This window comes from Triturus cristatus, chromosome 2_1 (assembly GCF_964204655.1).
Source record: "Triturus cristatus chromosome 2_1, aTriCri1.1, whole genome shotgun sequence".
NCBI classification, from domain to species: domain Eukaryota; kingdom Metazoa; phylum Chordata; class Amphibia; order Caudata; family Salamandridae; genus Triturus; species Triturus cristatus.
The window spans coordinates 614,075,669-614,364,026 of record NC_140581.1 but is presented as its reverse complement, the minus strand read 5'-3'; the positions used below and the strand labels follow the sequence as shown (position 1 = coordinate 614,364,026).

At 44.7% G+C, this 288,358-nt stretch overlaps 2 protein-coding genes across 2 annotated transcripts; one reads left to right on the top strand and one right to left on the bottom strand.

The window, feature by feature from the left end:
• Positions 1 to 9,183: 9,183 nt before the first annotated feature.
• LOC146865685 (uncharacterized) lies at positions 9,184 to 36,579 on the bottom strand. Its single transcript, XM_085640183.1, has 10 exons — positions 36,493 to 36,579; positions 30,211 to 30,916; positions 30,019 to 30,137; positions 28,915 to 29,040; positions 27,889 to 27,954; positions 24,968 to 25,056; positions 22,832 to 22,937; positions 20,783 to 20,888; positions 15,425 to 15,501; positions 9,184 to 9,448 (listed from the first exon to the last, which is right to left on the bottom strand). The coding sequence occupies exons 1-10, from the start codon at positions 36,577 to 36,579 to the stop codon at positions 9,320 to 9,322; spliced, it is 1,611 nt and encodes a 536-aa protein (XP_085496309.1). The 3' UTR covers positions 9,184 to 9,319.
• A 42,469-nt stretch (positions 36,580 to 79,048) lies between these two features.
• On the top strand, positions 79,049 to 202,910 carry LOC146865684 (uncharacterized). The gene is made up of 6 exons (XM_085632552.1): positions 79,049 to 79,318; positions 79,900 to 80,165; positions 89,120 to 89,227; positions 103,741 to 103,861; positions 181,015 to 181,198; positions 202,148 to 202,910. Exons 1-4 carry the CDS (start codon positions 79,173 to 79,175, stop codon positions 103,752 to 103,754), a joined length of 534 nt encoding a protein of 177 aa, XP_085488678.1. The 5' UTR covers positions 79,049 to 79,172; the 3' UTR covers positions 103,755 to 103,861; positions 181,015 to 181,198; positions 202,148 to 202,910.
• Positions 202,911 to 288,358: the final 85,448 nt, after the last annotated feature.

The window sequence follows — 288,358 nt, the reverse complement described above, 5'->3', positions numbered from 1 at the left end:
GGATACCATTCTGCCATTCAACAGTTGAAGTTGACATTTTTTTGATAGCAGACTACAGTAGCTTTTCACATTTTATACATCATTCCACAACATTTTACATCCGCTTCCTTTGGGGGATACCATATATAATGGGCTATGCCCTCTATAATATTTGGTATCCCCTGTGTTTCTCGGGTTAAAACGTAGCAGGATTCAATTTGACATGGTCTTATGTTGGATGGGAGAGCACAGTATTTCTATGCAAAATAGCACCCTTCCTTTTTCTTTCAAACATCGGTTAATATGGGGATACTAAATATTATGGCTCACGCATTGCTGTAATATCGCGTATCCACCACATTTCATTGGCTACCATTCTGCCGTTAAACAGTTGAAGTTGACATTTATTTGATAGCAGACTACAGTAGCTTTTCACATTTTATACGTCATTCCACAACATTTTACATCCGCTTCCTTTAGGGGATACCATATATAATGGGCTATGCCCTCTATAATATTTGATATCCCCTGTGTTCTCGGGTTAAAACGTACCAGGATTTAATTTGACATGGTCTTCTGTTGGATGGGTAAGCAAAGTATTTCTATGGCACATAGCAACCTTCCTTTTGCTTTTCAACATCGGTTACTATAGGGATACCAAATGTTATGGCTCACCTATTGCTGCAATATCTCGTATCCCCTACATTTCATGGGTTACCCTTTAACCAGTGACTACTTGATGTCGTCTTTTATTTTATGGAAATTATCGGTTCACTATCTGTGTCTCAGCAGAGAAGCCAAGCCAGGAGGCTATCTGGATGGTGGCTCTATATATGCATCTTGACTTGATAAGCCCTAAAGGGAATATAGTTTTGATTCAAGCTACATTGTATGAAAATCTCTCACCGCAGTTGATTCTGCACACCCTTATGTAGGAGGCTGGTTTAGTATATGGTGCGCACATATTCAAGTGAAGCACCCTGATTTAATGCAGACGACCCTTATGGTGATTTTAGTTGTCTTAGACAACCATGGAAAGCTCTCTAAGTGGTATCTGTTGAGATCAGCCTTCATGCTTATTCCAGTAGGAGTGTAAAGCAGCTTTTGTAACCAGTACTACTCATGTAGTGTAGGTTAAGTGAAAAAGAACCACATAGGGTAGTTATAAAAATATCTATTGATTATAAACACCTTGAAATATCTCCTGCCCGGAGATACAATCACAATACTCATAATACCTCAATAATAGAACAGGTAAGTAACAGAAATGCACAGTGGTCTCCAGGGGGAGTCCAAACCATATACTTCTAAAGTGGAATGCGAACATGGTGCCGAAGGCGAGACTGGACCCAGAAGACTTAGAAGAGCCGGGCACCCAAGCACCCACCCAAAGAAAGTATTACAGAACTCCACGGAGGCCTAGTGCAGAGTTGAAACACGACCTTCTTCTCAATACAAGTCAATTGAGAGGTCACTGTTGCACTGTTCAAGAAGAATGAGCCTTCCCAGAAGAGCCTGAAGAAACCCTGTGGAATATGGAAAGTTGGAAAGTCACCCCACCCGTGGATACCCCAGGAACTAGCATACCTACACCAGGGAAGCCGGGTGCATACGTGTGTCCTGACATCAGAAACCACCATAAACCACAATGGAGGACTTCAATTATTATGCCTCTGGCAAAGAAGGCGAAGGAGTCCGGTGGAATTAAAGGGTGGATTCTAGAAGAGGAGTACCTGCGAGCAGAGGGGACAGAGTCTATGCCACATAGGAGTGACCAGGAGGCACGGGAGATCAATAACCATCAATGAATGAAGATACAGGAGAGTTGATGGTGACCTTGTTGCTGCAGCTGTGAGGACCAGGTGACACTATGGAAGACCAGGATCCTTGATGAGCTGTCCCACGTCGGTAGTCGAGAACCAGGAGGTCGGTGATCGTCGGGAGCACCAACAAGCTTTTGCAGCAGTAACAGACTAGGAAAGTGACGAAGGTGCAGGCGAGTCAGAGCAGGCCACAGCTATCAGGGGAGCTCACTGGAGCCAAAGAACACACTCAAGAGGACCCACAGGGCAAAGACACAGGAGTTGCAGGAGGACCTCAAGAAACTCACAAAGGATGCAGGCCCATGGTGCAGAGGAGGTCGTGAGGACGAACATCTTGGTAGCAGGAGATGCTGGAGGCTAGAGCTTCTTGGAGTCCAAACATCTCTGGACAAGAGACTCAACAATATTTGGCAACAGCAAGTTAACAGGGGTGGTGTTCCAGCAGTTCTGATGAGGGATACTGTCCTCATACTCAGTGAGAAGACAGTGCAAGCCTCGAGGGAGTTACAGAACCACCACCTGTATTGCTGAGCCTTTCCCAGGCCATTGGACGTAGGGAGAAGCACACCGGTCAGCTAAGTTGGGGTGCCTGCAGATGCAGGGGAGTGACTACTTCATTCACAGGAAGATTCCTTTGGGTGTTTTTAATGGCCACAGGCCTGGAGAAGAACCTGGTTGAAGCACAGGCACAGATGATGCAAAGACTGGCAGGAGAATGAGACCAGGAGCAGCAGGAGTCTTCCAGATGCAGTCTCGGTTACCAATGCGAAGTCCAAAGTGCCCAGAGGGTTGAAGGTGAAGTGGTTTCGGATCTGAATCTTGTCCCACAACGAATCTGAAGAGCACACACACAGGTAAGCCCTTAAGTACTCAAAGGAAAGGGATGGGATGATTCAGGGGTCCCTCCCCGAGGAGGGGCTGGACAGAGGAGAGGATACTCCCATGTCCTTTGCTCAGTTTCCAGCCAGAGTGGGATCCAACTGCTCCCTAAACTGGTTCTAACTGGAGTATGCAAGAAGGGCACCAAATGTGCCCTTCAAAATAGTTTTGTGGCACTGGCAAGTGCCCCTAACCCAATTCAATACACTAAGTCCTGTCTGGGAGGTGGTCACACCTCCCTGTTACTGAAAACCTATTGTTCTGCCTTCCCCTGCTCGAGTCAGGCTCAGCAGCAGGAGGGAAGAATTGTGTCTTTGTTCGGCAGCAGCACTAGCTTGCTGTTAGACCCTGAAAGGCTGGTACCAGGAACACAGGGGGGGTCCCTAGGTGAGCACCCCTATATATGGGATCCTACATCCAACACTGGAATCAGTGTTGGGGTAGGATTCCAACATATTTGATACCAAACATGACCGGTTTTGGTGCATCCACTAGATAGTTAGACATCTTGTAATTGACTTGATGTCCACTATATATTTTAAATGGCTGACAGCACTTACAAAGCTGGGAGAATCGACTTCTAGGTTTGTAGGGGGTGTCCTACTCATGCAGGGCACTCTCACACTTATAACCAAGCACCCTGCTTTCAGGATTGAAAGGCTTAGCTTAGGGATGACATACTTTTTAAGAGCAGTGAACTCAGATATAAGGAAACGTATATCTGTTGTGAGTGGTGCTAGCACCAGCTCATAGAGGCTGCAATGGCAGGCCTGTTGTCACAGCTTAAGTAGTCTCTCATGGGTGAGATAAAACATGCTGCAGCCCATGGGAGACCCCTGGTGTACCTATACCCTGGGTACCTTAGTACCATGCACTTGGGACTTACAAGGGTACACCAATAGCCAATTAGGAAGGTACCACAGTACTTACCATAGTCCAATTTAAAGAGAGAGCACAGTGACTCGTGACTGATTAGCAGGATCACAGACTAGTCAGAAAACAAAATTACACCAGCAAAAAGTGTGGGCGACCATGAAAGCAGATCCTACTTTCTTACGCCCGTATAGTCATTCTTCAGTGCAGCCTGTTTCAAGCCTCAGAAGGAGGCCTCTACTTGGTTTAATTCACAGTGGGGTCCACCCGACCCCCTAAGGTAGTTTGTTTGCAATGACCGTGTTCCATTGTTTTTAAAGCATCCCATTCCACTAGACAGAGAGTGACAGTGTTACTATTTTCAGCAAGGTAATTAATGATGGTTTCACAGGTTATTTTGCAGAACATGGGGTCCTTGACTGCTGTAGGCTACACAGGCCAGGTGGGCACAGGTGGGGCGTGCCAATCTCATTTAAGTCGTATAATAAGTGGGTTATGATTTGACAAAGTCTTTATTAGGTACTTGGTGTCCTTTATTATGTGTAGTGTAGTGGTGTGCAAAGGATGCAGTCTAGTCTTGGATGCCGGTCATTTGTTGGTGAGGGACAAGTAAAAAAAGTTTTCGCATGTGGCTGAATGTATAGCTCACCAGCTGTCAGTGAAGGATCACTGGGTAAGCCAGTGTGATAGATGTGTTATGAGGCACTCTCTGGGGAAGGATGGGAGAGGGTAATGCGATCTGTCCAGTAAAGGGCGATGGCACCACCTAGTCAGGAGCGCTGATATGTTCAGTAGGAATTGTGTGTGTGCCATATTTGGTTACATATACACTCCCCAACAGCATGGCCATCACATCCAACTTTCCTAATACAAATACATAATGCACCTCTGGGTCAATTGGAACAGTAGTACTACAGAGGTGAGCTGTAGGCAGATCCAAATGAGTGCCCCCCCTGTGTAGCCCGAGTAATTGGTACTGAAGCATTTGTCCCTCCATCGTTTCAGAGTCCTAGATTTTTCCCCATGGCAAGATGAGTTTCTTGCAAAAAAGTCACATAGGTACCCTAGCATTTGATGTACTGGCATATTAAGTGGTGATTTTTTGCAGTGCTCATACCGCAGATGTTCCAAGTTATAAGTGTAAATATATTGAAGTGAGTAATCTGGGCAATGGAGTATCCGCAGGGGTACAGGTGTAGTCAAATGAGGAGGCAGATGTGTGGGTGATCTACAGGCATGCCACATAATGTATTGGGATTTAGGCTCAATAAAGAAAACACTACAAATAACCCAAATCCCAGTCACATGCCTGCAGAGCAGCATCTGGCTGTCCAAACAGTTAGCATGTTTACGAGTCGGTACAGGTGTCCTAGCTTGGAGCGCCGGTGGCTTCACAAACCTCAGCGTGAACCTCAGTGTGAAGGAGAGACGGGACAGCGGAGGGGCTTGATCTTGCTTTGAATTTACTGAAAGGGGTTCCCTGTGGGAAACCATAGCTCAAAATATATACCAGTTGACAGGCTCACCCTTCAGAGGCTCATGTCCCAGAGGAATCTTTATATGCAGTTCAGCATTGTTGCCCGGTTCGGGACAGGTCTTCCCAAGTACAGCGGGCATCCGCAGCACGGCCCAGGCACATGTCCCCAGCCAAAGAGGCATTCGATGACAGGGCCTTGCTGGTGGTCTTTGCAGGCTATCTATTGTAGTTTTGTAAAGAGCTTGATGGTTTCTACACAGTTAAACAATGTCATCCAGCTGTCTGCCATGTAATGATGATAAGTAATATTGATGCCAAGCTGCAAGGAGAAGTTTCTGAACTCTGTTCAGAAGGGCCCCCCTCTGGGTTGTCCGTTGCTTGTGCCTCACATTGTTCTTAAATAATTGATGTGGCAGCCAAGCCCAAGATCCAATTCGGTCTCATTTGTGCCAGCATCAGTGCAGTGGCAGTAGATCTCGTCCCTCTCTAGGAACAGCATTTCGTGCATCTGATTTGGGGGTTCCTAAGACTCGGTGTGGGGTAGTTGATTATAATTCCAATTGATCGTAGAAGTTTTGTTGATTTTGTCAAGAAGTAGGTCGGAGTGATTTTAAGTTTTGCTGAGATCAGCACGGCACAGGTGAGGTTGGAATCCTGCAGTTTTCTAAAGTGCGACTTCTCACCTAGGGGTCTCCAGGTGCTGGGGATCTGTTAGCCTCGGTTGGATGGCCATGCCAGTTGAAGAACCAAGTCTTGAGCTTCTTTCTGAAGTCCTCTAATGAGGGGGAGGTGCGTAGATGGAGGGGGAGGTCGTTCCAGGAAGTGGCTGCAAGGTACGAGGAGCGTCCTTCGCAGCGGCTTTGACGGATGCGGGGGATGTGGGTTAGGGCGAGGATGGAGGAGGCATCTTCCCTGGACAGGGAGCCAGTGGAGAGCCCTGAGGTGAGGGGAGATGCTGTTTCTTCTGGGGAGGTCGAGGATGAGTCTTGCTGGTGAGTGCTAAATTGTCTGGAGGTGATTCAGGAGCTGTTTGGTGGGTCTGATGCAGAGTGTGTTGCTTCTGTTGGAAATGAGGACCTGGATAACTGTCTTCCTGGGTGTGACAGTGATCCATTGGAAGATCTTGTGGTGCATGCGTAGGGTGTGGAAGCAGACAGAGGAGACCGCGTTGATCAGTTGCTTTATGGTCAGTTGGCTGTCCATGATGATTTCAAGGTTGCATTAGTGGTCAATGGGGGTGAGTGAGGGGCCTTTTGCGGTGGACCACTGTATGTTGTCCAGGTGTGGCCTGGAGGAGTGGTTCATTTCCCTGAAGTTCAGGAGTTTGGCCACTACTGTGCTCTGGGTGGAGGCCGCTGTGCAGGCCCCCCATGGCCCTGTTCCACTGTGAACGTGATAGACCTGCGGGTGCTATGTGAATAGACAGCCAAGCCTCAAACATGGTTAAGGACTGTACATTCTGTGCACCTTGTGAATGGCATTCCTTCATAGGTTGTTGCGGAGGGACAGACCTTCAGCATCTTTGATTCTGCTTTCCAGGAAGAAGATCTTATGAGTTAGCTCTGCGACCTAGCTGATGAGGAGTCTAGTTTGAGTCTTGAGAACTTGTATGACCAATTTGGTCAGTACAACTCTATCCGAGAGTTTGCTTTGGTTGTCCAACAGCAGGCCCAGCTCTGCTGCCACTTCATCCACCTTGCCCCGAAGTATTGTCTGGTGGTCATAATGGCTGCCAAGAAGATGTCTAGTATTGTTGCTGTGGAGTCTGGTGAGTCCAAAGATATTGCCACATGTACCATTAGAGTGGGGGGTATATCCGTAGAAGCGCCAACAGGCCATGAGGGTAACGACACAATGTTGTGCCTGAGAGTTCTGTGACGTCCCATTGGTGAAGTTTACTAAGTTGAGCTACATTGGCTTGTTGAGATGCGCACGCTGGGGAAGAGTGGTAGTGGTGCCCATGGTGGCACTGTGGGGGTGACTTTCCCTTGGGCACGTATGTAGTGATATTCAGCTCAGGAAAGCACATACAGTCCCTGTAGTAAACCTTGATTTCTGCAAGGATGATTTAGTATAATCATCAGGGTGACAATGTGCACAGGGATGGGTGTTTTTGCCGCAGCATTCCACTACAGGAGACTGGCCTTACCCCCCTATGGATATGTTGAGGGAAGTCTGGTTAGAGGAGGTGTGAGCAGTGTCTGGCATGGTCGGCATTCCCATTCAGGTGGTGCAACTGGGGGGTTGGTCAGCAACAGCATTTAGCGGTACAGGCCCCATGTAATTCTGAGAGAGGGGTGGTCTCTGCCTACCCTCATCCGAGGCGAATAATGTTAGTTGACCCTAGGGTACCCAGGCGGTCCAGACAGAACTTATGGTGGAAGGGGGAAAATGACATCTTCTTCACCATGTGCACCTAACTGCTCAAATTGTGGGTGAAGAGAGACACAATAGGTTTCCAACGCACACAGCTGCAGGCACTAACACTCATTGGCCAAAGCCAGCAAAACAACTTGTAGCTTACAGCCTGGCCTCGTAGGCTGTGGTCGCGCCCATTGCAATAGCCTGAGGCTCTGCAATCTCTGGGATGCCACTGTGAGCTCCCCTCTGTAGCGGCCTCAAGTAGTCTTATTGAGTGGTGCCTACACCAGCAGCAGGTTGGTTGCTGTCAGCATGCGGAGGAAGATCCATCCCAAGCGGGCTGTGTGTGACCACCATCAGTACCAATAGCCTCCTCTGTGTGCCATCCCGGCCGGGCTCAGAGGAAGCAAAGTGACTGATTGCCTGCGCTCTCCACTCAGGTGGCCGATGGTTCCCCACTGTGCTTGCCCAGACAGCCACCAATCAGAGCTATAACATGCTCAAGCAGAGAGGTTCTGGACTTCTCCGCTGCATCGCATAGCATGTTGGATACCCGGGTCAGCTGCGCAACAGGATTTAACAGACGTCTACCATTTAGGGGCATCAAGCAACGCCCCATTCCCTAAGTAAATCATAATGACATCATTTAGACAGGTAATAGACTAAAATCTCCCGATTACTGGTCAGTAGCATCTACGAAAAACATTACATCGGTAAATTCAGCATTGATGGGACCGTCCTGTCCAGAATTCAAATACTGTGCCACTAGAGCATTTTGAATGTGCTTTTCTGTGGGTCATAGGTGCATTGGTTAGTGTATAGTTAATCCACCAGTCCTTTTTTCCCTAAACCTTTTCTGTTTTTTTTACTTTCTGTTTCCCCTTTGTAAGTTGTACTCTTTTCCAGTGCCTTTTGGGCCATTTGATACTTGTATGTTGTTTGTTTTCCACCTGGATGCTGTTTCTCACACAGTTTCCTAGTCTATTTAATTCTGGGGATCAGCATCCACGATCAATCTCAGGTACTCAACCCAATTTTTTGACATGTTCCACTATGCAAAATATTACTGTGCATTGCATATTTCATGACTTTTTAATTCTTAGGTTCTCTCTCTCCAATACTCACTTCACCTCCTGGCTGAAAATCACGGAGTCTACTACTTTGCTAAGAAAGAAGAAAGGATACTGCATATTCCCGATGTTCCACAACACATCAAATGCTACAGTTTTTTCTCTTTCCCTTCCCTCAACTGCTTGATACCTTCAGATATCCTTAGGAATCCTACTCCAATTTGGGGAACTGCTGAAGAAACGCCTTTTGATATTACACTACATCATAACAAAAATGTACTCCCTTTTTTCAGAACCAATATCCCTTCATTTGTTGACAATATTTTTGCCTTTGATTTTACACTCTGCACGGCTGCCTTTAGGCAACATTGGAGCTACATAATTACTGTATGCATACATACACACAAGAGCAACAAAAATCACTGAATAGTACTAAATAAATTATATATTTATTAATTATTACTTATAACACATGCACACTCACTATTTATTGAATCTGCTGCGCAAAGCAAAATAAATATATTTACTGTAACATATACACAATCACACATAGCAGTGTCTGTTGGAAAAAGCTAAATATATAATCTCTTCTTAAATACAAAGTTAAACATTGTGGTATCAAAAGTACAAAGGAATATACATACATAAATAATTGTTATAGCTTATTGAAATTCACACTGGTTTACTTTATATAAACAAATATATATATTTCTTATGTTTTACAATATGTTTAACTTCACATATTCTGATGTCTATAGTATAATGCAAAATAAATACTGCCATTTTCTTATAACATGTCTACAATCAAATATTCTGTTGTCTGTTAGTCAAAACTAAACATATTTAATATTTGCTTGTTAGAAAGCATTCTGGGCTTTGTTATAACATCTGTAACACAGGAAAGTTAAATTCTTTTCATCGACTGGCACTTGATGTGTATCAATACAGGCCAAGTGGAACTTAAGTTTGCAAACATCACAAGCAATCTGAAACGAAAAAAAACAAATTGGAATGAAACATTCATTTCTTTCACTGATGCATGCTTACATTTTAATAGTGTCCACAGACGTTTTAAATGGTAATTCAAGAAATGAAGCACACACACTATCCCTCTCTCTGTGCTAGGAATTTCCCACAGATGAATAACTACATTGAAAAATAATGCTACTTATACTCAAAATCTTAATTGGCTTGAAAAATAATTTCAATGGCCACAAGATATGCTAGCAGTCTTTCAATGCCAACTGGTGATGTCACCACAAGAGGATATTGTGATGTAGCATCCCTCATTGGCAAAATTACTTTTTATGTCTGTTTTAAGTATTAATCATGGCATACGGACAACAGGCTGTTAATAAAATTAAGTCTATGTGTTAAGAGAATGAATGCTACAGGTGAGTACTACTCTCGGGTCCCCAAGCGATATCTTGCCCTCAGTCTAGAGTATGTAAGACTCGGGCGCAGACTAATGCTTCAAATCAGATGCAATGGATAATTGAAAAGGCTTCATTACATTAGACTCTGAAATAGACTTCAATCAACTCTTCACAAGTATTTATATCTAAACTAGAGCTAATCTTATTTGCAGAAAGCTTGGTGAATAACCTATACACATACTCAATAAAGCTATGTAAACCAAATGTGGTTTTCTAAACCAAATACATTGATTTACCTGTCATAATGAGAAAAGGCTTTCTGCAAAACTAATAGAAGCAAATAATACAAGATAAACTGGAGCAACTATCTGTGAGCCTGTTAGATAGGTACATCTAATTATGTCTTCAAAAGGTTTACAGATAGTTATGTGAAAATGTTAATTATTCCTGTACCAAAGTTATTATATTGATTTTGAAGAGCTCTGTTCTGCCTCAGATACATCAAACTGGAGGAGACTGGCTAAAGGTTATACCCCTTTTTCAAGTCTACTCAAGCTGTCTGTAAATAGATTGACCTGGGGAACAAATAGAGGTGTGATACTGGGTACTACTGACTGAAGAAGAGACAATAACCACACTGCATCAGGAAGCAACTATACTGGTATGTGTCATAGATTGATACCCCTACGGTTCTTCTCTAGTCCTCCACAGTTCATTAGTATGCCATTTATTTTTTTACATTTATATCATGATTCAGTCTTGATAATATTTGTATCTATTTTGATTAGTATGTCACTTGAAAAATCCAGGGAGTGAATCCAAGTGCAGCCTTGAAGCACCACACTTATCCTGACTACCCTACCAAAAAAATTGGTGGTGTCCATGGCCAAGCAGATGACTAATTTTGCTGCTTTTTAGTCATCATTTATAAATCACGGTAGGTTTTTTCAAAGATCACATGGTACTGCTGTCAGAATTTGATCCAACATGCCCCACAAAGCATGTGAATATCTTCCTAGGAGTCAACTGGATTTAACTGACCTGTGGGCCAGGCTGGGCTGAGAAGAACATATGCCTGGCAACCGCCTCCATACATTTAGACTCCTTCGACTCTGTAGTGGGAAACAGGTTTCGATTAAATCCACCGGTGGAGGCCTGAACAACCAGGCTCTCCAGTGTCTGATGCTGTAGGAGAAGAGTGGGTTTCCTGGAGCAGTCCTGTGTCTCCAAGCTATCTGCCTAGTGGCTGATGGGCAAGATCCTGGTTTCACCCAGGTAAGCAGTAGTGTTTCAGTTAGGGCCTCTTCAAATGGCAGACAGTTTCTTGCAAGGTCTGGCCTGGTTCCAGGAACTCAGGACATCTGTTGTGACCTTAGTGGAAGGTAGTTGGAGGTTGAGGACTTCTGCTGCTTTACGGACAACAATGGCAAAGGAGTTAGATTTCTATGTGGATAGGCCAGGTGTGGGAGAGTGGAGGTTAATATATGGAGAAGTGTGAAGACTACTGGCCTCTTGTAGGCCTAAGAACAGGTTTGTTGTCATAGACATGAGAATCATTATTATTGTTTCTTGTAGTCCAGAGTTTTTAGAAAGTGTTTCTGAATCTGAGTAAGTTAGGGAACAATATTGGTTCAACTTCTGTGGATCCTGTGGAAGAATCTATTCTGAGTCCAAACATACTATCAGCTCACCCTTCGGCATCAGTGGTGTTGCTGGTGGCGTCGACGCTCGGGCCCACTGTTGGCTGTGGCTCCGTATGGGGTATAGAAATAGGGAATAAAGCTGGGATTGTTCCTAGACAGAAACTTTTAAATACCTTTGGGGTCAAGTGACTCCTCGTGATTGCAAGGAGAAGAAGTCGTTCCTCCATTTCTTATGGCTTTTTCTTAAACTTGCCTGATGAATTTCATCTGGAAAAGCGCTTATGGAATTGGCTTCGGGAAAGACAATGCATTCACATCCTCCTCTTTGAGAGGGATTCGGCCTTACGTGCATTTCGGTGTCGCTCCATGACATACAGCTTGGATTCACGGTCCTGCATGCCCTTCAGATTAATACAAACGTATTTGTCACACAACACTAAGAGCCTAATTACGATGTTGGTCCGAAAGGATCCGAACGGCATTTGAAATCTCCAAAAGCGTTTCAGAACCTATGTTTCTGACCGACTCGGAAACATCTCCGACTGACTGATTATGATGGAAAGGTAACAGTTAGGTTAGTCCAACTCGGTTCTGAATGGCATTCGGAGACTCCGAGTCAGTCGAAGCCGAATCGTACAGCTCCATGGACTGCGTTTCAGACTGACGTATTACCATGTCGGATTCGGACAGCCTTTCAGAATCGGGTTGTATGACACAAAACGGCTGTTGGAATCTGACTTTGGGGGCCTGTAGAAGGCCCCCCTTCACCCTGAGGCCTCTGGTTGAGGGCCGTGGAGGTACTCAAGGGACCCTCCTTTACAACCATGCACAGTGTGGCAGGCAGAATGGGTTGCTTGCGACAGGGTGCAAGCTTTTCCACAGACACCCGTTTTCTCAATGGGAGTCAGTGTTGTTGGTCGGAACATAGGCTCCCACTGAAGTCAGTAGGAGACTTTCCGTAGAAAAGTAGAATCTGCTTCTATGGTTACCCCCATGTTATGCCTGTATTATTGACTAGTCTGACTGGAATCCAGCTACTCAGGAACCCAGTCTATCAACTTTTTCCCTAAATGGTTATGTTCAGTTATTAGGTACATCCCAGATTGGATACTGGGGTACCCTTATAAGTCCCTAGTACATGGTACTAAGGTACCCCAGAGGACCCCCATGAGCTCAAGCCAACCATGGGAGACCATTCAAAACGGAACTATTGGCCTGCCATCGCAGCCTGTGTAAGTTGGTGTTAGCACCACTTACTTTAGCTATAGGTTTCCAATACATAGGGTCACAGCCTTCAGAGTCCAATCTCCCAGGTTGTCAGGGATGCAGACATATACCATATAGAGAGGCACTGTGTAATTACGCAATGACCATCTCGAAACTGGCTGCAACTAATACGATCATGTTTTGTATCAAACATGTTTGAATCATACCACCACACCTGGAGGTATCATTACGAAGCACTGGAAGAGCCCTCCAGGTGCCAACCTTCTAGACCCAGGCAGCACAATGGTTGCTGCCAACCAGAGACACATTTCTGCTCTCTTGCTGCTGAGCCAAGCCCTTCTAGTCTGCCGCATTGTCTGTGCCTGTGCACCATACAGGAACCTTCCAAGGCCTGTGGGAATCAAAGACATCTGAGGGAATCTACCTTGAAGTGAAGGAGTCACATCCCTGCAATCACAGGCCCCGCAACTAAGTTGACCGGTCTGCTGAACCTGAGCTCCTCCGGACTCTGAAAGGTTCTGCAACACAGATGGTGGTTTTCCAAAGCTCCCGAGGCCTGTACTGCCCTCTTACCTGCTGGACACCGACCACTCAGCACTCGACATCCTTTATGAGACAGCTCATGCACAGCTCCTGGTCTTCCTCAGTATCGCCTGGTCCTCACAGCTGCAGAGCCAAGGTCATCGGAAATATTCCTGTAACATCCGACATGGGAGGGCATTCGTCTTCCAAGTCTCCTGGTCACTCCTGAGTGACATAGACTCTGTCCCCTCTGCTTGCAGGTACCTCTCAACTAGAATCCAATTTTGGATTCCACCGGACACTTTCTCTTCCTTCAGCAGTGGCACTTTCCTGAAGTCCTCCATTGGGTTTCGACTGCTGTTTCTGACACCACTTCACACGTATGCACCCGGCTTCCCTGGTGTAGGTAACGTGGGTACTAGGGTATCCACCGGTGCAGTGGCTCTTCAAACTTCTGTCTTCCACAGGGTTTCTTCAGGGTTCACTGGGATGGGTCCTTAATCTTTAAAAATCCAATTGTTGACTTACACGTAGACTTGTACGGAGAACACAGTCATGTTTCCATACTGTACACGACCTCCATGGGGCTCCTAATCTCTCACCTTGGGTGGTCCCTTGAGTCCCCAGCCCTTGTATGGCCTCTTGACATGGTCCTGACTTGAGTCGTGGTTCTTATACCACTTTCTTAGTATATGGTTTGGTCCCCCCTGGGGCCCACTATGTATTCTGTGCCATTTACTGTGTTTCTTTGCAAAGTATTATCCATCATAATAGATGGTGCTAGGTGTACCTTATGTTATACAGTTTTCACAATTTTCCTAAAATTACATCGTTTTGTTGTTCAGTAAGGCTTATTTTTTTCTTGGAACACCTATATGGTAAAGACTCATACCAGTCCCAAGGTATTTCAAAGGGAGTAATGGCTGCGTTGGCCTGTATTAAGTGAGGGATTTTTCTCCAACAAGAACAATACTTGATGGCATGTGGCATGGACTCATCCTGGTTGATTCTCCTCCTAAAGTATGCCTCACACACTAAAACTTTCATCAAAGTTAAATTTGGAAAGAGATGTTGCCAACAGTGCCTTTTCGATAAATGTACTATTATGCCACTACAGATACATTTCAATTTAGAAAACGAAACATCTCCAGTGATTCAACATAATCATTCACTGGTCATTTTCTGAATTTGAAGTGAGACCATAGGAACCTCACAGCGCCCTTGAGTACTAATTAAATATAGTGCTTGATTAAAGTGGTTGATCTCCCAGCATTTACTTTGGACTTACCTCTATGACACAATCCATGAATATTGATGAAAACTAAAAATTTGACCAGCGAAAACATAAAACCACTTTTGCAAATCTTTATTCTTTGCTAAGAAACCTCTTGTATAGCTCATTCATTTGCTATGGCACATAAACCATGTACTGACCCAGCAAAGTATGACTATTTGGCCAAGGTCTCACGACTGTTTGACCAACAAAAACCTAAGTATAGACCCTAATCTCTTATTTTTAGCACCACAGATGATCAATTATTACCTTCAGAAATGAAGTGAAATTGTCTCACAAGCAAATGACTGGACCAAAGAAGGGCAAGCTTCCACCTCTTGGAATTTTAGTGGCAATGTATAATCATTCATTAGTCAAAAGAGTGTGTTACCCCTTAAATTAAACTACAAAATGTAATTAGTAGGGACATTGGATTTGCCATGTAGAGCTTCTGAAGAGTTAGAGAAATATATTTTTAGAGGAATTACAGCACATTCTTCAAGTATAGCCAAACGGAAAAGTCTTGATTCCCGAAATGCTTGATGAAATGAAGAAAACTGCTATTTTAGAATTTGTATGTAAAGGATAATTTATGCAGTAAGATCATTTTAAGCAATCTGGGGTGAGTTTTATTGCAATAATATCAAGTGATCTCATTTGTGATGAACTGGTTAATTGAATGCATTGATATAATGTCCACTATCAATTGTATTAGTTTAAGGACATTCGTTTGAGGATATTGCATGTATTTATGAAGTCAAAGAGCTTAATATATCCATCAGTCATATTTTTAATGTTTTATAATGTTGTGTACCCTTTCTATATTAATAAAGTAAAACTAAACAAGTTGTTAAAACCGAAAGAGAACTTATGTTAGAAATTCTATTAAGGATTAATAGGTTGAACTACAAAATCTATTACCCATTTTTCAACAGCATCTTTTTTTTCCTTTTTCGAACTCTTATCCGCACAAACATGACACAGAGCACTTAAGTCTTCTGTAAAAAGAAAAATATTGAAACAATGAAATATTTAAATTCTGGACATTGCAAAAATCACTCACTTTGAGCACTTAAACAGTGCACTTTCGTAACAAACATACAGTATACATGATGTACGTACAATAGATATCCCAACATTTAAATGTTTTATCTATAAGTTATGTAACATAATGTTCTGTAGTAAATGCAACATAATTCTATTTTTTTAAAACGTTATTTAGCATTTATAAGAACGTCTGTTAAACAGAACTATTAATGATTTTCAGGAATGTCCTGTCGGGCTACATGAACAACCTTTTTTTTTTATAATAAACAACCTGCTGCTTTATCTACTTTCCAGTGGCTAACAGATTGCACACCCTGGACAACCCCCATTCTGTAAGGTTTCTACGTTCTACTGCACACTTTATTATACAAATCCAGTGGGAAGGCTTGTTCAGGAGTGAAATCTCAGATGGGTTCCTATTCACAGAATTACTTTCAAAGAGTGATTTCACAACAATTATAGGTTCATTTTAGTTTTCAGCCCCGTTTAATCCACTTTCTTTTAACCAGTGCTGCTTGCAAACTTATACCTCCAGAGCCTCACTTGCACCACCAGCGCTACATAAGGCATTCCCAGAGGCTGGCATATTTGTAATCACCCTTTCAAATGGAAAAAGCAGTCTGTGATAGTAACACCAAGCAATACAGTTATCTAGGTCAGCTAATGTACTGCTTGAATTAATTAAGCATTCGGAGATATGCTAATATTGCATGGTAGGTTTAGTAATATACAGAAGGAGTTGCCGCTCATTACATATTGCCAAATGAAGTTGATTAATATTCTCTGCCGCAAGATTAACTCCACCACTAGAGCACTCTCTAGAAGTTCTAGTTATGCAATATTATCCATGGGGGAGGGAACTTCAGATAGCTATTGCCCAGGGTGTAGTCAGAGTTCATACGGCAAAGCTACCTGGGTGTGCTCTACTTATTATAACATGTTGCTGTTCTAAATCACATCCTTAAAATTAAGGGTGAAATTGATAACATTTCTAAATAGATGGTTTATTGTTCATGGCACTTCCCTGGATGAAGGTTAGATGAATTTTGAAGCATATGTGTGTTTTCTGGGGTTGACAGGGCTTTGACATTTTGCACTACTGAAATGCATTCTAATAAATGTCTAGTTTTCACAAAAATGAGCATACATTACTTCCACTATCAATAATTTAATCATGCTGTCAAATCAATTTTGAGATGTGGATTCACATGCTCTGCAAACTCCACCCAATTATGTTATCCTCTAACAAAGCACGACTGTTTATTATAAGAAGTTGATTTGAGTAAAAAGGTAACCTTTGACTTCTCCTTTAGCTGGAAATGTGCATGGGCACCACTGATATGTTAGATTGTTTTTGGCATGGTTGGTGAGTGTAAGTACAGAGTGGTGGTTTTGTAGAATTCGGTGACCATGAGAATAGTGTATAAAAGTAGTAAATGTGAGTATTACAGAGATGTGGTACTAGACACTGACACTGAGGAGGAGGGTGGGGGCATGTGCATCTACAGCAATACAAACTATGAACAGATGCGTCAAAGCCAGTAACATTTTATATTTATAGCATGTGATATTATAGATATATATGCTCTTTATAGACAAAGCAGTACTGACCAAACCACTGGCTAGTTACTGTATGATATAATGTCTCAATGTTCTCAATACTCTTTGACCAACTTTAGCCTGTTGATCAGCGAGAGTACCCACACAGTAATGCTTAGTAGTGAGAACCTAGAGGTCCCTTAGTGAGGTTATAGCTGTGGGGAAGCTACTCTCCATGCGAGAAACTTCAAAGCACAGGAATGTAGTGGCTCGAATGGGAGGTGAAAAAATAGAACTCTGGGTGGGATAACCCTTTTAAGGCTTTCCATTAAGGCTTGCAGGACTGGATTTCTAAAAGGTGAGTAATGTTCCCTACTTTGCATGTATATGGCAATATCCCCAATTTGTGGGCTTCTGGAAGCATGTGCTAATTATGATTTTTGGAAAAAGCAAAGGAAATAACCAAAATTGTTTTAGGCCTCTGTTTTAAGGGGGTCCAATTAATCAGAAATATTGTGGTGGCCAAACCTTTTCACCTTTCTACACAGCAGTCTATTGTAGTAGGGCAGAGGGTTTGGCACTGCACCGTAAGGACCTACTTGGCATGCGTACGTTTCCTCTGGTGACTCATTGCGACGCTATGGTGTCGAACCTGAAGGGCATGGCCACTACCACTGGGGAACCTCAAGACGGCGAACAAGACTAGTACCCAGCGCTTAGCGCTTGTAAGTACACATGCATAGATTAGGCCCCATTCACATTAACATATAAGCCTACTTCATGGAGCTACTGCCCTTAGGCTCTGACAGGGCTGCCCCTTTCCAACACACGTGGCAACAGGTCTCAGGCGACTACCCTACCCCTCTTTTGGTTCTGTTGTTGTCATTATGTTGTACACCATGTCCACAGTCTGTTTATGTAATGCACAAGACTCTCATGCTAAATTATTTGCAGGAGTCCTACTTTCAAAATTATCTGCATGGTCAAAGGAGAAACAGATAATTCCACCAAAAGCAAACAGGGTTAATACAAAGAATTATGAACCACAGCAAATATATTAGTGCTATCAGTAATAATGGATAAAAATATTGCAAAAAAACAACTACTGTATTTGTGTTTTGTGGACTTTAAATTCGGATTTCGATAGTGTAGAAAGGCAACTACTTTGGCAAAATATGAAAGAGCAAGGAATTCAATCTTCCCTCTTAATATCGATCCAACTACTCTATTCAAAGACCTGGGCTACAGTTCGGATGGGTGATGGCTCATATGTATCGAAGAAATTTCCAACTTCCATGGGCCTAAACCAAGGGTGTGTTTTGGCCCCATTGCTTTTTAATCTGTTTCTAGCTGACCTAACACAAGCAATGGATGAAGTGAATGCCCACACACCAAAATTAGCTAGTACTCAGATATCAAATCTGTTATATGCAGATTATGTTTTCCTATTTAGCCAAACAAAGGTTGGGCTACAGCACCTGATAAATAGGATATCAAGGTACTCCCAAGTGAATGATATGGTTATAAACCACACCAAGACAAAAATTATGGAGGTTAACAAAAACCTATGGTCAAAGTATAAGCATAAATGGTTCCTTCAAAACTTGCCATTAGGAAGTTCATACCAATATCTGGGAGTAATATTCGACGATAAAGGATCATTTTATCCACATTGTTGATATGCAAAGGAGAGCTAACACCCTACTGACAGCATTTTGAACCTTGCAGAAGTCACTAGGAGGGCTGACTTACCAACCGCTATTAAAAGTAATATCAGCAAAACAAGTGTCAACGTTAACGTATAGAAGCGAAGCACTGTGTGGAAAAGACTCTATAATCATCAATAATGCTGTGACAAAAATCTGCAAATCACTTTTTCGTCTTCCACATAATGAATTGTGTGCACAGATTAGATTGGAATTCATGGTAATTAAACAGCTAATTGCACGAAAAGGCCAATTCATAAAAGTATGGAAAATAATTAAAATGGATAATTTAAATCAAATGTCCAATCGGTTATGACAGGAAATAAAAACAAATCAGAATTTTCAATTCTGGAAATATTTACAAGCTGCTTTAGATGAATGTTCAACATACATGATCTGGGATATGCCAATAACTACAGATTCATAAAAAAAAATCGAATAATGAAATAGCAAAACATCGATCACTATATATTGAGGATGTATGATGTTACCACGCGATCATTTTGATCGCGGTACATTACATCGCTGTGTTTACAATGCAAGTCGTTACAACGACTTGCGCTGTATGGTGCTGGACTTAGAAATAGTATGATTTACTATTCCAACTCCAGCCTACGTACAGTAGGGAAGGTGTTGGAATAGTAAATCACACTATTCCTTGCCTTGTAAAAGCAGCGATGTGAATGTATTGCACTGTTTTGACCATGTTGTTAAGGTTGTTTCCCGTATATTGATAAAGATTCTCTTGCAAAAAGAATGCATGCATGGTCATTAATGAATGGTTATACAAAAGCAAGAGTCCAAACAATTTTAGAAACTCCTTGGTCTTTGAAGCAAAAAAATATTTTTCTAAAAGCTTGTTTTGGCGTCTTCACATGCTTATGTCCCGTAATACCTTGGCTTCAATCAATGGAATTGATGCCCTGTCGCTTATGCAAAACGGGAGAAGAGAACATTATTCATTTTCTGTGTATTTATCCCAAACTTAAAGATGAAAGAAAATCTATACTTCAGTTGCATTTTAATTCCCAATGAATATGGACCTGTAGACAGGCACTGATAGGATGTCTACATTCAGATGACATAGCACTGAACTCAGCTTTTGTAAAGTTTTATTAACAGTAAGAAGGGAATCAGACAAGCAAGATTAATTTCCGATTATTTTGAGATGTAATATAGGATGTATATAACATATACATTTGTATTATGAAGTCTGAACTATTAAGTGTTGCTATATTTAACTACAAGGAAGATTTTGATTAATCTATTAAATGTCTGTTTTTATCAATTTTTAAACCAGACTTTTATCAATAATATATTCATTAAAATAGGAATTATTGTCACGATATATTGTAAGATTATAATTAATCAAACAATAAAAATTGAAATGAATACAGGGGCCGGTTACAGGAAGATAGTGTAGTTAAATGTGTCTCCATATTGTAATGAGTGTTGTGTTAGATACTAGCTTTAAATCTCATAGGTATATGTCAACTATATAGAAGCCAATCAAAATTCAACATTTTTGTATTGTACAGCTGTCTTATTCACAATAATAATGATTGCCTAGTATATAACATGTTATTCAACACATAAACCATTTCTAAGTGCTTTAATCAAAAGATATTTCAATTGCCCTTTTAAATCACATTTAATAAAAGCAGTCACAGATAAAGAAACACATTTTTCTACTCTGACAAATAAAGTATGGATATATTCTGTAATCCAACTCTTCATGATCAGAACAGATAAGCATCAATAAATACCAGTCAATGAGTTCATGCTGCACCTGTTTTATGAGATGGTTGCGCCGAGAGTTCACTTGACTGTGTATACAAAATAGAAATGTACACCAAATGCACTATGCCAAATTGCTGAAGTGCAAAATACAAATCTTAGCCTATTTCATATTTCTCCCCCTTAAGTTATCAGTTTGTATTTACATAAATTCATCCTGTATTTAAAAATTTAATACGGTCTCAAATACCTGATTCATTAATTAAAGTCTCTGCTATCTCCCTTCGAAAAACATTGATTGCATTGCTGCTAGTCTCGAAAACAAGTTGTTCCTTTTTTAAAATGCATTCTGCGAACTAAAATAATGACAAATAACTTTCAATACATTTTGCATATATGAACTACTTTAATAATATGTTAGCATTTCAATTTACAAATACTGAACAAAATAACAAGCAGCACAGAAACGGAACATAAAAGCTACATAATAAAATGGCTGTAGACACGTTACAGGGATGAAGTGAAAGAGCAAGTGAAGTGAACTGCTTCCTATTTCTCAAAAGTGTCCTTACATTCTACGTCATCTTCTCCATACAGAAAGAATGGGGAAAATGTAAGTTATTTGTTTGCCTTCCTATGTATTTGTAATAAACAACAGATTTATTCAGATTCAGCAAAGAAGGAAATACTGTAAACAGACAAAATACTAACAATAATGGTACCAAAAGTGCTAGGTGTGTGTATCACTGTATTCATTACTGTACTTGAGGTATTACCTATTTATCAGGGGACTTCTGAAGCTGTAGCAATCGGAGACGCATAGTAACATAGAAATTCCATGTCAAGATTATTTTACTTCGCATAATGAGATTATCTGTTTTTATAAGAAGCCATATAAACCAAACCTTAATTGCAGATACATTTCTTAGTTTGTGCTACTACTACATTATTCTCCTAATACCAATCATGGGGGTGTAACAAATATCCCTAATGTCAGATATTGGGCATTGATATCAATGGTATGGTGTCTTGCACAGCCACAACAACCTGTACATAATGAGATTGTTAGGGGAAAGACCATGTCATGCTAGAAAATATCACTATTAATTTAATGTGGAAATAAACAAGACACAAATCAGGATAGATCATTGTAACAAATTTGTACTTATGTTTTTACCAAAATTAACTATTCGAGCAAATATATTTAACACTAGGATATATTTTAACAGTCTGCCTACGAAACCTTGCAGAATCTCTCAAAAGCATGAATGCTAAACAGACTACTCAGTGGGTGTACGTCATACCCAGTCATACGGTGGACTCAAAGGTTATGAAAACAGTAGTTATGAACTTTAAATAACAGGCCATCTTCATTTCCCAGTATTTGTCCTCATTTAAAATCATAGCTGGAAATATGAGGTGATTGATGGTCTACAGTGGGACAACTGTAGAACCCTCAATATTCATCACATTTAAATGGTGTGTGTTGTCTCTTTTCGTATCAACAGAATGTTTGAGAATTTACAATCATGCTAAAAAGCTATAATAAGTTGAAGTTATTTGATTACATTTCTGTTCAACTCTTCCAGGTACCTTGCTTTTTTGGCAGTAAGATGTAAATTGGTATAAATGCAAATAAATGTATACTTGAGGGATAATAATCAGGTGCAGCACTAGCAAATGTAAGTGTAACTTTTTTGCATACAAAACTTGTCTTCCCTTATTGCTCTGCTTAAATGCCAGGAGGGACAGAGACATTCATTGATTGCTTACATAATGGGAAGTACTACACAAACATAACAACATAAAGGAACTGAAAGCCAGTGATTTATAACCCTGTAATCTTCTACTGTACCCATGAATCTTATATACTGCTGAGGACCATTGCAAATGCATGCGCCTATTTACTTTTGTCTTACTCTTCTTTAAAATGACAGATTTTAGATCGCTTTGTGACTCATCATTCGTTTTAAAAAAGCTATTAACTAAATTATACATTATTTTCGCCAGTGATGCATTATGCATCCTCTTCCTTGTCGTTTGAAAGTTCATGATGCAGTAGAAAAAGAATATTTATTTCAATGTTAATCTGTACAAATAACACAAAATGTCACAATGATTTTAAAAAGGTTTCATTGGAGCTCTCAGCTAATAAGAACACAATAAAATGTATGCGTCATAATGTTTCAAGCATCTAAAGGATTAGAATCGGGTGCAACTATATATGTGAACTAATACTGACTGGTTCCCAATTAATGTTTGTCATTGCAGTTATAATGAGTCGATAATCATTTATTACCTTGCACACGAAAACACCACAGGAAATGCTGTCAGCCTGCTTTGGATGATCAATAGTGGAACAAGTCCACCTGGAGATATTAAAACCTTTTCTTCTCAAGAATGCCCTTTCAAACAATAAACAAAAGTGTAAGCAAAAACAATATATTTCTTACCATGCTTTTCTTTATATTCACAATGCAGTGAGAAGCCTTTTATAAAAACCTTTCCTTTTGTTTCATTTTTTAATCATTTTTGTACCAGGGTATAATAATGTGTTTAAATCTTCCACAAAGGTCACCATCACAATTTTTTTAATGAGATTAAACCCTGCATTTTAAGTTATGCCAGCACTTTTAATTTCCACATCCTGCCTGATAAGACATGTGGGGCTGTTGTAAAACAGACCAATACAAGGAATATTCACGGTGGTACATGCATGGAAACACACACTGATGCACAAATATGCAGTGTAAAAATACACAATGTGTTGTTAAGCAGAAACACTTTAATTGACAGTATTAATCGGCTAAAATCACACTACTAGTCAGTTGATCTTCTACCATTTTGGCGGAGCTAATTTTAAAATGTTTTATAAAAAAATTGGGCGCTGATATGGCTTTTCAATAAGCAGACGAATTTTAGATAAGGCAGTTGTGCAGCAAAGGGCTGATAAAGAAGAAGACACTTTCACAGCAAAGTTTTCTTTGCTCTCCTTCTTCAAACAATGTTCATATTTTGGAACAAATTTGATAGTTAGACTATTCACAGATATGTTTAGACTATTCACAGATATGTTTCCAATATACAAAGAGCAAATAAAAATTAAAATAATTGATAAAACTTCCGAATTCATAAATGTGCACTCTTCTAAACCTAATAATCAAATGTAAAAAAAAATGCAGGCAGCAACTGTTGCACCAATCAAGTTATCACTTGTGAGGACATGCATATTTCATACAAATGAAAGTGGGCCCTGCCATTTCAAGATGTAATCATTTCAAGCATTGATTAAAAAACATCTATGTGGAAACAGCAGAACATTTTAGACTATGTTATAAACTTTCTGTAAATTCCACAAAAAAAGTAACATTAAAGCAAGTGTAAGATTGCCACATTTAGAATATAAATGTGTATGCCACATACCTGTCATATACAGTGACTTGAATTTCTTTAAATATTTGTATTGTATTTCTTGTATGGTTAATTTTGAAGGACAGATTATGGTTCAGATTAGGAGTTTCACCTAAAATGTACTCTACCACAAATGTAGCAGTGTATCCTGTAATCCAAAATGACTGTCCACTTACTCTATTTGGAGTCTATTTCTGATTCTGGGGATGTCAGTGTAAGTGCATCAGATGGTTTGCCCTATTTACAGGAAGTGGAAACTCTAGTCTTCCCAAACAGAAAAAAATAATAATCAACACATACGAATAGAAAAATGTAAGGTAGACCTGGTGATTTTCTATTTTTTTTTAAACAAACTACTGCTTTTTGAGGTTTTTATAAAAAACAAAAATGTGTGCTGAGTGGCTATCAGATATATGGTGGCCATGCAGAAACCTACGTGCCTTTAAAGAAGCAGTCATAACAGTGGCTCTTGTGAAGGCGCTAAGATCTAAATAGGGGCAGAGAAATTCTATAAATATGGCAGTCAATAGTGTGGCCCGGGTGGTGGAGTTAATTTCCACCACCAACCTGACTCCACACACAAATTCAGGCACTATGTTTTTTCACTGGCAGACAATGTACTTATATTTTGTTAGCATGTTGCTAGAAAACATGAAAGCATCACACAAATATTGTTGATACTAAAAGAAATTAGAGTGCGCAGCCCAGTGTTATATATTAAGTACATTTTAAATGTTGAACTTCTTACTTATTCAACTTCGCACAATTATATTGACTCAATTAAAAAAGTACAATGTTATGTTTGTCAGCATTTTAAATAATAAGCACATGCAATATATATGAGGATTGCTATTCACCACACAGAACAGGTAGTATGTGATCTGATTATTTACTTTATTTTGTAATAGACTACATTTCATTTACAAATAGAATAAAACAATTAACATTAAAAAATAAATACACTATTCAACCACAAGTATGCATCGCTTTGTAATAGTTATAATGCACTTTCATCAAACACTACCTTGTAACATCTCTGCAGTGTTGGATCTGTGTATCGATTTCTCCTAAAGAATTGAAGTATTCACACCTCTTCTCTGAGGGATACATAGCCTAAACATAAATGTATAATAAAATAAAATTTAAATCCAAATGATTATAGACATCAACAAATCACTGTTAGAAAAAGGCTTTTAAAAGTTCCAAACTTACTGTGAAAAGGATGAATGGTGAGTTTCATTAAAGTAATCCGTCTAGAACCCAAAACTTAGCAGCTCACATTTTTAATTTCATATGTGTGCTCGAAGCATTACTTTTAAGAGAATTAGTATTAGATTCTAGTGTTTTTAGATTAGCCCTTCTTATCTTGAGAACACGAACACACACACACACACACACACACACACACACAAACACACACACACACAGAAACCCACACCGGGCCCAATTCATAAAGGTAAAGTTAGACCAAACAGCTAAGCTTAGACCCTGAAGTCTGAGTTTATACCTTAACCCCTTCAGTGCCCGCCCCTTTCCCCGCCCTGTGCCGGCCGTTGTATTAGCGGGCGGGGTCTATGACGAGCTGGACTCGTCATGGGCACAGCGCCACCGCGGCCCATGACGAGTCCAGCTCGTCATGGGCACTGAAGGGGTTAAGCCTAAATTTATACCCGAAGGTTAACTTTACATCACAATCCTACGTTTAGACCTGAAGTCTAAGTTTAGACTTAAAGTATGTAAGTTTAGACCTGAAGTCTAAGTTTGTAACTGGAGTGTAACTTTGCACCAGAAACCTAAGTTTAGACCTAAAGTCTAAGTTTAGACTTAAAGTCCAAGTTTAGACCTAAAGCCCAACTTTACACCAGAAACCCAAGTTTAGACCACAAACCTAAGTTTAGACCTGAAGTCTAAATTTAGACTTAAAGTCTAACTTAAAAACAAAAGTCGAACTTCACTAGTAGTAACTTTACATTGGGAATACTGAAAAGCTGTAATGTTAGATTTTTGGACTAAGTTAGACATTAGGTGTAAACTTAGACTTTAGGTCTAAATGTAGGCTTCAGGTGTAAAGTCGGAGTCCAGGTGTAAACTTAGACTTTAGGTCTAAGTTCGACTACAGGTCTAAAGACAGACTTTTGGACTAACTTTAGCTTTGTGAATTGGGCCCACAGTTTTTACCACCATACAGCTTATTGAATCTTTACATTCACTTCTTCATTCATATCTAAACGGTCTAGGCAATGTGGTTAAAAAACGTTAATACTTTTCTACTTGTGTTTATAACAAATAGAAATGAAAGTTGTGTATAACATAAACCGTACACGTAGATATGCAGAGTACTATATGCTAAACAAGAGCATTGCAGAGGGAGCTTATGGACAATTTTACATTTCAGGAGACATGGCTCTTACACACATAAATAAAGGCAAAAAATGTCATATTACACTCTGCCTAGTTGCAAAGTATCATGTGAACACTCCAGTTATGTTAAATGCTAACTTTAGATTGAGAAGCTAATTTTGTATTAGCTTGAAGGTTAGGTAGAATTTTGACAAGTCTACACAAAATGTTCCAATCAATAACGAGAAAAACAATCTTGGTGAGGACAAAAGGGGGAGGTCAAAAAAGATGGGTTTCACCTTTTAACTTCCATAGCTGTGTTTGTTACAGCCAAAAAAAAAGTGAATAGAATTACCCAAACTTGTTATGAAACTACAACTGTACTAAAAAGCATGCATTTGCTTGGTTGGATGTAATTGGTTTAGTTTGTAAATTATATTGACTGTACAAAAATGTTTAGGGTTGTCTTGGAATGGTAAAACTTAGAGGTATTATGATTTTAAGTTGTTGATACACAGAGAATGTGCAATACACCTTTAAGTCTATGATCCATTGTTTATTTGAATATCTGAGTTCAAATGTGAATGCCCCAATTAGCTGTGCATCACAAATTGTTTTGGGGCATGGCTGCCAATATCAGACAGTGCCACAAGCGTCGGGAAGGCAAGCCAACATGCCTTGACAGCTAGAACCATGAAGTGACATCCCACAGTACGCCACCTCACTGTAACTGATATTAAAAAGACAGATTTCAGTGCTTTGGCATACGAAATGTGAAAGCCAAAATAAAAAGAAACAATGAAATAAAAGCTCCACACTTACACTGCTCATACCAGAATGCCTTGTGCAGGAGGGAATAGGTGTGTTTGGTACAGGGCCTGGTCTCAGAAGAGGTTCTACAACAAAGGGTCTACCACGCTTGGATGAAGGACATGTGTAATGGAGGTTGGCAAATTAAGTGCAACAAATTTATACTTAAAAACAAATATTTTATTACTGAGACCAACAAAAATAAATTTAGGTAATGGTTCATTGTTAAAAGGTTTAGATATGGTTCAAAGAAAAACCTCAAAACCAATGCTGTCCCCCCAAACATTTATGGTTGAGCCATCATAAAATAAAGTGCACTATGGCCATGCAAACTATTAATTGCAGACAAAATGCATGAATATATGCAATCATAATGTAGTCCAATAATTACCATAACGACATAATAGTATATACAACACACAATCCAAAGAAAAACCTACTACAGCCATAGGTGCATTGCTGATAATGTTAATAGTAATGTGTTAAGTAATCTTAATTGTGTGACTATTTTTGTCATCTCTGATTGTATTATTCACATCCAGAATGAGGTCATTCGCAATGCTTATGGGCAGCGAATTTTGATTTTCTTTGGGGGTGGTGGGTGATTTGGTATGGACGAATTAATGGCTCTTCCAGTTATAGTCTGTAACCACAACTAACTCTTTTACTGTATTTTTTCAGTCTGGATATGTGCATGCATATTTATAATAAACTATAACTGTAGTACCATAGCACAATGTAAACTATCTATGAATAAAAGAATGATATTTTACAAAAGTAGTTATAAAAACATACCACCAATGTCCAATGATTAGCCTCATTTACAGCTCCCAAAAGCAATTTGAAGTCTAGTGGATCAATCTATGAGAAGAAAGTAGAGAGGTGCCTTTAAGCAATAGAAAACTTTAATGGCATTAACATACAGAAAACACAATAAACTAATTAGCAAAGTACAGTATTTGTGTTGAATGCAATATTCCTGAAGATATAATAAAAATAGTTGACAGAGGCATTCATGTTTGGAAGCAACAACTCGGTAAGTGAGTGTTTTGGATGGTGGTGACAATTATGAGTAATGATATAAGATACTTTATCATAGAATTGCTGAGCTGATACTAATTGTAGAAACATTTAAAGATTTACCCATTGACATGTTTCACTGTCCTTCCCCATAGCTATTCTTTTTCAGAGATGACTAAGATGATGCCTAAAATAACCCTTTATCACTTTTCGACAACATGACAACTTAATGCTAGAATTGTGTCACGAGGAGTTAAGGGATGCAAGAATCTGTATTTCATAATTTATAACTGTTCATGAGATAAAGTTTTCAATGTCAAACCAACAAATAATACTGAATTCATAAAAAAAGAATAATTGTGATTTCAGTACCCAAAGTTTTGATTGGTTAAGGCTTAAAAAAAGAATATCTGTAGGTGCGACATAAATGTTTTTCACCTTGTATAAGTGGACAGAGTTGTGTCAGCAGATATTCAGAAAGTATGGTATTTTTCCATGAATAGAAAGATTTTAAGTTATTTCACATCCATCACCAGTTATGTTTTCTTGAAATCACATAGTACGGCACACTCTAGAAAAAATCATTAGGAAAAAATAACTCAATAGACACTTTGTCATGTCTGTTATTCAAAGCAAGAACATTTTAACAGCCCCACACTTCTCTGCACTGCATCCTCCAGGTTCCATACAATTTTTAGTCTGCAGACAGATACACAGCCATCAATCTAGCTTTTAATTATACAAAACTGGAATGTGCACGATTTAGCTACACTCTTAGTAACAGCACTTCGATGTTCTAACCTTTTTTAATAAAGGTGGTTCTCCCATCCAAATTTGGGTCATAGCGTAGCTGTCGATAAGAAATGCCTTTTGAACTGCAGCACAATTGTGTTTTTTGATGTGAGCTTTCAGGAATGCGTTGATTACCTGCAATATTCAATATTATTAATATAACATTGTGTAATACTTATATAAGTCTCACCACAATCTGTGCACTGAGGATGTGTTCACAATCTCAAAAGGTTTAACTATATATTGTTCTCTTGTGATTATAATACACAGAGTTTCTGATCTTTACCTGGGCACATTCTCTCTCCCACCCTCCCATTTCATTTAAATATGATGTCCACCTCATAGTGTGTTATGTCAATGATCAACCCCTCCATTTTCCAACAATAACTTTTTCACCTCTGACGGCTTCCCTTCCTACAAACTTGAGATCATATTTCTATCCAAACAGTGTGGTCTTCACACACATTAACTATTGTAACAGATTCTATGTGGGCCTATCAGCCAAAACCTTAAATATATTGGAAATTTTGCAATGCTTTACTACCATTTCATCATTCATTTAAAGGGCTTTGATCACAGTACCCCAGGCTTAAGATTTCTCCTCTGTCTGTCTGGCAAAGTAATGATTTAACTTATAATACACTGCCTTGTACATATGGCCCTGCACATTTCCACCTTTACCACCTTACACAAGGGTTTACCCCGTTTCTTTCACCCAGATGTGTAAGGTCAACCTACGTACACTTGCAACTTTATACTAACAGTCAAATTAAAACCTTGGTTCTTCTGGTAAGCAATCAAGGTTAAGCCAGGTAAAGCTCCCAAAAAAACTCATTATGCTTTTTAAGGACAAGATTGTTTGGGTATTGTGAACAGTGCATTATGGCTGCAATCAAGACTACTACTTTTCTACCCATCAGTGTAACTATCCTCTTTTATACAGAGACCCTGCGAACCTTTCCATCAGCATACATAACGTATTCGCCTACAGACATAAAGCAATGTTTAGAAACAATTTACATGTCATCCAGTTCAACATATATTATATACTAATCCATGTTAAACAATGTACAACCAGAATCTTATTTGATGGTTTTTCTATTAAGAAAGTACCTGGCTTTCCAGCTCCTGGCCTGGTTGAAGACAAACTAAGTCGGAATCAAAGATGTTGTAATCTTCAATTTTTGAAATTAATATGTGGCCTGTGATATTATTCCATGCATCATTAATCCCTGAAAAATAGATGGAGAGTAGTAGTATTGAAAATAAAATAACAAAAAATAGTCAAAATGGTTATAAACTTACACTCATAACGTTGAATTGCTTTCTTTGATACTGATGTTGACAATCTAGTAAACACTCTGCGCTCTTTTTGGCTGTCCTCTCGCTTGCGGTCACTGAATGTAACATTTGAAGAGGTAGGTGTTTTTTGGCTGCCTTCTGGTGCATGTTCAGTGGCATAAATCTTGGATGGGTAGGTTAAATTTTCACTGCTTTCTTGCTTGAGGTCACTGGATTTATTACTGGAATCTTTAAAAATGTCTTTTAGCTGGATCTGAAGTGTTCTATTGGATTTCTTAAAAGCTGAACTTGAATCAGGTTGATTAGATATCCCTCCAATCTCAGACTTTAATACATTTGATGGAATACGCTCTTCAAAATCTTTCATTGGCTGTAGGTGGTCAATGTTGACTTTTGGAATAATGTTTCCATATTTGTCTTGAATATCAGCCAATTTCCGTGAAATGTTTTCAAGTATGAAAGGTCCAAGAAGGGAAGGATCTAATTTCCCTCCCTTTCTCTGCTCAGCCCGTTTATTTCTCCTCATGACCTTATCTCCAATTTTTATAGTAGGCTGCAGATCTTGTTGATTTTTTTCTTTTTGTGCCTTAACTTTCTCAGCGGCCTTTTTAATATTCTTTCTTACAACATTTAATATTTTATCGTGTGATTGTATGCATTCCGCAATAGTTTCACTTGCTGTCACATTCTCAATGTCTTGTTGATTGACCTGAAAGTGTAAAGTTAATAGCAGATATTAAACCATACACCAGGAAAGTTCCTTGAAATAACTGATTGCAGAGTTTGTCTAATTGTATTCAGTGAAAACCTTGAAATGTTTGCAGCAAAAATAATTTCTACATTTTAATTGAAAACCCATGTAATCTAATAAAATAAAAGAATAAACCAAATAAATGAAATAAAATAACCTCAATTGCTTCTGGAACTTCTGACGGGTATCTTGCCTCTCGTCCAAACATAAGGAAATAGGGACTGTATTTTGTTGTCATTTGTTTTTTGGTCCTGAGCCCAAACATAACTGCATCTAAGTACAAATCCCAAGTTTCTGGTTTCTCATCTACCAGCTTGCTTAGTGATCTGTGAAATAAATGATTGTTTGATTTGTGCATAAAACATAACTTATATTAGCTTCACAAATTATAAAAATGTTTAGCTAAGTGCTGATGCTATAAAATGTTTGACAATATCGGACGAGAAAATATTAACTGGATAAGGCGTTTTGGAATTTTTCTGTATATTAGATTCTGGTGACAAGGTGTTTGAGATTAAGTATGAGCAGTCAAAAGTCTTTTACAAATGCATCAGCAAAACATCCCTCATTAATTTGTCCTATTAAAATGGCTATTGAGAGTAGCAACAAAACTCAGAATGTAATGAGCACATTCACAGACAGAGGTATATGCAGGGCCACTGGAATTATGCAGCACAGGAAAACCAAATTCGTTGTCAGGGTTGGCTAAATATAATAGTATAGAACAGGCAAATTTGGTGGTGTAATGCTTCACAAATTGTGTTAGTATTACCTCTACATTTTTAAAACTTACGCAGAGGAACATTTTTTGGATGAAGGTTTCACCTCGTTAGTAACACTTTGAACACAAATGTAGAAATAAGGAACAAAAAGGTGACCAGTCAGAGTGTGCAATGGGCTTTTCGCAGCAATACATACTGATGTGTATTTAGCAATGTATGATTTGTTTAAGATACACATTATTTTGTTTCACAAAACTCTAAAGATTATGCATCAAATTGTGGTTTTGGGTCAGATGCAACAAATCCATAAATATTTTTTCCCATAACCACACAATCGCATTATTCCAGTGGCCATGGATACATCCCCTATTACACAGACTTGCCAGAATATAGAGTCATATTGAGGAAATCATTAGCGGATGTGTCAATACTGCCACATGGATCACAATGTCTGTAAAATTATGTATCTTGTTATTACAGACAATAATGATAAATGACTCTTGGGGTAAAAGTAAATGTGCAATCATAGGTTGCCCTTTGTCCTACTTGCTCAGTAGTTCTAGTTTGGAATCTGGAACCCAGTTGGCTGAGAATGAGAAAGATATCAAGAAAAACACCGCACTTAATGTAAAGTATTTGACACACCCACACCGAAGTAGTGGTTTTACTGTTGCCAATTAATGTTCAAAAATCAAAGCTATAAAATATGTTTAAAATGATGCAATGGTCAACCTAAATTCACAAAATGTGGAGACCAGTACCAGCTATAAATAGTCATCAAAGACCATGTTTTAACAAGGGAGATACTGGTGCTGGGAATGGACACTATAGCCATGGTAAGCTTTTCAGAGACACTAAAGTTTAGTGGGTCATATCATATGGAGAGCTGTTTGTAGCTGAACTCTGTCCATGGTGGTTGAGGAACATCTCAGCTGTTGTGTCTCAATGGGTCACATTGTAATGTAATGTAATGTAATGTAATGTAAATGTAATGTAATGTAAAAGTGCATTTGTAAAGCGCGAACTGTCACTCCGCGAGGAGCCTCCTGGCGCTGAGAGGACGAGGTAGGAGAAACCAGGGAAGAAAAAGAAGGTGGAGGAAGAGTTAGATTAGTGCAAAGCAGCGGTCATCTGGGCACTTGTAGATCCAGGTTTTTAATGCTTTCCTGAAGAGCGCTTCCGAATCTTGCATACGTAGGCCGATCGGGAGTACATTCCAAGCTTTGGAACCAAGGTAGGCGACCGTTTTCCCTCCTTTGGTGGTGAGTTTAAAGTGGGGTGTCTTTAACAAATTAGCCGAGGAGGATCTAAGCGTCCTGGTGGTGGTGTAGGGTGAGAAACGAGCTGTGAGGTATCTAGGGCCTGCCCGGCGAGTGGCTTTATGGGTGATCAGAAGCATTTTAAAGAGGATTATTTTGTGGATGGGGAGCCAATGTAGGGTGTCTAGTGCCAAAGATGCCGAGGATCTACGTGGGAGCTTAAGGACAAGACGGGCTGCCGCATTCTGTACTATCTGCAGTCTTTTTATTGTGGCTTTATTAGCACCTGCCAACAGGCTGTTGCAATAGTCCAAGCGTGAGAGGACAAGAGCCACTGTTACTGATTTCTTGGCAGCCAGAGGAATCAGATCAAAGAATTTCTTCAAAGATCTTATTATACTAAAGCAGGTGCCCGCCGTTACCAGAGCGTGGGGGAGGAAAGATAAGGAAGAATCAAACTTGACCCCCAAGTTTCTGGCCACCTTGACCGTTTCCGGTGGAGGTGGGGTACCTTCCGGCCACCAACCACCAGGGATGAAAGTCACATTCGTGCCAATGGGTAGGTTTTCCGTTTTGTCAGTGTTGCATTGTAAGTGATTATTTTTCATCCACTGTATGACTTGAGAGAGACAAGTTTGAAAATTGCTTTTAGCTTCATTATTGTTTTTGTCCAGGAAGACGATCATTTGGGTGTCGTCAGCGTATGAGGTGACTTCAATTCCAAAGGATTTTATAAGGAAGATGAGGGGTGCCATGTAAACGTTAAATAACAAGGGGCTTAAGGAAGAGCCCTGAGGGACCCCTGTGGTTATGGTCTTCTCTGTAGAAAGGAAGGGACCTAGCGCAACGGTTTGTCTGCGATTGGTAAGAAACGATCTGACCCATGTCAAGGCGGTACCCGTAATACCGCCGCGTTCGAGTCTAGCCAGAAGGATGTCATGGGAGATGGTATCGAACGCGGCGGAAAGGTCCAGAAGGATCAGAACGGCTTTCTTACCCGAGTCAGCAAGGGTTTTTAACACCTCCGTGATCTCCAGGAGGACCGACTCCGTTGAGTGACTAGGACGGAAACCGGATTGCTGAGGGTGGAGGATATTGTTAGATTCGATAAAATTTGAAAGCTCTTTAAGCACGAACCTCTCCGTTATTTTGCCCAGCACCGGGAGCAACGAGATAGGTCATAAGTTAGAGAGGACTGATGTGTCTACGTTTTCTTTTTTTTTAAGGGGTTTAACCAGGGCAAGTTTCCAATCCTCTGGGACAATGCCTGTATTTAGCGAGGAATTAACTATTTGGTTGACGACTGGGTTGATGGTGTCAATGAGTTTATGCAGAATCCTGGGGGGGCAGGCATCCAATGGGGATCCTGAGTTGCAGGTCATTATGGCCTTGAGTGTGGAATCCAGTGAAACTGGTGAAAAGGTAGAGAAATTTGCAAGAGTTGGAGCTGGGCTGGAAACTTCCGTCTTGATGCTAGGAGGGGTAAGGGAGAAGTTTTTTTGTATTTTAGAGATCTTCTCTTCAAAATAATTAGAGATGTTGTCACACAGAGATTGTGAAGGGGGAAGGTCTTTCTTTAGTCCCTTCGGATGCGTAAAGGAGTTGACTATTTTAAAAATAGATTTTTGGTCTAGTTTAGACTCTAGTATAGCTTTTGAGTAATATTATTTTTTGTTGGTTTTAATATGAGCATGGTAGCGTCTTCTACCAGCTTTATAGGCTCGCCTCTCCTCAGTAGTGTAGGACTTTCTCCATTTACGTTCTAGCTGTTAGCACTGGTGTTGTTCTTTGGCTAGCTCAGGGGTAAACCATGGTGGTCTCTGAGTTTTAGGATTTCTTATTCCTTTCCTGTTCTGAAACTCCAGGGGCGCCAGATCATCACAAATGTTGTAGATCCAGGTATGAAAGTAGCCCGAATCTTTGTTCGGGTTGCCTGTGAGGGTAGGAGTGTAAGTTTGGGCATGGAACTGAAGCTTGGAGTTGTTTATTAGTTTGGACCAATTACGACGGGGTTTGGAATTGAGGGAGGGGTCCGGGCTGTCAGTGGACGGGTAATCTAAGATGAGTGGGATCATGTAATGATCTGTCCATATAAGTGGGATGGGAGGAGTCACTGTAAGAGCGGAGAGATTGGAGCAGATCCCGTCTAAAGTGTGGCCCGCCTGGTGAGTGGGGTGTTGTACGAGTTGTTTTAGAGTAAGGAGCTCAGTTATTTGGAGAAAGTTGTCCGTCCCAGGAGATCCTTTGGATTCCAAGTGGAGGTTAAAATCCCCTAGCATAGTAAAATTGGCGAATTTGAGAAGAGGCTGGCTTAGGGCATCACCTAGCGAGTCAGTAAAAGTAATGCTATGTCCAGGTGGCCGGTAAATGAGGACCCCTGCAAAGGACAGTGAGGCATCCAGAGAAATACGGAAGCCTAGGCTTTCAGCGCCTTTAAGGGAGTCTATGTTTATAGTGGAGCAGGGTAGGGAGTCACGGATGATAATGGCCAATCCCCCTCCTCTCCCTTCTGACCTGTCCTTCCTATGGATATTGTAATTAGGGGGGAGTGCAATTGTACTGCCCTGACTACAGAGGACAGTAGTGCTTATCGTTTTGGTCTTTCTGCACCTTACAAATACTATGTGTTTGGAATTGTACATCATATATTTGTGTTTAGATAGTTCAAGAATGATATTGAGCAACCCCAAACTACAAGCAAGACTATAGGGACAAAGCGTTCTTTTGTATTGTATTTAATTGTATTGTAGTGTCTATACAGTGTGCAATACCTCTATGCATGGCACACAAGCACTTACCTACATGGGCGGCAAACTACACTGTGTAAGTTGTGTGGTTGAAAGGATGCTGTTTCACATCTTACAGGAAAAGTGCCTCCATGTCAGCCATGATGACCACCGACGCGAGGTTATCTGATTATGGAATGCATCATTTAACAATATGGTGAATGAATAAGTACAAGAAAGAGACACAGTATATAGTTTTCAGTAATCTGGTGGCTTCAAGCAGTTCTTCGGGTCCCTATATGGTATTTCTTAGAATCACATTCTGCTTGGATAGTTACTGTCCTGGGTTGTTCATCCTGATATTTTGTTCAAAGTTAATAGATCGGTACAGGTTGGACCGAGAAGTGGTGGAGAGATATGTTGAGCTGGACCTATTGTCACCCCATACATGAATGCCATTGGCAAAAGTAAAGTTTTAGTATGTAGCTAGTTGAGACCTGCAGGGTGGATTAGATTATAGTCCCTCAAACAGCCAGGAGTGTGTGTCATATCTATTCAGTTATTCCATGCATCCTGTTTTGGTGGTGTCTGGTTAAATTGGCTGGTAGAGTACCAGGTGATGGACAAGACCAGTAGTAGATATGTCCTACGTGAGTGTAGGAGGACTAAGCTGTATAATAGACTTATAGGGCAGCCTGTATGAGCTATAGTTGCCCTCCCAGCACCGTCTTTTATGGTATTAATGTTGGTGTGTACCAGATGTCTTATGAATTAATGAATTTTTTATAAAAACCAGGCTAGCCATAGGTTAGCTCTTCTTAACTTACCTGGGTATATAATGTAGTCTGTTGGTTGGGTTGTTCCATGTCTATAGGCTTTAAGTTGTAGATTATAACTGGAGGTGCTGTAATCATTCTGACTTTTGTCCCAGGGTTGTCGGATGATGTATTTACCTTGGAAATAGTAATGTTTTCAAATGGTTTTTTACGTGTAAATGCTACTGAATACTTACAATTTTGGCTGGTACTGAGCTCCAGAGCGTGGCAGCTTGTACTGAGAAACAAGTGTCTCCCATGGATTCTTATTGCAATACAATATATTCCTCTGTAGGGCAAGGTTGGAGCTCAGTGTCCTGCTTTGTTTATATTGGTTAATTTTAACTTGTTGTTATGATTGTCCTTTCCTTTGGAGGCACTGTGAACACTGCAGAGTTCCTTAAACATTGCTCTTCCAGTTACAGATATGCAGTGGAGTGAATGGAGGACTGGAGACATGGATTCTCTTCAATGATGGTAAAGAAGGAGGCTTGTTGTATCACATTTGTTTGGTTGTATATTGTGGATGATAAAACTTGGTTTGCAGCAGTTTAGGCTGTTGGGAAAGTCAAACTTAGAGATTGCAAGTAGAAAGATAGCTTAGCACTTTCCTTAGTATCCAGGTATGGGCAGATGTGCCACAGCGAGTTCTTTGTGCTTCAAGACGATCTTTGTGATTTTGTTGACATGTGGAAGAAATTATAGATTTTGATACGTCATTACCACTAGGCTTCTGACTTCTCTTCATATTGTTGTCGGGGTCTCGCTTTCCTTGGACGATATGGGAGTACGCTGGAACTTTTTTCAATTGCTCTAAAGGCCAAGATCACTATCTTTGTGGTGTTTCAGGTTTAGGTGGTTACGCATTCATGCATAAAGGAATTACTCAAGTGATGTTGAATACATTTTTCAGTTCTGGCAAGGGGATTCGCAGATGCTTAAAGAGGAGATATGATGGCCACTGAGGAACACCGATTTGATGAGCTGATGTGAAATGTGTTAGGTATACCACATATTTTGTCTCCATGGTAAAAAGCAATCCATTTTAGTACATTTTCAAGTATTCTGGGTTGGTGGAGTCTTATTAGTAGCGTGTGGTGGTGGACAGTTTAAAATGCAGATAATTGGTCCAGAAGAAACAGGTCGGGCAATCAGTTCCCACTTTGAGTTTTAGGTCATTCAAAATGGATATAATGAGTGATTCTGTGCCTCTGCCTGTTGTAAAGGCATAGTGTTGCTCTGACGTAAAATAAGTTTGTTCTGTAAATTCTGCCAGTTGAATAAACAGTAATCTTTCAAATATTTCTGCTTAGCAAGTTTCATTTGATAAAAATCTGTAGTTGTTTGTGTCGGGTGAGTTAATTTGTTTTCATGTTGAAGAATTGTCTAAAGTAGGAGGTTTTCCTCTCGTTTTGGAAAGGAACCTAGTTTCAGAGACATGTGGAGTTTAACTACCTCCAATGCACAGGTTGTGCAAAGGATATTTTTAAAGAAAATTTGAAATAACGGGTTTGAAGGTGATACTTATGGTTGGCTGGGTAACTTGAGCCCAAAGTGAGTCGAACAGAAGACTAAACAGCCCTGTCCCTACAGCTACTGATCATGCACAAAAGTGAGCCAAGTTCAAATCCTTGCCTCTATTCAGCATCTTGTAAACTGCCGTCCCAAAACCAAAAAAAAGTGAAAGCCAGGCTGTATATTCTGAAGCATTATTTTGTCCATGGGCAAGGTTTGTGCTGTGAAAAACTGCTAAAAATTAAACGTGGAGTCTTCCTTTTACCCACATCTCGAAGCCTTAAGGTCAAAGTACTAGCCTTTGACATCATAAAAAGTTACTCCTTCAGTATCTGTCCTGCAAAGTAAGAAATTTGAAAATTTGTGATCAATCCCAGCTTAACAGCTTCACCAAACTGTCTAAGCCTAGACGAATCCTTGACTCAAACTAGACCATTTTTTGTTCATTTTAACAAATGAAAGCACCTTCAAATGTGTGAGCTATACAAAAGCCTCTTAGGTGCTGGATTCAATAGCCTATAACGCTGTTCGCAATATAATACAAATCTAGGCAAGATACAGTCTGCACATGACAACTGACTTGCCTTATAGCTTACTAATGGCATTGTTGTCAGGGCGCAGGCTGGAATGTTTCACAGTGCATGTTTAAAAACTCTGCAGTAAAATAAATGCTGCTTAAAGCAGAGATAGAACCTAATGTACTAAAATGACTTGCTTACGCATTTAAATACATACACTTTTTACATTTTGAATAGACTATCATATTTCAGTTATGGCCTTATTGAGAGTTTGGCAGTCTTGGAGCGGACCGCCACACTACGCCAATGCCCTATTCCAAAACTGCCAAAGCCATAATGAGAGGCCCCATTGGATTCCAACTGGAATCCAGGTCAGGCAGTCCTGCGGAGGCTGTGTCACGATGGTGCCATGCTAAGGCTCATATGAGAGCCTTAGCAAGGCACTGCAATTATAACGCCATTGCACGTACCTGCTCGGCATGAACTGTAAAGTCCATGCTGTTCTGGAACATCAGTGTGAATGCATCCCCTGGCACAGAGGCAACAGAGGACCCTGGAGGCTCACTGCCATGAAATCTGTGGCAGTGAGGAAACTTGCAATATGGATGGTGAAGCCATAGCGGCACCACCAGCATATGGTGGCTTCAGACTGCCGCATCACCACTGAGGGATCGCGGATTCCCGGCTAAAGCAGTGGTCGAGTGGCAGTCCGATCACCACGGTCAGAATATGGCAATGGATCGCCATAGTCATAATAAGACCCTTAATCTTTGTTGCATGATTTGCATGTCAAAGATCTTCAAGGCGGGCTTGTAAATGAGCTGTTAGAGCCAGAACTACCCCTTTGCTCAGCTCTCTATGCTAAGTTGTTGGCTCAATTAATGTTAAGGAAATCCTTTCGTGCGACAGTCCTGAAAGTATGTAGTGGTGGAAAACCGATTTTATCTCTCTCTATGGTATTTAAGTCACTTATTTGGGTGGTGCTGTCCTTAGGGTAATTGCATGAAGGTGCCTTTTTTGTATGGTCACCCCACACCCTTTGCCCCAATGTTATGACTCTAAAGGTGCACTGACGCATGCTGCCCAGGCGAAAATGCTCTCTCCTTAGAAAAGATGCTGAAAATTTGTACTCACAATTGGCAAGGACTTTAACACACTTATATGTTCCTAATAAAGTGGTATCGGGGGTACCCAGGGCATTGGAGTTAAAGGGGTCACTAGGGCCTGAAGAACAATTTGTGCCACGCTGAGTGACCCAAGTAAACTGATGACAGCAGGTGTGACAATGCTGACTGCACCAACGCGAAATTGCCATCTCCATGAGTGGCAAAGTCAAAGCACCATCTTTGACATATGTCAGTTAACCCTTAAGGTAGGCATTCTACTTTAGGGGTGAGTTTAAGAGGCAAGGTGCAGTATACTAAAGGTGTGGACATAGAAATGCAAGTTCATATGTGCATATAGTAGCCCTTTCCATTAAGGACAACTATAAGTGGTCAGCAATCCTTAGGATAACATGGGCTGGCACCCAGGCACACTCGAGGTCACCAGCTTCCTTACAGTACCTCCAAATATGGACATGCCACCTCAACCCCTGACATGATTCTAATGTCGGATTTGATGTGGCATGCACCCAGGTGTCTTCCTTAGAGACTGCCCACCTGGTTATCACAGCCTTTCCTTTTGTCTGTCTAGCAGCCTGCAGCTGCCACCGCCAAGACAGGAATCTGAACTCCTGCCAGGCAGTGTGAACAGTCACAGGAGCCAGAAACAAAGGTCAAGCTGGAAAGGAGATGACACCCCTCTCCCTCACAGCATGGCTAGTGAAGTGGCATATCAAGGCAGTGAGCTTTCAAGTATTCAGCGCCTTTGATATGCCTGCATGCTGACACTCAAAGGATGAAGCCATTCTCCCTCTGCCCCTGCCAAATCTGCACTGGGGCAGGCAGAAAAATGAGTTAGTCAGAGGGCATACAACCCCAGAAGGCAAGCCACACCCCTAGGATAGGCCAAATGCCCTGTAGAGCCAATGAAGGTCTCTGCCATTTTTAGAAGTGGCAGAAGAGGATTCTGGGTAGCAAAGGTGCACACATCCCGGTGGTCGCCGCTGGAGCAAGCAGCCCGTTGCCCGACTGCATACATGCCACTAACGCCCCTAAATATAGGACTTCAGGGATGCCCCTGACACCAGAACCTGAGATCTTTGAAGACTGCTTAGAAGTACAACAAGCACTGGCATAGCCAATAGGTCTCGCTTATGGGACCTTATAAGTGTTTAGCCATGCAACTGTTGCATAACTAAATACTTATAAGGTCCCAATAGCTAGACCTATTGGCTATGCCAATGCTTGTTTCTGTTTATTACTGCTCTGTAGTAATGGTGGCGCACGGTTGCCACCATTACTACATAGAAGTAATAAACAGGAAGAAAAAAACCGGGCTCACGGAGAACATCAAAGCGGCCGTGCAGCCGCAAAAGTGATCGCGATCAAATATCAAAGCGGCCATGCGACCGCGAAAGTGAGGCGCGCGCGCCCGCGTACATGCACTGTAGCTCTAGGCTACAGTGGTTGCACTTTTTTGAGCCCTCACAAAAAGTCTCGCCCGACCAGCGCATGCGCTGGATCAGGCGAGACCTAAAATAGAGACCCAAGTCTCCAACAACAGGAGCTGCACATACCACAGGTCACATACTCTGCACTGATGACAACGCTCCTGCAACTGCAACTCATCCTGAACCAAAGACTGACTCCCTTAGACATAGGCCCCCCTTTCAGAGCAAAGGACAACTCCTGACACCTTTGGGCTAGTGGCACTAGATCTCTTCAACTGCAGGTAAATACAACATACTGGAACCAACGAATTGCTGCCCATTTAGCTATCCAATGAATCGTCCAAAATTAGGTGATCCAGTGCATTGTGGGAAACCTGGTTCTGACCTCCAGCAAGTTTCGGGTGACTACTGTTTACCTCTGGAACTCTGGATGTCAAAGTATTATCTTGCTGACCTTACCGCTACCAAGACTTGTTGGTGACCAATCTGGTTACCTTCCCCTTTACTCAAGCAACAATAAAAGAGAACCATGCAGCACCATCAACCGACCACGACAACGGACCTGTTGTTGACCTTTTTGCATCGTTTTACTCCACATCACCGTCTAAGCGGTACGCCTAGATCTGCTGTGGCTCCCAATTTAGCACCAAGGATGGCCAGGACGACTATGCCCCCAGGCCTCTCGGGCCAGATTAAACTGAACGGAGTATTGTGGCTTGGTCTTCGGACCCGCATCACCTTAACCATCTTCAGTTTCACGTAATTCGACCTGCGAGTGACAGATTGCCACTAGTACGTTTTTTTAAAAATAAAATCTATAACTACGGTTAAAAAATATAATTTTGTTCATTTTGGTCTTTAAATTTATTTAAAAATATGCCTTTGTTTTATACATTGGTGCCTGATTTACTTTGAGGTGTGCCAATTACTTACCGTCCAAGTTGTTACTGTAAAATGCTTAACACATGTTCCTCTTGTAAAACTGCTCTAAAACACACTATCAGGACTGAGCTAAAGATTTATTATTGTGAATCCTGGGACCATCTTTGGGGTATCAAGTTAGTATTACATGGTGAGGCCTTACCACATAGGAATCCACTTTTCCACAGTAACTTATTTATCTTTTCAATTCTTTAGATCTGCTCTATAGAGATTTTTGGACAGAAGTCTTGGAAAAGCAGTGTTTGTTGTTTTGCACCCTAGATTGAGGAAATGTGCTATTATCTTCTGGACTTCCTTAAAAATGCAGTCTGCTTCTGTTGTGCTTGAAGTGGTGTTGTCAATTTGTGGTTTTTATGACTCTTGACTCTGTATTACTGTGATTTTTCGTCTCTTGATTTTGTCATCTTGCATTGTCGTAGGTTGAATTGTGCTTTGATTTTGTTGATGTTGCTTTAATACATGTGGTGTTCTTTATGTGGTTAATCCTGAATGTGGACTTTATTTGTATCAGTCCGTCCAATGCAGAGGAGACCCATTTGTATAAGGTCGTATTTGAGGTCCTATGTATATTTAGGTCTTCCTTCAGTCATCTTTCTGTAGTTAAAGTCAGGTCAAGAGTTATTTCTGGGAGTTGTTTTGCTCATTGATCTTCCACTGAAGAACAAGCATTATGTTGTTGTGTTTCTTTCATCTTGATGTCCTGGTGCTTTGAAGAGGAGGGGTGAGCTAGAATGGTAGTAGAACAGATGCATAGGGGATATATGTGTAGGTTGGCTTGGGAAGACAGGTTAAAGGAAAAATCGAGTGGTAATAGGGTCATCGAGTTATCACAGGGATAGTCCTTTGGGTTGTAGAGTCACACAGTCATCACCAGTGATAGTCTTTCATAGTCCAAGTCCAACATTGACCATCAATTCAAAGCGCGTAACATGAGGTTTGGTCATGGCTAGCTATGCCGCCTCAGTAAGCTTCAAGGCAGGCTCATTGATTCAGACGTCCTTTATGTCCTTCATGAACACATAGAAACATGGATCCTGCTCTTGTCCGTCTGGTCAAGGCAGCTTGTCTCTTCACAGTATTAAATCATGCATATAGAGTGTAGCATCAAGGCTTTGTCAGTGACCTAGGCTTGATGTCAGCCTTTTGAGTTAAATAGCAAATCTGAGTTTTCTGGTCTGACTTCTCCATGCTGGTGCTGCAAAGTGAAGAGACATATAAGGAAGTGACTCAATAATCAGTTATTTTACTAAGAGTGGAACAGTAGGAAGTGAGGGCCTTTTGATTGGATATTGAATTTTAAAATATCACAATTAAAAATAATCAGAGCAGGGCATATCTTGCTCACAATTTCCACAATTGATAGATTAGGCTAGTGGGTGCTAACCTATCACTGTTGGTTATGATATTGCAAAAATCAAAACACATCTTTACCATGCCTGCAAAATATTCACGGGTCCTCATAACACAATACCCAGTGTCATATAGGGCATCCCTCCCCTCTCATGAAAGGCTTGCAAAATACTGCTACAGCTCAGGCCCAGACCAAACACTCACCTCCAGCCATAGACCTCTCCTTGTCCAAGGTCACCATTCCCCACACTGCTGCTGTGGCACAGCGGGACCGCTCCTGGGCCTATATTCCCTCACCGTTGAATCTTTACCTCCCCCCACCTTGCTCCCCTCCCTCTTCTTTCTGCCACACCCTCAGGCACTATTCTTTCCCTTGTTGCGCTATTCCTGCAGTTCCCAGCCCCTGCCTTCCCACTTTCCAAACTGCCCCTACCAGCTGCCAGGGCTACTTAAAGGAGGCTGTTGCAGATATGCACACTGGGCGTGCCATTGGTGTGCCAAAGGCAAGCCGTTCAGCGAGCCATCTGCGCCCGGATCACACCAAGCAGCATGCACCCTAGATCTCCTGCATGCCACCACTACAACTTGACTAGAAATGACTCCTCGGCCATAAGAGCCTGGACATCAGCAGCGGCATCACCTCACTCTTCAGAATTACCCTTTACTAGCCACCATTGCCGCTTCACCTGCAGTACAGGTATCCCCTGCAACCAATACCCAGCTGACACCAGACCTGTGATTGCAGCTCCACTGCACGCTGCCCAATGCCCGATCCCTGTACAAGCATGCCACAAAATACTGGAACACCATAACCACCCTCACCTCAATGCGATGTTCTTAATAGAAACCTGGTTCACCCCCTCATTGACACCCGACATCGCCACCACAACTCCGCCCCAGATACAAGATGATTTACTGCGACTACCTCAGAAGACACAGCGAAGGCATCACCATCATCCACAAGTACTCCCACAAATGTGCATCCTCAAACGACCACACAACACCAATCATGGAATGCCTCAACTTTCAGTTCCAACTAGACGCCAAAACCACCATCAGAGGTACCCAAATCTACAGACCCCATGGCCCTTGTCCCAGCTTTTGCAACTCCATCCGAGACTTCATCGCCCCTTGGCAATTTTGCTCCAACCACTACATCCTCCTGGGAGACCTAGCCTTCCACCTAGAAGACACCAACAACGCCAACTCCACCAGCCTCCTTAAGAACATGAGCAACATCTGCCTCTTTCAGCTGGTTACCACCCCCACGCACAGCGTAGGACACACTCTAGACCCCATATTCTCCAGCTGCGACAGTCAAGTTCTCCCACATTAATGCGCTGACCTGGACAGAACACAACATCGTCCACTGTACCTTGACGGCCTGAGAGAGGCCCCGACAAGACTTCCCACCCACCTATGCCAAAACTGGAGAAGTATCGGAGAAGCCCTCTGGAGCTCCACCCTCGCAAGACCTCTCCCCTCTGATACCCTCAAAATCAGCGTTCACAACTTCCCCAACTGGATCTCCTCCGCCGCCAACACCATCGCCCTGCAAAGAACACCACCAGCAACAGCCTCGTTTAGCACACTAGTTAATTTACCCCAGAGATGCTGACCCTCAAACATCACTGTAAGAAGCTAGAAGTTGCCCCAGCAAGACCCCCGCAAACCTGGTCTTCTTGAGATCCGTCATGAACAACTACCGCCTTCGTGTTATGACGGTCAAGAAGGAAGCCCTCACCAGTCGCATTGAGAAGACCGCCAATTACACCAAGGAACTCTTCTTCATCATCATCGGAGAATTCTCCTGCCCCATCGCTATCGAAAACACGATCCACCCCTTCCAAGCCCTCAGCGACACTCTGGCAGGCTACTTTCAATACAAGATCACTGACATCTACAGCAACTTCAACCCCCAACCCTCAGACATCTACCACCTCCGGTCGATCCTTCTCCTACCTCGCCACCAAGTCCAGGAACGACCTCCACCTACAGACCTCACCTTGACTGGAAAACTTTCTGGAAGAAGCTCAAGACCTAGCTCTTTGACCGTTGCGGCCATCCGACCGAGGCTCCCATAACACCAGTGCCTGTAGACCACCATGGGTTGAAAAGTCATGGCCTATAGGACCTATTGTTTGATTAACTGATTGATACCTGGGGCATAGATGACAGCATTATCATCACACCAGGTTCCTCCACTTGCAGCGCAGCTCGGTGGACAGGATGTCAGTGATCGGAGAGGCGATGAATCTTTGACAGGAGCAGCGGGCTGAAGGCCAGAGACAGTAACAAAAGCTGTGGTGCGTCGCACCCATATTGGAATTAATCCAGCAAAGCACCCTCAGAAATTATAGTTAAAAATGAAAAGCCAATGACTGGTATTCAAGCTACCTCACCGAGCATAGTCTACTGTTTCTTGTAAGCAAGATGGTGACCAACCTGAACATCACATTCTCCATGTGAGGGAGAGGCAGAAGTTTGATGTAAATAAGGAATTCTAAAAACAGATTGAAAAAAGGCGATAATTGAAAGGTTTTCATTATTCTGGATGACTTTGTTCTAAGTGTTTAAAAACATTTTGATATAGGGATTTGTGCAAAAGAGGAAGCCAATCTGACTTTTCTGACATTGTTGCTATTCTGTCTGCCTACATCATTAGTACAAAGATTCAGTTTTACCTATACCGCTGTGTCCTTACATCACCATCCCAACCACATACATCCCCTTAATCTAGTTTTCTAAATCTTCTCAAGGAAACATTTACAGGGTTTTACAGACATCTTAGATACACTACATACTGTGTGAGTTTCTCAGTGTACAATTAACGTGACTTCTACTTTACACAACTGTCATAGCTTAACTTACTTTTGAATAGTACCATTCATTTTTTCAACTAGTCCATTTGTTTGTGGATGGTACGGTGATGAGAGACTTCTTTTAATGCAAAGCAAACTGCACAGAGCTTTGTTGAGCTACAAAAGAATAAAGTATTACATAACAATACTTTCATAAGAACATCGTTCCTTCACCTATGCTAGGCTATGAATAAGAAAGAATGCCTTATTTTGAGTTAGGGGATACAGTACTACCTAAAATAAAGGCAGATATCAATTCCACCATATTACAAAATCCATAAACTATAGTGCACTTGTAACACAGCAAACAGGACAGCCGTCTTATATGTTATGGTGTATCTCTTCCCCCGATCGCTCAATAAGGTCCTTAATCTTTTGGATGACAGTGTCCAGTTATCTCAGTTTAAATAGGACTCTGCTGTGTGAAATACATTGCTAGGGACTAACATGGAGAATATGACATGTAGGTAAAGATAATAGGTTAAATTGCATACAAATATGGCCAAATATGTAAAGAACATATCACCATCTCTTCAATATTATCATCTTTGTAATCACATAAGGTGATAGATGCTGTCACCTTACTTGGGGTTTTATTGTTAATAATGAGTCCCTCACCACTATTACGAATCTATTGTACAACATTCAATAAGTACTGTACTTCCAGTTTTAAAACATAACCACAAGCCCTCCCAAAATCCTGTTTCCTTGCAAACTGTTTTATTATTGTCACTAGTTCATCATCTTTTCCCTTTCCCTTTGTGTCAAAATAACAGGACAGAATAGGGACTGTAGTGCACATTTCTATCCAAAAAACACAAGTTTTGAAAGTCTTTCTTAAGGGAGGCCAAACAAATGCTCTCTAATTTATACATGAATGGAAAAGCTGGAGGTTTATTAAGGAGACAGAAACATTGGTGAGGCGATTGGTATGGTGATGAGACGACTTTGGGGTCAAATTAGCGTTTTCTATAGAAACAGAGTTCCTGCCGCCAAGTATATGGCAAACTCGTGGCAGGCATTCAAGAGGACAAATGGCAATATTTAAGCACCTCGACCCCGATGTACGACCTGCCAAATAGCGCCTTGCAAATTGCATTGCAATTGCGACTCACAATCTGCAAGGCGCTATTTGGCATGTACAACAGTTTGTTTAACACTGTTTGCAATTCCCAATGCGGTCGCAAATTGCGAGGCTCATGAATATTAATGAGCCTCTCACAATTTGCAAGCCCATTGGCAGTGACAGGCCCTCAAAGGGATGGTGGCCTGCTGGGCTCAGTAGACCACCATGTCTGGGACTGCTTTTAAATAAAGCAATTATTTTTTTTAAATGCAGCCCATTTTCCTTAAAGGAAAACGGGATGCTTTTAAAAAATAAATGAAACTTTTTTGTTTCATTTTTTAAGGGCAGGTAGTCGTCCCTGGGACCACTGCCTGCCCTTAAAAAACAATATTGCATGCATTGGCAAAGGGGAAGGGGTCTCCTTGGGACCCCTTCCCATTTGTGAATGCATTACCACCTACTTGAAGTAGGTGGTAATTTGCTAGAGTTTTGCGACCGCAATTGCGGTCACAAGACATTGGTATATAGCTTTGCGGTCGCTATTAGAAAGAACGCCCTTTCCTAATAGTGAATCGCAAAATTGTAATTTGTGAGTCAAAATTTATTTGCAACTTGCAAAATACTGTTTGTACATGGGCCCATGCTTTTTAGCATGCGCAAACGGGTCGAAGACCCGTGTGTCGCATGCTAAAAAGCGTCGTACATCTGGCCCCTAATTTCCTTATACATTTTTCCTGGAAGGCATAGCAAAACACTGAAAAAAGCAAAATTGTAGCCAGATAGCTCTGCAATTTTTAAGCAACAGAGTAATATCACGGACCCCATGGATGTTTCTGCCCATAGGTACCATGGTGAGCATGAGGGACCAATGTTTAAAAAATTATATGACTGACAAAAGGAAAACCGAATTAGGGAGAACCGCCTGACATTATTCTTGCTGTCCCAGGGGAGGGAAGCAAGGAGGTATTTTTTTTTATAGAGACACAGGTTGAATCTCTGCTGTTCGATACACAGATTTTGTGTCACCTCTGATGTATTTAGGAGAATTGAGCATAGGGAGAACTGGACTTCTAGAAATGCTAGTTGGGTCTTCTTCTGCCAACCTCCTTTACATAAGGCCTGAACTTTATTACGGTTTTCAAACAGAGTTTGAATACGGGCGCTATTCATTATTTGCTGAGGTCTCTTACCACCAGTCAACAATCACCAATAATATAAAACAAATGTATTTAGATATACTACTGTAAATTTATATATGGTGATAAAAGGTAGAAGTAGTGGGAAGTCAGTACATGATTAGTCAAAGGGAAAGAAGAAAACAATAAGTAAGACATGTATTACCTCATTGCAGAATTCTCTCCCTTGGTCTGTCAATAACCGTTTTGGTGCTCCGAAATGGTAATATAACCTCACTATACAGTCTGCTACCTCTTCAGCGGACTTGTTTTTTAATGGAAAAGCTTCTGTCCATTTTGTGAAGTAATCCATTATTGTACATATATATTCATTACCTCTTGCCGTTTTGGTGAGTTTCCCAATGAGGTCCATACCTACAAGCTCCCATGGTTCATTGACCTGGATGAAAAATGATAATAGTAGTAACCAGTAACTTACAAAGAAATCCATAATTCCTACTATAGTACTGGATTATTTATATTACAAAGCATAAACATGACCTTCTTAAGCTGGGCCTTGTGTTTTAAAACAGTTGCAATATTTGAATATTTTACTTTTCTTGTTTTCAAAACAGCTAAAAGGGGGGTAGGTCAGAAAATTACATGGTGATGTGATTAGGAGAGATTTTGAGATTAAGGTGGTTATGGTTGTATATGATGTCACTCAAAGACCACTCATTGTAACACATGCAAATTTGATGAGATGTACTGTAGCTTAACAGTACATTAATTTGATTTTGCTGTGCTTGGCAGTTAATTTTCATTTGAAGCCAATATTTTGTGAGTAGTGCACATGGGTTTATATATCGTCTTTTACTACATGGTGACCACCAACTCAAATTTAGGTTTAATGAAACATCTCTCACCGTTATTCATCACTTTAAGGGCCTGATTACTAGTTTGGTGGGTGAGATACTACTTCACAAACATGACAGATATCCCCTTCGCCGTATTACAATCTTCATAGGATATAACGGAACTTGTAATATGGCCAACAGGATATCTCTCACATTTGCGATGGAGCATCCCATCCGGCAAACCCGTAATCAGAGTCTTTGCATAGAATGCATTCTATAGCAAGTATTGACAAATAGCATGCAACACATTCAGTGTCGATTACAGGTTGTCCAGTGCATAATATTATTCACATTTTTTCTTTACACATGGGACAAACAGTAAAGCCATAGTCATCTGATGATGAATGTTGGAAACTGGGTTACAGAGATCTGAAAATGTGAATATTAGCCTGAAGGTCAAAGGAATAAAACGTTTTACAGATGTAGGACACACATATACTTAGATAATTCCTTTATGAGACTTTTGATCCTATATTGATTTCTAATAGACACCACTAACAAACATTAATTATATTACAATGAATAAAATAAAAAAACCTTAGAAAAACTGCATTTTCACTGTATTTTCTGTTTGTAGCATCTTAGAAAGCCTTGTGGACAACACATGCAGCACTATTCTTAGTCATACCTTGTTTAATTCAATCACTCATTTATAAGGTCGGGACAATTTGTATGACACTTACCAAATTCACTTTCAACTTTCCAGCATTTTACCTTTCTATCCCTTGCAGAAAAATAGTTTAAAGCTTTGCTGATAAGATAGTTATGACATTTCTTAGTCCAAAACAAATTCATTATACAGCTTGGATTGATAGATAGAGCTGTTACAAATCTCCTAAACAAAAAAATATCAGTGCTTTTTAATATTAAAAGTAATAATCAACTCAGTAGAAATAATGTACTTAACCTTTACAAAAAGAAAAGCCACACATTTCTCTAGCATAACTAAATATCTACTGTAACTACAGCCAGATAAAGCTGTAAATCATGAAGTTCTTCGTCATTAACTGGCAAAGCTCCTATTTCCTAAGAATATTTAGATTAGATTACTTTTCTTTACTACTCCACATGTATTTTTTTTTTATCAAAAACATCCTGTGCCATTTGAAATTCCGTGTATGTCTTAAATTCCTGTTAAATGATTCCTACAATAACAATACATGTTAAATTAGTGTGAAATTAGTTAACAAGGCAGATAGTGGAAACATTTTATTTGTTTAAATATGTTCTGTAAAGTTTAATGAGCCGGGACTGAGGTCAATGATTTTCAAATTTTCAACAAAGCCAAGATATGAAATGAAGAACTGGGATTACAAAAAAACAGTGTAATGAAAAAGAAAACTTACCACTATAGGACAGTATATAGAAGGTACTTTTAAATCTATTTTTGCAGTTTGGCATTCTGGGCATTGTGACACCTAAGGTAAACAGCACAAGAAAAATGTGTTGGAATTTTAAATTTGAAGAAATTAAATAATAAAGCACAATATCATGCATTTCTACTCTTTTTAGTAATCTTAGAATTACTTACAGGAGCCAAATATTGGACATCCATGACATTTTTTTGACGGTCAAGTATTTTGTGAAAGAAGCTATATCATATAACTATAAAAATAAAAATGTTTTACAGACTGTAATAGTATGTTAGCAGGGGCACGAAACTACTATGTGGAGGGTTCTTACAAATGTTGGTTCTGTAATACTACATGCTGTATTAGAACTACACATCTCTTGCTTAACTAAACAAAAATTAAAGCAGTACAGGTAGATTGATAATGGGGTGAAGCTTAACTGTAATTTTATAAATAACTAAGCTCACAGTTTTACCCCAGCGATCCTGTCATTAACCAGTCAGTTAACACTCCAAATAGAGAATGAAATATTCAATGTTCTTGATGCTTCTTTAAAGTTAAATACCATTGGAACAATTACCTCAGGCAACATAAATCGACTGACCTAGCCTTACTAACACTATTGTAAATATACAAGAATCTGAGGCAGGACACTATATGAAAGCTATATAATTGGATTAAAGTGAAAATTAATTAAGTAGTGATTTTTTAAATGCCCATGACCAATGGATTTCTTTATATTTTTCCCAGTTTTTCTTTTTTTTTTTTATTGAAACACTGGCCCCTTTGGGCCAAATCAATTTTGCCCCTTTCCCCTATGTACCTGTGCAGATCACCTCAGGTTAGCTCATGCCACCACCCCACAATCAATGTTTATGGTTTGTTTTCTTGGTATTATGTTCTTGGTGTTTTCAATGCTAGAGCTGATAGTGCGAGACTCCAGCCTAAACAACTAACAGCACTCAAGGCTTCAAATATTAAGTTTTTGATTGCATAACTTTTTAGTTCCTTGTATTCTTGAAGGCCCTGGCTCCACTGTCTTCCTTTTGTGTTTTGAGTAGTTTTATCAATACTTGTAAATTTACAATTTGGTATTTTAAATATGTTTTATTTGGCTGCATATCAGTTTCTAGCATTACTTTCATCTACTTTTCTTTTAACAGTGGACACGGTCTGAAGACAAATCTACTTTTGCATCACAAGCAACATAGCCACAGTTAGAACTTTAACTTTGTCTACCATCTTTGTTGGTATTATTGCGTCCCACAGATTTGCTGCAATGACAATGCCACAGCACCCTACCATGCTCACTCAGAATGGCAACATGATTTGAAGGCAATGAATGTGCAGCCATACATCAGGAAAGTTACTGGTACACCAAAATGCCTATGTACACCATGCTACTATTTAGCAGAGATAATGTTACTACCAGCACCAACTTTGATAATCATGTGAAGAGTTGCAACATCTCACATCTGGTTGTATGCATTGCAATCTTTCCATCAGTTGTAGTATAAATCACCATCGCATAGTTTCAGTCACCAATACACTCAACCTCCACAAATATCTATTACACTTAAATATGCTCTCTGAACATACATTGCTCAGAAGGCTGCAATTATAGCATATCATGAAGTAAACTGAAAATGCAGACAAAAACACCACATTCCAGTGGCAACCCACAGGCCAAACAACATGCATCACTAATATCCAAACACTTAACTGAATAGATTTGCAGGAAGTAAAGGACACCAGTGCTGTCAGAGTATGAATGCGATGCTAAACTGTAGACGTAATGGACATTAGGGGGATAGAGTGACTACGGAAGAATCTCACAACCAACCAAGCTACCTCAACAACACATGAAAGAAATGGACACAAACACATGCGATCTATGATTCAAAAAGAAAACTGCACCACTAACAACAAGGTGTGTGAATTAGCACAAAGAAGAGTGAACAAGAATGTCAACTGACATAATCCCCTAAAGGAACACCTTCGTTATGGGCTAAATTCCAAAGCTGAGGTTCCAGTATAAAACTGCTAGTGTCACACCTATGAGATGCCCAAGATCTCTATCCACAACACACTTAAATAATCAATGTCAAAGAAATTATTTATTGTTTCTGTTTTGCGTCTGTATAAAAAAATGTGCTGTAATGAAAAACAAACCAGATTGTTTTCTCTATATGATACATCATTGAGAAAACTTGAACACCTATGATTCAGTGTAATTTTAAGATGTATAACAAGTCATAACAATATGAAATGCAAACACTTGATGGGAAGCAGAAGGATACACCAAAATGGACAAACGCAAGATGTGAGTCAACTACTCCCTTCGGCAGAGCAAAAGACTACAATAGGCTTTATTAACATATTGCATTAACTCCGCTGGGAGATGACAGCCCCAGAGATAATGATTCTGGTCACCATCAACCCTAATGATTTTACAAGAATTGTACGTTGTTGCTGCCACGATGTGGAATAACTCACAGATCTATGAAAAGTAAATCCATATCAGAATGTTTTATTTCCCTTTGAAGGGAAAATCTGGCTTAAAAAATGAAAGTTTAACATATTCTTTGAGGAAGTAATTGTGTGAAGAGCTTTTTATATCTTTAACATGGAGGCACAGTCGAGGGTAGAGGGAGAACAGATATTTTTTCCCTTCATCTGGAGGGTGGTGGTGGTAGAGCTTGTTCTGTTCTGCCTATAATAAAGAATCTGTTTAAGTGGAAGCTGGGTGGAGTAGTTTCCGACAGCCCTTGTAGCTCCAAGAAAGTACTGTGGTCTAGTGTCTCACAGCCTGAAATGATGTAGTATAAATGTTATGACCCAAGAATGCCCACCCCAGAGGCAACAGGAAAAATAGAAGGGTAATAATAATAACTATGTGCCTGATCACAAGTCTGATCAGCACCGTGGTGAAAGATGGACTGTCCAACTAGAAGTCGGCGTCCCGCTGCCCGCATTACAATGTGACCGCCTACATGGCGGTCACAGTGTATATATTGTATTGCGGCGTGTGCTGCAACACACACTGCAACACATTTAAAACATCCGTGCAGGGCCTATAGAGAGTGCCAGGAGGGCCCCCTGTAGTAACTTTACGCCTGCCTTTTCATGGCGGGTGAACAGCCATGAAGGGGACATCCTAATCCCTGAAGCGGGGCCTGAGCAGGAGTCCGACCACCACCCTGACGGGATCCTTGATTCTGTCGGACAGGCAGTCTTTCCCCCGACAGACGAGCTCCGACCGTCTGCATCCTAATGTGGTGAACGGATCAATGGGCTGGATGGCGGTTAGACAGCCACTGACATCCTGATGGTGGCGGTCCCACCGCCATCATAACCAGGCCCTATATGTCAAACTAAATCACAGAGTGGAATTGCACATGCCTTAGAGGAAGGATACAGAAGGCACGAGTGAGTAGACAGGATGGACCACAATTCCAAAACACACTGGCACTTGGAATTGTGGGTTCAACGGAAGTTATAGAGAACTGGGCAATGGAAACTAAGGCCATCAACTCAAATGGTATATATAACCTCTTGCATTTAAAGAAATATATTTCTGGATCAATCCATACAGTGACAGTATTTGAGTCTGCACATAGTATTCAGTAAGTGCCCAGCAACTTTCCATTGTTGATGTATAACTCCGCTCCTAGTTTGACACCAGACATTGTAGCCCTTCTCAAAGCTTCAAAATCTGTCCAACTGTAGTGTATAAATTAGTAACTGTAGATAAACATATAGTAACACTAACAAACCAGAACCAAAAAGCAAAAAATAATATCAGCAAAACTATCATATCATTTCTGAAGAAGGCAAGAAAGTTAAAGATTTACAATAGTATGTTTTGAGACAAAGTGTGCAATTTTCATGAAATGAACATGGTTTCACTTTTGAAACACAACTACACAAAACTACAACTATCTCAAATACAGAGAACACAGATGGCAATGGTAATCTTTGTAGCACTGTATTGTTAATTACAGAAAGAACAAGCATTTGCAATGCAATAGGTCTCGCATTAGGAAAGTTTGAGCTTTTTTAATTGTAAATTGACTAATTTTTTATTTATGTGTTGGTATTGAAAATATTGAAATTACTAGCTTTCTCATGTACAATGTCAATAGTTTTAACTGTTGCAAATGTGACACCTATAGCATTTGTAATGCAATATGTGTTGTATTTACGTGACATAGATGTATTGATATTACAAATAACAATGGCTTTTAATTTTTGCAAATGATTAATACTTAAATAAAAGTTAATGTAAATTATAATGGCAATCGTGTAAACTTTTGTTAATAACTCTTGTGAAGATTATGTTTAGTGTATTTAATTGCGCCTAAAATCCAAGAACAGAAGTTAAATATTATCTTTTTTTTGGTGCCATTTGTAATAAAGCCTAAATATTGAGAGAACATATTAGAGCTAGTTGTTGTTGAATGGTTGTACAGATTGATACTGTGGTGGCGGTGAGTGATGTTGTGGTGGTGTCGAGTGATGCTGTGGCGTTAATTGATGCTGTGGTAGCGCATAGTGATGTAGTGGTGCCCTTGAGTGATGCTGTGGTGGTGCTAAGTGATACTGTGGTGATGCGATAGATAGATAGAGTGCAATAGTCCGATAGATAGATAAGATAGATAGAGAGTGAGGGCGATAGATAGATAGAGTGCAATTATGTAGAATATAATTATGTGGCACTGAGTGGTTTTGTGTGGAGTGTATGTTGATTTTAGTGGCGTGTAATTATGTGGCATTGAGTGTTATTTTGAGTGTATCTTGCATTGTTTGCATTGTAATTAATTGGCACTGAGTGTTATTTGGAGTGCATGTGGCATTGAGTGTAGTGTAATTATGTGGTGTGTAATTATGTGGCGCTGAGTGGTATTTGAAGTGTATGTGGCATTGAGCGCTGTGTAATTATGTGGTGTGTAACTATGTGGCACTGATTGGTTTTTGGAGTGTCTGTTGTATTGAGTGCATTGTAGTTATGTGGCATGTATTTATGTGGCTCTGAGTGGCATTTGGAGTGTATGTTGCCTTGCCTTGTATTTATATGGTTCCTTAAAACCTTAGAGGCAATGCTTTTATTTTAACTAAAAGGATGGTAGTTAAATGGTGTTTACGGCAGGATGGTCGTTAAATGGTGGCTACGGAGAAGCTGTGTGCGGAAAGGCAAAGAGAACACAGGCATGAAAGTGAAAGCGAGGATGAGAATGTAATGAGTGTGGCAGGATGGTCGTTAAATGGTGGCTACGGAGAAGCTGTGTGCTGAAAGGCAAAGAGAACACGGGCATGAAAGGGAAAGCGAGGATGAAAATGGAATGAGTGTGGCAGGATGTTAGTTAAATGGTGGTTACGGGGAAGCTGAGTGCTGAAAGGCAAAGAGAACACGGGCCAAAGCTGGAAGAAAACACGAGACGCGAGAGGCATGTGTGTGTGGCAAACACTGGTGGGGCTCAGAGTATTCTGTTGCTGCCTTGATGCCTGTGTGTGTGAGCAGTGGGGCTGTGTGTGTGAAGTGCCTAAAGTTGCAAGAAAACATATGGTTATTTAAATCCTTAGACACAGAATTAATGGAGCTAATGTTATCGACCTTAGAAGGATGAAAAAGGAATGAGCGCGGCATATGTTAACTTTGTAAGCGCAGAAAGTGTGCAGGGCAAACTTATTATTTTGGTTGTTTGAGACTCAGATCTGGGCAAAGCTGCAAGAAAACACGGAGGGGGGAGGGCGGGCTGTGTGCTGAAAGGCAAAGAGAACACGGGCATGAAAGTGAAATCGATGGATGGCAATGCGTCCGTGAGACTAGCCCTGTGGTGGGGGAGGGACAGTTGTGAGAGGCGCCATGAGGAAACAATCTCTCGGCATGCTGTGGCGGGGCGGGGGAGCGCATTCCAGGCGGGGGAGCGGACCCTTTGAAGTATGATGCCGAGGCTGTGGCTACACGTGCACGCGCCAGTGGGCTGAAGCGCTTCCCCAAACGGATTGCATGGCGGCACGATGCACGTGATTGTGCGCGTGCTCGCCATGCAATCCACTTTTGGGAGCACTTTGAATTGCCCCTCTTACTAGAGTCTCGCATTGCGATTGCGTAAACGCAATAGCTAGGCGAGACCTAAAAATGACCTTCAAAATATAGCGGTTATAAATTATGAACTAACTGATACAGGATTGATATGCAGCATTTCGATTAATGGAATCTGGGTAAATAATTATGTAAACAAGAAACACTTCACCCCATACCCACTCTTGTATGACAGGGTATGACCACTGGTGAAAAAACAGATGGACAAGTGACTCTTCAGTACTTTAAAATATTTGGATTGACAGGAAACATTACTATTGCTATGTCACATAAATAATAAAATAAATGATTACCCATTTGTAGATATCCACATTCATACTTGGCCAGTAGTAACGTTGGGAAATAGAGTCACGGGTTTTAACAATACCACAGTGTGCACCTAGAGCACTGGCATGAAATTTTATAAAAATCTCATTTGCTTCTTCTGTGCTAGAAACAACCTTTGCCTTTCTTTTTCGACCATCTTTTTCAATGATTTGGCGATAAATTTCAGCTCCTGTATCAAGAACAAAAAGATAAACAATTATGTAAACTTGTTTTGGATGAAATTTTGACTTAGGAAAGCGAACATTTAACACAAAAGGAAAAGTTATATTTAAATAGCAGTAATTCTATTGGCATCCTCCCCAACATTCACAAACATCGAAAATAATATAAAATATTTTGAAAAGCAGACGTAAGATACAGAATCATTGTGTCTATATCTTTGTTGATAAGGGGGGGAAGTATTTAAAAATCACAATTGTTTTTCCTACTTCCTCAATGCTGGGGAACCAGGTTTGAGTCTCAGCAAGGGACGCTCAATTGTACCGTGATTATGGGCAACTCACTTAATCTCCCCATGCCGCACAAAATGATTGTGTCCGTCTGTAATACAACTGATGCTCATGTAAAACACTCTGATACGTTCGGGTCAAGTGTGTGCTATATAAAACTCCCAAAAAAGAAATGCCCCGACAATTAACTTCCATAATAAGTTCCAAGGACACACACGCAACCCATAGTGACTAGAATCTGAATGGAAACGCCCCAGTTTCAGAGGATATATTCATAATTGTTAGACCTGGCATCATTGGCATGAGTCTCTCCTCCATTTTTTTCTGTTTGCCTCCTCTGTTTACGATGTTTTTGCTGGAATATTGCTTTGGGCACTGTGCCACTGCTGATCAGTGCCACAGTGCAAGTGCTCCCTATGTTAAATTGTTACATTGATTGGTGTTACCATGATTGGCTTGGTTGACTTACTGTTCAGACCCTAGTATAGTGCACTGCGTGTGCCAAGGGCGTGTAAGTTAACTGCTGCTGGTGGGCTTGCAGCACTGGTTGTGCCACCCACAGAAGCCGCGTGTAAAATGTGTCTCAGGCCTGTCATCGCAGAGCCTGTGTGCAGTCCCTGACTGCCATGTCGACTTGGCAAGGAAACCTACTTGCCAGTCTCTAAAACCTTCACTTTGCCACATTTCAGACACCTCTATGGTAGGCCCTAGGGCTGGGTGCATTGTGGGTAAAAGGTAGGTCATGCCCTGATGTGTGTGGCATGACCTAATAGTGAATTACAGCCATTTTCGTTTTTCACTATTGAAGGGCTGCCTGCCTCCAATAGGCCAGACTGGGCAGACTGATTAGTAACTCCATTATAATCTATCTGACTCAGGGAGCATGGTAGCAGGTCGAGTTTAGTATCCCTGAACTCAGAATTTAATAACACACCCTTTAGGATGGATGGTTTTTAAATTCTGTGTTTGAAAATAGCCCTTTTAGAAAGTGGCTATTTTCTTGTCCAACTATCCACCGGTCTCTGCTGGTTTGGTGTGTGTGTCAGGGGCTGGGTGGCTCCAGAGGTCTGAATGAGTCAGTGTGGGGTGAATGAGGCATCTACACTTAGAGTGGGGGAAGAGTAGTCCCTGATAGCCTGCCCTGCCTGACACAATGCTGGCTCCACCTCCTGCTGGGCGACTGATAGCCCTGCTCCTGCCAGTGACAATACTGGCTCCGCCTCCTGCTGGGCGGCTGAGGACTCTGCCCTGCTCAGTGAATAGGCCAGGTGCCTCTGCCTGGCAACACCCACAACAAACCGAGGATGGGGGGAATTTCCCTGCTTGGACAATGGGAACAAAGCAGAAAAGGGGTATAAGAGAAGGACCCCTGAACCAAGAACTCAGATCACTTCTGACAAGGAAACCTCTACCAAGGACAAGAAGCCTCCTGATCTAAGGACTTGCCTCCTCCTTCTGCCAGTGTGCTGTTTGCTGGGGGGAACCTGAAGCTGCTTCTTTATTTTTGCCAAGGAACAAGGAGAGAGGAACTTGGTGTGTACTCTCAAAAGCTTGCTAGAAAATCTCCAAGGGCTGGAAGAGTGCCAGCCTCCTGTTGAAGTCACAGGGCCAAAGGACTTCACCCTCTGCCGAATTGCTGGTTGCTGGAAAGTGTTATTTCCAGTGCACAGGGGAAATCTGCAGTCTCGACGTCGCCGACGCCGCCGAATCCAGCTCGACATCGTGAGTAACGGCTCCAGTGTTCCGAGCCTTCGACGCCGGCCGCCGGGCCCGATCGACGCCAGTAGCGACGCCCGGAGTAGTGAGTATCGGCTCCAGCTCCAAGTGACCCCGTCTTGACGCCGGTATCGACGCCGTTGAGTAGTGAGTATCGGCTCCAGCTCTAAGCGACCCCGACTCGACGCCGATGCTGATCGCATCGACGCCCTTCTCGACGCCGTGAGCGCTGCTCCGGCCCGACACCTCTCGACGCCGCTGCGGATCGAGCCGAATCCGAGGAACGATCGACGCCAACCTCGACGCCAACATCTCGACGCCGTGGATCATCGTTTTCTTCATTTCCAAAGGTACTGTGTTTGTGGGTTCTGTTGCAACTCCAGGCTCGACGTAGCGCTCCTCGCGGTCGATGCCGAACCTTGGGAATATCGTAAACTCGACGTCGTGTGACTCCTGTGGGGGTCACATTGTTGCCAAGAACTGTGTTTCAGAAGAATACTTACTTTTGTTGCTAAAGAACTATTTCCTGAGAAGAAACTTTACTTGAACTATTATTTTTCCTTCCAAAGAGTATTTATTAAGACTGTGGTATATTTTTGTCGTTATTTGGTCTTGTGCTAAGCCTTAAATAAAAATACTATTTTTATAATAACTCCTGTGTTGTGTCCATTTGTAGTGTATTCACTTTATTACTGTATGTGGTCATAAATGCTTAACACACTGCCTCTGAGATAAGCCTGTCTGCTCTGCCAAGCTACCAAGGGGGTAGCAGGGGTTATCTGAATGTGTAATCCCCTTGCCCTGACTAGAGTTGGTGGGTCCCTATTTGTCAGAAGTGTATACCTCTGCCAACTAGAGACTGCCGGTTCTAACAATAATCATGATTTTTTTATGGAAAACGAGGTCTGGAAGTCACCTAGCAATAATTGTGCCATATTTGTCCAAAAGAGAGGCAATCACAACCCTGATTGTAATAGTCTTTATTGTTACACGTGCCAATGCTGTACGAACTCAAGCATTTGTTGCAAGCGATTTTGGGCATGGGAAATAAGGAACACACCAAAGGACATCAGACATAGAACCCTGGCTTCCCCAGAGATGGCATCATCTGCATTACAATTTGTAGCTCTTCGTACTAAACATCTGTCTCCTGCCAATGGACATACTGCCTCATATTATATATGTGATCTCAGTAACAGAACTCTTCTGTTTGGGGTGATAAACAATATCTACCAACTGACTGAAAGTCTCTGACTGTATGTTCTATTAGAGGTCATCTGTAGAACATTGATTGTCTCGGCCATGGAAGGAATTTTCACCACTCAGGTGTTTAAGGTAATATTTGGAAATCTTCACATCACAGAAACTCTGTCTTATCCAGATTTTTTAAATTCCCAAACATTCAATGCACTCAGATGACTAACAACTATTTAGGGTCAATAAATAGAGAAGGACTTGCCAGGGATAACAATTTATGTTAACTAGTGCAACCTATAGCCCTGTGACATCCACTGAACCTAGCAGATCAAAGTGGCAACTGCAGAACGTTAGGAATTGCATAAACATAGACTTTTGGATGGTGTGCAGTACCAATCATTAGTGCCTCTATGGTCCCATTAATTGTCAACAGGACTTTCAATTCCTATTACTTCTTTGGCAGCCTAAAACCATTCGTGGTAATTCCAGTTCAATTTATGAATGTCTAATAAATCATGTGGCTGTAACAGTTTTTGATGATTGCCAGGGATGAGGGCCCCAATCCACTGATTTGTCTCTCAGTGCACACAGAGCATCAGAAGATAGGAAAAAATGTAAGGTGCTACATACGAAGACTCAACTTTATACTGAGGAATAAGTACTGAAAAGTATGGTATCTTCGTGTTTTCAATCAAACTGAAATTTCTTATACAACACAGTCCTGGCCCCAATTGTAACAGAGCTCTTGATAAAAGATATAACATATCAACATTATGGGGCCGATTCCGATCTGGGTCGGAAAGCTCTCCAACCGAGCCGGACCTGGAGTATTTTGTGACCGAGCCGGACTCCTGCAGTCCGACCGAGCGAGTACGATGCGGCCGTATGCTGTCGGACTAGGTTCGGTCGGACTCCCATAGAAGTCAATGGGAGTCGGTCGTACGACGCGTACGTGGGCTCCCATTGACTGAATTGGTACATCGCGCACAAGTGCGACCCCTACAGTGGGTACACGTTGGTGCCATCCGCACCGTATATGCCTGTGTTGGGGAGACCCATGGATCTCCCCCTGTGTCCGAGTCGTAAGGCTGTGGGTGACGGGGGGTCCGACGCGGACCCCCGAGGTCCGTCTCCGGGAGCTTTTGTGAGCCGGATGCTCCGACTCGATCTGGCTGTCCGAATCGAGCATCGTACTAGCTCGGTCATAAAACGTCTCCATTGCGCAGCACAGTTTGCTTGCGACCGAGTCGTACGGAGCGGTTCGGAGCCAGAAACGATTCGGACGGAGATTTCGTGTTTGTTCGCATCGTATTTGGACGTCCGGACCGGTGTACGACACAGTCGGAAAATAAGCCTCCGGATCTGATCCGCTACTGCCGAACCCAATTCGGTGCCCTTCCGACCGAGATCGGAACTGGCCGCTATGAAAGATAACATTTGTGCCTAAGTGAGAAGAGGGCAGTATTAACTAGACATCATCTAAAAAGTGACATCTCTACCAGACATATGCACAAATAATTCTGTGACTGAATGAAAAATTATAAATCTTGGGATGAGATAATATACATATAGGACAATACATAGTTTGAATACCCTCCGCCACTCTATACTGAATGTTACTTCTTCCTCCATAAACTGAAAGTTTATTGTTAAAGATGTAGCATAAAACTATGCCCCATTTTCGTAAAAGCAGCATTTCTCTTGTTTAAAGTACCTGCACCCAAACACATTTTGCCTTACTAAAGCTGTAAAATGTTAGTTTACATTTTACCACTCTGCTTACATGACTGAAGTATAATATACATTGCATGTAATATTAGCACCACTATTGAATTATACATTAATATGAAAAACAAGAACAATTCAAACAAATTAATGTGACATTTCTCCTATCCACTGAAGCCCATGATTAGGTAAAGTTTATACTGGACATCACATTATACATGCATGCATGTTAAATGGATTGTGGTTACTGTAATTAAACTGTCTCAAAATATCTAACATTACAGTGCCATATTTTTTAAAAGGTTCATCACATGTTCATTATTTTAATAAACAAATTTTGTTTATACGCTAAAACATAAATTAAAACATACCTGACACTTGGAATTTGCTGGCTCTTCTACGAATTACTGACTTTTCCTGCTTTGTAGCGCCTGGAGGATAGAGCTTTTTTATCTTATAGTCGAGAATTTCTTGAATTTTGCTTGGATCCATTTTCTACAAAAGTTTTGAAAACATTCACACATCCTTATATAGCAGTTGGAAGACAACACAGTAATGATATTATATAGAAAATGAAATTAATGTTATTGGTTGTAGAAAAAAGGGTCAGGTGTCCTTGTATTTACCATTACATAAAGTCGAAATGTGAGGCACACTATCAGGCTACTCTTTAATGGATTTGCACCTTAATGATTTTAGACCTATCTTGACATTATTTAAATTGATTTCCTTATTTGGTGTGAATATGATACCTGCATACCATAAAAGCAACACAGAATAAAAAACATTGTGATATTAATCAAGTAAAATAAAGCTAATGTTTTAAGGTAAAACAACCACAATATTGTAAATGTAAAATGAAATCTGTGAGCAGGCACAAAGTTTTGGAATAAAACACAATTTTAAAACACAAGCAATGTCAAAAAATTGTTATGCTGAAAAGTTCAAAATGTCTTAGGAGACTGTAATTAGTAGTCAGCTGGACAAAAATAAACATTTAACTATCGTGACTGTAGTCAATTCCTTTACTCAATGTTTAGCATTTGACATTTGCGCGAGTATGCTGGCACAGATGGGCTAGATTGCTTTAGGAATTTAGCTATAAAAAAGAAGATCACATAAGACCCAGTGTCTAACTTACAAATACGCAAGTCTTGGTTATGGAAATGTATTCCAATGTATATACAAAAGGCTACAATCCAGCATCTTAATTGTATGGTGAATGGTGGGCAGAAAAAAAGCAGCTGGGCAACTGTCTCCTGGTCTGCTCCACAGGCTGGACACGCTGCAGTATTCTCTGGGTGTAATCTCCATTTACAAGTAAAAGATGCAAGTTGCAAAGTACCCAGCCTGAATTTTATTTAAAAGAATCTGGTGAATGGTGGATTGATCACATCCAGGTTTCGAACCTCGGTTCACATTTGTGGTACAACAAGATCTTCGATAAGCTACCACTACTAGTTGATGTCGATACTTTACTCCTCTCATATGCCCAAAAAGCCTCTGTGACCTTCTATAATGAAGAAGCCGAGGTACGCTATGGGCATTTCCAAAGAACAGAAACACCCAATGCAAATCGTGATTGCTTAACACATATTAGCAAGTTCAGAATCAGTGGTGGTTTTATATTATTTGAAACGTAATTACTGGGTTTTCAATTTGTAAATGTCAATTACAATTTGGGGTCCCGGTTTTATGGTATTTATTTTTTTGACATTTCTGCCTGTATTTATCCAAATTTATTTTTGCCCATTTTATCTGTATTTATCCATATTTATTTTAGATGTTATTTAAGAAAATGAAGGTGAAACTGGCATATTTCACAAAATTTGTATCTAAATAAATATGCACTCATGCTTGAATGCCTTACGGGTTTCAGTGATATGAACACCTGCAGAAGACAAATCAATGCACTTATATGAAAATACATGCAAATGCCATTATCAACCTTGTGCATATCTACTGTTGTTTAAACCTCTTTAATGAAATGAGTTTTGTTTTTAATCCCCTAACCTATCAATCCACTCAGCTATTGGCCTGGCACACATGGCAGAGGGTATTTAGAATCACTCAAAAAGCAACCCATTTTCCGTTTTTATCCACTGTTGAAAATAAATACACACAAAAAAGCTTTTTTTGTCTGTATTTATCTGTAAAATTCCATACAAACGGAAAACAGGGAGCCTTAATTATAACTTTGACTAGTTTTTACAAAATCCAATTCATGAATGCAGGCCGCTTATAAAACAATATAAAGATAGATAGCCTACAAAATCAAACTAGGAGGATATGCAATGGGCCTCCCTCTACCCGTCTCCCTGTTTTCACTGTTTCTTAATGGGAGTGAGTGCCTAGTCTAGCCATGCTGTTCTCAGATGAGTCTCTAAGGTAGGTTTCATTAACGTTGAAGGTTCAAATCTTACACTGTGAAAATGAAACTTAAAAATGTAATGGGGTCTATGCATGTGGCAATTAATTTGAAAGCCAATTGTGCTATTTTTTTCCCTCTCTCAAGTTATACTTTTTATATATATGAAAGGGACTCAGCCTTGCTGTTTGGTGCTATAGTCCTATATCTTACTACATCCAACCACTTAGTCTAATGTTATTCAATCGCTTAACCACCACACTGTTGTACCAAACTCTAAACCACAATGCTTAACACACTTATACCCTAACAATAGCTCTAAAAAAACGTGCAGCACTTGCATACTGTATTACCTGAAACTTCTATACGTTTCTGTTGTGAAAGAAAAGGCCCCCTGTGGCTCTAAAAAGGGGCGGCCCAGCTTGGAGTGCATAGTAGAACGCTGTGTAGGTTTTTGCCTTTTGGACCGAGTACACACTATAACCATGTTTGCACTGGGGCCTTCCATTGACAAGGAAAGGGATCACAAGTTATGCTCTGTGGTCTGGAAGGGCACATCATGTGCACCCTCATTGACCTGAGCAGGAGTACGGTCAGCTCACTAGGCTGCTGAGGATCAACAGCAGTGCAGTAACAGATTACAGTGATAGAAAATGTATTTATGTTCGTCCGCTACCAAGGAGTGACCTAAAAGCCACTCATAGGTTTTTGAAATACTTTACCAGCCCTCTGGAAGTGGTTTGCTCACACCATCCTCATAGGCCAGGAATGCAGCATTTGCATGTGTAGATTCAGTTTGTAACTTCAAAGTATAAAGATTGTGCATAGAGTGTATATGTTACATGAGGATCTTGGCCAAACATGAATCCATTTTAATTTACTGAACCCAAGTGGTTTCTAAAATGGAGGGTCACAAACAATAATGTAAAATGAAAGACTCCTCCAGAGCATTGCTGTCCTTTGTAGTAGACCAGACTCCAAAGTATGAAGGATAAAAGACACAACATTTATTAGATTAAAAACGATTCCCTGACCTTCCTTACTATACCAAGATGAGCTAAGACCAGCAGGTCAATAGGTAGTAACGTGGAGTAGCCTTCCCTCTGTTGATCCCTTGTATTAGGTTTCCTCTGACAGGAGACTCCCAACTCTGCCTTACTGTACTGCCTACACATAAAGACAAAGACTATGGCTAGACCAGTCAGGAATAACCAAAAGACAAGATGAGCCATAAAACTGACCAAGAGCTGGATACTACAGGGAATTACAGTCGGCAGTGTACAACTTCGAAATTAAAAACCAACATCAGCTGGGCTGGTGTAGGATTAATATAATAATTTCAACTTGATGGGCCATGTAAGGAAGAAAACCACACATAATAATGATGCCCATGTAACCAGCTGGCTTAGCTGGGCACACGGCCACCAAAAGGACAGAAAGGCACTGTGCACCTGGAACAGCAGGAAGGAGGAAAGATTGCTCGGGGAACTTAGGGCCTGATTATGAATTTAGCAGTCCGTCGGACCGCACCAGCCTTCCGACTGCTCTATTACAAATATGTCAGTCGGACCTCCAAGGAACCACCGCAACCGCCAGGGATCCGCGATCCCTGGCAGTCTTGAGGCATTCTGGGGAAGCTATATGCTTGGCTGTGCTGTTACAACAAACAAATGATGGACGGAATGCTGACAATGCAGACATTCTCCCCCAGTCAAGAGATCTGGGTTAAATCCATCGTTTTTTTGCCCACTACACCACCCCAGTTTAGACATGGCCATATGCAAATCAGTCTTGACCCTGTGCCTCATGGGAACAGTCCAGCCCGAACTGCCAAGCCATGTCTTCCCTGGACCGGAATCAAGCATCCTAGGACCGGTTTCTGGCTATCAGCCGTCATCAGCCAGGATAGCTTGACTCCAGTGGCGTAGTGAGCACGGGTCCCACGTCTGGGAATACCCATCCCACTTAGGGCGAAAAGCGTTACAACAAACAAATGATGGACGGAATGCTGACAATGCAGACATTCTCCCCCAGTCAAGAGATCTGGGTTAAATCCATCGTTTTTTTGCCCACTACACCACCCCAGTTTAGACATGGCCATATGCAAATCAGTCTTGACCCTGTGCCTCATGGGAACAGTCCAGCCCGAACTGCCAAGCCATGTCTTCCCTGGACCGGAATCAAGCATCCTAGGACCGGTTTCTGGCTATCAGCCGTCATCAGCCAGGATAGCTTGACTCCAGTGGCGTAGTGAGCACGGGTCCCACGTCTGGGAATACCCATCCCACTTAGGGCGAAAAGCGTTACAACAAACAAATGATGGACGGAATGCTGACAATGCAGACATTCTCCCCCAGTCAAGAGATCTGGGTTAAATCCATCGTTTTTTTGCCCACTACACCACCCCAGTTTAGACATGGCCATATGCAAATCAGTCTTGACCCTGTGCCTCATGGGAACAGTCCAGCCCGAACTGCCAAGCCATGTCTTCCCTGGACCGGAATCAAGCATCCTAGGACCGGTTTCTGGCTATCAGCCGTCATCAGCCAGGATAGCTTGACTCCAGTGGCGTAGTGAGCACGGGTCCCACGTCTGGGAATACCCATCCCACTTAGGGCGAAAAGCGTTACAACAAACAAATGATGGACGGAATGCTGACAATGCAGACATTCTCCCCCAGTCAAGTGCAGCACCACCAAGCATAATACGAGTTTCCCTAACCCCAACCTTTACATGGCAGTTAGTCCGCCATGAAAAGGGTAGCCATGGGGAAACAAAGGGAACTGCCATGTAAAGGCTGGGGTTAGGGAAACTCGTATTATGCTTGGTGGTGCTGCAACAGTCCACCATGAAAAGGGTAGCCATGGGGAAACAAAGGGAACCCTGCATAGCTCCTGTTGCTACTGTGCACCGGGATGCATGCAGGGGGGCACATGTTGAGCCCCCCTTTATGCATGCAACCCTTTCCTGCATGGAATGGACTGCACAATCCATGACTGACAGGAACGGCCTTAGGCACTCCCATTGTGGTGTCTATTCAATAGGCACAGCAATAGGACTGCTGCGTCGCCCCCCCCCCGACAACAAGGAACCTGGCAATCTGGTGAGCGGGCGGCAGACGACATTTGCGGTTTTGCACCGGGCGCTGGTGTGGCGACCTGCTTCCAGACCTCCAAAGTCAAAATCAGTGCTTACGATTCTTGGCAGAGATAATACATGCCCACAGGCGCTACCTGTGAACATTTGACACACCATCATCCCAGAAAGGCTATAGGCCTGAATCATAATGACTATCCAGTAACTTATCCTGATTATTACACAATATTTTGTTTTTCCAATTAAAGTGGCCTTTAGTAACTATTTATGGTATTATGTTGTGGCTTTGAATTAAAATACTTTGTGTAATTGAAAGAACTGACTGAACACTGATTTAATTATGGAGGTTGGATGGTCTATTGTGTTGAGTCTGTAAACCCACAACCACTCCTCAGCTAACCCTTGAACTACTTAATTTTTCTACCCAGAGGGTCACATATGAATCGGGTTTGCTTGGTTGTTAGTTTTTGGTCCAAAAGAAAAGTAAAGCCTCAGGGCACCAGTGGCAAAAGAGTTTCACCATGCAATTTGAACCCAGTAACCCCTCATTGACCCAGGACTTCACACAACTAGTGTAACAATATCTAGAGCATTGCAAAAACGTGTGGCTCCCTTGCATTTGGTGCTACATAAACACATTTAATACTTGCTTTGTTTGGAGATCTTGATTTCTGTAAGTCTAGAAAAAAAACAAGAATAAAAAAAAGACTTAACATTGATACTTAAAGATAAAAGGTAAGTGGCAAATTGAGATTTTTGTAAAACACAACACATCACGTGTGCATTGAATAAAAGTTGTTTATTTTGCAACATGGGCCCCTTGTTAATCATAATCCATTTTATGCTCAACAATAAGCCCTCAAAGGTTTGCTTTACATGTAAAATATTTACAAAAATAATATATAAAAGAACTATAGTACTCATTAAAGAAAACAAGAACTTACATGAACACCGGATTGCAGGTGTGGACAAACACTTTGGATAGTCATGAGAGAACTATTTTTTGTTGAAAAAGAAGTTGATGAGCAACCTCTTCACAAACTCACCACATTTTAGAAAAGGAATGTTGTTTGGTAGGTATTATGTTGAGTTTTAATCTATGTTGTTATTGCTCGATATATGTTTTGATTGCAATAATGCCTATTGTAAAACTAGTAATGTTTATTCTTTGCTCTTCAGGCTAAATATGATACAAGCACTAAATAATACCACATGTTACAACATGTTGTGTTATGTCATACTTGTTTGTATGATGCACATTTCACAAAAAAGGGGAGTTGCTGTCCTATCTGCAACCTATGAAAAAACTATGGGGCATAATTACCAGGAGTTAACGCCACCAGAACGTCACTTTTTGCAATGTGCTGGTGGGATTAAGTCCATCGCCTTATTTACAAGGCGGAGTTAAGCCACTTATCATGGCTGAACGCCACCTTGTAAATAATGCCCCTATTCAGGCAGCACTTGGCATGAAAGTGGCAGGCAGTTGGTGTTGCAGTGGGTGTTCCACCATAACACCAATTCTATTTGACGCTGCCCCATATTTGCAAAGTATGGGGCAGCGCCAAAAATATCGCCAGGGAATACATGGTCTTAAGCAGGCGAAATGATGTGAAATGTTTTATTTCTCCATGTATATTGCTATTTTCAATAGAGCAAATTGCCTGTTAAGATTGTTTATGTGCAGGAAGTTGTCCATTCCTGCCCATAATAAATACCCCGTGCAGTGCAGGCACACTAGCAAAATGGTGCTGGGGCGCCTACACTGGTGCTAGGCAGCTTCTTTAGGAACGCAGGGGTGTGCCTTATTTTTGGTAAATACAGCACATCCCTGCATTTTGAAACTGAAAGGGGCACGGCGTTATCAATTTTGGCATACCGTAGCACTCTGCCAATTTCTTGTACATATGCCCCTAAGTTTTCAATTTCTGGAGTTATAGTATACATAACATATCTGATGTAGTAGGGGAGGTTATTTCAAACTTTGTGGCACAAGCAGAAAAGGCTGTGGCCTCTGGCTAGGCAACATGGGCGAGAAGGCTGGCAGAGGGAAGGAGTATGGCTGGTGTGTGGAAATGGATGTTGCAGCTGTGGTATTCTGGGCTTCGATTGTGTAGTGACTTGCAAGTGTGTGTGAGAAGCTTGAAAAAGGTGTGTTTGTGCTTAGGGAGACAGTAGAGTCTATTAAGGTGCTTAGATATGTGCATGCTGAGTAGTACTTTGAGTTAGACGTGCTTGCTTCACTTCAAGTGTGTTTGTCACTCCCCTGAGTGTGGGCAAAGTTTAGCTTCCTTGAGGCACCGAATGTTCTTCACTGGTTCTTCCACTGCTCACACGATTTCGTAGAACTGTTTAAAATTCTAGTTGCAGCACTCTGTAAGAGTGAAAGTGTTTGCATACCTTCTCCCTCCCACTGCTGTTCCACTGTTCATTGTTGCTTGCCCCTTGCGCATCTAAAGGAACTATCTCAGAAGCACTCAGACACATGAAGGCAAACAAAATGCAGAACCCACCTACATCCACCACCATACCACAAGCACCCTAGCTCCCTATCAAAACCACCATTCTACCATCACCCTACTACCACCACCACCCTACCACCACACAACCCTGCCACTGCCACCACCACCCTACCACCACCATTCTATAAAACAAACACCCTACCACCAACACAACTACCACCCTAACCAAGAAACACTCTAACATCACCCTGACCAACACCATCCTAATCAGCAGTACGACCATAATCACCATAACCACCACCACCATACCCTAACCACCAGCACCCTACCCTAACTGCACCCAGCCACCATAACCCTAACCACCAGCACCTCTATTACCACTACTACCAGCCACAACCACCAACATCACCATAACTACCACTACTACACAAACCACCACCCTAGAAAGATAAAACACCACCAGCTTTGCCACCACCAACATAAGATAACCGCAACCACTATAACTTAACCACAGTAGCATAACCGAACCATCATAACGCTAATGGCACCTCCAAGGTAAACACCACTAAAACCCCACGGTAACCACCACCACACTAATCATCCCCACACCCCTACCACAATACCACCCTCTGACCACCAACCTCGTCACCAACACCCTAACATGACCACCCCTGCCATTACGACCACCACCACTCTTTCATTCATCATGGCTCCAAATTTATATAGAAGCTCATACACACTCTCTTTGTTATATCCTCCACTCACTTTCCTAAATAAAATGCTTTCACGCTATCTTTCATTTACCAATCCAACTTAGAACCATAATAACAAGGCAAAAAAGAAACCCTTCACATTTTGTTGATGCATGCATGCATGGTGCAAGCACTGATGAAATGACACAGCCACAGTGCCACATGAAAGCAATTTTATTTTGGTTTCCTCATTAGCCATACTGCACAAAGCCAATAGATCACAAAGGCAAGACTAATTGCCTTTGCCCAGGCGTGCTTTATTGGCTAAGCACCAGCGCTTTAAGTGGGCTAAAAAAGTGTGGCTGTGGGCCTCTAATAAGGACAGAGCCAAAGAAGCGTAACTAGAATTTCTTTACAAAAGAAGCGTAGCATCCTCTGTTCCAGAATGCCCTGGTCAGGCAAAAGCAAGCATTAGCTGTTTCTGACACCATAAGCACCATTTAAAAGGTCAAATCTCATAACTGTGTGGAATCATGGATCTTCTTGAAACATTCAATGTGGGGGCCTAAGATGGCAGAGCGGCCGGGTGCCTGCTGTCTTCAAATAGTCTAGAGGCGCTACGCTCTGCCATCTGTGCAGTCCTTACCCGCTGGAAACATCTTGCAGTGGTAGTGCTGCCCAAACCATGCCAACAACTGCAAGGGTGCGGCAGACAAAGCTGGAATTTGTTTATATAAAGCCCTGAGTGGAAAGACATTTGGCACCCTTGCTGATGCTAAGAAATTAAATTATAAAGCAGGGGTCCCTTATACATTCACTGTTACGTCCCTGGCTGAGCAGTGACTCTCCAGACCTCCCCCAGCTTATCTAAAAAACGATAGCATAGATGTGTGACGCTGATGATGGTTTTGTTGGTGTGTGTCAGAAGGGGTGAGACAGTGAGGGACAGCAAGAAAGGGTCAGTTGGGTGTTAAAACATTGCACAAGTTATGAAAATAAAAGATTAAAACCACTTACTGGCACATCCAACAGAAATGAGTACTCAGGGACACAGACAAGGCTCGAGAAAGATGACACAGCTGCTACTGTTAGCATTACTGTAATACACACAGCTATGTGCACCCCTCAGAATATTGGTCCGCTGGACCTGGGCACACCTCGCCCATGCTAAAGGTCAGCTCTGCTGGCCGCACTGGAGCATTGAGAGGCACGACAGGCTCAAAATCAAAAGCTATCAGGGACATGGAGCCTGAACATTTATGAACCACTGAAAGGCACTGTGGAAAAATTAGATGACCATGGAATTATGCGATTAGACAGCTGCAGCTCTTTTGACATAATAAAAGATTTGCCACATAATACATTATCAGCTGCACAATCTACAGATATTAATAAATACATTGGAGCTCAAACAGACAAAAAGTAACTAAAAACATGAATGCAGGTCTTTTGAATTGTCCTCCACACAGGTTAACTGGTCATCTTTCAGTTGCCTATTTCTGTATGTGTTTGTTAAACTGATACTAGTGATGTGAAATTGTTCCCCAAACAGTATTAACATGTGTTACATGTAAAAATAAAATAATGATAGTATCAAAAACATCGCTGCATTATTCTGCATAATTTGGCTTTTGCCACATGATAATTTAGCCAACACTGCAAAATAATTTAACGCTCTCCGGCTGCAGAGTACCAGGGACCCTGAATATACAAATAAAAAAAATAAAAAAAATAAGGAAAAAGGAAATACTCTTGGAGAAAGAAAAGTGAGGAAAAATCCGAAATATAAACAGCAAACCGCATCAATGGCATTACTTATAAATTTTCATAGTCATTGTGTAGAAATCGATCTGCATTTTTGCCAGTATGGTTTAAAACATTATTTTCAATACTGATATGGACACGTATTAAAGTGCGTTTTAAAATTGTAAAGTCCTACTGAGCACACAACAGAGTATGCCTCTGTTTATCCAGGAATTCAGCAATCCCCCCCCCTCCCCCCCCCAGCAGCGAAACAACTGTCATCACCCCCTCCCAGGAATTCTGCAAGAAGCTCGGCTCCTACTTCCATCAGAAGAGAAAGGCCCAACTTCAACAAACAGAGACCTGACTCCAAAACCACTCCATCCTCCAGCAACACCAGCCAACCGACCACCTGGTCACCACCAAAGACACTGCATAGTCCATGAAAAGCATCCACTCAGGAGCCCATACAAACCCCTGCCCCCCGCACATCTTCCACAGAGCAACCGCCGCCATCGCTCCAGAACTCCGATGCACCATCAAAGCCACCTTCAAAACTGCATCTCTCCCGACGACTGGAAAAGCGCAGAAGTCAGACACATACTCAAGAAGCCTTGAGCAGGCCCCACGGACCTCAAAATCTACCGACCCATCTCACTCCTCTTACTCGCCACCACAGACGACATCCGCACCCTCCTCGACCAAGGACACACCGGTGCACTAATCCTACTAGACCTCTCTGCAGCCTTCAACACCGTCTCCCACCACACACTCACCGCCAGACTCCATGAAGCCAGAATTCTGGGAAACGCCCTCGAATGGCTCTGCTCCTTCGTCGCCGGGAGAACCCAAAGAATCAGAATTCCACCTTTTCTCTACGAACCCACGGAAATCAACTGCGGAGTACCCCAAGGATCATCGCTCAGCCCCATGCTCTTCAACATCTACATGGAAACCCTCGCTGCCATCGTCAGACAGCACAGACTCAGCATAGTATCCTACGCCAATGACACACAACTCATCCTCTCCCTCACCAAGGACCCCATCACAACCAGACTCGAATTCCATGAAGTAATGAAAGATGTTGCATCCGGGATGAGCAACAGCTGCCTGAAGCTCAAATCGGACAAGACGGAGGTCCTCTTCCTTGAACCCACCCCCTATGCATGGGACAAATCCTGGTGGTCCACCGCACTTGACAACCCCTTGCACCTACATGGACCACGCCAGAAACCTCTGCATCATACTCGACTCCTCCCTCTCCATGACCTAAGAGGTCAATGCCGTTGCCTCCACCTGCTTCAACACCCTCCGCATCCTCCGATAGACCTTCAAATGGATACCCCCCCCCCCGAATCAAGGAAGACCATCAACCACACACTCAAACAGCAGACTGGACTATGGAAACGCCCTCTATGCCAGGATCATCAAGTCTCTACTCCGCAAACACCAGAGCGTACAGAACACTGCAGCCAGACTCATCCTTGGCATCCCTCGACACGAACATATCACCCAGCACCTGAGCAACCTTCACTGACTCCCCGTTGAGAAACGAGTAACCTTCAAGATACTCACCCATGCTTACAACACCGGACCCCAATACCTCAATGACAGAATCTCCTCCCACACACCCAAGAGGAAACTCTGATCCGTTCACCTCGCCGAACCCCCACGTATCCGCAGAGCAAGAACAGGCAGAATAACCTTTCCCTACATTGTGGCCAAGACCTGGAACAAGCTACCCATCAACACCAGGCAAGCCCCCACCCTGTACATCTTCAGGAAGATCCACAGAACCTGGGTCTTCGACTGACTGGACCTGCCCCCTCCCCCCAGCACCTTGAGACCCTCACATGTAAGTAGCATGCTAGTATTTCCCCTAATTGATTGATTGTTTTAGTTGCATGGGTGTCTCCCAGTCTTAGAAGTCCTCGTTTGGGATGTAAAATAAAGTACAGTTTTTGCAAGGGAGCACATCTTAGCAGGAAATGCATCACCCTTTTGCAGTAAGTGCTATTCCAAAAAGTATAATTTCTTAGCCATAATCCTTCAATTAATTGCACACAAAAAATATGCTTCTGAAAAATAATCTCAGTCACTAACAGTGTTACGCTGATCAAATCTCTGTTAAATTTCCCAAATAGTTTTTTACTTTAATGGCCTTAATCGATACAGTATTGATATTCATGAAAGTGCCCCTTTTGCATGGTTACCCCTAACTTTTTGCCAGATACCTGATGCCAACTTGACTGAGTGTGCCCTGGGTCCCTGACAATCAGGTTCCCAGTGCCTGTGTTTGTTCCCCAAAACTGTACCTTTATATCCAGAATTGGCACATCTCTGGGCCACCTGTAAGTCCCTTGTAAAAGATACCCCTGTGAACAAGGGCTTTTTGACCAGAGAGGGCCTCTAAGGGCTGCCGCATGTAGTATGCCACCCTTAGAGACCCCTCACCTGAACATCCACACACTGCCACTGCAGGCTGAGCGTTCTGGTGCAGCCTAACCTGAAGAGTCGACATGGCACCCATCCCTGGGTGCTATGCCTCCCAACACTGCTTGTGGCATGGGCAAGACACCCTTCTAGCAGGCCGTACAGCCCTGAAGGCAGGATGCACCATCCCATCCCTACAGTGTCTGTGATATCCACAGGCATTGTAAGTGCAGTGAAGCCATCTTGAGTGTAGGGGCTGGGAGTTTGTCATGAACTCCACAGCCCCAAAATGGCTCCACTGAAAACTTGGAAGTTTGGTACAAAGCTTCTCTGCACATTTAACAGACACTGATGCCAGTGTGGTGGGATTTAATGTAAAATGCACTCAGAGGGCATCTTAGACATGACCCCTTAAAAATGACCAGCCCAGGTGTGGTTTCTGACTGGCTGTCAGCCATCTGTCACCACCAGAACAGTTTTCGGACCCCTGGGTAGAGAGCCTCCGCTCTCTGGATTCTGCAAGAAAGACTATCCTGGGCAGAGGTGTCATGCCTCCTTCCCCTGGATGAGTAGGGTCCACAAAGGGGAGGCTTCAAAGGCCTGCCACCTTTGTTAGCTACCCCTAGCCTTTAGCTGCTATAAGCAACTGGTGCCCACCGGTTCCGACCCCTACTTTGGGCAGGAGAATCAGATGGAAAACCTAGCCCGGAAGGATGTTGTGCCCACCTTCGCCAACCTCAGGTGGGGGAGGCGAAGTGAAGTACACATCTCAGTCCCCTCCATCTTGTAGATGAGGGGACTTCTCCAATCAGGAAGAGTCCTATGCCCCCCTCCCCCTAGACGGTGGCACACTAGGGGATGTAGACACCCCAGGGAAGGGAACCATTGGTCCCGACCTGAACACCCCTGTAATGCCCCTAAATCTAGTGTTTAGGGGGACTCTTGAACCTTGCCTCTTCAGATTCAACTCGGCAAGAAGAAGGACCAAAGAGCCTTGATGCAGAAAAGAGGATGACGACAACTGCCTTGGCCACAGCCCTACCTGCCTGTCTCCTGCTTTGGAACCCCTACAAGATAAAACCGATGGGTCCTGCAGTCTCCAAAAACCCCAGGGTCCTGTCCTGCCCTCCAAAAAGACTCAGATCTCCTGTAGTCACCGTATTTGTCCAAAAGCAACCCAAACCAGGACCACAGCTGACACTGTGAGTCCTCAACACTCTGCACCCGAAGCCCATGGCCCGAGTGACCCAACACCCCAGTGAGGTCCCCACGGTGATCCTGACCTGGGATCCAGCTTTGGACGACCCTCCTCTGACCTTCTCTTCAACGCCTGCAGCCTCACCCTGATGGGTCCCCCCAAGCGCAACCAGAACCGGTGAGGAGAACCCGACACGAAAAGACACCCCTGCACCTGCAGCCCCTGAGTCATGAAGTGCCCGACCTATGGTGTCCTGGTGTCCAGCAACTTTCCAACTTCGCCCTCCAACCATTAGCTCACTGGCTCCAGTCTGCAGTCTCTTTCCTTGACCGGCAATCCCCGTAGGAATGCATTGGGCTCCCAACACCGCCTAAGCACCCTGCACCCGGCCGCCCATGCACCGCTGGTGAGGCAGTTGTGGTGCTAACCTGGGACCCCCTTTGCCCTCACCTTAACCCCAAGAGCTTGCCTCCCAAGACACAGTGGCCTGCCCGTGAGCAGCCCCAAATTGAGGTGCCACATTGGCTACCATTGCAACCTGCACTCTGCTCCCGGCCGTCCTAGTGCCGTTGGTGTTTCACCTGGAATGCAAACCTGAACCTTGGGGAAGCTTGATTATACGATCCAAAGCAAAGTTAACAAAACAGTTTAATTACCTGCAAACTTAACACTTTGTTTTTCTCCATAGGATTGTATGGTGGCTTTTTCTCTGAAAAATATTGTCAAGTATTGACCCTGTCTGGTACTGCAACAAAAGTTACTTAGTGTTTTCAAAAAAGTTAACCTGCTTACTGATGCCCTGTGTTGTTTAAACTGTAAAACCATAAAAGTAATTACAAAGTAACTAGAAAGTAATCTAGAATTAATTACAAGTACTCTTAAGGGCTTACAACCCATTTTCTCGACTGAAAAATAATTTGTTTGTTTCTACAAAACCAGTGCACACTGTACCTTGAAAAGTATTGCATGAAAAGTATCACTTACCTGCTACTGAGTAAAATTTGGTTCTAATAAAAAAAATAAAGTAACCCCTTTTTTAAAAAACAATTGTTTGAGATTCAGTCTGTTGAGCGTGTGACATAATTCCTGGTATGAGAGTGTACAACAAATGCTTAACATTATCCTCTGATAAGCCTGACTGCTCAAACACAATAACACAAAAGAGAGTAAAGTATTATCTACTTTATCCTCTGACATACCTCTTGGGATCCATTGGACTCTGCACACCCCATTCCTTACTTGGTATAGTATATACAGACCAGCTTCCTACATGACAGTACTGGTTTGTAAAATTTGCTGCAGTCTGTAACATTATGCCAGTTTTTTTTGTCTACTGCTAAAATAAATTACTGTAAAAATAAAATAAGCACTGGAGTGATGATACATGAACCATAAATAAATCAGCAACTTGGCGTGGTGCTCTTTTGTGTGCTCCTGCAAGAGTGGCTCTGATGGGCACTGAGTAGAAAATAGTGTGCATGACGTTAAGAGGGTTGATAGAAGCACGCAGCCACTGTGTGCAAGGTGGGAGGAGTGCTGAAAGGAGCTGAAGAGCAGGGGATATATGATACGATAAGGATATCAAATATAACACAACACATATTGGGGATGTTGATACAGGATGTGATGGGGATACCAGATATTACACAACACCTGTTCTGAAACCCGTTGGGACCCGTGCCCCTTACACACCTGTATAGATAAAGCATCAATGTGCCCTAATTGTCTAGCAGGGCCTCTACTAACTTTGCACTCCGTATGCAGGGGCGTAGCATGATCGGTAAATAGGAGGTGGGGTTGGGGATGATCTTCAGATGTTCAACAATCACGCTGGTATTTAATATTAAAATGCATTATATGACTAGCAGGGTACATTAGAGGGACTGAATGGGCAGTGGAATAGGAAACGAATGTAGATTGGTAGGGGTACGAAGTGAGGAAAAAACACAATATTTTAGAAATTAAATTTTTTGGAAGACTTTCAAAACAGAGAGAGCAGTGAATGAATGTGAATAGTCTCTTTGTATCAGAAAAGTTCTGGGAAAATCCGACAGACACCTCACCATAGGCCCCTGTACCGAACTACTTACAAAAAAAATACATTTATATGGGGTGGCATAGTATCACAATGACACTCCCTCACCCTTTGAATCTACACCCTTGTGCGTAGGAGCATAAACCCTCTCCTAAGCATGTCAAACTTAAGGTACTCAGAGACTATCTACGGTAAACTTAATTAATGAGCAACGAGGAGGGCACTGGATAGGATTCGCTGATTTGGCCGGGCGTGCATTATATCACATAATAGGCTATATCCAGAGAGTTACCATATGCTCAAAGCCACTAGTTGGAGCGGTCGTACTTTTTTTTTTTTTTTTGCATATTTCTATAGCGCGAACTCGACCCGAAGGTATTGGAGCGCTGTACACGAGCACCTTAAATCAATCCCCAGCTCGGCGTGTTGCTCTTTTGTCTGCTCCTGCAACTTGCAAGAGAGGCTCTGATGGGCAGGGACTAGAAGAGCGTGGATGACGTAACAGGAGCACGCAGCCACTGTGTGCGAGGTGGGAGGAGTCCCGAAAGAAGCCGAAGAGCAGGGGATACCCGATCGGAAGGGGATACCTGATATTACACAACACCGCAACGAATTGTGTGGAGTGGCAGCGACCGGTCAATCGGAGCATCAAGATGAGGGGGCCATAGCTGCGTAAGTGACGTGTAGGTATGAGTGCAAGCTCGTGGGAATTTGAATTGGTTTTGCGCGTTTTGGTTGAGGTATGTTGGGCGTGGTGTGCGGGTTGAATGTGGCGCTCGGTGGGGGGGTGGGGGGGGGGGGTGCTCTCTGGAGAGTTGCGGTAGTGCTGTGCAGTGAACAGGGCACCCTGCGCTTGGGGGAGGTTTCCAGGCGCGAGACAGTTGCTGCTCTCACAGCATGCGCGGGCATATTTATTATTCACCGACGGCCAGCAGTAGAGTACGACTTGGCTCCCATGTACCCCGCAAAGGAGAGAAAATTAAAACGCGGGACCCTGAGCACGCATTCACTTTGGATGGCGTCGCCTCCTGTGCCGATGAGGAAGGAATGCGGAGGCGAGGCCCGGGGGCGCAATCGGGGAACAAACGGAGGCTTATTTAGGTAATTTTTTACGGGGATGATTGCCAGATTTGGAACAATTCAGGATAAGGTACACGATTAAAGGTACCTTTCGAGATTCATTTTACACTCGGAATTGCCAGGGCAGGATTATGTTTACAGAGCAACTTTTGGGTCGTTTTAACGGGGTTTTTGGTCACATGTCCTTACATGAACTGGGTTGCGGACAATTCAGTAGGTGCTGGGCTGGTGGTAATGGGAGTTGGCACAGGGAGTGCGGGAGGCCCCTGTAGTCAAGGCACAAAGTAATATTTTTGCACCAAATTTAATGCAGATGCTGTACAGGGTGTTGGGCCCCGGTTTAACTCGGAGGATGGGTGCGCGCAGCTGGGAGTGCGGATGCAGGGAGGTGGCTACCTTGTACCTCACCCCCCCAGTGAACGAGTTAGGGTTATGCGTAAGGGGGGAAAAGTGGTTATGCTTAAGGGGGGTTTTGTCCATGGTAAGAGGGCGGGGCATGTGGACAGTGGGGAGCAAGGCAAGCGCTTCATGCAAGGCCCGTCAAGAGGGCAAAGGGGAAGAACGCAAGGGGCGCCTTGTAACTCTTTTTTTGCTTTATTTAGAGGGCAGGATGCCACCAAAGCGGGCACCTGGAGCCAAGGAGGCTCCCGCTACATTGGAAGAATTTCGATGTCTGTCAGCTTTGTGGGAAGTCGAAAAAAGAAAGGCGGCATTGACTGGGCCCTACAAACATTGACTCAAGGGGTCGAAGGGAGTCCACAGCAAGAGGTTCCATCGTCCAAACGCACAAGAAGGATGCACAAACGTTTCCGAGATACGCAACAGGAAAAGGCGAAGAAGGTCGTTGAAGCGCGGGCGAGCACTTCAGGTGAGGCAGTGGCAGTGGGCCAACCCCTGGTAAACACGGACAATAGTCAGGCTTCTGGCGCTGCTGCGCAGAAGGGTCAGGTGAATGCGGAACCGATCCCGGTAGAGGGGCTTTGACAGAGCTTAGCACCACCCATAGCATAACCGACAATACTGGCAGCGGCAGCCCCTGCCTCGCAAATACAAGGAGAGATGGTGGTGGCAACAATACCGACCACGCTGGCTCCCGCACCGGTGGTAGCACATCAAGGCAGTGGAATGGCGCAAGTTTGGGTCCAGTCAGGTGGGTGGCACAATCTCCCATGGTGGTGGTGGCAGCGTCACAAAGTCCAATCAATAATGCAGGATTGCCAGGGCAAACCCCGCCTGCACCACCGGGTCCCCAAGGGGCGGTGGTATCAGGTCAACATCACTTGACACAAAGCCCGGTGATCTATGGTTCCTCGTCATTGGCGCTAGCACCGTCAGCAGGTATTACATTGTATGTACCGGCAGAAACCAGAGAGAAGATATTCATGGGAGAATTCATAGATGTATTTGATTTGATCAATGTGGGTGTGGTACCTGGGAAGAACAGGGCAGGCAAGGAGGGTGAAGTCAAACAGAAAAATGTTTGGGTGGAATGGCCTATCAAGAATTTGCAAAGTCAGACAGATGGGCACTGGACTCAGGCGATTCGGCAATGCTGGTGCTTCTGGATCTGTCTGCGGCGTTTGATACCGTGGACCATTCCATACTGATCCAGAGGTTACAGGCCTTGGGGGTAAGGTTCTGTCTTGGCTGTCATCTTATTTGAGTGGCCGCACTCAAAGGGTCGCCCTTAAGCCATATGAGTCCGCTCCTAAACAGCTATGGTGTGGCGTCCCACAGGGATCGGCCCGGAGCCCCCCACTCTTCAATCTTTTCCTTGCTCCGCTCTTTTCTTTGATCGCCAATTGGGGTGTTAAAGCGATCTCTTATGCTGACGACACCCAGCTGTTTTTCTCTTTTAAAGAGCAAACGGCAGAGGCCTTTAAGAATTTTAGGGGCTGCCTACGTGACATCGCGGTATGGATGAATTCAAACAAATTAAAACTGAATGCGGAGAAGACCGAGGTATTGTTCTTCGGTCAGGGCGTTGTCCCTGATGCAGAGTTGTGGTGGCCGGAAGAAATGGGTTCACCTCCCGCCCCCGCCAAATGCATCCAGAACTTAGGGGTGAAATGGGAGTCTGATCTCTCCTTCTTAGCTCAAATACAGCAAGTCTCAGCAACTTGCTTCAGCAAACTAAAAAACCTACGAAAAATGTTGCACTGCTTACCTGAAGACTGTCGTAAAACAGTAGTCCATGCAACAGTCACCTCGAGGCTGGACTACGCAAATGCCCTGTACCTTGGTCTTCCCAAATACGCGATTCATCGACTCCAGATGGTACAGAATGCGGCTGCAAGACTGGTCTGTCACTTGCCTTTTCGAGACCACGTCTCTCCGCACCTTTTGAAACTCCACTGGCTTCCAGTAGAGAAGAGAATCGTATTTAAGGCGATGACCCTGGCCTACAGGGCTCTAAGTGGAAGATGTCCGAGCTATCTGGAAGATAGACTACGCCCCTACAAACAGACCCGCGCGCTGCGCTCAAACTCCCAACACCTGCTACATTCCTGCCACTTTAGGAAATCGCGCCTGGGGTGCAGAACTTTCACGGTTAGAGCAGCCACACTGTGGAACTCCCTGTCAGGCTTCCTTCGTCAGGCTAACACAGAACTTGGCTTCCGGAAGGCATTGAAGACCTGGCTGTTCAAGCCAGACTAATCCCACCTGAGGTGGCTCTTCTTTCTTCTCTGTTTGTTGCTAGTGCCTGATGTTTTAGCGCCGGGACGCCCCTGTTTGGGGTAGCTGTCGCGTTTTATAAGCTTCTGTATTATTAAGAATTGGATTACTGGGTTCGTGATCTACGCAGCAATCATGGTAGAGCGGTTCCCAGGGTTGGTGGCGCAGTTGATAAGCTACATGTCAATGATTCACGGAGCCGCATCAGAATTTCAGGGCTTGGCTTGGTTGCAAAATGATAACAAATTTAGACAAATGAAGGCGGTAAGGCCAGAAGTGGCATGAGATCAGAGGGGGATCAATATATGGTACACTGAGTTTCACTCGTCCACACCGGTTAGCAAGACCACTCACTCCTTTCGGGGGGATAATGGGGGGGGACGATAAAAACAAGCTTGTTGGCAGTTTAACAAGAATGAGTGCAATAGGGGATTGACATGCAAGTTCAAGCACACATGCTCCTTCTGTGGAGTACAGGGCCACCCCAAGACCAGGTGTTTCAAAAAAAGGGGGAAACCCAAAGAGCAGCATGCCCCAGCCCAAGGGCAGGCCAAGGTACGCCCTGCCCAATCATCCTTAGACTGCCCACGCCCATACGCTTGCAGGTCCTCGCCCACTTACTCAGTAGATATGAGAGGGGGCAGGAGGCTCAGCTGTTATATCAAGGTTTTAAATTTGGGTTTCATATCCCTTCCAGTGCCCCGCCTTCTGCAGTCTTTCCTCGCAACCAGTGGTCAGTTTTGCAGAATCCAGAGGTGGCTAGGGAAAAGATCATGAAGGAGTTAGCAGTGGGGAGGGTGGCGGCCCTTTTCAGCATCCGCCAAGGCAAGATCTGGTTTGTTCGCCTTTGGGGTTAGTGCCAAAGAAGGAAGTGGGGAAATATCACCTGATTCATAACCTGTCAAGTCCACCTGGTCTGTCAGTGAATGACAGGTTGGATTCGGAACTCTGTGTAGTGCGTTTCACCACATTTGACACGGCTATTCAGAAACTGGGAGAGGGAGGCCTAATGGCCAAAGCGGATGTGGAGGCGGCCTTTCACCTCCTGCCGGTGCACCCGGAGGATACTAGGCTTTTAGGTTTCACATTTGAGGGGCAGTTCTACATGGATCTATGTATGCCGATGGGGTGTTCCATCGCATGCGCGGTGTTTGAAACCTTCAGTCGTTTCCTGGAATGGGAAGTGCAGGACATAGTGGGGTCACGTGATGTGGTGCATTATTTGGATGATTTCCTGTTTATGGGTCCACCGGCCTGCGGGAACACTCTGCTGGGCTTCCAGCAGTTGGCAAAGGCACTGGGAGTCCCGCTGGCGGGAGAAAAAACTGAAGGCCCATCCACATGCTTAACCTTCCTTGGTATAGAGATTGACACGGTGGAGGGAGTCTGTCGCCTCCCGTAGGGGAAAGTGAGAGCTTTTGAGGCATCCATAGACGAGTGTCTAGCGGCGTGCAAGGTCACTCTACATTAGTGATACCCATGGGTAGGGCCTTTTCATGTAGTATCGCCAGGGCAATGTCCGGCTAAAGGGCTAAAACATACGAGGTTATCAATGGCGGTTAAAAACGATTTGGGCACATGGAAGACATTTCTGACAGATTTTAATGGCACAGTGATCTGGCAGCAACCGCCTCAGTCAAGTGTGGATATGGAGCTGTACACAGATGCAGCTAGCAGCGTAGGGTTCGGGGTGGTCCTAGGATCAAAGTGGTGTATGAAACATTGGCCAGTGGATTGGGTAAATATAGGGTTGACTCACAAGATCACATTTTTAGAGCTTTTTCCCATTGTAGTGGCGCTGCATCTCAGGGGCTCGTCCTTTGACAATAAGCGCATTATCTTTTGGTCGGACAGCATGTCGGCAGTCATGGTAGTGAATAACCAGAGAGCTAGATGTCCGTGGGTGCTTCGTTTACTTAAGGATTGCCTGCTGCGTAATGTATATTTTACTGCCAAACATGTGCCAGGGGTCGACAGCACAGTAGCTGATGCCCTGTCTCATTTCAAGTTGACAGAATTCAGAGCCCGATGGCCACAAGCGGACAGGCAAATGACGTTCTTCCCGGAACAGCTGTGGAAACTTGGTACCCCGTTGCCCCTGAGTTGATAGCGGCATCCATCACGCCCAAGACCAAGAGTATGTATGAGAGGGCATGGCAGGCCTATCTAGCAGTCCTGAGGGGGGCCAGGATAGCAGAGCAGTTTACCCCGCAGGGGGTTCTTCTGTTCGTGGTACAGCAGAGAGACACTGGAAAGTCATTGTCATTGGTTAGGAGGCAGTTATCACCAATTGCTTTCTTTGCCGGTTTGAAAGGAGCAAGGGATCCCACAAAGGACCCCAGAGTAAGACGGGCAGTGAAGGGTTGGGAACGGTTATCCCCGGGGGGTGAAAGACAGCAGGGGACCTATAGATGCCAGTAGGTTAATAAGGATTCTGGAAGTTTTGCCATACGTATGCTGGTCCCCTTATGAAATGCAGCTGCTGCGACTGGCTTACACTTTGGCCTTCTTTGGGGCGTTCCAGATATCAGAGTTAGTACCGGCCTCGAAAATGGATCAAAAAAGGGGGATCAGATGGGCTGACGTGCTAATCACGGAGGGAATGCTTCAGGTGAAAGTGAGGAGGTCTAAGACAGACCTGTTGGGGAAAGGGGTCTGGGTCCGATTGAGAGCAGCGCTGGGGACCGTGTATTGTCCCATAACACTGATGCAGGATTTCATGCAGGTACGTCCGAGGGAGGGAGATGTTAGGCTGTTGGTGCACACGGATGAGTCCCCCTCACGAGATTTCGGTTTACAAGCCTATGCAAGCGATCGCTGGCTTTGTTGGGGGAGGATACGGCACATTTCACATCTCATTCTTTCAGGATTGGGGCGGCCACGACGGCAGTGGCATTAGGCCTTCCCACGGACACCATCAAGCGGGTAGGCAGATGGAAGTCATCCTGTTTTGGGAGATACGTGAGACCGCAGTTAACTTAAGATAGGGGTGGGGGGACAGCATCTCATGGGGCCTTTAGTGGTGGCCTTTAGGTTCGTTTTCAATGTCTGTTGCCTTGTTCCTGCATCTGTCTGTGCCCCTGCCCCCCACTCACCGCTCTGCTCTGTGCCCCTTGTATTCTGTATTTTGATCGCCGCTTTGCTCTGTGCCCCCCGCTCGCCGCTCTGCTCTGTGCCCCTTGTATTTTTTATTTTTTATTCTGATCGCCGCTTTGCTCTGTGCCCCTTTGTATTTTGTACACCTCTCGCTCCTCTGTGCCCCGCCGGTCTCCCATCCTCCATCCCCGCCGCTGCCTCCCCTGCGGCTCACCCCCCTCGGCGCCCATTCGCCACACCCGTCCCTCGCCTCCCGCCTCCTAGTTGCTCCTCCCTCCCCACCTCCCCATATATGGCAGCCGCTGCGCGGTGAGGAGAGCGACCCTTGACCTTCTGGTAGGTCCCTCCCCCCCGCTGCAGCTCCGCCTGCATTCCCGCTGTCGCTGTTCGCTGCTGCCGCCACCGCCGGTGAATTCGAGGCCCTCCTCCACCCACAGGCTTCCACTTGCGCCTCATCCCTGGTGGCCTTTACGTTTGTTTTCATTGTCTCCATTTGCTGCCTGTTGCCTTGTTCCTGCAACTGTCTGTGCCCCCTGCCCCCCACTCGCCGCTCTGCTCTGTGCCCCTTGAATTCTGTATTTAGATCGCCGCTTTGCTCTGTGCCCCCCGCTCGCTGCTCTGCTCTGTGCCCCTTGTATTTTGTATTCTTTATTCTGATCGCCGCTTTGCTCTGTGCTCCTTTGTATTTTGTACACCTCGTGCTCCTCTGTGCCCCGCCGGGTCGCGCCGGTCTCCCGTTCTCCGTCCCTGCCGCTGCCACCCCTGCGGCCCCACCCCCACCACGCCCATTTGCCACACCCGTCCCTCGCCTCCCGCCTCCCAGCTGCTCCTCCCTCCCCACCTCCCCATTTATGGCGGCCGCGCGCAGCGGGTGCGCCTAAGGCAAGCCCGTCTGCGCCCGTCCGTGCCTGGACCGCGCCCAGCGCCAGAACCCCTGGCCCCCGCACCAGCCACAAGGACTGCTGCCTTCGCTACGACGCCAAGACCCTCATCGCTCTCAACCCAGGAAGAACTCACACCTGCTGCAAGGCTGCCCTGAGACGCACCCACCGTCCATTCACCTGCCGGAACTGCAGCCTCTCCTGCCGCGAAAGCGCCAAGACACCCACCACAACGGAAGCCAACCAGCTTAGATGCATCCTGATCAACACCGCTCCGCACACAAACACACCATCGAACTCTGGGACCTCCTCGACACCACATCACCGGACATCGCCTTCCTGACCGAGACCTGGATGAACGAAGCCTCCTCACCAGACATCGCCATAGCCATCCCAGACGGGTCAAAGATCACCCGCAGAGAACGCACTAACAGGGCCGGAGGAGGAATCGCCATCGTCCACAAAAACACCATCAAGATCTCAACAAACAGCAACGACACCCTCAGCACCGCCGAACACATTCACTTCCAGATCCACACGAACCCAAAGACCACCCTAAGAGGCACCCTCGTCTACAGACCTCCAGGACCCCGGCCTCAATTCTGCGACTCCATCGCCGACCTCATCAACACACACGCGCTGACCTCCACCGACTACATCCTCTTTGGAGACCTGAACTTTCACCTGAAGAACAACAACGACAGCAACTCCTCCACCCTGATCGACAACCTCACCAACCTCGGACTGAAACAGCTCGTCACGGCGCCAACCCACAGCGCCGGCCACACACTAGATGTCATCTTCTCCTCAAGCCCCCACGTCGCCTTCAGCCACGCCTCCGAACTCACCTGGACAGACCACCACTGCATCCACTTCTCCTTCCGAAAACCACCCACACACCACCGCACCCTACAGACCCCCCGCCACCACTGGGGCAAAATTACTGAAGAATAACTACAGACAAACCTCGCACTCAACCCCCCCGCCGACCCAAACCAACCCAGACGAAGGTGCACTCGCCCTCGAACGCTGGATGAACGACTGCGCCAACACTGTCTCCACTGAAAAACCCCACCAACACAGACACCAGCAGAAGAGTCCGCTGGTTAACCCCGGAACTCCAAACGCACCTGCCGGAAACTGGAAAACATATGGCACAATGACCAGACGCCAGACAGCCACACTGCCCACAAAGACGCCATCCGCAACCACCACCACCTCATCAGGACCGCCAAAAGAACCTCCTTCACAGACCGCCTTGACAACAATGCACACAACAGCAAGGAGCTCTTCACCATCGTGAAGGAACTCTCCAACCCCAACTCCAACGACATCCCACCATCGCAAGCCCTGTGCGACTCCCTCGCCACCTTCTTTCACCGGAAAATCACCGACATCCACAACAGCTTCAGACCCTGGACGACCCCATCCGACCACACCAAACCCACCGCACCCCACCACCCACGACACCCTGACAACCTGGGCCAACATGAGCATCGAGGACACAATCAACAATCCATTCCGGATCCCCATACGACCCTCTCCCGCACCACATCTTCAACAAAGCCAGCAAGTCCATCGCTCCCCACCTGCACAAAATCATCAACCTCTCCTTCGAGACCGCCACCTTCCCTGAGAGCTGGAAGCACGCAGAGATCAACGCCCTACTGAAGAAACCCAAGGTGGACCCGAGCGACCTCAAGAACTTCCGGCCCATCTCCTTGCTTCCGTTCCCAGCAAAGGCCATCGAGAAGATAGTAAACACCCAGCTCACCCGGCACCTCGAAGACAACAACATCCTAGACCCGTCCCAATCAGGATTCCGCAGCAACCACAGCACCGAGACCGCCCTCATCGCCGCCACAGACGACATCAGGATCCTGCTGGACAACGGCGAGACGGTGGCCCTCATCCTCCTGACCTTTCCGCCGCCTTCGACACCGTTTGCCACCGCACACTACTCACACGCCTCCACGACGCAGGGATCCATAACAAAGCCCTGGACTGGACCACCTCCTTCCTCTCCGGCAGAACTCAGAGAGTCCGCCTCCCTCCGTTCCGAGGCCTCCAAGATCATCTGTGGCGTCCCTCAAGGATCCTCCCTCAGCCCGACATTGTTCAACGTCTACATGGCACCTCTACACGCATCGCCCGACAGCACGACCTCAACATAATCTCCTACGCCGACGACACTCAGCTGATCCTCTCACTCACAAAGGACACCCTCACTGCCAAATCCAACCTCCATCAGGGAATGAAGGCCGTCGCCGACTGGATGGAGGACAGCCGCCTCAAACTGAACACAGACAAGATGGAAATCCTCATCCTCGGATCCAACCCCTCCGCATGGGACGACTCCTGGTGGCCCACATCACTGGGGTCCCCCCCGGCCCCCACCGACCACGCACACAACCTGGGTATCATCCTCGACTCAAAACTCTCCATGACCAAACAAGTCAACGCAGTCTCCTCCACCTGTTTCAACACCCTCCGCATGCTCCGCAAGATCTACAGATGGATTCCAACTAACATGAGCAAAAAACAGTCACCCAGGCCCTAGTCAGCAGCAGACTCGACTACGGAAACGCCCTCTATGCTGGAACCCTGTCCAAGCTCATCAGCAAACTACAGAGAGTCCAGAATGCCTCCGCACGCCTGATCCTCAACGCCCCGCGCCGCGACCACATCACCCCCCACCTGAGGAACCTGCACTGGCTCCCAGTCGACAAAAGAATCTCCTTCAAGCTCCTGATCCACGCACACAAGGCACTCCACAAAACCGGCCCAGCCTATCTCAACAGTCGACTCTCCTTCTACGTACCCAACAGGAATTTCCGCCCCGCTGACCACGCCCTGGCCACGGTCACACGCATCCGGAGAACCACTTCCGGAGGCAGGTCCTTCTCCCATCGCGCCGCCAAGACCTGGAACACTCTTCCCCTTGACCTGCGACAAACCGAAGCCCTGCTGACTTTCAGGAGACAACTCAAGACCTGGCTCTTCGACCAGTAACAGCACCTACCCCCCCACACCTCCCCCCAGCACCTTGAAACCCTACCGGGTATGTAGTGCGCTTTACAAATAATGTGATTGATTGATTGATTGGGGTGTCAGTTGCCCTAATGAAATCCTCCTTTTCTTTCTTGTCTTTCAATTTATTTGACTACAGTGGTCTTGAGGCAGCGGACGCAGGTATGCTGGTGCGGCCATTCTTATATACGGAGAGGAGGGCAAAATCTTGAGAACTCCAGAGAAGAGAGAGCACAGTGGATAAAAGGTATAGATCACCACTGGGTAGGGGCAGCGGGGCAGCATTTGAAGGATGTCATAGCACATCTGCGAAAGGCCTTAGAAGGGGGCATGCCCATCCCAGACGTGCTGGTGATACATTCAGGGGGTAACAACATGATTCCAGAAGGCCGGAGAGGGGTGAAAGATGAACTCTTTTTTACGCTGTCGAAGGTTCGGAAGGCTTTCCCGAGGGCCACAATATTTTCGTTGGAAATGATCCCACGTCGGGTCTGGGCCAATAATGCACCAGCTGTGGCAGTGAATAGGTCAGTGAAGAAATTGAATCAGGAGGTGTCAAAACTTTTGAGAGTTTCCCCCATAAGGGCAATCAGACATAACTTGCTACAGGCAGCAAGAACGGAACTGTATTTGGCGGATGGGGTTCATCTGTCAGAGGCAGGGGTAGAATTGTTCCTCCACACCATCTTGGGGGCCATAGCTTTAGAGGAGGAAGGGGTAGCGGCATGTGGGGGTAGGGCGAGAGCGCCAGCCAGCTTCTCGCCCTGTGGCGGGGTCCCGGGCAAGAGAAATGGCAGGGACTCCGGAGTGGCAGGGAAGGTCTGATCCTGGTACAACAGGGCAGACAGTAGATGGGGTCCAGGCTGGCAGGAGAGGGGGCTGACCTGCTGGTGGTCCTGGACTCTCCGGCCCTACCCGAGATGCCGGTGCTTGTGGTGAGAAATTTTGTGGCTGCGTCTAGGGGATAGACGGCAGGTAGTTATCCCACAGGAGAGCGGTCAAGAATTGGTTGTGACCTGCTGGCGCAACCCACAAGGAATTGGTTTTGGCCTGCTGGCGCAACACGCTTCAAGTGTTGTTCTGGAGAGTCCGGCTGCAAATACAATATATATCAACTTTTGGCTGCATGGTATATTTCACAAGTCTATTGCATATATCTATGTGTGTGGATTTAAAAATGTAATAAAATGGTCGAGGGTTGACTGTGCTTCAACCAAGTAAGGATTGCGTTTAACTGAAGTTAATAAAGTCTACGCAGTGAAGACCACCTATTTGCCTGGTTTTGCTTTGTGGGGGGAAGTGTAACAAATGGGATAGGGGGGTGCTATGGATGGGGCGAATCGCACGCTGTATGCCCACTATGGCAGGTCCCCCCCACGCCTAGAGACGGGGGGCCCTTAGTAGCACCTCGGGTGGGAGTCGACTTCCGGTTTAAAGTTTGAGGGTGGAAGGGGAAGTCTTCAGGAGTCCAGGGAAGTTGGAGGGGTGTCACCTGGGAGCTGACGACCATCCCAGAACACAAGGAGATAAAGAGCCGGGGTCTCGAGGGGGAAGCCCTCTTTGTCCCTTTACTGCGGTGTCCAGCAGGGTTGGAGCCGCAACAAATTGCCCACCCACCCATCCCTTAGTTTAGGGGTTTGGGGGAAGAGTGGCGGGGTCCCGGGCAAGAGAAATGGTAGGGACTCCGGAGTGGTGGGGAAGGTCTGATCCTGGAACAACTGGGCAGACGGTAGATGGGGCTCTGGGCTGGTGGGAGAGGGGACTGAACTGCTGGTAGTCCTGGACTCTACGGCCCTACCCAAGATGCCGGTGCTAGTGGTGAGAAATTTTGTGGCCGCGTCTAGGGGATAGACGGCGGGTAGTTATCCCACAGGAGAGCGGTGAAGAATTGGTTGTGGCCTGCTGGCGCAACCCACAAGGAATTGCTTGTGGCCTGCTGGCGCAACACACATCAAGTGTGGTTCTGGAGAGTCCGGCTGTAAATACAATATATACCAACTTTTGGCTGTATGGTATATTTCCCAAGTCTATTGCATATATCTATGTGTGTGGATTTAAAAATGTAATAAAATGGTCAAGGGTTGACTGTGCTTCAACCAAGTAAGGATTGCGTTTAACTGAAGTTAATAAAGTCTACGCTGTGAAGACCACCTATTTGCCTGGTTTTGCTTTGTGGGGGGAAGTGTAACGAATGGCATAGGGGGGTGCTATGGATGGGGCGATTTGCAGGCGGTATGCCCACTATTTTTCACCCGAGTACAGAGATCTGGGCCTAAATCTATAGTTTTTTTGCTCACCATGCCATTCCAGTTTGAACCTAGCCATATGCAAATCAGTCTTGACCCTGTGCCTCATGGGAACAGTCCAGCCCGAACTGCCAAGCCAGGCCCTCCCTGGACTGGAGCCAAGCATCTTAGGACCGGTTTCAGGGTTTCACCCCTCTTCAGCCAGGATAGCTTGATTCCAGTGGCATGGAGAGCACGGGACTCGCGTCTGAGCATACCCGTCCCACTCGGGGTGACAAATACAAAAACAACAGTTGATGGACAGAATGCAGAACAATGTCATACATTCACCCCAGTACAGAGATCTGGGCCTAAATCCATCGTTTTTTTGCTCACCATGCCATTCCAGTTTGAACCCAGCCATATGCAAATCAGTCTTGACCCTGTGCCTCATGGGAACAGTCCAGCCCGAACTGCCAAGCCAGGTCCTCCCTGGACTGGAAACAAGCATCCCAGGACCGGTTTCGGGGTTTCACCCCTCTTCAGCCAGGATAGCTTGATTCCAGTGGCATGGGACCCTTGTTTTGCGGTTGTGAAACTTCCTAAATTGCTGGAGGGCACAGAAATCATTAGTGCGTTGTTTCCAACTCCCAAAAAACCCAAGGCCAGCTAAGATGTGCTGTGCAGCTTCCCGTTCCTTGAGCACACTCCCGGCGCTGCTTGCTGGCACATGCATCGTGCGACCTTAGCATGTTTTGCTGACACCTTTTGTTTTTTTGGTTTGACAATACCAAAATGCGTTCTGATTTGTCTTCATGCAGAATGTTCCGTACATTCATATATATTTATTGATATATACTCTCTTTATATTACCTACTGGCGGTCGCCAGTAGGTAGTTATAGTTAGGACCCTGTTTCCATAGGAAATCCGCAACATTCTATTTGGAATAACTTTGGCGCCGGTCGACGAATCCTCGCAAATTTTTCAAAATAGGTGGGGCGCTATGCTCCGCTCCTACCATGAAAGTCTCGGGGGGATTCGTCAAGCGGGGGCTGAGATAAAAGGGGGTCCCAAAACGCGTTTTTCCCATGCATTTTTCCATAGGACCTTTAGACAGAGCTACAGCCCGAACGGCTGAACAGAATTTAATGAAATTTGGCAGAGAGGTCGTCCTCAGGTCAAGGAAGTGCCTTTTGTAGGTTTGGTGTAAATCTGTTCAGTAGATTCTGAGAAAATAGCCTTTAAATCAATATATATATCTGAGCCAGCTTACGGTGCGCTTACCGTACGCGTACGGTGACGTGCGCGATTCTGATTGGCCATTAGATCTTAGTAAACATTTGAATCGGTCGAAACCAGGAAGCGGCGGCCGCCATTTTCTCTCTCGCACTCTGACAGGGGGTTGAAAAACAAAGTGCAAAACCATGTAAAGGGGCTGTTTAGACAGCTCCCAAGCACCTAGCCATGTCGAGGGAGTCCCCAACGATCCCCCAAGTGAAAAAAGGGAATTTTAATTTTTTTGAAAATTTCGCCGATTACGCTTACCGTACGCGTACGGTAATAAATAATAATAAAAAAAAAAAATCCACATTCTCAACACCCCGTGTGCAAATGGTGCCCGAAGGGCATCATTTGTGCATGGCTTATTACAGATGAACAAAACATATATTTTACCTGTCACAACGATGCTCATCATATGTCCTCCATGTGCGCACGGTGCGCGAAGCGCATCGTGCGTTCATGGCCCATCTAGCGTAACGTGGGCACGCGGTGCGCGAAGCGCACCGCGCGCTCACGGAACGAACTGCGTTAAGTGGGCGCGCACACCACAAATGGCGTAAAGTAACTTAGCATTTAAAAAACCGTACAAATTCACTGAAAAAACCATAGGTTTCACACACGTTATAGTTAGGAATTAGCATTTAAAAAACCTTGCAAATTCACTGAAAAAACCATAGGTTTCACACATGTTATAGTTAGCTGGACATTTTACTGATAAAAAACCAATGAAATTCCCCCGTTATAGTTACTGTAGGCAACTATAACTCACGCGATCGTAATCCTCTGCTGATGACATATGTGTCTTTATGAAAAAAAAATATTTGTAATATATGTATAGCTAAAATTTAATGGAAGAAGACATGAGCAAATAAGTGTCTAAATACAGTATTAGCATCAGCAGAGGATTACGGTCGCGTGAGTTATAGTTGCCTACAGTAACTATAACGGGGGAATTTCATTGGTTTTTTTATCAGTAAAATGTCCAGCTAACTATAACATGTGTGAAACCTATGGTTTTTTCAGTGAATATATATATATATATATATATATATATATTTTGGTTGCATATGAGCTATAGATATGCAGTAGTGGCTGTGCTCGAGGCCGTCCTCCTACGTATGGCAGTTACGCCCGGGGGCGCTGCAGTCTCGCTCGCCCTCCCCTCTCTCTTGCCCACCTCAAGCAGTCCCTTGACCTGTCCTCTTTCCTTCCTTTTGGCTGTGGAGTGGGGAGCGCTGGGTGGCCACTGCACCTCTCTCTGTTCGTAGTGTGGGGGCTGTCACTTCCCGCACAGGGCCAGGGGAGGTTCAATAAAGGTACGCCAAAGAGGGACCTGGGCTGCGGGTGTCCTACCAGTTGGTGCCCCTGCAGCTGCGCTGCAGTGTTCAGCTGGCACAGGTTGCCCATGTTCATGAAGGGGCTGCCCCCCGCGCTGTTCTGCGCGTCCGGGAGGCTGGAGTAGTTGCAGCTGTAGTTGCTGTAGTAATGGGGCCTGTTGCTGTAGCTGTAAGCCAGGTAGGTGTTGTAGGAGTAGGGGGTGCCCCCCACGGTGTTCTTCTATACAGCTGCACGAAGCTCCTGCACGCAAGAAGCACGTTGTACGCATGTAACAGCAAACAGACTATCTATTGGCACATCTAGGCGACTAGATGAACATGCAATGTACTAATGAAAATAGCGCCCGCATGACACGCATGGAACTAACACCCTCTCCCCTCAGATAAACAAGCATCGTGGCTGCATTTGCATACACACCAAGGTGTGGTAAAGGGTCAATTGCTGTACATGACGCAAGCCGAAGATCCCACGGGTCAAGGGCTATCGAGAGCAAGCGGCACACTACTGATCCACCTTTAACCCTTGCTCCCCCGGAGCTACCCTCTAGATCTACGCGCGTTTGTCCAACAACGTTTACCCTTTTCACTAGTCAGGTGTCACCCTGCAGATTACCTGCCGTTTCTAATCTTGCTTTAACCCCTTCGATGCTGCGCAGATTCCGCCGCTGTGCTGACGGAATCTTGCGCGGGTGTGCTCATGACGGAATGGTTCCGTCATGAGCACAGCTCAACCGTGGGTCATGACGGAACCATTCCGTCATGAGCACCGAAGGGGTTAATGACTTTAAAAGTTAATGTATGCACGTGGGTGGTTTGGGACCCCCGCGGCCCCTGCTAATGAATTTGCAGCCCACCCAGGGGCTTTTTTTAAACAAAGCCCACCCTTCGTTTTTTTATAATTTTGGCAGGATTCGCGACCCCATTGCGATTTTCACCGAAATTATTTTAAAAAATCCCCTGAGCAGGCCTAGGGGGTCAGGGTGTTTCTACCCTGCCCCCTTTTATTGTTTTTTATCCTCTATTTTCTGTTTTCTTGTGACTCAGTTCTACCGAGTCTCTGCTTTATTCTCGGCCCCCGCTTCGCAAATCACCCCAAACTTTCAAGACAGGAGCTGACCGGAGCGCCCCACTAGTTTCGAACATTTCGCGATGATTCGTAAAATGACGCCAAAGTTATTAGGAAAACAAAAAATGCTTTTCCTATGGAAAATAGGTCCTAACTATAATATAATATAATATATACCCACACGGGGTATAACGAGATGACAGTACAGCACTTACCTGATGGCCGGGATGGTGCCTTCTGGGAGTCGTGGTCCGCTGGAGGAGGCCGCGCCACAGTGCTCGAGCAACCAATCATCTCAGCTGGGCTTCCACCAATGGGAGCCAAATGGAACATCAGTAAAAGCAGTGGGTGGCAGTCTACGGTGATTGGCATATGATTAAAGCAATTAATGCCGAAACGCGTCATGCCTCCTGTACAGCAATAAAAGTGTGTTTCTTCTGGTCCCCTGCTGTGTCCCTTTGGTTCTTTTCCTGTTGCTGAGGAATCTTCTTTGGATGTTTTCACACCAGCCCTGGGCGTGATGGAGGGACCCGTCTCCTCTGTGACCGGAGCTACTTGGGCGCTGCTGTTCGTGAGTTCAGTTGCTTTCTTTTCCAAGGTATTGGATTGATCTGGCCCCCGCATCCAGGACAAGTGGAATATCGCTGTGAATACAGTCCGTGATTTCGCGGAGGGCCAGCTCACTGAAGCAGAGTCTCCGTTACCAAGAGGACCTGGGTTATGTGGTGAGACATCTGGGGGGCCAGGGTGAGGCACTTTCTGCTGCAAGGACACTGGACAATTTTAAAACTGCACCAAATTTGCACTTTACACCGTTCACCAGCACCCACACGGGGTATAACGAGATGACAGTACAGCACATACCTAATGGCCGGGATGGTGCCTTCTGGGAGTCGTTGTCCGTTAGAGGAGGCCACGTCACAGTGCTCGAGAAACCATCTCAGCTGGGCTTCCACCAATGGGAGCAAAATGGAACATCAGTAAAAGCAGCGGGTGGCCGTCTACGGTGATTGGCATATGATTAAGGCAATTAATGCCGAAACGCGTCATGCCTCCTGTACAGCTATAAAAGTGTGTTTCTTCTGGTCCCCCGCTGTGTCCCTTCAGTTCTTTTCCTGTTGGTGAGGAATCTTCTTTGGATATATATATATATATGTGATCAAGGCTCTGATGAGTCGAAGCGCGTAATGGCGACGGGAGAATAAACACATCTTAAAAGCACCTACTTCGGTCCGTGTCTGTACTGTGGAGCTATCTTCGTTGCAGCGGAAAAACTTTATATATATATATATATATATAATCTACTGGCGGTTGCCAGTAGATAGTTATAGTTAGGACCCTGTTTCCATAGGAAATCCGCAACATTCTATTTGGAATAACTTTGGCGCCGGTCTACGAATCCTCGTGAAATTTTCAAAATAGGTGGGGCGCTACGCTCCGCTCCTACCCTGAAAGTCTCGGGGGGGGGGGGATTCGTCAAGCGGGGGCTGAGAAAAAAGGGGGTTCCCAAAACGCGTTTTTCCCATGCATTTTTCCATAGGACCTTTAGACACAGCTACAGCCTGAACGGCTGAACAGTTACTTGAAATTTGGCAGAGAGGTAGTCCTCAGGTCAAGGAAGTGCCTTTTGTAGGTTTGGTGTAAATCTGTTCAGTAGATCCTGAGAAAATAGCATTTAAATCAATATATATATCTGAGCCAGCTTACGGTGCGCTTACGGTAAGCTTACCGTACGCGTACGGTGCCGTGCGCGTGCGCGATTCTGATTGGCTGTTAGATCTAAGTAAACATTCGAATCGGTCGAAACCAGGAAGCGGCGGCCGCCATTTTCTCTCTCGCACTCTAAGTGGGGCAGCAAAAACAAAGGCAAAAAACATCTAAAGGGGCAGTGTATTCAGTTCCTAACCACCTAGCATTGATGTAGGTGTCCCCAAAGAACACCCAAGGCCAAAAATTCAATTTTTTTTTTTTCGAAAAATCGCCGATTACGCTTACCGTACGCGTACGGTAAAAATTAATAAAAAAAAAAAAAAAACTATCCACACTATCCCCACCCCGTGTTCAAATGGTGGCCGAAGACCACCAATTGTGCATGGCATATGATTCACGTGAAAATATGAAAGATTACCTTTAACAACGAAGCGCATAATATGTCCTCCATGTGCGCACGGTGCGCGAAGCGCATCGTGCGTACATGGCCCATCCCGCGTAACGTGGGCACCGCGTGACCGCCGTGCGTGCACGGCACTAACTGCGTAAAGTGGGCACGCGGTGCGCGAAGCGCACCGCGTGCTCACTGTGTATATATATATATATATAAAAACCACCAGTAGTCCAAGTTTCAATCAAAGGGGGTTTATTAACTTCATAAACCCGCCGTGACGTGTTTCACCCTCAAGGGGCTTGTTCCCACAATGGCATCACAACCGGCAAAGCATTACATACACTTCCTGGTTTGACATGTCAAACCAGGAAGTGTATGTAATGCTTTGCCGGTTGTGATACCGTTGTCTGAACAAGCCCCTTGAGGATGAAACGAGTTAAGGCGGGTTTATGAAGTTAATAAACCCCCTTTGATTGAAACTTGGACTACTGGTGGTTTTTATATATATATAATTTAATTTAATGCAGCAACGAGGACCCAACGCGTTTCGGAGCCTCACAGGTTAGGTTGTATACATCTTCCGTTTCTTTTTAAAGAAACCACCTCGTGATACGTGAGGATAATAGACATGAAAAACAGACTGGTGTGCTCTAGAGTTCACCATTACATGAGTGGTGCAGTGTACATGCTACAAATAGTGGTAAATATGCTACATCGATGGGGCGCTAGAGGAATGGCTGACTATTGAGGCAGCTCCGCCGGTCAGGTTCGGTTACTGGCCAGAAAGACTGTAATGCGGATCCGTAATTGATTGCTACTGGCACGTATGTGGAGCGGAAGGATTTGGGCATAAAATGCGGGAGTTGTGAGGCCGGACGCGCATCGTTGCTGCAGGAAAAAGTATAATTGCGGTTTCGCCGTGTAGCGGCGGGAGGTCTGCGCAAGATGGGGGCGCCCTAAGATACGGCCGGTCCGATGCCGATCCAGCTCCAGGCATATCAACGGAGAGCACAGGGGACAGTCATTGCTCATGCATGAGCGAATGCACGGGGGCAGCTGCCAACCCAGCACACCGATAAGCGCAGTGAGTATACATATTATGCACGAGTGAAAGGCAAGAAAGTGAAAAACAACACGCCAGCACAAAATAGCGGCTCAGGATAACGGCGCCACCGCTACTGCTGATCTCGACCATTAAGTAGTGCACTCTGCCAGTGCATGGCGGCATGGGAACCCTGTGGATGTGCAATTTTGGAAATGATCATGCCACTATGTCCTGCCTAATGTGCAGATCTTTATAGTATACACCATGCTGTAGAATTCATGAACATGGTGCTTCCCTCCTAAAAACGTGATTGAGAGGTATAACCCCGCCAGGAAAGGTACCGAATGTACCTAATCAGAACTGTTGGGTTCGGAGTGTGCTAATCCCCCTACGACTGCATTGTGAATGCTGCTGCCACCGCACATGGAAAGAGTGAATAGGTGAAACCTAGCACCTATACTTCACAACATGGTTGAACCCCACTCAATAGACTGTGTCATGCGGTCCAGAGATATCGGATTGCTATGATTTACATGTCGTGACGGGGCGCTGTTCTATATGGAGACCCTGTGACCTACTAATAGCGGGCTGCAGTTTATATTGGGCACTCTGGAAGTCTGAGGTGGTGGAATAAAACCGTGGCACTTCGATATTGACTGCTGCTAGCAACCATTATCACCGGAGGACAGTGCTGTGTGGAGGATCTTATTGCGAGTACTCTGTGGATGGCGCCGAGGACTGGGGGCGCAGGGAGCTGAATAGTAGAGCGCAGGGCAAGCTGCCACTCCATCAGTGGTGATCCAAGGCATCCGGCGGCGTCATCGATAGGGTTGGCTATTGTCATCATGGGCAAGCCGGACAAGCAGCAGTCAAAACTACCATTTGAAACGAAGCGACAAACCAAAGGTGCAACAGCACTCTCGGATACCGAATTGGAAGTGGGAAACGCGACGAGCAGCGCAATGGAACAAGTTCTCAAGGCGATACAACAAAGCTTGCAGGACATCAATGGCAAACTGGATTCCCTCACTCACCGAGTTGACAATATGTCGGCAAAACTAGATAAGCAAGGGGAACGTCTTGATGAGGCCGAGAAGCGTATCGCTACAGTGGAGGATGAATCACAGGCCACAACTCGAAAGTGCACGGATATGGAGAAAGTGTTAGCGGTCCTTAAAAACAAGGTGGAAGACTTGGAGGCAAGATCCCGTCGCAATAACATCAGAATGGCGGGAATTCCAGAATCCACAAATACGGGACGGATGGAGACCTTTGTGGAGGATATGCTCCGTGAGGTGTTTGGTGCTAATCATTTCTCGGCAGTCCTCATAGTAGAATGTGCACATAGATCCTTGGCCCCAAGACCCCCACCAGGCGCCACGCCGAGACCCATAGTTGCCCGGATCCTTAATTATAGGGATTGTGATGCCATCTTGTTTATGGCACGAGAAAAGCAGCAGATAACCTACCAGGGCAACGCATTGGCGTTCTACCCGGACTTTACAATGACGGTTCAACTAGCACGCAAGGACTTTAATCCGGAGAAAAAGAAACGGAGAGAACTGGGAGTGGAGTATGCAATGCTCTATCCAGCTCATCTGAAGGGGACACATGATGGACGCTCTACGGTTCTCCACTCTCCAAAGGCAGCGCAAGACTTTATTAAGAAGATGATCGGCCAACGTAGGGAGCGCAAGCAAGCTGTGCAGAACCAAGATTCTGAATAAGGATAGCCTTAATACTATTCACGAGATGGAGGGACAGGAATTTGCGATGTATGGGGTATGACCAGGTTGAGCTGTGGATACGGCCCTGTTGGTCGGCCTGTACATTGCACCAACACCAGTTGTAAGGTTTGTATGATACTGATGCCAACCAGATGGACTCCATGGATTTTACAAAAGTAGAATAGAGGAGGTTGATTGAATTGCGACTAGACAATATATTCATGTTAGCGCACATTAGGGGGTAATGTATATACCATGCACATAGGGCTCTGGTTTAGGTGGTGCTCATGGACATTGCATTTCTATATCATTGGAGTAATTTACTGGGCCTTGGAATCCCTGCTGTCACTGGACGCTTGTCTATTTAGTTCAAAACGTGCTACGAACTGTGTCCGCCTAGGCAGATGGTAACATATCTTTACTCTACATCATATAACATTCAGATATGTATGGTAATGCGGCGGTATTGTGCCACTTGATACACTATTGGAAAGGATTAGATCTGCATGTATAGCGTATACCTGACCACATCCACTTTGATGGATGGAGTTGTGTGCACTTGGCAGTACCCCCAGGCGGGTGATCCCCACAAAGTGCTTTTGTTATGTTGTTTTCTATGCTAGGGGTTTGTCTTTGGCATGGTTGGGGTGCTGAAGTGGGTGGGTGGGGTGAAGTTGGAAACTGTTATACAGACTGTTGTGCTTAAGAAACATCGTGGGTATCCAGTCATACTTTCACATGATTGTAGTTGCCGGGATTTTACTAAGCAACTTGAGATGTACAAAAGGTGGAAATGGCAAATAATTTAAGTTATATTTCACTAATTAACGATGTCCGCAAATAGGCTCCGGCCAGCTCACTTAAATATGATTACTTCTAATGTCAGAGGGCTTATTAACCCTAAAAAAATCCGGCAAATATTTGCATACCTTGACAGGCTACACATTGACATCGCCCTTCTTCAGGAAACACACCTCGCTCCTAGTTCTACCAATCACATTGGGCGCAAATGGGCGGAGGCAATATATAGGTCATCATACTCCTCCTACTCCAGAGGGGTCCTCATTTTGATTAAAAAGGGAACACAACTCCAAGTAGACAGTAAGATAAATGATGAACTGGGGCGCTATGTTATTATCACGGGGCGACTTAGGGGTCAGCGTATAGCAATAATAAATACCTATGGCCCAAACGTGGACGACCCAGACTTCTATCGTACAATCTGGTGTAAAATAAATGACTTGACGGGCATGGCTATATTCTGGGGTGGAGACTTTAATGTTGCTCTGTGTGACAGCCTTGACAGATCGAACACATCTAAAGAGCCACATCGAAGGGCAGTGGAGGTATTGCAAAATATTATGAGTGAAGCAAGCCTCCATGACATTTGAAGAACTCGATATCCGGGTAGGAGGGAGGCCACACACACCACGGCGGCCCATAACAGCTTGTCTCGTATAGACTACTGGTTGGGTACTAATGATGCACTGTTGTGGACGCGAGCTGTGAGTCACCTACCCAGAACATTATCTGATCACAATCCAGTGTTGCTATCTATTAACATGCCACACCATATACCGCCCCCTTACACTTGGAGGTTTAATTCAAAAGCACAGTTGGACTCAGTCTACAGTGATACCATTAGTCAGGCTATCACTGAATATTTCGAGGTAAATAAACCCAACACTGTGGATCCTAGCCTACTCTGGGAAGCTTTTAATGCGACAATCAGGGGAGCATGTATCAGCGCTGGTATTCTGAGGGACATACGTCAACAGCTTAACAAACGGGAAACCACACTAAAAACACTAGAGCGGGAATATGAAAAATACACAAAATGCAAAAATATTAGGTGACATTCGGGTCGTGCTATCGGAATATCAAACATACGCAGAGGAAGAACTGAAGTATGTTACAAAACATCAAATGGCACGTTCATATGGGGAAGGAGGTAGACCGGGAAAAGTATTGGCATCCAAGATTTGCGCCGGTCGACCACCACAAGCAGTACTGCCAATCAGGGATATGCAGGGGGAGTTACAGCAAGATGCGCAGGGGATATTGCGTGAATTTATGAGAACATATGGGGAATTGTATACTGCGCGGACCACGGCCACACCTTCTGAGGTCATGGAATACTTTGAGGATGTGGCGATAGCATGGCTATCTGATACACATAGGGAATTATTTGTCTTTGCCAATCACAGTAGAGGAGGTCACGGAAATTATTAAATCCCTCCCTAATGGAAAAGCGCCTGGCCCTGATGGGTTCACCTGCAAATTTTATAAGTCATTTGCAGATCAATTAGCGCCTCATCTGGTTGAAACGTACGGTGATGTGCATGACAAACAATTGTTACCGCCCACGTTGAGAGAAGCCATGCTCATTGCCCTTTTAAAACCAAACAAAGATCCAGAATATTGCGAATCCTACAGACCGCTGTCTCTTATAAATGTAGACACTAAAATATTGGCCAAAATTCTGGCCACCAGGTTGCAACTCCTAATGACCAGACTGATATTACCAGATCAGTCTGGGTTTATCCCAACTAGAACAACAACCCATAACACCAGAACATTATTTGCGCTATCGCATTATTTAATCCCCAGCACTAAAGCAGCTGCGGTTCTCTTAGATGCGGCCAAAGCATGGCCATATCTACATACTGTATTACGCCGAATGGGATTCCCACATATTTTTTTACAATGGGTGCAGATATTATATACCGCGCCTACAGCACGAATTAAAGTTAACAACTATATATCAGACGCCATTCTGATTGCAAGGGGGACGAGGCAAGGTTGCCCGCTGTCCCCTTTGCTCTTTGCGATAGCACTTGAGCCACCAGCCTGTAAAATAAGGCAGGGCCGTCATTGTTCAGCACTTCAATTTCCACAACGACCATTACATATATCCCTTTATGCAGATGATATGATGCTATATGTGCGTGATCCTGAGACGTATTTGGCTCCTCTGTTGAGGGAATATATTTGCTTCTCCACTCAGGGCTTCAAATTAACTGGTCCAAATCCCTCATAATACCGTTAACGGACTCAACGCTTCCGCATCAGACTGAATTCCCCCTAGAATGGCAATCAGACCCAGTTAAGTACTTGGGTGTCTGGTATCACCGGGATCCAGAGGTAGTGATTCATACAAACTATGGCAGGGCGATTAGCGCCATGGAGGATAAAATAGGACGGTGGATTCAACTACCTTTAACATTAGCTAATTGTCTGGCAATTGTTAAAATGGTCGTACTACCTAAATTTTGTTCAATAACATCCCTATCACTCCCCCAACAGCGATTTTTAAACTACTGACTACAATGGTGACACGGCTGATATGGGCAGGTAAGCAGGCCCGTATTAAACTGCACACCCTCACCCTACCATACTCACTTGGTGGTTTTACAGTCCCGGACTTTCTGCTTTACTTCTTATGTGCCCAAGCTCAATTTGCACATTATTGGTATCATACTGTCCCATACATCACACATGTAGCAATTGAAGAAGGAGACGCGCTACCTATACCATTACCGGCTATCATTAGTCATCGTAGGCCCCCTCTCCATAATCGAGATATAAACACTATAGACACAACAAACACTGCCTGGCACAGGATGGGTAGATTAGCACGCAGACTCCCACTATATGCTCCGGCATTACCACTGACACACCACCCAGAATTGTCGATCACTCAAGAAAAGGTAGGCCTGAACTTGCTGAAACAGGTAGGCATAGATAAAATGGGGGACCTTTACAATAATGGTATTTTTAGAACACCAAACCACCTTACATACATCAGTAATCAAACGCTGCTGTTTCGTTTCACGTACTATAGACAGCAGAATGCGATCAAAAAATTATACCCATCTTACCCTGTGGAGCCACCACAGCTGTCGGCATTACAGTGGATACTTACTACTCCTAGCAATGCACACATGGTCTCTAATCTATATGTTAAATTGCAGGAGGACATAGCTGACACGACGTCTAACGCATTGGGGAATTGGAATGAGGTCCTAGCTGACTCACTTACGGAGGAGGAATGGGCCACGACATGTACTCTAACTGGTATGCTCACGCCAAACGGTAATTTGTGTATGGTGCATTATAAATACATACACCAAACGTACTATACACCAGCCAGGTTATGTGCATATGGTCTACGAACAGATGCGAAGTGTAAACGCTGTAAGGCGGATGGGGCTGATTTTATACACCTTGCATGGTATTGCGCGACAGTGAATGAGTACTGGATAAACGTTATGAAGACATTGGGGAAAATGGTGGATACAAATTTTGAATGTACCATTCGCACCTGCCTGTTGGGCCTTGTTTAAGGGGTACGTGCTACTAAGCGCAAATTTTGAGTAATTGTTCTGTTGCTAGCAAAGCGCAGGATCTCGATGTGTTGGGATAGTAAAGAGATTCCAAAAATTAGACAGTGGATTCAGGATATGACGTATTGTAAAGATACCCTACAAACATATGAGGAGGAGATGCCCACTGGAGCCAAACCAAGGGACTATTGGACATACTTGATTGACTTTCTACAAACGTACCAAATTGATTAGTTGTGCACCGTAGTATATTTGAAGTGAATGTTAATTACTGGTAACGTGGAGGATATGCAATAACTGGATGATGGATGTTGTTGTACTACAGTCTGTGGGTTTATTTTACCTGTTTGCACATTGTATAACTTTGAAATGCTAATAAAAAAAATATATACGATACATCAATTTGTATGGTGTATAGGAAACAGCATAACATATAACGACTCCTTAAAGAAAGACCAGCACTCACGGGGGTACGATTTCCAATCATTTACTGGAATGGAGGTACACGCAGATGCATTTCGGCACAGAGCCTTCATCAATGTCGGCGAGAGGCCGTTTTCGTTTCCTGTTTATACTTTAGTTTTGTTTCCTTAATCACAATATAAAACGGACTCGTATATCACCACACTTCACCACTAAATTTAGGGCGCCATTGCTTAATGTTACTAGTCTTACACATCGCTAGCTTGCAACATTTCATATAGTGCATTAGAATGTAAAAATATATATATTTAAAGTGAAAAGTCATTAAATCGGTAGGCGAACAGGTATCTTTACATTCTATTTCAAAACTAATTCATTTTATATTTACATTGAAGTTGCCCAACCACTTCTATACAATTAGGCCCTGTATGGGCTTTAATCGTAATTAAATGTGCCTTCGTACAGTTCATCAGAAGAAAAAACAGTAGAATGCCCAAGATCTTCTAGTTTTCATACTCTATCAATATCCTAATCATCAGAGACAATACTAGACAGTACTAGAGGTGAAGAGGCTGTTCAATGATAATTTAAACAAATAAGGAATTTATAAAAGTTCTGTAGAACCATACACATCATATCCCAAACAATCCCATCCAGAACTTGAACAGCTTAAATGTTCACCAGGGAAGCCTTTCTTTGTGCTTTGTCTGTTGACGAATGTGGTTTAAAAACAAAGTTCACCGGTGGTACAGCAGAGCGTTCTGGGAGATAGTGCCCATTTAGAAGCAAGGAAAAGACTGTCACAAAACCAATCCAAAGGGACAGGAAGAGTAATGCAATGGTAATCCAAACGTGCAACCATGGAGGAACATAGTATGTATTTTTTAGCCAAAGACAGAAACCATGCAGGCTCATCCAAAAAGATAGAATCTTTAAAATCAGTAGGGGTGCTTGTGCTGGATGTGCCATGGTGGAACCCATCTTCTACTGACAGATGTCACCTTTGAGGACAAAGTCCTTAGTCTGTTTATAGAGACCTAAACACCAGTAGAATTTCTTCAACAGTGAAATTGCAGCAGCCACGTCTGCGTATACAGATGCTAGACCCTTATGTGCAGCTAGATTTGAACTTAACCTGCAGTCTGAATTTGTTATTAATTTATCCTCCACTCCAGGAATGTGAGCAAATGGTATATTTTGTGCATCTAACTTGTAGGAGTACTTGAGTGGAAAGCCTTCCGGCAAGTGGGTTTCATTGCAAGCAGCGTTTACAGCCGTCATTATAGCTCTGTCTCTCCTTGTATTTGAATGAGTAATTGCAGCAGCAGCATTTTGCACTGTTACCTTTGAGGCTTCATCAGCCATTGAATTTCCTGCAACATTTACGCAAACAAGCTGGTGACTCAATGTGTTTATTATATGAGCCCTTGACAAGTAGTCTTTCAGCTTTGCCACTTCTTCCTAAAGCATCTTGTGCTTTATTGTGCACCCTTTTGAATATCTAAATCCATTCTGGCTGCAGTAGTGTAAATGTTCATTATAGAACTGGACACAATATTACGAATCACACACAATCAGTGTGGGGAATCCAGGATCCGTATTTTCTAGTGCCAGAAGTAGAGCTCTAAGTTCAGCCAATTGTGCAGTACAGCCTCCAAGGGACTGCGTGTAGGTTTTCTCAGGATGATATTCTCTATCCTGCATGCACACCTTTACGGCGGAGCATTCTGCTGAGTATTGATGCTTTGTCCCTACAGCAGGCTGGGCAGAACCGTCAGCATAGATGATGTAATGATACTGATCTAGTGGCGTTATTTCATTAGGCAGTGGATATTCATGTTCATATTGCAGAAAGGCTGTGTTTGTAGTGTAGAGTCAAATCTGTAGTCTGCATCTATTGAAGTGAGTGAGTTAGCCCACTGTATCCATCGTAGATGTAATGCTTTAGCATTTGGAACGCTTGCTCTTGTGATGACCTCTAAAGTCAGCACTGGGGTCATGACAATTATTTGTTCACACTGAGCAAGGACTCGCTCTCTCGCGACCGCAGTCTGTACCTCTGTCATTATCTTTTCTGTCAGTGCAAAATGCATTCAGCATTGTTGTATGTCTGCGATTTATGTGAAATTGGCACAGTGTCACCTTCATTGTGTGTAACATAGGTTTACTCTGATGTCCCATGATTGCGCGGATCACCAGGGTTGTTGTGTTTATAAGAGTGTGTAAGTGTTTTGAAGCTAGCATGTCAGCTTGTACAGAACTCAAAATATTTGTGTGTTCCTGTGTTCTTTGTTTTAAAAAAAATTATCTTTATTCATTTTCAATTCAAAACAATCACCCCCACCCCCAACTTTTCCACCCACCCCCTCAGATGGCAAAAACTTCATTCATTAAGCATAAATAATCAAATACATTACACAATTTCATAATTATTCAAATATATATCCCCAAAAAGTGTCAATACAATACAACTTATCTAAAAAAAAAATACAGTGTGATTCCATCAGAGTCCTAAAGTGACAAGTGCAAACGTCCACCCTTCTATATGGAAGCCATGCTACACCAGAAACAGCAAGGGGAGATGATAACATAAAATCTATTTTACTCGACCCTGATCTTGAATTCACTCCAACAGGGGGTCCCATATTCTCATACCTTTATGGCATGAGCGGCTCTTTGGCTATGGCTATTTCCAAACTATACGTTGCTAAAAGCCTGGCCAACCATTGGTGAAACGCAGGGGATCTAGAGTCCAGCCAGGATGAGGCAATACACAGCCTTAAAACTGCCACTGAGATAAAAATCAGTTCATGCCCCTTCCCCAACAGGTCTTACTCCGATATTCCTAACAAAGTTACATCATTAGATAACATTACTTCTATTTTTAAACCCTAAGGTTAAAAATGTTATATATCCTTAATTAGGTTTTGAAAAACATTACACAACGCAAAAATGTAAATAATATATGCATTATAGAGAGCACAGCGTGGACAGAGCATTCCCTTTCCAGCCCCCATATTGCTATCATGTCGGGTGTATGATATAAAAAGAAGGTCTTATAAAACTGTGCTTGTAACCTAGCTTACATTAAAATATATTGAGACAGCTCATATGAGTACATAAATGTATTATCAGAAACTCCCATCTACCATTTTTTAGAGCATTTCTCCAAATCATCAGACATGGCTAAATTCAGACGACCATAGATCTCCCCAATAGACATTACTTTATCTTTTATTATTCTCTCTATGGTTTAAGCTTGGCCCGTCCACCTCCTTTCTGTAGAAAAAAATCCCTAATTTGAAGAAACGTAATAAAGTCCCTCCAATCAAGATTATATTCCTTTTTCATCTCATCAAAGGATCGGCACCCTGAGGGGGAGAAAAAGCAGCCAATCTGGTCAATTACCATCTTCATCCGTTTCTCCATATAGTAATCTCCAAAGTTCTCAGGTAGTAATCTCCAAAGTTCTCAGGTAGATTGTGATTATTAAATATGGGTGTATAAAAAGATAAAATACCAATTCCTAAAATTCTACGTACAGAATTCCACACCTTAAAAACACTAAAAAGAGTTTTAAAGCTGACATTTTTATAATAGCTGTCATGTAATTGTCACCACAAGCATCCTCCAGCATCTCTCCCCAACATGAGTTCAAATGGAGATGGAACCTTGTCTGTTTGTATATTATCACAATTCGCACTCAACAACACGTGGCTATAAATCACTGTGGAAGCCCAATAATATAATTTCAAGTTTGGGAATGCCAATCCCCCTCTTTCTCTCTCTCAATAGAGAGAGAAACCTAAGGGTTCGTCGAGGTCAAGAATAAGCGCACATGAATCGGGAAAATATATTTGGAGGGTAAATTCCAGGCATATAGCCCTGAAAAGGTATAAAAGTTTCGGAAAAAAGAGCAACTTTAATACATTACACCTTCCCCCTATGGTTAGATGTAAATTGTTTAACCTTGCTAGATCTTTTTAGGGTTTTTTCCATGAGGGGCTCCATGCTGTCACTAACCAAACTATCTAGTTTTGTAGACAAACTAATACCATGATATATGGCTTTTTCAACTACTGTGTTCCTGTGTTCAATATGTGCCTGAAAAGACTGGACGTATTTAGTCGTAGAACGGTTTAAGCCATTCAAAGTTTTCTGGAATATATGTTCTGCCAAAATTTAAAAATACTAATATGGATTTTAACCATTTCAACATAGTTGGAGGTTGTAAGAGCGCACACTCCTTTAAGAAATGTGTCACCAGGGTTTTGCCTTCACTTGATAAGTCATATCCCAGACACAGGACATTTAGATCGGCAATTTGTAGCCCATGTGAGCAAATCCCACAATTATGTGAACTACTTTCATAAAGTGTACTGAAAGGTCATCATCATTCAGATATATATCATCAACATAGGACAATGCCTGGCCGTCAAACTTTTGTAACAGCTCTGCTACTCCAGCTAAAAACAGCCAGAGGCTATTCTTACACCTCTGAGGTAATCGACAGAATTGCCTCTGAGAGCCTTACATAGATAATGCAGTAAAATATCTGCTTTCAGGCATTATCTTATGGCAGAAAAAGCCATTTGAGATGTTGTAGGAGGCTGGTTTAGTATATGGAGTTCACTTAAAGAAGTGATGCACCTTGCACTATTTCAGGCAACCCTTAAGGTGATCTTAGTGTTCTTTTGTATAACCTTAAAGCTCTCAAAGGGTTGTGGACAGCAGACTTCAGGCTTATCTTGAAGGAGTGTAAAGCAGCTTGTGTTACCACATTTAATCAAGAGTGTAGATTAGATGAGAAAGAACCACACAGTGTTAATGAAAAATAAGGATATTTATTAACAAAACACAATCACTACCACTTGGTATATCTCCTACCGAGAGGTATCACTAATACACATAGGAATACTTCAAAGAATTCAGGTAAGTAGTACAAATATACACTGGTCTCCAGGAGAGACCAAACCATATACTAAATAAGTGGAATGTGAACTGCAAATGAGAACAGGACTTGGACCAAAGGACTTAGAAGAGCTTGGTGAACCAGGAACCACCCAAGGTAGGTACCCAGGAACCCCAAGGAGGATGCGTGCAGAGTAGAAACACAGCTGCGAGTCAATGGAGAAGTCGCAGTTGCAGTTTTAAGGAAAAAGGACCCTTCCGAGAGGACCCTGAAGAAAACCTTCGGAGGACAGAAGGTTGAAAAGCCACCCCATCAGTGGATTCCCAAGTAAACATGTTATCTGCATCGGGGAAGCCAGAGCATAGGGGTGAAATGATATCAGAACCACTCATAGATGACAATGGGTGACTTGGGAAGAAAGGCCTCTGGAGAAGTCTGTGAAGACGTCCAGTGGAATCCAAGGGTGGAATCTTAAAGAGGTGAAACTGCAAGCAGAAGGGACAGAGTCTATGCCACCAAAGGTGTCCAGGAGGCACGGAAGCACAATTCCTACCTTTGTCAGGAAGTTCCTAAGAGTTCAAGAGGACCTTGATACTGCAGCTGTTGGGAACCGGCAACGCTATGGAAGACCAGGAGCCGTACCACATCGGATGTCAGTGTCCAGGTCGTCAGTGTCCAGCAGGAGCACTAACAAGCCTTGGTAGCCGCAACTGCCGCTCAATGCAGTCTGGTGTTTCTGGAAAACACCCCCACCCCAACCCAATACACTATGTCCTGTCTGGGAGTAGGTCAAACCTGCCTGTGACAGGAAATCTATTGTTCAACGTTCCTATGCTCGAGCTCAACTCAGCAGCAGGAAGGAAGAAGAGTGTCTGTGGTCAGAAGCAGCACTAGCTTGCTGTCGGACCCTGAGAGACTGCAACCAGGGGTACAAAGGGCTCCTCTAAAAAGCCCTCCAGTACATGGGATCCTACCTTCAACACCAGAACCGGTGTTGGGGTATGATTCAAACATGTTTGATGCCAAACATGACCAGGTTCGGTGTAGCCATTGTATAGTTAGGCATCTTGTAATGACTGATGTCCACTACATGTCTTAAAATGCTGACCACACTTAAAAAGCCTGGAGAGTCGACTCCAGGGTTTGTAGGGGTATCCTGCTCATGCAGGGGTACCCTCACACTTATATCCAAGCACCCTGCCCTCAGGACTGAAGGGCCTATCATAGGTGTGACTTAAAGGTTTTAAGTGCAGTGACCTCAGATATAAGAAAACCTATATCTGTTGTGAGAGGTCCAAGTACCATCTCACACAGGCTGCAATGGCAGGCCGGTAGTCAGAGTTTAAGTGGACTCAACAAATGGCACAATACATGCTGCAGCCCATGGGAAAACCCTGGTGTATCGATGCCTTTGGTACCTTTGTGCCATATACTAGGAACTTATAAGTGTATACCAGTAGCCAATTGTGGAGGTACCAAAGTGCTTATCAAAGCCATTTTGGGAGAGAGAGCACAGATGCTGGGGTCCTGGTTCGCAGGATCCCAGCAAACTACTGTCAAAACCTACTGACAACAGGCAAAAAGTGGGGGTAGCCATATAAAGAAATATTCTACTTTTCTACATAACCCCCCATACATAAGGACATGAGACTAACCTTGCCCAGTTGAGTCTTTATTTTCAAAGTCAAAATATCTGGAAAGTCCATATGCATTGGCATGGTTACTCCCAGGTCTATGTTCCACTGAAAAGTCCATCACCTGGAGGGAAATGGATCACCTCAAAAGTTTGGGGTGTTCAACCTTCAGCTGTTTAAGCCAAAAATGGGGCTTGTAGTCTGTGTGAAAAATGAAGTGAGTGGCAAACCGGTATGGCCTCAACTTCTTCATGTCCCAGACCACAACAAAGGCCTCCCTGTAAATAGCTGACCAACGCTTGCCCCTGGGGGTCAACCTTCTGCTGATAGAAGCTACTAGTTGATCCTGGCCCTCTGCATTACGTTGTGACAACTCTGCACCTATCCCTATCTCAGAAGCATTTTTCTGGACAATGAATGGTTTGGAGTATTCAGGTCTTTCCAGAATTGGTGCTGAGCGCATGGTTGCTTTAGGTCATCAAATGCTTTCAGACAGATAACTGTCAACTAAACTTTCTTAGGCATGCTCTTGAAGGTGAGATCAATAAGGGGTTTCACTATTAATCCATATCCCTTAAGAAATCTTCTGTAGTACCCAGCCAGGCCCATGAAAGCTCTGACCTGAGTCTGGGTGGTGGGAGCAATCCAGTACACAATGGTCTGCCAAGTACACAACATTGTTCTGCCCTTTCTGGCATTTACTGCCCTTGATATTGAGGCTTGACTTCTGCAACGGCTCAAGTACATGTCTGAGATGGACCAGGTGATCCTCCCAGGTAGAGCTAAAGACAGCTATATCATCTAGATATTCTGCACTATAGGCTTCCAGACCTGTTGTGACTTTATTCACCAGCCTCTGAAATGTGTTTCAAACCAAAAGCATCACAATAAATTGATAATGCCCACTGGGGGTCAAAAATGCTGTCTTAGGCTTGGCTTCCTCATAGAGTCCAATTTGCCAATAACCAACAGTCAGGCCAAATGCACTAAGAGGACAACGTATCAATCAATTATTCTGCCCTAGGAATTGGATGAGCATCAGTCTTAGTGACTGCATTGATGTCTCTGTAGCCAACACAAAAACCTCATCTCTCTCTTACCACCCTGAGTGTGAGATTTGGCACAAGGACTATAGGACTAGCCCAAGGGTTATCTGAAGGCTCAATGACCCCCGACGCCAGCATCTATTTTACCTCTGTCCTGATGCAATCTCTGACAATGTCAGGCCGTCTGTAAATTTGATTTTTACAGGCAGGCTGTCGCCAGTGTTCACTTGAAGGGCACACCAGGTAGTCTGATTGGGTGTCAAAGAAAGAAGACCAGAAAACTGACTGAGAACTTGCCTGCAATCAGCTTGCTGTTGATCAGTGGGGCTGTCTGCCAAGACTACTCCTTCAACTGATCCATCAACAGGGTTGTTTGAGAGGAGGTCTGGGAGAGGGTCACTCTTATCCTCCTATCCCCCATTAGTAGCCATGAGCATGCTCATGTCATCCCTGTCAACAAAAGGTTTCAGGCGGTTCACATGAAGTACCCTGTGGGGACTTCTTGGAGAACCTAGGTCAACCAAGTAGGTGACCTCACCTTCCTTCTTAAGTTTGGTGTGTGGGCCACTCCACTTGTCTTGGAGAGCTGCTGGGGCTACTGGCTCCAACACCCACATTTACTGTCCTGGCTGGTAAACAGACAGTACAGCCTTTTGTTCATTCCAAGCTTCCTGAAGTTCTTGGCTTGCCTCAAGGTTTTTGCTATCCGTCTTCATGTACTTAGTCATGTGAGAATTCAGGCCCAGTAAATAGTCTACTATGTTCTGTTGAGGAGGTTTGAGAGGTTGCTCCCATCCTTCTTTTACTAGGCATAATGGTCCCATAACTGAATGTCCAAACAGAAGTTAGAATGGGCTGTAACCCACACCCTTCTGAGAAACCTCTCTGTAGGCAAAGAGAAGGCAAGGTAGTAAGACATCCCATCTCCTTCTGAGTTTGTCTGGGAGTCCCATGATCATACCTTTGAGGTTCTAGTTGAACCTTTCAACAAGCCTGTTAGAAATGGGATTTCTGGTTGGCTAGGGCTTGCGCCAAAGCCAGGCAGAAACCACCACTCTAGTCAGGGCTGGGGAGTTACACGCCAACGATAACCCCTGCTCACCCCCTTGGTAGCTTGGCACGAGCAGTCAGGCTTATCCCAGAGGCAATGTGTAATGCGTTTGCGCGCACACCCAGCAACAACACCCAAGGCCCACCACAAAAGAAACTCCACACAAGGTATTATATTAAAATAGCCTTTGTATTATACCAAAACACATTAGATAATATTCACACAATTTACACTGTGCCAACTGGCACTGGGCAAAATTTACAGGGGACTATTTGCACAAGACAGGGCCACATGGACCACTGTCAGAATCATCACAAATCACCAAATGTAAATGTAGAAAGGTAGAACAAATAATAAATGTAGCGCACAACCAGTAACCACTGGTAAAAGGTAAGTACCACCTACGCAACCCTAACCACATTAGGAAAATATTACGCAGGGAACCATGAACTCACTAGTATCACTATACTAGGTAACACAACCTCCTAGGTATAAAAATACATCTAGAGGGATACACAAAGCATTGCATAAATCACATTAGGAATGAAAATGGCATAAAGGCAATGCACAGGCGCAAAAGTACACCGGTAACAATGATTATGTACCCTAGGTGAGGGCACACCACAAGAAAACTGTCCCTAGGCCAACTTGGCCTTCCAGGGGCTCAAACGCCCTTTGTCCAGCAGAGTCAGGGCTAGACTGCGCAGGCTGCGCAAGCCAAAGCGCCAAGGGCCACAACCTAAACGTTGCAGCTGCCCACTAAGTGCTGGGCAGCTGTGGGAATGAGCTTGGGCACCACTGTGCCTTTTAAATCAAATGTGTCACACGTTGGAGTGCACTGGCGCTCTAGATTAATAAGGGGGGTCAAACCTTGGGGCCTCACAGGGCTCGGGAACATGAGTGAGGCCTCCCAAGTGTTGGAGCCACTCAGGCCCTAAATATCAATCCTGGCCGGCGTTGGAGTCCCTCTGGACTCTAAATACGATACTGGCCGGTGCTGGAGTCCCGTCTGGGACTCTGAACGAAAGGAAGGAACTGCCACAACGTTGCAGCGGCCCGCAACTGCGGCACCGCTGTGAAACCAAAGTAAGGAGGGGATGTTAGGCCTCAAGGATCCCCGCCGTAGCGCGGGACGCGCTGGTGCTAGAGATCATTCTCCCGTTAGGAAAAAGCGGCCAGCCACAGCCCATCCGGAACCCCCCACCCCCCCCCCCCAGCGCCAGTACCTTCGGGTCTGCGGGGCAGGGGAGACCTCCAACTGGTCTCGATTCCGGGCGACGCAGCCTCGCTTCTCTGAAGCTCCCCCGGCTCGAGGTGCATTGGTTAAGGCTCAGGAGCGCCTTAACCAATGGCAGCGCGGCCCTTGCGATGAGCCTCCAGGCACAGGATCTCCTTAACCAATGGCAGCGCGGCCCTCTCACGGAAGCTCCCGGGCCGGCGGTGGTGATTCTTTCGGGACCCAGGCTTCCGCCAGCACAACACGAGGTAGGCTCCCGTTATCACTACATAAAAGTCCCTGGCGGGGTGGGCACCCGCTAAGGGTATAAAAATGTCACGAAGTCCCTGGTGGGGTGGGCACCCGCTAGGGATATAAAAACAGCACACAATGCGGGGTGGGCTCCCACGTCGTTCTCCTTGCTCGGGGAAACCCCACGGCGGGATTTCCTCGGGGAAACCGGCCGCTTCATGCTGTGGCAGCCAAGTGGCCAGCTCACAGGGCCCTCCAGGCAGGGAGGTAGTCCCCAGTGGCAGTCTCTCCTGGCGCCCAGCAGCAGCAACAGGCCCCCCCAGTAGGATCAGCAAAGAGCATTTTACATGGGGTCACAGCCCCTTCTTAGACACAGGTTTCCTTTGTCTCAAGGTGCAGGGAAGGGGCGAACCAGTTACAACTGGTTCCTGAGCACTTTGTTTTGCTCAGCCCCTCTCCCTATTCACAGAACAGGCCAGGGTCATCAGTCACACCACAGGGGGTGGAGCCAGGATTGTGTGGGGAAAGCCCAGCCTTATTCAAGTCCCAGGTGTACTCCTCCCACCCATCTGGATGCTGATCTCCCCATTCACCACTGGGTGACTCATCCTGACTCTGGGGATTCCCTAGCCCATCACATGACCTCAGCCAGCCAATCGCCAGACAAGGCACTCATCTCACACTGCACACAGAAATGCCAACTTCTAGAAGTGGCACTTCCACACTAGGTACATTGACGCCGCACACATCATCGCGCAGCATTTCATCACACGAGTCCGCACATACCAAACTCGGCCCTGCACTCCCCGCACATCAGGAACTACCAGGGTCACACACATTCCCCATTCATTCCTATGGGAGGGCAGGTCAGTCTAACTAAACCATACACAGAGCGCACGCGCTTTCCACTGGGACACAGTGTGAAAGCGCCTAGAGGCCTAAAACCACTAGTCCTCCATAGGGAAAGAGCTAATATACTCGCAAAAAGTTTAGGGGTGAACCTGCCAGAAGGGCCAAGTCCAACAAGCCCATTGCCCAGTGAATGATAGGGTGTGGTGAACTTGTAGTTAACACCACACTATTTCCACATATCTTTTAAGTAGCCAGACATGAAGTTAGTACCTATGCCTGACAAGGCCTCCCTAGGAAACCCAACTCTGAAAAAGATTCCCTGGATGGCCCAAGCCACTGCAGGAGCTGTAGTAGTCCTAAGGGGAATTGCCTCTGGATATCTAGTGGCATGGTCTGCCACCACTAGGATAAAACGACAACATCCAGATGCTGTTGGAGGGTTTAAGGTACTTATAATGTCCATCCCAACCCTCTCAAAGAGAATGCCACCCACAGGTAGTGGGATTATGGTGGCCTTTGCAGTGCCACCTAACTTTCCACTGGCATTTCAGGTGACACAAGAGTGACAAAACTCATTCGTATCTTCAGCCATGTGGGGCCTGTGACAGTGAGGAACAAGTCTGTCCTAAGTCTTCCTTTGCCCAAGATGTCCTTCAAGAGGAATGTTGTGTGCAAGGGTCAATAAGAACCCCCTGTACTTCTGAGGTATGAACAACTTCCTGGTGGCACCAGGCTTGGGGTCTCTACTCTCAGAATACAGAAGCCAATCTTCCCAATAAGTCATATGGGACCCACTGACATTTCCTGCTTCCTCAGCAGCAACTTGCTGTCTGAGTTGTTCAAGAGAGGGGCAGGACTCAGTTCTTTCCTTGAAGGCCCCCCTGCCCTCAGTAGCTTTGTTGTGTCAGACCCAAGCTCCTCTGGGGCAGTTCCTTCGCAGATCATCTCCCACAGGAAACTGATTTTCACTGGAGGTCTGAGAGGTAGATAAATCCTTACCCTTCCTGCTCCTTCTTTTGGGAGCTGGCTGGCCCATCTTTCCAGGATCCAGTGCTCCCTCAGTATCTACAATCTTGGCCTATATCCTAGTGATATCAAAGACACTTTGTGAAATCCCCAGCATTGTTGCATGGGTCCTTAACTCCACTTCAGACCAGGCTGAAGTTTCCAAATCATTGCCTAGAAGACATTCTACAGGAAGGTTGGTGGTTACCACAACTCCATTAAGGCCAGTTACCCCTTTCCAGCTGAAATCGACTACTGTCATGGGATGATCTGTCCTGACATTGTCAGCTTTGGTCACTGGGTAAATCTGACCAAGTAGAACCTGTCCAGGTGACACACGTTTTTCTGCCACCATAGTGACACTGGCACCTGTGTCCCTGTAGGCTTTAGCTTCCTGAGCATTAATAAGAGACTTTTTTCTGTAATTGCCCAAGTTAGTGGTACTTACAACAAGAGTGGCAAGGTCAATGCCACCTTCACAGACTAAAAAAGCCTGAGTGGGTGTTCAGACTAGGCCTGAACCCACTTGAGCACCCAAGGTGAACCCACCTACACTCTTGGATGTACTACTACTAACAGTGCTACTGCTAGGGGCACTGGGGGGTTTAGTAGTAGTAGTGGTGCGAGTCTTAGGGGAATTGGAATGTCAGATGAAACCCATGTCTAAGTTCTCATCTATATAACTTTTAAATTCCAATTCCTCTCTCATACTCAGAGCATAAAGTCATCCAATGAGGATTTTTTATGCCAGGGTCTTGCAGAATCATTGGGACAACAAGGTGATGGTTGCAGAAAACTAGATAAAAAAATTATTGGGTCTGATATATGGTACCTTAAAAAGGATAATTCTTAAACCTTAAACTTACATTTTACAGTTTAGAAATTAATAAATTTGTTGCAATCTGGATAGCACTTCCTGACCATGTCTCCCATGATCTTCAAAAGTAGTGGAGTAAATCAAAACATGGCTTAGGTATACCACAAGAAAACGTCTGGAAGATCTTGTTTGACATTGTTAGTAAGATGTTGGAAGACTGCAGGTGCACTAGTCAATACAAAATACTTAACCAAATACTCATAATGCCCATATTTGGTATAACAAACTATGTTCCATTCACAACCATCCTTTATTCATGCTAACATTGCAGACACCTCTTAAGACCAAATTAGTGAACTATTTGGCACCCCCTATCTAACATGACTGAAATAGGGGCTAACAGTTAGATTTCAAACTATAATAGCATTCTGTTCTCTGTAGTCAATACACGATCTCAGTTCTCCATGAGGCTTTGGTACAAATAAGATTGGCATACTGTTATGGACTGGTGTTTTTGTACACTTAGGGGCCGATTCCGATGTCGGACGGACTCAGGTCCGTCCGATATCGGTCAGGAGCCATAACCGACCGACCTGCTGTCGTTGGTTACGGCCCTGCAAGTACGATGCGACCGAACAGGGTTCGGTCGCACTCGTATACTTCACACAATGCAAGCATGCATTCCACGCGGAATGCATGCGTGCATTGTGAAAAGCAGGGGTGCACTTCATCCCTGCACCCTTTGGCCGGCACCCCAGGGTGCCTGCCACCGGGTGCAGGGATCCACAGAGGGGCACCATAGGTGCCCCCAGGCCGCCATTCGGCAGCCTCGCACCCATGGGGGCCCTACTGGGGCCCCCCAAAGACAGTTTGCGACTGCCTTTTCGTGCCGGAAAGACCAGCACGAAAAGGCAGTGAAAAACTGCCATCGTACTCCCTCGGTCGCAAAGAGGCGGCCGGGGGAGTACTGAGGGATTTCCGGACGACGGACGGGCTCTCTGAGCCTGTCGTCCGCAATCCGGAAATCCGAGTCGGATTCCTTTCTGACCAAGCCCATCAGAATGGCTCGTTCGGAAAGGAATCCGGCCAACACGTTCCGATTCGGTCGGAAGGGCTCCGACCATCGTTCGGAGCCCTTCCAACCGAAATCGGAATCGGCCCCTTAGAGTAGTGCTCATACACAGGCTACCACCTATGAGTAGTAAGGACAGCTAGGAGTAATGCAGAAGTAGTTGGCTTCCCACCACATAAGTAAAATAATTGGGCACAACGGTTCCATGATATCAAGGCATTGAAACTACATGCACTAACCTGCGTCTTTCTGACCTGCAAAAGAGCAATGGCATCCACCCATGCCCTCTCCACATGAACCGTTTCATAACAAAACATGAAGGCAACGCGTGGAGTGAGGGGACAAGGGGTTTACAAGAGAGATTGAAAAGAGAAACATCCTCAGTTTTCCACTTCCTTTCTAGAGGAGCTGGATGTCTTCCTGTGAGTGTTGTTTTGTCAGTACTGTGTGTCAGCTTGTCTCACTGTAGATTCATTAGAGATGTTTTACAAGTTTCTAGAGACAGGTATAAACCACCTCCAGGATTTCTTCTCTAAAACAATTCAAGAATTAATTTCTCATCTGACATCTCATTAATATTGAAAGTATGCTGCACTATCTGGATATGACTGATTTTGTTAATAGTAAATGCAAAATGAACAAGTAAAATCACATTTCTCTATCGGCCAATTAATATTTAAAACAGCACAGCACTAACATGGCAGTGTAAGTTCAGAGCAACTATAACTAAATACGATTTCATTCCCTTTCCAAGATCATGCCTGTGAGAAAATTCCTCCTTTTGTGTGAAGATTCTGATAGTGATGGTTTATGAACTCTCCACACAGAAGTACTGCTGTCCAGTCCTCAATGTATGCTGTGACCCATAGGACATGTGAAAGTGGCTAATCTCCAATTGCAATATTTAAAAATCCAGTAAGGCCATGGTATATGGTGCAGAAGGTTACACCAATGGCATGGAAAGTTAAATATTACCTGTGGACTGCAGCACATTTTATCCCATCCACTAAGCTAACAAAAAAACATGGCTTCTGGTCTACCTTTGTAGGCTGACTGCTGCTTTCGAACCTTCTGGCATTCAAATTAAGCCTTTGGCAGGAAATAAACCTACTTTTAAATATTAAATAATTCACCGCTAAGTAGACCTCGTAGCCCACAATGTTTGGTGCCTACTATTTAAAAGTGGTGCATGCAAGAAATTAGTGTTGGCATGTACCTACAGCTACTAGCCCCCAAAGGCTAATTTCACAAGCCATTACCTGCTCCTATATGAGAACTTTAATTTCATAAAAAAGAATGTCTCTTCTATTTTTGTAAAAGGTTATACTTTGTCTGCCTCAACCTCCAGTACGGTAATTAGAATTAGCCTTCCAGCAGCTGGCCCCTGGCAGTGATTACCCATAATTATGTGTAATGAGAGTAGACACAATGGCTTAGGTGTGTTGGCTGAAGACATGGGTGTGAGGTATGGGACTCTTCCTCTCAACTCAGAAAGGCCAACTTAGGAGGGTTAAGGAACTACATCAACTTGAAAGGGACCAGATTGATGCCTGCCCATTCATTGCTAAGTGTAAAGGGATTCATGGGGAAGAGAAACATTTGTTCCCCGGACAATCTGTAGTCATCTTGGTACCAGCCCAGTGAGAGGGGGAGCTGGTCCCAGAACCAGTTTGGTGTACTTAAGGCGGTGGGGACAGCCGATTTTCCTACACATGTCACTAACTGGCATACCAGAAACCTCCAAGAGCAGAAAGGAGATGCCACAGTAGAAATGTCTCTGAATAGTGCACTGTGGGATAGTTTGGAGTAAGGCAAAAGGATGTGCTGCAAAGTTGAAAGGGCTGCCCTGGGATCGTTTCACTCACTGGTTAGGGAATACCCAGGAGTAACCCCCACCAACTGGCTAGTGAATCCTACAAAAGTGCCACCTAAATCAATGCTCATCCCACTTACTGAGTCTGTGAGGAACATAATAGGATTGGACCTGTTGTCTGGACCTATATGGAGACCTGAGGAACTGCACCTGCTTCAATTTGTATCCACGATTAAGAAGTCAACTCCAAGGAAGAGTTGGTTAACTTCTTGTGTGTGTACAGGGACAAAAAGAGCTGCAAGAGGCCCTTTTTCTGGAATAAGGAGCTGACCAGTAGTGGATGAACTTGCTGGTGGCCTCTGCTGGAGTGAATTCTAGACCCTAAATGCTGGTCTTCATATATTGGGAGCTTTACTAGAGGAACTGCTCCAGAAAGTCTGAAAGGCTGGGACTTAGGACAATTTTGGAATTTCCCCTGAAGAATTACTGGAAGCTTGCGGAAAAGAAGTCCAATTAGGAGAGGACTTTATAATATACAGCAGCTTCAGGCTTGTCCCACTGGATTATTTTTAACTCCACCCAAAAAATTAAAGGCCTGATTGAGACTTTGGCGAGTAAGGTACTCTGTTGCAAACACGACGGAGTACTGTGTCTGCCAAATTCCTGGTTCGCTTATCTCATTTAGAGACAGTCAGGCACTAAGCTATCCATCAATGGCCATCGGAGGAAGGGCATTACACCGTCCAACCTATCTACAGTGAATATTGTAATGTCCTTTTTTTCCTAAGTCACCACAAGGAAAAACCTGCGACTGAGGGACAAGAAAAAACAATAATGACCCCACACCCTGGGAGAAAATTCCCTGGATATGGTGGTCATTGTTTTTTCATTTTTCAGAAGCAAACTCCAGCTCAGAGTTTGCTTCTGAAAAATAAAAACATTTAAAAGTTTGGTGGATGGCTATCAAAACAGACGGCGAACATCCACTAAATGTTTTTTACTTTGAAGAGAACTGCCATGACAGTTGTTAGACCTGACGGCTTTAGCGTGATCTTACCCCAAACCTTTTGCCTGCTTACCTCCAATTATGCTGGATGTTTGATTCTGTTGGCCTTAGGACTCTGTGCACTTTACCACTGCTAACTAGTGCTAAAGTGCTTGTGCTCACCCCCCTAAACCTGGTTTGATTGGCATACCCATAATTAGCATATTTAATTTACATATAAGTCCCTGGTAAAGTGCATTACATGTGCCCAGGGCCTGTAGATTAAATGCTACTAGTGGGCCTGCAGTACTCATTGTGCCACTCACTTAAGTAGCTCTTTAAACATGTCTCAGGCCTGCCATTGCATGCCCTGTGTGTGCAGTTTCAAACTGCTATGTCGACCTGGCAAGATAAACCTCTTGCCAGGTACAACCCCTACTTTTAAATACAAATAAGACACCCCTAGGGTAGACCCTGGACAACCCAGAGGGAATATAAAAAGAAGGGCATGTATTTTTGTTCGTAGTGAAGAACTCTTACATTTTTTTTTCACTACTACAATGCCTGTATCTCCCAAAGGACAACATTGGAATTACCCTATTATATTTTATAAACGTAATTTCCAACTGGGAAGATATAACGGGTTCCAGTTTGGTATCTCTATAATCCTAATTCAAAATCCTAATTTATGGTGTAGTCATATTGTAAATTACAATTCTGAAAATGGCATATTTAGAAAGTTGGCATTTTCTTACCGTAGCCATTTGATGCCTGAACCCTGTCTCTGTTTGCTGGAAGTAGCTATGATGAGGATTGTTTTCATGTTTCAGGGTGAATTTTATGTTAAACTCAAGGTGTGGCAATTGGTGCTAGCTTTGCACCCAATCTGGCTATTCTGAACATGGGCCATTTAAAAAATATTTTCATCTTCTGTGATGCTAATCTGTACCTTGATCATATCACACTTTGGAAGCGTTACATAGATGGTGTTCTAATTAGGACCGGCTATGTCACTGATATCAAGGCATTTCATTCGTGGCTCAATTGGAGATCATCAGACATTAAATTCACTATTAAATATAGTTCTTCCATAATCAACTTTCTTGACATTTCCATCAGAGTAGCTAACGACCAACTATACACTACACTTTGCAGAAAGGGTACGGAGAGAAACATGCTTTGAGGTACAGCAGTCTCACCATCCTAGGGGTCTTAGGGATAATTTGCCCTTTGGTCAGTTCCTTAGAATCCGTAGGAATTGCACACTCAGAAAGTATTACTTTGAGGAATCTGAGGAACTTTTGCTAAGCCTCACAGAGAGAGGATATCCCAAATCATTACTCAAGAAGGCTCGTAAAAGAGCTTGGTACAACCCTAGAGAATCCCAGCTTGAAGTAAAATCTCGTAGTGACAAGTCTATGGATTGAATGATCTGTGTCACTACTATAGTACAGGAAGTGGTGACATTAGATGTATTGTCAATTGCTACTGGAGATTAATCTGTTATGATCTGGGCATGAATGAACCACCAATGCACTCTTTCAAGAGGGGTAAGAGCATCAGGGACTATTTGGTCAAGTCGTTTTTAAAATCCCCCAACGCAGTCCTCTTTGCACACTTTGTGAAACCTACCCTCTACTGTTGGCCATTTTAAATGTGGCTGTTGCAAAGCCTGTGACTTCACCATTGAGACCAAGCAATGCACATACAATAACTGACCAGTAGTGGATGGACTTGCTGGTGGCCTCTGCTGGAGTGAATCCTAGACCCTAAATGCTGGTCTTCATATCTTGGGAGCTTTACTAGAGGAACTGCTCCAGAAAGTCTGAAAGGTTGGGACTTAGGACAATTTTGGACTTTCCCCCGAAGAATTACTGGAAGCTTGCGGAAAAGAAGTCCAATTAGGAGAGGACTTTATCGTATACAGCAGCTTCAGGCTTGTCCCACTGGATTATTTTTAACTCCACCAAAAAAATTAAGGGCCTGATTGAGACTTTGGTGAGTAAGGTACTCTGTTGCAAACACGACGGAGTACTGTGTCTGGCAAATTCCTGGTTCGCTTATCTCATTTAGAGACAGTCAGGCACTAAGCTATCCATCAATGGCCATCGGAGGAAGGGCATTACACCGTCCAACCTATCTACAGTGAATATTGTAATGTCCTTTTTTAGGTCTCGACCTTGCTATCGCGTAAGCGATCGCAAAGCGAGACTATAGAAAGCGGGTTTGAAAAGTGCTCCCAAAAAGCGGATTGCATGGCTAGCACGCGCACAATCACGCGCATCGTGCCGCCATGCAATCCGCCTTTTGGGAGTACTTCAAAGGGTCCGCTCCCCCGCCCCCAAGCGTGCGCGCGCCACGCTCTGCCGGGCTTGTCTTGTTTTTCTTTTTTTTTTTTACTTTAAGCGCGAGGCGCGCGTGCGGCCAATGCTTGTCTACCGAGTAGCCACACTCGGAATGTGCGCAGAGTCCTCACAAATGGCTGTGACAAAGTCTGTAGACATAGCTGCCCAGCCTTGGCACAGGGGCTTCAACGAGGCATTTGTCAAACCAGCGTGCAGAAATACCCACCGGCAATCTGTCATCACAACTTGCAGCGACTCCCTGTGTGCCAACCCCTCTGCCGCCTTCCTAGGTAAACACAGTGTGTGTCAGGGCGACGCGTTCTTGCCTCTGTTGTCCGAGTGAATATCTGGGCTAGATACGTGTGTGTCCTTCACTGACAGACCCCTCTCCAGCTGTCCCCCTAGCCCAACATTTGCGGCCTCCTTTAACCAAACACTGCCAGTTGTCATGTTGTGAGCTGCGTGCCACCAGTGGACCCGAGCTCAAGGCTCAGGCGGCGTCTCACGAGCTTCACTGATTTTATAAATGCACTCAAGAGTTCCTGTTAGTTTACAGGGGGATTCCTCACTCTAAAAACAATATTCTCGTATAAAATGCCACAGACGCTGTTGTTTTTGGGTGAAAAGCGCTATATAAAAATGAAACATCAATATTAATACAATGTTCGTGCATTTAAAAAGATAATTTCCCGGTAATCTCCAGGTGCGTCCGTGCCAGGCGGTGCATGCGCGTGCCTGCGTGTGTGAGTGTTAACAGTGCACAGGCCTGTGAACATGCTTAGTCCGTGTCGCTAGGCATGCAGACATGTCTTCTAACAATGTCCACCTAGCCGCCATCTCCTTTCGATAACCATCTGCACGGGGAGATTTGAACTTCTGACCTGCCGTCAAAGGATGACTCGTGTAAAACGAGGCCTCGCGTGAATGTTAACTGGAGACCACCCACTCAAAGGCTGCAATTAATGCTCAAATACATTCAGTGGGCACGATTAAAGGAGGGCATAAATGTTATAGGGGCGCAACCATTCCTTCAGTGAATCACAGCGCAGCCATAAAACGCTGCAATCTGGAGCCCTGGAGAGCGGGGGGAGGGGTTTCAGCATCAGAACTACAGGGCAGTATTCCGCAGGCAGACCCGCTCTAGTCTGAGCAGCAGGAGCAGTGCAGCTGGAGCAGTGCGCCATCGAGTGCCATCCATGTGGGTGTGTCAAGTTCTCTGTGTGTGAGACAGTGCACAAGTATTTACATTCAGTGGAAGACCAACAAATATGTCTCCGCAACTTATGTCAACGCCAAACACGACGAAGGCGCATTAAACCCCCACTTGTGTTGTGTCCTTCAAAGTGAAATATCTTGTACTAGTGAATATGGTATTTCTTACCTTTTACAATCTCCTCCCCTCCAGTTTCACACCTTACCCAGCAGCTCAGACCCAGGTAGCAGCTGGGTGCCTACCAATATCACTCACACTCTGATGTTCCTGCAAACGCTCTGTTAAAACCGGTCCTTTTTTTTTGTTTTAAATAAAAGAATGACTGGAGGTGCCTAATGTTTTTCTCAGAACCCAGTTAGCGCCCCTGAATGCCGTGGTTTCCCCATCCCAAGCTTTCAGTGCTCTCTCAACGCTCTTCCGCCCCTCCCCCGCCGTGTCTGCGTTAATTTAAAACATATGTGCTTTCAGTTTTGCTGCGGCGGGCGCTCACGTCCGCACCACTTTCAAAGCCGGGCTTGTTTACAAATTATCTCGATTCATTCACTTTAGAGCCCTGCATCCATGTTTCTTACCTTCTTTGCTAAATACAAAGGTGTCTTGGTGTGGCCTAATGGCTTGAATTGGTAAATTTGGAAATGGGGACTCGGGTTTGAATCCCGGCCCGACTCGCCATCTTGTGATTCTGGACAAGCCGCTTAATTCTCCCGTCGGTAAAAACAAGCAATCTTTGACAGGCAGCCAAGTTTTGAATCCAGCATTCCTTCCCTGACCTCAAGTGTGCTTCCGGGGTGCAGCTGTGGCTGGGCAGCCCCTCATGTCTCACAGCTATAGTCCTGTGGTGGCAGTTTGCATGTGGGACGGTGCTATGGTGGCAGTTGATAGGCATTCCTTTCCATGAGTTCACATTCATGCAGACTCCAGACCAAGCCCTGCTGCCTCCTCTTATGCGCCCATGTTCAGTGCAGCTCTCGAGCTGCTGTTAATGGGGCGTCACCCCCCTCCTAGACGGGGCTCATCACATCCCCCTCATTTTTTTTTTAAACCTTTATTTATAGATTTCCAACATAAATCAGAAGTTTAGATTCTATTACACATCGCATATTGCTCCAATAGCATAACTCCTAACAACAAAGGTTCCATGTGCACATTCTACTCAGTTGTCTGGTATAACCTTTGGCCTTTTGCTAAACGCCAGAGTGTACTTTAAACACGCACCTCTGTTAATCTGATAAACATTTTTATAGGTAGTCGGACTCCTCGGTCCGGCGTCTGTGTCTGTAAAATCCGAACTAGTCCGTTAAATTTGTTTTCAGACACACTCTGTTGTGCTGCAGTCTGCACCTCACACAAAGTACTCTGCAATAAAATACCACATTGTGACATTTAGCACACAACCGTTGACCCGTCTCCGAAATAAAGTGTTTAGGTTGGACTCCTTATTCCCATTTTAGTGAAAGAACCAGAGGGAATGCTACCAATTGCGCCTTGATAATCGAGTGTGAGCAGCAGGGATGGTACTTGATGTACCCCCTGCAGGCATTTCTAGGCACTTTAGGCGGGATATGCCTGGCACTCGATTTCTTAATTCTGTCTGCCTCTCTCTACAACATCCTCCACCCAGCCCCCCCCCCGCTCGTGGTCCTCTCTGCCATTCTTCACTCTTTCTTCCTCTTTCTTTCCTTCTGTTTCTTGCTCTCTATCGCCCACTCTTTTCCAGTTTTCCGATTGTTTCTTCGTGTCTCTCCTTCTACTCTTTATTTCTGGGCCTTTCCTGCCGCTCCGTGTTTCTGCTCCCCTCGGTTCCACTCTGTGTGTGTCCCTCTCTCCACCACACTCGTTCCTCGCTCCCCTTATTCCCATCTCTCATCCCCAGGCTTCTCTCCTCTACCCTTGCCCCTCTCCTGTCCAATTGTCCCCTCTCCCTTCTCTGAATCCACTTTCCCTCGCTCCCTCCCCCATCTTTCATATTCTCATCTTTACTCCTAATGTAAATCGATAACAAGCATTTACAATGCAATAGGTCTCGCATTTATACGAGTTTGAGCTATTGGCATTGTAAATGACAGTGCCTTTTATTTATGTTTTAAAAAAAACAAACTTAAATAAAAAGCATTGTCATTTACAATGCCAATAGCTCAAACTCGTATAAATGCGAGAACTATTGCATTGCAAATGCTTGTTTCCTAAGTCACCACAAGGAAAAACCTGCGACTGAGGGACAAGAAAAAACAATAATGACCCCAAATCCTGAGAGAAAATTCCCAGGATATGGTGGTCATTGTTTTTTCATTTTTCAGAAGCAAACTCCAGCTCAGTTTGCTTCTGAAAAATAAAAACATTTAAAAGTTTGGTGGATGGCTATCAAAACAGTTGGTGAACATCCACTAAATGTTTTTTACTTTGAAGAGAACTGCCATGACAGTTGTTAGACCTGACAGCTTTAGCGTGATCTTACCCCAAACCTTTTGACTGCTTACCTCCAATTACACTGGATGTTTGATTCTGTTGGCCTTAGGACTCTGTGCACTTTACCACTGCTAACTAGTGCTAATGTGCTTGTGCTCACCCCCCTAAACCTGGTTTGATTGGCATACCCATAATTAGCATATTTGATTTACATATAAATCCCTGGTAAAGTGCATTACATGTGCCCAGGGCCTGTAGATTAAATGCTACTAGTGGGCCTGCAGCACTCATTGTGCCACTCACTTAAGTAGCTCTTTAAACATGTCTCAGGCCTGCCATTGCATGCCATGTGTGTGCAGTTTCAAACTGCCATGTCGACCTGGCAAGATAAACCTCTTGCCAGGTACAACGCCTACTTTTAAATACAAATAAGTCACCCCTAGACCCTGGACAGCCCAGAGGGAATTTAAAAAGAAGGGCATGTATTTTTGTTCGTAGTGAAGAACTCTTAATTTTTTTTTTCACTACTACAATGCCTGTATCTCCCAAAGGACAACATTGGAATTACCCTATTATATTTTATAAACGTAATTTCCAATTTGGAAGATATAACGGGTTCCAGTTTGGTATCTCTATAATCCAAATTCAAAATCCTAATTTATGGTGAAGTCATATTGTAAATTACAATTCTGAAAATGGCATATTTAGAAAGTTGGCATTTTCTTGCCTTAGCCATTTGATGCCTGAACCCTGTCTCTGTTGGCTGGAAGTAGCTATGATGAGGATTTTTTTCATGTTTCAGGGTGAATTTTATGTTAAACTCAAGGTGTGGCAATTGGTGCTAGCTTTGCACCCAATCTGGCTATTCTGAACATGGGCCATTTAAAAAATATTTTCATCTTCTGTGATGCTAATCTGTACCTTGATCATATCACACTTTGGAAGCGTTACATAGATGGTGTTCTAATTAGGACCGGCTATGTCACTGATATCAAGGCATTTCATTCGTGGCTCAATTGGAGCTCATCAGACATTAAATTCACTATTAAATATAGTTCTTCCATAATCAACTTTCTTGACATTTCCATCAGAGTAGCTAACGACCAACTATACACTACACTTTGCAGAAAGGGTACGGAGAGAAACATGCTTTGAGGTACAGCAGTCTCACCATCATAGGGGTCTTAGGGATAATTTTCCCTTTGGTCTGTTCCTTAGAATCCGTAGGAATTGCACACTCAAAGTATTATTTTGAGGAATCTGAGGAACTTTTGCTAAGACTCACAGAGAGAGGATATCCCAAATCATTACTCAAGAAGGCTCGTAAAAGAGCTTGGTACAACCCTAGAGAATCCCAGCTTGAAGTAAAATCTCGTAGTGACAAGTCTATGGATTGAATGATCTGTGTCACTACGATAGTACAGGAAGTGGTGACATTAGATGTATTGTCAATTGCTACTGGAGATTAATCTGTTATGATCTGGGCATGAATGAACCACCAATGCACTCTTTCAAGAGGGGTAAGAGCATCAGGGACTATTTGGTCAAGTCGTTTTTAAAATCCCCCAACGCAGTCCTCTTTACACACTTTGTGAAACCTACCCTCTACTGTTGGCCATTTTAAATGTGGCTGTTGCAAAGCCTGTGACTTCACCATTGAGACCAAGCAATTCACATACAATAACTTCTCCATCACACTTAAGGAACACACCAATTGCAATAGAAACAATGTGATCTATGGGATTGTTTGCCCATGTAGGGTTTGCTATTAATTGGTCAAACTATCCAGAAGGTCAAAACTCGCATTTTTCAACATTGCAGTAGGGTATATTGTGGAGTCTCAGGGGTGCCCCTAGTTGAACATTTCCAGTCATTTCAACACTCTGCTGATAGCATTAGATGGGTTGCCCTTGAAAAGTTTGCATTGGGCTCTGGGGGTGGATGTGTGGTGGACATTTTGAATCTACAAGAATGCAAGTGGATGCATTACTTGGATACAGTCCAACATAGTCTGAACAAACAGGAGGAGAGTGCTAAGCAGTTGACCTTACTTACTACAGGTTGAATTATACTATCCTCATACTGCCTTCTATATGTCCAGTGGTTACAATACTCATTTATGTCCTTTTAGTTCTGATGAGGTGCCCCTTTTTCCAAATGTTGGTTGTTGTTACCATTTCTCTGAATGTTCAATTTCATGTGTGTTGGATATTTCTCCCATTTACTCATTTCAGTTCATTTTCAAATTGCAATGTTTTTGTGTTTCATCATGTCCATTATTCAATACGTAGTGAATCATTTAAGTCTGTGTTGTCTTTTGTGTCATGTCATAATTCAGTTTCTTGAATGTCCTTCTCCCGTTGCCATTTCACATACCTTGTGGATAATTAAGCATTTAGTGTTGTTCAGTATTCATTTATAATGTCCTTGAGTACATTGTTTATTTATTTGTCAGTCTTGTATTTTACATGTGACCTAATATATGTTTCATATATTCATGTGTCATTATTTGGAATTTCAAATGTGACTGTATTGAGCTTCTCATTGTAATTATGCTCAGCCCCCTAACATCACACTGCAATTAGGGAAGGCAACATGCCTTTTGAGTTCTCATCCTGTCTCCCAAACGTTGCCGTCAGCGTCCTGTTCGTTATCTGCGGTGACGTTGAACAAGCTCACCGGACCTAGCGCAAATCATCGCGGAACGCAGGAAAGCGCTACAGGAGGTGGCCATGCTGAGTCCCCAAGAGAGAGGATCGGACCTAGAGAGAGGTCCACGTCTATTCAGTTCGGACGATGAGAGAAGCGCAACGCCTAGGTCCAGGGAGGGCTCGATGACACCCCCGATAGTGACCCCCCAGACGGCAGACACACTCGTATAGGGAGTCGTCAACGGCCACAACATGCGAGGGAACCGATACGACCAGCCCGAAGGAGAAGTATGTACAGATCGGTATATGAGCTCGACGAAGTGAGACAGAGCCCATCTGAATGCATCGCAATCACAGTACCAAGGAACAATATTCCCACTGAACTTGAATGACTCACAGCAGCCAGAGTATGGGCAGGAACTTTCTAGATATTGACAATATGCGGGCAGCTGTGAGAGCGAGAGCCAGGAACCACCAAAGTCACCACCCCCTCAGATACGAACTAAAGTTTCAGCATGATACTCAGTTTGGACATACTGCCATGTGCGATATGCCCTTCGTATTGGGACTGTTCCCCTTTGTTGCAGTTTACCCCCCTTACTTTTGTTTTGTTTGTCCCCCAAATACCCCGGAGTGGGCAGGGCAGCGGTCACGGACGACACCACTCACAGTTGGACGGTAGGTGGCGGATGATGGGGCGGGAGCAGCGGGCGAAACAACTACAGGGCAGCACGTACACACCAACCCAACCACTCACACTATGTCTAACAGAACCCCTAGCACAGATATCAAATTCATCACGTTGAACGTCAGGGGAATGCATACGGCCTGTAAGAGGTACTCTGTTTACGCGTACATTAAAAGACAGCAGGCCCAAGTTGCTATCCTACAAGAGACACACCTGACGGCGGGGGAGGTGGACAGATTACAGAAAAAATGGCGAGGCATTATATGTGCCACGACGTATTCCGCATTTGCTAGGGGTACGCTAGTGTGGATCAGACCAGGGGTACCATTCAAAGAGCAGCTCAGGCTAATTGACAAAGAAGGTAGATTCGCGGTGCTGATAGGGCTACTGGAGGGCCAACAACTACTCATAGGGAGTATATATGCCCCCAACATAGAGCAGGAGAGATACTGGGGCAGATTCACGAACACACTGGCACACTACACGTCAATCCCATGGCTCCTGAGAGGGGACTATAATTGCACCCTAGACCCGCACCTCGATAGATCACGCCCCCCGCAGATACACTCACCGGCACACAAACAAGCTGCGTGCTTCCGCAGTTGGGTAGATAGATGGGGGTTGACAGACATCTGGAGGGCGCGCAACCCCACCACCAAACTCTACTCCTTTCATTCAGTCCCACACGATCTACGAGTCAGACTAGATAGATTTCTATGCTCGGCTTTGCTGTTGCCCAAAGTACAAGACTCAGATTATCTGGGTAGAATAGTGTCGGACCACGATGCACACATGGTGGTCCTTAGATGGAAACCCCCTTACCCACCAATCCCAACGTGGAAGTTGCCCCGGGAGTGCCTCACCGACCCGGTATTCTGTCAAACCCATGAGGAATACATGCGAGAACACTTTCAACGGAATGACGGTACGGCTTCCTCCAGGGCTATAGAGTGGGACGCATTCAAGGTTAGCGCCAGGGGGCATTGCATCCAACAAGTGGTGGGGGTCAGGAGAGTGTTGGACAGGGCCCTACAACGAGCAGAAACTAAACTAGAGGACATATTAAAAAAGGTGGATCAGGGGACAGCCACTCCGGCACAACTGTCGGCGGCAAAATCCTCCCACGCAGAAATGTTACGTGATCTGCGCAAATACAATTTTCGGGCATACGCGGCTAAGACACACCGGGAGGGTAACAGAGCGGGCTGGTTGGTCAAACAGGACTCCACACCTCACCTCATCACGGCCGATAACGCTCCTGAATACAGACTGCAAGATCCTGGGGAAAATCTTGGCGGATCGTTATAGCCAGATACTTCCAACTTTGGTGCATCCCGACTAATGCGGGTTCGTACCCCGTCGCAACACCTCGCATAATTTGCGTAGTTTCTTCCATATCCAGGACCAAACAAAAGAGCGCTTTCCCCGAGCGGCGTGTCTGATACTAGACCTAGAAAAGGCGTTCGACACCCTGCTGTGGCCCTCTCTGTTTGAGGTCCTACAGCGAGTAAACATTGGTCCCACGCTACTGGCCTACACCCAGCTCCTGTACAGAGATCTCGCCTCCAGGATGCGAATCGGTAAACTCATATCGGCCCCTTTCCCGGTATCCAGAGGGACCAGACAGGGATGCCCCCTGTCCCCTCTCCTTTTCGCCCTTGGCCATAAGGCTGCGGCGGGGGGGGAGAGACATGGGGGATCCCCATTGCGGACACGACCCATTGCGTGTCACTATACGCGGACGATCTTTTAATATATGTTAGAGACATCTCGGACGACCTCACACCAATATGGACCGTGTTGCGGGACTTCGGAGAGACCTCGGGACTCAGAGTAAACTGGGGGAAATCATCGATCTTCCCTCTGGGTGCTCAAACAGGGCATGTGGAGATAACACTGGGTCCGCAGCGGCTGTCATGGGACGAATCGGCCCCCAGATACTTAGGAGTGCGACTGTATCACTCCCCCAAAGACCTCTTTGAGGGTAACCACCGGAGGGCGCTGGCAAGTTTGAGATCGGCGGTGGGCTTCTGGAAGACGCTACCATTGGCACCCATTGGTCGTGTCGCCATAGCCAAAATGATCATGGTGCCGAGAATGCTCTATTACTTTGCGAACCTTCCTATAATCCCGCCACGCTCCTTCTTCCGGGAGTTAGATACGTTATTAAAAACCCTGGTCTGGGGAGGTGGCCGGCATAGAGTGGCGTTACGCACGCTATACCTACCTACGACGGGCGGAGGCCTGGGAGCTCCGTCCTTCGAATCATATTTCCTCGCGGCGCAGCTCCAATGGCTGTCCCACTGGACGGCGGAGAGGCATACGGGGGAGGCAATCACAGAGAGAGGCAGAATACCTCTCCCTGCGATCAGGCGACTGCTACTACCAGGTACTACACCGGTGCGCACGCACCCACTACAGGTGACCATAGCTCGCAGATGCATGATGCGAATACACCGCATGTCCAAGGGCCAATTACTATACTCCCCCTTGCTTCCCCTGGTGGGATTCCCTCGGAAAGGCAGATACTACACCGCCGGAGCCCTTCGATTGTGGACCGACCACGACATCACGGAGATGGAGGCATTATTCCATGAGGGACAACTGAAGATATTTGATCAGTTGATCGAATGGTATGATCTCCCTCAGAGGCAATTCCTACGTCATAGACAACTTTTAGAGAGCGGTGGTCAATTTTGGAACCTGCGGGATGGGGAGCCCCCGACACATCCAGTGTTACACGCGTTGTTGCGCATGGGGGCCGGCGGACACCTAATCACGTGGCACTACAAAGCGATCCGGGAATTGACGAACGTCTCCCTGGATGGGCTTCGAAGCGCATGGGAGGATGATGCGGGGCCGAGCGTTCCACGACACAGAGTGGCGCAAGGCACTGGAATTCCCAAAAAAGGTGTCCAGAAACGCGCAATTCAAAAATATACAGTTCAACATCCTACACCGAGCGTACCTGACACCGGACAAACTCCACCGGTTCTACCCCGATACGCAAATCCGATGTCCCCACTGCCAACTGTTAGAAGCAGACTTCAAACACATGTTTTGGGCCTGCCCATCCATACAACGATACTGGGGCAAAGTGCACCAAACACTCCGAATGATGACTAATCTCCCGATCGCCTCTACGTGGGAGGCGTGCGCTCTGGGGATATTCCAGAAAAAGAAAACCGAAAAAGTACAATGGAAATTCACTTCTCTGGCTATCCTCTTAGCGAAAAGGAACATAGCTATGCACTGGAGGGCCCCAGCGGGACCCTCGGAGGCAGCCTGGATGGGAGTGCTACTTAAATGGGGTGCGGCAGAGGAGGAGACACTCAGAGAGGAAGAGGCGAGGGGCACCCGCAAACATCCAATATCCATGGAATAGGCGCAACTCCTCATACATTTCAAACAGATATGCGCAGAAGGAGAAGCACAGGACACGACACAGCCCAATCCCTGCACTCCCCCCGCTCCCCCTACCACTCGAGACCCAGAGATACTGGCAGAGATACAATAGACAAGTAGGGAGTTTCGTCAGGAGAGGCGAGTGGGGGCACCGGCCTTTTCTTGCGCACCCGCGTACCGATCCGCTTTCTCCCCTAGCTTACCCTAGACCGTGCCCAACACACCTACTCTTATTCAGCGCACATACCGCCGCTGCAGCCCTTCTAAACCCGCCCTACACCTTCCCCATCTTATGATCCTTTCATTAGTTTCCCCTCTACCCCCCTTTTTAGCTTCTCCTTCCTTTCTACGGTCTTTTCCTCTCCTCCCCACAGTTAGTAGTTGTACCCATCAGCAGTTCACACACCGATGCACTAGTTACCAAAACAGTTGAGTACATTCATCACAAGGGAGGAGCTACACAGACAGTACAGGGAAGACCGAGTTGACCGTAGAGATCACGCGACACATCACTACAACCGGGATGATACAAGTGACGATATATTGGAACGTACCAGTAGGAGACACGTGGATTTAGTAATAACAGGAGGTCCCAGGGACAAAGCAACTAATGTAATCACCCTTGCAAATAGCAATGTTAAGTCACACTGATGCACAAAATTGGTTCGTATGTATTACGGTTGACATGCATTGTGTAATATTGTACGCAAAACCCTAATAAACAAATTTAAACAAAAAAACAATCTGCGGTGACGTTGATTACCGTGTACGTGCACTGCAGTTAGCGGCTGCTTCCCCAACGTGGTGGGAGCTGCGTGCACGTTAACGTGTGGTCTATTTTGGGACACACATAGCCGGGCACTAGCAAGATGTGAGACGCTCTTCAAGGTCCTTCTTCTATACAAGGTAAACACTCATTGCAGTGATGTGCATATGTAGTGCACGCTCTCCGTTTCCTCTCAAGCCTATCTACCCTCACGTATTTCTTATTATTTTTTAGAAATATGTGGATACATTCTGTGCCACGCGTGTGACAAGTTACTGGATTATTTCCTGAACTTATCCCTCATGCCCTAGTGTCCCTAGAGGCTTGTAAATGTTTTCAACTTCAATCAGTAAATATCGGCCTAAATAGTGAAATTTAGCTATGCTGATATTGCACTCAGCACTAATGTGCCTGGGTTTACTTCTTTTCCAGCTCAACTGTCCTCAGTTTCAGACCAATCTCTGTACGCGCAGGTTGTGCCATTTTCTGTACCTGGAGCTACCCAGCCCAAATTCTTAGTGCTTTACTGTTGGTTCGGCAGTGTAAGACTGAGGTGAGCTGTGATGACACATACATTTATTTATACAACCCACCCCTATATTTTTTGGGGAACATTATTGATGAGAATTTGACCTACTTTGTAGGTTGCTCCCTCCATTGTCCTGAGAAAGAACCCGCTGTAAGGAACTAATTGCCTTCCGTGATCATCTGGGGTCAAAACGTCGACTTTCTTCATACCTTGACCTGTACCTAATAATTATGCCCAGAATTGGAGAACTCTACACATATTCATAATGTCTCGCTAATTGGGTTGTTTAGTTAGTCAATTAATACATTGTTAGACAGGTATATCACATCATTGTAAATTTTGTTAATATTGTAATTACTTTCACTATCCTATTCCCAACCCTTCACGAGCACTATCCCTGAGCACCTTTATTCACTTTGATACGTTGGAGCAACCCTTGATATTGTGAATCATGGCTATATTCATACTTTAAACTTCTTCAAGATCAAAATAACCTTGTTATTGTTTAATTTAATACCTGTGGGTTTTTCTAGGGTTTGTACTCTTAGAGAAACATATTGGTCAGTTGGACCACCTGTTGTACATAGCACTATTGGCCCAGGTCCAGCTGCATACTGGGTTTACCCTATTGTTGTGTAACAACTGCAGCCTTTCTCTAGTCACATGACTCGGTGTAATTAGCAGTTGGGCTTTGTGTATTCCACCTAGACCGCCAAACCCAATAGGAGCTTAGGTGTTACTGAGTGGGCTAGCCTGACAGGAAGGAGGGAGGAGCTGGACCCAGTCTCACTTACACCTGACTAGGCTGTGTCCTGTCCCCGCACAAAGGACTGCCTACACGCTGTAGATAGGCTGGAGCCATGGTTGACAGGGCAGGACATCTGTGCACTTCAAAGGCTTGTCATTGAAGTCTCCCTCACTTCGAATGCACTACTGGGTATAAGTACTAGACCTCAGACACCCCCATTTCAGTATACTTCTGGTCCTGTGGATACTCTGCTAGGATGAAGGAAACTGCTGAGGGACTGCCATTCTGCTGAACTGCTGCTCTGGGAGAACTGCTGCCCTGCTGTAGTGAGCTGCTGCCTGCTGCCCTCCTTGCCTGTGTGAGAAGGACTGACCTGCATCACTTGAATCCAGAACCCAGAGCGACTCCAGGGGCTAGGTGGCTGGCATCCTGATGTGAAGCCCAAGTGACATAACAGGCTTCCAACAACCTTGCATTTGCACTTGGACTCTGCCATCTGTGAGTCTACCCTCCCAAATTTTGCCACCCCAGTCCTGGACCCTTGGAAGTGGGTCTAAGGTGCTTACCAGCAGAACCAATTCTGAGCGGTGCATCCTGAAGCCAAACTGATGCATCTCCTTGGCTGAACAGCACATCCTCGAGCATCATTGATGTATCACCACCACTATGTGTATTGAGTCCAGTGGGGAAGGTCCGCATCACCCTCGCATCTTTGGAACCAGTGCATTGCCGATTGTGCAGCTCATTTCCAACCATGATCCTCGCAGCCTTCGTCAACGGCAGCTCGACGATGATGATGGCCTCTGCATTGCAGCTCTTCAGAACTGACGAAATTGACTGCTGTGCACCACATCCTGGATGCCTGGACTATGCATCGCAAACCCCATTAACGGGATCTCCGATGTCAAAGTAACATGGCCTATCATCTCGCTGCATCTAGGAACCAGCGCATCGACTCGGATTAACACAATGCTCAGCAACCAGGATTTAGGGTACTTTGTTCAGCTGGCCTACCCTGGTCCCTGTGGCTGGCCTGTGCTCCATCGCGGTCAGCCTGAGCTTGTGACTTTGTACCGGTCCAGCACAACCAAATATCCCTTGTTTGCACTTTGTGCTTTTTGGTGCTACCCTAAAACTTTAAATTTCCATTCCTCCGGTTTCCCTGATCGGACTTTAGTCATTTAGTTCTTGTTTTATTTATTAAAATATACTCTAGTTTTATAAAGATGGTGCGGTATCTTTTTGTGTGGTGTTGTCACTGTTTTTACTGTTTGAAGTGCTGCACAAATACTTTACACATTGCCTGTAAGTTTAGCCTGACTGCTCTGTGCCGAACTACCAGAGGGTGAGCACAAGTTAATTTAGAGTTTACCTGCCTCATACCCTGACTAGGATTGTGGTTGCTTCTTGACCTGGGCACACAACTAGGTCAACCAGTAACCCAATTTCTAACAACAGTGGTTCTTTATAAGGTACAGAGATAACTTCTGGGCCGGCGGTCAGTCTGTCCGGACAGCAGAAGTAATTTCCTCTGCCACCCTCTCAGATGGGGCACTCTCTACATCAGGCCTTAAGTCCAAAGGTAGTAATCTTGAGCGGGCAAAGGTGTAAAAAGTATCTGACCATCAAGAGGACTTTGGCTGGCACCAAAAATGTAAAATGTTCCCACTCAGAGTCTTTCCTGACTGGCTTCCAAAGGACCTCACCTCAGTGTTTTGACATTGTAGTTGTTTTGGTACTGGTAAATCCTTACACACTTTTCTTTAAGTTAAACCTGTCTGCTCTCTGACATAGCTATAGTTTTATTTATTGAACTTGTTTATTGGACCTCATCACATTTTTGACTTATTACTTGGGAATGACTCACATCGTCCCCAACTAATAACCTAATTCCATTCATAGCTTCACTGTGGTCTGTTTAGACACACTTCATCTTCCAGGGCACTTGAGGGCCAGGGCACTTGAGGGCCAGTCAATCTATAAGAATGTTTTCATAAGAACATAGCCACTGAAATCATCTTGTGTTTGTGGGTTTCTTCTGCCGCTGTGAGTTTGTTCACTCAGCATTTCTCTTGCTGTAATTCTTTTTTGTTTTCTTCATGTTCCCTTTCTCAGGACTTCCTTGAATATGTATAGGCTGTTCTGTTATTGGTATTGTGCTTGCCTTGTTCCTTGTGTAGGCATACAGTTTTACCAACTGCTAGAATCAGTCATCAGTTTGTAAACCTCCGAGTCAGCAGTCCCTAGACTCCAAAAGTGAAAGTATAATTGCAACCTAGATAGCTACAACGCACACATTTTTAAAATTTGGCCCCAGGGAGGTCCCGCTGGGACCCCCACATAAATTCCAATATGACTGCTCAGATATCTGAGGGCTCAGGACAGGGGTGACAGCCACAGTAGGCCAAATGCTATCCCTCCCCATTTTCTAGACAAACAGAGCTTCTGCATTACTTAATGGACACCCCCGATGACACAACACAAGTGCAGTTTCTTTGCAATTACATTAACCTTGGTTAATCTGTGCCTACTACGACACTGGTGTTCCAAACACATTCCCACATACACAGAATGGTTCACTGAAATGGTTAAGGCAGCGTCCTCTGAGAAGCTCATCTGCATGCTAGCTGACAAATTGGACACCTATCAGTAGGTGTCTGGCCCATTCCTAACTGACGATGCATGACTGGGGCCACAATGAGAGAGCATAACTTAAATCTTGCCCCCCCAATTAGGCAATCATATTCACACTCCTGAAGAAGGCCTCTAGACGCTTCAGCTACACCTTCTCACCCCCTCCACTTTGATGTCCTCAGTGGCCCCTCCTGCCGCAATAACACCCTCATCAGTCTGACCACCTCAGACCACACCTCAGAACCCACACACTCAATTCTTCCGGTGAGAAGTGCTCATATAGTCCCTTACACTTCCCATCTTCCTTCACCTGTATTTCTGCTGCTGAGTGTCTGCCTACAAATCCCTTTCCCCTACTGTCTAGCCCCTCTTTTTCCCTGCTACCGCTCCCTTCCCACCACACTCTTCCCAGCTATTGCCTCTCTCCTTCTATTTAGTCTCTGTATTCATGTTGGAATGCTGGGTATTGATTCAATTCTTTTCTTTATAATGTTACTGTTGTGTTCTACAATGCCCAAAGACATTGCTCAGGGGAGCTTGAATTCTGTACCTTATGCTTTTGAAATCATAAATAAGGGAAAAAAAGAAATACCATGGGGAAATTGCATATTGCCCCCTCTTTTTCTTGCACCCTTGCCATGCACAGTGTTATCAATTATGTCATTTCAGATGTTGCAGTGATGTTGTCAATGATGTCATAGAAAATGTCATGAGTGATGTAATATGTGAGGTAATTACAGTGGCGGCTCGCAGAGGGAGTGCTGCGGGGCGGTGAGGCAGAGTGGGGGGCAGTGGACTCAGACATACGGCGGAACAGAGTAAAGTAAGTAAATAAATAAATAAAACAATTTACCTTGTGTGTGCTGCATCAGCGCCAACTCGGCGATGCAGCGCGCAAATGGTAAACTCTGTTCCGTCGTATGTCCGAGTTCACTACCCCTCACTCCACCTCTCCCCCACCCCACCGCCCAGCAGCACTTCCTCTGCGAGCCACCACTGGGTAATTAGATAGGCAAGGGCTCGAGTTATAATTACTTTAAAGCAGAAGTTATAGTTACTTGAGATAGCTATAACTGGATTTCAGTGGTTATACTCTTTTAAAATGGTATGTTTTAACTGACATTTTCCCCTAACTATAACATCCCCTAAACCTTTGTTTTTTCAGTGAATTTCCAAGATTTTTTTGAAGAACTAACTATAACTGTCACTTTAACCTTTGATTTTTTCAGTGAATATCTAGGGATATTTAATGTAATTTACTGTCAATGTCAATAAACATTTAATTAAAGCATTTATAGAGAAAACAACATCAAATGTGTGTTTTAATCTTTCTTTCACATTCCTAAAGCCACAGCCATAAAACCAACCGCAAGGGGCCCCTTGCATTCCAAAGCTAAAGAGCAAACACTCCAGCTCTGGAAATGCATATAACTATCAACAACCTTTCCTGGGTGTCATAATGTCAGACCCAACAAAAAATAGAGTTTTTTAAAATTATTATTTGTGAGGGCTGCTGTACTCCCTGCATCCCCCACAACACCCAAAAGAACATGCTGATAGTGCCACTGCCCAGATTAGACAAAGTGTCCATAGAAAATTGATATTTTTGATTTGCTAATAATTTTTAAGCCATTTGATAAATCTTCACGAAACTTTACAAAGAAAAGTTTCATTCACCTCAGCTTCTACCTGCTAAGTTTTGAGATGATCAATCTAGTGGAGGGTCAGAAAAAGGGGGGTACCCAAAACACATTTTCATCCTTCATTTTTCTATAGCAAAATTGAACAGCGATACAGCAAAAACTGCTGAATCAAAACGTGTTTTCTCCATGAATTTTTTCATAGGAAAATTAGACAGAGCCACTGCCAAAATGGCTGAATGAAATAACACCAAATTGGGTAGTAAGCTAGATCTTGATCCATATAGTGTGCTTTTGTGAAATTGGTGTTAATCCATTCAGTAGTTCTTGACAAATTAAAGTTCAAAGGATATGTTATGATTTGCTGCCACCACTTCAACAAAGATGTGGTGGTAGCCATTGTACGACTAGGTACTCAGTCACCTGTCCTGCAAAAAGTTTATAAAAACATATAGGTGGGCAGGGTAGGCATAACATGCCTCCCTAGGCCTGGTAAGGGGTCCAATAGGGACCTACCATCTGGTCCAAAAACATATGTTTTTTATCAGTACCGCGGATTCACAGATCCACAGTGGCAATTTTAAAAACAAGGCTTTTCAAAAGTAAGCCCACCCAGTTGGGCCAGGGCCAGGGGGTTATTTTAAATATTAATTAAGGGGGAGCGTGCGTCCCACCTTCCCAAGTCAATATCACGTCCAGGGAACCCTATCCCTTGGGCAGCCGCATGCACATCCCTTGGGGCTGCAACACATTGAAAAATGCAGTGAATGCGCCAGTGCCTACCTCGGACACCCACAGCAATAGCAGAACTTATGTCGAGCCCCAAGGCCCCCATGGCCCTTGCCAGCTCCCATGCCTGCAACCATCTTAGTTCAGCTGGAGATAATTATATCTGTTTGCTCCCGCTTGGCGGGAGCAGCTTTTTGCCACTCCCCCCGGGCGGTAGCAAAACCTGCGCTTGCAGGCATGGAGTCCCCCTCTCCGTGCTCTTGTAGGCATGGAAATCCAGTGTCCTTGCGGATCGTATCCCCGGGACACTGCTACCATCAGGGACCTTTCAAGACTCAGGGAGGGAGCCTTCCCTCCCCAAAAAGTAAACATTGGCCCCAGGGAATGAAGTTCTTGTGTGGCTCAGGTGCAAATTATAGTTAGCTCAGTAAACTATAACTAGTGAATTTCAGTTTTTTCTGCATATAAAACATAATGTTATGATTTACATTTTCACCTAACTTCAAACTTCGTTTTTGCAGTGAATATCTAGTATTTTATAATGTAAAATTAGATAATATTGCCATACCTAACTATAACTTCTCTTTAACCTTTCGCTTTTTCTCTTCTTTCAGTGAAAACATATATATATATATATATATATTACAAACAGGACAAAATCCGGGTGTTACTCCAAAATAAATCCAGCGGCACACCAAGGACAACACAATATACCTTTATTGTGTCACACAAACAGAACTACGCGTTTCGGCGAAGCCTTTGTCAAGTTACTGACCTGTGCCCAAATTCCCCTAGAAATACAGGTCATGGTTCATGAACATAGAAGAAAGAAACTTTACGAGCGCTCTGTTCGAAATAAATAATTGTCAAATACATTCACCACTTTGTAATAATACTGTGCAATTTTTATACAGATTAGTACAATAAACCAAATTTAAATTATAATTATAAATGTTAGAAGGCAAGTGTCTAGTTTCTTTTCGAATTATTCCCTATAATCAAATGGATCATGAAATGGCTCTGTGTCTTTTACAAAATGTGCAATAATGAATGGCTTAGGCACTTGCCTTCTAACATTTATAATTATAATTTAAATTTGGTTTATTGTACTAATCTGTATAAAAATTGCACAGTATTATTACAAAGTGGTAATTCCTATTGTATATAGACGAAACGTCACGATTTACGAATGTATTTGACAATTATTTATTTCGAACAGAGCGCTCGTAAAGTTTCTTTCTTCTATGTTCATGAACCATGACCTGTATTTCTAGGGGAATTTGGGCACAGGTCAGTAACTTGACAAAGGCTTCGCCGAAACGCGTAGTTCTGTTTGTGTGACACAATAAAGGTATATTGTGTTGTCCTTGGTGTGCCGCTGGATTTATTTTGGAGTAACACCCGGATTTTGTCCTGTTTGTAATAATTGAGGCGGAGCTGTGACCGTTGCTGGCACCGGCGTCGCGAGGGAGGAGAGCGGGGATTCACAGCGAACGCTTGGAAACATATATATATATATATATATATATATATATATATATATATATATATATATATGTGTGTGTGTGTATATATTATCTACTGGCGGTCGCCAGTAGATAGTTATAGTTAGGACCGAGTTCCCATAGGAAATCTGAAAATTCTATTTTGAATAACTTTGGCGCCGGTTGACGAATCCTCGCGAAATTTTCAAAACTAATGGGGCGCTCCGCTCAGCTCCTACCCTGAAAGTCTCGGGGTGATTCGTCAAGCGAGGGCTGAGAAAAAAGGGGGGTCCCAAAACGCGTTTTCCCCATGCATTTTCCCTAGGACCTTTAGTCGAAGGTACAGCCCGAACGGCTGAACAGAATTACTTGAAATTTAGCAAAGAGGTAGTCCTCAGGTCAGGCATGTGCCTTTTGCATATATGGTGTCAATCTGTTCAGTAGTTCCTGAGAAAATTGCAGTTAAAAGTACATAAATATCTATATGCGCGCACCGTGCGCGCACGGTGCGCGCATCAAATGTCCGCGAGCGTAATTCTGATTGGTGGTTAGATGTCAGTCAACATTCCAATCGGTCGAAATCAGGAAATGTCGGACGCCATTTTGTGTGTGACAGTGAAAAAGAAAGGTGGAGAACGTGAAAAGGGTGCAGGGTAGAGAGTTCCTGACCCCTAGCCTTTGTCAGGGGGTCCCTGAAGGACCCCTAAGGGTGAAATTTTTTTTTATTTTTTTTCAAAAAATCGCAGGGTGCGCGCACCGTGAAAAACCCTTAAAAAAAACACATTTTAAACTGTTTATAAGTTTATAGAAGATATTAACTATGCTGTTCAACTTTATCCAAATTCAAAAAAAAAGAGCTGAGCCATTCCATGTTACAGGATACAGTCAATCTATAACTATATACATAGGTAGTTTATTGTAAAATAAATATATAAAAAATATAATAATACATACATAAATTAGCATTTAAAAAACCTTACAAATTCACACAAAAAAACATAGGTTTCACACACGTTATAGTTAGAAATTAGCGTTTAAAAAAACCTTGCAAATTCACTGAAAAAACCATAGGTTTCACACATGTTATAGTTAGCTGGACATTTCCCTCGTAAAAAACCATTGAAATGCCCCTGTTATAGTTAGTTCAGCTAACTATAACTCGCGCGACAACAATCCACTGCTGATGACGTCACATATTACATCACTGTATTCACTAAGATACTGTTAATAAGTCAGTTATACAATTAATTTTACAAAAAAAACATCCATTTAGACACTTATTTACCCATTTATTCTTCCATTAACCTTTAGATATACATATATAAAAAATATTTATTTTTCAAAAAGACACATATTCACTGGATGATGTCATCAGTGATGTCATTTGAGATGTCATCAGTGATGTCATGAGTGATGCCACTGACCATGTCATGAGTGATGTAATATGTGATATTATCAGAAGTGGATTGCGGTCGCGCAAGTTATAGTTAGCTGAACTAACTATAACGGGGGAATTTCAATGTTTTTTTACGAGTGAAATGTCCAGCTAACTATAACATGTGTGAAACCTATGGTTTTTTCAGTGAATTTATATATATATATACATACATACATACATATACACACACTCTCACACACACACATAGAAAAACTAGAGAAGGATAACAAGAGAGTTGGATGGTAGAAGTCAGTAGAATGGATAGAGAGCAGTGAAAGAAGGAGAAAAAAAGAAGAGAAAGGAAGTGAGAGAGAGAGGGAACAGCATGAGAAAGAGAGGAAGAAGAAAATGAATAACAGAAGGGGGAGGAAGACAAATGTAAATGATAAAAAATAAACGAACATTGGAAAAGAGAAGATTAAGATACAGAAGGGAAGGGTGGGAGATAGCAGAGAAAAGTAAATAGAAATTATAATAACAGTATATCAAGTTGCTCCATTTATGCAAGCACGTTTAAGCTGCTTTTGATGCATTACGTCAGCTTGACTACTGCATATTCAGAATGTTAGATCCAAATGAAAGGCACAAACACGTTTGATCTTAAGTCTTTACTAAATATGATGGAGATAGAATCACATTGATACAAAGACAGAGTTTAGGAACCAGACGTGGGCCTCATTACGTGTTGCACAGTAATGCTGGATGCAGATGCCACATACTAAATTAAAGTTGCTGTGCAGTAAAACCCAATTAGTACTGTTCTGTTATGTGCTATGCACCCTGCCCACCCAAATAGGGAGCCAATTTTACTCTTTGGAATTCTGCACATGTTTCTCTGTTCTAGGGGGATTAAAACTCATATTTAACACCTTCTCTAAGCAGGCAGTAAATGTGATCTAGGCAGCAGGTGCTGGGTAGGAGTAAAGGGGGGGAGTAGGGACTGGGAAAAGGTGTCCAAACAGGAGGAATGCTCCTCTTTTCCTGAAATCAATGCTTGGGCAGGACCAGGCAGGACCAGGCACAGAGGTTTGGCTACTATTTTTGAGTGACTTTTCCATTGGGAATTAGTGGCCAGTAAAATCAGGTACAGTGTTCCTGTATCTAAAAAAAAAGGAGCAGGAACACCGGCCAAGTCCTGATCGGGGGAGCAGTATCCCACATTGAGATACCACTGCCTCTGATATGTATGAGGGCCTTTGTTTACACCTAGCACATATTGGGTGCAGGCTACCCCAAAATTCTAGTCACCCCAAAATCTCACTTCAACCAGAATGCCAAAATTTGGGATGTTGTTGAACCTCAATTTGATGAGGCAATGTGTCCTCATGTTAAAGCACCTCCAAATACATCAAAATGTCAAATGTCAAAATGTCACTTTAGTAAATGGGCCCACTCAATAACCTCGTTCTAGATCAATATAAAGTTAAATCGTTTTATTACAAAATGTAAAAGCAACCAGTACTTGTCAATGTCAATGCCATCAAGGCCCTCAATGAATAAGGCAATACAGAGAAATACAAAATCTGAAATTATTTGAGTCTCAAATGAGCAGCAAAATCGAGAGAGTAATGGGCAACATTCCTAGTAGAACAGGAAACTCTTTAGGCTCACCCTCAAAAGCAAGGGTTTTATATGTAATTTTCGCATATGAAATTACAGGCATTGCAGAATATCTGTGGAAAGAGCAAATGTATCAGACCACACAAAAAGACATCATATTGCCTTAACATATAAGTACAATACCCCTTCATGAATAATTATTTTGCCTCCTCTATGCTAATGTAATGTCATCTGGAGACGCTAGAACAAATTAGATTTATGAACAACAGAGTGTTATGTGAAAGAATAAAGCACAGTGAATCAACTGAAGGACTTTGTGCTTATTGTTGCAGTTTGTGATTTTGCAGGCCAGAGTTCATGGAGAACAGCATAACAATAGCAGGGGAAATAAACCAGTACATCTCACCTTAACTGAGTGCTCCAGAAATTGCAGAAAGAGATGTGGGCAGGGAGAGAGAAGTCATGAGTGATAGAAGTGACATCCATCGTGGGGAAGATGGCTTTTACACATAAATTGAGCCTGTTTAACACACATCACAAAAATCATAGAGAATTTGTCTCAAAGGCAATAGTACTATATCAGTGTGTACATGTGTAATCAGTTTTGTAAATATATTCTGTGTGTTATTAATGATGCACAAAAATAGACAATCTTGATACAGTCCAGTTCCTCTGGCATGACGATGCACAGCTGCAATATTTAGATGTCTCCTCAGAGGTTGTGGATGTCATCCCTGTTATTCGAAGTATTCCTAGTGGCAGGACCCCTGAACTGGACAGTTAACCATTACGTGTTTAAAGAATATGTTGAGCTGCTCACGGTGCACCTGGTGTCCATATATGAGGATACCTGGGATGCTCGATTCCTACCTCCCACAGTTCAGGAGGCTCTACTGGTTACAGTCCTTAAGCCTGATAAGCCTCCAGACTGGTGCGACTCGTATCTTTCCGTCGTTGATTATTGTTGATAGTAAAATACTGGCTAAACACCAGGCTGAGTGCCTGCTGCCTATTCTTCTGCATTTTGTGTGCCTTGACCAGTCTGGATTTGTCCCTGGCCAGTCGACTGTGCAAAATTTGCATACGTTGTTCACTGTGCTCCTCACTCTGAACCCTGAGTTGCCTGCTGTAGCTGTTTTTCCAGATGCCACAAAGGCATTTGCTTCTTTAGAGTGGTCCTACCTTTTACATTATTTTCATATATGAGGGAATACTGGGTTGTCCTTTTTTTCTTATATGTTAAGGGCATAATGTTTTGTCTGTCAGGGCCATTATATAAAAGTGTTTTTTCCTTGTCATTCTTTGCTTTAAATATTTCTTTATCTAAAATCTGCATATATCCCTGTATGAATGTCAGAAGCTGAAACTCTTTCATATACCGATGACGATATTCTTAAAATAGCAAGTGGTCCATCACTACTGGGTGCTAAAGGATCTGTTATAATCAACTCTTTAGGAAATTACCTAGCTCATCTTGAAAGACTGAAAAAGAAGTAAATAAGAACAGAGCTCCATGCCAAGTTCCTCACTCACTGCCTAAGTGCAAACAGTATACCTGTTGGTCTTCAAGTGCAAAACATTCCAGTTATATTCACAGAAGACAATTATTTCAAAACAGGCTTTAGTTTCTTAGCCAAAAAATGTTCTAGGACCTCGATGGTCCTGAGCATAGAAAAAGCCCTAACACACATTAAGCTACTACTAAAAGAAACTGATGACATAGAGAAAAAATCATTAATTATACAACCTTAACCAAAGTTCTTTTAGAAAAGATAGCGGTCACCATTAAGGAGTTTGAACAGACTAATATCAACAAAAAAACTGTCAAACTCCAGAAAGATATTAAAAGGTACAACAAAGAACGCACGTACCCATACTTTAGAAAGCATTTCTATCAAGTTCTGGGCCCTAATGATCAACCGTACCAGAGGATAACTTTTTCTGACACAGGCTCAGATACAGATAGTGAACAAGCCTTAAGCAGATCTCATATTAATGACTACAATAATTAACCATCAACATCTCATTCTTTTTAAGGACAGACACACAGAGTTCAAGGCCCACACAGGAGACTACAAGGGGGGAGGAGAGGATGGTACCGCAATCGAAATACCCACGGTTACAGACAGACAAGGAACCAATTTTACAAATGGTAAACAATGATCAAATTTTACCCATTTTTTTGTATTTATCAGCACATACTTTAACTGCAGCCGAAAATTCGGTACTCACATCTGGATTATCATTCGTACATACACACAGGAATGATTTTTTCAAACCAAAATTCAACTTTATTGTGTTTTTTAGGTTGATTCGTTTGAAAGATTTTTTTCCAGACAAGAAACACCACCTACTTATAACACAACAGGGCTCTATAAGACTTCAAAATGTATTTCACCTAACCATATGATCACGAAGGAGATAATAATTTCTGAAAATGCTGTGATGATTGAAACAGAGAATTTCTTTAACAAATCTCATTACAACAAATTCAATATGTCCAAAGAGGAACACATAGCTCTCCAACATCTACAGTCGCTTACAAATTTTGTTTTTAAACTATCAGTTAAGGGCGGTGTTATTGTTCTCATGGGCAAATCATCATAGAATGAAGAAATTCATAAACAACTTGCACTGACTGATAACTATAGAAACATTTCTAATAATCCTACAAATGAACTGAGTAAAGTCATCTCTACTCTGAGTTTGAAAGGTCTTGATGAGGGATGCTTAAGTGAAAAAGAGGCCGCATTCTTGAACAATACAAACCCAACAGTACCAGCAATATATATATTGGCACAGATACATAACAATCCTGTAAATCCACCTGGATGCCCGATTATTTTGGGATGCAACTCAATTTTGAAACCCTTAGCCCAGTATGCAGACTTCTTCATTTCACTCAATGCTATTAACCATCCAAACTTCAGTAGAGACACTACAGCAGTGATTAAACCCATAGAAAACCATCTGTTTGATCCCCTGAAGAAATCCTCGTAACTATAGATATTGAGAGTTTGTACTAGAATATACCACAAGGAGAAGTTTTACAGATACTCGAAACACTCTTAGAAACTAGAGCTCGACCGCATCAAGTTCCAACATCTTTTATCCTTGAATGTACTGAACTATCCTTAAACAAAAACTGCTTTGTCTTTGAAAAAAAATTCTACAAAAAAACTAAAGGCATAGTAATAGGGGCAATTTTTGCCCCAGATATAGCGAATATCTACATTTCTGATTTTGAATTCAAACACATCGAAAATATTGTTAATCCATATAGACCATACATCGGAAAATGGATGAGATACATTAACGATGTGTTTCTAATTTGGAAAGGAGATGAAGAAAGCTTATTGCAATCCCATGAATGGATTAATGGACTAAATCCAAATCTGAATTTCCCTATTACTTACAATACCCACAATATGAATTTCCTAAATATCTCGATTAAGACATAAGAAAACAGGTTGTTTACTACTCTATATACCAAGCCAACAGCAAGAAACACATTATTGAAAATCAACAGCCACCATCTACAGGCATTGAAAGACAACGTACCCTTTGGGTAATTTTTCCGTTTAAGAAGAAATTGTTTCAAGAAAGATGACTATTTTATTGAGGCCAATAATCTTAAAGAAGAACTAAAAGCCCATGGTTATCCATCCAGACTCCTACGCAGGTCTTTAAAAGAGCATGGTATAACGACAGGTAAGCTCTTTTGGATATCAAAGAAAGACCAGAACAATCACATTTGATTTGTGTCTCTACATTTGGCACATTATCAAACAAGTTAAAATGAATTTAGTTTCTGGTGACCTGAATCGTTGTGAAAAACCTCTATTTGTCCTTTCAAAAGGTGCCCTAATCTCAAGCACAAATTGGTTCGAGCATATGTTGAACAGACCCCACCTAGTATTCAACCAATGCTCCAAATGGCATCAATTGTAAGTCATTATACGTGTAACAACTGTGTAGCGAGCAAAACAACAAAGATAGTAAAGAAGAACTTTCAGATTAATGGTCAACAGTTGTCTTTAAAAAACAAATTCTAACTGCAATGCATGCAATGTTATCTATTGCATGGAATATCCATTTGGTCTCCCCTATATAGGCAAAACAACTCAACCTAATAGAAAACACATACTTCAACACCAATCTAGGATCAGGTGTCAAGTAGACCATGCACCAATGGTGGAATATTATATGCACCTTAAACACACCGAGAAAGACATCATAGGGTGGGTAATTGATGTTCAAAATCAACAATCAGATCCTCAAATATAGAGAATAAATGGATATGGAAAACAGATAGTGTTAGGATAGGCTTGAATATCTTTGTAGAATGGCAAGCACTTTCCTTTCGCTAATATCTGTATTTGAAGTGTATGCACTGGTATACTGTATAGGTATTTGGAAATTTTCCTTCACATATAGACAAATATTCAGTATATATATATAAACATTTATGGTTATTAGATTCAGGTATTGTTCCATTACGATTCCACAATGATGTCTTTCCAGTTATGATTAATATCAAAGATTTTGAACTTTTTCTAGAATCAGTAGATAACATTGCGGTCCTGTTGATGGTTTGACCTGTTATTATAAGATCTTTTTGATATGTATACACTATATGTAGAAAATTGCTAAAGATCTATATTATCTTTTTATGTAATGTTGCCCTTGTAATAACAAGCAAATTACAGCTACCATTGCCTTTCGTTTAAAATACTGCTAATCATTTATCGGGGTTTTGTACCATCATATTTGTTAAATAGGGATATAATAATCGCTAATCTAATGAGTCATCAAGATCACTGATACTTTTTCATTTTTCTTATAATTTATTTAATCTAGTTTCATAATCTGACACTTGTGAGGGTATTTATTATTTCCTTTTCTTTTTGCTCTTTGCTTTCTTATGCTTAAATTAGCAAGACCATTTCTTTTTTTTTTTTACTGAAAATTAGTGCTCTATCTTTATTTATGAGGAATGCCATCATAGTCCGTTCTGACAGGCATTTAAACTAATCTTTTATGAAATGTGTACAGTAAGGCAGAAATACATACACAGCGTCTCACTACCTTCCCTTAAAATAGTTAATGAAGGTTACCTTTATAGAGTGTTTGAATCGCTACAAAGCACCATTTCCGGCATCCCCTGGCTGCATCCACATTACGTCATACGGATTTGTGAGCATGTGACTCTCTATAAGATCCTTCCTCCATTATGGTCACCACTCTAGACTCTCTAATCTTTATAAAGCAAGACTTCCTGCTTACCCCGGCCACATCTAATTTCTGTCAAACACCGCGGGGAAGTCACTACCATCGGGAGGCATGTAAGTATTTCTTATAAATGCGGACTAACATTCACGATATTTAATCTAATACGTGTATGTTTTTTTCAACAGTAATGTTGTTGTCCTAAATCAGTGAATGTTTGCTATGTAAGTAAAAATCCCTATTTTTCATCCTGTCACCATTTTGGAAGCCTTGTTCTTTTACACCCATATACATTGATGCATCTAATCTCATAGTGAGAACATCAATGTATCTTACTCGCTAATATACAAGATCGGTCTTTCTCCTAGCGAATGTTTACTTTGATACAAGTTATTTAATTGAGACAAGAAGTTTAATGTCATCAATAAAACCAAATTTAATACCTCACTATTTACTTAATTTTTGGTTTATTTGTATTACGTCGATGGTAGACAACTTATATATACCACCATATAAACAATTTGTTTTTTTGATGAATTTAACCACTGCTGTGCATCCATTAATTTCCTAAAATTGGGCATGTCCGTGTGATTTTGATAAACGGGACTCCACAATCCCCTTTGATTTCACGATCAGTCATGTAAGTATATTTTAGATACAGGCTAACTACAAGTTTTTAGAAAAACAAGGGTACCCCATATATGTGAACCTGGGGTGAAATATGTGTTAGAAGAACAATGGTTCTGGTGTGGCCAATAGGTCCAATATCAAAGTGATCCTACGGAGAGCACTTAAGAATGGAGAACTGAAAATTAATTTCTTAAGGGAGCAAAAACAATGTACATAGGGACATAGATCAGTTAATGTGAAAGATTTATTTCCACAATAATAGCATTAAGGTGCTCACACAATAAGTGAAAGAAGCGTGATGTGCAAAGTGATGGTGAAGTTTAAAATTACGGCATCGCATTGACAACAATTGTAAAAACTCCTCAAAATAATTTTTATACAATTGGAGGAATTTATGTTGTAAGGGGTCAACGGCGTTTCGATCTCAATTAGTCGAGATCATCATCAGGACATATAACAGATGAGCAAGCTGAATTGGTGTAGTAATCCGTAAGGCAAGGGCCGAGAAGCTGGCAATTCAATCAAGTTACAGTTAGCTGCAGGGGGTGTACGAGTTCACCCGGTATACGGCGCTTGAGATTCGTGAATTAAACACGTGGCTGTAAGCTAGGAAGGCAGGGTCTGCTGTTTAAGTAGGTATTTGCGAATTTCTGCCAGTACACCTTTTAATTTAGTCAGTCCCGGTTCGTGAGTTTTGAATTCCGGGGAGAAGGTTCAGCGCGTCTTGCTGCTGGGGCTGTACGCGTCGAGTGCGAGAGCACAGTCATGCTTCAATGATCACATAATTTATTTCTGCCCTTCGTTCTTTTTCAGAACAATATATATAGGTGACTCTTTTTGGAGCAACCACTTACAATTCAATTTACAACTGTTCATTCTGGGACTCTTAAGTGAGCAACACCTTTTTGTCTTTGCATGACTATGAATGACTATCACTCTCTGATCTTTATATGGTGGATGACCTTTTCTCCTTTCATTGTAAAATAAAAAACAAATTCTTCTTACAAGCACCTTCTCCTAGAAAAGATGATGATCTTTTAAAATTAGGATCTAGGTCTTTTTGTACACGCTATTTTAAGCATGTTTAGCTCCTCTTTTTATCTTTACAGGTGTTGTAGCTTATTTCCTTTTGAGTTTATTTCATTTTGAAATTGTTAGAAATGTGTTAGTTATTATATTCCTTGAATACTTCGTAGGAGGGGTCTTTTCCATCCTCTTGAAAAATCTATAGTCGCGAAGATGTTCTCATTGATTTACAGAGATTGAAACGTCGACGTAATGTCCAATTTCCTCTAAAAAGCTTTTGTCAAATGTACTATTTGTAACTTACCTCTATTTGTTAGATAGTTTCAAATGCTGTGTACAGGATTTGGACTTTAAACACATTGGTGCCTAATTCAATGTCGGTCGGAAGGCCTCCGACCGCAGCTCAGAGGCTTTCTGACAGACATCGACGGTTTCAAATCTGACTGCCTAATTTCCATGGAGGCGGTCAGAATTGAAACCGTCCGGTCATTCCCATTTCCGCCATTGGGATAACGATGCTCGGAGAGCCTGTCAGAAAGTGAGTTTCTCCTTGCGGCCTCCAGTGGGGGCCGAGTGGACACCTGTGGTCCCACCTGTTAATCCCCCCACCGTGTGGCAGGCACGCTGGGGTGCCTGCTAAGCGGTACAGGGATGAACATAAACTCCAAATTCCCTATGGGAGCTTCTGCTACGGATGGTTTACGGCCGCAGCACAAGCTCCCATATGGCAATGAGAGTATGCGAATGCACCATGTACGGTCGTATTGTAATTATGTGGTCAGGACCGCCGACGGGAGGTCAGTCGGTCCCAGTTCTTCAATGATGTCGGTCAGAGGCAACTCCGACCAACATCATAATCAGCCCCATTGTTATGTGGTCCCACAAGATATGTATAATTCATGAATGACCATTGTCAATGTGTTTTTGAGATTGTTCTTTTGTGAACCCCTTGTGTATATATAACATAAACCTTTTTAGGTCGAGCATTCAAGACCTCTTTTATATACTTTAGTATATACTTATATGTGTATGTACTTTGTGGGCTCTGGAGATCAGCCCTAGGACTTGTCTGCTTCCTCATAGGGACTTTTTTTTCTGTTCAACTGCCTCTATTCAACTGTCTTGATAGAAAACGACCCGCAGAGGTCAGTAAAATAGTAGATTTGCTTTCTGCTGAGGGACTTTCTGTTTTATTTTTCTGGCAACTGCCTCTATTCAACTTTCTCGACAGAAAATGACCAGCAGAGGTCAGTAAAATACCAGAATCACTTTAGCATTCTCTAGATTCCAGTCCATAGAAATTGTCTTCCACTAGCACCCGTAGACAATAGTATTTTTTCAAATCTTGTATTTTCAGTGTTATGACCACCGAAAGCCCTGATTTTATATTAAAAACAGAGCTTTGGATTATACCATTTCCCACTGAAAGGCAATATTTCTTTCCATGTGTTCCTATACCTGTCATGTCACACAGTTTTGTTCTTACTTTCCCCCCATGGTAAAGAACAGTAGATGTTTCAGCACCCAGGCTAATGAACTGCATAGCTAAATACATATAAGGTACCAAAGGCGAGACCGATTGCATTGCAAATGCTTGTTTAATATAAAATATTAATCTACACTCCTGCTCATGAAAAATGTCTTTCTCTTTAAAGTAATGATTTTTTTTTTTATTGAGTCTTGAATAACTGTGAATCTAATTATTGATGTCATAACATGACATATTGTATCTAAAGAAACAGATAAACATATTTGTGAAATAAATCCCTTGCGGGCACTCTCATCTACTATATTACTTAACAAAGGTTTGGCATCAGTCAAACTGTTTGATCTCCGAGTAGGGTATTCCTCAACTCACTTAGAGATTAAGCAGATGAACACAAGAATATATTTAAAGCCATTGTAAACTGGCATTTTAATATAATCTGTTTGAAGTCTCGTAAATGGGCCCTCTGATTTTCTGAAATAATTCATAAAACACCAGTCCTTCAATCTTGATTACTCTTCTGGCATACCAAGCAAAGGTTACTCAAATCTTCTGCAACATTTCTAAATTTTGTGTATGCCCAATATCTGTTAAATGTGCGTACGATTTTATCCCTCCCTTCATGTGATTGATTATTCAAATATGTATCGTAGATCAAGGGGGAATGGATCACTTGTAACCAAAAATTAGCGGTTCGTAAATCTGGGTGTGAAAATATTAACACCTAGATAGGTGTTAATGAGAACCCTCAATAGCGTATTTTTGAGTGGTATGGGCGGTTCTGGGCGGTTTATCTTGATTCTCCGCCTTATCAATACGCATCAGCATTATCATTGGGTCTCTTTTGTCATGCTGCCTCCACCTGGAGGGAACCACTGTTTCTTGGTAGTGATCAGGAATAATTGTGAAAAAGTGATAATAGTGAGGTTAAAAATGTCGTCCCACACTACCTTGAAGAAATAACAATTTATTCTGGTGGGCGTGTGGGTAGACTATTAAAAAAGAAGAAGTGGTGCTACAGGTTAGATTATGTAACTTAAGCACTGTGGGTGTCCGTATCAAAAGGTCGACATGTTTCTGCCCGTTCAGTGCCCCAGGAGGGGGTCGTGGGGCATTCTTCAGGACCTATTAGTGTGAGCTGTTGTTGTACAGTTCAAGTATTAGAAAAAAAGCTGTCTTCAGACAATATGATAGATAGCAACGTCTCAGAAATTACTGTTACCTTGAGACGCATCCGATTTGCGGCTTTGCCGTGGCAGCGTCACTATCTTGCCTCAGTTTCGGGCAATGCACGACTTGTGCTGACGCTGGCAGGCAGGGCTCGTGGAGAGAGCCCTCCTGGGTCCTGAAGAATGCCCCACGACCCCCTCCTGGGGCACTGAACGGGCAGAAACATGTCGACCTTTTGATACGGACACCCACAGTGCTTAAGTTACATAATCTAACCTGTAGCACCACTTCTTCTTTTTTAATAGTCTACCCACACGCCCACCAGAATAAATTGTTATTTCTTCAAGGTAGTGTGGGACGACATTTTTAACCTCACTATTATCACTTTTTCACAATTATTCCTGATCACTACCAAGAAACAGTGGTTCCCTCCAGGTGGAGGCAGCATGACAAAAGAGACCCAATGATAATGCTGATGCGTATTGATAAGGCGGAGAATCAAGATAAACCGCCCAGAACCGCCCATACCACTCAAAAATACGCTATTGAGGGTTCTCATTAACACCTATCTAGGTGTTAATATTTTCACACCCAGATTTACGAACCGCTAATTTTTGGTTACAAGTGATCCATTCCCCCTTGATCTACGATATATACCTTGGAAGATGAATGGATGACTATCTCTTCTAACTCCCCCTCCCCTGATTGGATAATAATTATTCAAATATGTAGCCATGGAATTCAGCATAGTGTCAGGCAATACATAATTATACCCAGGAGTGATATAGATGTCCTGTTAATTTTTCTTGTAACTTAACATTGCACATTTCCTTCTCTCATCCTCTGGCGCTTCCTCATGGAGATCTCCCAATTCAGTTAAAGAAATCTGAATTCGATTTAACAGAAAACAACTCACATCTTCTGTGTTTAATACATAATTTCCTCTTGTCGCGTCTTATTCTGTTCCTTGAATCACAGTTTTATTCCCAAGTGCACAGTATCTGTCCAGCTGAGCAGCGTATTTATTCCAAGAGTGACAACATAATTTCCAGCCTTATAGGCAGCACATGTGCCCACAGCAATCTGTTTTAGCTGTTGTATTGTTTTTTATAAAGAGACTGTTCTTGATGGCAGATAGAGAGGATGTCCTAAAACCCTTTTATGACCACAGTTGTCCAAAATTATGGACCGTTCCAAAACCATAGTGTCAGTGTAGAATGTCACATTCAAATTTTCGGACAGGCAACAAGCTCTTGTCAATGCAACCAACTCTGCCACTTGTGTGTTACATTTGGCAGGTGTGATGCTTCAAGGACTTCAGAAATGTAACATATTTCATAAGCAGCCTTCAGTGCTCTATAATGGTCGGGGAACAACCTTTACAACGCAACTTTTACAACGCTCTACACTTACAACGCATTTTTTACAACGCAACATCCACTACAACGCATTCCATTACATAGCATGACACTACAACGCATTTTTAAAAACTACCTTTACAACGCATTCCATTACATCGCATACTACCTTTACAACGCATACCATTACAACGCATAATATTACACTACACTATCCAACACTTACCCTACTGTTGCACCCCCTGGAGTTAGAATAGTAATTTTTACCCCTATACTATCCAACACTTACCCTACTGTTGCACCCCCTGGAGTTAGAATAGTAATTTTTACCCCTATACTATCCAACACTTACCCTACTGTTGCACCCCCTGGAGTTAGAATAGTAATTTTTACCCCTATACTATCCAACACTTACCCTACTGTTGCACCCCCTGGAGTTAGAATAGTAATTTTTACCCCTATACTATCCAACACTTACCCTACTGTTGCACCCCCTGGAGTTAGAATAGTAATTTTTACCCCTATACTATCCAACACTTACCCTACTGTTGCACCCCCTGGAGTTAGAATAGTAATTTTTACCCCTATACTATCCAACACTTACCCTACTGTTGCACCCCCTGGAGTTAGAATAGCAATTTTTACCCCTATACTATCCAACACTTACCCTACTGTTGCACCCCCTGGAGTTAGAATAGCAATTTTTACCCCTATACTATCCAACACTTACCCTACTGTTGCACCCCCTGGAGTTAGAATAGTAATTTGTACCCCTATACTATCCAACACTTACCCTACTGTTGCACCCCCTGGAGTTAGAATAGTAATTTTTACCCCTATACTATCCAACACTTACCCTACTGTTGCACCCCCTGGAGTTAGAATAGTAATTTTTACCCCTATACTATCCAATACTTACCTTAAATGCAATTTAAAATTATGCGTTGTAATGGTATGCGTTGTAAAGGTAGTATGCGATGTAATGGAATGCGTTGTAAAGGTAGTTTTTTAAAATGCGTTGTAGTGTCATGCTATGTAATGGAATGCGTTGTAGTGGATGTTGCGTTGTAAAAAATGCGTTGTAAGTGCATGCGTTGTAAAAGTGTGCGTTGTAACGACATACATCCATAATGGTCTCTTAAACAGGAATCATGAACAAACAAAGCCAGACCAGTCATTTCAAAAGGAATTTCTTTAATATATGGTCTCAGTTTGGTACATAAGTCTATAACACTAATACACTCGTGTTCTGGTTCATCATCATTATCACTCTTGCAACTGTATTCACAACCATTGTTTGGAACAGGAAGCAATGTTCAAGGGTTCAAGAAATTACATCACTTGATGCAAATATTCTTAGCAACCAGTATGACTTGTCCATATCTGGCCAGACAACTGTTTGTCATTGACTGAGTCTGAGTACTGGTCAGCAAAATCTCTACAGAATGTGGAACAAACACAATCAATGTATGTCCCATCACAACCCCTTCACTTTGCTTAATTTCAATGCAAACAGCTGCAACAACTTTTAATCAACCAGGAGGACTTACTGCTACTTGATCCTATAGCTAAAGCATGCCAGTGCAGAGTGACACACTCATAACAAGAAGGAATGGGAGGCAAGTTAGGATGGATGCTTCCGCCATCTGTTTTTCACTCTATTAGACTTCCAAGAGAAAAGGCTGCCTTCTGGACCAATAATGGTTGGATTTAATGCGAATTAGTGAATAACATGATTAGGAAGGGTACTTCAAGTTAGCTCATTTTTATGGAGTTTGACCTTGCAACATAAACACAGCTCACCCAAGCACATCACAGCAACAGCAGCACCTGTGCTCTGTACTTATCTCATCGCGCAGACAAATGTCACCACCGGAAAATTTTACTCAGATGACTGATCTCAAAAACAAGCAGACAATTCGTCTTGGGTACCGAGTAACTAGGCCGTTAAAATATATTGCTGTGTATGGAAATTGAAGATCTCTGTGCCCAGCGTGAGTGGCACCTGTGTCTGTGTTTGAAGGTCAGCCGTCAGTTGTGTCATTCTAAATTAGGGAAGTTTGAAGAACGTAACAGGAAGTGGCAATAGTCGCAGCCAGGCAACAATGTCTCAGCTGTGCCCGTTGTGTGGAGACCTTCACAGCGGGCGTCACGGTCCATCAAGAAATGCCACAATAGTATTCTCAAACCTTGATTAACGTTATTATCGAAATGTCTGCAATTACCAAGTTTTGCCAAAAAAAGCCTAATTTAATTATTTAAGCTAATGGAAAACAGGCTCCCCAGTTGTTTCTGACTTGAAGGGGAGATTGGGGCGAAATATCTGTGGAGATTGAACGAGCGACCGGCTGCCCTTCTTCTGGCTCATTCCTTGGTCTGACACCACAATGTGACCACGCCTGAGACCTTAGGGACGAAAATCCAAAACCCGGCGCCTTTAAGCTTCTCTGTTATTGAATCCGTCATTATTTTATCTGCACCCAGATGGAAAGGGGACTATTAGACGGGCGTATGGACATCTAGAGACAGCTAATCCAGACACAAACTGCATTGTCTGCAATATGTACAGCCGTGCAAGCATCCAAAGTGAAATATAACCTCAGAGTATACATCGGAATAAAGTTGGACATCTGAAGTTCTCATATACATGAAAGCAAGCGGATAATGTGCTACGTTTGTCAATTTATCCCGTCAGTATATATTTATCCATACCCAGCGGTGGAGAGCCCCCAACATGACCTTGCTGAAAGAGAGAGAGAAGTCCTTCTAGGCCAAGTGCAGAAAGACCCTCCCCTGATGCCACTGAAAGTCATGCCATACAGAAACATAAATCCGCAACATTATGCCGCAGGTCATTAGAGCAAGCCCTCTGTTCTGAATACAGTGGGGTGAAAATGTGCACCGAAAAGACATAACCCTGGGAATATCTCCGGTCGGGTGGAGGCTGTAACTAGGGCTGGATATTTTGTCCACCCAGCCTTGAAAGCTACCCTTAAGGCAGTGATCTTCAAACTTTTTGATGACGAGACCCCTCATCAAATGTTTTTAGGCGTAAGGACCCCCTTCCGACAAAAATTTCTAGAACATGGTACTCCTTATCATTGACAACCATAAATGTTTTCAAGAGAAATGGTCAATCTGCGGTTGGACCTCATTAGTACCAGTTTAACACCCAAATATAGCAATAAGCAACAGAAAGGTGACCAGTACAGCTTTACAAAAGGCCTTCTACAGAGCGGCAACACCTGTTGCTTCTATTTAGTAACTTTTGAATATTTTGAGTAAATACACTGTTTTTGATAAAATCAGCAGATTATGCGGCAGATGATGGATTATGTGGCAAATGCGGCAAATCCATAACTATGTAAAATCGCTGCAGTCTCACAATCACATAATTCCAGTGGCCCTTGGTATAATAGCTGTAATGTATTGGCTGAAACATTATTGCACTGCATTAGAGGAAAACCATACTATATTTCATGGGATGCTGATGGCTTGGCATTTACAGCTGCATGTTACTGGCAGTAGCTGAACATCATTCATCATAAACAAAACGTACGTACGCTGTTTAGGTCTTTCACCGTCAGGTAGGTACATATAAAATAACATGCAGCTTCAATAAATAATAAATACATTTTAAAAAGTTGTTACTCTTGGGAAATGCATTATGATAAATTATGAAACCTCTATTAGTTAATGCACTGCAAAAGTCTGTGTGAAACCAGAGAGCCACAGATTTACATCGTGGTTGGTGCAGTGCAGAATAGTGACTTGTGTATTTTTAGTGCTATGAGGTCACAGCCCGTGAAACAAAAGTATTGTGAATATGTAAGAGTTTATTTTATACTTGCATTACACACAGTATAAGATAGACCGCTACAAAATGTGCGACATGTTTTACTATAAAATGGTGGTCCCAAAATATACTGGCTTATTTATAAGTCCCTTGAGCTGCCGGGTACGTCTTGTTTTATGGGCTTCTGGTTGCGCAGAGTGCAGACCCATATCTACGAGGCCACGCAAAGTCACTTTGCGTGGCTTTTCATGGCCTCCTAGATATGGTGTAAGGCACCGCAGTGCAAGTTGATGCGTTGCCTTACACTGCGTCAGGGGGCGTTTTGGTGGGGTTTCCCATGGGTTTTGACACATTCTCAGATTTACAAGCATCTGTAAACCTGAGGATGCGTCAAAACTGTACGTTGCCCCAGGGTATGCATTACGAGGAGAAATATCTTTATATCTCCTCAATTGTTTCCTCTTTCTATGTGTACCACACATAGAAAGAGGAAAAAGCCTCCATGGGTTGTTTTTGTGCAGGAAGGTGTGCAGCCAACAATGCAGAAGCTCTTGCTCTATGGTGCAAGGGTGCCTGCGTTGGTAACACCCCTCATCAGGCAGGCTAGCTTGAATCCAGTGGCAAAGTGAGCAAGGGACCCACATCTGAGCATATCCTGGCAACTTAGGGCAAACAAAGCAAACACAAGGAGATGATGGACGGAGCGCTGAAACTTTTCAGACACTCACCCCCAGTCACAGATCTGGGTTGAATCCATCATCATTCTTTAGCTCACTTCTCCACCTCAGTTCAGACCCAGCCATATGCAAATCAGTCTTGACCCTATGCCTAATGGGAATAGTCCAGCTGAACTGCCAAGCCATGTCTTCCCTGAACCGGAAAGAAGAATCCTGAGACCAGTTTCTGGGTAACACCCTTCAACAGCCAGGCTAGCTTGAATCCAGTGGCAAAGTGAGCAAGGGACCCACATCTGGGCATACCCTGCCAACTTAAGGTGAACAAAGCAAACACAAGGAGATGATGGACTGAGCGCTGAAACTTTTCAGACACTCACTCTCAGTCACAGATCTGGGTTGACTCCTTGTGCTTGCTCATCTCTTCTGAACCATATGTCCACATATGGATATATTGGGGTGTTATGGTTCAGAGTACATAAAGTCCAACCAAGTTAAAATTGAAATCAAAAGTGGGGAAATATTGGAATCCAATGTACCTAACTTTATGGAATGTAAGTGTTGTGAGAGGATTGGCAAAGCAAGAGGTCCTGCCTATGACACCAAGGCTCAAACTTATTAGCTTTGCCAATGCTTGTTTTTAACCAGCAGGTCTCCATGAGTGTGCACGCATGAGTGACCACCATATTGGAATGATTTTTCTTGAAGGAAAAGAAAAAACAAACCAAGATGGTCGTCTCTTGAAATGATTTTTCTCAAAAGAAAAAAAACATTCCAGAATGGTCAATACACCTGTCCACATGCATGACAGCCATCTTCGATTGATTTTTCTCTAGCTTTATGAAAAATCATTCCACGACAGCTATCGTGCATTCTTGTGCACCCACAATGGCTATCCTAATGGGGTTTAAAAAGCATTTTAATATGTCTGCCAGCGATACAGAGGCCAGCGTCACTGGAATCACAAGACAGCTGGGAGGCAAGAGGTCACTGGGAGGGCCTAATTGTTTAATAAACAAAGCAGGACTAGAAAAGAGCTGGGGGAGAATTGACAGAAAAGAGAGTGATAGAATATACGGCCTCATGCACAAAGCCCTTTTGAGATCGCAAACCTTGCGATTCACTAAACCACAAGATTTGCAAGTATAACAGGGTTTTTCGTTATGTACCAAAGACATTTTACCAGTCACAGTATCAATTCTGACTCATGAAAGGACTCTGCAATCCTTTCTGAATCGCACATAGTTGTGACAGCAATGACCCCTCCGATTGCAAAAGAAATGCATCAGAGGTTTACAACCGCGATTGCAGTTCCAATACATTGATAAGATAATGACACCCAAATTGGTGATAGTTGATTCAAAAAGGGGTGAGGTTCTACTTAATAGCCATTACCCTTTGAAAATCATGTTGGCAGCCTCAGAGCAAGTAGGCAGGGGTTGAGGGAACCACTGCTTGCTCTCCCTGAAGTTTTCCAAAGCGGAAAACCTTTTTTTGAAGCAACACTGTTTCTTTAAGAACAAGACCTGCTTTTAAAAAAAGATTTTCAATTCTCAATGTAGTCATAGGGATGGTGGTCTGCTGTCTCTTGCAGGCCACCTTGTCTGTGATTGCAGCCAATCATATGGGCGCAAACTGAAACCTGACAAAAGCTATATATATTAGGCAGGTTGTTCTGGGACTCCCTGTGATTCCGTATTTTGTGAATCAACCTATTAGTTCATGGGTCAGATCGCAATGTGCTATTTAATTCGTAAAAAGTTGGTACGCAATTTGAGCCCACTTTTTGCAAGTGAAATAATAGTGCATCAGGCCCATTATCTATCACAATCTGATGGCAGCAGTAAAAGAAGATCATAAGTCATTCAATGAAAACACCCAACGCGTTTCATCCATAGCAATGGACTTCTTCAGGGCAGAATGTTCTCAAAAATAGTATCCTCAGGTAATTTTCATGAACACACCATCGATCATGATCCAAAATGCATGTCGGTATAAGTCAGCAAATCGTACAACCCAAATAAAAACAGATGATGTGGAATACCATATCACCCACAGGCGTTAAATTGAAGGTATTCAGAAAAATCTCCAGATATCCAACAATGATTCTATAGTTGAATGTAAAAAAGGGGGTCCAACTGTGGCACTTGGATCGGTGCCATAGACCGCAAACTACCAGCGACCATTACTCCCCATGTACCAGAAAAATTGAAATTGTTCATACTGTTATTATTGGTGTTTCACCTTAATTTTGTTTCAATTTGAAATGTCCTTGCTCTAGGGCCGCATCTTGCCAAAAGGTGCGGTTAGGTTTGAATTTCGATATCAGGAATTGTTTAGGGACACAGGGCAGGTTTATCTTGTTTCTAGAATTCAATCAAAACATATTCAGAACCAAATGCCCCTAGGGTGGGACAAATGCAGGAATAGGGAGGAAAGGCATTGAATCAGGAACAGATAACTGAGATAGAAAATAAAATCATGAAATCATGAGCAAGGAAGGTACACAATGCTTGCTCTAACTCTATATTGGGTACAAAAGGTGTATGGCAGACAGACAGTTAACCCTGTCTTCAAGCTAGATGTACAATGTAATTTAGTATTCACGTATGTGAGGCAGCACCTCTATAATATCATAATTGTGAGATACTATTATTATCTAGGTGAGAGAGGAGTGAATGGTCTTACGCAAAGTTAAGTAATTAGTGCCTGATCATGAAAGCAGGAGTTATTGAAAAATCTTGGGATTACCCCTTGGAGCTGTAGAATTAACTGTGCCAACAAAGCGCCAAGACTTGTGTGAACCTTAGCAGCGACCCTGTATACCAAGGGGCTACACAGAAGAGGTTGACGCCTTGCCAGCGGGTACCATGGCAATTCCGTAGCCAGGAGTGGCTGCCGGTATAGAGTATTGCCAAGTTTGGTCTGTCGCTCAGGAAAACTGAAGCTTTGACCTGTGGGTTGAAACTGAGCACTGAGACCTGCCCTCTGACCTGACCCAGGCACTCTGGAGGACATTGAAAGGACTTTGCTCTGTCACTGGAACCCGTTCGGGAGCACAAAGATAAACCTCTTGACCCAGTGTGGTGAAAAGATGAACTTAGCATGCCAATGGAAGGCTGGAGCACCTCTGATCGCTGCTGCTCCCGGCCATGCCACTCAGGAAATAGAGCTTGCACCTGCTGGGTACTGCTGCATGTCCCACGTTCAGACTGATTCGACCAAGCAGGACTTGAGCATTGCAAGTGTCCACTGTCGGGCATCTGCTGAAATGCTAAACACTTCTGTACTGCTGGAGAAGGTAAGACTTGTTATGGGGGACTTGCTACTAAAGGTGCTACGGCACCGTATATACTAGGACTATTTCCTAAGAGTTAGAGTGGACTCTTGTGTAAGGCCTACTAATGAGCATTCCCTGGATGCGGCCACCAGTGAATGGGGAATAACCCCAACTACATTATAAGGAAGAGAGTGGGACATAGATTTGCTAGATGAACACTAGAGCCCCGACCTCCAGGGGACTTTGTTATTGCTGACGAATACCGTGATACTTCTTTGAATGTGTAGAGTTATAAATAAAATACTTATTTTTCATATAAAAACGAGTATTTGACTGGACATTGATCTATTGACATTACTGAGTGCACTTTGAATTATGAGCCATGTTCACTAACATGTATCTACACTTCCCGCCAAGGGAGCCTTTACCTGCTTGCTTGGCCATGGCTACTACTAGGAGTCTAGCGGAGAATGGGTACTTGACCCTGTTGCTCAGGATCCATAGGAGGTCGGGTCCTAGAGCATCAGGTGTAAAATGCCTCAACCACCATCGATGGGCCCAGCAACCTTGGCGTGCCTCGTGGCCCTTTGTTGGGGGTTCTGACTGGAGGTCTAAATATTTTAATAAGATTAGGTGGGTTGTACATATTTATTTCTACCCGTACATGGGACGTTTTGCTGAAGTCATCAATTACTTGAGCTATAAACAAGAGTTTGGCTTGTTACTTTTTGTATGGAAGTCCATCTTTCCAGATCTCTGTTGCCCCATGTTATTTAGTGGTGACTCAAAGTATAAGTTCCATGGTATATTCCCCTGTAATATTGCTTGCCAGAGAAGATGTTTGAGGGTTTTTAGGAAGTCAGTGCTCAATATTACCTGATATCTTGTACTACATGTAGGAGAGTAGGATCTGCTTCACATGGGTACCCCCACTTTTTGCTGGTGTTTCACTGTTTTTCGACCTTCGCTTCCTCTCTAAAATGGTTTGCAGGTACATATCTAATTGGATTCTGGAGTGCCTTATAAGCCCCTAGTATATGGTATACTATGTACCTAGGGCATAGGTACCTCAGAGGCCTACCAGGGGCTGAAGCATGTATTATGCCACCCCTGGGAAGCACTCCAAAATGGCACCGCAGGTCTGCTACTGCAGCCTGGGTAAGGGTGTGCTTGCACCCCTTACAGTGGTATAGGCTACCTATGTCCACCTATATATACAGACACATATAAACCTATAAGTCACTCCTATGGCAGGCCTTGACAATCCTGAAGGCAGAGTGCTTGGTTTTGTGTGAGAGGGTGCCCAAGCATGAGCTGAGCCCCTCTGCAGCTTTCGGAAATACTTCCTTATGGCTGTTCTGTGATACAGCCATACCATATACTCTTAAGTGCATTATAACCTCGCGGTAAATGCTAACTTTGGAATGGCTTCATCAAAACATGTCGTGTTTGGTGTCAAACACTTTGGAATGCTACCCCCCCCAGTTCTAGTGGCGGGGATAGCAATCCACCCTTCGAGAGGGAGAGACATGTTCACACTGGTCTAACCCGGTAGGACTTTCTGGCACAAAATGGATGTCTCTGCCACAGACAGGGGTCTGGCCTCCTGCTGCTGACCGAAACTCCAGCAGGGGAGGCCTGGACAATAGGTTTCATGTCGAAGGGAGGTGTAACCACCTCCCCAGGCAGATGTGTATTGGGGCTGGGCGGGAGCACTCTCTGGTGCTTTGAAGTCCTGCACTGGGGGCACACTTGGTGTCCCTGTGCATTGTCCAGTTCAAACTGGTTGCAGGGGCTACCTACCCCTGCTCTGGCACGAAACTGGACAAAGGAAATGGGTGTAACAACCCCTCTTTCCAAACCTTCCCATAGGTGGGTCCCTAGAGTATGTCCAACCCCCAAACTTAGTATAAATATGGGAACCCAGTCCTTGTGACTTTAGATTACCCTGGATGAAACTCTGCAACATATATTCTGGACCTTCGACTTTCTATTCCGACTAGAAGATGGAAGAAATCTCCCTTGGGGTCAAGGAGTGACTCCCCTGCTTGGCAGGCACCAAAGAAGCAACTGTCTGGTCTGCAATTTCGAAGCTCCCGCTGGACGCCGAAGTCTCTGCATCATCAGAGGTAGATTTCCTGACTTCCCCGAGGCTACCCTGAGTCCACAGCAAAGCTGAGGCCCGTGGCTATCGTGGGTGATAAGGAACCATGACCCCTGGACACTGCGTACTATTGCTGGTACATCAACTTCTTGTGAATTCCTGAAGTTCTGCTTTGGGCTCCGAGTAGCCCCAGCCTTGAGCACAGACTGCACCGAAGATCTCTGGCCTCCACTCCACGAGTGACCCGGGGGCCAGGTTCCAGTACGACCGCTTGAGGCTTCTTCGTGATCGCTAGCCCGTTGGCTACTGGGTCCCCACGAAGGCAACTCCTCTTCTGCTGGGGCTTCCCTGGTTGCTCCAGACATGCCCTGACTTACCCTTGCTGGGTGAGTCCCTCAGACCTGCATCGACGTCCTTCTTCTCTTTCCACGAGACTTGCGGTTGCCAAGGCTTGTTGGGTCCAATCTGGTCGCCGACACTGCAGCACTCGACAGACTTTGTGGGACAGCTCGAATCCGGCTTGTGGACTTTGTCGACACCTCCTGGACCTCGTGGCAGAAGAGTCAAGACACCCGTCAACTCACCTGAAGCAACCGACATCTGTGGGCATTGGTCCATCCTGCCCTCGGTCACTGGCTAGTGACCCAGACCCTGTCCCCTCTGCTTTCAGGTTCCTTCCATCCTAGATCCAGGCTTGGATTTCTTCGGACACTTCTCCTCTTCACGGCAGCAGCAGTTCTTTACAGGCTTCCATTGCAATCGACGGCGCGACCCTACACCAAAAGACACCTATGCACCCGGCTTCCCTGGGTGAGGTAACTCGAGTACTCTGGTGCTCCCGTGGGCGCTAGCCCTAGAACTACTTAAGTCCAAAAGGGTTTGGTCCTGACTCGATTCTAAGTGTCCCTAATCTTTAAATTTCCAAACGCGACATTGCCCATAGAGGATAACGGGAATCCGCGGTTGTGTTCACACACTGTATACAGTCCCCGTGGGTCCCCTGTATTACTACCTTGGGTGGTTCCTTGGGGTCCCAGCGATTCTACAGGATCTAGGCCTTGTGTCTAGTTCAGTCGTGGTTCTAATACCACTTTTTTGGTATATGGTTTGGTACGCCGCTAGGGCCCAAACGTGTATTTGTGCTATTACTGTTGATTGCTAACTTGTAAATTAAGTACTTCGAACTCCAGTCTCATAAAGAGACTAGAGGGGTGTGTTTTATCCTAAATACATATATTTTGAATATATACCTGGTGTGGTTGTCCTTTCATTTGATCATTCAAGAGATTATAGACTGGTAAAACAAGCTGCTTTACATTCCTTCAAGACTTAGCCTGAAGGCTGCTCTCCATTGCTACCACTAGGAAAGGTTGTCTTTAACCATTCACCATAAGGGGTTGTTTGGACTGATACAAGGTGCCCACTAGAACTAGTGGACAGCATATATCAGGCCACCTTCTCACACTACACATTAATTTTTATTTCACTAAATTGAGTTCCAAGTGAAGATGAGATTGTGCACTACAATCAGGAAGATGGAAAAGTAGCTGATAAGTGTGGCACTGTGCCGTGTCTAGAGCAACACAAAAAGATGATGGAAGGAAAACTGAACATTGTCAAACATTCACTCCCAGTGGCGTAGCTAGAGCTTGTGGCGCCCGGGGCTATCCCTCAGATTGCCGCCCCCCCCCCCCCCCCGGGGGGAGGGCATGCACTTCAAAGAGGTCCGAGAGACACGTAGTATGGCCGCTAATAGTTACCTTTATCATGCAAGTTACATGCACATACATGACACGGTCCAAGGCTACACAGTTGAAAACACCGGTGACTGGCAGTACAAAAGAGAACACACAGACTGCATGATCTATCTGGGGACTCAGAAAAACTGCATGTGACATCCATCAGAGAGCTGCGTGAACAATTACCTGGTAATCCCCTCAACACAATGCAAACATGCACATTCATGACACTGTTCATGTAACCTTCATCTACAGCTTACATTAAATGACCATTCATCATGGTCCCCCCCCCATTAAAGCAGTGGGGACCTGCACAAACGTGATGTGCTCTGTGGACCCAAAACCAACTTAACAGTATCGAAGCCTGTGATTCTTTATCTTTCAAAAACAGCAAATTAATTATTCACAGGGAATGACTCACTGTGTGCCCTTAAAACTAAACGCAGCACAAAGGGGTCAGTCAGCTCCACCTTGCCAACACAGACCGGATACAAAGCCCACTCTGGTGGCCCAAAGGCAACAACCAGGGGTCACTCCCTGTCATTACTTCCAAGCAGCAGCAACCAACTCCCTGGGAATGAAAAGACATGTGCTCTTGGTTCCCAAAACCAGCTTGTAATAGTGCATCTCTTCTTCACAGCAGCCTCAGCACACACATGGTGCACAGCCTGCCTGGGGGCCCAAAGCTAAAATACAGGGAGGGGCGACACATTATGATCACAATCCTTAAACACAGTTGTGGGGGCCATGGGAACTTGTTCAACTCTATCCAAGACCCGGGACCAACTGTTCCGGCGCTGCGGCACTCCTTGAATATTCAGAAGAAACCATAAAAATAGGACCACTAAAACTCACTCTTTTCCAAATCTCTTTCTAAATATTATCACTTTCCATGTAATGTTCCTTTGATGGGAAGAGGAGGTTTCTGAGGTGGGAGTATCAGGCAAGTGATACTACTCGGGCTCCATCTGTTCGAGCCTTCATGGAGGATCCCTCTTCATTACTACCTCCACCTGACCACGGACTCTGCAACGCACTCCCTTACGGGCTCCCTCTGTGCGAGCCTTCAGGGAGAATCCCTCTTCATTACTACCTCCACCTGACCCCGGACTCGGCAACGCTCTCCCTTACAGGCTTGATTATCCACTACTCCTCTCTCCAGTGCACCTTATCTCACAGCTGACCTTGGGCCCCCAGCCCCATATCAGGCCCCATCGGGCTCCACTTTGCTTTTTCCCGGTAAAAACATTAGTAAAATCACCTTCAAACTTAAAACATTGAATATAGCAGTAAATATAATTAGCATGCACTTTAAAGTATGTTCCACAGTAGCCCTTATGACCCGACTGCTAATTAAATAAACAAAAACAGAAAGGCCATAACAGGGCCGGCTTTAGCGCTGATGCGAAAGTCTTTTTTGGCGCCACACTAATAACCTCTTTCTCCATAAATACCTTTACTACCACCTTCCAACAGTGCCCCTCATCCCTCTATGGCCCCCCTAGTGATCTCCTCCTCAGATTCCCTCACTCCCTCACGCCACAAGTGCCCCTCTTCTCCCCATAGCCCCTCCCCCTCATGACCTCCTCCTTGGACTCCCTCACTGCCACCATCCACCAGTGCCCCTTATCTCTCTGTAGCCTCTCCCCCTCATGACCTCCTCCTCAGACTCCCTCACTACCACCCTCCACCAGTGCTCCTCATCTCACCCTAGCTCCCCCTCCACACCATGACCTCTTCCTCGGATTCCCTCACTGTCACCCAGGGCACAAGTCCTAAAAAAATAAGTGGGGGGACGCTGACGTCACAACAGCAAGTGATGTCACGAAAGGTGGCTTGCACCATCAGACTCATTGCCTCCCCTCGCTCAACCCTTAGATGCCATTGCATCAGAAAAGCCAGTGCGTAAGCAGCGTTCTGAATGAGCTCCGATCTCGCCCCAGAGAGGCCAAAGAGTAAATGTGTGGCTCCAGTAATCGAGCTCCCGCGAAAATAAGTGAGGGGACGCCATCCACCCGCCTGGTACCCCGACTCAAGCCCTGCAGTCACCCTCCACCAGTGCCCCTCATCGCTCCACAGCCCCTCCAACTACCTCCTCCTCAGATTACCTCACTGCCACCCTCCACCTGTGCCCCTCATCGCTCCGTAGCCCCTCTCTCATATGCATTTGTTGTTTAGCGCTACTCATATCAGTGTAGTGTGTCTGCACTTTACACCACGAACACATTATACAGAGACAATGAATCATACAAGTATGTAAATCAGTCTACAGGGAATGTCACATAAGCCAATGAGGATTACAAGGTGTAGGAATCTGCTGCATACTTAGAAAGAGGACACAACAACCATAAATAAAGATATTTCTCCCCGTTGTGCCTCTGGTGGGGAGGCGTACAACTCTGATACATTCCCAGGTCTACTAATGTTGGTGAATCTGGGAATGTGTCAGAATCCATGGTTAAATGTGCTGGAACACCTACACTCCACCTGAGGCATGCCTCCCTGCTGCAGATTAACGCAAGGCAGCGATTGCGCTGCTTTGTGTTACTCTAGATTCCTCAAACCAAGGTGGCCTTGCGGGACTAGATAAATCTCATTTAGGTTTTGTGACGCCGTTTTGTGCCCTTGCGACGACGCAAAACCTTGATAAATATGCCCCTGTTTGTCTTTTCTTGTCTCTGCAAAGCGCTCACATTTGAATTCATCCACACCCTCTTTCATCTTGTTTCATTGCTACAGATACAATGATTTCGTTGTAATGTTAGCAAAATGGAATTAAACATGCCGAGGAGGGAAGCAAAAGTGTGATTTGTTATGAAAGGTCTCTAAAAACCTCCCCAATAAAAGATTATTCGCAGCAAAACACTCCAAGTGTTGCTTTATGTGTATGCTATTTCAACTGCACACACTCCTGCTTGCTGCAAAAACCTAATAGCATTACCGGTAGCCTTTGCTACACTGTATTTCAAAGTAGGTCCGTGTCATCCATACTGGTGGCCAGTATATTTTGAGAGGGTTTGGTCTGGGGAAACACAACCTTAGGATTTAAAAGAGTATTCCATGGGGGTCAGCTTTACTGATAAAAATGTATCTCTGCCCAAACATACTCATTTTAGCAACATTAGAATGATGAAAGACTGAGGAAGTTCTAACTATATCACAAAACATATCTATACCATTCACGTTTGTATGCAGCTCTTTGGTGACAGACTCAGTTCATTGGTCACTGTCCTATGTTAGGATTGTAACTTCTGAACTGCAAGTAACACAAGGATCTCTGTGGCAAAGGCAACAACCCACTGAGCTTCGACACAAAATACAGTTCATCTGCATTTAAAAACTACTAACAGACAAATGATTGCTCTCAAGCGAATCATTAATCACCAGCGTTATTGGGGCATCTTTTATTGTCTTATTGTTGTCCTGCATCGGCCATGATAATGATAAAAACTTCAGTATCAACTATATGACTTGTTGCCCCCCTCTTTTCGCTCCATGAGATGGTATCCATTCTTTGTTCACAAGGAGTATAAAATAAACAGTACCCCCCCCCCCGTGATAGAGAATGGAGATTCCTAGCCAGACAGGCATATAAGGATAAAGTGGTCAACTGTGTCTTTCATGTGAAATGTGATGCGAGACACGAGCTGCTCATCAAGATGCTGAAAGCGCCTAGAGGCAGCCATCCCATCTGAGGCAGGTGTTTGCAGGGTCGTCCTACAAAAACATATAATTACCTGACGCCTCCTTTTCTCATGGCCTTCAGCCGATCATGCATGCATCCCGGCCGCTTTTCCAGTGCCAGGTCAATGACAGCAGGTCTTTGTGACACTGCACACTGGCATCCTGGAAATAGTAATGTGGCTGGACACAGAGCTTTACACTAAACCTAGAACTGGCAGGAACCCCGCAGGAAAAATACAGACATGACGTACATCTGCAACCTCATTGACAGGGTTCGAGGTTCAGAGCGCATAGACCCAGGCACCACGTCATTGCCATAGTAAAGTTTGAACCCTTGCCTTGTGTTTACTCTGTAACACACAAAAGTATTTTAATACCAGGGCATGCTGAGCCAGGTAATCACTGCTTGAAAGAAGGACTATAGGGAACAACGCATCCTACCCAAGAGTAGGCTCGAGCGAGATTTCAGTTATGGTCAATTTCACTTTATACACGGAATCCTTCACAATCCTCAAGGAAACCTTCTGAACTGCAAGTAACACAAGGATCTCTGTGGCAAAGGCAGCAACCCACTGAGCATCCACACAAAATACAGTTCATCTGCATTTAAAAACTACTGACAGACAAATAATTGGTCTCAAGCGAATCATTAATCACCAGCGTTATTGGGGCACCTTTTATTGTCTTATTGTTGTCCTGCATCGGCCATGATAATGATAAAAACTGTTTAAATGAAGCGCACACGAAGTACGTGTCCTGCTGGACCTGCGCATATTTAAAAAAAGAAATGAAACACATTCTCTTACCTACTACTGCAGTCTGCACTAAAACGAATTATCCACGCAGCAGGCTCAGCAGACTGCCCCAGGCCACAAGGTCCTCACGAGAGTGCGTAGTGGTGAAGCGCGTGACGCGTCACCGCTACGTTCTCATCGCGAGGGCCGGGCAAAAATGTAGCCCAGGGCCGTCATTGGTAGCGCAGGCGCGTGCTCTCCATGATTGACGGCCCTGGAGCAGGCTGGAATGGGCGGCGCCGCGGGCAGAGAGATTAACGGTCATCATGGCACTCATAGCACTACAGGTTAGTGCGCGCTGCTTTCCCGGCCGCGGCGGACTTTATAATTTATTTAGTGACACTGTGTCCCTAAATAAATTAAAAGGCCGCCGCCGCCCTAAATATAGTGCCGCCTGGGGCGGTCCGCCCCCACCGCCCCCCCCCTAGCTACGCGCCTGTTCACTCCCAGTCACAGATCTGGGTTAAATCCAAAATGTTTAGCTCACCATACCACCCTGGTTTGGACCCAGTCATATGCAAAACGATATTGACCCTGCTCGCATGGGAACAGTTGAGCCCGAACTGCCAGGTCAGGTCCTCCCAGGACCATAAAACAGCATCCTGGGACCGGTTTCGGGGTATCACCCCTCTTCAGCCAGGCTAGAATAATGTAGAGACATAGAGAGCATGGGGCCCATGTCTTGGCATACCCTTCCCACTTAGCGTGACTATAGTAACACAAAAAGATGATGAACAGAATGCTGAACATTGTCAAACATTTACCCCAGTCACCATTCTGGGTTGAATCCATTGTTTTTCTGCTCACCATGCCACCCCTGTTTGGACCCAGCCAAATGTAAAGCATTCTTGACCCTGTTCCCCATGGGAACAGTCAAGCCTGAACTGCTAGGACAGGTCCTCCCTGGAGCGGAAAACAAGCATCCTGGGACCGGTTTCACCCTCTCATCAGCCAGGCTAGCTTGAATTCAGTGGCATAGTGAGCACGGGATCCATGTCTGAGCATACCATTACCACTTAGGGACACTATGGCATCACAAAAAGATGATGGCTGAATGCGGAACATTATCAAACATTCACCCCAGTCACAGATCTGGATTTATGACAGACATTCACCCCCAGTCACAGATCCGGGTTCAATCCAAATTTCTTTTGCTCGCCATCTGTAAAGATCCAGAAACGCCAGTTAATAGTTTAATGTTGGCAGCACAGTACAAAGCAGTCTGCAAACCGGTATCCTTCAGAAAATAACGGCTATTCCATCATAGAACTTAGAAGCATTCCATAAGATGCATCAGTGAATCATAGACATAAAAGAACAATGCAACACATTTCCCCCCTTAAATAACTAAAAGAACATACCACTAAAAAATGATAATATAAAGTAGTTATAACGTTTGTATTTCCAGCAGATCCTAATATAAAGTCACTTCAAACAGTATATCTATACAATACAGCTAATGATTATATCTAGCCGGCATACACTTGCTTCTATTGTTCTCGTTGACCCTTGAAGCTACAGCTTGATTATTCTCAGAATCAAACCTATTAGTCAATAAAGTTCCATCACTATTACCATTCCAATCTTTCATGTTCTTGCACTTGACCACCCTCCTTACATTCCATACCCTACCATCCTGAATGATCACACTGTTCCTACACACTTTCACCACTCTAATAGGATGTCCAAATTTCGAACCACCCTTCACTAAAAATCCAGGTTTCTAAATTCTCACCATATCACCAGTGGTAAAATCAGGAATTCTCACATTCCATTTACTATCAAATCTCACCTTCATCTTGGTTTGGTTTTCTTTAATTCTTTCGGACACTCTATTCAAATCCACATTGTTAACTTTCTTGCTAGACTCACTTATTCATCATGGACATAGGTTAGAAACAGGATTCCTTCCTTTCAATAGTCGAAAAGGACTAACCTCAGTAACAGACTGGTGTAATGCGGTACATCCAGTGTCTCTTCCTCAAAACCTCCTTCAAATCTCCTCCTGATTTACACGCTAACTCAACACCATCCTTGAGCACCTTGTTGAACCGTTCAACTTGACCATTCTCTCTTGGTTCATACAGAGCTGTGGTGACATGTTTGACACCACATCTTTGGAGAAATTCCTCCATTTCATGTGATACGAGTTGTACCCCATTGTCGGTTACCAACATTTCTGGACAACCCTCCATAGAGAAAACTTCCTTAAAAAATGCAATCACCACTGCAGAAGTCACATTCTCCACGAACTTAACTTCTGGTCATTTTGAATGGTAATCCACCAAAACCAATGCAAATCTCACCTCACATGGTAAGCACTCGTAGGGACCTGATGCATCAAATGCTACCTTTTGCAAAGGAAACACAGGCCAAGATACAGGCTTAAGGGGAGCAGAAAATACTCTTAGCATTTTGTCACTGTTGATACATTCTGCACACTCCCTCACTGTTTTGGCATTTCATAGAAGACATTCCCTCGTGAGGCAGTTGTAGAATTTTCTCATACATGCTTCCTGGTGGAATAATTTTCCCACCCACGAAAAGCAATTCTCCCTCATTCTCAATCTTGTGAGAAACTTTAGGGACCCATTTCTGAAGTGGTGCATCTTTCCTTGGTCCAGCCTTCTTTCAAATATTTCATTATTAATTGACAATCAATGTCACTGCTCATCTCCTTCTTTCACTGCTCTTCAGACACACCCAGAAATTCTGTGGCCATTGAATCTCTGATGCTAGCTACCATTTCACAATCATCCTCACGGCCTGCATTCTCAGTATCAGAACGTGGTAATCTCAACAAAAAATCTGCAGTGACATTGCTCTTCCCAGGTACATATTTAACTTAAAAATTGTATTCTTGTAACCTAGAAGTAAGTCTTGCTATGCGCACCATAGAGTTCCACCCTCCCCCTGGAGATAAAATTCCTATAAGGGGTTTATGATCTGTCCTCAGTAAAAATCTATTTCCCCACACATAGGGGGCATAGGGGGCATATTCTCAAGGAGCTATCGCCGAGTTATCGGCACTGTAGCGCAGCCGAAGTCACGATAAAATTATCGCCCCATTCACAAGCTGGTGCAAACAGCTGATATCACCAGTTTTCAGGAGATAGCATCCTCAAAAAACATCGCCACAGATGCCCCCGGCAACTATCGCTAATGAGATGCAGAGTAGGCGTTCCCAAGCAAAAAGCTGCGACAACACCACACCTCAACATTCTCAACGACCAGCCAGATCTGCGATAAGAACACAAAACATGCGATAAGGCACGTTAGCAGCAGGAAATTAACACCTGCTCTGACCTGGTGCAAAGTTGGACGACAACCAGCACCAGACAAGGGAGCCCAGCCCACAGCCACACCTGAAGAATAACAGATGCCATGGAGCCATTGATCATGCAGCTTGGATCCCCAACAGGGCCACAACATCCACCGCCACCACCACCAAGACCGCCACATTTCCCCCTGCCACCCCACACCACAGCGGCAGTGCAGACTAAGACAGCGGACCTCTACAAAACGCACCAACCTCACAGACCCAACACCAGAGAATGTCATTGCCCACTACAGGCTCAAAAGGACAACCATCCTACGCATCTTGACCACCATTGCCCACAGGCTTACGGTACTTACACAGCTGACAACCAACATCCCTCCGCAGACAAAGCTGCTGGCTGTGCTGCACCTGTTGGCCTCTGGGACCTTCCAACCAACAATTGCCAGAGTCGGAGGAGTCTCACAGCCAGCACAATACAAGTTCATGACAACTGTCCCGGATACCATCATCACCTTGGTACCCCAGTACCCATACTCCCCCCAAACTGTGCATGAACAGCTGGAGACCAAGCAAGGCATCTACGCCATAGCTGGCTTCCCGCACATGTCAGGGAATCGCCACCAATGTCGTTGCCAACTACCCAGGCAGTGTACATGATTCCTACCCCTACCCACAGTCCATCATCAACCAGCACCAACAGGATGGCACCCATGGAAATGCACCGCTCGTTGGAAAGTACCACACAATAGCGGAATGTGGGGAGAGGTGGGAACCAGGCATGTGCGATGGAGGCAAGTGACCCATGAATGAGAAGGTACACAATGCCAAGTGTGGCATAGATGTGCTGCACAGACTTCGGTATGCAGACCACAGACCTATCCATGTCGACATGCACTGCTGGTGTATGGAGTGTAGTGGACAGTGGACGCAACCATGTCACCACAGCCGGTGGGGAAGATCGCGGAAATGTAGCGTGTGCAGAGTGGCCTGGCCCGCATATGCCAGGCCAGCGTAGGGGTGTGAATAAAAAGCACGTAGCTCTGGGCGTGGTTCTCTTCCTGAATGCCCAACGTCTGTTGCCGTGAGCGGTGTTGCCTGCGATCCTGTGCGCCTGCTGCACCCCAGCCCGCTTGTCCACGACCCGTCATGCCCGCCTCCGCGCAGCCAGGCCTCACTGCTCACCTGCCAACACCGGCGTGTGTCAAGGAGGGCCCACCACGTGCCGGCGCAAGCCCCAAGCCCGAGGCCCGCGAGCTTAGCAGCCTCCTCAGACCATCACGGCCTCAGCGACACAGGCCCTCTGTACTCTTTTCTTGTTTACATACTCCATAGCTGTCAGGTCGGTCACACATTTGGGACTGAGTCGTGATTATACAATGTCCGAGCACACACATTAATGTAGAGTTTAAATCACTATACTCCCTTCGATGTGGAGACACCAAGTCTGTGCATAGCATCCCGACCACACGTGTCTGTGGGCCCTTGATGACTATGCCTTCGGCCTACACTGCGGTCCAGCAGGCCTCACACCAATCCAATTCAGTCCGTACCAGGCAGGACACATCATCGTCGCTGACTGAACATCCGCTCAGCTCTGGTGCTTTGACCTCCGTCAACCACAAGTCACTCCCACATGCCATTTCAACGTCATGTGTTAGAGTTCCAGGAGGAGCTCGCTGAACAGCGGTTGGCCTGCGCTGACGGCTTCCTCGGGCATACACTGCGGTCGAGTAGGTCACACTTCCAGAACTCAGTCTTGATTTATTTATGGCAGATTTGATATCATTGTACAGACCTCATCGCAGACTGCATCCCCTTCCAGCTCCTGTGCCACTGAGTCTGTTCCCCGACATCCATGGACACTTTCTGGTTGAACTTTGGTGGCGAGTGAGTCTATGAACTGAGGGTTGTCGACATCATCATGTCGGTGATAGTGACTTTGTGGCGAAAATGAAGCAGTAGCATTCCACTCCTCCATTTGCTGCTTCCGGACGGCTTCTACCGTCTGCATCATGCCCTGGAGGACACCTTCCACTGTCCCACACAACCCTCTGCCACATTCACCTCGGACATCGATGAGGACCCGCTCAGCTTGCGTGGCCCAATCTCACTGCACCACAAGTCACCATCCCGTGGCGGGGTGCCTGTGCCAGCCGCAGTGCATCCGGGGCCACTAACTCTGTGCAGCTCAAGTCATGGACCCTGTTTGATAGAATACTGGATGGCCTCTGGTTCGATGGACTATGGGTCATCCACGCCATGTCTATGTGGCCCTGTGCTGTCCGCTGCCTCCGGCCTCAACTGCGGACCACCAGGGCTCACACATCAAATCGAGTCCTGACCGGCCCGGACATCGCATCACCGCAGGAGGCACACGCCACCACTGCCAAGACCACCTCCAAAGGCCAACTGCCAGAATCGGAAGTGAATTACTGCCAGACTATCAGAGTTGCTCACACCTGTCGTGGCTGCCATCATCTGCCTGATACCCTGCTCAGCACTACGGGTGCCACTAACTCAGTGCACCACAGCTCATGAATACTTCTGTTTGCTCATTGGGTGACCTCTGTACTTGCTCCGGCTACCACCATCATGCTCCGCAGTTGTCTCTGTAATGCTGGTGTTTTCTGTTTCCGTTTTAATAGTGTTCAGTGTTGTAGGTGTTGCCAGCACCAACCACTCCTTGCGGCTGGCTTACTCTAACCCCACACCCATCCAGCACAGGCGTCTCTGTACATGTGACCCTGCCAATAAAGGGGCTGGGCGCACGTGCCCGTAGCCAGTCCCACAAACTATCTGCGTTTGTCTGTGTGGTCATGATGTATGCATGAGGGCCCGGGGCCTACAACATTACATTGTGCTGTGTACAGCAGACGCAACCAAGTCCTCGCTGGCAGCGGGTGAGATCCTGGACATGTAGCTTTGTCGTCACCCAATCAATACGTAAGAGGAGTGGACTGGGCCATCGTATGGAGGTCCGGTGTGGGTGTGTGAATGATGATTCCTGGGCTCTGGGCGTGGTTCATTACAGGACATGTGTAAATGCATGTGTCTGTGTCACAGTGTGGGTCCCCTATGTGGGGTGTAGGTGTTCCCTGATGGGACTTAGACACCCACGTATGTGGTCCAGTTTGGCTTCCATGAGCACTGACCCCACCTGCACCTGTTTGACCACCTCCTTTTGTGATTCTGACACCTGGCTTTGGAATGCGATGTGTGCCCCAGTGGGGTGTTGGTAACCAGCCGTGGTGGTGGGTGCTTCCTGCTGTGTGGTCTGTGCAGGGGGTGGGGTCTCCTCTATGTATGACTGCCCTGCTCCTGGGGGTGGGTTGCCTAAGATGTCCATGAGCTGTTGTAGGGCGTCGGTGTTGAATGTGTTGTGGTCCTCTCCAGTATCACTGATGAGTTGTCTGGTCTGCTCTGCTGGAGGTGTTGTTTGTGCCTCTGCAATGTGAAGGGGAGATGCATGTTGACATTGTGTTGACATGTATGTTTGCGCATTGTTCTCGTTCACATGCAGACTGTATGACAATGTACATTGTGAATGTTTTGGAGGTGCTGAATATTTGATGCGGGACAGTGGACATTTGGACTACAGGACGGATGTGAGCTTGTGCACATACATTTCAGACTCACAGTTTCCTTCTATGTTAGATGTGGTTGGCCTGTTTCTGCACATGGGCGGACCCAGTTGTGTTCTCTGTTCTACAGTGTCGGTGTTGCACTTTATACCACATTGTCGTGGGATGTGCTGTGATTGCTATGTGTGTGTGCTGCAGTGTGCCACGGGGATCAGGGACATGATCCAGGGTCATTGTGGGTGTGCAGTATGCTACACATCATTGTGCATGTGTGCCATTGTGGCCATCTCCCCCCGTCCCCCCAGTCCCTGGTTGTTGCTCACCCTGTTGATGTTGTGTCAGGTCCTATCGAGCTGTGTCCGTACTCCCGACTTCTTGCACCGTCTCCACACTAATACCTGTGGCCTCCATTTCCTCCTGCTCCTCCTGTGGCGCAGGACTCCCACCTCCTGTCGCCGTTGTTGCCTTCCTGTTGGCAGCGGGTTTGTGCTTGGTTTTGCTTTTCACATCATTCCAGCGCTCTTGGCCTCCTCCATTGACCTCCTCGACACTCCGACTGCATTCACGTTTGTTAAATTGACGCTCAGTTGATGGTAGTGTTCTGTCACCTCCGTGACGCTGATCTGGTTTTCCTGCGGACTGCACCCCGTCTCCCTCTTCTCCTTGCCCTTCCCCGACCCCGATGTTCCTTGCTGGTGGTCTGTGGGGCTTGTGGGGCTTGTGGGGTTCGCGTTGGCCTCTGCACTCGTTCCAGGTGCATCCATGGTGCTATACAATTTCTTTTTTCCTCAGTTTTTTTTGGTTGCTTTTATAGTGCATTTTCCCACATGACGCGTGGGAATTGCAGGCCTGTGGCTGTTTTTTGTGGATTTTTGTATCGCGATTGGCCTCATCGCAGCTTTTTTGGCGTTCGTGTTTCGCATTTTTGCGGCATCGCATTGACTTTATCGTAGACATTTGATGCGTTGTCGTAGGCCTATCGCATGGTACCGCCGGCTTGAGAATACCACATTGACACAGAGTTATTTTCCAGCGATAGACTGCGATGTGAAGAGTTGCGTTAAGCTATTTTTGCGATTGTATATCACACCTTCTTGAGAATATCCCCCTAAGATTCGAAAATGTTCTATGGCCCAAACACATGCCAACAGCTCTTTTTCAATGACTGTATATCTTCTCTCAGTGTCGGAGAGAGTCCTGGACGGAAATGCTACACATTACTCATCTTTACCACTTCTCTGACTCAATATACTACCAATTCCATATAAACCTACGTCTACAGTGATAACACACATTTTGTCCAAACAAAATGACTTGAGCATTGGTGCACATGCAACCTTTCTCATAATTTGTTGAAAAGCTCTTTCTTGTTTTTCCTACCATACAATTTCTGAGGAATTCCTCGTCAGTTCTTTCAGAGATTCCATTTTAGAAGCAGAGTTTTGTATAAATTTGCTGTAATATTCACAGAGACCAGCAAATGACAACAATTTTTCCTTGTTATCAGGTGCATGTGCCATTGATTATAGCGTCTACTAAAGATCTTTTAGGCACCACCCCATCCCCTGAAAGTGTGTGTCCAAGATATTCTACAGAATCGCCTAAGAATTTGCATTTTTCAGTCTTGAGTGTTAAACCATACTTCTCCAGTCTTTCGCACACAACCTTAATGTGTTCAAGATGTTCTTCATTATTCCTTGAAAAAAAACAAGAATGTCATGAAAACGCTTCACTAATTTATCCACATCTTTGAATAGATGGAACATGACCCTTTGAAACATGGATGTCGCCGAGGCCAGCCCAAACGGCATCCATTTAAATTGGAAGAAACCTTGTGGTGTATTATAAATGCAGTGAATTTCTCTGAATCTTCCATCAGTTCAATTTGATGATATGCTGAACGGAGATCCGAAGCCACTTGTAAAGATCCAGGAGCGTCAGGTAAGGACAAGTTAATAGTTTAATGTTGGCAGCACAGTACAAAGCAGTCTGCAAACCGGTATCCTTTGGAAAATAACGGCTATCCCATCATAGAACTAATAAGCATTACATAAGATGCATCAGTGAATCATAGACATAAAAAAACAATGCAACACCATCCCATCCCAGTTTGGACCCAGCCATATGCAAATCAGTCTTGACCCTGCTCCCTGTGGGAACGGTTCAGCCTGAACTGCCAGGCCAGGTGCTCCCTGAATGGGAATACAAGCGTCCTAGGACCAGTTAAGGGGTTTGGGCTGTGCATTGTCTAGCTATTTAGTTTATTCAGGTGAGTTTTCATCCCGTGGATAGGAGTTGTCATTATTTTCTATGATACTATCTTGATTAGAGCTTTAATGTCATGGCCAGTCAGATTGTTCTAAAAGTGTATAAAGCTGCTGTTTAAAGCATGAGCTGTGTTTTTTAGAGCCACCAGATGTGTTTGTGGGCCCCCTTGTTTGTCCAGCCAGACTCCGAGATATTTGCAGCTTTTGGCACAATCAATATTGGTGCCCTCTAATTGCCAGCAAATTTTTATGTGAATTTTGGGGGTGCAAGAGGACGCAGCAGCAAGATGGCTGCCCATAAGCGAGGCTCTGCTTGTCAGGACATAGATCCTTCAATTATCCATGAGCATGAGTGGCACATGGAGTCGCAAGATGGACTAAAGTGCGGCTGAACAGATGCTAACCCTAACAGTGCAGTGTGCAGCCAGAAAGACACGGTGGAAGCAGGTGACCACTGAACGTTCATCTGCCAGTTCGGCCTGCTGCCATCTTGGTGTAGTGAGAGGAGGAGAGGGAGAGCTAGACGGGCATGCAGCCTTACGGTTTGGAAGGCAAAGAGATTTTGGTCAGAGGTAAACTGGTGGCGAGATTCGCCCTCACTGCCATTGGTGATCTGGTGGTTAGAAGTGGCGGGGGGATGGGACCGATGAGTTATCCCAGGGAAGGTACTATGGCAATGGACGACAGAGGAAGTGAGGCAATGGGATTCTTCTGTGTTCTGTGCAGTGCTTGATTTGGGCTTATGACTGTCTGCTACATGGTAGTGATGTCTGCCAATTTAGGTACGAGCACAACAACTTCTGTTTATTATTTCAATTTACATTTGCAATTATTAGTATTTGCCTCCAAAGCCATTCTTATAGCTTTGGGGGCTGTAACAGTATGAATTGTCACACTTTTAAGAGTGTGATGATTAGTAGTGTGTTAGTGCTGTCATTGGCAGTGCTGCCAGGGGCAACGGATGGTGCAAGCTCTAGTGTCCTCCTGTCGAGGGCCCCGGCACTACGTTTTTTACAAATTAAGCACTGGTTCTATAGGACCTTGAAGACGCACGGTAAGCGGCATTGGGCCCGTGCGCTGGCGACTTCTGACCTCTCAATTCCAGAAAAGCAAAGCAAGCACAACAAAAGCCCAGTGGCGGTGCGTCCATTGGGGGCGTTGGGGCGTTGCCCCACTAAGCTGGAACAGCCCCAATGCCCCCAATGGACGCAAACTCCTGCAAGGGCATTTACGTTCCAATCCAGCTTGAAAGTCCTTTTCAGTTTCACTGAGTGCGCTGTGTCGCAGTCTGTGGGTGTGTGTGGGGGCGGGGATGCCGCTGACGTAGAAATAGCGGCGCACAGCAGTCCAGCAGACAGCAGTGCGCAATGCGCATGTCAGGTTTTGGGCTCTATTCTGGAATCCTGGCCCGAACATGCGCACATGAGTGTGTGTGGCACTTAGAAACTTTGACTACTACAGTGGTGACTGGGACCCGAGGGTGCGTCTCATAACGCAGCCCCCCGGGTCTCATTATGGGCAGGGACTAACCCTGCTCTTAAGCCAATCCTGGCGCTGCTGGCACAGTGGCGCTGGTAATGCAGCGCCAGGGTTGGCTGAGTCTATTCACCGCGGTCCGTGCAGCGCGCAGCACGCGCAGTGCAGCAGTCGAGTGAGTCATGGTGCGCCGTACGTATGGTATGGCCAATCACACTGCGGCAATGTGAAGCCATGCAGTAGTGATTGGCCATTTCAGTCTCTCTCTACGCTGTCGGCGCACCACGTCACCACGCCAGTGCCTGCTGCCTGCCACACAACACACACGAGACGACACACACGAGGTGCGAGGAGTCACGGTCAGAGAGAGTCACGAGTCGGAGCGAGCACGACGAGCAGACGAGACACAGTGCAGCAGCCAGCAGCGAGTTTTGACTCTAGTATGTATCACTCACTATAATGTGGAGGCTTAAGCTTTTGTATTTTGTAATGTGTACACTGTACAGTACACCGTCGCCGAGCCCTTCGACTGAGGCCCAGTCCCTTACACATAAGAACCCCTCTCTCTCCTCACTTGCACTTACCCAGCACTCTAGCCACCCGGCGGTCCATGCTCTGGCCTAAAAATGCTTTCTTCATACACCGGACTGCCCCAGCCCCTCCCGTCACAGCACGAAGATCCCTCCTTGCACCCAGGTTCGACTGTACAGTTCCAAGACAATTCCCCTCCTCACCCCGGCCCCCACCTCCACTCTTCAACTTATTCTCAATTAGGATCCAGGAATGTTCTCTTAAAAGTGCAGTCCACACCCTAGCAACAGGCAAAATAACAGCACCCTCAGTGAGCCCAGGCCAGGCAGGGCCAGTCCCTTCTCTGAGGTGCCTCCGGTAGGAGGTATCGACCAACTCATAGGCACGAGGGCTCCCATTTGGGGTATTTTTGCTTCATTCTGTTATCTTACACACTAGTCCCAATTTAAATTGAAAAAATACACACAAAAGTAGTTATCTGCAGAGTTTCTATCCTCCAAAATACCTCTACAGAAAAATCTGACACTATCTTTTTCGGGCTGAAAATGCAATTTTTTTAAATGATTAGTTACTTTCCATCCTAAATATCAGAGCTTCCTTTCCATTTCTATACCCTTTCGTCATTTTGACAGAATGAAATAAATCTGACTAACATAAAACCCAGCCCCCGGGCTCCGTGACAAGAGAACGGGGGTGTACGACTGCGACTCACCCTTTGGGGCAGACCTAGGGCAGATGGAGGGGTGGATGAGGCCCCCTTCCCACCTCCAGTGGTGGTCGGACAGGGGCCTGTGTGTGTGGCACAAGGCTTATTAGGAAGAAGTGCGCTGCTAGCGTGGAGGAGTACAGACGGCACAGCGAGAGAGCATAACATCACACAACACACACTAAGTAGTATAACAGAAAGCTAATAAAATACGAGGAATGCTCCCAATCCTGCTGTCAAGTACGAAGCGAGGGGATGCGCCCAAGAGAAGGGGAGAGCAAACCGAGACAGATGGAGGGAAAGGGCGCAGAAAAAGACGTGGGAGGAAGAGTGTAATGAACCGCAAGAGGGAGAGAAGAGAACGGGGGAGGCAAAGGGGAGACAGGAAGTGAAAACAATAGTGACAACAGAGAAAAAGGGGACAACAGAGTAGAGATAAAAAAGGATTTAGAAAGGAATGGGGAAGCGGGGGGGCAAAAGAAGAGACAGGGGAGAGAAACGAGCGTATGAAGTGCAAAGGTGAGAGACTACAAGACAGAGAGGGGTGAGATGGGGTAGGACAAGGTCAATAAGAGGAAGAGGAAAGAAGAAAGCAATTACGAGGGAGTAGAATGAGGAGCACGCAAGAGGAAGAGAGAAGAGATGCGAAGAGAGGGAAATGTTGTTATAGATGTAAATGCAGAGATGAGAGGAAGTGTGAACGAGCGAGGAAGGAAAGGGGCAATGAATAAAATAAATAGAGAAGGAGGGGAGACAAGAAAAGGGAAATACGATGGAACCGAGGGAAACTGGAAAGGAAGGGAGTAAGAAAATAAGGCAAGAAAGGAGAAGGGCAGAGAGAAGCAAACAAAGATCAGAGGAAGGGCTCAAAGAAAGTAAAGTAAAAAGTGGACAGGGGGAGCTTGATCGTGAGAAAGCTGGAAATTTGCTTGAAAATGCACCATTTTTCCACTCTTTTTTCAAAATTTTCTCGGGGGGAGAACCCCCCCCCCGAACCCCCTTAGGTTGTTCGGCCACGCTCGCTACGCTCGCTCGCTAAGCTGAAGTATGACAAACATTTTACGCCACACCACTTTCAAATGTCACCGTCCGCCACTGCAAAAGCCTCCTCCCAACAAAAGCAAAAGACTGTCCAGCAAAACAGAAAGAATAAAACATAGGAGACAAAGGCAGTGGGGATATCGCCCAATGTCTCTGGAGGGAAGGGGGGTTGGGGAATCCACAGCTGTGGGCTGGCCTCAGGCATATTACAAACACAAAGCTGAGCACCATAAAACAAGACTTGCAGACGTGCGGGTAGCTACAGGCATACTAGACTCACTGTGCCCACTGTGTTTGGTCGGTTCTGTTTGTGCCTCCAGCGGGAGCTGGGGTTGATGATGGGCATGGCGGGACTGCCAGAAGAGGCTTCAGATTTGGTGACAATCGGAATCTGTTCTATACAACAAAGTCAAGCTTACTCACACAGTGGAATAAATTCCAATAACAACTCAGCTCAGGAGCATAGACCCTCAAGATACTCTGCAAAAGCAGCAGGCACGGCCACAACGGTGTTGTGGTCACCCACATGATATCAGAAAGAGGTGACGGTCGCTGAACCTTCTGACATCGCACCAACAGAAAGGCGTAAAAACAATGGAAACAAACCTAAATTGGCATTTGTGACCTGCCACATCCCTTCCCAGGCACCAACAGCAGAGAACACTGCTCATTAGCAAAAATCTGTGACAGAAGTGAACCAGATGTCAGACATTTGCTTCTTGACATGAAAAACAGCCTGGAGAAGATAAACTCCAAAACAGATAGTCACTGATCAGCTGGATCACATGAAAGAAATAATTGATGCACACAGCAATGGCATCGGTTAGCTAGAGCAGGAAACATCAGACACAGAAGATATACATCGAAAGGGCATGGTAAAAAACACTTGCAGAAGGAAAAAGTTCTTGAAGTGATAAACCTTCATATGCTAGGTGTTGTGAAAACAACAAACATTGGTTTCATGAAATAATATGTGGGAAAAAGGCTGAAACAACCATCTGGGGAAACCTCCCTTACACCTCCCCTGTTCTCTTTCGAGCACGCCCAACGTTCCCTGTTCTCATGCCCTCCTCCTGGGGCACCTGCCCTACTAATAATTGCTTGGCTGTTCAATTATAAAAAATGCAACATAGTGCTGAGATTAGCCAGAAAACAAGTATCCATCCGATATAAGATGAATCACAGATCTTTGTATCCAGCCTTCCCACTGCAGTGCAAAAGGTGAGAAGAGACTTCCTAATCAAACGCTCACCACAAAACTCCGGAATGCAATATAGCTCGCTCTATCCGGCTGAAATGGGGATTATAGTGGATGGCAAATCCCATCTGTTCTCTAAACCCAAGCAAACTTATATATTTATGTGACAGACTCTGCATCAAACACATTCAACATGAAGAGGAAAATAACCTTAACTGTAATGACTAAACAACAAACAAAAGGCAAGAGTGGCTCACTGTTAACCCAGTTCACTACCTTTGCAAACTGTTTACAGTATTCGTTGCTGTTTGTAGGAAATTGTGTTACTGGTTGAGGGGGGTGGGTTCGTACTCAAGCAGCAACCACAATCTGTCAGGGTGTGTCACAAGCAAACCCCAATTTAGCATGGGCTCAACCTTCTGGTATCTCGGCACAGGAGCAGTCAGGCTTAACTTTGAGGCAATGGGTAATGTATCTATTCAGCACTTCAAGCAGTACTAAAGTGAAAACACCACACAAGAAAATTCCCATGCTAGTTTAGAAAAATAGGGTAAAATGTAATAAATTATTTGAGACCAAAATGACAAAAATCCAATCATTAGCACCGGAGATTTGCAATTTTAAAGGTTTAACTGTGGCTATCTGTTTGGCCTAGACTGGAACAAAGACACAGGTTCAGGCTGACCAGGTTGGAGTGCAGGCCGGATACAGGGACCATGTTAGCACCCCTGATCAAAGTACCTTAAATCATGGTAGCGGAGCGTTGCGAGATCCAGCTCTGAGGATGAGTCACACAGCAGCAATTCCAAGGCAACTGCAGGACTGCAATGTACAGTCCTGCATAGTCATTGAGGACACCTTTGATGAGGGACTCGCAATCCGAAGTACTGCATTAGAGATGCGTCACCTAATGGTGGTTCTGAAGAAGCTGCAGGGTTGCGCTGCGAAGTCGGTTGTCGTAGATGAGGATTCCGTTTACGAAGAGCTTGCGATGCTAAGGCCTGCATCGAGGATGCGTTGTGCAGCAGCTGTTCCAAGGAGACTGCAGGCTGAGATACTAGGTCCTACATTGAGGATGTGACACACTGGGAAGGTACGCAAGCGGAGCTGTAAGGAGATATGTGGTGCTGTGTCTGTTCTGCCCACAGGACAACAGCATGGCTGGCAGAGCACCTTCAGGCCCACTTCCGAGGGCCCAGGACTGGGGTGGTACCACTTGGGGTGTAGGGCGCACTGCAGAGACCAGGTGCTGGGTTCAAGGTGTCTTCAGACTTTTATGCCCCTAAGTCTCTGATCAGGAGGTCTGCCAACTAGCCCTTGAAGTCCCTCTGGGGGTCCTGGGCTCAAGATACATCCCCAGTCCTCATCACTCAAGTAGCTGAGCAGTAGGGCAGCAGAACACATAGTGGCTGTCTTTCTTGCAGAACAGCATAACAGTCCTTCTGAGTCTCCCACAGGTCCAGAAGTGTGCTGAAAAGATGGGTCTGAGGGCTTATTATTTATATCTGTTGCCCCCCCCCCAGAGGTAATTGGCATGGAATTTTCTGCCTCCCTGCCTGAGCTCAGCTTGTCTGGGGCCACAAAAGACTATTGTCAAGCCCTTTATGAGTGTGCTCATGCAGAGCCTTTGTGACGTGTGTGTGTGGTAGGCGACAGCTCCTTCTCCTCATCAAGTCAGATATGGCCCATCCTGCCAACACCTATTCCCCATTTGTCTCAATGTCAGTGAGCAATACAGAGAGACCAGCTGCCAGCTACACCTAGCCATGTGACCAAGGGTACCAGCTGCAGGTACAAAATGCTTAAGAGAAGAAAATGCCATCTTTCTAAAAGTTATATAGGAAAACAATGGTTCCTGTGGAATAATATACTATGAGGGTATGATACATAAGCACAATCGTGATTGTGCATATGTATCATAATCTCATAGTATATTATTCCACAGGAACCATTGTTTCTCCTATATAACTATTACCCTGGTTCCTTAGTGAGTAGGGTTCCCCTGTTTTTTATTGATCTTTCTAAAAGCGGCCTTTTCTGACTTTACCATTAAAGAGGGTTTTAAATGACAATTCTTTAGACATCACACTCCTACTTGCTCCCAATTGAAAGTTAGCGCTTGTTAAATGAAATATTGTAACCCAATGTTATCCTACTGGAGAGGTAAGCCTTGCAGTAGTGAAAAAGGAATTTAGGAGTTTTGCACAACCAACACATGTAAAACTTAAAAGTACATGCCCAACATTTGAGATACACTGCACCTTGCACTCTGGGCTTATTAGGGTCTACTCTAGGGGTGACTTTTGTGTATTAAAAAGGAAGGTTTAGGCCTGGCAAAAGGTTTATTCAGCCAGGTTGGAATGACAGTTTAAAACTGCACACATAGGCCGAAATGGCACGTGTGAGACATGTTTAAAAGGCTACTTAAGGGGGCGAGGTCTGGTACAGCTTAACTCCGGAGCTCCATGTCAAGACAGGCCCCAAGAGGCGGCAGAGGCATCCTTGGCATGGCGTGAGAGATGTGAGCAACTACCCTGTGCAGCAGCGGATCGGTGGTCACTAATTCTTGTATCTCGATAGCGGAGAGAGCTCCCATTCCGGTCCTGTGCTGCAGACTGTGAGAAAGGCCTGTGGCAGAGCGGACGCCACTGCCTACAGTGAGGGGTGACACCCATTTGGACTGGTTGGATGACTCTTTCCGTCAAGCTACCGGCAGCCCAGGGGAGGATTTGAGCTTGTACTAGAGCCCAGGACGCGGGAAAGAGCCCCTCATGTCAGCCTTGCGCAGTGGACCGTGAGAAGGGCCTGCGACAGGTTCAGGAGCCGCGGGCCGCAGCAAGGAACAACGCCGACTGACGCCGACTGACGACAATTGAGTGGCCTCTTCCATTTTCATACCGGCAACCCGGGGGGGCTCTGAGCTCACCCCCCCTTTCTACAAACTAAGTCCATCCCCCACAAAGCGGGTGTTTGGACACACTTGTCTTGCTTCGCACTTCCAGATAATACAGAATACCACACGCTGGCTCAAACATGACGGAGCAATAGACACAACACTACAACATCTGGAGAGAGATTTCACTTTATAAAATGAAGCACATCAAAGACTGTCTTTTCAGAATAAGGCTTGGGCTTTAATTTATGCAATGCTCTCTAACAGAAAGGCTTTCCCAGATGTCAAATGAACAACAATCAAATGTATATAGATATATATATGTGTATATGCAAGCAATAATAACACACTTGGGAAATACAACTGTTAAATGCATGGATAATAATAAACACAAGCAGCAGATAATAATAGACATCCTGCAAGAAATCAGAAAGATATATACACTAAATACATCAGATGATTACTTTGGATGTGTACCCAGACTCACTCACACATCACAAAATCAATACTCAAAGTAAACACCTCTGATGATGATTGCCACTGGAAACCGAAGGTGCACACTCACAGTCATGCACCACAATGACTGTTATAGCCACTGGAAACTGTATATGCATGCAAACAGCCACACATCACTATGGCAACAATCAAAAACAAATCACCTCACCGGTTGCAAACACTGCATCTTAGCCCACTCCAGACTAGGGGATTCACAGCCAGGGTTAGGAGCCTCAGCAAAGCGGGGTTCTGCTGTACCGAAGTAGATGCGTCCATCCCCATTCGGACTCCATAACAATCCCAGTCTCTAAGTTAACAAACCTCACCTTTATAATCTCACACTAGAAAGTTCAAGAGGCCTTCTCTTTGTGCCAAGGAAACTTACTGGAATTGGCCACTTTCTATGCAAGCATTTCGAAGGCAAAAGGAGTTCCCACGTTCTCTCGGAATTCTCACATGTTCCAGCCTTTATCTTAACGAAGCTTACGAAAGTCTCCAATGATACATTCAACAATCTCTCCAAAAACAAAGCAACCTTGAACGTGAATAACCCAAACAACTTTATGTAATCTGTAGGCCTGCCTGTGTGCGCAAAAAGTATAAGCATGACAGAGTCAAAATTCAAGTTGACATGAGGGCATGTCAAAGCCGATAGTAAGAACTTCATGATACTTCCCAATGTACAACATAATGCACATTTGTGCACCACTGCCTATAGCATCACATACTTTATCTCTCAATGCAACACATAATGCACATTTGTGCACTACTGCTCATAACTCTGCACTTCGGGACCAAACTGTACATTCCACACCTCGCTCTCTCTCTCTCATGCATTCAAATACACATCCCACACCTTCTGTTCTTGTCAAGCTGTTCTACTCTGTACAGCTCCCACTTTAAGACTGCAAGATTACACGGAAGAAATCTTCAAGGGAAAAAGGCAAATGCAGGACGTACATTCAGGCTAGGGTAAATTAAAACATCAAAAGTCAATTAAAATGATGGTAGTCAAAGGTCATCACATGGGTTCAAACCAAAGGAGTGCCTCTAGCACTACATTCCACCCCATGACCTTTGACTATCATAACATACATTTCAAAAATCAATTCTTAAATAAAAGCACGAATATAAATGAAGTACACATTAAAACAGTGACATTATAACATAATACTTCATTTAAAATAGCTCATTTGTATAAGACAATCATCACAAATTCAAACAGTGACATCATAAAAGCATGTAACATAATACTTCATCTAAAATAGCTCATGTGTATGTTATGTTAACATGTTGTGTATAGTGCACAGATGCCGCAGCAAAGAGGCATCCCAGCGCTGAAGCAGAACATAGAGGCTGGAGATCAGAAGAAGGCACTAGGCTGTGGGGAAGGGATGGGTTTTAATAGCTCTGCGAAAGACCATGTAGTTCTCCATGGCACAAATGGAGAATGGCAGAGCATTCCAAAGCTTGGCAGCCAAGAAACGGAAAGAGCACCCGCCCGACCGTACCCTCCTCATGCTAGGCACAGTTGCCAGATGTTGTCCGGTTGAGCGAAGTTGGCACGTAGGGGAGTAAGTTGACAGCAGATTGGACAAAATGGATGGAGAGGAAAATTTCAAGATTTTAAATGCAGTGCAGAGGACCTTAAATTCCACTCGGCTGACAACAGGAAGCCAGTGTAGCTGACGGATTGCCCTAGAGGTGGGGCATGTTCTGAGGAGACCTAGCAGGGTTCTAGCCGCCGCATTTTGAACTCGCTGTAATCTCAGGGTTTCGGTCTTGTTAACCCCTAATTACAGTACATTGGCATAATCCAGTCTTGATAAGATGGAGGCCTGGATGATCATTTGCCTGACAGATTGGTAAAAAAAACCTAAGCAACAGTTTAAGCCCACAAATTATGCCAAAGCAGGTCCCTGCAACTTTCTTGGTTTGAAACTGAAAGCTGAGGTCCGAGTCGACCCAGACTCCAAGATCTTTCACCACCTGCTTAGGGGTAGGTGCACAGCCCAGTATGGCTGGCCACCACCAGGCCCCCCACAGCTCGTGATGATTTCCCACCAGCAGGACCTCTGACTTGCTGGAGTTTAATTAGAGACAGTTGTCAGTCATCCACTCGGCAACAGCTGTGAGATCTTCCTGAAACTTCGATGCTGCACTCCCGGTGTTGTCCGAGAGAGCCACCACCAGCTGTGTATCATCAGCATATGATACAATGGAAAGTCCTCTGCTCCTCGCCAGGACCGCCCGGGGTTGGACATAAAGATTGAAAAGCGAGGGGCTCAACACGGAGCCCTGCGGAACCCCTTGTTTGTTGGCATAGAACGTGGAGGCGAACGGAGGGTCTACGACCTGGAAGGTCCTGTTAGAGTGAAAGGAAGCAAACCAGGCAAGGCCAGGCCCACAACACCTGCCTCCTTCAGCCTGCGTAACAGGATCCAATGAGAGACCATATCAAATGCAGCGCTGAGGTCTAAATGGATCAGAGCCAACGTACGTCCCTCATCTAGAGCGAGCCTAAGATGCTCGGTGACAGCCAGGAGAGCAGACTCTGTACTGTGACCTAAGCAGAAGCCGTTCTGAGAGATGTCCAGGCAGTTGTTTTCTTCCAAAAATCTGGTAAGAATGGAATTGACGTAAGTCTCAGTGATCTTAGTGATCCACGGGAGAAGAGAGATTGGGCAATAGTTTTTCAATTTGGCAGCGTCCAGGGAAGATTTCTTGAGCAAAAGAACCACCCTTGCTTGCATCCATGTATTAGGAACAATTGCACTAGACAAAGATGTATTAATCATCTGGCTCAGAGGTGACAAGAGCAAAAGTAGTGATCTCATGAACTGGTCAGGTTTGAGGGGATCAGAAGGGGAGCCGGATTTGATCTTGGAGCAGACTAGCCGTAGCTCCGCCAAGGAGACCAGCAGAAATGCATCCAGAGTATGAGTGGGGGGCGGACCCGTTGCAGGGTCAGAATTCATAATGGTGTGAGTAAAGGACAGGTACATATTCTCCACTTTTTCAACAAAAAATGTGGCAAGAGCCTCACACTGCTCGTTAGAGGAAATAAGAGGCACTACCGGGGCCCCAGGCTGCTTTAAACTTTTCAGTATGGAAAAGATAGTTTTGGAAGGGTTACCACTGCTCCTGATTTCCCCAGCGAAATAGGCTGCATGCGCAGTGTGAATGGCCCTGTGATAGCTTTTCATTGCTTATTGATAACACTTCTTCTGCGAAGGGTCTCCATGACCGTTCCAGCCTTGTGCAGGTTTTACGCAAAATGGCGAGATCATCATTATACCATGGGTTGGATTTGGAGGTACAGCTAACTGACCACTTCGCCGGGATGAGTGTATCAAGGGGACTGTGAATCCAATCTGAGAGTGCTTTATCAGCAGCATCAGGGTCGTCTGGCATGCTGAAAGCATTTCTAGAGAGAAGGTCATGGAATTGGACGAGATCAAGTTTATGCCAACCTTCTAACGTTGCTTCCACGGAGGGAAGACCCCTGAGAGAGACATGGAAATCAAATAGTGATCTGACCAGCAGACCGGAATAGCAGTGTGGACTGATAGAGAAGGGAGATCTGAGAACACCGGGGCCAGCAGATGTCCTGCAGAGTGAGTGGGACCCTGAACCAATTGTGACAGCTGACAGGCACCCAAATCAGCCAAGAAGTTGCCAAACTCCGTTTCCTGAGGATTTTCTAAGTGCAGATTCAAATCCCCGATGACACTAAAATTGGCCGTCCTTTTGGCTAAGATATTAACAGTTTCCACAAGCGACAACCTAAACTCTTTGGAGGGTCCAGGCGGACAATATATAAGTAACCCAGACATCGTATAGCAGGCGTTCAGAGAGAGCTCGAAACAAGCACATTCACAGCCAGCTAAAGTCTCTTTAGTGAAAGAACAGGTGTAGCAAGATTTAAAAATCAGGGCAAGGCACCCACCTCTAGACTCTCTATTAAGGGTCACAATGTTAAAACCTTGTAGGAGGGCCAACCCTAGCACTGACTCTGAATCGGCAGATAGCCAGGTCTCGGTTAAAAAATGGCATCTGGGGATTCCTCAGATAACAAGTCATAAATGTCAGAATGGTGTTAAACTAATGAGCGACAGTTGAGGCTGAGTAGTTTGATGACATTGTCGGGATGTGAGGTAAGAGAAGGCAATGGGGGGGTCAATGACCTGGAGTTGAATCCACAATACAGACAGCAGAATGGACCCTCTGGAAGGAGGCATGAGGAGTAGTTACAAGTACCAATAACTTTCCTAATAACCATGAGACTGACCGGGGCATAGGTGAGCCTGTTTTTAGCGAAACCGACGGCATGCCTGGCGTCTGGCTGCGTGGTCGCGATCTCCTCATCTAAAATAGAGGAGATTGCCGGGCTAGTCCCGCCCTCCGGAGCCCAACCAGAAGTGCGTCGCTATTGGTGTCTTCGCCGCAGAGAAAGAAAGAGCTCGCCCTCCACACAAATGGCAAGCCGCGGTGGACCGTAGCGAGGCTCAGGTAAGTAGATGTGGGGAAATGCGAACAAGCCCTGAGGTCAAGGAAAGGTATTTAGAGTATTAAAAGTTTAAAAACAAACAGTAGAATCAGTAAGCAGCAAATGTTTAAAACACGAGTGAACAGCTAAAGTGCAAAGTGCAGAGGAGAAACGTGCAGCCTCGTCAGTATCCGCTGCACGGTTGCGATCTCCTCATCTAAAATAGAGGAGATCGCCAGGCTAGTCCTGCCCTCCGGAGCCCAACCGGAAGTGCGTCGCTATTGGTGCCTTCGCAACAGCGAAGGATAGAGCCCGCCCTCCACACAAACGGCAAGCCGCGGTGGACCGGAACGAGGCTCAAGTAAGGAGATGTGGGGAAATGCGATCAAGCACTGAGGTCAAGGAAAGGTATTTAGAGTATTAAAAGTTTAAAAACAATCATCTGATATCTGATAATAACTCAGCTTCAGGAATAAATGTATGATGAATACACAATATGAATGCACAAATAGAATCAAACATGTTAACTCCTTGATGCTCCTAGTGTTATAAATGGCTAATTCTCGAACTTCTACTATTGAAGCAGCCAAACATGTATTTTGCTCAAAATAAAACTCACTGGGTTTAATGGAAATATATTCTTCTGTGTGAACACCGCCTTCTTGCTTTGAAATTATATCTTTGAACATTTTCTTTCACTTTCAACATTATCAGTTTATTGTATCCAAAAACAGTCTTTATTAGGTAAGTTCATCTGGTTGATTCAGCTAAAGGATGTCAGCAACAATGTCAGTCTGCGCTGTATGGTGATCACTCCAGGGTTGTGGGGGTCCCACACCCTCACAGGCCCACTCAGACAAAGGCACCCACATGCAGGACAGGGACATCAGTTACACCAACACGTCGCAGTATGTTCTGGAAAAGAAAAAAGCATCACTCTACTTGCAAAAAATATTTTTCAAAAAGCACATTTTCTCCATTTTCTGTTTTGGGTCTGTCTGCACGTTTTTATCATTTCTGTCTGCATGGTTCTCAGCTGTCTCTGGGGAATTATCTGCGAATTCTACCCACACTTTAGCCTCTGGATTCTTGGTATTAGAGTCAAACTCTCCTTCTCCTTGCTCAGTAAGAAGGGGAGGCAGTCCCCTTCCTGACTATCTCTCCATACACTGCTGAATAAGTGCAACCTTGATCATCTGCCCTATCTGCTCTGGTAATTTTCCTTTCTCCAGCTGGCCCCTCACCTCCTGTGGGACTGGTCTGTGATGTGCATACTGACACATAGGAATCACAGTTCTAAGTAAGTCTAGGGGGCTATGCATCCCTTCATTCTCTGCCCACCTGTTAGTAGTATCTTTCTCTCCTAGGTGCTCACACTTAATCATGCACACCAAATCAGAATCGCGTGTCCCCGCCTCTGTCTCTAAGATTTTTGCCTTTTGGTCTGTAAGGGAATTAAAGGTTCTGTCTAGTAAATATATGGGACAATGAGCATCTACACGATACATAGTAACTACGCTTTGCAGTAATATTTCTTGCCACTTCACTTGGGGATCCTGTGTCTCAGGCACCTCAAACACCAACCCTGGACTTTCTACTGGGATCTACACCATCTGTTCCTGCAAAACTGCAGTTTCTGCTTGTATGCACCACTTGATCACATTTGCTTCTTGTGCATTACCTGTTCTGTATAATTCAAGGGAAAGTTCAGAATTCAAAATCACATTATGCTTTATTGTCATCTGCCCAGTGTCTGTCAGCATGCAAAAACACAAAAGCACCTGTATCTGCCCTGTGTCTGTCACAGCATAACTCAAAAGCAACTGTGCCTGTCCTGTGTCTATCAGAGCACAACTCAAAAGTAATGGTGTCTGCCCTGTGTCTATCAGAGCACAACTCAAAAGCAACTGTGTCTGCCCTGTGTCTATCAGAACACAACTCAAAAGTAATGGTGTCTGCCCTGTGTCTATCAGAGCACAAGTCAAAAGCAACTGTTTTTCAAAGGGAGAAAAACATTCTCCAGAATTTGACAATGTTTCAGTCCAAAAGTCTAAGAGCACCCTCTTCTTTCCTTGTTTTTCCCACATACTCCAAGTAGCACACTGCCCCTGATCTGTCACATGTAACTCAATGTCTCCTTTCTGTATTGGCCACACAACTGAAACACATTGCATAATCTCCTTTGCAGATTCAGAAGCACATTGCCGCTTTTCTCCCCATTTAGAGTCAGAGTCAAATTTAAAAATAAAATTTGTCATCATTTCTTTTTTTTAAATAATGTCTCTCCATGTGAAGCAAGGTTTGTCATTCACTGACCAGTCTGATTTGTAACTGCAACCAACAATCGCTAGTTCTGACAGGCTGGTTTGTTTGTTTATCTTCCTGCATGTTACAATCAAAGCCGCGTGCATGAAGCTGTGCTTCATTTTCTCGAGTCAACATTACTTTGGAAGAAACCATTAATTTCGGGCTGAGTAAGGTCCTTCACTTTGTCATCGCCAACTCTTCCTACGCCCTCCAACGCGTTCTGACAGAACTCTGGAGGCTCCTGCTACAGAGGCAGGGGCCCCCGATAGAGTTGCTCGCTCCCTGGGAGACAGGACCCAGGCACTGTAAGCGGTGATGGCACTCATGCAGGAACACGACAGAGACAAGTCATGCTCTCCCCTGAAGCCCACTCCCATAGAGAAGAGTGCATCCTGAGAACTGGTGAACTGTGTGCCCCATACTCTGTCAGAGGAGCAAGGATCACCGCTTTGAGACCTGATGGAGGGGCCGGATAGCTGAGTACCATATCACTTTATTATAGACTGTTTCTTCGCATGCTTTCATGTTTCTCTTCTCAAAGTTGGATTGATATCTGCTTTGTGCTTTATGTACTACAGTATGACTAATCCTGTGTGCCCCCTCTTCCAGCCCACCTCTTGTGTGCCGCTCCATGTACCCGTCCGACAGAAGTGTCCAGCATTAAAAACCTAGTGATCTGAGCTGCCCTGCTCTACCACCACTCCATTCCCCTACACGTCAGGGCTCTTTGCGATCCTGTTCCACTCCACCCCACCACCTCCCTAGAATTGACAGAGGCCTCGACACTGCACCCTATCAATAACACATTCTCCAGACATAGCAGATCTGGACAGCGCTTCTCTCTTATCTCCTTCTCTGACCCTATTCATGACCAATCGAAGCATAACCACACCACCACCCCTCTTTCTCGGATCCGAGCCCGGGCCCACCGTCGCCCACTGCAAACAGTTATGCCCATACCTATCCTCCACTGGAGGGCCTACCGGGACACAGTTACGGGTGGCTTCCCCCTACGTCTCCCGTCCTGCGCGAAGCCCTGCCCCTACATTCTGCTATTCCCTCTCCACACAGGTTAATTTAGTGACTTTTTATGGTTCAACCTGACAAGGATTATCTTTTGGGGTACAGAAGATGATATTTCCCAATCCTCAAATGTTATCTTGAGGGTTAGGAAATGTCATCTCTTGATGAGGAGAACTATCCACTGCAGAATGCCATAAACTCTCAGTATACATCAGAGGCTGACACTGTAGATACTGTTAAAAGCTTTCTCAAAATCATTGAAGTTGATGTATGGTTGTCTCTCCTACTTTGTGCACTACTCTATGATGCCAGGCCGGCCATGGGACATTGATCAATGCATTTGGTGGGGGGCAGGATGAAACTGATGGTGCCGTCTGGGTCTATTCGTAATATGTGTGCATATGCTTGAACAGCTACTAAAGGTATGGGGAAAGGCGCTCAGCGGCTGGAGTTGGTGCCAGTGAACTTCCGCACCTAACAGTTCTTCGGGGGGAGGGGAAGGGTTTTTCTCTCTCTCCTTTGTTTGGGGCGAAAGGCGCTCTGCTAGTTGGGGATGTGGGTCGTTGTAAACCTACGTGGCAGGGTAGCAGGGTGGGGGGTGGCGGGGGGACGACAGTTTCATTGTTATTTCTGGATGGTTGTGATGCTTGAGGGGGGTGAGGGCTTAAGTTGGTCATGCAGGGAATGTACTTGTGGGATGGTGCGGTGTTGCAGGAGCTACAGATTGCGTACTGGGATAGCTTTCAGTGATGACTACAAGGTGGGATAAAAGTCTTAAAATCCTTAGTTGGAACGTTAACGGGTTGGGAGACAAGCTCAAGAGGAGTATAGTACTTCAATTTGTTAAACGGCACCTCCCAGATATTGTCCTCTTGCAAGAAACGCACCTCATCGGCAATACATGCCAAGCACTCAACAGATGGGCTTTACACTGGCGACACATGCCGGCTTCACTTCGGGATTCCGCGGGGTGGATATTCTGGTGCGCCGTAACTTTCCATTTTTCATTGAGCACTCGGAGACTGACCCACTGGGGCGCTATGCGGTGCTCTCGGGGAAGTGGGAAGGACGCATACTTAATTTGATGATGATTTATATCCCACCGGGTCTCCAAACTCAGTCCTACCATGATCTGGGTAAACTTCTCCTTTCCTTTCCTGAGGGGCAGCTTCTAATTGGTGGGGACTTCAACGCAGTAGTGTCAGGAGGACTGATAGGCACCCGCCCCGAGACATTGCGACGGGGCACATGTAGCTCTCCAATCTCCTGGAGGCATTCGGATTAGTTGACCTCTGGCGTATGCGCCACCTAAACCTACAGCAGTACACATTCTTCTCGGGACCACACCACACTTTTTCTAGGATAGACTATATCCTTACACCTCTGCAGCAAGACACTACCATTCGAGAGATCAAACATCTGGCACGGGGTATATCTGACCACTCCCCTTACTATTGGGGAACAAAAGGTAGGCTGTGTTGCACCCATAAACCCCTGGTTCTTACACAATCCTGGGATCAAGAGGGAGATCACCCGCTCGATAGACCAATACTTCAGAGAAAATGTTGGGACGGTGGAACCCCTGCTGTCCTCTGGGAAGCATTTAAGACCGTACTGAGGGGTGAAGCCCTCTCCATAATTGCTGGACAGCACAAAGAAAAGGAGGCACAAATGCTTACATTCGAGCGTGATCTTCTCGTTCTGGAGGGGGCAGCACAGGTTGACAGGACTCCGGGGGCTCTGCATCAGATGCAGCTTAAAGCGGCCGAATATAAGGAACTAGCCACCGATGCCGCTAAAAACCTAGCAAGAGACAGAGACTGACGATTGTATGACCAAAGGGACAAAGCAGGCAAATTAATAGCCTGGCTGGACAAAAGCAGAAAGCGCAGAGGGTGGTGTCCGAGCTTCAGACTGAGGGGGGCGCTCCCCTTACTGAACCTCAGGAGATAATCAGCGAGTTTGCAGCACATTTCAAAAGAGTGTACAGCAGGGGTGCGGAGCGATTGGAGGAGGATTCGGCTTTTGGCCGACATTAAGCTGCCCACCCTTTCTGACGACGACCGAGAGACTTTGGACGGTAACCTCACCGCAGCAGAGCTGGCCAAGGCAATCAATGAACTCCAGCCTGGGAAAGCCCTAGGACCCAACGGCCTCCCTATTGAGTTGTACAAGCTCAAACCTGATTGCCTGGGTCAACACCTTAAAAATATGTTTGAGGACAGTAAAGTTTTGGCGAAGTTACCGAGAGACCAGCGTATCGCCACTTGGTGGCCATCCCTAAAGAAGGGAAACCCAGAGAGCTGTGCACTTCTTACAGGCCAATATCATTACTAAATGCTGAACCCAAAATCCTTGCGAAGCTCCTCACAAATAGGATTAAGCCGATAATTACCAAACTGATCCACCCAGACCAATCGGGCTTCATGCCGCACCTCAACACAGCGCTCAACCTGCGACGACTCCACGGAGTGTTAGGATGCTGCCACACAATCCAGGAAGACGCTGTTGTGGTATCGTTGGATGCCGCTATGGCATTCGACACGCTCGGTGGGTCCACCTCCTCTACACTGAGCCATTAGCCCAGGTTGTGGTGAACAACAAAATCTCAGAGATTTTCACACTGGAGAGAGGGACGCGACAGGGCTGCCCCCTCTCACCCCTGCTTTTCGCCCTTTTCCTGGAGCCTCTGGTGGCCTGGATACGACAGGACCTCTCATTACGAGGGCTCAGATGGACGGATGGGTGGGAGGACCGGATTTCGCTTTATGCGGGTGACATCCTCTTGTACCTTGCCTCCCCCTCCAAATCCCTCAGATTTGCCCTAGACATTTTCACCAGTTTTGGGAAAAACTCTGGTTACAGCATCAACTGGGGGAAATCAATACTATATGTCCTACATGGCGCCCCCCCCCCCTTCCATACCGCGTGACTTCCCAATCAAGATAGCCACGGAAGGATTCAAGTACCTTGGAATCTTTATCTCCAGGGATGTGACGACCCGTTACGAGAGGAATCTCTTACCACCTCTGCAAAGGTTCAAAAGGGACACCGCCATTTGGAAGGGGCAGCTCTATTCAAGATGATGGCGCTCCCGCGTTTTTTGTACGCCCTCCAAAACTACCCCGATTTAGTCCCACAAAAGTATTTTGCAGATATTGAGGCCACTCAAAGAGACCTGTTGTGGGCCGAAATGCCACGCATATCGCTCCAGAAACTTACACTAGGGTGGTACGATGGGGGTATAGCACTTCCGGACATACGCAAATACTACTGGGCTGCACACCTCTCGGCCATAAACCAGGGCACGTATAGGAGTGGGGATGATCCCGGGTATGGGATGGACAGGTGGCTCCTCCCGGGGAGGAACTTTGAGGCTGCGCTCTACTCTAAACCTAACAAGTATCACCTCACAGGACCTACAAGGCACTCTGTCCAACTCTGGCATATTGTGAGCTGCAAACTGGGATGGGCTGACAAACTCACATTGGCAACCCCGCTCTGGTTCTCCAAAAGGCTAGGTACACAGGGTCGCACCAAAGGGTTTCGTAACTGGGACCTGATAGGGATCTCCCGTATAAAGGACCTATGGGGGCACAATGACATGGTGACTTTTGCCTCCCTACAGCAAACATACGACTTAGTGCAAACGGAGTACTTTCGATACATACAGTTCACTCCAGTCGAACATTCCACCTGGAACGACGCTCCCGGAGTCCTCCCCCTTAGAGGACAGACTGCTTGACGGTCATTTACCGGAGAGGGCTGTCTCCCTTACGTATAAAAAACTCATACATCACACCCATGACCCATTGCTTGCACTAAGGAGAAAATGGGAGACTGACGGTCTTGAGATTGATGATGAGGAATGGAGAGTGGCACTTTCCTCCCCCAAAGAAGTAGTGATAACGGCAAAATTGAGGCTGATACAACTAAAAATACTACACCTAGTTTACATCTCGGGTACACGACTAGTATTTATGGGTAGGAGTGAGGACGGCTTTGTAGGAGACGGTGTGGGGCGGTAGGGACGTTTCTTCACATAATATGGGAGTGCCCTTTAATACAAGTGATGGAGCGGGAAGTGCAAAATTTTGTATACCTCCTCTATTCTGCATGAAAATACTAATTAAATAATCTATTAATTATAATATTATTAAACAAGTTTGCATGTTTATTAACCAACATTATTAATATCAAAATTATACGTGGGATTTGCATTTGCATGGCTAAAATAACCTTTATGACTAAAATCTGTACGCATATTAACAGTAGTACATGTGGTAATTAGAATACTGCATGATATATGTTGCTTTTGTATGTTGCCCCAGAAGAGGACCGAAAAGGTGAATAATGTTGCTATATGCTAGATAAATACAAGCACATAAAGGGATTAGTAAGGGGTTAACATTAGAATTATTGTTTCTATGTATTAATTACTCTTTTGTGTTTGTTTCGCTTAAGTTAGCATTTGGGCCTAAATCCAAGATGGCCGCTGACACCCCACGACGAAGTGGCCACTGTTCCACGAGGCGCGAAGTGAGCTGCGCAGGCGCAAAGAAATCTCCTAAGCCTCGTAGCGACCTCTGTACCGAATGTCCCCGGTCAAGGATGTAACACGGGAGCCAAAACCAGAGAACAATCAACCTTACAATAAACCGGAACAAGCCGACTTTGGACTAACTCATGACCTCACCCCTTGAACTGAACTAAAAACTTAAAAACTGACATCGGATGATCTCAACCAGCCAATCACGACTGTCCTAAATTATTAAATTGTGTCATCTTTACTTCTTTGTATTATAAAAAGGGGTAGTAGAATAGAGAAAATACCACGTTGTCGCATCGCCTTTTGCTTCCTATTTTACGCTACGTTTTCATGAATCCTTGAAGGTCTGGATGTTGCCCAATCATCTGACGACTGCGAACTTTTCCTAAATCTACGGGCAATGATAGATGCTGGCACGTCTCTGGTCTTTTGCCGATCTTTGGGACTGTAACGCGCTGAGCAAAGAACTTTGAGGTTTGGCTTGCTTTCGGACGATTTATGACAAAGATTATGCAGAGCCAATGAATTAGAGGACTCCAAATAGCCAGATTAGGTAAATATGATGTTCTGCGATTTACTAAAAATTTGATATAAAACTTTCAAAAATGTTGACGAGACAAATGCGAATTAAAATCATTATGAAATAATTTGAGATAAACAATTATTGGTTAACGAGAATTCATGAGTTGTGAGTTTCATTTAAGAGATAGATTCTGAGATCTTAAAATGTGTTTTAGCTGGTTCTAAATCACCATCAACCAATCCAACTAATTTGGTCAATTGACAGAAGTGGGAGGAGTACCTTGATGTTTTAGGATTAAAGATCTGTAGGCGAAAGGGCATTAATGTATATTTTGTAAATGACTTTTCCTTCCCTATAGGTTATAAGGTGTTTCCCCCCACATGTCCGGCGCTTGAATCACTCATCCCTCCTGTGTGTGCAGACCGGTGTGGAAGAAACTTGTGAGTGTTGGTGTTATGGGCCCCACCAATGACTGCATGTGTGAATGAGTTAGTGTGACGTCGGGTCTGTGACGCAGGGGGAATATCGGTACAGGTTGTTTCCCTGTTGTTAGGGTTTTTGCGCTGGATCAGTTTTTCTGGTAGCAGTATGATGGTTTTATTGTTTTGGTTTGGTGATTATTGCTTGTAAATTGCTTATCGATTATTGATTGTGGATAAGAATTGGTTTATGTATTAACACTCTATGTTGAGTCGCGTCGAGTTCTATGTTGTTTGACGGCTTCTGGGATGTAGGAAGTCGGAAGTTTGTAACGGTTCCGTAGTAGAGCAGAGGTAAGCGCTGCTCTCGGGAAAGACGGAATTGTTGTTGCCCTCTAGGTACACGGGGAAAACATGTAACGATTGGAGTTGCACGACGCATTGTCTGGGTTCGATTCGGTAACATCGTTGTGTGTTTCCATTAGGGATATTTTCTGTATGAGAGAAATGTATGGTAGCGAAGGTCACCTGTGAAATTTTGGTCTTAGGTACCAGGAGTCCAAAAGGCACTCTGATTACGCTTATCACTGGAAAGGTAATGGGTGTTCCCTAAGCTTTCTAGAAGGATAAAGTAGAGGGAAGTGCTACTTTATTAACGTGTGTCATAATTCTGTAGTAGGACAGACTGTTCGCTGTTCTCGGGAAAGACAGAATTCTGTGTGAATGTACTACATTTTTCCTTATGAAAGTGTGTGAATGAAATAGCATTCAGGTTAATTGTGAAACTCTGGTTTTATTTCTCAGGAGCAGAGCGTCTCCAACTAGGTGTCTTAATTCTGGAGAAACGGTTAGCTGATGCTTGTTAGAAGGGTAAGGTAGAGGGATGTGCTACTTTATCAACAGAAGTAACGATTCCGTAGTAGGGCAGAGGTAAGCGCTGCTCTCGGGAAAGACGGAATTCTTGTGAAAAAGGTCATTAACTATCTCTTTGTTAGCGAAGCAGACAATAGTGGCGTTTTTATGTCGCTACTAACAGAATTTTAGTAAAAAGTAAACGTAAGAAAGCTTGCCGATAAATTTTGTAAAGGAGGGGTCAGCACAAGCAGGAGTAGCGAGAAAAGCTGCCGTCAGAAAGACCGTAGATGCTCCTGATTGGTGCGTTAGTGTACGCCGCGCTAGGAGTAGAGAATTACAGGATGACGTAGACGCTCCTGATTGGTGCGTTAGTGTACGCCGCGCTGGGATTGGAGAATTACAGAAGTGACATAGATGCTCCTGATTGGTGCGTTAGTGTGAGTCGCGCTACGATTGGTTAAAACAACAGAATAGTCGTAAGGAAAATCTAGCGATACACGGAAGACAAAATGATGTATTAAGATCCACCAGAAAAAGAGAAAAAGTCCTGGTTTGGAAATATCAAAAGTTTATTTAAAAAGGACAAACCGATTAAGACTAGAGAGGGACAGTTCTTTCCTCCATCGAAATCGCCCGCATCTTTTATGGTTGCGAAATATGGATATCATACTTGTATTTGGTTGGACAATTGGGCAAAGTATACAAAAGATGATGGAGTTTTGGCATTTCCAGAACATGGTTCATTTAATTTAGCGGTTTTGAGGAATTTGAGAGAAAGAATGATGAATCTAGAACCGAGACCTAGACCAACTCAGTTCGAAGCATTGACTGAATGGGAAGATGAGATGCATGACAGGGAACGACAGAGGAGTGGCGGAAGGTATAGATACATGTTTGGTAGATCACATGGACAGGAGAATCATGATGACAGATTGAGGAGATGGCGAAGTGCAAATATGACTGATGGTTTGTTTCCTGTGAGACATGCTGAAGAAGTTAGCGGAAGAAAATGTACAGAAAAGAGACATAATATTGAATTGGGAGGGTATGGAGTGCATGAATTGGGGGATGATGTTCTTGACGACATGTTTTAAAAAATCCACCTCCGTATCAACCAGATTCTGACATGTTGACACCAAGTGCCCCAATGAGAGAGACTTTGCGAAACATAAAAGTTGAATCAGTACCCCAAGAGCTAGGGAGAAAAAATTATTTCAGAGAGATAGAGAGAAAACAGGATGGTAAAATGAGTAATGAAAATTCGGCAGAATTAGCGAAAACCACTTTAGAGTTAACTGAAAAGATTAGGGAATTGACTAAAAACTTAGAAGCCATGACTGTTCCCGTAACTATAGGTCCTGTAATGCCTGTTTTTGATAAAAAGAAAGATAATGAGCATTGTCTAACGGTCCCTTATAACAGTAATAGACAGATTGAGAGGCCAAGAAAAGGTTCAGACGAGAACCCATGGAGACAAACAGTAAGTACATCAGAACAGAGTACGCCTAAAAATTTGACAGCAAATCCAGGTTTAGTGGAAAGACTGATAATTACTACAGAATCTGTATCAGAAACTCCAAGAGACCCAGAACGAGGTAAGGAGGAGAAACCAGTAGGTCCTACTTCAGAAGAATTAAGTGAATGGTTGAGGAGTTTACAGAGAAAAGACAGTGAATCCCAATCTATAGATGTGGCCAAGCTAAGGATGGTTTTGGAAGAATGAATAGTAGGGACTATCCCCACAGAAAAGCGAAAAAATTATCAGGATGAAGAATTACTATTTCTATGCAAAAGCATAACATGGAGAGCAAAGAGTCTACATGAAAGACTAGAAGAAGTGGCAAATGAAATGGGTATAGACATGGAAAGAGTAAAAGCCTTACAAAAACCCTACAAAGTAAATTTTTCTGAAAAGGATATTGAAATTCTGAACACCACAGGAAGAATAACTCAGATTAAAGACATAATCATATTGTTGAGAAAATGGAGAGATGTAGATAAATGGAAAAGTAGATGGTTTAGAAAACGAGATGATGCCTCAGATAAAACATTTGCAGCTTTCCCTGTAAGAGAAAAAGAAAAAGTAGTGACAGAATGTCCCACGAGAGAAATTCCAGGAGGGGGATATGTACATGTTCCTTGGACTAGGCAAGATATTTTGTCATTTACGAATGATTTCCCTTAACTACGCGAAAAGCTAGTCGAGTGGTATAGGCAAGTGGATAGGTTTGTAAAATTATCGAAAGTTTTGTGGATTGATCTAAATAGTCTATTTGACATAATAGTGCCAGCAGATCTATGGACAGAGTGTAAACTAATGATAAATTGGCCTACACAAGAATACCCTAGAGACCCAAAAACGGGAGCCCCTGACCCGGAAGTCATGAAAAAATATGAACAAGTAATTGTTTTCCTGAAAAACAAGGTACCTCCCAAAGAGACTGATTGGGTAAAAATTGACCGAACTCATCAGGAGACTAAAGAGTCAGTACACGCATACTATGAGAGGTTGATCCTTGCCTTTAAGCAGTTTAGTGGTGATGAAAATTTAAGTGAGAAGGATTTAAGTCATTTTGTATACAGATTTGTATATGGTCTACGTCCAGAAATCAGTGAAATGATTAAACAGCATACAGTGGATTGGCAAAATAAGAAAATAGATGAAGTATTAAGACATGCAAAATATTTTAGTGATGAAATTGAAGCCAAGCAGTGAAAGTTAAAAGAGAAGGCTATGTGGGCACAGGTAAAAGTGGCAGAAAGACAGAAAGCTCAGTTGATTGAACAAGCAAATAGTGCAAGACCAAAACCTAAATTTAATGCTGGAAAAGGAAAGGGACAATTCAATATAGAAGAAGCCAAGAAGAAATGGCCATGTCATAATTGCGGAAGAATAGGGCACTGGAAATCCGAGTGTAAATTTCCCCCGAATACTAATAATGATAATGCATCTTTGAATCCTCAGGTGCAGAAAGAGGTGAGTTGTCAACCACAGCGACAGCAGCAGGTTGTTGTCCAACAGAATCAGGCGCCAAAACCGCCTTTTCCACAGAGCATAAATTCACAGAAATACAGTAATGAGACAGGATTCTACAACGAAGAACAGGTAACTAAGCTGCCGCGCGCTAGCGCAGTTTCGCAGTATTGGCTACAACGCGATAAGAGTGAGTCAGAAGAAGGTTATTGACGGTGCCGAAGGGAGGAAGAAGAGTGCGTACTTGGCGCAACTCTAGAAGTAGACCAGACAGGCCCTTTTGTGGACGGAAAGGTAAATGATGAAAATATCACTTTCCTAGTAGATACTGGTGCTACTCGATCAACTGTTAGGTCAGCTGATGTTAAGAATCTTCCTCTCTCGGACGATACAATCCAAGTGGTTGGAGTATCCAACAGACAGATTAAAACGTATCTCACAGAACCAGTAAAAGTCAATATAGGGAAATTTTCCGAAATGCACCGCTTTGATGTGTGCGATTCAAGTCCTGTAAATTTGTTAGGGAGAGACTTACTGTGCAAGATGAATTGCACCATATTTTGTACCCCTGATGGTATAGCATTTGAGACCCCTGATGAAGACGTACTGTATAAAATGACTATGGCTAATATGGAAACTGAGATTACTGAAGCCTTTGCTGTATTCAACCCTGACGAACCACGTCCTGATATAAAAGATGTACCATTGTCAGAAAGTGACTTTGTGATGTTTGTGGACGGGTCATGCTTGAGAACAGACAAAGGAATTCTAAGTGCAGCATATGCAGTATGCACAGTTGCAGCAGTAATGGAAGCATCTTACCTGAAGGGAGCAAAATCAGCCCAGGTTGCTGAACTTGTAGCCTTAACTAGAGCATGCAAGTTGGGAAAGAATGTGAGAGTGACTGTGATAACTGATAGTCAGTATGGCTTCGGTGTTGTGCATGATTTCAGTCAGATATGGCTGCAGAGAGGATTTCTGAATTCAAGCGGAACTCCTATAAAGAATGCTAAAGTGGTTGGGAAGTTGCTTGAGGCGATACAGCTGCCTAAGCAATTGGCCGTTGTGAAGAATGCTGCTCATGTTCAGACGGGAGACTATGTCGCAGTTGGTAATAAGTACGCCAATGATATGGCTCAATATTGTGCTCGTAATCAAAATTTGATCAACAGGGCGAAAGAAAGGGAAATTAATTCTAGTACCCTTCTGTTTACTAACGTTGTGAGTATCTGGGAAGAAGTGAGGCAATTGCAGGATGAAGCAGGAGATGAGGAAATGAGACAATGGGTAAAAGCAGGATGTGCACAAAGAGAAACAGATCATGTGTGGGTCTATTGAGATGGAAGACCAGTCATGCCTGATAGCATGGTGTCTGCCATGGCACGGAGGCATCATGGACAAGCACACATAGGGAGAGAAGCGATGATTAGATCATTTAAGCAAACATGGTATAATGCAAAATTCAGACTTGTAGCTGAGAGCCTTTGTCAAAGATGCCTTATATGTCAGCAGTTCAATCCTGGAAGGAAAACAGTGGTAAGTCTAGGAACGATAGGTCGAGAAGGAGGGCCTTTCACTGGAATGCAGATTGATTTCATTGAAATGCCTCCATGTAACAGGTTGAGGTATGTTCTAGTGATGGTCTGTTTGTTTTCTAGATGGGTAGAAGCATATCCCACAAGAAAAAGTGATGGAGTCACAGTAGCAAAATTGCTTTTGAGGGAATTCATCCCTAGATTCGGGTTCCCAGTCACAATTGAATCAGATAGAGGAAAACATTTCCATAATGAGATCATGAAATTGATTTGTGAAGCATTGAATATACAACAGAAACAAATGAACAAATGAAGGGCATCATTAAAAACCGATTGGGAAAAATGTGTTTAGCCACAGGTTTGAAATGGCCTGATGTCTTGCCTCTAGTACTCATGACTATTAGATCTATTCCAGATAGGAACACAGGTCTGAGTCCCCATGAAATTGTCATGGGAAGAGCAATGCGACATGTTTTGATACCAGTCAACAAGCTGTTGCCTATAACTGATGAGTTGGTGTTGGATTACTGTAAGGGGCTGGCTGACGCAGTTCATTCTGTGTTTCATCAGGTTGGATCGGATGCCACCACCCTTGAAAAGAAGCAAGCTCATGATCTGAGCCCAGGAGACTGGGTGAGAATTAAAGTACACAGAAGAAGGAACTGTCTGGTCCCACGTTGGGGAAAACCACAACAAGTGATTTTGACCACACCAACAGCTGTGAAGTGTGCTGGAATAAAGAACTGGATACATGCTAGTCACACATTGAGAATCCCAAATCCAGTGGATAACAAGGAAGGAGAATATTTTGAAGAGTCAGAGACTAGTTCTGAATCGGATGCTGAGGAAACAAGAACAAGAGAAAATCCTGAAAGGGGGGAATCAGAACCAGATTTGACTATTGCCCCAGAAAATATTCCCTTGAGAAGGAAATTACAGATTTCTGATACCAGCTCAGACTCAGAGACCGAACAAGCACAGGTACATTCGAGAAAAGAGAAAAGCAGTGAAGAGACAATCAAAGAGATTGTTGATAAGGAAGTTCTTGATGGAAAACAGAGAGAAATTCCACCTGAAATAACAAAAGTAGATGGATAGGTGCCAGATACAGAAAGTGAGGGAAAGATTCTTGCGGAAGACCCCCGAGGAGTTGTAGGGAATTCGAACACTCAGTTAGAAGAAGGGATAGTTAGTCAGCAGAAAGATTGTGTGCAAGAACCACGAGGAGGGACAGAAGTAGGGAAAATTAAAGAAGTGGTGGAAAGAAGAACAGCTGAAAGCAAAAAGCAAGTTGTAACAGAATCAGAGGATAGTGATGAAGAATTACCAGAAGGTCGAGTCCTGAGAAAGAGGGCATGGAGAGCTGAAAAGAATGATAAAGGAAATAAATCTAAAAGATCAGCAAGAGATGAAATTTGGCCAAACAAAATAAAGAGATTGAGATGCCGACTGACACGAGTGAATTCACCAAGAGCAGAACAAGTGAATGAAGTATCAAGTCAAGAAAAATCGAAAAATGAGAAAATAACTACAGCAGAGGAAAACAAAAGAACGAAAAAACCTAACCAGAAGTATAAGTCGCCGGAATGGTCGTATGTGGCCCTGCCTGAAATTAAAGAAGAGGCGGATAGCCAAGAAAACCCAGAGGTGACTGTACGAGAAGTGGCTGAGGAAGACGAAGAATCGGAAATCCTGAGAGTTATCTTGTCTGATATTGGAGAAGAAACGGATGTTCAGGAAGTTCTGTATCAAAATTACGAGAAAAAGTGAAAGACGATCAAATGCCAAACTGAATAAAGACAAAAATGCTGCTAATGGAAAGACTATAAAATACGGAAAAAGACATAACTGATAGAACCAAGTAGGTGCTTAGAACCTTTGGTTAGACAAAACTAGTTATGAAGTAGAAGAGGCTAAGTCAAAAGACACTGATCATTTTACGAAAATGGCAAACACAGAAAGTAGAAAAGCTAGATGTACGTTTCTTAGAAGGTGGTTTAAAATGTATTGTTGTTGTACAGGATTACTAATGCTTCTGTGGAGTGTATTAACGTTGATGATTTCATTTAAAGTTACGCTAGAAACAATAGAAGAACATAGAGAATAAAACTAATATAGAAAAGATTCAGAAAGTATTTCCGACTAAAATAGATAGAAATTATCTTCATAAAGACAAGTCTATATATGATTTCTCTAACAATGTATTTTCGACACTATCCCGTGTTCAGGGGAGAACATGGCGGCAGACGGCTGATCTGCCGTGGTGCTCCGTGAGTTGGGCTCCCGTTCCCCCGTTTCCCCGTTTCCCCGTCTGAGCCACTGATGGCGGACACTAATTCAGTTTTCTGAGCTTTTTACCTGTGTTTCATGCCTGTGCCTTCAGTTTGGCGGTTTCCTCTGGGTCTCCCTGGTTCCCTCGGTGTGCGGCGTGCAGTGGACTGCGGACTGCTGGCTGCCTGTCGTCCGAGCGGTGCGAATTCTTTCCTCTTTCCTCCCTTCGGTGCAGGTCTGTCTTCTCTCTATATGATTTGCTGCTTCAGTAGCAGAGTCCTTGCTGGTGACGCCCTTGGTGCCCCTGGAGGTGCGGTTGATACTCCTGGTTGCCGCGGTTCTTCCATTTCCATCGGCTGTCCACTGGTTCGGTGGTCGTGGTCTTCAGCCGCCCTGGAGCTGCGGCGCGGCAGGAGAGCGTGCAGTTTGGTGCGTGCTGTGTGTGTTGGAGACAGCCTTGCTCACCATTTGGGAGAGTCTTCTCAGGCTACAGCTGAGAATACAGAAATTGTCACGACGGAAACGGATGGACACAGCGACACGAGGGCACAGGAGTCAGCCTCGGTTTTACCTCAATGTGGGGTATTAAAAGATTCAGAAGGTTTGCACCAACACTATCAAGCGCCCAGAGGTAAGGGGAGAGGTGGGAAATCTGGTCGAGGACGAGGTAAGGAGCAGGCTAGAGTGCCTACAAGGGGGGTTGTTACCGGTTCTAATTCATCCGGTGCCGTTATTCCGCCCCAAATTGGTAAGAGAACCTCTTCCTATTTATCCAAGGAAGTGAAATCTAAGGGAGCCAGAGGAAAAGCAACACGTAATCTCATTGCTGGAGCTGAGGCTGCATCTAAAATTACACCATCTCTTCGGTCATATTTCAAAGTTGTCCCACAGGTCCTGCGCCTTGTGGAATCTAAGGCAATGACCACACCAAAGGACTCTGCTCAACTGATCCCCCCTACTTTAACTCCATCTCTTTCAAACCCCCCCCCCCTTTAGTTGTTGTGCCAGCCCTTTCGGCTCTTGGTGACTCCGGGATGACTGTAAGGGAGTTAGTGCCAGCTGTCTCAGGTGCTCCTGGAATCTCAGTACCTTCCCCACTTACAATTATACCCAAGAATGGAGTTTTGTATAGTGAAGTGATGGGAGGCTGGGCAACACCTATTAGTTCTGACGTGAGGGGCGACTTAGCAGCAGCTAGCGAGGGTGGTCTTAGTCACTCCGATTCCTGTGCTCTTGAATTTATCACGCAGGATTCTGGGGGGGCTACTGTATTGGAGTCGTCTGTCGAGCTATCCTTGGCAATATCTGTCCCTGCCCTTGTACCTTCCACTCCATCTTGTGAAGAAGCAACACCAGAAAACATCTCGGCAGCCACTTTATTTGCGATGCTTACTGCCTTGTCTCAGGACATAAAAAGAGGGTTCGAGCAACCCTCAGTTATGCAGAAGGAGATCCGCGATTACTGCCAGTCATTGGATAATAAGATTGATGGGCTGTCAACAAGTACAGAAGTCTTGGAGGAAAAATTAGCTTTAATGTCGGTACATCTAGATAAGACAGAAGAGGACATTACTAAACTTAAAAGAGACGATCAGGCCTTGTTAGACAGGATGGAGGTATTAGAAAATAACGCAAGAAGATGTAACATTCGTATTCTTAATGTTCCAGAGGGATCTGAGGGGGCGGATGTTAAGCAGTTTATTGTTTGCCTGTTGAAGGAAGGTTTATGTTTGGGTCAATCCCTGGAGCAGCTAGCAACCGACATTCAGAGGGTCCATAGGGAACCCTTTAGACAGAACCCGCAAAGGCAAAAACCGCATAAAATCCTTGTTAATTTTCTTACATACACTCTCAAAGAGCAGATCCTGAATGCAGCTCTTAAACAGAAGTCCTTACCTGGTAAGGGGTTTACTTTCCTCATCAGGTCTGATCTATCTAGGGTCACACTCAAGAAGCAATGGGAGTTTGGAAGGCAGCTGGAGGCCTTTAGGAAGTTGGGCGCTTCTGCCCAATTGGTGTTCCCGGCCTCTCTGAAGGTCATGTATAATAATAAAATGGTAAACATTAGGTCAATCCAAGCTGCCGATGAATTCCTTTTGGATATAGGCAATAAGTCATCTGGTAATAGCACTTAACTCTTTTTGATCCTTTTGATCTCTTGGAGTTTAGGTCTTTTTACAGCCTTATGGTCGCTCACAGGGATTGAAGCATATTAAAATAAAAAGGGGAAAAGAGAGAAAAGGAAAGAAGGAAAGAAAAAAAAAAATTATTATTATTTTTTTTGTATTATTCCAAATGGAAAACAGGAAAGCGAAAGGGGAAAAAAAAAAGGATGTTTTTCTCTTTCTTTCACCTTTTTTTTTTTTTTACACTATTTAAAGTGAGATCACTTCCCTTTTTCCTCACTTTACCTTTTAGCTGTGGGTTTCGGGGGGGGTGTAACGGAAGCCTGAGGTAGGGGTGCCATCTACTGGACTTGATCCGGTTAAGTACACCACGGGTTCTCCATGGGGAGGGTGAAGGGCGGATGGGGGGTGTTCACGGGCAAAATCTAAAAATTCCTCATCAGCCATCTTTTTTATTTTTTGTAGGTTTTTTTAGTTTTTCATGTTGTACTGCGGGTTTTCTCATGGAGGTGGGTCAGTTTATATCTGGTATATCTGGTATATCTGGTCATATTATAAAGGCAAGGCTGGTTGTGCTCTGGTTCAGTGGGGATGGCTAGTTTAAAGATCATGTCTTGGAATGTCAATGGGCTCCGTACTAAACCCAGGGCTAGAATATTGATGCAGTATCTCCGGGACTCTGATGCCCAGGTCATCATCCTCCAAGAGACACATTTGATCCAGTCTGAAATCGATACCTTGGTTAAAAGGAAGAAATGGATTGATTTTATAATATCGACCTCCCAATCTATGACTTCCCGAGGCGTGTCACTGATTTTCAGAAAGCAGCTTAGGGCCAGGGTATTCGAGTTTAAAGTTGACCCTGTGGGAAGATGGGTTATTGCCTCTCTGGTAATTATGGGTGCCTGTTTTACTGTTGTTGGATACTATGGTCCCAATCTTGACGACCCTACATCTTTGGAAGTGATTTTCTCTCACCTTTTGTCCTTCCCGGAACCAGTTATATTAGCTGGTGACTTCAACATTGTTTTAGATCCAGTCCTGGATAAGTCTCATAACAGCAGATCCCGTGTCCCTTCGAAATCAAGATCTTTCTTGTTGAATGAGATGAAACAATACGGATATGTTGATATTTGGAGATTAAGGGCCGGGCAGCAGCAGGGGGTGTCTTTTAGAAATTATAAATATAATCACCAGTTCAGGATAGATTTTATATTAATTAATCATAGTTTATCCGACGCAGTTAAGGACATTTGTTATCTCCCGTTACATCTATCTGACCATTCTGCTGTTTTCCTGGAACTTATGGTATCTACCTCTGATGTAGTAAGGACTTGGTCTTTTGACCGTACTTTACTTTCCCACCCTGAAGATGTCACTTCTTTAAAAACTGAAGTGAGGTCTTTCCTAGAGGTGAATGTGGGTTCTGCTGGACCTGGTGTGGTCTGGGACTCACTTAAAGCCTCTTTGAGGGGTCTTATTACAGATAAGATGTCATATAGAAGGAGGGAATACAGAGAGGCTATTGCCTTAGTTGAGGCAAATCTGACTAAAGCACAGGCTGATATCGATGCCAACTTGGCTTCCACAGATGCTGTCTTAACACCTTTGCGGGTTAAATTATTGACCCTAAGAGGCCAACTGACCTCGATCCTTAACCGGCGGCTTCAGGAAAGATGGGAGGCCAGTAAAATCGCACATTTTCAGTATGGAGAATGTGCTGGTAAATTATTGGCATGGAAAGTAAAAACTGATCAGGTTCGTAACAACATCAACCAGGTCTATGTCAATAATGTCCCTCTTTCTTCTGATGCAGATATTAGAGCAGCATTTAGAGATTACTATCAAGATATTTATCACGAAGATAAGAAATTGGATACTGTTATGATCAATGATTGGCTTGGGAAAATAGATCTACCAAAACTTTCTGTTGATCAGTCAGCAATGCTAGATAGTAAAATTTCGGAAGAGGAGGTAAGGAAAGCCATCCGGGATGCCAGGAAAGGCAAGGCCTCTGGGCCTGATGGGCTGCCTGCTGAAATATATAAATCTTTGGAGCAGGAACTTGTTCCTTTCCTGGTTACATTGTTCAATCAGATTCTGCTGGATGGAGTACGACCACCTGTGTCATGGGATAACGCATCCTTAACTGTTATCTTGAAATCAGGGAAGTCTCCAACTGCCTGTGGCTCCTATAGGCCAATCTCTGTTTTGAATGGAGACTATAAGGTCTTTGCCTCCATTCTTGCAAAAAGATTGGCCTTGGTCGCTCCTTCCATTTTACATACCGATCAGAAGGGATTTATTAAGGGGCAACAGCTCTTTGAACTGACTTTTGATTTGATTGGATCAATAGATATGGCATGTTTGAAGTCTTTGCCCTTGGCGGTTCTCACGCTGGACGCCACCAAGGCCTTCGACAGAGTTAATTGGTTGTATCTGTCGGAGGCCTCGGCAAAGTTTGGCGTGGGGGGTAGATTTCGTCAGGCGATTAGTCTTCTCTATCGTAACCCCTGTGCCCGTGTCTTGGTTAATGGTATACTCTCCGACTCATTTGACATCTCGAGGGGTACCAGACAGGGCTTCCCTCTCTCCCCGCTCCTGTTCGATTTATATGCTGAACCCTTTGCCCAGATTTTGAGGGATAGTGTTAACATCAAGGCATTTGCGTACAGGGGATGGGAGGGAAAGGTGGCCCTTTACGCCGACGAAATTCTCATATTTACCTCTGATCCGCATGAGGCCCTCCCAGTAATATTCAGGTTGGCTTCGGAGTTTGGGATGGTCTCTGGATATGAGATTAATGCTCTAAAGACTGAGATGATGACCTGGAATATTGATCAAAGTACCTTCGATTCGGAAATCCGGCCGGCGAGTCGGATGAGATATTTAGGTTTTGGTATCGTAGCTGACCTCGATCAGATTACTACCACTAATTTTTCAAAAGTTGCAAAGGATTGTCGTAGGTTGCTCCAGACCTGGGCCCATCTTCCACTCTCCCTACTGGGTAGGGTCAGCCTTGTCAAAATGTCCATCTTGCCTAAGGTTTCTTTTTTGCTTAATACGATACCCTTATATTTTGATCCCACCTCTATCAGAAAATTGCAGTCGGACATTAGTACCTTTATTTGGAATAAACATCTGCCAAGAATTTCCTGGAAAAAAATCAGGAGGCGTAGGGAAAAAGGAGGGCTTGCTGCCCCTGATCTCCAGGCTTATGCCTGGGCTTTCCAGCTTTCACATGCCAGGATTCTATTAAAGAGACCAGTAGGGGATGGAGTGTGGTCCCTCTATTCAATGTTATTGGACGTAGAAGGTGTAAGTCAGTCAGGGTTTCTTTTTAAATTTGGAAACCCCAAGTTTTTCAAAATAATTTAACTGAAAATTTTAAGGGGTATGGCTAGAATATGGGTTCAGATGTCTAAAGCTATTAAAGTTGGGTACTGTGGAAGTAGGACACCGCTGTGGTACCTTCCTGACGGTCCAACATGGTTAGGGGATGCACTAGGTATACCTATGAGAGAGGCTGGTCTGGAGGAGTGGGGTAACCTATTTGTTGATGGGGACTTGTTACCCTGGGATTATCTTTGCACTAAAATTGGTCCACACTTCTCCAGGCTTAAGTATCTTCAGATTTCGAGCTGGTCTCGTGCATACTCTGTTCAACCTCCACACGGTGTTAAATATCCCTTGGGTGCATATAGTCATCTCATAACGCTTTTGGCAGATAAGCCGTCTGCCAAGAAGGAAATTTCACTGTGGCACAATTTAATCTTGGAGGAAATGGACGGAACTTTTTCACTGCCAGAGGATCTTTGGTCTCTACACGTCATCAATTCCGATTTACAACATCTTTGGAATTCGTCTTGTAAGATGATGTGGGGTATTGTCAAACCGGCATGGTTACGCAGGAACCATCTTTTCACCATTCATTGAGCATACTACTCACCCCTTTGTCTCTCTAAATGTACCGAGGGGAGTAGTGTGGCCTGTGCGAAGTGTGGTTTGGTGGCTGCTTCTGACATTCACATGTTCTTTGACTGCCCGCATTTGTCCCCATTTTGGGAAGCCATTAGTAAGACTCTTTCACTTTCTGTTGGAGTCAACATTACCCTAGACTTAACATCAGTAATTTTTGGTTGCTACCAAGGGGTCCCCTCCTTGGCAAAAAACTTATTTTTTATGCCATCTTGCTAGCAAGGAGGGAGATATGCAGGAAATTGAAGGATTCTTCATCTCCTTCTATTAATGACTGGTATGCTTCAACTCCGCTGGTCTCTAAATTGGACCTGGCTAGAACTGGTAATCCAGATACAAGATCTTTCTGGCATCTCCTGAATTGGGTTCATTGAATATCTGTTTTTTTTTTCCCCAGGTCCAATGATTATGCCATCAACCTCATTCCGGGGGTTACTTGTTTCATGGTGCTAAGTTTAGTACCTTGGCTGGATTTTAGCAATTGCCTGTCTGGTAATAAATTAGTGATCATTGCTGGTTGAAACACGTTGCTGAGGGGTGAGCTTTCCGTCCTATTACTGCCCCAACCAGTCTTGGCAACTGAGGCAGCACAATGTGTGTAAACCTACAAGATTGCATATTGAAACTTGTCTGGCAGATGAGGACACACCAAAAAAAAAAAACCAATGTATTTTCGAAACAACTGTATGAATATGTAAAAACAATGGATGTGAGGGATTGTTACGTCTGTATGCAGTTACCTCCATCTGTATCGGAGGGAGTGACTTACCATCACCTTCCAGTAACCTATGGAATAACATGTAGTGTGATAGCTAGTCTGTTTTACAAAATAGGGAAATTAGAATATTATTTTTCAGATGTAGATAACATATTTTCACAAGTACCTGCAGTTAATAAATTGAACAAAGTAAAGCCTGCAAAGGTGTTAGGTGAATTTTTCCTGGAAACTAAATATATATTTAGAAATAATTTGACTTGCAGTTTAAAGAAAGAAGAAAAGACTTTCTTAGATATGGTTGAAGAAAGGAGATTGAAAATGCAAAAGAAAGCACCTGAGGGAAGAGAGGAAAAGACAGTCTGGGATGTTGAAATGGAAAAACATTTGAAGGGAGAAGCTAATCCAACTATGGCTTTAGATTGGCCTCAGAAAGGAAAGTTGTGTATTGGAAGGAATCAAATTGCATATGATAATTACTTTGTAGGTAACAGTGAATGCCATGAGTGGATGGGGATTTAAAGGAGGAAATGATCCAGTTTTTCCTAGGTCATATTTTATCTGCGGGAACAAGGCATATTATCGGTTGCAAGATCATTGGTATGGCACATGTTATGTAGGTCTGGTTTTCCCAAAGATATTCCACATGGGAAGAGGAGAAGATGGTGTACATAAGTTAGGAAGTCTACTAACACGTAGAAAAAGAGAATCTTGGTCAGAAATTGTAGGAGACATTTTTGGAGCATTGATACCAGCAGTGGGAATATCTCTGAATGCACACAAAATTAGAAAGCTATCAACAGTAGTGGATCGCTTGTCAACAAGCACTGCTGGAGGATTCTTATTGGTAAATACTGAAATGGTTGCCATGCGTGCCATGGTAATGCAAAATCGACTTGCCCTTGATATAATAGTGGCAAAAGAGGGTGGAGTCTGTGGAATGCTGAAAGTTCAACATTGTTGTACTTACATTCCGGACGAAAGTAAAGATCTGAAGATCTACATTAAAAATATAACTGAATTGCATGAGGAAATTGCACCACTGGAGGTCGAAAGTGTTTGGGAAAAGATTGGAAAGAAACTTTCTTCCATTAAAGATTTCTTATTAAACTTAGGTGGTACATTTATAGGTAGGATCTTATTTCCATTAACATGTGTGATTTTTCTAGTATTAATTCTAAGACTAGGATGTTTATGTTATAAAAGAAAGAAAATACAGAAAAAGTTAAATAGAGAAAATTTGAAAAGAAGACAGAATAAGAGACAAGAGAGGGAATTTGAAGAAGTAGAATTAGAAGAAATGAAAGATAATATGTATAAAACAGCAAGAAGAGAAGAAATTGGGGAAACAGAAATGTGAACTAAACTAAAGAATTCATTTCGCTTTTATGACGAATTGATACACAATTTTAATGGTGTGGTGATAAAAATGGATTGATGGAGCAGGTAGTGCAAACTTTTGTATACCTCCTCTATTCTGCATGAAAATAAATAATCTATTAATTATAATATTATTAAACAAGTTTGTATGTTTATTAACCAACATTATTAATATCAAAATTATACGTGGGATTTGCATTTGCATGGCTAAAATAAACTTTATGACTAAAATCTGTATGCATATTAACAGAAGTACATGTGGTAATTAGAATACTGCATGATATATGTTGCTTTTGTATGTTGCCCCAGAAGAGGACCGAAAAGTTGAATATAATGGCTTTAAATGTTGCCATATGCTAGATAAATACAAGCACATAAAGGGATTAGTAAGGGGTTAACATTAGATTTATTGTTTCTATGTATTATTTACTCTTTTGTGTTTGTCTCGCTTAAGTTAGCATTTGGGCCTAAATCCAAAATGGCCGCTGACACCACATGACGAAGTGGCTACTGTTCCACGAGGCGCGGAGTGAGCTGCGCAGGCGCAAAGAAATCTCCTAAACCTCGTAGCGACCTCTGTACCGAATGTCCCCGGTCAAGGATGTAACACGGGACGTCAGCCAAAACCAGAGAACAATCAACCTTACAATAAACCGGAACAAGCCGACTTTGGACTAACTCATGACCTCACCCCTCGAACTGAACTAAAAACTTAAAAACTGACATCGGACGATCTCAACCAGCCAATCACGACTGTCCTAAATTATTAAATTGTATCATCTTTACCTCTTTGTATTATAAAAGGGGGTAGTAGAATAGAGAAAATACCACGTTGTTGCATCGCCTTTTGCTTCCTATTTTACGCTATGTTTTCATGAATCCTTGAAGGTCTGGATGTTGCCCAATCATCTGATGACTGCGAACTTTTCCTAAATCTACGGGCAATGATAGATGCTTGCACTTCTCTGGTCTTTTGCCGATCTTTGGGACTGTAACGCGCTGAGCAAAGAACTTTGAGCTTTGGCTTACTTTCGGACGATTTATGACAAAGACTACGCAGAGCCAATGAATTAGAGGACTCCAAATAGCCAGATTAGGTAAATATGATGTTCTGCGATTTGCTAAAAATTTTATATAAAACTTTCAACAACTTTGACGAGACAAAGGCAAATTAAAATCATTATGAAATTTTAGATAAATAATTATTGGTTAACGAGAATCCATGAGTTGTGAGTTTCATTTAAGAGATAGATTCTGAGGTCTTAAAATGTGTTTTAGCTGGTTCTAAATCACCATCAACCAATCCAACTAATTTGGTCCATTGACCGAAGTGGGAGGAGTGCCTTGATGTTTTAGGATTAAAGATCTGTAGGCGAAAGGGTGTTAATGTATATTTTGTAAATGACTTTTACATCCCAATAGGTTATAAGGTGTTTCCCCCACATGTCCGGCGCTTGAATCACTCATCCCTCCTGTGTGTGCAGACCAGTGTGGAAGAAACGTGTGAGTGTTGGTGTTATGGGCCCCACCAATGACTGCATGTGTGAATGAGTTAGTGTGACGTTGGGTCTGTGATGCAGGGGGAATATCGGTACAGGTTGTTTCCCTGTTGTTAGGGTTTTTGCGCTGGATCACAAGCCTACCGGAAGCGGGTGCACGACTGTATGCATACTGTCTGGGGGGTAAACTTGCAACCCGAAATTAAAAGGTGCCTCTTGAACATCTGGGAGCCCACAGACTTGTCCGTAAAAGGCAGAATGTGGGCAACGCATGGACAGGTAATTGCAAAACGCAATATAGCATGCCTATGGGGAGCGGGAACACCTCCAACGCTCAGTGCATGGAAGAAAGACATGGACTGGTGCATGCTACAAGAGAAGACAGTCTATGTAGCCCGAGGGTGTCCCCGGAAATGGGTGGCAGTTTGATCAAAATGGAATGAGTACCGCGGAAAACTGTGTGAACCTCCCATGATCCCTTCCCTTGACGAACCATTAACGCCGTAATGATTTACGTACTGATACCATCTTGTGTACTACGACATCTGAAGTGGTATATTTGTATGAGAATCTGTGGATGCAACACTGTAATATCTGTGAATATAAATGTGGAATGACCAACAAGTTTATTTTTGCAAATGAAAAGAGTTATAAAAAAAACAAAGAAACTGACGCATCACCTCCCCACACAGTAAGGAAGCGAGCATCAACTCTCCTGCACAGCAGTAAGGAACCGACGCATCCACTCCCCTGAGTGTAAGGAACCGACACATCACCTTCCCTGCGACCCTTTTGTTTGTTTTGCGTTACGCATCCAAGGTACTTTGAGAGTAAGGTGTTGCATTTACCATCTAAAGTGAACTGAGATATTCCTACCATTTTAAAGTCTTATTTTGATTACAGTGTTGTGGATTTTTGTCGTTTGGTCCTGTGTTAAGTCTTGTAAAGATTACTTATTTTTCTAAACCTGTGTGGTGTCCATCTGTAGTGTTTTCACTGTGTTACTGTATGTGTTCACAAATGCTTTACACACTGCCTCTGAGATAAGCCTGCCTGTTCGTGCCAAGCTACCAAGGGGGTGAGCAGGGCTTATTTTAGGAGTGTAGCCCCTCACCCTGACTAGGCGGAGGGGTCCCTATTTGGACAAAGGTGCAAACCATTGCCAACTAGAGACCCCCAAATCTAACACCCGGGCACCAAAATAAAAGTGGCCCCCATTAGTGAATTATATAGCTAATAAAGTAGCCCCTGTTTGCAAATCGGTGCTGTTTTGAACTTGTGAAGCAGCACAGTATAAGTGTTTCGCATGGCATGGAAGACTGCATGGATTCTAGCTTCCTGTGTGCAATGATTGTTCTAATATCAGGGAAATCAATAGTAAAAATTGACCAAGCAGAGCATAAAACTGGCTCAAAAACAGCCCCAAAAATTTCCCACTCACTGACTTAGCGGAGCAGCCCGTCATGCACTGCCTGATTGCCCTATTGGCCAGTCTGAGCCTGGGTGTATTGTTGCAATAGAAATGATGACCCTGAACCACAACTGGAGCACCGTACAGACATTTGCCCACAACAGAAAGAAGTGGAGGTCCTTCTTTGCTGCCCTAAATGGCAGTCAGCATAAAGCGAAAGTAAGTAAGTAAGCAACCCTCATACTAGTCTTTCAGAGTCCAAGATACAAGGGAGAACAAGTCTAAAGGCCTCTCACAGGCAGACAGGAACAATCTCCAGCAGCAGTTCCCTTCTTTTGTTTCCGCTTGTGGGCTTAGTACGGAATAGCACTCTGACTTACTGGTGTGGGAGCCTTACTTTACAGGAGTAACACAGAAGGGGTTGGGTCATCCATGACTGTGACATTGCATCCTTCCAACTTCCGCAAAACGTCCTCTGACTTGAGAAGAAAGATTTCCCAGGAAGCACTATTTTTAAAGATATCCAAGCTGGAAGAGGGCCAACTCAAATGAACAGGATCCTCACACCTTCTATGGGCTTGCCAGTGGGTCTATGGGAAGGAGAAGTTTGAGACTGATACTTTTCAAATTATTGGATCTGTGTGAAAAGAACCCTGGTTGATATTAAATGTCCATGCAGCACCCTACTGTTAAAAAAGCTTAGCAAATGTTTTATGATGGTTTCAAAAAAGGTCAATATTTGGGGATCTGACCTTCAAAATGTGATGAAACAAAAAAGAAAAGAAAAAAGGGAAAATGAATAGCCATAAACAGATTAGGCTTAATGTAGGTCTAATGGACAATGACTATCATTGCCTTTAGTTTGTGACAGATTGAGAAATTCTCTAGAAATGCTTGCAGTAAGCTGTTATAATTATGATCAAACTGTAAATGGTGTTAAAAAGAGTTTATTCTTTCTTCATTTTTACTTCTGCAGCCATGTTGGCAAAAAAAAAAACATTTGCCATTCTAGTTAATGTCCTAGTTACTCTTGAAAAGGAAGTGGAAATTCTTTGCTTCCAAAATCAACATGTTCTTTGTTCCCTGTCTTCCAGCTCCAGGTAACCACCATATCAGCTCAGGTTCTTCTCATCTTCAGTGAGTTCTCCATGACGACCTCTTGGTGTCCCGACCAATGCACTCATAGGAGTGCTGCCATTTTGGTTAATCTGTCAGACAGTATGCTGTACAAGCAGAATTCAACAATACTTCCAGCAGCACTGATATTCCTCATCTCAAGCATTTCCGACGCAATCTTTGGTGATTTGCTCAAGTAAACTCCAGTTTGAAATAAGAGATTGTCTTTAATTTTAAAGCTAAGAGCAGACACATCTTGATGCAATTTGTGGAAGAACTCTACTTATACATTACAAGACTATTTATTTGCACTCCTTTCCAACAATTCATTATTTGAACTGATGCAGGTTATGAAATAATAGCCAGTACCTTAGGGCCAAGTGAACAAATATCTGGTAGCAAAGTACTGGTCTCAAATTGCAAATATTTTCGAGAACCAACCAATATACTAATAGGTTGGTTTACAAAAATCTAAATCGTAGTGGGTCGCAATCCAACCGACCTTCGTAATAATAATGAGGTAGGTTGCAAATTGAGACTCACTACAATTGGAGGCAACCATAAGCATAGTGGCCTGCTGGGGTCAGCTAACCACCAAGTCTAAAATGTGTTTAAATAAAGCAAGCCTTTTTTTCATGCACCTGTTTTTCTTAATGCAAATGGGGCTGCATTTAAAAAGAAAAGTTATGTTTTTGGGTTTGGCATTTGCCAAGAACTTTAGATTTTACTAATATTATATGTATAATATACTTACATAAAGGGGTATCAGCCATGTCTCTTCATTAATATTCTGTTCTTGTGTTAATCACATTTTGCTCCAGCACACCACAACATAAAGCATGGGGCAAATGAGCCAGACTGCTTTAGCCACTAGTTAACTTCACTTTGAGTGACTGCATGTAGCCCTTTCACAAAGAGCACACCCACACACAAAGTAGTTCCCTTCAAGGTATTTTTTTTGTTTTTATTTTATAATTACTTTAGAGTTGCTTTTGCTTGTAGAGCCTGATTGTCACGTGGTTAGATTAGGACCGAGCAGCAACACTAGCATTTTAAATACTCATGTTTTAAAGTTGCGGTTTTTTTCTTAAATACAATGACATTTGACACACATTTTATTGTGCCTGTGCAGCATAGTATTCTCTAAAACAGCCTTGCTTACATCTCCACTTTGTAGGCATAGTATCACAATACCTTAAACATTCTGTACAGGGGCTTTGGTATGGCAACATGAGTGATGTTTATTATATAAATGGCATCACTTCATTGTTTAGTTAGAGGAGTATTTCATTGATACTGCAAGGTCATCCCATGCTGGAATTCCAGCCCAGCTGATTCCTGTCTACCTCTTGCGAAGGATGCTGCCCAGATCTCCACCAGGATGGGCAGCCTGATGACACTTACCCACAGTTAAGGGGGAGTTAGATCACCACACAGGGATTTGGCAGATTCATCCTCCTAGACACACTAGGATAGGTAGCGCTAGGTAGGAGTACAATATATTTCAGTTCTTATATGCAAGCATATATTCTGTAACAGCAAAACGGTTGAACTGTTTATCTTCTCACCATTCTCATAGTGCTAATCACGTTGTTCCGTTTCGATCAATTGATTATTGCAGCACATGCATTTTATTCACGAATCACAATGCTTCAATAAATATTGAAACTGCATGTTGTGTATTTCTTATGTACTTCTTTGAGTATGCATAAGTAACCAAATAAAAAGGTTCTAGATCTGATTTCTTTGGGGAGTCAGGGTTGTCATGTTTCAAGGTTGCAGAATCCATTTGTTACCTTATCAGGTTAGGGGTACAGATGGTGCACTGTGAGCAAGCAGGACGTAGGCCAACATAACCTGAGGGTGTGCATGGAATCAATGTTGCACAGTTCTGACATTTATGTTGTATAATAAGTGCATAGTTTTCTTGGGAAAGTATAAGCCATATGAGATGGCACCACCAGCGATCTAGCTTTGGATCCTATTTTATCACCCGATTTGTTTTCTTTTTGTGTACCCAAAGATCCCCTACCCACCTCTTAATCAGGGATGTTTGTGGTGTTAGAAACAAATCCTCCTCAGCTGAGTTGGCAAACCCTACGTAGTGGCTGTGAGTTGTGCAGGCTTGAACCTTTCAAAGGATTACTCCAAAGTGGTACCCTCTCTAAAATACACATATTTATATGGCTGACGACAAACTAGCAATTAACATAACAGTGAACTGCAGACATGTGGTTTCTGAGATGCTCCTACACTGTGAACTGGCCATTGCGTGTGGAGACATCACCTTTGTGGTTGAGGCATGTGAAGCATTTAGGTCAGAGGTATTCTATACATGGGTTACATTCCCAGCAGCAGATGCATGAACAAGACTTGATCATGCTTACACGGTAGCTGAAGCTCCTAACAACTACACATCTTACGAAGCACTTAGAAATACCACTAACCTACCAAGAACACCAAAATCGGTTTGAAGGTGCCCTACAACACACTACAAATGAAGTTAGACCGGTTAGAGTTAGAACCATGGTCAGTCTTAGCCGGTTACACACAATACCCAGACATAACAAATCTGACCACACCATAATTACGTACATTGTTCACAGGTCAAGTCATAATAAACAGATGTTTGACACAGTCTGTCATGTGAACAATGACTATGAATCCTGCAAGGGCTGCTCAAGCTGAACATCCACATTTGGCTGCACCTGGAATTAGTCCAGTAACTATCAATTCAGTCATGAGTAAGGTTCCCATCAGACGTAAGGAAATTCTATTCTGGATTGCACAAAAAAACTAAACAGCTTGAAGCAGTGTTTCCCCATACGGGACCCCAGGAAAACATACCATTTTCAAAATATGCTTGCCTATGGGGATGGCTCCCCCAGTGGAAGATTGTGTCCCTTGAGGTACAGTCTTTGCTGCAGTATATACCAGAACACATGGTACACCCTCAGTCGCTGTTTTTACAGTAGTGCTTAAACAGATCCAAAATTAGTATGGGGCAGCCCCTGCCCTGGATTTGGGGATGAAACTGATGGGCGATTTTGCTGCAGTGTCTGCCATAATGTTAAGTAACATTAATGGGGAAGCAGCAGAATTGGCTGTTCACCAGCTAGACGAATTTCACTCCGGGAGACCAGGAGTGTGAATTACCTAAAATTATTGAGGAAACCTATGTAACAATAGGTAGAGATCATTTTGGAGCCAGACCTAGTAAACCACAAATTAAGAGTAATTCTGAAAAGCATAACTCGATGAAAGCACCAGAATCTTCTAAGAAGAAGTGGGATGATAAGGAAAATAAAGAAAAGACTAAGAGCTTAATTAGAGGTTTGGTGGTGTGGGAGCAGGGTGGCATGCCACTGCTCTGCTCCCACACTGCCAGACTCGACTGCAGCCCGCCCGCCAAATTATAAGTTTTCTTGTTGTCTGGTGAGCGGTCCTTCGGCTTTCCCATGGAGGCACCACCATGGGAACACCAAAGCAAGTTTATGCACAACATGGACTGTTAAGTCCATGCAGTGCATGAAATAGGCGTGCCCCCCATGCATCACATGGTCCATGTGCCCCCTGCATGCATCCCATGGTCTGAGGCACCAGGAGGCCCTAGAGGGACCCCTAAGTTTCCTCACTGCCAGCAGTTTCATGGCATGAACACCGCCGTGAGGGCGGCGAGTGAAAGCACGCTTCGATACCAACTAGCGACTCGCAAGGCTGATGACAGGGCGCTGGCGGTGGCCACGGCATGGGAGGGATTGGTGCAGGCCCTGCGCAATAGTGTGATGGAGGGGGACGGGACGCCATCCGAGCCCGAGGGGGGTCCCCCGGAGCATTCCACCCACACAAACACAGTGAATAGTTATGTACTTCTGAATTGTACCCCAGACTAAATGCGAGGACCGGGAACAGTCGCAGTCGCGGGCGTGGGCACGGGCGGCGGGGAGGGGCAGTGTTGGGGCGGGGGACGGGGAGGAAGAAAACTCTAAAGCGGAACGTAGCCACCCTACCGTGTTAGCGGCAAAAGTAAAGTTCAAAATATAGTTCAGTATAATGATACCCTGAACATCGCTGCCCGGCCTCCGGGATGTGGGCTCATGAGCTGTGTACGGCTGTCTAAATGGCCACGGGACATATGGCATTGATAAAAGCGATGCAGGCAAAGTAAGAATGTATGCTGCTGATATTATTGTTCTGCAATAAAAACGGTTTTACAAAAAAAAAAATGAACACCGCCGTGAGACCACTGGCAGTGAGGAAACTTGCAATATGCTTGGTGTGGCTGCAGCTGCATCACCAAGCATATTGCAGTCTCCAGACTGCCGAGCCACCACCAGGGATCACAAATCATGACTGTATGCAACAGATAGGTAGGTGGATGACAAACAATTGTTCGAAACTGAAATGAGGTTCTTCTATTTGTCAGACAAACATCGTTCTGATCCCCCAAGTGGTTGCTCAGGAACTTGGGACACACCTGATCCCCGTCACCAAAGTAAAAAATCTGGGAGTACAATTTGACAATAAGCTCTCCTTTGAAGGACAAGTAAATTCCATCACCTCCACTTTCTTCCTAATTTTTAAAACTCTCATCCCCTTAGACCTTCCAAATCAGTGATCGCTGCAATCATCTTTGCCAAAATTGACTTTTGCAGTTCGCTACTGCTTAATGTGCCCAAGAAATCAATGCATAAACTACAGATGATTAAAAATGTTGCTGCATGGCTACTTTTTAGCATCCCCATATACCAATCGGTCTCCCATATCCTCCCTGCGATCCACTGGATCCCAGTCAAAAAATGGGTGGAGTTCAAATCTCTATGCATTGCATTTAAGGTACTGCACCACGACAGCCCTGAATGTTTCATGCATTACTTTCAGTGCCATCAAGATCTTTAAGGTCTGCATCCTGGGCCAATCTGGTTATTCCCAAGGTTAAGAAAGCAACCTGTGGTGGAAGACGTTTCGTAGTGGGAACTGCCAAACTTTGGAACTTCATGCCAGAGCAGCTGAAACCCCGCACCCCCAAACCTTCTGGCTTTCAGCAAAGCTCTAAAAACATGGCTGTTCAACAAATAGGTGCTGCAAGCCTGGTATTATGTTTCTATCCACATGATACATTGATCCAACCTTTTTTCTCTATTAGTACATTCTATTAGGTCTTTTCTTCACTTCGGCCAGATCTTCAGTGCCTAGACACCTTCAGGTAGTAGAGTGTTCAACAATGTTCTATGTTATTTCATCCCTGGCTGTTGCGGCGGTCCCCTGGACGTCCAACCGCCATACATGCAACATGGCGGTCGGGCCACTGTTGAGGCGGTCCCCAACTGTCACGGTACCTCCGCCGCAATCACCAAACTTGTAATTAGGCTCTAAGGCACCAATCAATCAAGCAGAGAATTATAAGCGCGCTACTCACCTGTGAAGGTCTCAAGGCGCTGGGGGGGGGGGGGGGGGGTGCCACTCCGTTCAGCCGAAGAGCCAGGTCTTGAGAGTTTTCCTGAAGGTTGAAGTACCATAAAATAAACTATAGGACTATACCTACCAATAGTCCCAATACCATTACCAAATAATCAGTCAGTTGGCAGTGAAGAAGGTTCAATAGTTTATTAGACAAAATACTCTATAGAGGAGCCTCTCCGTACCTCAACCATCAGGTGCGCCGAGAAGACTGTTGGCTCGTATTCAAACATGAGGTTATATACTTTTCCGTTCAACACATACAATCACTGTAAAAGGAAAAATACCAGTTGGCCCTCGAGCTCCAGGAAAGGACCATATATGGCATACATCCGATCAGTACAAAGGCTTGACTATCTATTGCTGAGGAGGTCAGGAAGGGTGACTCCCTTTCGTCTTGGTGCCTGGGAGTGTAAGCACGGCGCCTCCAGGAATGCGCTTATCGCCCCCAAAGCCAGATGCAACCTTGAATCTTAGAACAGTAGAGTAGAAACAGCCTATCTTCAGCTGCTACCAGTAACTCAAATGAACCAGAGCCTGACAACTGCACATGATCAACACGTGATCACGGCCCCGGACTCGAACATAGGATCAGAAGATGGCGTCTGTATGGTTCTCGGCCTACTCTTTTAGCAATAGTTATACAGGGAGGAAATAAACTAATTTTCTCCATACAAAAGCATACATATCAAACAGGGAGTGTACGTATAGATGCATCATGCTAACATAATATAGGTCCGATACCCCTTATATACGGGAAATCTACCTTTTTATCCCTCAGAACGGCCCTTTTAGCATGATGTAGCTAACAAAAACCGTTCAATCTTCAAATATTCCCTCATCAATCTGCATTAAGTCTTTGAGCTCCTGTTGGACTAGCTGAGCCTTTACCGCTGTTGGGGATGGACCAGACACAGAAGAAGTGAGTTTTGTCGTGCAATAAGAGCAACATACAGGTCCACATTGTACACAAACACAACATGTGAATATGATACCGGCTATACATGCCAGCACCATCAACATTTTCCATCCCCAAGTAGACAGCAGACCCCAGAACCAACCAGAGAGGGCCCACGTACCAGTTTCTGCATGTATATCGGAAGCTAAACGATGTAACTTCTGTATAGCCAAATGAACAGAGGGGGCGGAGTCTGGAATATAAACACAACAAGAGCTACCGATCACGCGGCATGCTCCTCCTCGAACTGCCAAGATAACGTCCAAAACCATACGGTTCTGAAGCGAAACGAGTCTGGTCGTCTGTTGCTCTACAGTTATATTGGTCAGTATTCCTGCAGTAGTGTTAATTACCCCTTCAACTACTCTAGACAAACCTCGTACTTCTCAGCTAGTAAGCATAAGCCCCCAAAAGGGTAACACTCCCTTCATAATGTCAGTAAAATGCTGCAGTGGAGTATCAGTCTGATCTATATCGGTAGTATCTACCTCCCTCTCGTGTCTCCTACTACGCACACTACGTCTATCTACTTGGTGATCCTAGTGATAATTAGAAGGGGCAATATAGACTGGAGGGTACAGGAAGGACAGGTAGCAACGTCCAGATCCAACCTCGGGGAAGCCAAGTATAGACATTTCTCCACAGATAAAATATACATTAGGAGGGGTTAACAACGGAGGGCTGCTAAAGGCACGCAACCGATAAGTGTAATTACATCGGCTTTCTCCTACTGATATGTACCCTGCTCCTTGAACACAAAACGTAGAGGTACTATTTAATACAGGCACTGGAATAGCCCTATCCTCAGTAACATTACGATCCTGAAAGTGTTGGTAATATTGAGTGAAATTGAATTCAACAAAGTCCATAATTTCATTTTTCAACCAAGTGGTATTTTCATACGTTATATACATATTCATACAAGCATTCTAAAGTTCCCTCTCCATTGTTCCCTTTGGGGTTAAATCCTTGATGAACCTCAATATACGCTAAAATCATTTCATAATCCTTCTCTGAAAACCTTTGAGAGTCCACAGTGTAATGCATATACATCATAGAAAGCAATTTGAACCAAGCCTCGCAACTTCCCAGATGAGACAAAGGTAGGGATATAAATAAGTTGTGCTTGTGCATAACAGATGGTAAAAGACCACAAACCCAGCAATTTGTAGTATTGTTAGCACTGTGTGCTTGATGAAGCATTTCAATTAATGCATTTTTCACATAAGTCTGACGATGCCTTTCCTTATGTGGGGCTAAAGTATGAAACACATGTTCCGGAGGTGGGGTAGTTGTTCCTAAACAGTATGCATAGGGTGGCGAGATTCCAAATATATGAACACTCCCAGAAATATAATTAGCAATATGGCTATAGTAGCTACAAATGCAATTTTAACACAATTGGTCCAACTAGAAAAAACAGGCATATGTGCAGAAAAATAGTGTGGTACAAAAGGACGTTCCTCTTCAGGAACAAAACGAGCAAAGGGATACATGCTAACTAAAAGTCCAACAATAAACTGGGGCAATGCAGTCCAACCTGCCAGAGGGTGCTTCTTTCCTGTGTCCATTTAGAGCCTCACATGCAGGCTCCTATCGTTCATCTCAGAGAACACCAATACAAATTTCTCACGTTGGAGTTCTGTTCTCACACAACCCTTGAAGGAAACACGACCTGGTCCCCTTTTGACAAAAGATTCAGTCTTTCTTTCTGAATGCAGCAAACAAATGTTCAAGACTCTCAGCGCGTTCAGTCCAGTGTCTCGCTCAGTACACCAGAAGCGTATCTAACAGACATTCATAGCACAGGTCTGTACCCTATCACTCAAGTCTCTCCCTATCTCCTACCATGTTCACATGGTGTACCGTGTTGCTTTCTGGGTCGCAGGTTGTATCGAGTATGGCCAGGCACTTCTTGATCAGAAAACAAAACAGAGGATGACGAATCTGGTGAAACAGGGGTACTGCGAGCCTCTGGGTTAGCTGTAAGAACAACAGAATCTGGGGCGGTCGATTGTGCTGATGATAAAGCCCCTTCCGAACCCGGTGCACCTTCTCCTTGCCCTTCTCCAATTACTTGGGCGTCAGAAAAAGGGATGAATCGAGGAACTCGCTCACTTTCCTATGTCAGAACCCCGTCCTGGGTTCGCTGATCATGTGGAAGCGGAAGGGGTAGTTTTTTTAAATGTGACACATGGATCCAGTGTCGCTTGCCGTTCACCTATATCGCCATCCGCGTAGCTAACAGAACTTGAAACGGTTCAGACCAACGAGGATCCAAGCTGGATTTTCGCTGATAGTTATGGACCAGAGCCCACTGTCCTGGTTCCAAACGATGCCCAGGACCCTCCGGCAGGGGTTGCAAAACTGCTGAGACCTGTTGATGAATGGAACGAAGATCTTTAGTCAAAGCATACAAATAATCTGTCAGCATAGGGTACTCTATATCACGAAATGTTCTTGTTCTCGGTACGAGAATGTGGGGTAACTCGTATTGACATTAATGCCAGCGGCAGAGCATCTGGCCACCTCAATCCAGTAGTTTCTTGAACCTTTGCCAATTTGAGCTTTAATAGCCCATTATACATTTCGACCGACCCAGCGGACTGGGGGTGTCGAGCCGCATGAAATTTCTGTTTAATCTGTAGTCCATTACATATATGTGGGATGAATTCTGCATTAAAATGGCTTCCGTTATCACTCCAGATCACACAAGGCAATCCGTAGCGAGGGAAGTACTCCTTTACCAACGCTTTTGCAGTTGCCAAAGCAGTATTTTCTTTTGTCGGGTAGGCTTCCACCCACTTACTGAAAGCGCATACCACGACCAGGACATACTTCAAATTGTTGACGCGCTCCAGCTGGATATAATCCATTTGAAGCACTTCAAAAGGCAAAGATAGGGGTGCAAAGTTTCCACTCAAAACAGGCTCCCTGCCCCCTGGATTATGTCATAAGCAAACCATGCAATATTGTACTAAATGAGCAGCGGCCCTAGAAATATTGGGATTGTACCATACAGGGTCTAACAATGCACGAATACCTTTCACTCCAATATGAGCTGAACCATGTGCCATCGTCACCACCGCATTCACTAATGCATTAGGCAACAGCCATCGTTGCTTTTCTGTCAGATCAATCCAACAACCATCTGCATCCAATCTCCCAATTCACTCTTTCCAGTGAGCCAGTTCAATAGGGGTAGCTTCTTTCTGTATTTCTCGGCACTCTCCATGGTATTATCGAATATCTCTGTTTCAGCCACCCACCTAGCAGAGCTAGTCACAAACATTGGGGTCAATTTGGATTTCGCAGTTTCCTTAGCGACTTGATCGGCAAAGGCATTACCCTCCCCCACTGCATCAACCACTGCCTTGTGTGCACTACAGCCACCATTTCTGGTAACGTCAATGCTGTCAATAATTGCAAAATCAAGGGGCCATGTTGTATTCGCTGACCATGAGAAGTAAGAAAACCTCTTTCTGCCCAAAGTCTACCAAAACTATGAGCCACGCCGATAGGGTACTCGAGAAGCCTCAACTATAGTATGAAGAGTAGTTATCGCATATGCAGCAGTTGTCGTGCCATCTGGTAACTTGAAACAAGAGCCATCGATGTACAACTCCCCTTGGGGGTCAGATAGAGGAGTGTCAGTCAGGTCTACTCGTCCCTTCGTTTCTTCCTCAGTCCGAGATATACAATCATGAACATCATTGTTCTTTTCGTTCGAAGGGAGGGGTAGTAACGTGGCAGGGTTCAGAGTGGCACATCGTTAAATCGTAATGTGTGGAGCAAACAAAGTCAATTCGTATCCAGTAAGACGCGCACTCGTAAGGTGCTGGGTCTTTGTCTTGTTCAACAATGTATTTACAGCGTGCGGTACCATCACTGTGAGGTCAGTGTTCAGAACAAGCCCTTCTGCCTGTCGAATAGCCACCGCAACCGCAGCAGTAACTCTTAAACAACTAGGAAGTGCTCTGGCGACGTTATCCAACACCGCCGAGAAATAGGCACAAGGTCTCTGCTTACCACCAAATCCTTGTGTTAACACAGAAAGCGAGCAACCGTCCACCTTGTGTACATAAAGCACAAAAGGTTTCCGGTAGTCAGGAGTACCAAGAACAGGTGCAGAACAAAGCGCAGATTTCAAAGAGTCAAAAGCATCTTGACAAGCATCAGTCCAGGGTAAAGGTTCATGCACATCTTTAGTAGTTAAATACAGAAGATGTTTAGTAAGAAGGGAAAAATTAGGGATCCATTGGCGACAGTAAGAAGTTATGCCGAGAAATGCACGAACATCACGCTGAGTACGAGGTACAGACATATTAAAAATGGTAGTCACACACTCAGGGGTTAGTCTCCTCCCCTCTTTCGACAGTAGATGACCGAGGTAGGTCACCTCCTGTCGACAATATTGAAATTTAGAAAGGGAGACTTTTTTGCCGTTAGCAGCCAAATGAGACAATAATAGTACGGTGGCCTTCTTACAACCTTCCTCGGTATCAGAAACCACTAACAAATCATCTATGGATTGCAAAAGCACATTACAAGGGGGCAAAACCAAATCATCCAACAATGTTTTCAAAGCTTGGCTATAAATACTAGGACTCTCTGTGTACCCCTGAGGGGCGCGACAGAACCGGAAGCTGCGACCAGATAATGAGAAGCCAAAAATATGGTGGCTGTCAGAAGGAATCGGAATGCTAAAGAAAGCATTTTTCAAATCAATCACAGAGAAATTTTTAGCAGTAGGAGGAGTCATAGTAAGAATAGTAGTGATTTCTGAAACCACAGGGTATTGGGGCACCACTATTTTATTAATTTCACGCAAATCATTCACAAAACGATAAGTATCAGTATAATCAGGATAGCCTCCAACAGGGGCTCTCTTTAAGATAGGCAAAATGGGGCTGTTACACACATTGGCAGCTGTCTCTTCCACCACACCCCTTGTTACCAAATCTTGTATGATGGAGAGCAAAGCCTTCTCGCCTGCCGGAAAAATTTTGTACTGCGGTATATGAGGAAGCCGGGCATTTTGCTTCAAAGTAATAGAAACGGGCGGAATCTTCAATAATTCTACATCTGTGTCACCGGTGCCCCACAATGTTGCTGGAATGTCAGCAAACTCAGGAGGGAGGGGTTCATTTTTAGAGAAACACTGCAAAGTATGCTTCCCAAGAGAATTAATAGTCAGGTAAACACCATCAGGTGAACAATGAATCTTAGCATGTAATTTCTTCAATAAATCCAAGCCCAACAAATTTTCGCCACACTGGGAAGTCAGAAGAAACGGGGAGTCTATCATAACAGGACCAATTGTAAAAGGAATAGGTTTGGAGATGGGGCTCACCACCGGAATTCCCGAGAATCCTACTGAAACATTATTGTGCCCGGACAGAGCAGCCCCTGGGACCAGGGAATGAGAAATAGAACTAATCATTGCACCCGTATCAACTAAAAACTTTTCAGATGTCCCCATCAAATGCGCCTCTACATAAGGTCCTTGTTGATCAACGGGTACTGACACCTGGTCCTCACTCTGTCCATGACTATCCTATGTATAAGAATACCCTTCAGTCGCGTCCATTTCACACTCCTCATTATAATACTCTTGGATTATGTAAATAATTATTTTCTTGTCCAACTTGCGTTGTCTCTTCTCGTCGCATATCACTGCGATCCACACTTCCCCGACCTCTTCCTAGACTTCTCATAGCCCCGTTCTGGGCCAGCAACAGCGGACACTGAAATCGCCAATGCCCTTCTGTTCTGCTTGGGTTTTCGGATCAGATAGAACCCGCTCATCAGAGCCTCACTAACCCAACCAGAACGTTACCCTCTCCCTAGGGCCTATCTACAATAGTGCAACCACATATATCTACCACCTAAGGACAGGGAATTCCTACTATACATACCAAGACCTCTTATAATCGGCGGCCTCGCGATCCCATACGGATCCAGACCTCTCTGCCCATACGACAGTATCACAAATGGCGGCCTCGCGATCCCATACGAACCCAGACCTCTCTGCCCATACGACAGTATCACAAGTGGCGGCCTCGCGATCCCATACGAATCCAGACCTCTCTACCCAGACGGCAGTCTCAGCACAAGTGGCGGCCTCGCGATCCCATACGAATCCAGACCTCTCTGCCCATACGACAGTATCACAAGCGGCGGCCTCGCGATCCCATACGAATCCAGACCTCTCTGCCCATACGACAGTATCACAAGTGGCGGCCTCGCGATCCCATACGAATCCAGACCTCTCTACCCAGACGGCAGTCTCAGCACAATCGGCGGCCTCGCGATCCCATACGAATCCAGACCTCTCTACCCAGACGGCAGTATCAGCACAATCGGCGGCCTCGCGATCCCATACGAATCCAGACCTCTCTACCCAGACGGCAGTATCAGCACAATCGGCGGCCTCGCGATCCCATACGAATCCAGACCTCTCTACCCAGACGGCAGTCTCAGCGCAAGTGGCGGCCTCGCGATCCCATACGAATCCAGACCTCTCTGCCCATACGACAGTATCACAAGTGGCGGCCTCGCGATCCCATACGGATCCAGACCTCTCTGCCCATACGACAGTATCACAAGTGGCGGCCTCGCGATCCCATACGAATCCAGACCTCTCTACCCCGACGGCAGTCTCATACAACAGTTCATCCTATGATCACCATAACATACAAAAAGGGAATCAGTCTCACTATTCATCAGATCACACAAGGACTGCCAGTTCAAGCATAGCCTGTTCTCTGGTTCGAGGGGCTCCTCTTTCCCTTATTCAGTTACCACTTACCTGATCAGGGTTAACATCTGTTCATGTAGCCGCAGCTGACTAGAAGAATAGGCTACCCTCTCATACAAGAACACGCAGCACATGTTGGTTCACTACAAACTGGGTACTTTATTACTCATTACATACGCAATCACATAACATTACAATATGACACATAACCTGCAAAGCAAAGTGAAAGATTAAGTTGTACACTCTAATAAGAAAGGGTCGACATCACCTTAGTAGTGTGTAGCCTGCACTCAGTGGTCATCTAGGTTCCCTTCTCGTCTGTGCCTCGGCTCGCCTGGAAGTCACACCTCCGCAGTCACGGATACATATCTGCACCACTATGCGCTGTTCTCTTCACCCTTCTCCGAGTCACTGGGACCTCTTCCTTATCGGCTACTCTCTCCTCTCTGGCTACTCTGCTAAGAGAGTATCTGTCTCTCGGTTCTTCTCCGCCTTCAAGATGGCGTCTGTCTTCCCTGGAATAAGTAGTAGATTTACTGCTAACGGCTAGATGCCGCCTACGGACTGAACATGTAACTGCCTCAGACTTTCACTAATATAGAGGTGCGTTTCCTCATGGAAAATTCCGGCCCGTAACCTGCCGCCCACCAAATTCTTGTACCTCCCCGTACCAAGGACACGTTCCCAGCCGGCCGGCCTGATGTAGTGTCTTCGGCATGAAGAAAAATACAATCCTTCGATAAGGGCCGGCCTGAACCGGTTCTCTCCAAGCGAATAACACCTCATAACTAAAACATTACATTTGACCTAGAAGCATCCCAAGCTGCTGGAGCAGAAAGAAAGATGGAGTCTCTCCCGTTTGAGGCCTACCAGGCCTGAATTCAGCACGGCTCCATGAAATACCCTCACTACAGGACAGGTTATCCCTAATACTAACGAATCTATCCCCTAGGCTATGTGTGCAAGCCCTGATCTATGGGGAAGAGCACAGGATCATGTCGAAGTGCCTAGTAAATAGGCTCCATTCACTACTCTAACCCTTAGACTTGAATGATAAGAGACTGAAGTCACATTTAATCATCTTTTCCTCACAAGAAGGCCGGGAAAATCGAACAGAACATTTCACCCTTGACTTCAGTCTATTATACATTTCATTAAACAGAACTAATATCTGTGGAAGAATAATATGAAACAAAACTAACTGATCTATGTCTAGTACCAGGTGTGCAGAATTGAAATAGTGAAGGAATACACTGAATAAAACAACAGATAGAAATCAAAATGCCAATAGTAATCAGAATACCTCCTAATATCTGACGTAACATATGCAAATCAGGTAACCAATTAAAGAGCCAGTCAAACCAGCCCTGGTCAATGTGTTTCCTAACTTCTTCTGTCAAGTCATGTAGTTTGTCAATGTGAGCTTGAATGGATTTTGTATGATCAGACAGGTTAAAACAACAAAGACCCTCAAAGTCAGAACAATCGTGTCCATGTTTAAGCAAAAGATAATCAATGGCCGCTCGATTTTGTAAGATGGCTCTACGTTCACCCTGGGCGTCTAATAGCATGTCAGACAGGACTGTAGAAGTATGATTAATGGATTTTACCATCCAGCAGGCCATTTTCCCAATAGATTTGGCATTATAAACTGCCAAAGCAGGAACACCAACAATTGAAATAGCCAGGCTAAGGTATTCAGACTTGGAATATAAATGCAAAGATGAGTCACAATCCTCCTGTAACCTCACTGTATCTCGAATCATACGAGAGTTGGCATTCGGATGCGATGAAAACATTAACAAGCTCAGTCTAGTAATGGCACAAGGGCCTCCAGAAATATTAGCAGGGATATACGGCCAGGAAGTATTACCACATGAGAAAAGCCATCCGGCAGGTAGTAACATCGTGCGATAATGACTGGGGGTAACTACCAAACTCTTGCAAGTCATGTTATTCTGAACAGAAGTACATGTTTTTGGTGTCCTTTGAAGGCACAAAGTTCGTTCATGAGCGGTGAATGAAGTGGCACCTTTCAATCTTAAACGCATACATTCAGAAATCGCACTAGGATCACAAGTAAGGAAAAAACACAAATCACCCTGTGTGATATTATAGGTAACTATTTGGGACTGGATAGGGGGTATCGGGTCTGACAGTACAGTACACAAGGGGCAATACTCATGGGCAGCAAAATCGCCCAGAAGAACATTGGGGCGAGCATTCGATATATTAAAAATATGAGTCAAAGTCTCCAATGAAGCAGGGACAGCAACTAAACAAGTCGCTAGAATGTCAGACACCGATCTCATCGGTGTCAAGCAGAAATGAGGGGCTTTAGTCACTTGTTTGGCTAATGTAATCCAAAAGTTCGACGACGAATCCCACGCAGCGAAGGAACGCGACACTCGGGTTCTCAACTCAGCCCGGGTTGATGGGATCCCTCCTCTCTCGTCGTACCAGCCCAAAAGGAGTCCAACGCCGACACATCCTGCAGCAACAGTCCAAAGAATGATCTGAAAGAGAATCAAATACAGGCATTATTCATTCTCGTAAGTAACATTTGTCAGCCGGGACTGCTTCCCAGCTATCTTTCCCTGGTCTCATAACTAAAATGGTGTTGTCTTGACCGGTTGCAATGACTTCTGCTTGTTCAGGGGGATTCTTAGGCGACTGCACCCAAACTCTGGCCCCAGGATTATCTGTGGAGCCAAAACCTTTCTGGCCTCGTACAGTTAGCAACGTTGGGGCAGTGCCTTTTGTGATCTCACCACTGAAAACAGGCATTATTAGCAATTGAGCCACTCGGTCAGTTTGATGTATCAGTAAGTCAACCTCACTGCTGTTCAGCAGGAGCACCTTAATCTCTCCCTGATAATCACTATCAATTATTCCTCCAAGCACCTGAATGCCTTTTACAGCCAGCCCCGATCTAGGGGCGATTAATCCGAAATTCCCAGTTGGTATATGAACACCAACACCAGTTTCAATGATGACTCGATCCTTACTTTTTATAACGGTGTTATCCATGGCATGCAGGTCTAAACCTGCCGACCCTGGGGTCGCTCTACATGGAGCCAAAGCTCCGGGAGTAATCTCCCAGTACATCACGGTCTCTCTGATTTCATTGGGCTTAGCATCAACATTCGGAGGAAACAAACGCATAAGTGGGGATTCAGCATTTAGAAAAGGACGGTTATTCAAAATCAATAGCGCTTGAGGCAAAAAGTCTCGCCAATTCTTATACTTGTCATCTGTTAATTTACGTAGCTGATCTTTCAGCAGTCCATTCAACCTCTCCACAAGACCCGAGGCCTGTGGATAATATGGTATATGAAACACCCATTCAATATTGTTTTCCACACAGAATTCCTGTACCAATCTTCCACGAAAATGGGATGCATTATCAGATTGAATTTGGAATGGCACACCATAATACATCATAATCAATTCCAATGTTTTAATAGTATTCAATTGGGTAGCTTGCTTACAGGGAAGGGCCACCAGCAGGCCACTGTATGTATCAACAATAGTGCAAACATATTGACAATTCCTACTCATAGGAAGTGGACCAATGTAATCAATCTGCCAAATTTGAGCGGGCAATTTCCCGCGATGTAAATGACCTTTAACAGTTTGGGGCACTTTGCGCTGCCTGATATGCTGACAAATGGGACAATGTAGAATAACATTTTTGATTAAATCTAGGGGAATATAAATTCCACGATCAGCAGCCCACCTGCTAGTGGCTTTCTCTCCAAAGTGTCCTGCTTTCTGGTGGGCCCATTTCGCCAATCCCGCAATATCAGAATCTTGCCTGTCCACCACTGCCTCAGCAATTTTAGATTTCTCATCTGCAATATTATGAAAGAATTTGTCAAGAGAGTCTATCGGGGTATGAGCATCCACATGGAAGATTGTAACAGTACTCTGTGGGAGCATTTCCCAAATCTCCTGCCATAATTCTTTTCCCCACAGTTCTTTTGAATGGATTTTCCAACTATGGGAATGCCAAGTCGGTAACCAGACTGCCAGTCCATTGGCAGTAGACCAAGAATCGGTGAAAATATGACATGTGCCAGGTAACTCTTGTTTCAGAACTTGATAAACAGCATAGAGTTCAGCAAATTGACTGCTCTTACCCTCACCAGTTGTACTCAGCAATTTTTGTGTGATCGGATTATAGGACACCGCCTTCCAATGCCGTTTCGTCCCTATGAACCTTGCTGAACCATCCGTAAACCAGACATGGTTTCTGTCCTCCGCCGACAAATCATCAAAAGGTCTACCCCACTTAACAGGAGACTCCTGTACTAAAGGTACGGAACATTCACTCTCAGTCTCAGTCGATGGCGCCCGTGCCACCTGCTCATGCAAAGATGCAACTCCTTTTTGTCCCACACGTGCCCTGTCTTGTATATACCATTTCCATTTAATCACACTCGCCTCTTGAGCGTGTCCAATTCGGTGAGTTTTCGGCGAACTCATAACCCACTGCATGATAGGAATTTCAGGTCGCAAAACTATATCATGTCCCAAAGTCAATTGCTCGGTATCCACCAGAACCCAATAACATGCAAGTAACTGTTTCTCAAAAGGTGTATAACGCTCACCAGCATCAGGTAACTTTTTGGTCCAGAAACCTAACGGTACTCTACTCTTGCCTTGTTTCTGCCACAAACTCCAATTCGCATAAAGGCCTTGTACAGACACATTCAAATCCACATCACCATCACATACAGGCCATAAATCCAGAGCATGCTGAATTGCTTCTTTTGCCAGACTGAACGCATCTTGCTGTGGTTTATCCCATTCAAATGCATTCTTTTTACGAGTGACATGGTACAAAGGGGCCAATATTTGACTCAAATGAGGAATATGCTGGCGCCAAAAACCAAACAAACCAATGAAGCTTTGGGCTTCTTTCCTATTCCTCGGAACTGCAAAATCAAGAATTTTCTGTTTAACCTGAGGGATCACTTCTCGGTGCCCCTCATGCCAATTAATACCCAAGAATTTCACAGCCTGGGACGGACCTTGTAATTTGTCCGGGTTGATTTCCCAACCTTTCTCACGCAGGCACTTAATGACTCTGTCCAATTGGGTCTGAACTTCTTCTTGTGTTTCGCCTTGGATCAAAATATCATCAATATAGTGACATATCTGAATTTGCGGATGAACCGGTACCTCAGCCAAATGCTCTGCCACCAGCCGGTGACATATCGTAGGACTATGCACATAGCCCTGGGGAAGACTCCTAAACGTCATTTGACGCCCGTTCCACGTAAAACTGAATTGTTCCTGACACTCAGGGGCAATCGGAATCGAAAAGAAAGCATTAGCAATATCAATGGACGCATACCATGTACCTGGATGTTTTTGGATTCTTTCAATTAGGGTAATAACATCCGGTACTGCAACAGTCAAAGAGGGTGTGTGTCTATTCAATTCTCGATAATCAACAGTCATGCGCCAAGAATTATCACTCTTACGTACAGGCCAAACAGGATTATTCCAAGCAGAAGTAACTGGGGTTATAACTCCTGCATCCACCAACTCCTGAATAGTGGTACTAATCTCTTCATGACCACCTGGAATACGATACTGCTTCTGACGAACCACTTTTGTCGCCTGGGGAACTTTTATGGGGGGCATTCTTAAACGACCAACCCGTACAGGCCTGGACGATATATAATGTTTAGTTTCAAATTGGTAACATCCATCATCTAAGTGCAAAGTCATTCCTTTCAAAATATCAATTCCAATTATGAATTCTAAGAGTGGTACCACTAATACAGAGTATTCTTTTCTAGGAATTCTACCTATTCTCATTTCAAGTAAAGTTTGAACTGCGGGAGTTTCCTTTCCACCTAATCCGGTAATTGTAAAAGGCTGACCTTTAAACTTCTTTGATTTTCCATGAATAAGAGTGGCCTCCGCTCCTGTATCTACCAATGCTCGGGCCCTTTGGACATTACGATGTCTCCAATAAATATCAATATCTACATAGGGTCTATTATCTCTATGAGCCCATCTGTGTACTGGAGCTTGACCTATTTCCTAGTCATTTTTACTGCGTTCTGTGTACCAGGATAAATCAGGATAAAGACTCTCACGTTTCCCAGGTATCGATACCTCCTGTTCATATCCATCTCCATTACGAAATGGATTCCTGTCCTCTGCATTGTACTGTGGGTTTCGATCGGCCAATCTGTGTCGGACCTCTCCTTCTCAACTCAGGGGATTGATCCCTATCATCTCTACGTCTGCTGTTAACATAATCATCTCTCCCCCTCTCTCTTTCCCCCTCTCTCTCCCTGTCTCTCTCACGACGGGGGGACAAATCACGTACATAACGTCGATCATCACGACGATCAGAGCGCCCACGGCGGTCGTCATCACCGCTACCGTCAGAAAAACCACGATCACACTCAGTCGTCCGAACACGCCGGGCACCCTCCTTTCGATCCAAGCCACGTTTGCGAAACATTTCCCACAAATGAGAAGTAGTCTCACCGTCAATGTCCTCCTTCCGCACACCATCGGCCATAAGACCAAAAAACATATCACGTCTAGTAAGTTTATTGTCACCAGGAGTACGAGTGTCAGGCCGGGATTGCCGTTCAGGTTTAAACCACTCACCCAACTCACCGAGTTGGCGTACCGATTCCAGCACCATAGACAATATGTTACCAGTCTGATTAATCAATAAAGTCATCATGACCTGCTTATAAGCAACAGGGGAAGAACGGATAATACGATTCCGCACAGAAGATGTCAACAAACCATCAAGCAACCTGTCAGCAGTATTCAAAAAAATTGCCGTTTTCATCACCTCCTCTTTGAGACGTTGTGCAGCATCGCGCAAAGTATACCACGGTTTGTCATTCACAGGCCAGTCAGACTCAGTAGGATATTTCTGATTACAACCCTCAGTTGCCAATTGAAGCAAAGAAATTTGACCACCAACATTAAAGTTACGAAAATGATCCTGTACAGTAGAATCCGAACTCAAGGAACAAAACTTCAAACAATCGCCAGCATCCAACATAATGCCAGCAGCGCCCAGTTCATAAAGGCGCACCATCCATGTGAGTAAGGTCTCACCAGCTCGCTGCCGAAATCGCTGCAAAATATCACTAATTTCTTGTTGAGTAAAATCCTCCAAAGAGTCTAAAGCAATACCATTCGGAGCACCGGGAGCCTGCTGCAACTTCCGCCGAAAAACTGGATGCACCGAGACCGCGGGACGAGCATCACAAGGAGCTCGATCAGTACACGTAGAGGAACAATCAGTGTAAGAAGCATCGACCCCACTCAAAGGACGAGCGCAATCACGGGGTGCACCATCAGAGGCGCAAGAAGCAGACTTACAATCACGGCCGGAGCGAGAGGACTCGCGCTTGGCAGACTCCTCACCCGAGGAAGGAGAATCACTCGAGTTCCAGATATTACCATCCCATTCATCAGGATTCCAATCCAGTCCGGCTTTCGCCACGACCAGACGCACCTTTCGCGTCAAAACCCGACCACGCCGATTCTTGTATTTATAACGAGCAATTCGCACAGCCGCCCTCTCGGCAATAGTTTGGTACGTATCAAGTTTGTCAGCAAGCAACTTATTTTGACACCGCAACAAAGTATGAGCATTCTGAATCTCAACAAAGTTCGCTTCCACATCCTTATGCACAGTCTGTAACTTCAACAACCTCTCATGCAGGATCCTGTACGCAGACAGAACAATCCAACCTCTGCGCCCCAAAACGGGAAGCTTATCACCCTTAGATACCGGCGCCTTCTGTAAACAAGTAATCACATTAGCCGGCTCCGCCAGCTCCAAAAAAGAATTCCAATTCTCACTCAAACCAGTAGAATCAGCCCACTCACGGGCTAAGGCCTCATAAGGCGTTGAATCCCAGCCGGGAATATCAACGGGCAACTTAAAAGTAGATTTCGACTTTCTAGAAAACATCTCGGAAAAGAAAGAAAAAGAGAAAAAGAGAAAGAAGAAAGAGAAAAAAAAACTACACACACAATTATATACAAATAATATACAAACGAAACCACGCACGCGCCGAAAGCAAACACGATACAACCACAACGCACACAGGTTTCGTAAACAGTTTGTGACGCCAAATGTTCTGCTTGGGTTTTCGGATCAGATAGAACCCGCTCATCAGAGCCTCACTAACCCAACCAGAACGTTACCCTCTCCCTAGGGCCTATCTACAATAGTGCAACCACATATATCTACCACCTAAGGACAGGGAATTCCTACTATACATACCAAGACCTCTTATAATCGGCGGCCTCGCGATCCCATACGGATCCAGACCTCTCTGCCCATACGACAGTATCACAAATGGCGGCCTCGCGATCCCATACGAACCCAGACCTCTCTGCCCATACGACAGTATCACAAGTGGCGGCCTCGCGATCCCATACGAATCCAGACCTCTCTACCCAGACGGCAGTCTCAGCACAAGTGGCGGCCTCGCGATCCCATACGAATCCAGACCTCTCTGCCCATACGACAGTATCACAAGCGGCGGCCTCGCGATCCCATACGAATCCAGACCTCTCTGCCCATACGACAGTATCACAAGTGGCGGCCTCGCGATCCCATACGAATCCAGACCTCTCTACCCAGACGGCAGTCTCAGCACAATCGGCGGCCTCGCGATCCCATACGAATCCAGACCTCTCTACCCAGACGGCAGTATCAGCACAATCGGCGGCCTCGCGATCCCATACGAATCCAGACCTCTCTACCCAGACGGCAGTATCAGCACAATCGGCGGCCTCGCGATCCCATACGAATCCAGACCTCTCTACCCAGACGGCAGTCTCAGCGCAAGTGGCGGCCTCGCGATCCCATACGAATCCAGACCTCTCTGCCCATACGACAGTATCACAAGTGGCGGCCTCGCGATCCCATACGGATCCAGACCTCTCTGCCCATACGACAGTATCACAAGTGGCGGCCTCGCGATCCCATACGAATCCAGACCTCTCTACCCCGACGGCAGTCTCATACAACAGTTCATCCTATGATCACCATAACATACAAAAAGGGAATCAGTCTCACTATTCATCAGATCACACAAGGACTGCCAGTTCAAGCATAGCCTGTTCTCTGGTTCGAGGGGCTCCTCTTTCCCTTATTCAGTTACCACTTACCTGATCAGGGTTAACATCTGTTCATGTAGCCGCAGCTGACTAGAAGAATAGGCTACCCTCTCATACAAGAACACGCAGCACATGTTGGTTCACTACAAACTGGGTACTTTATTACTCATTACATACGCAATCACATAACATTACAATATGACACATAACCTGCAAAGCAAAGTGAAAGATTAAGTTGTACACTCTAATAAGAAAGGGTCGACATCACCTTAGTAGTGTGTAGCCTGCACTCAGTGGTCATCTAGGTTCCCTTCTCGTCTGTGCCTCGGCTCGCCTGGAAGTCACACCTCCGCAGTCACGGATACATATCTGCACCACTATGCGCTGTTCTCTTCACCCTTCTCCGAGTCACTGGGACCTCTTCCTTATTGGCTACTCTCTCCTCTCTGGCTACTCTGCTAAGAGAGTATCTGTCTCTCGGTTCTTCTCCGCCTTCAAGATGGCGTCTGTCTTCCCTGGAATAAGTAGTAGATTTACTGCTAACGGCTAGATGCCGCCTACGGACTGAACATGTAACTGCCTCAGACTTTCACTAATATAGAGGTGCGTTTCCTCATGGAAAATTCCGGCCCGTAACCTGCCGCCCACCAAATTCTTGTACCTCCCCGTACCAAGGACACGTTCCCAGCCGGCCGGCCTGATGTAGTGTCTTCGGCATGAAGAAAAATACAATCCTTCGATAAGGGCCGGCCTGAACCGGTTCTCTCCAAGCGAATAACACCTCATAACTAAAACATTACATTTGACCTAGAAGCATCCCAAGCTGCCGGAGCAGAAAGAAAGATGGAGTCTCTCCCGTTTGAGGCCTACCAGGCCTGAATTCAGCACGGCTCCATGAAATACCCTCACTACAGGACAGGTTATCCCTAATACTAACGAATCTATCCCCTAGGCTATGTGTGCAAGCCCTGATCTAATGGGAAGAGCACAGGATCATGTCGAAGTGCCTAGTAAATAGGCTCCATTCACTACTCTAACCCTTAGACTTGAATGATAAGAGACTGAAGTCACATTTAATCATCTTTTCCTCACAAGAAGGCCGGGAAAATCGAGCAGAACACCTTCCTACTTACAATAAGCACACTGGTTAATTCCCCAAAAAACAGCCGGCCTTCTACCTCGTCCAGTTCCCGCCCCCCTTGGGACAAACCCTCTACCGCCTCTCTCTCTGCCTCGTCCTTGAGCAACTTGTTGCAACAACACCCGTGTTTTAAGATCCTTTGCTTTCTTTTCCGTCTTATCCTTACTCTCGTTTTCTCTATGTTCGTAATATTGGGCCATACTCAATATTACCGAGGGCGTGGAAGTGGTCCAGGTACTTTCAGCGGCTTGTAGCAGTGCAGAGACTTCTGGTAACAAATTGGTCACAAAAGGATTAACAAATAATCGTATACCGCCTTCCAACGATAAATCCTGTCCACTAAAGTCAATGAATACGCCCTCAAATCTAGTGAAAAAATCAGAAACACTTTCATCTTTCTTCTGTTTACATGCGGTCAATTTGTCCCAATCCACCTCACGAGGCGGAATTAAGGAATGCATGTAAGTGATAATACGGCCAGGTAATGCCAATAATTCAGGTCTCGGCTTATCCCAATCTTTTATCTGATCCCATGTTCCGCCGAATTCTTGAGCATGGTCCTGATCATGTACCTGACGCCATACGTCAACGGGAACTATCAATCCAAAAAATAGCTCTATGTCAGCTAAGGTCATGACAGCCGAAGAGGCCGCCTCTGTGAGTTCTTTATAATAAGCCGTGGGATTCTTACGGGGGTCGGGTAATTGTGATTTTAGCGAAAGGACTTCACTTCTCTTCCAGGGGGTATAAACCCATTGCTCCTGCACTCGGGCCTCTACATGAGGTCTAGTCACTACACCAAGGTCATCCTTTAGCTCCGGTATTTCAGGATAAAAGATAGGGTTAACTTCTCGCATAGGATGCTGAGAGTCCCTCAAGGGACACTTTTGATGCATCCGTTTGCGATAATTTAATAAAATCTCCACATTTCTATACACTTCCTCCGGGCTAAGTTCAGACTTATGAGCCCTGTCCCGGATGTCATACATCACTTGGGGGGGCCATCCCTCCTGGAAAACACTGTTCCCAGAGAGTAATGATACATGCAGCCATGTGTTTCAACGCATGTTGCTGCATAACAGGCTCATAGTCTCGAAGCCTATTCCATATGTCAGTAATAGTGTAAATAGGATGTCGCATCCACTGGGATGACTGATCCGCAATCATCTGTTTCTCCGTCTGCCTTACAGCCGAACGGGTAAACAACTTCCGTGCGTCAAGATCTCCCAGAGCACGAAATGGAGTCGAAACAGCTGAAGATGGGGTCGTGCTCGCAGAAAGGGAGGCCCACGCAGGGGTGGGGGGAGACAAAACAGCTGTGGCCGTAACGGAAGACGGCAGTGTAACAAGCCATAAAGTAGCCGTCCCAGTCACTTTAGGAGACAAAACAGAGGACATTCCCGGAGAGGCAAGAGAAGAGGAATCAACAGGGGCGGAAGCTGAAGGGGCCTGTACTAAAGTCGGAGGAACAACAGGATATATAGGCTGCGGAGCATAAGGAGGAGGTGGACGAGTATCCAATAAATCCTCTATCTCATCTTCCGCTTCATTCCTAGCCACATAAGTCTTATCCACTTGCAATCTAAATTGTCTGTCTGCACAATCAATCCCTTGTTCAGTTTGTGCTTTTTCATAAGCTATAGCTTTCTGCGTTATCGTCTGATTTCCTTTCATCCTACATACTTTCTCCTCACGCATACGTCTACGCTTTGCTTCCTTCTGCCGCAGGCTTAGGGAGTCAAACATTGACTGTCGACTACGTTTGGAAAATAATCGATCCTGCAGAAAATGTATCTTTTTCTCATCAAAAGACCCGGTTAAGGGCCATTGTAATTCCACATTATCTTTAGTATATTTGTGCCATAATGTATTAAACAAAAGAGGTGTAATACCATGCTTAACATACATATCATAACTTGGGCTGCCCTCAGGCGGGGCAGGTTGACTTTCAGCCAAACGCGTATCATTAGGGCGACAGCAACATCCAAAACAACTCAGTCTACTAAAACACGGCATGGATATTGTCGTCACGCGTTCCTCATTTGATCATAAAAATAAACTTCCAAACATGGCCATGTTTTAACATTCACAAAACATACAATCTTACGTTCATTCAAACATACACAAGATAATAATATACATATAAAGATATTCAAAATGACGTCTTTTCAAACAAAGAACAGAGCCTGTCGACTCCTGTTCGTGGAGAATCAATCAATGTCAAATTCCAAGACCAACAGATACCAAAATCAAGCAGTCCAAAGACTACCAAGAGACCGTCAGACAGGTATAACCACAGACCGACCTACAGACCATCCTGCAGCCTTCCTGGTTCACTCTTGGGACTATTCTGACTAAGCCCGCTTCATTAGCACCGCCTCAGATATGTCCCAAGGCTACCCAGGTACAGCCACAGGCTTTTCCGAGAGCAGTCCGGCCGGGCGTGCACCACACGTGCCACACCGGGCGTTCGATCGGCTTCTCTATTATTCACAAAAGGTCCGTGGAGCATCTACACGTGCAGCCACCACAATGCTGCCTCGTCAGACCCCCAAGATTCTCCGTGGTACACTGACCACCAAATACTTACACAGTTAACTGCTTCGAAAGCACTGCTCGACAGTGCATGCCAAAAAACATCAAGACAATTCCACTCACCTGGTGCACACAGGCACGATCGTGTGTTCTTGTTCTCCACTGCCAACTCCTGAAGACCAACACGGTCAGCTCCTGCGTTACGTCCGCAGGACTCCGGTGAAGGGTCGCTAGCAGCTGGGGATACTCTGATCGTGAGAGCGGAGTAAGTTCATACCAAAAATGGCTAAATTTCAAAGGATCCCTTTTCCATCAACCCGCTCGACCAGAATTACCCCTTGTCCTTACCACCCGTTTACGGGGAGGACGACCCAGTCACGGAGTCCCGGCGGAGTCGCCAACTGAAGTACCATAAAATAAACTATAGGACTATACCTACCAATAGTCCCAATACCATTACCAAATAATCAGTCAGTTGGCAGTGAAGAAGGTTCAATCGTTTATTAGACAAAATACTCTATAGAGGAGCCTCTCCGATCCTCACCCATCAGGTGCGCCGAGAAGACTGTTGGCTCGTATTCAAACATGAGGTTATATACTTTTCCGTTCAACACATACAATCACTGTAAAAGGAAAAATACCAGTTGGCCCTCGAGCTCCAAAGAAGGACCATATATGGCACACATCAGATCAGTACAAAGGCTTGACTATCTATTGCTGAGGAGGTCAGGAAGGGTGACTCCCTTTCGTCTTGGTGCCTGGGAGTGTAGGCACGGCACCTCCAGGAATGCGCTTATCGCCCCCAAAGCCAGATGCATCATGCTATCATAATATAGGTCCGATACCCCTTATATACGGGAAATCTACCTTTTTATCCCTCAAGGTGTTCAGGGAGGGGGCGAGTCTGATGTCTGCCGGTAGCTCGTTCCAGGTCTTGGCTGCAATGTGAGAGAACGATCTTCCGCCTGCTCTGGCTCTGTGGATGCGCTGGGTTTCCGCCAGTGCGAGGTTGGACGATCGCAGGTTTCTTTTGGATATGTAGAAGTTTATTCTGTCATTGAGGTATTTGGGTCAGTTGTTGTGTAGGCATTTGTAGACGTGCATGAGGATTTTGAAGGTGACGCTCTTCTCCTCGAGGAGCCAGTGGAGTTGCCGCAGGTGTTGGCTGATGTGTTCATGCCGGGGGATGCCGAGGACGAGTCTGTATTGTTTGGAGTTTGTGGAGTAGGGACTTGTTGAGGCCGGTGTAGAGTGCGTTGCCATAGTCCAGTCTGCTGGTGATGAGTGCATGTGTGACTGTTTTCCTTGCATTCCTCTCTGGAAGATGAGTTTTGCGGTGGTGGGGTCTTTGGTGAGGGAAAGGATGAGGTGGGTGTCTTGGGCATAGGATACGATGTTAAGGCTGAGTTGTCAGAAGATGTCTGCGAGGGGGGCCATGTAGATATTGAAGAGGGTCAGGCTCAGAGACGACCCCTGTGGGACTCCGCAGGTGATTTCCGTGGGGGTGGAGAAAAAAGACAGTAGTCTGATCCTCTGGCTTCTTCCGGTGAGGAACGAGCGGATCCAGTCGAGGGCAGTTCCTTGTATGCCGGCATAGTGTAGTCTGGTGACCAGTGTGCGGTGAGAGACAGTGTCAAAGGCTGCAGACAGGTCGAGGAGGATGAGGGCTGAGGAGTGGCCTTGGTCCAGGAGGGTGTGGATGTCGTCTGTGGCGGCGAGTAGGGTGGTCTCGGTGCTGTGGTTGGTTCGCAATCCGGATTAGGACGGGTCTACGACGGCATGCTCTTCGATTATTCGCTTCAGTTCCCTTTTGACTGTTTCTCTGCCACTTTGGCTGCAAAAGGGAGGAGTGAGATGGGCCGGTAGTTTTTGAGGTCGGTGGAGTCGGCCGTTGGCTTCTTGAGCAGGGGACTGACTTTGGCGCATTTCCAATTGTCTGGGAAGGTGCCTGTTTTGAAGGTGGTGTTAATAGTGTATTGCAGTTCGGGTGCGATTGTGCCTGCGGCTCTGTGGTAGATGTGCGGAGGGCAGGGGTTGGTGGGAGCTCCCGAGTGGATGCCTTTCATGGCCGCGGCGGTGTCCTTGGTAGTGATTGGTGTCCATCTGGAAATGGTGGGCTGGCCGATGTCTTGGGCAAGCGGTGGGCTGGCTGAGGCATCTTGTGGGTGGTCGATAAAGTTGTCATAGAGAGTTCTGATCTTGAGGTTGAAGTAGGTTTCGAGCTTGTCGCAGAGGTCTTGGGACTGGGTGATGTCCGTGGCTTCACTGCGTGGGTTGGTGAATTCCTGAATGACACTGAAGAGTTCCTTGGAGTTGGTGGAGTTGGCGAGGATTTTGTTGTGGATGAAGTTCCTTTTGGTTGTTCTGATTAGGATGTGGTAGTCTGTCATGGCATCTTTGTAGGTGGAGTAGTTATCGGTTGTCTTGGAGTTCCTCCAGTTCTTTTCCAGGTGTCTGCAGGTGCGCCTGGCTTATTAGGAGTGTGTGGTGAACCAGGCGGCTTTTCTGGGGCGTTGTTTGCCAGGGTTGTGTAGCAGGGCAAGCTCGTCTACGCAGTTGGCGATCCACGTGTGGAGTCCTCTGGCTGCGGTGTTTGCATCGGATGCATGGGTGTGGTTGCCTCAGGAGAGGGTGGAGTTTAGTTGCTCGTCGGTAACCTTGCTCCAGTTTCTTCGTGGTAGGCGGGATCTGGTTTTGGTGCCTTGGGTTTGTTGACGGTGAAGTGGACGCGGTGGTGGTCCGTTCATGGTGGTTGCGTTGAGTGGCTGAAGTGAACGCTGTTACCTGCAGTGAAGATGGGGTCGAGGGTGTGTCCAGCTCTGTGTGTCGGTGTGGTGACGAGTTGGTTGAGTCTGATGTTAGAGAGGTTGTCAGGCAGGATGGTGGAATTGGGGTCGCTGGGGTTGTCGAAGTGGACGTTGAGGTCTCCAATGAGTATGTAGTTTATTGATGCGATAGCATGGAGTGCGATGAAATCGATTATGGTCATGGCAAAGGGTGTCCGGGGGCCGGGGGGTCTGTAGATGAGTGTTCCACAGAGTGTGGTCTTCGGGCTGGTCTGGATCTGGAAATGCAGGAGTTCAGCGGAGGGGAAGGTTTCGCTGGAGGTGGTGAGGTAGAGGGTGTTATTGTGGGTGATGGTGAGGCCTCCTCCCGGGTGGCTGGGGCAGTCCTTCCTTTGGATCTTGTGTCCGTTTGGGATGGCAATGTTGATGTCGGGGGCGGAAGCGGCATTGGTCCAGGCACCGGGTGGATTTCTTCAACAGGAGTCCACTGAAAATCACTATAATCTGCGTAACCAAGAAAATATTAAAACACCTGACAGATATCAGGATACTGAAAACGGTCCTCTCATTTCTTTCAGGAGTCATCTGAAAAATGCTCAGAGAGAGGGGGACAGTCAGAGTGTAGAGCAGAGGAATACCTGGAACCAAAGAAGGACTCACAATGCTCTTCTTACTTTATTAAACAGGGAGACAAACCTAAACAGTCCAAGCCTCATTTAAAAAAGAAGCATGTGGCTGGCATCAAAATAAAGCATGGCACGGATATTGAGGACACTGCTTCTGAGCAGGGAGTGGGCTCTGACAATGCTGGACAATGCAGCAAACGTCACATTAGTTTGCCGGAATGTTATGGAGTGTCTGGCGGCAGTATCAATGAGTGATTATTTCCAGGTGGAAACACCAGATAGCTGAATTAGTGTCCTACATCAATTATATGAAATGCAAATCCAAATGGAGGGGTATATACAACATCCAATAAATGCTCTCCTTGGGGGGAACTTGTCATTCTGCTAAGACATTCTCTTGTCTGAAAAGGATTGGCCTCCAGAGTTTGTCATGGATTTCCCTGAGGGAGAAACTGTAATTTTACCAACTTTTTTTGACGACTTTGGCCCTGATGCAGTAAAACATTAATACGCCAAGGAGTAGGCCCTAGTGCAAGCTCTGGCATTGTATCGCAACCATGTAGGGTGGGATGTCGGGTCCCCTTATCACATTATACCTGTGACATCAACCCCACAACCTTAAAGACAATATCCCATTAAAAAATAGGCTAAAAAACAATTTAGAGAGATTCTCACACAAAATGAATACCAAAGTATAATAGAACTTTGCACCTCTCCTCTGACATCAACCCCACAAACGGTGTATCGCAAACATGTGGAGTGGGATGCCAGGTCCCCTTATCACATTATACCTGTGACAGCAACCTCACAATCAGAAAGACAATATCCCATTAAAAATTAGGCTAAAAAACAATTTAGAGATATTCTCACGCAAAATGAATACCACGGTATAATAGAACTTTGCACCTCCCCTATAAATAATCCTTTGTTTCTAGAAAATGAAACCAGAACATTCATATCATCTAGTCTTAGATTACAGACATTTGAACACTGCTACACATACATTTGCAATACACACCGATAACAGTGCGGCATTAATGAACAATATGGCAGCGAGGCACTAATGAACAACATAGGGGCATATCAGCAATGAGGCGATAGAAAATTATCGCCGCTTTTGCGTCCGTTTTCGGACGAAAAGCGGTGATAATTTTAATGCCTAATCAGCAAGGTCACGCTAGCGTGTGAAACCTTGCATTAGCGCCTGTTTTTTGAACATCCAGCTTTGCATCTCTAATGAGATGCAAAGTGGGCGTTCCTGCCTAGAATAATGGGAGAAATGTCGCTAAGCGTCATTTCTCCTATTATCAAGCCTTACGCAAAGCAGCATAGTGACAAGAAAAGTAGCGATAACCTCTGTTGTCGCTACTTTGCTTACGCCTGCTTTGACTTAGCCATGATATCCTATGTAAGGTGGATATCATGGCTAAGTATGTGAGGCCCTATCAGCAAGCTTTCGCCAAAAGTTGTGCGATTATCGCTGGATTTCCAGTGATAATCGCACATTTGGCAGCTTGCGCTCTGAATTTTATCACTTTGGAGATAAGCGTTGCTGATAGCACGCTATCTCCGCGATAAAATTCAGAGTTGGCCGGTGATAATTATCCTCACGCTAAGAGCGCTGAGCGATAATTATCGCCGGCCCTTGCTGTAAAAAATACAAAACTACATTGGGCATTTCAAATGGATTTTTCTGTCAAAATATAGCGCCTAAAAGCAGGTACTTGACCGCATTTAGTGCCCTCTGTTCTCAAAAACAGTTCTGCCGATTGTTTCAAGGGTATAAGAACAGCCCAGGGTTGCTTTCAGCACAGGTTTCAGAACTTTTGCAAGATTTTGACGTCCAGGCATTGTCCTATGTTGATGACATATACCCAACGGATGATGACCTTTCTACACACTTGGTAAGAGTAGAACGCATAGTTTTGGGATTTCAAGAAATCTAAAATTGCCCATCTCAATGTCCTGTTTCTAGGATACGAGTCGTCAAGTGAAGGCAGAAGCATTTCAAAACATTTCCTGGAGAAGTGTGCACTTCAACAACCCACAAACACTTTGAAGAAACTAAAATCAATATTGGGTTTCCTAAATTTTGTCAGAACATACATTCCAGACTATGAAGAGGGGGTAAAACCATTCTACAACTTGATCCTTCCAGACTTTCCAAATACACATTGGTCAACAGAACATACACAAATTCTACATTCATTACAAGTTGACATGTTAGCTTCAAAACACTCACACATATGTGTTAACATCACACACCTGGTGATCTGCATACTTGTGGATGCATCAGGGTACACTTATGTCACATTCAATGAAGGAGACACTGTACCAGTTGCATATAAATCACATCTATATACAAATGCAGAAATGCGTTTTGCACAGACAGAAAAGAGTCTGACGGCTGTACAAACAGCTGTGGTAAGAGAAAAATCATTGGTTCAGGGGAAACGCAATATTGTCATGACTCCGGTTCCAGCCTTAGAGGCTGTTACAAAGGACAGTGTTCCTAATGTGAAGGCTTTACATTCCAGATGGATATAACGGACCAACTCAATTACAGCAACATATGTAGATTACATATTTGACTCTGCACTACAAACACAGGAATACCTCCAATATGGAAATTAATATCCTCGGCCCAATGAAGCCATACCTCTAGATCAGTATGAGTACACCCTCTATAATACTGACTGTTCTGTACAACCTGCCGTAGCGACAAAACATCAATACTCTGCTACATGCAGCGCAGTTAAGGGTAGGGTGAAGGATGGAGAATTCCACACCCATAAAACCTACACGCAGTCACTAAGGGCCTGATTACGATCTTGGCGGACAGGGTTACTCCATCACACGCGTGACAGATATCCCATCCGCCAAATTACAATCCCATTCTCTCCTATGGAACTTGTAATTTGGCGGACGAGATATCCGTCACATTTATGACGGAGTATCCCATCCGCCAAGATCATAATCAGCTCCTTAGTGACTGCACAGCACAGCTGGTTTAACTGAAACCTCTAATTCTGGCACTTGAGAATATGGATCCCGGATTCTCCACACTTATTGTGTGTGATTCGTAGTATTGTGTCCAGTCTAACAATGAGTACTCATACCACTGAAGCTATAATGGATTCAGAGAATCCACAGGTTACACGATAAAGCACAAGCTTCTTCGGGGACAGGTGGCCAAATTAAAAAGGATGTTTGCCACAGACTCATGTGATACACATGATGAGTCATCAATGTCTAGGAATACATGTTGCAGGGAATTCCACGACTGATCAAGCCACAAAATCAACAGTGCAAACTACTGCAGTCTCTGCAATTACTCGTTCTAGCACAAGGGTAGATGGAGACATTATGACGGCTGTCAATGCTGTGGGCAATGACACCCACTTGCTGAAAGGCATTCCAACTAAATACTCCTATCAGTTAAGTGTGCAAAACATAGCATTTTCTCATACTTCCTGAGTGGGGTATAGAATAACATCAAATTCAGATTGCAGATTAGGTTTAATCCTAGCAGCAAATGAGGGTCTAGAATCTGCTTGTGCAGAGGTGGCAGCTACAATTTTATTAATGCAGCAATGCTACTGGTGGCCAGGTTTATACAAGCAGACCAAAGAATGTGTCCTTAAATGTGACATTTGCCAACAGACTTAGGTTGACGCCATAGCACGCCCACTAGAGACACCTCTATCGATCTCAGACAAGCCTCTCGCTTGTGTTTATCTTGACCACTGCACCCTTTGCAATCAAATGAGGCTTTTGGTAGCAGTGGATTCCTGCTCTCAATTCCTATAGATTTGACCAGGGCAATCAGCTGATGCCCGAACTGTTATAAAAGACCTGCAAGTCTTTTTTAGGACATACACAGTAGCCATATTCCATTCGGACCAGGGTCTGGCGTTCGCCATGAAGGCTTTCAGAGACACCATGGGAAAATTGGGTATGACTGTGCAGTACTCCTCCCCCTACCATCCAGAGGAAAACACAGTAGTAGAAAAGAAGAACCGGGACATAAAGCAGTTTTAACAGCTAGGGTATTACGTTCAGGTAGCAGTTGAGTTCACCACTTGTATTTAGTTTAGATGGCTCTCAAGAATCTGCCTAGAGAATCACTGGGTGGGCAGACTCCCTATGAGATCCTGTTTGGGGTTAAGATGTGGGTTCTAGATCACAACAGTCCCAGTACAGTTGGGGCAGAAACACCTTTTGACATCAATGAACATTTGAATGTTTTACAGGAACTGAGCAACTCTTGAGACACACAGAGCAATGTCCTGCTAAAACGTACCACCACAGGAGAAGTAAGGGAAGCACCAGCAACTCCTGGTTTGATTTCAAAGATTGGTAAACTGGTCCAGGAGACGATTGTGGTCAAGAAGGAATTTGGGTCATCCTACAGAGCTCCTGTACCTGTCCTGGCAGTTGAAGTGACTAGATCTGTACTGTTACTTCCGCTTGCTGACTGCAAAAACAAAAGATTTGTGTCAATATATCTCATCAAACCACATTATGCTGACGGTTCTACACAGTAGGCCAGGAGGGTTCCTGGGTAGTCACCTGTCTCCTCTCAGTACCCTACAGGAAGTCCAGTTGGAACCATTAATCAGCACCCAAGCTTTTTCTCCACGGCTGGGGACAGCTAACAATGAAATGTCACTTCTACCTATTACATTAACAACTACCACACAATCAAAATGTACGGAAACACAGATTTCACTTCTGCAAACAGACAAAGAGAGTATCTACCACCACCTACACCCTTTGAGTCAACTCCCAGTGCTACACAGCATCCAGAGCAGCCTCCAGAGCTGCCTAAAATAGCTTAAACAGCCACCGCCTACTTGACTATGATGAATTCTTTTCGGATTCATCTGACCCACCACTAGCACCCAGAGGTAGACTGCATGCATTATACATTTAGCTGAAAAAGAAATACCTTATCCCTTCATGGATTATAATTGCATTACTTTTCCTCTTTCCTCTTTCTTTGGATTGGTTTTGTGACAGTCTTTTCTTGCTTTTAAACAGACATTATCTCCCGGAATGCTCTGCTGTTGAACTGGTTAACTTGATTTTAACACCCCGTTTTTCATCACACAAAGTGCAAAGAGACCTTTCCCTGGTGAACATTTCTGCTGTTTTGGTTCCTAATGGAATTGTTTGGGATAAGGTATCATATGATATATTTGGGCTGACTGAAACTCTTCAAATTCCTTATGAACTTGAAGTTTCATTACAAGATGTTATCACTCCTAGTACTATCTCTGATTAATGGGATATTGATATAGTGCATGGAATGCTAGATTATCTACAGTATTTTACTGTTTTTAATAGTGATGAAATGTATGCTGGCACAGATAATTATGATGAAATATTCTGTTTTCACCATTATGGTCACGATTTCCTGTATAAAGCAAGTACTCCACATGTAGTATTTAATTCAACACAATGGGAACCCTGCCCTACACCACCATGGAGCAGCTCAAAAGCATTTGAGCAGACGTTTGAATATTTTTCTGGTCACAATTCAGCTGACCCAGAGTCCTAATATTATAAGCCACCACCTTCATGGGCTAAGAAAACTACGATCCCTGACACCAAGCTTATTTATTCTGCATCTTTTATTTCCCAACTGTCTTCATAAGGGTTTGACATTTGGAAAGACAATATCAATTTAAAATCTACATGGGGAAGTAAGGATTGGCAGGTTCAGGGGAACAAGGCTTTATTTAGAGCATGCCTTATACCATATCAAATGATTTTCCTGAACAAAACTGTGCAGCAAACATCCTGTCTTGGCCTCGGCAAGATTAAAGCCTTGAACGCACCAACAATTCCCATATTTACACACTTTGCGAACTGGGAACAATTCACAAATTACATGGAGGAACATTAGATAACATGCTAGGAGAAATTGTCCTTCACTGTTGGAGAAATACCTTCCACGGATTGGATAATTCACAGGTTTATTTAAACTTTTCACTAGCAATACTGCTTTCAACACCTTCATGTACTTAGATCTAAAGCCCTAGGAAAGGGTATGTACACAAGTCATGGATCTTACTTTTCAAATACCACTTTAGGAATGGTGAGAATGAGGTTTTTCTTAGTGGGACTGACTGCAAGAGTATCTTGGGAGACTCCTTAGTGTGCAGGGAAGTTTCGCTTCATGGCTCATGTAATGCGTCAAAGGCAAACTTGTTGTTTTATCTGAAGGGTACCCCAGCTGCTGTGGTTCCTCTGGCTTTCAGATTACTCTCTAATGAGAGTTATTTGATGTTGAATGATCATGGCTGCTGTGGGATAAAACCAGAAATTGCCTATCTGGTAACGGTTTCTGCAGTCATGACCTGTTGTACATAAGTACTGTTTCCACCTGCCCATCAGTTAGGGATACAATGCTTTGGCCTTCGATATAGCTTTCAAATGTGCACTTTGATGCTTTAAGCAGACTGAAAGACCTATTGTTTCAGAAGGATGTGGCCTTAACATTTGTAAGGGAGACGTTAGATTTTCAAGTTGCAAAGTCCTCTTCTGAGATACAGTCACTACTCCACACTAATTTACCACACCATTTCAGGGCACTTGTGCACTGCATTTATAACATGTCTCGTACTGCGGGGGTAGCACAATTTTTAAAAATGATTGGCTCAGAGTTGGTTAGCACCTTCCAGACAGTATTCAGAATTATTCCATAATTTATACACTTCATGCTTGGAAGCATTTTTGTAGGCTTACAGCTTGCCCTGTTCCTAGTTGTCTGGACTGGGCTTTTATTCTGTTTATTCCGGAATGAATGTCCCATCCCGAGGCCAAATGGGAATGGCACTACCACATGTGCTCCTGTATCTTGAACCAATGATACAGTTGTTTAGCGCACCCTTACCTCAGGAACTAAATGACCATTGGTTCTTGTCTTTTTGACTTATCTGGCTACACTGCGTGCAGCCCGTTTTCCACTGTCTGCTGTGCACTTTTGAGGTTGCCCTGGACATATGCCTAGGAATGCAACTGAATCAATCTTTGGACATAGAACTGCTGGTGGGTCCCCTTAAAGGCCCACTTGTATCTTTGTCCCTCGTGTTGCTTCTAAACACGTTATGAGCCTTCCGGTGATGCTTCGGGACCTGGTGATCTGGATCCTGGCTCTTCTTCTGCAGACTCAGTACCAGCTGTTCCTCCCTTGGCGGAAACTGAGGGGGATACACTGAAACATATTTGCTCCATGGATCCATGCATTGAGTGCCTCTAGGAAGATTGTCTGTGGTTGCCTGGAATAGCAATAGTTTGTTTACTGCTCAGAAAACATAAACAATCAGGCAGTTTCGAGTGGTGGGAAAATTTTAATTCTGCCATGTTTTTATCATCCTAAATTGTGTTTGAATTGTAACATCTTTATGTGCTTTTAAAGTAATTTTAATGTGATTTTGGCTTTCTAGTTGGTTCTATTCTCAAAAAGCATGATGCTTTTATAACTATATACATTTGTTAGCATTATTTTTAGGAAGATTTTTTAGCCCACTTATGTCCAAGGAGTGGGTGTCATGTGGTTACATTAGTCCTGAGCAGCAACACCATCATTATACATGGTCATGCTTTTAAGTTGCCTTCTTTTCTTAAAGAAGATGACATTTGGGGGGACGTGGCCTAGCGTGCAAGATGGCGGCTGATTCTGGGTACACTTATGGCATTTGCATAAATACAGTGAGGGGCATTTCTGCGCCCTGAGTGGCATCCGCTTCCCCCGATTGGGCTGGAGGAGGCACGGTCTTGCACGGTCGCTAGTTGGTGGAGAGGATCCGGACCTGGCACCGGAGCTGCGGAGAGGTGATCGGCTGCAGGTGTCGGCGAAGACGGTGTGCTGGTGTGGTCATTGATCGCGAATGCAGGCTGCCTCCCTGTGCCCTGTCAGGGTGGCCTGTGCGTGGGAAGCAGTCCCATCCGGCAGTCCTGGTGTCTCAGTGGTGGGCAGGGGGTGAGGCCAGGGCCTGGCATGCTCTCAAGCAGCAGATTTGCAGACCTATAGCCTAGGAGTGTCGCCGCCCGGACACATTGCAGAGTGACCCGGAGGTGTTGTCCTGCACACACTTGGCTTAGGACCTGGAGGAGACTCCCACCAGTGGTCAGCAGCCTAAGCTCGGCTTACTGGGCCTCACATTCCCAACCAGTGGACAGGTGGGACCCTTGACTGCCCTTGCGGGTCTGAGAGCCTTTTCCCCCAAGATATGAGGGGGGCTGCTGGAGCTATGGTCGCTGCATGGGATATTAGACCGGCCGTGGGGTCGAGCCTTTGCAAGGGGCTGGGTGGACTATGTCCTCCAGTCACGGCCTTGCAGACTATTACGTGTTGTGTGTGGCCTGGCCTATAGGCGGCTGAGGCCCTCGTGAATTCTCTCCTGTGGACTCCCAGGCTGACTTTTGTGTTGGGGTCTGATGTGTGACATCTTGACCCTGTACCCACAGGATGTACTCTCCACCATCGTGCTTGGCGGATGTTATTACTTATTCTGGCCACCCTCAGCGTGGGTAGCGAAATGCTCGGCACCAGGAGACCCACGCATTGCCCTAACAGCATATTGAGATACTACAGCATCTACTCCTGCCTGACCTATCTATACTACAAACTACATGAAAGGGATCCCGACAAAGAAATACAGGCAGGTACCTTCGGGAAAGTAAGACTATAAATAAGATCCTACACAAGAAGGGAATAGGTGTCACCTGCCTACGGTATAGGAAGAGCGCGAGGCTTCTCTCTATAAGCAAGCAGATATCTCAATTGGGGAGCGGAACCATAAGTAACACAAACACCAGAAGATATTAACAAATATATGAAGAAATCAAAAAATGCATTGTCAAAAATATTTTATTAAAAATAGAAAAATCTGTAAGTATTTTCAAGAATTTTTATAATGATTTTACATATATAATAGAAAATTACCATAAGTATACATATTTTTCTTAAAAATGCACCCACAAAAACAATAATATATCTCATAAAGTGACCCCAGTCCAAGTGAATCACAGCAAAATAATTGCTTAAAACTTATTCATCTCAATTACACAAAAGCACTCTCTCATAAAGTCAATCATACCGCAGTTGCATCCATACATCTTTCACACTGTCAAAGCCAACCAATAGAAAATAAATATATAGACATTCCCGGACGATACAAAGATGGTCCAACAACAGCGACAATCCTTCATAGCGGCGAAACAGATGTTGAGAGAGCTGAAGATCCAATACATGTTACTGTATCCGGCCCATCTCAGAGTCGTCTTCAATTCAAAGTTTTTTTCTTCGATATTCCTGAAGAAGTATTCACATGGACAGATGAATCAGTCTCACTGTGACCCCCAACACACCACCTTACGTAGACTTGGACTCATTCCAGAGCAACAGGTGCACTCGCCCTAAGGAATCCACGGCAAAGCATCATAATCGATACCGATCCTCCTGAAGGAATATGCGCTTACATGATAATCACTAGCCCCCTTTGACTCCAGTGATGCACATAGTTGTAGCCCTTCTCAGCCATGCCCACATGCCTGAACTTATATTGCTTCCTGCAAAATGCGCATTATCTATTCGAATGCCTCCCTAGAGCACAACGTTTTTGTTGCTCTAGCACAATGTTAAATTGGGGAAGGGACTTGGGGATTCATTGGTGATTCCTTGTCCCGGGCCCCCGTTGGTTTTGGGGAAGTCATCATCTGCAACCGATACATTGTGTTCTCTGAAGAATTGGGGTGGGGGTATTTGTTTTGATTTTGCTTTTTAAGTTGTCACTTTGCATAGTAATGACATATGTGCCCAGGGAGATCCTGGTGTTTGGCCCCCAGGATGGCTTGTCCCATTGCCAGTGCCTGAGACAACTCTAGGTGATCAGTTGGGCCACATACAGGTGATTACTTAGAATATATTTGGGGCTCTGGATAAAATTAAGCGAGTGTGGTACTGAGGCAAGCCAGGAGACTGGGGGATGACATTCTCTTTTTACAAAAGACACACCTCTTAGGGTCTAAGGACCCCTGCCTGGCATGTTTCGAATGTACACAAACATTTCCCTCTGGTTTTACGAGGGGCTCATGGGAAACTCGCATTCTGATTCACCATAGAGTTCCTTTCCAATCTACTAGAGTATGGGCAGATAACTATGGTAGATATATTTTTGTGGCTGGCACACTCTATGGGAAGCCACTTACACTAGGAAGTGTGTACCCCCCCCCCCCCATTAGGACAATCATTTGTAGATAAATTAATCAGCGTGTGGGGAGAGCTCCCCAGTGGTCTTTCCGTGATCGGCGGAGACTGGAATGATGTACTAGATCCAGAAATTGGCCAATGGTGTGCTCGTGGGAGGGAGATGGTGACAGGGATGTCAAAGTTAGGCCCGCTATTATCCTCACTGGCAAACGTATCACCCTGCCGCAGCTGGCTACACATATTTTTCTCCAGTACACGTCTCCTTTTCTAAGCTCGACTACCTCTTGATCCCTATAAATTACTCCCATAGAGTCTCGGATGTTGATATCTTGCTTAGGGGGCTGTCTGATCACTCCCCGGTATCCCTCAGACTCCATGTAGGTCAGAGGCACCCACCGTTCCACTGGCACATCGCCTTGGCATCGGCTGACTCCAACCTAGAAAACACTGCTATATCGGTCTCTCGCAGAGTACTTTACCACAACTCTGAACTCTTCGACCTCCCATGCTGTATTATGGGAAGCTCTCAAACCGGTGTTGGGTGGAGTTGATCTTAGTTACTGTGCGGGTGAACATAGGCACAAAACTCACTCCTTGGTAGCTCTGGAGACCCAGATGCACAACCTAGAAAAAAGTGGTCGACGAGACAGGGGTAGTGCAGTGCGGCACCAGCTCCATTTACTCCAGCAGCAATATTGCTATTATTGCCCATTCGGCAACACGGCTATCACAATAGAATAAACACAAGCGGTCTGAGTAGGGCTTCGACAGGCAACATGGGTGATGTTTATTATATAAACGGCATCACTTCCTTGTTTAGTTTGAGGAGTAATTCGCTGACACTGTGAGGTCATCCTATGGCTGCTGATTCCTGTCTACCTCTTGTGAGATATGCTGCCCAGTGTCAAGAATTCCTGTCATGCGAGGGGAGGAAAACGGTAACCAGCGTAAACGGACTACATCTCCCAGGATGCTTAGCGGTTGAGAGGTTATGTAAACAGGAGAGCTGTTACATAACTCAAGGAAAACACGCCCTATAAAGGGAGGAACCTGGAGGTACAATGCTGTCGGATATTGTGTTTACACCGATGTACCTGCTTCGTGAAGAGCAGTGTTCCGGAGTGGTGCTCCAGTAAGGCAAGAACCGAGGTAGGTCGAGTCGTTACTCCCTGGGCCGTGTCTTGCCCCATCGTCACCTGTGAAGGACCCGGAAGCTCTACCGGTCAACCATTGAGCTTCGCTTTTTGACTCGGCTGAGTCAAAGCGCAGTGGCGCTTTTGCTGGTTGGAGTCGTAACTCCCAGCCCGACCAGAGATACAGGGACTGTCAGCTGTAACGCACACCAGGAGGTGTTTGCCGCGTTACAGACTCGGAAGTCCACAGGATCGATCGAGCGGCTGCTCTCGGTTCAGTCTTCTTGCTTTTGATTGGGGTATCGGTGACGCATCACCAGGAGATGACTCCGCGTCCCGGTGCAGTCGGAGGAAGAGGTTGAGCGGCTGCTCCCTTCAGGTAGAGACCCCGGCTGGGTGTTTCCCTGACTCCTCGATTCTCCCCAACACTCGTCGTGCCCCTCACAGCCTACCGATTGGCATTGTCGGCCATTTCATTTCTGCCCTCTGTTGGCATACGCCGGGATCGGCGTATATGCAGAGGACGGTTAGGACCATCCGTGCTGTGGGCTGGTAACGTACTTAGCCTGGAGGATTCCAGTGACTATAACTTTTGTTTATTCGTTGTATTGTTTTTGCCTTCATTAAAATAACTAACCCTTCACAAGTGGTTGCGTCCTCATTATCGTGTCTGTTAAACGATCCTGAGACATTCAGGGCGTTACAAAATATCCGACCGTAATAACACTAACTGTCTCCCGGTCGATAACAGACATGGCAACACTTGATGATGTGCTGGCTGCTTTAGCGACCGTGCAAGTTGAAGTGGCTGCCTCTAGGCAAGAAACAGCCGATGTAAAAGCCAGACTGGATGCTATCCAATTGGACCCGCTCACGCCCAGCACCTCCCTCACGAACCAGACCCCTGCGGTAGTAGTGGAAATGCCGGTAGCCATCCCCTTGGCAACACCAGAGAGGTACAGTGGGGATCCTAACACAGTGCAGGTATTCCTCACACAAGTGGCGCTACATTTATCGTGCAAACCAAAGGCGTTCCCCACGAGTCAGGCTCGTGTGGCTTTCCTTATTTCCTATTTGGCTGGAAACGCGGCACAATGGGCCGTACCTCTGGTGAGCAGGGACGACCCCATCTTATGTGATTGGGGTGCTTTTCGCGAGGAATTCCTGAAGGTATTCGACAGAAGGGCTGACTCGTACACGGCGGACCGTGAAATGCTTGAGTTGAGACAGGGATCCAACGACCTGGTGCAGTATCTCAACGCGTTCCGACGGCTAGTTGCGGAAACCAAGTGGCCTGTTGCTAAACAGACGGCGCTCTTCCATCACGGGCTGTGCGATGAGCTCAAAGACGCCGTGGCTCATATTGACCCTCAACCCAAGACATGTGAGGGCCTTATCAACCTGGTATTACGGCTGGAACATAGGCTGAGTGAAAGAAAAGGGGATCATGGGAGAAAAGGAAAATCCCTTCCATCCTATGTGACGGTGGGAAGTCCTGAAACTTCCACCGCATCCAAGGGAGAACCCATGGACATCGGCGCAATACGAGCAAGCCTCACAGCCACGGAGAAAGAGTCACGCCGTAAACAAGGATTGTGCCTATATTGTGGCAAAAAAGGCCACTACGTACGTGAATGCCCTGCCAAACCGAAGACGTCACGTTATCGGGCCAACCGGTCGGTAACAGCCGTGGTGGACATACCGGCGGAAAACTAGAGGACTCCCAGACCAAAGAAGGGGCATCTCGGAGTCACTCATCCATCCCTTCACTCTCCAACTCGGTCACTAAGGGACACCGACACCTGTTTCTCACGGTGCACGTGGGAGTGCATGACCAGTGGATACCCGTTGTGGCCATGGTGGATTCAGGGGCCACTGGCATGTTTATGGACCACAACGAGGCATGCAGGCTAGGGCTAGTGCTTCTTCCCAAAGCTGTACCCGAAGACGTCTATGCTGTAGACGGAAGGCGATTGGTGACGGGGCCCATCGGGCAGCACACAGGGGTCCTTCCGATGAGATATGGGAGGAACCATTTGGAACAAATCGATTTTAACATCATCCGAGCGCCCCAATATGGCGTCATATTGGGATTGCCGTGGCTACAGAAACACAACCCCTCTGTGGATTGGCCAACACATCGCGTCGAAATGACGTCACCGTATTGCATCCTGCATTGTGGAAAAAGAACGGAATCCCTTGACGCAGATGAGAGCGGGAGTCAGACGGTGGCTACAGCGGCAGAAAAAGATGTGGCTCTCCCCCAGGCTTATCACAGTTTTGAGGATGTATTTGATGAGGTGAAGGCGGAAGTGCTACCACCACATAGACAGTTTGACTGCCAGATCGACCTGGTGCCAGGGGCCAGCGTTCCCAGCGGCAGGCTGTATGCCCTGACGGAGCCTGAAAACGTGCATCTCCGGGGGTACCTGGATAAACTCCTCAAGCTAGGATTCATCCGCCCGTCCAAGTCTCCGGCCGCCTCGCCACTCTTCTTCATCCCGAAAGCTAATGGGGAGCTGAGAGCCTGTGTGGACTTTAGGGCATTGAATGCGATAACCATAAAGAACCGGTACCCCTTGCCTCTCATCAGTGTACTGCTGGAACAGGTCAAGAAAGCTCGTATCTACACCAAGTTGGATTTGAAAGGGGCATACCATCTGGTGCGCATGAGGGACGGAGACGAGTGGAAGACCGCCTTTAAGACCAGGTTCGGCCTTTTTGAGTACCTCGTCATGCCGTTCGGTCTGTGCAACGCCCCGGCAGCCTTTCAGTACTTTTTGAATGAGGTATTCAGAGAGGAGTTGGATATCTACGTGGTCGTATATATCGACGACATCCTCATCTATTCGTCCAGTGTGGAGGAGCACGTACACCACGTCAATGCTGTGCTCCAAAAGCTGAGGGAAAACATGCTGTTTTGTAAACTCAGCAAGTGTGACTTCCACGTCACATCCGTGGAATTCCTCGGAGTGATGCTGAGTCCAGAGGGACAGGAGATGGCAGAACGAAAGATCAAGGCGGTGAAAGAATGGCCGGTGCCCCAAAGCGTGAAGGACGTCCAAAGTTTCATTGGCTTCGCCAACTTTTACAGGCGGTTTATAGATGGATTTTCAGGATTGGTGGCCCCAATCACACAGCTACTGAGGAAGTCCAAGGAGTTTGTCTGGTCCCCTGAAGCGAACACAGCCTTTGAGGCCCTGAAAAGCGCCTTTGGTAAGGCGCCGGTGTTGGCTCACCCCGATCCGGATCTCCCCTACGTGGTGGAAGCGGACGCTTCGGATGTGGCGCTGGGGGCTATCTTGTCCCAACGCAACCACGACACAGGGGTGCTTCATCCCGTTGCGTACATGTCCCGCAAACTCACCGACGCCGAACGCAACTACCATATTGCGGAGAAGGAGCTTCTCGCAATCAAGGACGCCTTCACCGAATGGAGGCATTGGTTGATGGGGGCAAGACATGTGGTATCGGTGTACACGGACCATCGGAATCTACAGTTCATGACGGCCACAAGACACCTTTCTCCCAGGCAGCTGCGGTGGATGATCTTCTTTGCGGGGTTCAACTTCCGCATCACATATCGGCCGGGGACGGAAAACCGGAAGGCGGACGCCCTGTCCCGTCAATCTGCAGTTAAGGAACCATTGCCTGCGACCGAGCGTTCCATCATTTCCCCGAGGATGGTATTGGGGGTTATCCAACCGGATACTTTCCTGAGGGGAATAAAGAGAGGGATCAGGTCATTCGCATGGCGGAGGTGGCTCCTCAGTCACAGAGAATGGCAGCTGAAGGACGGGATACCCCTGAAGGGCAGGTGCCTGTTGATACCCACGCCTAGGCTAAGGAAACAAGCATTCATCTGGTGCCATGACTCTCCATGCGCAGGTCATTTGGGCTTTGAAAAAACGGTGGCTAGCATGGGACGGCATTTCTGGTGGCCAACCATGAGAGTGGATGTCAGGAGGTGGGGACAGGAGTGTCCTACGTGTGCTACCATGAAGGCCGACCATGGCCGAACCCAAGGGCTCTTACATCCACTTCCGACCCCGGATAGACCATGGGATAGCATATCACTGGACTTCGTGGTGGGCCTACCGGTAGACCAGGGGATGACGGCAATACTGGTGGTGGTGGATTACTTGACGAAAATGGGGCACTTCATCCCCTGCAAGAGAGTCCCTACGGCCGGGGAATTGGCGTCACTACTCCTAAAGAATGTGGTACGACTGCATGGATTACCTGGGGTGATCGTGTCGGACCGGGGGTCGCAGTTTACTGCGCAATTCTGGAAGACTTGGTGCACTGCGCTGCATGTTAAGACCGCCCTGTCCACCAGCTACCACCCTCAAACGGACGGCCAAACCGAGCGCCTGAACCAAACGCTCAAACAGTATCTGCGATGTTTTGTGGACCAGGGCAGGGAAGAATGGGTCGACTTGCTATGGGTTGCAGAGATAGCCTATAACAACGCCACTCACAGCTCCACACAGTCATCTCCGTTCTATAGCAACTATGGCCAACATCCCAGGTTCTTGCCATTTCTACATCCGTTCAGAGAGGACAGGATTCCCGCCACAGCGGACAGGGTGGCACACATAAAAGACACGTTGATGCGCTCAAGGGCTGTCCTAATAGAGGCCAAGAGACGATACAAGGCTGCGGCCGACAGGAAGAGAAGGCCCGGGCCACTGTACCGCACTGGAGACTACGTCTGGATATCCACAAGAAACATGAGGTTTCGAAAGAACAGTGTGTTCCATCCCAAGTACATGGGCCCCTATCGCATTACCAAGTGTATGGGTCCCGTGAACGTGAAGGTGTGCTTGCCCCAGTCATTGCGGATACACCCTGTCTTTCATGTATCATTGCTCAAACCAGCACCCTCCAAGCCGTCTGGGACACCTAGGCCGGTATGCGTGGAGTCGGAGGTGGAGTATGAAGTGTCGGGCATACGGGCGTCCAAATGGCGCAGGGGGAAGCTGTGGTACCTGGTTGCGTGGAAAGGCTATGGCCCGGAGGAGCAATCATGGGAACCGGCTGAAGGGGTTCATGCTCCGCGCTTGGTCTCCTTGTTCCATCGGCGTTTTCCTGCCAGCGCTGGACCCGTGGGGAGCCGCTGAGAGGGAGGATGTACTGTCAAGAATTCCTGTCATGCGAGGGGAGGAAAACGGTAACCAGCGTAAACGGACTACATCTCCCAGGATGCTTAGCGGTTGAGAGGTTATGTAAACAGGAGAGCTGTTACATAACTCAAGGAAAACACGCCCTATAAAGGGAGGAACCGGGAGGTACAAGGCTGTCGGATATTGTGTTTACACCGACGTACCTGCTTCGTGAAGAGCAGTGTTCCGGAGTGGTGCTCCAGTAAGGCAAGAACGGAGGTAGGTCGAGTCGTTACTCCCTGGGCCGTGTCTTGCCCCATCGTCACCTGTGAAGGACCCGCAAGCTCTACCGGTCAACCATTGAGCTTCGCTTTTTGACTCGGCTGAGTCAAAGCGCAGTGGCGCTTTTGCTGGTTGGAGTCGTAACTCCCAGCCCGACCAGAGATACAGGGACTGTCAGCTGTAACGCACACCAGGAGGTGTTTGCCGCGTTACAGACTCGGAAGTCCACAGGATCGATCGAGCGGCTGCTCTCGGTTCAGTCTTCTTGCTTTTGATTGGGGTATCGGTGACGCATCACCAGGAGGTGACTCCGCGTCCCGGTGCAGTCGGAGGAAGAGGTTGAGCGGCTGCTCCCTTCAGGTAGAGACCCCGGCTGGGTGTTTCCCTGACTCCTCGATTCTCCCCAACACTCGTCGTGCCCCTCACAGCCTACCGATTGGCATTGTCGGCCATTTCATTTCTGCCCTCTGTTGGCATACGCCGGGATCGGCGTATATGCAGAGGACGGTTAGGACCATCCGTGCTGTGGGCTGGTAACGTACTTAGCCTGGAGGATTCCAGTGACTATAACTTTTGTTTATTCGTTGTATTGTTTTTGCCTTCATTAAAATAACTAACCCTTCACAAGTGGTTGCGTCCTCATTATCGTGTCTGTTAAACGATCCTGAGACGTGCAGGGCGTTACACCCAGCTCTCCATAAGGTCGGTCAGCCTGATGACACTTACCCACAGGCAATTGGGAGTTAGATCACCCTACAGGGTTTTGGCAGATTTACCCACCCTAGTCACACAAGGATAGGAAGTATTAGGTAGGAGTACAATACATTGCAGTAAATATATGCAAGCATATATTCTGTAACAGCAAAATGGTTGAACAGTATCTTCTTCACCATTCTCATAATGCTAATCATGTTGTTCTGTTTCCTTCTATTGCTTATTGCAGCGCACGTATTTTACTCAAGAATCACAGTGCTTCAATTGTTTTAGTTTTATAGAGCGCATGGTTACACCGTCGGTGTGTCCCCGTGCTAGTAGCAGAGTTTCAGATGGCAATGAAATGGCGAGTAAGGCGTGTCACATATTCCAAAGGCATATATCCGGAGTTCAAGGGGCCTTAATTTGATTTACTGGTGGGGACAAGCCATGTCTTCAGCTTTTTCCGAAAAGTAGCTTCACAAGGCTCTGTTCTTACGGCAATAGGTAGTAAGTTCCAGTGTTTGGCTGGCAGGTATCTGAAAGAGCGCCCTCCCATCCTAACCTTCCTTATTCTTGGTATGTATGATAGCGCCTTTCCTTCGGATGTTAAGTTTCTACTGGGGGTGTATGCTGTTATCATAGTTTGAAGGTACAGTGGAATTTTTTTTGTTTTTGCCAAGATTCGGTGGCAGTAGCACATTGTCTTAAACAATGTTCTTTCCTCCACCAGAAGGCAATGCAAGTTGGCTAAGGCTTTTGATATAGATGTTCCTTTAGGGAGATTCAGTACCAGGTGGGCTGCTGCGTTTTGTACCGATTGCAGCTTCATTATCCTTTTTTTAGACATGCCTAAATATAGGACATTGCCGTAGTCAATCTGGGAGGTGATCACGGCATGTACTATAGTTTTCCTGGAGTTGACTGGTAGTAGGTCGAGGACCTTCCTTAAGATTTTCATCTTCCCAAAGCATTTGCCTGTTACTTTCCAGATTTGATCTTCAAAAGTAAAATGGGAGTCAAGCGATACTCCAAGATTTTTGACTTCGGTTTTGGGGATTGGAAGTTGGCCAAGTGTCTCTGGCCACCATGCAGATGTCCAGACAGAGGGAGCTCCACCCACTATCATCACCTCTGTTTTACTGCCACTGAGTTTCAAGCAATGATTTGACATCCATGCTGTTACCTCCTCCAGGCATAAAGAAAATTGGTGGGTAGTGCATTCTGGGTTTTGAGACAGTGTGACAATTAGCTGTGTATTATCAGCGTATGATACAATGGACACCTTCTACTATACTGGCATGTGGCCCCATTTATAAGTTAAACAAAGTGGGGATTAGGATTGAGCCCTGAGGGACTCCTTGTGGTAGGGGAAAGCTCTTGGATGTATATGCATCTGGGGTGACCTGGAAGACCTGTGACGCCAGGAAGGATACCATCCAGCATAGGGACATGCCCCTAACACCGCACGTTTCTAATATCTGGAGAACGAGGCTGTTGGAGATGGTGTCAAAAGCTGCACTGAGATCTAACAGGATCAGTGCAGCTATATGACCTTCGTCCGTGTGTTGTCCTAGGGTTTCTGTGGCTAGGAGAGGAGCTGTCTCAGTGAAATGAGCAGCTCTGAAACCAGATTGCGAGGGATGCAGTAGGGCATTCCTGTCGCTATGATTGGTAAGCTGTATGTTTACTACTTTTTCTGCAATCTTTGCAAAAAAAGGGAGGAGCGAGATGGGGCGTAGGTTCTCTAGCACAGAATGGTCTATTTGCGTTTTTTTCCTTAGTGGGAGAACCATGGCTTGCTTCCATTCATAGGGGACTTCTCCCGCTTGGAAGGATCGGATGATTAGCTCAGAGAGGAATGGCATAATGCGGCTATATCCCTGCAGCAGGATTTCTGGCCGTGTTGGTTCCTGTGGGGAACCTGATTTAATTCCTTTGGCTAGCTTCCTCATCTCACCCGGCTCTATCACCTTGAATTCCTCTAGGGTTTCTCCCTTAAATACTGTATCTGAAGTGCAATCAGTGCTTCTGCCCTGTCACGCTTCCATAGGGAAGGTGTCATAAATCTTTGCCACCTTCCCTGCAAAGAATTCCGCGATTCTGTTACAGTATTCCTCCGAGGTGGTGGGGGACTCCCTTAATTTTTCATTTGATTGTAGGGATTTTAGTATAGTAAACATTTCTTTTGATGAGTTTTTTGCCCCTTCAATAAATATTAAAACTGCATGTTGTGTATTTGTTGTGTTCTTCTTTGGGTATGCATTAGTAACCAAACAAAACGGTTCTAGATCTGTTACCACGATCTCTTTGGGGAATCAGGGTTCTCATGTTCCTAGGTTGCACAATCCATGTGTTACCTTGTCAGGTTAGGGGTACAGATGGTGCACTGTGAGCTAGCAGGACTTAGGCCAACATATCCTGAGGGTGTGCACGGAAACAGTCTCGCACAGTTCTGACTTTTTATGTTGTCGATCAAACCATAGGTTTACTTAAGATAGTATAAGCTGTACGACATGATAGGAGGACGCTTTATACCAGATGAGAGCACATGGCATGTTGAGGCTTTGTCAGTTCTTGTCTCCTGCCAATGCTGCTGTAGAAGCTTTTGTATATTACTTTTGAAGTGGCCTTTCTTTATCTGACTGCTGCTGCCTTTTCACAGCATACCATCAGCTTACATGAACTCTGAATAGAAGCTCATGAGCACGCTCTTATGAGGATGCTTCTTTCTTTCTTGCCTCCCTCATATTCTTTCTTTCTTTCGTTCTTTCTTTCTTTCTTTCTTTCTTTCTTTCTTTCTTTCTTTCTTTCTTTCTTTCTTTCTTTCTTTCCCTCCCTCTTTCTCAAAGGCAAGAGGCTGACAGTCAATGTCAGACCGATTGGCGTTTTTAAGTCTGTGTTCCCCAAGACCTTTTGATTTTACTAACATTACATGTATAACATAGTTACCTATAGGGGTTTTCAGCCAGACTTTGTCCATTAGTCTGCACTTCTGTCATTCACATTTTTCTTCCACCCATTCCAGCATGCATCAAGGGGCAATGTGTCACCCCACTTCAGCCATTCGCTGTCTTTACTTTTAATTATGGCTTTGCCCTTTCTCAAGGAGCACATCAACCCATAAAGTAGTTCCCTTCAGTACGAGGGAGTACTATTGCAATGTGTGCTTTTCTGAGACCAAAAAAACATTTTTGCCTTTAGCCAGTGTTTTCTTTTAGATTGATGAGGACCCAGCAGCTTCCCAAACAATAAGGTTTTGCAAATACCCCCGACAAAACAAAAGGTAACCCAAGTGACCCTATCAATTTTGTGCATAGGTTACCACCCCACCTTGGGAGTCTTTAACTTTTCAACGGTTTGTGACCACTATTTCAATCCTAAATCATTGACACATATGGATAGCAATCACTATTTGTTAAAGACGCCAACAACACCAGGGATTCTTTATCCTTTTCTAATCCCATTGTCTGAGCCAATAAATTGTTACTAACCCCTAAAATGGGTTTAGTGCATTGCAAAAAGCATTTTGCAGTCACAAACACCGAACAAGACAGTTTGCACCCCAAAAACTTCTTTGTACATCTGGCCCCCTGTGTTCTTTATTTTTCGTCTCATCATTTGGTAAAATAATGGGAATTGAGAATGCAACAGTAATATTTATATAGAAAGTGTTATTCTCTCAGGACTAAGCTGTTTCCAATTATTTATTGTTCTATATATCAAAGCACGTTAGCTGGGAGACACCAATTCTAAAGAAAGGTATACTTTTGGGTGGGTACATTTATAATTCCTTTGTCACAAATACCCAGCTGACTCAACTGTTTGTAATTACTTTGCCGTTTAGGTCCAGGGATAATCCGGACCTTTCTTCGTCTACTAGTACCGCTCTTTGTCAGTCCCCATTTACTCCAATGATTCACGTCTTAAAGAATGATATTTGGTTCAATGTATTGAATCTAGATAGGAGGGGGGCTTGGATTTCTCATCAGCTCCAAACACCACAGTGAACATAGGTAAGTGAGAAAGGGTCTGAAAATATGTACCTTATCAACCAGGTTTGTTAATGTAATGGGGTTAAAAGATCCATGAGAGAGAGATTCCAGTATGAGAACTCTTACACTCCCTACTCAGCGGTGCACAGATTGATTTTGCATCTATATCCTTTCTCTGTGCTAGCTTGAATTCCTATAAAATAAAGGAAGAACAGATGCTGCCTGGGGGCATTTCTGATCACTCTGTCATATTAATGCAGATCAGTGGAGAAAAAAAAGGCCAACGGGAACATGACTCTTAGATGCACAAAAGATGATATGCACAGAGATGGTGAAAACCATCAAACTTAATATTAAAGAATACTTTGACATTAATAAAGTCTTCATATAGTCAGATGCACCTCATATAGGAGCTGTTTAAAAAAGCCTATAATTACGTATGGTAATGAGTTCTTTTTAATCAACAAACTAATGAAAAAACATAGTTGGCTTAGAATGCTCGATTTATAAGAATGGAGGTAGACAGATACAGCAGGTACCTTGAAGGAAATAGAAAGATATAAGAAACATACCAATCTAATCACAAAGAAATAGAGCCTCTAGCTCGCGATGGCGCTAAAAAGTATGTGAACACAGGTACAAAGCACAGCATGTCCTGCCTTGGTTCATTAAGAAAAAGAGGCGTGCAGGATATTTATATAAGATTATTGATGTTTCACAGACCAAAATGTCTGCTGAGAATGGCATACCAAAAGTATTCTCTGTATATTATTTTGGCCTACTTGCCTCACATAAAAGCTACACGGTTAGGTACTTGTACTTGAAATAATTCACCAGGGTCCCATTTGTAGTATCCGGCTGGATACAGTCTAGTGTTCCATTGTGCCTGTAACCCACACTGAACACCCACCCACCACAGGCGTCACCAGTCAGGTGACCCTGACAATAAAAGGGGCCGAGCGCACGTGCTCGTGGCCAGTTTACAGTCCCAGTACTTCGGTGTCCTGTGTCAGTCATTTATGCACATGAGGGCCTGAGGGCCCAATCACCACATTGGCGACGAGGGGGCTGTGCCCTGGCGTGCAGCAGCCCAGTAGATGGAAAAAAAGGGGGAGTGAGCTGCCCGTGACGGACCCCCTTTCCCTGGAGGAGGCGAGAAATGCCCAATCGCCTGCGGGACACGTGAAGAGCCCCCGGCGTGTGAAGTGCCCGGGGCGACGGCGAGGAGGTTGGGAGCCCACCCCGCACCTCATGTGCCCACAGTGTCTCCACATCCAGTGCAGAGGCGCCAGGTGGCCCGCGGTGCAGGTGGAGAGCCCCGGGGCGTAGAAGAAGCTGCGGGATCTCACCCCGCCTCTGACGTGTATGCTGCCGAGCGGTCCGGCGCGAAGAGAGGCCCGGGATGGCGGCGATACAGCGCGAGCAGTGCCGGACTGCCAGCATGCCAGACACCGCCGCAGACTGCATGGAGCGAGTGGCGACCTGGGCAGAAGGTGAGCCCGTAAACTAAGCGGCAGTGAAGGGAGCCGGCTGCGAGGCGGAAGGGGAGTGGAGTAGCTACCCACTCCTCCGCCCCCCAGCGAGAGAAAGTGCCGGGTGGCAGGGAGAGCGCCGGCCGTCCACAGCGCCAGCCTATGTCCCAGTGCGGCGGACGGAAGAAGCGGCGATTCCTGGTGTGTGGGGCGGCATATCAAAGTGAGTGCCCCGGCCGCTGCTCCGTCCCCCCCCACCCCGCGCGAGAACTGAAGGAAGCTGCTGCGGGTGAGAGGGGGGAACGCAAAGAAGAGTGGTTGCGGCCCGCGGCCGATCAGGAGGCGTATGAAACCCCCAGCACAGCGCCGCCGAGAAGGTGGCGAGCGTCCCAGCGCCTCCCCTGTCTGCGCGACACCAGCGACTGCCTCGGGTGCGGGCACAAGCGGAGCCCACCCGCGACGTAGAACGAACGGTGCCCACCGCCTGAAGGAGGAACGGGAGTAACTTCAGCCCCTCCCCCACCCCGCACAGCGTGTGAGGAGCGAGCCGGCGGAGGTGGGGTGAGACCAGGTCCGGGGCGAGTGACAGAAGAGCGACACTAGCACCGTCCCCCCCCCCCCCGCGCGGCCCGTGAAGAGTGAAGGCTGCCGCATGGGGCGGGACGTGCTCAAATAAAAGCGCATCGAAGCGCGAATCAAAATGGGCGCGAGGTGCCCCCCCCCCCCCTGTGAGGAGGAAAGGAAAGTCAGTGGCGCATTGAGGTGCTTATCAAGGAAATGAGCGCGAGGAGAACGGCGCCAGCTACCCCCTGTCCCCACGCAGCGTGTGTACAGTGAGGCTGCCATGGGGAAGACAAATGAGTAAAGCGCCTACCTGGGTGCGAGTGCCGTGCCCGGTGGGGAGAGTCCCAAGAAGGTGCAGCAGTAGGATGAAGCCGTCTCACACAGTGAAGACAGCGCGAGGCTTCAGAGGTTTTCAAAACCTGCCGGGTGCACGGTGAAAGGACGACACACCGCCATCTAGTGGCCAAAGTGCATCAGTGCGCCCAAAGCAGTAAAGGCTGTTGATCAGCTTTGAGAGGCAGGTTCAGGCTACTTGAGTGCCAGAGAACTCAGGAGAGCCGAGTGGAGAAGAGATGTAACTGCCTACGCTGAAGGGACAGACCTCCACAAGTGACCTTAAAAGGGAACCTCGAAAGACAAGCTGCCAGGTGATACGTGAGTTGCGGTGAAGCCTACTGGCCAGGGGTGGTCATCGCAGGAAGGGGTCAAGACAACGGCCCAAGGCAGCAAGTCTCAAACGGATCCGAAGGGAGGGCGCAGCAGGTGCATCCACGGAAGCAACTAAAGAGCGCAGTCAGAAGCGCGCTGAAGCACTTCCTCTGCGAGAGAAGAAAAGAAATGGTCACACGACCACCAGAAGCCGACCAGCAAGATGGTCGCAAGGAGGAAGCAATCGACCAGCAAGATGGTCGTAAGGAAGGAGGAAGTAATCGACCAGCAAGGTGGTCGCGAGGAGGACGCAGCAGACCAGCAGATGGTCGCACGGAAGCCGACGACCCAGATGGTCGCACGGAAGGAGCCGACGACCCAGATGGTCGCACGGCAGGAGCCGACCACCCAGATGGTGGCACGGAGGAAGCCGACCACCCAGATGGTCGCACCGAAGAAGCCGACCACGCAGATGGTCGCAAGGAGGACGGCGCTGACCACCAGATGGTCGCAAGAAGGATGCAGGCCTACAAGAGGTCGGAGAGCACACTGACCTGCCAAGGGTCAGAGCCGGAGAGAAGAGAAGTGAAGAGGACCCCATGAGAGGTTCACAAAGAGGACCAGGAGGAGCAGGAAGAGAGGTCCGGTAACATCACTCGACATCAGAAGCAACATCAGAAGCAACTACGAGACAGAAGGTCGCGATGCTCGGTCCAGTCACAGAGTGAAAGGAAGACAGTGTCCTAGTGGCGGGACAAGACCAGACAGAAACGCGTAGAGTGCACGCTACACGAAGAAGCCTGGTAAGGACGAGCAAGAAGGCAGGAAGACTGGATCGCGTCGCAATGGAAGGAGAAGGAGAACACCCGAAGAGGAAAGGAGAAGAGCACAGAGGTGTGCGTAACAGATCAACACGCACACACCAGAAGGAGAGCACCCGAAGAGGAAAGGAGAAGAGCACAGAGGTGTGCGTAACAGATCAACACGCACACACCAGAAGGAGAACACCCGAAGAGGAAAGGAGAAGAGCACACACCAGAAGGAGAACACCCGAAGAAGAAAGGAGAAGAGCACAGAGGTGTGCGTGACAGATCAACACACACACCGGAAGGAGTACCCGAAGAGGGGAGTGAGAAGGTGCATGGACACCCAGACCCAGTACCTGGAAAACAACATCAGCCCCACTGGGAGTATACGTCGATGCGCTAACCCGAAGGTCACCCGGGGATGACAGAGACGAGCAGGCCGGTCCGTTGGTAACAACCACCTCTGGGACGTCACGGAAACAGGACCGTGGACATCCAAGGGGCAGAGGCCTCAGGGACACCGGTGGCAGCGGATCCCAAGACGAGAGATGGACTGTTGAAGCTGGCTCTGGAGATCCTAGGAGAACAGAGGCAGAGCGCGAAGGACCAAGTGCCAACAGCACCCTTTTAGGTGGAACTTCGGACACGGAAAGAGGACCCGCAGCGACTCCTCCAACGCGATTGGAGCGACCAGGCGCGGTCAACCGTTCCAGTGGAAGCCTGGCAACAAAAGGGCCTCCGGGTCGTCCCGTGAGAGGGGACACCCACGAGAGAGGGGTATCCGTGAGAGGGATATCCTGCAACGGGGAGTCCTGTAAGAAGACAACTACTAGTTGGAGGAAACACCTCTACCAGGGCAGACAGCGGAAGGTCAAATAACGAGGGTCCACCAGCATTCCACCCACACTTCCACCGACGGCGGTACAAGAAAGAGACTGTGAAGCGCACTGCCACGTTGTAAGTCCCAAATCACGCATCCATAGAGCACTTGGTCATTGTGCCAAAGAGACCGAGTGGTCCCGGCTGTCAGAACACCCTAGACGGCAGTCGACCATCAGCAAAGAGACTACGTGGAAGTCCTGCTTGCCAGTCAATGTTTTGTTTGTAACTTGTGCGTTTTCTCCCACAGGTTCGGACTTCATTTTGGTTCAACTTTCATTAAAGTTTGGGAGGGATGTAGTATCCGGCTGGATACAGTCTAGTGTTCCATTGTGCCTGTAACCCACACTGAACACCCACCCACCACAGGCGTCACCAGTCAGGTGACCCTGACAATAAAAGGGGCCGAGCGCACGTGCTCGTGGCCAGTTTACAGTCCCAGTACTTCGGTGTCCTGTGTCAGTCATTTATGCACATGAGGGCCTGAGGGCCCAATCACCACACCATTGTGAATGTGAGCTGTTATAAATGGATTGGGGGGAAGTAAGTGAAACCCTGCAAGAAATGTAGCAGGGGGAAACACCTGAGCCGAGATAAGTACCAGTGGATTCTTCAAATGAACTTGGGAACATGCAGAACCTCATTTATGTAGAGGATTAAGGGAAGTAACAATAATAGTCAGCGTGAAGCCACCGAAAACAGCCAAGATTTATAAAGAACAATTTCTTTAATTATTCTAGAGACCAATATACTAGCAAAACGTATCGTAAACAGGCTAGTTTGTGTAATTACTGATCTCTACGATCCCATTCAGTGTGGAATTATACAAACAGATCCGCTAAAGCTAACCTGAGGGGACTACACAATGCCATGAGAAAGACCCAAAAAATCAGGGGCCCACTGGCAATTCCCTAAATGTTTAAAAGTATTGAGGAGAAAAAAATTGGCTTGCCGTTCCTTGGATTGATTCAGAGCCACTGGCCCATGTGAGAAGTAAGTGGTTGAGCCCACAACGTTTGCACAAACCGAGGGAACAAGGCAGTGTTATCCCCTGTCTCCAATGAAGGGACGTACTTCTGTCAGAAAGCACTAAACTTATACTCTGGGTCTAAGAGTGGCTATGCACTCTTCAGTCTCTCACCGCCTCCACTAAGGACCACACACAACAAGGATATGAGAGCTAGCAGTGAAAATGAGGACTAGTAAATGGAATAAGAGAGAAAGCAGAGACACTAGATACCTCCACTCTGACATCACTCTGCAGGGCACTGATGTCTGCAGGTCAAAGGGAGCATCTAAATAGGGTGGCCAACTGGCATGGGCGCAAATTCAGGACGGTGAGTGTGTAAAAATTCAGGACAAAGGGTCAAAATTCAGGACAAAAATTCAGGACAGGAGGTCAAAATTCACAACAGAATTTTGGGACAAAAGGTATGCTTTACAGACACAATAGTATATACATAAATAGGCAAAGAACATAACTACAAGTCACTTCTCCTGCTCAGTCACTTCTTCCACCCCGTCACTGCTCCTGCCCCATCACTTCTCCTGCCCCATCACTTCTCCAGCCCCGTCACCTTTCCTGCCCCATCACCGCTCCTGCCCCATCACTGCTCCTGCCCGTTCACTGCTCCTGCCTGTTCACTGCTCCTGTCCGGTCAGCACTCCTGCTCATGCCCGATCACCACTCCTACCCTGTCAGTTCTCATGCCCCGTCACTTCTCTTGCCCCGTCACCTTTCCTGCCCAGTCACCACTCCTGCCCCGTCACCGCTCCTGCCCGTTCACCGCTCCTGCCCGTTCGCAGCTCCTGGCGGTTTACTGCTCATGTTTGGTCAGCCCTCATGCCCTGTCATTTCTCCTGCACCGTTCACTTCTCCTGCCCCGTTCACTTCTCCTGCCCTGTTCACTGATCCTGCCCTTCACTGCTCCTGGCCGGTCACCGCTCCTGCTCATGCCTAATCACCGCTCCTGCCCCGTCACCTCTCCTGCCCCGTCACCTCTCCTGATCCGTCACCTCTCCTGCTCCGTCACCACTCCTGCCCCATCACTTCTCCTGCCCTGTCACTTCTCCTTCCCCATCAGCTCTCCTGCCCCATCACCTCTCCAGTCCTGTCGCCTCTCCTGCCCCATCACTGCTCCTGCTCCATCACTCTGTGAACAACATTGGCAAATTACACAAGGCCCAAGTTCCCCACAGTACTCTGTTTGGGGAAAGCTCCTCTGTAATCACTAACTACGATCTACTGGTTCCAAGTGAGTCACTGGTCCCCAAGGCACTCACTGGCACATGATATGCTAAAGGCAGAGGGCGCATTATCATTCAAAAGGGGATAATCAGCCTCAGTCAGAATGATAATGGGCCTGTCCACAGTCTGTGAGAGGTTGGGGAGGGGCTGCTGCAGTCTCTGGAGTTTAACAGAGTGGTGCGAGCTGGCCCCTGAGAACTTTTAATCTCTTGGGGCTTCTCGCAGGGGAACAACACAGCTCGCTGTAGTTAATCTCCAAAATTGCGGACAAAAGACGTCCGTAAAAGGAATGATTACGGACAACGGACATCACACCAAAATGACGGGCGGTCCGTGAAATTTACGGGAAACGGCCACTACAACGCGGCCGTTTCCACGCATAACAGTAACCACGCATGCATTACAACGCATGCGTGGTTACCACGATTGCCTTTACCACGCATACCTTTACTACGAGATACGTAGTAAAGGCATGTGTGCTAAAGGTAAAATTAAAAAAGGGGGTTGGGGGGGCATCCCCCCCACAAGAAAAACCAAACCTGATTCCATGGATGTGGAGGCAATCCGCGTCGTACCGTCGTTAGAAGAAACAGAAAGACACTTCTGCTTCCTCTTTACGACGTGCGACGCAGATCGGAAGAGCTTCCAGAGGAGAGGACGTAGCGAGGTAAGGGGGAATTTAGTTTAAGGAATTAATGAGGGGGACGTGTAGCGAAGGGATAAATTTAAGGGTTTGTGGGTGGGGGAATCGCACAGGGAATCATTTTTAAGGTTGAGGGAGGGGAATTTATTAGAAGAAAAAGGGGCGGGGGGTCGCACAGGGGTATTATTAAAAAAAAAAAAGAACATTTACCACGAAAATGCCTTTACCGATATGCGTGGAAAATGCATTTTCGTGGTAAATGTTATTCGTGGTAACGGCATTCGCGTTGTAACGCATGCCTAGTAAAGGCATGCATTGCAACGGAATGCGTTGTAATGACATACAACCGAAATTTACGGACGGTTGGTCACCCTACATCTAAAGGCAATAAGGGATATCTTAGTAAATTGCCAACTGAAAAACATATACTTAAAATGAATATACGACGTTACATCGCGGTGTTTACAGCGCAATACCTTTACAACGCAGGCCTTACAACGCAAGTCGTTACAACGACTTGCGCTGGAGGGCGCTGGACTTAGAAATAGTATGATTCACTATTCCAACTCCAGTCTACGTACAGTAGGGAAGGCGTTGGAATAGTAAATCATACTATTCCTTAGGTTAGAGTGCCACCCAGCGCAAGTCATTGTTATGACTTGCGTTGTAAAGGTATTGCAGTGTAAACACCGCGATATAACCGATGTTTCCCACTTAAAATGTATCCCTATATAACATACTCTTTCTCTTGTGTGAAGCTGATATTGCTGAAACTGAAGCAAAACAAGAGATGAGTATCCATATATATGTTCACATAAGTTTAGTTTTCTTCTTCATTCGTATGCCACAGGATAATAATTAACAGGCATTAATTTTCTGTAATTCCTATTGTGAGCATATATTTAGCACTTACTGAGAACTTCTTCGACCATACGCATACTCTTATATACATGCTATATGTAACTCTTACCTTGAATGGATATGATTCATCTTCCTTCATATGACGATCCTCAAATTTAAATGCAACCTTTCTTATTTAAGTCAATGGCAATGTTTAAAGTCAAAAGTTCATAATAGTTCAAATTTGTTTCTCAACACAACCTAACTTTCGGAATTCATAAAGCCATCTAAAAAATTCTCTAGTAAGCAAATGTTTGAATTTTCGAAATGAAATCCTGAATTCAAATAGAAAGATCCTGGTGGCAGCCACAATATAGCCCAATACTTTAGCAACCTGGAAGCTGGAAGTTAGGAATTCATATATGATATGAAGCCATCCCAAGTTAGACCGAGCAAATCTCTTTGCTTTATATTGCAAATGTTGGATAGGATTACCTTATATTCAGAAATATTGCTGACCAGCTAGATTAGCAGTTACTAACAAATGGTTGTCAAGGCAAAGGAAAAAGCCAAAACAAGACAGGAACATGAGATGCCAGGACGATGCTATCTGTGTGCAGTCTATATGGGGAGCTACGTTCTAGAAGATTGAACTTCACCTACAAAAGCAGTTCTAAGTACATGGGAGCAGCAGATAAAGCATTAAAGTGACATGGATATGTGAACCTAGAGACCCTGCTGTTGCTCGAATCCAGCCTAGAGGCTGTGTGCACCTAACCGTAAGAAGCATGGGCTTGCAAAGGTGCAACATGGCTACTTCCAAAGTGAGGAAGAATTCATGATTTGCTTTCCAAGGTAACGGCAACAACATTTGACTTCTGGATAGAGTTATATCATTGATACCAGCCTCACACCATACACAAGAGGCATAATCAGCAGACTGGAGTTGTGTTCAACAGGGGGGGGCGCTGCAATATCCCCCACTTAAGTGGCCACAACAATATTTGGACACCTCAAGAGCCCACTCCCCTTGTCACCCATGTAAGGAAGGAGCTAGGGAGACCAGGGTCTGATTTTGTGCCAGGATAATTGTTTTCTTTAGGTGGTACAACAGTGACCCCTTTCTATTTTGCTTCATCTTTATTAACATTTGTGGCTAACGTGTCACGGACACATCTCTAATGCGCCCACGCCTTCATCACCAATCCTTCCCAAGACCTGGATTTACACACACATTTCAAATTTAGGGTGGAAGCTGATGTTCTCAAAAAGAATTGCCAAAAGAGGATACGTATGGGAAGCCGTTCATGTCAAAATTACAGATCCCCATATAAGGCACCTCCTGAAATGCATAGAGTGCTCCTAAATAAATTTGACACACACCAGAATGAATGTAACATGTGTCTAAACAAATATGAAACATGGCATTGTGAATATACTACTTAGTGGACAATAGGAATAATCCACACTCTGAATTGGATAAAAGGTATACCAAGATGTATAGCAACTATGCTGAAATGAATATGACTGTTGCTGAAAAGAATACAACAAGATCTCAAGTGAATATAAACTTTAATGAAATTATATAGACTGGTGATGAAATGAATATGACCCACATCAGAACGAATATGGCACATATTAAATTGAATTTGACACTCTTTAAAATGACTGTGACACACATGAAATGAATGTCAGACATACAGCAATGAATACAATATAAGGTGAAATAATTATGACTAGTGTCAGAATGAATATGACTAACACTAAACTGAATATAACACGTTAATATAAATATGATTCTAGTTGAAATACATTTTGTGTGCAATTTAAATGAATATGGCCCACACTGAAATGAATATGAGAAGCTTTAAACTGAATACAACATGCATTGGAATCAATGAAACATGGCAGAATAAACAAAAGAACTGAAGTGAATATAAATCTTATTGAAATGATATACACCAGTGCTGAAATGAATTTGACCCACACTGGAACAAATATGGCACATAGTAAATTGAATTTGACACTCTTTAAAATGTACATCAATTAATACAAGCCATGTTCAAATGAATATGACACATGTTCAAATGAATAAAAGACCATTTAAAATAAATATGACTAGTGTCAAAATTAATATCACTAACACTGAACTGAATGTGACACATGTTATTATTAATATGATTGCAGTTGAAATGAATTTGATGTGCATTAAAAGGAATATGGCCCACACTGATATGAATATGAGAAGCTTTGAACTGAATACAACATCCATTGGAATCGATATGGCACATATTACATTGAATGTGACACTTTTTCAAATGACTGTGACAGACATGAAAGGAATGTTAGACAATCAGCAATGAATGCAAGCCATGTTCAAATGAATATGACACATGTTCAAATGAATACAAGATAAGGTGAAATATTTATGACTAGTGTCAAAATGAATATGACTGACACTGAACTGAATATGACACATTTATATAAATATGATACTATTTGTAATACATTTGGTGTGCAATTAAAATGAATTTGGCCCACACTGAAATGAATATGAGAAGCTTCGAACTGAATACAACATGCATTGGAATCAATGAAACATGGCAGAATAAACATACTATCTATTGGACAATATGAATAACACACATTGAATTGGATATAAGATAAACCGAGACATATAGCAACTAGGCTGAAAGGAATATGACTGTTGCTGAAAAGACTACAACAAGATCTCAAGTGAATATAAACCTTAATGAAATGATATAGACTGGTGATAAAATGAATATGACCCACATTGCAACGAATATGGCACATGTTAAATTGATTTTGACACTCTTAAAAATGACTATGACACACATACAATGAATGTCAGACATGCAGCAATGAATACAAGGCATGTTCAAATGAATAAGACACATGTTAAAATGAATACAAGATAAGGTGAAATAATTATGACTAGTGTCAGAATGAATATGACTAACACTGAACCGAATACAACACGTTAATATAAATATGATTCTAGTTGAAATACATTTGGTGTGCAATTTAAATGAATATGGCCCACACTGATATGAATATGAGGAGCTTTGAACTGAATACCACATCCATTGGAATCGATATGGCACATATTACATTGAATGTGACACTTTTTCAAATGACTGTTAAAATAATATGACCTAGGCTTGGATGAATATGGCCTGGTTTAAGATTAACATGATGCACATTAAATAGGATGCATTGAAATAAATATGACCTAATTGGAAATGAGTATGACACATTTTGAAATTATTATGACCTACATTAACATCAGTTTGACACCTTTTAGAATTAGTATATCACACACCAAACAAATAATAAAGTCAAATGAAGTAAATAAAATCTGGACTGACATGATTATAGCATGGACTGAAATTAATGTGTAGTTCACCTAATCAACTATGACGTCCTATGATGAATATGATATGCACATAAAATAAAAGGGACTGCTACAGTTAACCAACAACTGCCTAGATAAATAAATATTACGGAGGTGCCTGAATTCAGTAGCACTGGAAGGCACATGACATTGTGGCCCAATCAAAATACAGGACAAGTCAAACAGGAAAACCAACTTCTGAAAATGCTCAGTCCTTGAGTTTTTAGCCCTTAGAGAGCATGGCTTTCACAAATGCCTCTACATTTAATTTTTTGCTAATTTTGCTTGTTTGTTTCTTAAATGAGGCATTATCAGATGACCTTGTAGACTATCTCACCTCTTTAAAGTCATGCTTTTTTGCTTTAGATAGAGCTTTGTTGTGTGTTGATATTAATTGTTTGGAACTCCTGCAGAGAAAACTGGAGAGCCATTTGGAAATTTTAATCGCCATATTAACGGCCTACAATCTTTCTGGAAGTGCGACCATCACTGTGAGCTTCATTTTGGAAGAGTTGTGTAGGCTCACTTCTGTTTCCATTACAAACATTGAAAACAAGATCACCAGTTTGTCAGCTGTTTCTGCGAGTACTTTCCATACACCTGCAGCAAATCAAGGAGTAGGAAGGCCAAGGTAAGTTCAATTTTATTATTTCAGTCACACTGTTTTGCAACTGGCTTTTTACAGTCTATTTTAATTATTTTTCTGCAGGTTTCTTGTTTCAAAAGAAAATATGGAGTACCTATGGGAGATTGGATTTTCATGGGCATCGATTGCATCATGTATGAACATAAGTTCCTCAACTCTTTACAGACGAAGAGTTGAAATGGGTTTGTGCACATCTTCTGAAAATAGATTTACCAATATAAGTGATGCAGAGCTTGATCAACAAATCATAAACATTCTAAGTTCAACGCCTGATTCAGGAGAAAGTTATGTAAGTGGAAGCTTGAGAGGTAGAGGACTAAGAATTCAAAGATGGAGAGTGAGAAATAGACTTCATCTTCTTGACCCTGTTGGTAGAGCAATTAGACAACGTACGGCTATTCGACGAAGGGTGTACCATGTGCAAGGTCCAAATCATTTATGGTAAAGCATTCCAATCTATCTATCTATCTATCTATCTATCTATCTATCTATCTATCTATCTATCTATCTATCCATCTATCCATCTATCCATCTATCCATCTATCCATCTATCCATCTATCCATCTATCCATCTATCTATCTATCTATCTATCTATCTATCTATCTATCTATCTATCTATCTATCTATCTATCTATCTATCTATCTATCTATCTATCTATCTATCTATCTGTATATCTATCATGTATAGGTTACTTCTCCCTCTACGAGTGTCAGTGATTCACTCTAACAATGTTTGATAAGTGATTTATTTAGGCCAAAACTAGAATATGCTATCCAAACTCTTTGCCCTTCAGCAACAACTCTGAGCTTCAGACCATGCCCTGTTTCCAGAGATTTTGCACTAAGGCCATATGCCCCATGTCATTTCTAAAATCCTCCAAACCTATTGCATATGGCTGTGTTGGGTGTTGTTTAACAGTAGTGAATTGTGTAGTATTAATGTTTTCTGTTGTGTTCGTGTAGTTTTGCTCGGTGTAGTGTTGCTGTGTTGTTACGTTTGCTGTTTTGCTTTCATCTTGTGTTTTTGTGCCCTCTAGACCTTTTGTTGTTTTCTGCGGTGATGCTGGTTTTCGCTGTGTTCTTGAGTGGTTCAATTGTTTTTATATTTTGAGACTATCCAAATGTATGGGTCTGGTCAAAGGCACCACTCCTGCAAACCAAAGTGAGGTTGTTCAAAGTTGAAGGCAATTTCCAGTAGGCACACCGGCTTTGAGGACTGGCTGTACACTGGGGCCCAGATTTACTTTTCGTTCACAGAACGCTGACACAAAGACAATTTTCTGCACTGCGTTGTGCGGAAGGGAGAAAACAAAAATGCTCTGTATTTACAAAGATATGGAGTATAAGCCCCTTGAGCTTCCAGCCCCGCTTGCAACCTATGCACCCCAACTTCCTTTATTCCACAAATCGCTTAATTCATTGATGGTGCAAAAGTCCACAGTTGTATTACATATTGCCATATACAAACGTTATAACAATTCAATCAATCAGGTAATTCCTGCCTCCTTGCTTCAATTTTGACAGCACAACCCTTTTTTGACAGTGCCCTGAGCGAAAGCCATTTTTTTGCGGCCTCTAGGCTACACCTTGCTGACAAGTGTTGAGGGGTGGCCCTCATGCCTGAACCTGGCTGCAAATGCCATGTCCGCCCTCTGCTGGCCTGTCGCCTGCTCCCTGTGCCCCACCCGTAAGACATCCCAAGGACACGGGTTTGAGCAGCTCCTCTTTGGCTATTCAGCTCTGACTGCTTTCCCTCTGTGCAACTCCGCCCTGCCTGAGCCCTACATCTGCCTATGGCTGCGACGCCCGTATTTCAGGTGTGGGTGGGTGGGTCAACGGCAAATGCACATGTTCTTGGTGGGGGCCCCCGCCGCCCTTAAGACCTGGTGCATCCCCAGAGGGCTCCCTAAACCTCTCACTGCCCCTCCCTAAACTCCTCCCTAATCCTTCCTCTTTATTAATTTATATATTTTATGCATTTTTATATAGCGCTGACTTTACCCGAAGGTGTCAGACCGCTTCTTTAGTAGTAAGTATGCTGTTTTCTCCATCCACTTCCCTGTCCCTTCCAAATTTACAACTAAAAGGTATACTTACTTGTGCGGAGACTTCACTCTCATGATGGAGATCTATGCTCAGAAAAGTTAAGAGCAGTAGAGGTGGAAACTATGCACAGAGGCTTGTGAATACCATTGTCAGTATGCTAGTAGTGCTACTGTAGTACTACGAAATGCAGTTAATGACTAGCCCTCAGGGCAGTGGCTTAACACAGGCTCCCACAGCCCCGTGGGGTCCCCCCCCCCAGCACAGTGCTCAGGCCTGAGAGCTCTGGGTTAA

What these genes read in the sequence shown, in the direction of transcription:
- LOC146865685 (XM_085640183.1), bottom strand. Translation starts at nt 36,579, where the DNA reads ATGATTACAGCACCTCCAGTTATAATCTACAACTTAAAGCCTATAGAC. An exon ending in GCCAGGAGCTGGAAAGCCAG is followed by an intron (nt 29,041 to 30,018) that starts GTACTTTCTTAA and finishes TGAATATTGCAG; the next exon opens with GTAATCAACGCATTCCTGAA. An exon ending in CACTGCAGAGATGTTACAAG is followed by an intron (nt 22,938 to 24,967) that starts GTAGTGTTTGAT and finishes ATTGTTTGAAAG; the next exon opens with GGCATTCTTGAGAAGAAAAG.
- LOC146865684 (XM_085632552.1), top strand. Translation starts at nt 79,173, where the DNA reads ATGTACCCCGCAAAGGAGAGAAAATTAAAACGCGGGACCCTGAGCACG. An exon ending in ACAAACGGAGGCTTATTTAG is followed by an intron (nt 79,319 to 79,899) that starts GTAATTTTTTAC and finishes TGCTTTATTTAG; the next exon opens with AGGGCAGGATGCCACCAAAG. An exon ending in AGCGCGGGCGAGCACTTCAG is followed by an intron (nt 80,166 to 89,119) that starts GTGAGGCAGTGG and finishes ATTTGACTACAG; the next exon opens with TGGTCTTGAGGCAGCGGACG.